The sequence below is a fragment of the Pelmatolapia mariae genome, linkage group LG18 (assembly GCF_036321145.2).
Source record: "Pelmatolapia mariae isolate MD_Pm_ZW linkage group LG18, Pm_UMD_F_2, whole genome shotgun sequence".
Taxonomy (NCBI): domain Eukaryota; kingdom Metazoa; phylum Chordata; class Actinopteri; order Cichliformes; family Cichlidae; genus Pelmatolapia; species Pelmatolapia mariae.
The window spans coordinates 20,074,145-20,339,781 of record NC_086243.1 but is presented as its reverse complement, the minus strand read 5'-3'; the positions used below and the strand labels follow the sequence as shown (position 1 = coordinate 20,339,781).

General features: G+C 40.8%; 10 protein-coding genes across 19 annotated transcripts; 3 read left to right on the top strand and 7 right to left on the bottom strand.

The window, feature by feature from the left end:
• Positions 1–37,770: 37,770 nt before the first annotated feature.
• On the bottom strand, positions 37,771–42,568 carry gata6 (GATA binding protein 6). Its single transcript, XM_063462306.1, has 7 exons — positions 42,513–42,568; positions 40,992–41,888; positions 40,209–40,381; positions 39,325–39,450; positions 39,119–39,206; positions 38,920–39,017; positions 37,771–38,442 (listed from the first exon to the last, which is right to left on the bottom strand). Exons 2-7 carry the CDS (start codon positions 41,827–41,829, stop codon positions 38,281–38,283), a joined length of 1,485 nt encoding a protein of 494 aa, XP_063318376.1. The 5' UTR covers positions 41,830–41,888; positions 42,513–42,568; the 3' UTR covers positions 37,771–38,280.
• Positions 42,569–65,633: 23,065 nt separating this feature from the next.
• On the bottom strand, positions 65,634–126,983 carry mib1 (MIB E3 ubiquitin protein ligase 1). Of its 5 annotated transcripts, XM_063461379.1 has the most exons (23): positions 126,703–126,983; positions 126,093–126,307; positions 125,095–125,266; positions 117,985–118,114; positions 113,682–113,786; positions 112,573–112,639; positions 112,051–112,255; positions 110,604–110,787; positions 109,426–109,570; positions 109,160–109,293; positions 108,232–108,339; positions 107,892–108,089; positions 107,108–107,259; positions 78,162–78,294; positions 76,770–76,856; positions 76,136–76,294; positions 72,511–72,692; positions 71,302–71,491; positions 71,133–71,211; positions 70,874–71,017; positions 68,757–68,828; positions 67,945–68,045; positions 65,634–67,734 (listed from the first exon to the last, which is right to left on the bottom strand). In XM_063461379.1, exons 2-23 carry the CDS (start codon positions 126,292–126,294, stop codon positions 67,594–67,596), a joined length of 3,090 nt encoding a protein of 1,029 aa, XP_063317449.1. In that variant the 5' UTR covers positions 126,295–126,307; positions 126,703–126,983; the 3' UTR covers positions 65,634–67,593. The 5 variants fall into 5 exon arrangements, with proteins under 5 accessions (XP_063317449.1, XP_063317447.1, XP_063317448.1 ...); XM_063461377.1 differs by having other exon boundaries at positions 126,093–126,983; XM_063461378.1 differs by having other exon boundaries at positions 68,757–68,825; positions 126,093–126,983.
• Positions 126,984–129,970: 2,987 nt separating this feature from the next.
• abhd3 (abhydrolase domain containing 3, phospholipase) lies at positions 129,971–145,255 on the top strand. The gene is made up of 9 exons (XM_063462337.1): positions 129,971–130,232; positions 132,730–132,893; positions 134,558–134,740; positions 136,045–136,090; positions 138,687–138,799; positions 139,082–139,255; positions 141,115–141,163; positions 141,251–141,416; positions 141,569–145,255. The coding sequence occupies exons 1-9, from the start codon at positions 130,071–130,073 to the stop codon at positions 141,748–141,750; spliced, it is 1,239 nt and encodes a 412-aa protein (XP_063318407.1). The 5' UTR covers positions 129,971–130,070; the 3' UTR covers positions 141,751–145,255.
• A 3,950-nt stretch (positions 145,256–149,205) lies between these two features.
• greb1l (GREB1 like retinoic acid receptor coactivator) lies at positions 149,206–192,768 on the bottom strand. Of its 5 annotated transcripts, none has more exons than XM_063461575.1 (34): positions 192,651–192,768; positions 173,269–173,375; positions 170,718–170,877; positions 170,334–170,516; positions 169,742–169,918; positions 169,397–169,573; positions 169,144–169,266; positions 166,966–167,076; positions 165,633–165,770; positions 165,417–165,542; positions 163,734–163,871; positions 162,974–163,159; positions 162,579–162,878; positions 162,367–162,495; positions 161,882–162,016; positions 161,075–161,272; positions 160,817–160,997; positions 159,829–160,018; positions 159,029–159,165; positions 158,563–158,905; positions 158,153–158,268; positions 157,783–158,015; positions 156,956–157,515; positions 156,661–156,763; positions 156,397–156,543; positions 156,151–156,290; positions 155,889–156,050; positions 155,581–155,785; positions 154,156–154,318; positions 153,806–154,033; positions 153,580–153,724; positions 153,283–153,483; positions 152,527–152,665; positions 149,206–151,876 (listed from the first exon to the last, which is right to left on the bottom strand). In XM_063461575.1, the coding sequence occupies exons 3-34, from the start codon at positions 170,872–170,874 to the stop codon at positions 151,713–151,715; spliced, it is 5,835 nt and encodes a 1,944-aa protein (XP_063317645.1). In that variant the 5' UTR covers positions 170,875–170,877; positions 173,269–173,375; positions 192,651–192,768; the 3' UTR covers positions 149,206–151,712. The 5 variants fall into 5 exon arrangements, with proteins under 5 accessions (XP_063317645.1, XP_063317648.1, XP_063317649.1 ...); XM_063461578.1 differs by having other exon boundaries at positions 159,029–159,162; XM_063461579.1 differs by having other exon boundaries at positions 165,672–165,770.
• A 4,084-nt stretch (positions 192,769–196,852) lies between these two features.
• rock1 (Rho-associated, coiled-coil containing protein kinase 1) lies at positions 196,853–226,598 on the top strand. Of its 2 annotated transcripts, none has more exons than XM_063462976.1 (33): positions 196,853–197,695; positions 207,292–207,373; positions 208,885–208,985; positions 209,095–209,232; positions 209,384–209,559; positions 210,700–210,784; positions 212,133–212,277; positions 212,367–212,505; positions 212,723–212,814; positions 214,180–214,339; positions 214,573–214,645; positions 214,734–214,822; positions 215,274–215,322; positions 215,524–215,659; positions 216,794–216,885; positions 217,000–217,246; positions 217,480–217,586; positions 217,697–217,847; positions 218,359–218,519; positions 218,619–218,803; positions 219,415–219,484; positions 219,563–219,666; positions 219,841–220,006; positions 220,125–220,218; positions 220,300–220,388; positions 220,496–220,687; positions 220,775–220,940; positions 222,598–222,668; positions 222,763–222,851; positions 222,975–223,053; positions 223,190–223,451; positions 223,977–224,184; positions 224,960–226,598. In XM_063462976.1, the coding sequence occupies exons 1-33, from the start codon at positions 197,585–197,587 to the stop codon at positions 224,961–224,963; spliced, it is 4,113 nt and encodes a 1,370-aa protein (XP_063319046.1). In that variant the 5' UTR covers positions 196,853–197,584; the 3' UTR covers positions 224,964–226,598. The 2 variants fall into 2 exon arrangements, with proteins under 2 accessions (XP_063319046.1, XP_063319045.1); XM_063462975.1 differs by lacking the exon at positions 224,960–226,598 and adding an exon at positions 224,465–224,953.
• A 590-nt stretch (positions 226,599–227,188) lies between these two features.
• On the top strand, positions 227,189–236,486 carry usp14 (ubiquitin specific peptidase 14 (tRNA-guanine transglycosylase)). The gene is made up of 16 exons (XM_063462977.1): positions 227,189–227,332; positions 228,194–228,339; positions 228,610–228,642; positions 228,738–228,842; positions 229,973–230,076; positions 230,188–230,246; positions 230,326–230,456; positions 230,579–230,659; positions 230,756–230,838; positions 231,004–231,118; positions 232,701–232,766; positions 232,873–232,965; positions 233,050–233,178; positions 233,273–233,333; positions 235,438–235,545; positions 235,644–236,486. The coding sequence occupies exons 1-16, from the start codon at positions 227,317–227,319 to the stop codon at positions 235,787–235,789; spliced, it is 1,476 nt and encodes a 491-aa protein (XP_063319047.1). The 5' UTR covers positions 227,189–227,316; the 3' UTR covers positions 235,790–236,486.
• A 268-nt stretch (positions 236,487–236,754) lies between these two features.
• On the bottom strand, positions 236,755–247,071 carry thoc1 (THO complex 1). Its single transcript, XM_063462721.1, has 21 exons — positions 246,979–247,071; positions 246,683–246,756; positions 246,475–246,535; positions 246,299–246,368; positions 245,586–245,704; positions 245,444–245,492; positions 245,264–245,359; positions 245,031–245,113; positions 244,878–244,951; positions 244,661–244,769; positions 244,425–244,559; positions 243,407–243,507; positions 243,238–243,304; positions 241,169–241,219; positions 240,975–241,045; positions 240,736–240,831; positions 240,500–240,565; positions 240,328–240,411; positions 240,018–240,165; positions 239,834–239,918; positions 236,755–237,158 (listed from the first exon to the last, which is right to left on the bottom strand). Exons 1-21 carry the CDS (start codon positions 247,024–247,026, stop codon positions 236,881–236,883), a joined length of 1,965 nt encoding a protein of 654 aa, XP_063318791.1. The 5' UTR covers positions 247,027–247,071; the 3' UTR covers positions 236,755–236,880.
• A 5,473-nt stretch (positions 247,072–252,544) lies between these two features.
• On the bottom strand, positions 252,545–254,505 carry LOC134616286 (aquaporin-1-like). The gene is made up of 4 exons (XM_063461025.1): positions 254,137–254,505; positions 253,866–254,024; positions 252,909–252,989; positions 252,545–252,793 (listed from the first exon to the last, which is right to left on the bottom strand). The coding sequence occupies exons 1-4, from the start codon at positions 254,503–254,505 to the stop codon at positions 252,605–252,607; spliced, it is 798 nt and encodes a 265-aa protein (XP_063317095.1). The 3' UTR covers positions 252,545–252,604.
• Positions 254,506–254,697: 192 nt separating this feature from the next.
• Positions 254,698–256,079, bottom strand: LOC134616945 (aquaporin-1-like). The gene is made up of 4 exons (XM_063462061.1): positions 255,717–256,079; positions 255,236–255,394; positions 254,975–255,055; positions 254,698–254,871 (listed from the first exon to the last, which is right to left on the bottom strand). The coding sequence occupies exons 1-4, from the start codon at positions 256,077–256,079 to the stop codon at positions 254,698–254,700; spliced, it is 777 nt and encodes a 258-aa protein (XP_063318131.1).
• A 6,732-nt stretch (positions 256,080–262,811) lies between these two features.
• Positions 262,812–265,148, bottom strand: LOC134616854 (aquaporin FA-CHIP-like). Its single transcript, XM_063461897.1, has 4 exons — positions 264,728–265,148; positions 263,885–264,046; positions 263,669–263,749; positions 262,812–263,397 (listed from the first exon to the last, which is right to left on the bottom strand). The coding sequence occupies exons 1-4, from the start codon at positions 265,088–265,090 to the stop codon at positions 263,218–263,220; spliced, it is 786 nt and encodes a 261-aa protein (XP_063317967.1). The 5' UTR covers positions 265,091–265,148; the 3' UTR covers positions 262,812–263,217.
• Positions 265,149–265,637: the final 489 nt, after the last annotated feature.

Sequence of the window (265,637 nt, the reverse complement as noted above, 5' to 3'; positions counted from 1 at the left end):
TCATTCAAACACACTCATTCAAACACACACACACACACACACACACACACACACACACACACACACACACACACACACACACACACACACACACACATGTGTGTGTATTTATATCCTTGTGGGGACATTTCATTGACACAATGCTTTCCCTAGCCCCTTACCCTAACCCTAACCATCAAAAATGAATGCCTAACCCTGACCCTTACCCTAAACCTAACCATAACCTAATTGTAACCCTGACACTAAAACCACATTTTGAGGCTCAAAAATGCCTTCAAACTCGTGGGGACCGGGATTTTGGTCCCCACAAGGGCTGTTTGTCCCCACAAGTATAGTAAACTACCAATTTTTGGTCCCCATGAAGATGTTAATACCCGTCCACACACACACACACACACACACACACACACACACAGAGGAATGCATGACAGAAAGAAGAAAAAAAAAAGCAGAGCATTAAATCTTTATTCAGGGATTTGAAAAAAAAAAGGTTTTGATTTTTTTGACACTGAGTTATTCCCGAGAGAGAAATCTATCAACATTAACAACTGTGATCAGATTAGGTGTGTGCTGATGAAGGATTTAGATAACAGCAAGTGTGTGAGGCCAGCACAGAGCTCTCAAACGGGGATGGCTGGTCTTAATGGGCTGGGGTCTTATCAGAGGAATCTAAAGAGCTCCCTGAAGTTCACCTCTGTTTAACCACGTGCTTTTGAATGACACTTATACGGCTCAGTGATGTGCTCTGGCACGAGGACCATTCACTTTCACCAGAGTGAGCATCATGGGAAATAAGTTTGTGACACAGAGAAGGGGGGGAAATTAGATTAATATTCATTAAATCCCTGAGGATTCAGTGACTAGAAACTGAAGATTATAAGAAAATAAATATTAGGAATATTGGACTTTTGGGGACTTTTTGCCAACACTTAGAACAGATACAACACCTCATATAGAAAATATGAAACCAGCTGTCAGCTTATAAAACAAGAGTAAACCGCTAGCGTGCCTCTCTCTTACCAGCACACCTAACTCTCAGAAACTTGTGTTTCAACAGGAGGGTTGTGTGCCACACTATTTCTTGCAAATTCCAGCGACAGTGACTTCCTGAAATCTTGTTGCCACTGTGCGTTTTGATTTAGGAATGTGTGTCTGTGTGTCAAAAGCTTACAGCCTCCCAGCCTGCACAGCTGTGCCTGACACAGGCAGATATGCTTATCCTGGTTGAGTGTTAATGCTCTGTGGTCAAGAGGGCAGGGCCGGTTGTGGTTGGATACACCAAATGAGGAGAAGGTGGGTTTAGGGAGGGGGGTGGTGGATATATTTGGCAGAAGGTGTGACGAGGTAGTTGGATGTGCAGTGGTGTCCCAGGATTGATGTCTCTGTCATAGAAGGCCCACCCATGTGACACAACCCCCACCCCCAACATCAAACGTGCCGTATTACGTTGATCTATGGAGATGGCTGGGCAGCACTTTCAACCGAGTCAGGCCAGGTCCATCAAAGGATTTATCTCTTCACAAGATTAAAGGAGGCCAAGGCGTCTGCCAAACAAAGACTAACTCTGAGGGTCAGCCTGGGTCCTGAACCGAGAGATTTAAACTGATACAAGCTTCATGTCGTACTAAGAACCAGGAGAACGCTTAAAATCAGTTAGACGTATCCTAGCTTATACTCATGATTGTCAGCGATGATTGATACATTAGTAGTTTCTGCATGTACAGCAACACTGTAAACACATTAGCGCATACTTTCTGCCAGACCTTAAGTCAGGCAGGGTTATTCAAAACCTCCTTTATATTTCTGACATGTTCCTGGCATCTTTCAGGATTCCTCAGTAATGAGGAAATCACTTTTTGGGAACATTAAGGTCAATTATTTTTTCCTGTTTCCCTTTTAAATGGTACGCTGGACTCTATGTACGTGAAAATCTGAACCGCCTTTATACAAATTCATGTCACATCCAGTGACTTGTTCCTGTTGCTTTGACCTTTGCACTCCTTCCTATTAGTCACTTTGTAGTGTTTTTGGGTCTAGGAATGCAGCCTGGTTTCACTGTTTCACTGTTTGGCTGAGACAGTTTGGCTAATCTAACAGATTAAATGACAAAAATAAACCTGCATATGTAGAAAGTGGTTTCCAGCATGAACATAATTACTGGATTTGTGCCTTGTTCTCATGTTAACGGTCTTCCTCACCTTACTCTTGTGCCCCAGCTGTTCTGCAGTTTGTACTGAATGCAGACATGAAAAAAACTATTTAGCTACTTCTCTCTTTTTTTTGGCAAGAATTTCCTTCTTTTGTTTTTCTTTTACACGAGCTTGCTCCTTTTAAGAGTATTAGTGTTTTTGGTCACATAGTTTGCTGTTTTTGGTCTGTCCCACAGTGAAAACACTCATTTATATTCATTTGGAATTCAAGTGGGTGAGAGACAAAGTGGACTGGTAGCGAGATACAATCAGGTACTGGATGACGTGGCTCCTTTCATATTAACGTGTAGGTTTTCAAACGAGCTGAGAGCCCGAACGTGAACGAGACGGCCTTAAATCAGGATAAAACATCCTCAGGAATGTAGCTTTGCATACCTTGCAGTTGCTTTCACGTGGGAATATTTGTCTCACTTATAAAATCAGTGGCTGAGAGTGTCTGGTGATGTTAATGGAAGAGCGAGATGAAGGAGAAAGACGACTTTTATTTGAGTTCTTTTGTTCTTGTGGAGCAGCCAATCCATAATAATTATACAGTAGAGGAGAAATGTGACCCGTGCTGACTTCTTTTATGCACTATCATCATTCAGCTGTTTCGACTGGCGGCTTGCAAGGCGATGTCTGGTTCACAGCTAACAGTGCTGCTATGTGCTGCGCCGCCAAGCCTCGCCCATAGTAGGAGGAGAGTGCAGGGCAGGGTGAGCACTGTGGAGGAGACTCTGTGCCTGGCACGGAGACACACACACACAAACACATGCACAAACACATGCACACACTAGATAGGCAACCTTGGGAATCACAGCCAAAGCAGAACAGAATGTACATTAAGGAGGTAATTTCTCCTCCCCTTTTCTTCTTATTTCTCTTCCTGCAAAACTCTCTCTTAACTTCACGGTGAGGCCGAAAAGTTCCCCAAATTCTCTTCCTCATTTAGGCAACTTTGTTCCCTCTTGCTTTTTCAGTGGCGCAACCTGCATCGCCTCCATTTTACTGCAGCAATGTTTGCTTCTCAACATCAGGCGCGTTTAAAGGTTGAAGAGCACTACATAATCAAGCCCTCGCCCTGCTGCTCCCTTCCTCCTTCACTCACTGTCAAACAGTTCAAGCGCAGGAGGTCACATGGGTAAACTTTGCCTTGTAAACACCCATCAGAGGGTTTTACCTTTGTGTTAAAGGTCCTGCTTTAACAGTTCACCCAATGAGGAGCAGATGACGGCAGTTGTGCGAGTAAGGGTTTTAGGTGTCTGTGTGTCAGCGTCAGGTGTGCTGTCATGCTGGACGTGGAGGATCTATTGCAGGTCTTTGGTACTGTAGGATTAGTATGAGGAATACAATGCTCTGTTCTGCAGTCAAAATGTCAAACTTTATCCTTAAAGGTAACTGACCCACCGAACACAGAGAATTTAAAGCCAAGAAAGCATAAAAAAGCTGCGCCTATAAAAGGATAATTCTCTTTTATTAGAGGTTTGGAGGTCTTGGCTTTACAGCTTAAAGATGACATGAGAATTTCAACGTGTTATTGTTTTTGAGCATAACTACATACCCCCAGTGTTTCTTATGAATATGATGCTTTGATTTGGACCCTGCTGTGGTGTCAAAACAGGCGAGGCTCCTCCCCAGCTGGAACAGACCCAGTTGTGCACTGTCAAAGGGTTAGATAGCCAAATGGTGACGTTGTTTCCACATGCAGTAACGGTCCAGTTAGACTCTTTCTTTTTTTAACATATTTTTGAGGCTTTTTAGCCTTTATTGCATTAGGACAGGAAAACTAGGTGAAATCCCAAGGGATTGACATCTTAGAGCAGATTCAAACTTGGGCCTCTGCACAAGCCTTCCAACATTCACCCAGTGAGCTAAACCGGCATACAGTTAGGCCATTTCTTAAAAATCAGGAAATACTAATGATATTGTAACAATTTATGCACATACTGGTATCTGTTTGATTGAAAGCAGTTTTTAAAGATGAAAAAACACATTTATGTATATACAGTATACACGTAAATTATATTCTTTCCTCATTGTCTGCTATATGGACTTTGTTAGGTACACCTGTTTAACTGCTCATCATCACAAATATCTAATCAGCCAATCACCTTAAAGCAGATGGCTGATTACATCACACCAGGTGTACCTACCAGACTCCTGTCTGGTAGGTACAGGAAACTGAGGTTCATCAAAATTGGGAAAACATTGCCTGGTGGTTTAATGTGTGTGGGTCCCCTTAATACCAGCTGAGCAACATTTAAACACCACAGCCTGCCTGAGTGATGCTGATGACCATGTCCATCCCTTTCTGATCACAGTGTACCCATCTTTTAATGCCTGCTTCCATCACATAACACACCATGGCGCAAAGCTCAATTCATTTCGAACTGATTTCTTGAACATGACAATGAGTTGTCTGTACTCAAATGGCCTCCACAGTCACCAGATCTCAATCAAACAGAGAATCTTTAGGATGTGGTGGAATAGGAGATTCCAATCATGGATACACAGCCAACAAATCTGCAGCAACTGTGTCATGATGTCATGTTAAGATTGAGACATTTTTCCAGCACCTCGATGAATCTGTGCCACAAAGAATTAAGGCAGTTCCGAAGGACAACCTTGTACAAGTAAGGTGTACCTAATATAGTGTCCACTGAGCCCATGTGTACTGTTACATCTCATAACATCCGCCCTTTTTCAGTTCCCATGTCAGCCATATAAGCCTGTGATTTCAGTGTGTTGAGTGTTTAGCTCTATAGACGTGTTTAATTCTGAATTTCTTTGTCTTCCAATGATGTAGACTTTTTATTTTGTTTTCTTTCGTTTTAAATGGATAATATACAAAATTTATTTGCACAAACTTCCCCTTGCTAAAAGGTCCAGGATGGATGTCCAGCCAACAATAAAGAAGGACATTGAACAGACGGTGAGGTAATGTCGGCGACATCCACACAACTTTAAGTTTGAAACTATTTTTCAACCAGGACTAGATGTCTGAAATGGACGGTCAGCCAACGGTTATTCAGCACTGAAATGTTTTCCGGGAAACTGTGCCCTTAAATTCCAACCTAGCAGTTGCTTTGCTGTCTGTCATTTAATTCATTTTTAATCGCGCTCCAAAGCTGCTTCTGCTAACTCTCACTCTAAAGTATCTCAGTTAAATTTGGGTGAAAGATGTACAGCGTTCATTGGAGTTCAACCGTATATGTTCCAGCAGAAAGGGTGCCGGCATTATGGCCATTATGGGCCAGGATACCATGGGTATTGTATGGTATTTGAGCTGGAACTTGAAAAACACAATCCGGCGACATGTCAAAGTTAAAGTAGCTTTTTAAAATCATGTAGGACCTTTAAGTTGTGATTCTGAATGATAACAACAACACTCTGAACCTTTTAACTTTCTTTATATTGGTCTGGTGATGTTGCAGAATTGTCCAACTAGTATAGAAAACAGTGTTTGAACCAAAGAGTCGAGAGTAATCAAGCTTACTTCAAAGATAAATCACAGGTGAATGACCTGTAGTACAGTTTTCCTGTACGTACCTACAGGTACTGCTGTTTTCACTTTCAGTTTTGCCTCCAGTAAATACGTTTTGATAATCTGTTCTCCTAAAAGTGTTGTTAAAAACATGTGAGTGTGTGACTGTGATTGTTTTAATTCTCAGCTCCATTGCACCGTTGTTGCCAAGCACAATATTATCATACCCAAACGAAACGAAGGCTAAAATTACAAAAATAAGTCTCAGGACAAAATAAAAGATGTAAACGATTGGGGGGTTTTGTTGGTGGCTAAGTGGTATTTTGTATAATTTACATGCAGCGTCTGCAGGTCAGTTTTGTTTGGGGATGTTAATTGCGTGTCACTTTGTCCCAGTAAATCAGAACTGCCGACTTCTTTGTCCTGCTATCCCTTTTTCTGTTGATGAGAAAGGGTTGAGGGAGAGAAGAGAAAACACAAGCAGCAGATTTCAGGCATTCTACAATGCATTAGGTCATGAGAATTGGAACTCGTGCTGTTTAAATGATGAAATGGCTCACCAAAGGGACCTCAATTGAGGTCTACACGATTTGGTCACCAAGAGGTCATTTCCATTCGAGAGAAGAGAAGGAATGATAAATACGCTTGGCTCCACACAATTATTAAATTTCTGTGTTTTTCCCCCCTCTCTCTCATCAACAGTAAATGAAGTTGTTCTCGAGGGCTGTTTAGATTCGAACATGAGCTTGGTCTTCGTGTGGGAATTCAAAAGTGACAGACGCACAGAGAGCGACGAGGGCCAGAAAACAGAGAGGTCGTAGCCAGACATCAGAGCTATTTTTGTTTGTAGAAATTCAGAAGTGGTCCTGTTACCCTGGAGGCGGCTCGTGTTTTCCATATAGCTCAGCGACTTGGCAGGCCTCTGGAAGGGGCAGTTTCACATTGAGCCCCCCTCTCCTTCCCTGCTTTATCCTTCCCTCCTCCTACCCATCACCCCCACCCCCTCCCACCCCTCTTCTTTCCTTCTTCTATCCTCCAACCATGCTGCTCTCACCCCCTAGCAGGAAAACGCTCGTGGCCCGCAATGGAGACAGCCTGACTGCGCAGGCGGCCCGGCAGATGCACTGGAGATAAGTTTGTGTGCGTAAGCTAGGCCGCGACCCTCGGCGGCAGGACATTGACCAGATCCTGTCAGTGAGAGGGCAAGAGCCGGCCCAGCACCTCCTCTGTTCATATGTTTCCATGCTGCCCCCCACCCCTCCACCCCTATCCTACTGTCTCCACGCCTGATTTCCCCAGGCAGCCCAGGATGGGGCAGAGGGAAGGACAGGCCCCCCTGGAGCCACAACTTTCCCCTGGGATCCAAGGCTGCAGCCTTGGTCTCCCCAACACCCATACCCAAGCACAGTACAAGTGTCACCAACTCAATTAAACACAGTCAAAACTCCACCAGACACACAATAGGTCCCCAAGACAACTTCCCCTGTCCCAGAGAAAGATAATGGATGGTGTTGTGTGGCAGGCTTTGTGACAGAGACGTCAAACCACTTATGAAAACACCATCCTTCATGCTACATCAGCACTTTTTGGTTTCTTTTGTCCCTGGAATGGTTTTGGAGGAAGCACCTAGGCTGGCTGGAAATGTGAATGATTTGTCATGTGAAAGCATAGCTGGTGGCACCAAGTGGTGACTGTGAGAGAAAGTTGCTTACGTTTTTGTATAGTCAGGGTTTTTTCTCCCCCCAACAGTTCTAATGTAGTCTATAACAGGATTTCTTCCTGTCTGCAGACACTGACTCAGGGAGTCAGTGATAACTGAAAGTAAAGTTAGGACAAACTGCACCATTAGATCACAGGTTACAGAAAGAAAGTTTGGCCATATAAGTGTTCCTACAAGGATGGTTGTTTCTATGTCGTATACAGTGTTCTGTCTGTTTTTCCACATCCCAGAATGCCAACTAGTACCAATGACTTCCTGGCTCCATCTAAGTGCCTGCTTCTCAAGGACCATGTGTGAGATGAAAGAACTGGCACAACTTGAAATGCTATGCGGAAGTATTGACAATTTGGCTGCTTTGAAGTACAGATAATTGAGCTTTCACTAGTTTTTATCTCCTCCTGCTGTGACTATATTTAAACCAGTGTGCGCTGGCCAATGTCATTTAGATCTTGCCAGCAAATGAGTGTCCAGATCTCTCTAAACAGAAATCATGCATACTGCACTATTACAGCAATTTGCATGTTAAGGGAAGTTCAAACAGTAGTTGACAGTCATACCTCAGCATTTCACAAACAGGGACGACAATTTTAATCTACACTTAGCGCCCACTTCATTAGGTATACCTGTTCAATTGATCCTTATTGCAAATATCTAATGAGCCTTTCACACGGCATCAATGCATTTAGGTATTTGTCAAGATGATCTGCTGAAGTTCAAACTGAGCATCAGAATGGGGAAGAAAGATGATTTAAGTGACTTTGATTGTTGAATAGTTGTTAGTGCCAGACGGGTGTATCACTCTCAACCATGTGTTGTTTCTGTTTTCCCAGTAAATGTAGACATCGAACTTTTTCTCTTTCCATTATTGGCATTAGTATAAAGGAAGGTTTTACCATGCAGACCTCAGTTACAGCAACTGTAATCAAAGATTTGCTAAACTAATACTAATGCAAAACATTGCAATCAAAAATAGTCCTGGTAAAATTAACAATAAAGCCCATAAACATAATATAATGGAAAACAATCTAAAGAGACAATAAATTGTGTAACTCCCCCCCCCAACCCATCATGACACAATATATAATAGTTTAGCCAGTCTAGGCTTGTAAAGTAAAATAACCAAATTTACCACCTGAAAGTCAGGGACACAAAAGAGGAAGAATGCATTCGTCCCATGGCCATCTTCTCCTCCTGATTCCCCAAGTGGAACACTAACAACTAAATGCGCAAATGATATTTAAATAAGGAAAATGAACTCACATAAAAATGGCAGTAGAGATCTCTAACCTTATTACTCTGCAATGCAGACTGGTCTGAGTATTTCATAAATGGCAATAGGAAAAAGGATTTTCCTATTCATTTATCTCTAGGGTTTACAGAGAATGGGCTGAAAAAGAGAAAATATCAGCGAGCTGTAGTTCTCTGAATCCCTTATTGATGTCAAAGGGCTGAGGAGAATGTGCAGACTGACAGGAAGGCAACCAAGGTATGTAGACGAACATCTCTCAACACACAACACGTTGAACCTTGAAGAGGATGGGCTACAGCAGCAGAAGACCACACTGGGTGCAACTCCCGTTAGCTAACAACAGGAAACAGTGAGTTTACTGTATTCAAATGGCTACCATATTCATGCAAATGCGCTTCTGGAAGAATGGTCAAAAATTCCCATAAACACACTCGTAAACCTCGTAGAAAACCTTGCCAAAAGAGTTGAAGCTATTATAGCTGCAAAGAATGGACTGACAGCACGTTCTCTATTGCAGTTCAACTAAGGATTGTCATGCGTCAAATCACAGTATGCTGAAAGGAAAATACTTCTACACTTCCTTCTTCTCTGAATCATAAACCACCACTAGAATTCATCTCTTCACTAGACAAGCAACTCCTCCACACAAAGCAATATGAAGCTAAACCCAGCGCCTCATAGCTGGGAGGTTAAACCTAGTTTGTCATCAGATTCCACTCTGAGGGAGGGATGAAGACATTGTGCAAAGAGCAACCAGGTCTGTTAACAGGCAGAGTCAGACTCCTACTGACACCTTTTCTTGGAAATCTCATCAGCAAATTTCCTTTAAAACCAGATGCTTCATAACTTTTAATATGAGTCCTCTTCTTGCTCCGTAGTTTTTCTGGGAAAATTATTGAATAACAATTCACTGGTCTCTACCTAACACCTGCAAATGCAAAACAAAATTACATAAGTTTGTGACTGAATAAATGTATTTTAAGGGAAAGCTTGACATATTTCGTTCTAAGTGTTGACTGTTACTTGTATGTATTAATATGTCTAATATAAATCTGGAGTCAAGAAAATGTGAAAAAAGAAGCGTTATATGGCTTTTCCAACAGGTGCACATCAGTAGGACAGAAAGACTCTTCTGAGTAAATCTGGAGTCATTAAAAAGATATGTTAGCTTAGTATAAAATGCATGTAAGCTAAAACAAACTGTTACTCCCCAAAGTTAACAACATCTATGTACAGCACCTCAAAGTTTTCCAGTTAATATTTACAGTATTGTTACATCTTTGCTAACAACAGATTATATGCTAGCTATACGCTAGTCCAACGATAGCTTAGCCTTAGTTACGCTTCAATAGACTTATAGGCCTGTGTAACCGGGTCCTTATTCACCTGACCCTACATTGCCACATGTCCAAAACACAGTAATATCAGATAGTTACACGTGGTGACTGTAAAACCTTAATACATATGTAAGAAAATTAGGCAGCACCCTCTGAGGCTGAAAATTGCAACCAACATGGGGGCTCTGAAAATAGTTCTCTTGGTCACTTGAGGCCAGTTCCACAATTATCTCAATCCCCATCTGGTCGCATGTTAAAATACCCAGTCTAAACCACGAAAATAACATTTCTATAGTTTTGGTTTTTATAGCCATAATTTTCCTATTCATCCAAACATATGGGTGTTATTATGTTTTCTTTAGAAAACCTTACCTTTTTCGGTTTTGTTAAAGCTTAACATTGGGTGTGTACCCCTGCCTAATGAAGAGTCATGTCCACACAGGCTGCTGTAGGTGATGGTTGTCTCTGCTAGGTGTTACCTTTGCTAATTCCACTTTCTGAACTGGACGTTTGACTATGTTTTGGAGTATTTTGATGAAATTATCTGGCAAATAGTACATGCTATCGAAGAACTTGGTGATTCAGTTTTGGTGAGTGGAATTTAAATATTTGTATGTTACTTGCCAAAAATTAGCAGCTTTTTGCTTCTATGGATGCAACCAGGCTTGCTAGTGTTAGCTGATAACTTAGCACTAACCCTCTCATTTAAATATATAAATGTGAACATCTGGCTTTTAAAAAGTCATGGCTAATACTCTAGTTTTAAGTATTTCAAATGTGGAAATAAATGGCGTGAGCATTGTTAAACCTATGGTAAAATGAACTCTTGGCACTGGCAGGTGGAGCACTGAAATTAGTTCATCTCTTTCTCAATCACCTCACTGTGTGTGAGTCACACAAGCTGTAAAAGGCAGCAAGCTAGGATTGGTCCCAGTTTAAAATGTAGTCACTCACATATGACCCTATTGTAATCTGTCACTATGACTGTGTCAAGTAAAATAAAATGGTCTGCTCCCAGAATACTTAAAACATCCAAGGTCAACAAAGGTGAGTCACTAACTCTTGTGTGGGAGAGAAAATTACACTTAAAAAGTCTGCAGCCAGCAGATGTGTTCTGATTATGTTTTGAATGGTCGCTCTGTGGATCTAAAACTCTTATATTTACAGCAACATTTAACCTGATTGTGTAAAAAGATAATTTTAAAGTACATCAGTGTGATTAAAAGCTACTTTTGCCAGCGTCAAAACAAATGCCAGCATCATACTCACTTTCTCATGTATTCATGCAGGCAGATGAGGCAGATTTAGATATTGACAGCAACATGTGGAGGTAACAGAGTCAGTGTTGTTGTTGTGGCTGAAAATAATAACTTTACAACAGAAGTAATGCAAGCAGTCACACTCCCTTCTATCTTCCCATGAATTTCCTGTTTCATTGCTCATTATTTGAGAGGCTGTGATCCAGAGTAAATATTGCCCTAACATGATTCACTCTCCAACGCTTAGATGGCGATTTTCTTAGTCATCAGTATGCTTCTGTCCCTGGACGCAGTAGCGTGGTGTGTTTTTATGTCATAGTGGGAGCGTATTAAATGTATTATCTCATGTCAGGGTCAAAACTAAACTGTATTATATTTTATATCAGCGCTGGTTGCGTGGCCATTAGATTCAGTCTATAGGTGCAGAGAGTCCTGCTGGAGCTCAGTCGTGGAAAGTAACTAAGTACTGAAGTACTTCGCACCCTTAACTGTATATTAAAGAAATACATAAATTTGGCTGATGTCAGTGTGGAAGTCTTTTACACATCTGTTATTGTATGTAATGGCCAGCAGGGGGCGATTCCTCTGTTTGCGAAAAGAAAGCCAATTTTTAATATCCATGAAAAAGTTAAACTATTCATCCATTTCCTTAAGTGCTCATCCAGTTAGGGGCAGGGGGGCGGAGCCCAGCTGCACAGGTCATCAGTCTACCACAGGGCTAACACGGGGGTATAGACAGCGACAACCATTCATAATCACATTCACAACTACAGCTTTAAAATCACTGATTAACCAAACATACGTGTGTTTGGACTGTGGACAGTAGTGCTGGGCGATATGGAAAAAATATTTATCACGATATGAATTCTTTTATATCACGATAACGATATATATCGTCATATCGCCCAGCACTAGTGGACAGTCAGGGTAAAACAAGCACAGGGAAAACATGCAAACTCCATACACCAAGCTTGCCAGCTTTCTCATCAACAACCACTGACCCAGCAGTTTGTTTATTATTAATATTATTTACTGATCATATACAATATTAACATAAATGTTGCTATTTGTTACTAGTTTGCATCAGCAGTGCCTTTGCAGCTTACATGTTTAGTTGTTTTGTTTTGTTTTTTTCTAAGACTAAAGCTACACTAATTGTGGCAGGTAGAGCTAACAAAGAAAAGATTCCTGTGTCCTGCATGCCAAAGGTTGTAAATGTGTGTGAATGTTTGATTAGGCACAGAGGAAACGTGCTTTTATGAATGCCTGTGTGAACGAGGCTTTGAGTGAAAAGGTTATATAAAAGTACCAGCCTATTTTCCAAAATGGGAAATAAGTGCACTAATCTATTAAAAAATGTGCAAACAGAAATAGAAATACAGTAACTTACGGAGTTAGTACCATTCTTACAAGCTTGAAAGTCAATGTTTGGTATGACCACCTTTATTCTTCAACACAGCCTGAACTCCCAGGCAAATATTTCGGTAATTTCTCTGAGTAGTCTTCAGGAGTAGTTTTCCAGGCTGCTTGCAGGACATTCAAAGCTCCTTTTGGATGTTGACTGCCTTTTGTTTTGTTCTCTATCAAGATGATACCACACTGCTTTAGTAATGTTCCGGTCCTGGCACTGGGGAGGCCAATCCACGACTGATGGTGCTCCATTGTGTGTTTTTCTATCTAGGTATGCTTTTACTGTATTGGCGATGAGTTTGAGGACATTGGCATGCTGAAAAACAGCACTGTTGTCAATTATATGCTTTCCACGTGGCATTGCATGGTGGATCAAAATCTGTCTGTTCTTATCTGCATTCATAATTCCATCAATTTTCCAACACCACTGGCTGGAATGCAGCCCCAAACCATGACAGAGTCTCCACTGTTGCAACTCTCTCCTGAGTTTCTTACATACTGACAATGATTTCAACCAGAAATTTCAAAACTCTCTTAGGCAGCTTTCTTGTAATTTCTTTTAGTGGTCTTCAGGAATAGTTCTCCAGACTTCTTGAAGAACATTAAAAGATCTTCTTTGGATGTTGACTGCCTTTTGTTCTGTTCTCTATCAAGATGATCCCACACTGCTTCAAGAAACAGGTTGCCAATCACAGGGCTGCCACAGAGAGACACCTACGTCCCATTTAGAATGACCAGTTAACCTAACCCCACTAACTGCATGCCTTAGTACTGTTGGAAGACAGCAGAGTACCCAGAGAAACCCCACACAGACATGGTGAGAAAATGCAGACACAGAAAACACTCATCAAGACTGTAATACTGAGAAAACCCAACAATCAACCCCTCTCTGCACAACCAATTGGTGACAGTGGGAAGGAAAAACTTCCTTTTAACAGGAAGAAACCTCTGGGAGGGGCAGCCATCTACCGCAGCCAGTTGCGGGTGATGGCGGTTATTTTTCTTCTTCACCATTCAGTCTTGTTTACATAAGAACTGTAGTTAAGTAAAAATAAAGATTTAGTTGAAACTAGCTCATCCTCAGCCGGCATCAGCATTTCAGTTCTGCTTGCATGTTGCTGCCTTAGTGAGATTAATATCACTGAAGTTACAAATTGAGAAAAGCTCTGATTAACTGTGTTTGTTCAGTGTTAGGTAATACACTCTCACAGTCTACTAAGAGTGTGTCGCAGATAACTTCTTCCTGTTTGTTTTCTGTGCCACGAAAATTAATACAAAATGCTTTTTATGAGAATTGGTTACGCCATAAGTCATGCACATCAGCTTTAATTAGTATGTGTATTACCATGGTCCTCAGGGAGGCTCTTGTTGCAGTTAACATGTCATTTCTTTGTACTGTGCTCGGCAATCACGGGAATATGTTTTTTGGTCTTAAGACTTTGTCTTTCAGCACAGGCAAGGTTTTCCAAGCTAAAAGATTTAATGAATATTACAAAAACGTTGGGTTACTTCCCAGATTAGAAGATCAATGATGTTCAAATTGTTTTTTCCCTTGGCTCTTCTGAGAATGACAGAAACATTAGCATGACAGATGTGGCATATTTGCTGCAGTTATGGATGAACTTTGTTCAGTTTCTACTGAAAAACATCTTTATTTAATTTCAGGCTACCAAACATGTTTGGTAATGGTAAAGCATATGCTTTGAAATACATTTGTTGTTAATAATTAGGAGAATGTCAAGTGATTAGGCCAAGGTTATTCCTTATTTAAATATTTTACTGAGTTTTCTTTCTTAATTTAAGCCTAATTCAACACATCAGAGGCAAACATCAGTCAATTAGTACACCAATAATCTGCACATGTTCATATGTCATAATAACAAGCATAAAGAAAGTAGGAACGCTCTATTTTGCCACTATTCTACACCCAGCTTCACAAATTACAGCTTAAAAGTAAAAACATGGTGAGAACAAACTGCATGCTCACAGTTCTCGAAACCTTTTACTCAAAACTAAATAGTAGAAAGAAAACTGACTGACACCAACATCCGCTGACTAAACCTGAAGTGGGTAAAATATTGTTCTCTGCTGTTTACCTCAAACAGTGACTGCCTTTTAATCTCTAATCCTACTCTGAGCCATAAAACAACACGAGCCAGAGGATCCATTGTATGGAATTCCACGTTGCTCTCTCAAGGTGTGTGATTAACCCCTACTGTACATAAGAGTAAATACACCATCAAAGGCCAGCCACAGAGGGTGACGGGTCAGCCAGAGGTGAAGGGTCAGTTGCAGGTTGACAGAACAGCCTAAGATTTTACTATTGAACCTTCACTCTTGCTCCTCCACTGAAATGAAACTGCTGCCTTTAAAACCAAATCGTCCCAATGTGCCTGATGAAAAACGAGCCAACAAACACTGCCGCTGGTCATTATGTGATAAAGCGGACAAGACACATTCATCAAAGAACTGGCTGAGTAAGCTGTGTGTCTGGGGTAGGCACAGATTTTAAGACGCTGTTCTTGTAATTGGCTAATTTGCAATAGCTGTCTTCTCCACAGTTTAATATACACACATAAAGTCTGTAAAACATATCCAATACTAATATAAATTGCCTGTGAAGGTGAAAATACAAAACAGACCCATGTTTAATGACATGAAACATGTTTTTGTTAACATTATTTTCCTGCATGGTTCACACAGCTTAATAAATGATTTGTTTTCTTAGTCTTTGGTCTGTTGTAATGTGTTGTCGGTCTGTCTGTTGTTACATTAGCTTTCAATTTTGTTCCTTATGCATACCGTATACAGTCTGTCAGATCAAGTTCTGAAAGTCCAGTTTGCAAGACCTAGATTATAAAGGATCATTCTAGTTGAGTGCACTTTGGGTCTTTGAATGTTTATTGCTCTGCAACTGAACTGAAGAAGCTTCTCGGATGAGAGGTGAAATGTCTTCAAGCAACTTAAAGAAGTCCAGATGCTTTTCTTTCCAAGCTCCTTAGACTACGATGACCTGGATAGCTGAGAACCTTTACAGACATATTGCTCTGCAACCTCATGCAGCTGTGCAAAAAAGGCAGAAATGCAGAAAAAAAGGAGACACTTGAAGTTGTTCATAGTTCAAGGACTACACTTTCATCCGCAGTCACACAGGACCACAGGAGCTTGCTAGCAGTTGAAATTGGTTTCAAAGAAAACCGTCATGTGATTGTTTTGGTTGCTAGCAGATTGCTGCAGTCTGCTGTGTCTGTAAACACTCGTCAAGTGGTGGTGAATCTGTAACAATTGCAATGAAAAATAATTGACACAGTTCCTCATCAAAGTAAAAGTAGCATGTCTTGGTTGTGTTACTTTTGTTTGTATCTTGCATTACACTTTTTAAAATTTCACTACTTCTCAGTTTCAGAGTGTTTGCAGGTAATGCAGCATCTCCGATGCAAACTACAGGCAACTGCAGCAATGTTCTAGGAACCACAGCAACAACAACAGACAACAATCTCAAGCAATCAGTCAGCAAGTGTAGCAACTCTTAATTGAACGGTTTAGCCAATCTCCTCTTCAACATCAGCTTGTGGGGCACCTCAGGCTTCTATTTTTATATCACTATGTGAAAGACCTTTCAGCTCCTCACTTCAAACTTGGGCACACAGGAGAAAAAAAATCATCCAACAGCAGTCCTGAATCAAGAACTCCAAAGTATTCACAAGTGGGGGGGTTCCCATCAGGTCAGGAGAGTGAGGATGCTGGAGAACATTCAGCACAAATGACCTTCACTGAGGTGCATACCATCACAGACACACTGAAAATCCCCTCCAACACAGTGATCTTATTATCACCTCTACACATCCAGTTTAGCTCACTTTAACTTTATCCAATCCCTTACAATGAAACTGAAGTTCAAGTTGAAGTGTTGGAGAGCTGCTCAAAGCTGAACAACCAAAATGTTTCCTTTTTTTAAATCAGTGGAGTAATTCAGGTTTTAATGTTGATAACGTTTAGTTGAACTAGCATACTGAATATCATGTCATACCATAATGTAATTTAAAACTAGTACTTTTAAGCATCACAACTACAGATCAAAACTCCTGGTCCAAATTTGAGCCACCATTGTGTGTACAGATCTCATGTAATATCTCAATTTGAGATATTATTTCCACTGTGTTTGTTCTTTATGCTTTATAAAAATGTATTCCTGTCCTGCAGATACAGGTGCAAGCCCTTTTAGATACTGAGGTGATAGCTGTACTTGGCAGGTGGCTGAAACCGAGTGGGGTCCCGATGCTGTTGCTCTCCATAAACAACAAGAGAGTGAGCACAAAGACACGCAAACAGTCTCACACCTCTTCCCACCAACAGAGAGGTTGCCACAGGACCACACAAACTGTATTTACACCTTGCAGTTCTCTGCATAAACACTGCTGCTATTAATTAAGTGCCCGCTGTTTGTATATTGCTATGTGTTGCTCTTGTTGGCCTTGGAGAACAAAGACCTTTCAGAGCCCTCCTCCTCTCCTCGATGCACTAATTGAGTGATTCATAACAGGGCTCAGACACGACGCCCCTGCGACTCTGACTGGGATATTATCGGAGTGGCTGTCAGACAAGGGTCCAGAGAAGCTTGAGAGGAATGCAGTCTACAATAGTGGGCCAGCAACAGCCTCTCCTCTGCTTCTGCGGACCCTCAGTTCTCCCTCCTTATTCCCCCAAACCACCTCAGGCCAATCAGTCAACAGGACCCCAGGGGCCATTTTCAAAAACAATCACTCTCTCTAAGTAGTCAAGAGGTGCCAGGGCTAATTATAAACAAACTATTGATGTTCTAGCTAAGGATTGTGCTGCACCGTGCCAGCGCGGTAAATGTTTGTGTGTGTGTGTGTGTGTGTGTGTGTGTGTGTGTGTGTGTGTGTGTGTGTGTGTGTGTGTGTGTGTGTGTGTGTGTGTGTGTGTGTGTGCGTGTGTGCGTGTGTGTGCGTGTGTGCGTGTGTTTAAGGGTCACTGGAAGGTTCTGCTTGACAGAGCATTCAATTGGCCATTTAACAGACCTCACCCGAAGAGAAAACTCAGTGAACATCTACAGACTCCTAATGACAAGTGCTTGGATTTCCCTGGAATAAATAGAAAGCAACTGTAAATAGGAGGAAAAAGTCCCATTATTAATTATTTTTGTTAGTGTTCCATAATTTTAAAACAGAAATTTAGCATTTAAATAATAATTAGTGACCAGTACCATGGACCTTTTTATTGTTCAAGTGCAGTTCCTAGAAATCTCAGTATTCTAAGTATTAACACATTAACACTAAAATTATGAAAGTTAAAAAATGTAACTAACTTTAAAAAGCAAATAAGGAAATAATGCAATGTATCAACATTTAAATCAAGTTTAAGAGTTTTTAGGTAGCTAACACTGCAATACTAAATTGAAGGATTGTAACATGTTAACTTCATATTTAATAAAGCCATGCAAAAGTCTGAAGCCACCCTAATTTCTTTATATCTTGCCTCCAAGTAGGCACTATTTTTTTAAGTGTTCTTGAGCAATAGTTCTCCAGACTTTTTGAAAGTCTTTTAAAGGTTTTCTTTGGGCATCATCTGCTTTTTCACGCATTTTCAGTCCAGCCGTTAAACCTGACCCTTTTCAGAGGAATGTTTTTAATTTGTTTGTTAAACCACTTAACACTGACCTGATGAATTGTGTGTAAACATAACAGACAACTTGGCAAGGAACTTGTTTTAAATTCTATCTTTAGGCACATTTTTACTACCAACCACTCACAAAAACATAACTTGTTTTAATTTCTTCAGCTGAATATATGAAAAATGCCAAACGTGACACAGACGGACATAAAATAGTATTTTTGTGCCAAAGACCTATTAGCAGATAACATGGCATATCTTCGGCGTGTTCTAAAAATTTTTAGGAAAGTGTATAAATATAAATAAAACTGAATTGGGTTGAATTCATGTTTGCAGGTTTCAGTAAATCGATGTACCTACTTCCTACTTCATAGGAAGTAGGTACCAACTTGCCAAGTATTGGACATTTGAAGTGCACAGGGTTGAGACAAAATTCTGTATTTTTTAATTTGTATAATTTTTCCACCCTCATTAGTTCTTAAGCATAGGAGTAAGACTCGTAACATTTTCATGGCTGTTTAAAAACAGTTTCAGCCACTTAAAGTGTCCCAATCTAAGCTGTTTTTTTCATTCATCATAATTTTTTTCTATAACCAACATTTAACATCAGTATGATGGGATAGCTATAGCAAACCTGTACAATTATATTTGACTGTGACTATGAATAACAGAAACAAGCTTTTGTCTATTTCTGATAATTCACCAGAGAAAACTTTAAAAACTTCTACTGTAAACACTGTAAACCCTCAAGAGTCGTATCACCATGTGGGATAAGTGGCAGGTCAGAATAAGTTATAGCAACTACAGGTCTTGTGTTTACCTTTATTTTATTCTCGTCTTCTTGGCGTGATACCTGTGGATATAACCAACATAACCAATCTCAGAAATGTAGAGCCAACATGACTTAAAGGTTTTATAGAAGATACAAAAATGGCCCGTAAAACCCAAGGAATCGAGCTCTTGTTCAACCAAAACAACTCCCAATCTGCAGCCAGGGAATCTGATTGTTGTGGATGTAGGCAATCCACTTTAAATTAATGTATTTAGGTCTAAATCATGTGATAAGAGTGTGAGCTGCTGGTCTGCGCTGTGTGATAGAGACAGAGAGCAGAGTGACAGACACTCTGCAGAGCCAAAGAGTTCCATCCTCCTCCGGTTAAAACAACAGCCTCTTTTGAGGAGCTATCGCTATGACACATAGTCTGATCCAAAAGGGCTATATTTATTTTGGTATGGGCTACATTTCTTTCCTTTAAGTAATGAATTAAGAAAACACAGGACCTGGCGCTGGGATGTCGAGATGTGTGGGAGAGAACTGCTAGCGCTGTCTCGCTACAAATGGGTAAAGAATGGAGCTGGGGAGTGTTGGGGTTGTGAGGTATCCAAGGATAGAAGCATTCCCCTCATCCTTTCATCCTCTCATCCTTTCATTTCTTGACCTTACAGCCTTTCTTTCTGTTGAAGTCATGTTTTCAGTCATGTGTCCCAGAGAGAAAGCCAAACTTGGGAGAACTCGATGATGTGGGAGCTCGAGACTAGAGGAGTTCCAAGGGAGTCGGGGGCGGCGGCATCTTAAGAACAGTCTAAAAACACTTAATGTTTGAGAGAAGACAGCAACTATGTGTTTCTACATTATACCAATATATGCATCTCCATCAGCTTTCCTGTGTGTACTTCTGAGGTTTTAGGTTGTTGGTTAATGTTGGCAACAGGTCAGCCGAAGAGATTCGGGAACAGCTCCTTTTCCCTGCACTCCCTCTAAGAGAACACCTTCTGCAGAGAGGTTAAATAAATGTTAGTGGTGTGATAACCACCCTGTTTACTGAGGGGCCTCTAGCAGGACGGCCAGTAGGCCTGCTTGGGTTTCCTCTCTGATGATGTCATACCACCAGCTCACTGATTTAGCCAAAGCGTTTGTCTCATCTGCTCTTATACATTTTCACAGGACTCTATGCAGTCTTGTCAAAAACTAAGTACAGCCTTACTGCTTCCATATGAATTAAGAGTTTAAGTAGCAGCCAGAGACTGCTAATCAAATGATTAATTGATCATCACACTATAAGTGTGAGCAGCTCTATAAAAGTATAAGCTTTGCAAAATGCGCAGGTCTGGAACATTCAGGTATGTGTTAACACAATGCTTCATTCTTCCCAGGAATGGATTTCACAGCAAATTCATCCCAAGGTCAGACAAACAACCCAAGAGCTGCAACTCAGGTTCTGCAGGCCCCAGTTAGAAGGTTGAATGTTAAGCCAAACCAGCTTATAAAGTTATTTAAAACAGCAAGTGATGTGATTAAAATTAAGAACTGAATAAAAGTACAAAAAGAAAAATAATAATAATGTATGAGACTGATGACATCATATAGAAAACAATACTAAGTTATTGAAACATGGGGTGTATTTAGGTTTTCACAACTTTCTGTTCCACATGACTATGAATGTAAATACATGCAAACTAATAACAATGAAATTTAAAATTATCCACTTGTGTTTTTACTTGAATAGTATGGCATCAGCTTTAATGCAAGCATGTCCGTGCAACCAAATATTAGTCACGGAATCACATGTAAAGGAATCATGGCAGAAATGAAGCTCACAAAAGTTCAGATTTTTCTGGTTTTTAGAATTTTCTGGAAAACTAAAAACTACAAAATAATTTTGTTCTTTCATCCACCACATTTAATCCATTGACAACTGTTGTCACAGTGTTCTGCTGGGCGACACGCATCACCCGGCAGGATTTATCACACACAAATTGCACACCACCAAGGGATTAACATAAGACCTACAAAAGACCTACAACCGAATAAGATGGCCTGTAGATGTAATAAAAACATAGTTAAGTTAGAAAAAATATATTTTTGTATAAAGAGTGGCAGGATGGTATGAATCACAGGCCTTTTTTTCCATCCTAGCTGTTAATTGAGATAATGTGAAGAACTTTCTCCAGAAATGTTTGTTGGACTCTTCCTACTTGCCCCCCACTCACACTGTTCTCACAACAGCTCATTAGCGGATATCCAGCGAGTATGCTGGCCACTTTGTTATACAGAATATCCTGTGACTGCTTCTTTTTGAAATAGTTCTTGTGTAGTTTGGAGCTGTGCTTTGTGTCATTGCCCTGCTGTAGGAGGAAATCAGCTTCAGTTAAACATACATATGGAGTATGGCATAGTGTTGCCAAATAGAGCAATAGCCTCCTTTTATCAAGTTCCCTTTAATTTTGTACAAAATTCCCAATTCATCACTTCCAAAGCACAGCACAGCATCAACTGTCCTCCTCCAAAACACTTGACAGATGAAAGACTTTAGTGTATTGTTATTTGTTCTACATCTCACATTTTCTTTATTACCAGAACAACTAAAATTTTGAACTAAGCATACAGGAGCAACCTTCAGAGAATACACTCAGACTAGTGTTTTGGAGATACCAAACTATTACCAGTTGACAGCTTGTAATGCATCTCAAGCTAGAGACTCTAATGTTCTTGAACTGGTATCCAGTGGTGCACCCTGGCCTCCCATTTCTCTCTCTACTCTGGTTAAAGCCTGGTTGTATTTTCTGTTGAGGGAGTAGTATATACCAGTGTCTTTTTATTAGCAGTGTCTTGCATAGAACAGCCTTAATTACTTAATTTTTTCATGTATCACTTCTTTAATCATTGCAACAGTATGTAACTATGGTGACATGATTGTATCTTTTTCTCTTTTAATATGATGCATTTACGTTAACCTTCTGAGGTCTAAATTCTCACTGGTGACAGCTCTAATCCTAGCTCCAAACCCTAACTTGATGTTTTTGAGACAAGTGAAAAATTTTTTTATTGGAATTAAAATAATAATAATTTTGATGTGTATCAGTTATTGTGGCAGATTATTTTTTGTCCTTTAACTGCCAATACTTGGGACAGCAAATTTAACGAGTTTAAGATTAGGGTCATCGCTGATCATGACTTAGACCTCAGAGGGTTAAGAACACAATGAACCACTGAAAGACAGGAAGGACTGTGTATGTACAGTACTGTGCGAAAGTCTTGAGCCACCCCTCATGCTTTATGTTTTGATGGGAAATCGGTGCAGCGATTTATTGAAACATGCAAACACAGGTGGAAATACAGTATTTAAGGCAAAAAAAGAGTTTGTACAAGTCTGACGAGCTTAAAAGTCAACATCAATATTGTCAATAAAAGTCAAAAGTCAATATTTGGTATGACCACCTCTAGTGTTCAACACAGCCTGCAAGCCCTCTTGTGATTTCTTTAAGTAGTCTTCAGGAGTTCTCCAGGTTTCTTGAAGGACATTCAAAGCTCTGCCTTTTGTTCTTTTCTCACACTGCTTGTATGTTTAGGTCCAGGCTGGTGAACCACTGTGTGCCTTTCTGTGCAGGTATGCTTTTACTGCATTATCAGTGTGTTTGGGATCATTCTCGTGGTAAAAAAAAAATGAAGCCATTGCCAAACAGAAACTTTCCAGATGGTATTGCAAGGTGAATCAAAATGTGATGGTACTTTTCTGGATTCATAATGATTAGAACCAGAAATTTTAAATTTGCATTGATGTTTCATAAAACCTGTTCTGACTGATTTGCTGTCCAGTACTTGTGTAATTTAGGAAACTCAGTCTCTGTTCCTGTTTCCTTTGATTAATGAAATAGCTTCTTGACAGCCACTGTGACCATTTCTGATGAGGCTTCAGTGAACAATAGATGAATCAGCTGAAGGGCCTGATGCATCTCTCAGGCCTTGCGTCAGCTTGTTGTGGAGTGTTTTTCTATTTCTTAAGGAAATGACTTTCAGATACTGTTCATTTGCTGTTGGTAGTTGTTTAGGCCTGCCACTTTGTCTTTTTGTTCTCCACTTGTCTAGTTTCCTCTGAATTTTTTGCCACTGAAATCTCTTTGCTGGTGCATAAATACTATTTGATGCCTGTCAGACTTTGTTATCTTTGGTATTTTTCTTTTACTACAGAATGTGTAACAGGCCATTTGTAACAAAGTGACTAAAGATACAGTTTAAAATTGGTTCTTTGTTGTCTGTGACGTGTAACAGTGGTTCATCCCTTAAGTTAGATGAGGTTTTATGCTTCAATGGTTCACAGATCAGTGTTCAGTGACTTAGTAAACAAAAGAAAACTTCCTATGAAAAGGGTCAGGTTTAACGACTAGACTGGAAATGAGTGAAAAAGCAGCCAGTGTCCAAAGATCCAAAGACCTTCAGAAGGCCTGGAGAACTATTGCTCAAGACCACTTAAAAATTTACAAGAAAGTCTGGCTCCTTGAAAACAGCAAAATATTTAAAAAATGGGGGGTGACTGTTTTTTGCACAGTATTGTTTTTAAGTTAAACCAATATGCTTGACTTAAAAACAATAATTTCTTACTGACCTCGGTGCCTGTGACCATTCTAATACTGACTACTATTAACTTTTTGACTCACAGCAGTTTTAAAGTAATAAAGTTATAAATCATCAGGCCTTGGAAATGGTGTGAAGATAACACCTTTTGTCTGTGTCACATTGCATAGTACTCGTCACCTCAGCACCCAAACAATAAGGTTCAAGGTTTGTTGAACCTTCTAACCGTTTTGCTCTGGCAACCAAAGTTTAATGGTTTCTTCACTGTCATTGTGTGGAACTGAAAGCAGTCGTGTTTTTTTATTTTTCTCCTGTAACGTCACTGATGTGGCACAACAGAAAGTTTTCACCTGCTGTGGCTTATCAAAGAATGAGTCACACTGGAATGAAAGCCAAGACAGGGCTGTTTCTGATGAAGTACTTCATGTATATTCCCCCATTAGAAATGTTCCGGCCCTGCATTTGCGTCCACGTACGTCTTCACTTTCCCCACCTTTTTCCTGTTTCCTCGTGAACACAGAGGGTGAGGCCTGGAGCTTCAGGTTCAAAGTTGAAACGAGCACAACGCTGAAAAACACCGGCAGGCTTTCTGCTCTAAAACACTCGCTGGAGATTTAGTGTAAATGAAAAAAAAGGGGGCAGACAGAGAGTGAAGGAGAGAGAGATTTGAAGTGAGTGCTGCTGCTGCAGACTCTTCTGGCAGTAGTAAAGTTGTACAGGGGAGCACAGTATGTATATCTGTGCATGGATCGAGGCCAGCCAGTTGAATTGTGCAGTGTAAGTGAAAACTTGACCTCATAACTGCTTAGTTTTAAATACTGCAGGAATTCATTTTCAGGAATTTTGTTTTCATAAATGAGGACAGGAAAGGGTAACAGTGGAAGCATAAATCAGGGATTTTTTTCTCTTCCCTCAGAATAAGGGACTTACATGAGTGTAATAATAAACATCTCTGTCAGAGATTGATGTTGGATGGGTCTGACTGAAGGCACGTAGTAGCTAAATTGTGCTTTAGCTGTGCCCAGCCCGGGCACCAGCTCTCCCCACAATTCCCACATTACGTGGAGGTAAAGCAGGAAGAAATGACAGACATAATTTCCCTCTGATCAAACACTGTTGATCCGTACATTAACACGACAGATGCAATCTGTACTGGGCGCAAAATAATTGAATGTGCTGAAATTAGGAACTATTTTGAGGCATTTCCTCTCTTTAGAGCAGCAGGGCAGATTGGCTTAATTAAAGAGGGAAAAACAGGAAGTTTTAAAGTCACGTCTATAATTAATTGGTTGCCTCAGCCAAAGGGTCTGCCTGGTCAGGGGCGCACAAGGAAGCAGCTCTGTTGTTGAACTGAGCCACTGGGTTCATACTACAGTCAAACTGTTGGCATACTTTAAAAAGAAACCACAGTTTGAGGTTAATTTTTGTATCATTGTGTATCAGTTGTGATGACTTTGTGCACACCAAAATAAGCAACAAATAGGATCTGTTGGGGAGTTGAACACCAACTGAGAGTTGTTATTCTTTATTTTGGGGTAAATCTGTTTAAAAAAATGACTGAAACACAAAAAAGCGAAGACTGAGCTGAGCAATAACGCTGGGCAGTGGATGTATTTATAACCTATAGCGCTTTAACACAAAGAAGTCTGTTTCATTCAGGGTTTCGCACACCCACCCCCCCACACACATACACTGACAGCAGCAAACTACCATGCAAGGAAAGATTTTTAGAAAGGAATGTATGTTTTTTGTTTAAAGAAAATAACAACTGGGGTTTTGCCCAGTTTAAGAGCAGAGCACAGTGGGAAGCAGGGTGGGGTTCAGTGTAATATAGCTTTTTTGTAATTCAGTAATCACATTACAGTTACTAAATAATGATGTCGTTACTCGACTTGTTCAATTATGTGCACAATGGACGGATAGAAAAAAAATCATCAAAAGTGACCTTTTCCTGCACTTCTCTTGCAATCAGCTGACTTCAGTTCCTGTTGCGAGATGAGAAAAATAATAAAGCCGTCTGCAGCTTTTCAGGAGTGGAGATGTGGACAGTACTTTTATTTTATTTTTTTAATTTAATGGAAGAAAAATGCCAGTTGTGCCCGTGACATAAACTCTGTGCTAACACAGAGCATGCATGTGACCCACAGTCATGTATGCTGACTCCAAGCTTGATCTTCAGCAGGCAATAAAAACAGTGATGAGCAGTCAGACTTGTAGCGCTGAAGTCTCTGTTTAAACCTCTTTCTATCGTCACTGTGGCCACAGCATCTTCTGTGTGAGGTCTTTGGGTTTGTTTTCAACTTTCTGTCAGCACTGAAATGCTAAAAATAAGATTCTATGTGTGTGTTCTCAATAGGACAAGGACTTGTGCTTGTGTTTGGAACTGTAGCTTAGGGTTTGTATTATTATTACAATAAAAATAGGACAAATATAATAAATCTACAGCTTCTTACAAAAGCTCCATACATTTGTGCACATACATCACTTTTAGTTTATTGCATATGGCTTGTATTTCTACCAGGTGATCCATCCATTCTGTTAACCACTTACCCAGTTCAGGGAGGCTGGGTACATCCTGGACACATTGCCAGTCTATAACAGGATTTTTATGCGATTGAAGTAGAAAGAAAAATTGTTTATTTCAAGCAGAGTTACAAAATATGCTAAACATATCTCCTGTAACACATAAAAACCCATAAAAACCACTATCAGACTCACTTCCAGTCTAAGATAACAAGCAGTCATTACACTAGTAGATATGCTCCACAGATTGTATACAAAAGGCAGCTCTAACCACTGTGCCATCACCTATTGTTTTGTGAACTGGCTGTTTTGAAGCCTGCTGAGATTTATCCTGTTAGATTTTTGGAGTCAGAAGGTCAGCTGGCAACATGCATCTACAGACTCTACAAGTGAATCACAGACTTCTCAGATGGTCTTTTAGTTATTAATTACACTTGTATCCCATAAAAATGCTCTAAAAAGCACCAACATCACAATGCTGGCTGAAAAGTCCAGTTCAGTATATTGAATTTTTGTCTAATTTTCAGTATTTAAAATGAGAGTTTATACAGGTTGATACATTTCTCAAGCCAGCCTCAAGTGGCAGCTCGAGGTACTGCAAGTTTTGGTATCTCCACCTCTGGAGTTTGCTACTTTAGCTTTGTGCTAGCTCTGCTAACCCTATCAGCCATATTGTACTTGCTGTGTAAACTGAATCAAGTGTCTTTGGAGAGTCTCCCATGGACTGCAATGGGGATTAGTGGTGATATTTTATGGAAGAGTTCACATTTGCACTCATATTTCCCCATAAATGTTAGCTTAGAGCGGGTTAGGGTTAGCGGTATTGAGATGTCTCAAGCGACATCACGCACACACTTAACTTCACATGTTTAGTGGTATGTCCCTCAATAACTGATGACTTAAAATACTAAAGTGATAATTAACTGGAATTCTTAAAGTTCTGAAATAGCTACCATTGATGTTTGAATGAAGCTAGTCAAACATGGACATTTTAACGAATCAAAGAGTGTGCTTCCAAGCTAGCAAGTAAATTAATTTTTTACATTCTATTAATATTATTTTGCACATACTTGGGTGTTTTATTTTTTATTAATCTCAACAGAGCATGAGATTTTAATGAGCTTGTGTATTTTCTGTTTGGGAGCCTGCCATGTGTCAGCTAGTTATTCACTTTAAATGCTCATTTGGTTATCAGGAGCGTTCACAAGAGTTCTCAGCGGATAAACGGCCAATCAGCAGACATGAGAGGAAACCTCACTGGTCTCCTCTGTCAGGATGCAGCATCCTGTCGTTTCCTCATGATGTGGCTCTGATATCCTGAGCTGCAGATGACAATTTATAACATTTCCAGACTCCTGTGAGCCGAGCTGTGTTTACACAAGCATAGCTCATTCTGAGAGAGTGTGGGTGCTAAACTATGAGACTCTGCTTTGAATTCTTGAGAATCAGTTGGTAAAATCCCATCGAAAAATTCATAGCCTTACAGTGACCCGGTGACTAAAGCTGTGACTCTCTGGAAGGCTGGAGACGTTAAGCTAAACAACTGCTACCAGCCAGGAAGGCTTGATTTCCCCCTGTTGTATATCCAAGCCAAACAGAGGCACACAGACACACGTATAACAAATATAAAATTGTGAGTATGGAGCATGGAAATCACCATGTCTGACTCATTATAGCTTTTCTGGTGAAAATAAAGAGCAAACAATGGCAAAGTCACAAAAAACAAACAAAAACAAAAGAAAAAGAAAAATCCCATTATTTTTCACAATAGTCAGTCATTTAAAAAAAAAACCCCGTTGGTCCAAGTGTCCCATGAAAATCCCAACTGTGACTTCTGATCATACTTCAGCAGGAGAGAATTTGGTCTCCCTGTGGAGTCAATGATTAGCATATTGCTTGTTGACATATGTTTAATTGATTAAAACAGGCCTGCTGTGATTTCACTGTGTTTTGTTTTTAAAGGCCGGGGTTCTGACAGAAATACTCGGGGAAGTATTGCATTTGGCGGCGAGCTCGAGTTCCCATACACAAGAGCACTGAACTTAATTCAAAGCGCCTTGGACACAAGGCTGACTGTTGGGCTAGTAAGAGGGAGAGAGATAGCTGTAACCTTGCACTGAACTCCCAAGAATCTCAGTGTACTCCTTTGGATCACAGCAGCAGAAAATACTTACACAAGTTACATGATTTAGTGGAAGCGTTTCAAAGCCCGGACCCCTTTAGGCAGAGGGCTTGCTAGTGAAATAACTTTTCCATGAGACACTAAGAGAGCTCTACCCCAACAAAACTGCCCTTGCATTGTTTCAAAAGAGGAACTGATTTGATATGCAAAGTTTGCCACGCTTGTCACAGGCATCACATACTTTGCTTTGTCCCTGCAAATATACACAAAAAGTAAAAAGCAACAAGGCAAGAGGAGGACCAGGAACATGGCTCCACAGAGTCCTGAAAAGTCCCTTTCTGCTACTCTTTTCAGGTAACACTTTTTAATGACATCACCAGCTGATAAACACTGGAAATTAATCACAAACCCAGACAGGCAAAATAATAAACTAAGAAAATGTCTTCGTTCATGTGGCTGTTACTTTTATATACAGTCTTTGACCTTAAATAAGCAGGGTTAGATGTAATCACACCCAATTTCACTATATTTTTCCGTAATGCAGTAATATAAGTTTTATTGTTAGGTGCGTTTCAAATGTTCTCATTTGTGGGCTTTTTTTTTCTTCCTCAACACTTGCCCTGCAATCAGCTGATTTCAGTTTGTGTGTATGGAGGAGGAGACTGGTTGAAACGTCTATAACTTTTGAGGAGTGGCGATATGGGAAAAAAAAAAAAATTCTTGCACAAAAGGTGCAAGTTACCCAGGCCACAAAAATTCCAATGGTGATACAGAAAGCCAACAGCCAATAACCCAAAGAGATGTTAATAGGGGTGCCATTGGGGAGGGGGGTGGGTCATGACTGACAGGAGCCCTAGAAAAGAGTAGAGCTGTCAACTGGTCTTTTTTCCAAAAAAAAAATATTAACCTGTCAGCACTGAATAATTTTTCTTCACAAGGTACTTATAAATCTTTCTGTTTTCTATCATTAGTTTTGGTTGTTTTTTTGAAACAAAGAACAAAATCCAGTCCACCCCCCACCCCACCCTGCTTATTTCATGATTTGGTTTGGTCCGGGTGCACGCGCTTCTAGCTCATGCTGAGCGCGAGAGCGGTTAGCCTGTGGGATGGCTCCATGAAAAAAGAAGTTTGGGTTTCAAAAAAGAAAAGAGAGACAGGTGAAACTTGAACTCATAGTGAAGTTCCTAGTATTATAAGCTATTATATAGCTTACTTCATTTCTAACAGAAAATAATGTGTTTGTGTTACTTTAGCTAACGTGATTGGTGCAGGCAGACCCTCGTATATCAGCATACAAAGTCACTTATCTGACAGTACTTAAACAGTGACACTGATATCTGAAGGAGCTAAGTTCTTTGTCTCAAAAAATGTAATCGCAGGAGACCCCCTGTGAAATGTTTCTTTTTCTACGCACTATAATAATAATACATTATTATTATAACCCACATCAACAGAGCATTTTTGAAGAAGTGTGTATTGCTCTGGATATATTTAGCACACTGCCACTAGCATGACTTTAGATGGTCTTTACTAAAAAATAATAATAATTAAACTGGTTGGCAGCCAGTAGATGAGCCCACAAAGAAAACAACACCAAAAATATCAGCCTTTTTTGTACTCAAAAGCTTTTGAACATAAATCTTAAGATGAATATGATGTGATTTGTCACAATAATAGTAATTTGAGTGGGAGTGAAAGATAAAAACTTGATTCTTTTGCTGTTAGTCACCATTTGTGCATAATGTCATACCACAGGACTGTGGAAAATTATATACACCCTTAATGCTCCCACAGGAGTTAAGAGGGTAACCAGTAGCCAGGTGCTCCTAATAAAATGCACTTGAGTAATTGATCATCCAAAAGTGTGAGCACCTCTATAAAAACAGAAGTTTTGTCGGTTTGCTGGTCTGGAGCAAACTGCTAAAACTACATGTTAACACAGTACACAGTGTTTCCCCGGGAGTGGATGAGCAAGCAAATTTACCCCAAGATCAGACTGTGCAACGCTCCGAGAATCTGAATTTTTTTTTTTAAAAAAAGGAGCTACATCTCAGACTCTACAGGCCTCACATAGCATGTGAAATGTTAAAGTTCCTGACAGTACAGTTATGAAAACACTGAACAGGTGTCTTTGTTTGGATGGTCTGCTGGGAGAAAGTCTGTCTCTCTGAAAAAAAAAACAAAAAAAACAAAAACATTAAAGAACAGCTTAAATTTGTTAATTTGCATCTGACCAAACCACAAGAGTTCTCCAGTGATGTAATTTGGACAGATGACACCACAGTCACATGTCGTATCACTACAAACACCTCATACCAACTATTAGACATGGTGGTGGAGGGATGGGTGATGATTCGGGCTTGTTTTGCAGCCACAGCATCTGGGCACCTTGCAGCCACTGAGTTGATCGTGAACTGCTCTGTATACCAACAACATGAAGCCACCTGTCTGACAGCTAATTCTTGGCCCAAATTAGTAGATGCAATGATTAGGACAATGATCACATGCACAGGAGCAAATCTACAACATGATGTCTAAAAGAGGAAGGAATCAAGGTGTTGCAATGGCCCAGTCAGATCCAAGGTCAGGCCTCAAACCGATTGAAATGTTGTGGCGGCCTTAAGAGAGCTGTGCATAAACAAATGCTCGCAAACTTAAATGAACTGAAGCAACATTGTGAAGACGAGGGGGCCAAAATTCCTCCACTATAATATAAAATACTAATAAAGCTGTAGATAAAGTCTTTTCCCTTTATTGTATATAGTTTATAATATTAGAGCATATTTTATCATTTACAATGAAATTCACTTTGTATATATAGTCCCTGGTTCTGTGGGAGGTCTTTTACTGTTAAAAAGGGAGTTTTTCCTCTCCACTGTTTCCAAGTGCTTGTTCATAAAGGACTGTCTGATCAATGGAGGTCTAAAAACAGGGTTTTTACCAAGTAATTTAAAAGCTCCATCTCAATTTTGTCATACCTTACAATGCAACACAAATAACAAATCTAATAATAATACTAACAAAGCTTTGTCTGACTAAAAGTCAGATGGGTTCGAATAGAATTTATCAACCTTGCAATGACCTCATGTTTGTGTGTGAATAAGTGGTGAAGTATTCATAACAGAAACTTCCCAGCAGCCTTCACCTTTAGGAGGAACAACAGACTGAACAAACACAAAATGTGAGCAGCTTTCTCGCTGGCAGCCAGGGTATTAATCCCAGCATCGTTTTATTTGTCTGAAATGTTTGCATATCAGAGTGGAGCTTTATTTACTGTTCCAACAGTACCAGACATGTTGAAGTAGAAAAATATTTCCCCACTCTGTAAAATTGCTCGTATCATTACTTAGTCACTCAAAAACTGGTGTCATGAAGGGGAAGCCAGTCAAAATGTACTCCCCAGTTCGAGAGCTCGACTTTGGAGATGATCTGAGGTTGACACTTTTGATTTGTAGTGAACAACTGGACTGTCATTTCACATTTGACAGGACATTCCTGCCTCCCGAGGATAAATCCCTCCTGCCTGGGTGGTACCTGTTTATCAAATTCAGCTTCAAAATTATCATTTACTTGATGTTTAATTATATGACCAAGTCCCAGGAAAAAAAATTAGTTAGCATACAGTGACACCTGCTTCCCCTGCAATTTTTCCTAATGTTTTGTTGGGGTGTTTATGATAAACAGTGTGCTGTCTGTCTGCAGTGAAAATCACTGCAACAAAGTGCGTGTGAATGGGGGAATGTGGCGTGTGTGGTACAGAGCGCTCCGAGTGGTTCCTAAAGCTAGAAAATCACTTGACAGAGTTGGTGTGTTTATATTTTACTGTTGCCCTCTGTCTGCAAATGTCAGTGAGCATGCCAGCGCTAAACAAGGTTAACACAGAGGTTAACTACAATGAGCTCCCTCATTTCTAATTTATCCCATTGTCCACTGTGGAATTCACCCGGAGCAGGAGTCTTGAACCTGCAGCCACATGTGGCTCATTTTCCCCATCGCCACTGATTCCCTGTGGCTTTGACATAAAACTGGATTTGACCATAGAAATTAACGATGTTTTGTTCTTTTTGTAATTTTGATTTATATTTCACATTTCTGTGTGTGATTATTACACATTTCTATATATTTTCACATTTTGTGTGTAGCTGAATCTTGTTTTAATATGCACGTTATATCCTGCATCACCTTAGCCTCTTGGGTGGACGGAGGTTTACACATGACAGTTTGGTGTCGAGTCTCTCAAATCCAAAAAATAAATAAATAAATAAATAAAAGCTGTGGAGAAAAATAGAGCATCAATAATTTAACAGTTTGTGGACAGATTTGTGCTGCTGGCTTACCTGTAGGCTTGAAATCGTCTTGACTTAAATCAAAATTATATAAAAAATTGTTTTTCTTTATTTATTTTTTATTTAATTATTATTTAAAATGCAAATTCTTACACATATTAGTAATGTTGATAGGCTATTTTATACTTAATAGTCTATCACCTCACAATAAAACCAACAGTTACTAAAGGTTACTGACCTCTTTCTGACCTACAAGGTGGCAACAAACTTACCATGACGAATGGAGAGAAAGAGCTTGTGTTTATTATATCTGGTTGTAAAGGGGAAAAAATGATATGTATATATATATATATATAATGATATGTATATATATATATATATATATACATATCATTATGTATATATATATATATATGTATATATATATATATATATATATATATATATATATATATATATATATATATATATATATATATATATATATATGTGTGTGTGTATATTATGTCTGAAATAAAGTGAAACAAGTCTTTTAATTGTTCTTACAGAGAAACTGATTTAGTCCATAAAACGCTCTGCCAACACATGGGCCATTAAGAATTTACAAGGTGACATTCTTTATCTGGCATCCTTGAGGTTTTTAAATAGTAAGCTACAGCAGAAGTTAGGAACTTGGCTTTATCAAACCAGAAACTTACACGAGTCCATAAGAAGTGGCGACTGAGGACTGCTGTCAGGTGGCTGCTGCTGCGTCGTGCCTGAAATCAAAACTGCCATGAAGTGGCCACCAGTGTTTTGACTTTACTAACGCTTATAGAGAGGTATTTTAATGCAACCCATATCCACAAATAAATAAATAATAAAAATAGCTACTGTCTCTATCACATCTGTCAGCAAACGATCAAAAGTGGCCGGGATGGAAAGGAAAGGAATGTTCTGGTTTTTTTGTCCCCAGCACCCCCCTTTGAGACCGGGTGCTTGCTAATCTTAGCATTTAGCTCAAAGAGAGGTATAAACACAGAGATCATGTGCATGCTCGTAGCAAGGGTTATCTAAATGGCTGTCATAATATTTTCGCTACTTTCAGGAATATAGTATGAAGATAAACATTCTGGGCAACACGTTCACACTATCACCTCACAGCAAGAAAGGTTCGGCTGGGTCCTCTCTGAGTGGAATTTTCATGTTCTCCACGTGTCCTTTCGGGTCCTCCAGCTTCCTCTCCAACACCAAAGACGTGTGTTAGGTTACTTGGCAAATGTGAATATGACTGTAAATGGTTGTCTGTCTCTCACTGATATAATAGAATGGCAACCTGTCCAGGATGTAACCCACCTTCTTTATTTATTTAACTCCAACTCACAGCTGCTTCAGGGCAGTAAAGCCCCTATGATAGAGGAAAAAATCCCAATAATCAAATGACCTCCTGTGAGCAAAAACTTGGCAACTGTGGGAAGAAGGAACTCCCCTTTAACAGGAAATAACCTCTGGCAGAACCATGCTCAGGAAGGGGCATCCATCTGCCACAAACATTCGGTTGTGAGAGCGAAAGACAAAAAAGAAAGGTGAGTACAGGCTCTAGAAAATGGATGGATGGATGGATAAACACTGTAAATGTCAGATTACAAATCTCATAAGATCACAGTTTGTTATAAAGGCACATGTTGGATTTTATGTTGATGTTTTTCACATAAAATAATGAAACAGCTGTATTTCTTCATTGGCTAACGGTTTATCTTTACTGCTCTGTGTCGTGTAACTTGGAGTAAAGAGAGAAATCATAACAAATTTGATCAAATTATCCAATAAAACTGTTCTTCCCGCTGATTTGTGGCATCTCCCATAAAGATATTCCTTGTAAATAGCAGTTAGAACAGCCATTTCAACATAAACGTGTTATCTGAAGTAATTTCTTTAATTTTGAAAGGTAAATAAGGGATTAAAAACAACATCTGAGCTCATTCCCGGGTGACACGTGTAGCACCTGACTCACTTTAGGGTCAAAGGCTTTCAGGTTATTGATGAATTATCGGACCAATGTTCATTTCATGTTCAGCTCTCTATCACATCTCCTCCCATTAAGTCCAATTCCTGACAGCTTCCTTGCATTCCTTACAGTACACACACGAACTCACAATCATACACAGTCAGAGTCAGGCCAAGGACATGTGCTTAGCCCTCTGATTTTCACTCTTCTCCGCCACAAATGTCATTCACTTCTCAACGCCCTGCCTTCCCTGAACACACGCCCAGCCTTTCTGTAATAAATAACACTGACTATACATAGCTATATGATGTAATCACTACACTGCAGATTTATTTTTATAGATACTGTTTATCATTGTTTCCTATTATTTTGCACTGAGCCTTCCCCCTCGTGTGTAACAAACTTCCTGTGAATATGACTCGAAGAGCTTACGACAGGGCAGGAGGCGGTACCTTTATGATTGGTTGCGTTTGCCAACCTAGAAGGCCGTGTGTACACGGTTTTGAAAGCACAGTTTGGCTTTCTCTGAACCCTTTTAAATCACATTATAACAATAACAACACAAAACAATAAAAGGGTGATGGACACAAACGCTCCTTCCATTTGAGAGACTTTTTGATGCAAGTCCAAATCTAAAAGACTCCGCAACCAGCACAGCTTTAATGTTTTTAAGTGTTTACTCTACCAGAGTATTCCACAGTGTCTGTCGAGGAAACCCAAAAGGGCTGAGTCAGAGATCCCATCTCTTCCGGAGGCAGGGTTGAGCGGTGCTCTCCTTTGAAAGGCAGCATGGAAAGATCAACGGGTATCTCCTGAGGGAGCCACTGCTCCATACTGTGCTGCTGTCCCATGGCCAAACAGCCCGGGGCCCTGCAGTCTGCTGCTGTTAGCCTGTCTTGTTTACTTAGGGAGGACTTTCAACCCTGGACAGCCATCATGACCTGTATTCTGTCTTTTCTGTTTGTCTGTCTCACCCTTCCTTGCAGCGTGTGATCACTTATTTGCAACAAATTCAAACTCTTATTTCAAACCTGTAACTGTGTGACAAGCATCGCAGGTTTCCAGCCCTCTCAGGTGGCAACTCTAGCATGAAAGTGACCCTCGGCTGTGCGGATAGCAATCCAGATGAGAGCGCAGGGAGGATTTCTGCGCTGCCGTGTTTATATTTCCTCCCTCGTAGCACCATGGATACAGTGCCAAGCTAGGACCTCCTCATAAATTCAGATACCCATAAATATTTGCCTGTGTTTTGAGCTCAACAGTAGTTTGCATTTACATATCTAAAGGTGCTTTTGTAATTTATCTCGTTGGAAGCTCAAGGACTTAATGCCCGGTGGTCCCGGTGGACAAATTGGGTTTTATATAATACTCAGCAGCAAATCATCACAAGCCTTTTCCATTCAGTTTGAACACACAAGTAAAATTTAAAGAAAAAAAGGAAAAGCAAATATTGTGATGGATATGAAGGAAATAGTGAAAAATAGTGTCATTCCGATCTGATGTCAAAAGTCAAATAAGAAAAATAGGTGCAATAACCGTTCACCTGAAAACTGTGGATTTGTCTGTTACGCAGTGCCGCGCATTCCTCCACACTCAATAAACTTAGCTGAATCAATATGTCAAAGAGCAGACAGATAACGCTAAGCTCAGGCATAAATCCTAACCATCTCTAAAATCTTTTCATGTGGAATTACTCACAGGCCATATTCTCTTAAGTACAGTAAACATTGTGACAGGTACTTTGAGCTGCTGGTTCAAGAGGACACAGGAAAGTGGATTGTTCTTTAAGCCCACAGGGGCCCGAAGAAAAGGAAAAGTCTCGAGTGAAAACGTTACCAGAAAGGATAAAGGTGTGGTTTGGTGAAATCACCCAGAAAAAAAAGCTGGGTAAGTCTTGCTGTGCAACTTTTAGGCGAAATTCTTGTCTTGCATTAGCTGGCCGTGATGTCTTCTTCTTTCCTCCCAGTTGTGAAAACATCTGAGAAAATAAAGCCCTCTGGTATCTGTTCAGCCAAGGAGAAACAGGGAGTTAAAGTATAGATGGGAATGACTCACACAAAAATATGCAGAAGGTGGTTCTTTCCGTAATTTCAAAACACTGACGCGTTTTGCTCTTCTTTTAAAAACAAACTGCAGATTTATTTGCATCACCAGAACAATTTATTGGGCTGAATTTAAATAATTTCTCATAATGTTCAAGAAAAAAATAGTAAAACAACAAGAAAACATGTTATTTCAGAAAAATAAATAAGTCCGGTTGCGTGAATGACATGCTCTTTTTTAGGATGAAGCAAGTTGTGAACAAAAGCAAAGAAAAAAATAACTCTTTGTGCTAACATTTACATGTAACTTATCAGCTTTCAGGTTTCAGTCTCTTCGGGTGGGGGGAGGTTTCTTTTTTTTTTTTTAAAGCCTGAAATAGCTCTTGAAGCTCCCACACCACTTGCTTAGGTCATGCAACAAAATGAAAAATCAAAAAGGCTTCTCAAATTCATGATTTGGCATGACCTGTGAGCTTCATAAGAACATGTTACATTAACAATTCTCCTTTTAATCATTACAGCGATTCATCACAGTCATCACAGTGAGCATGGATTTGTTCAGAGGTGACCTCACTCTACACTTTGGTCTAATTTTGGCTGAAATATGATGCAACAGCACATGTTATTATTATGAAGGGTATACAGTTTATAGTGAGTCAGGTAGCACGGCCAGCAGCCTTCGTTTGCAGTTTATGTGTAAGAACATAAAGGTCAGAGGGTCCTACAGCTATTCTGGGCGTTCTTTGTTCAAACAAGCCATCCAACTGCTTTACATGTGCGAGATTTTGTAGAAGTAGTACCGTAATGCTGCCCGTCGGCCGACAGTGTTCTCATGTCAAAAATTAAGTCTCAAGAACTTGATTGTTTTTGCATCTTTTTCTCTCTTTTTTTTAAACGATTAAACACAACACGATGTGATATAGTCATTTATACCCTGTTTAAACCAAACTAGTTTCAGTCAAATACAGTAAGTAAGAGCTTTCAGTGGAAAACGTGAACATTCAACACTACTGTACTACCGCTTATCGAGAGACAAAGAATAGAAAAGAAGACATCAGAATGGTTTAACTTCTACTCTATATTGATATCTTTATTAACAATCATAGACATGTTTTTCAACTATGGAAGATTTATAAATATTTTTCTTTCTTTTGATTCATGTAAGTTGTCTCGGCACTTATGGCATGATTCCAGTTTTGGAAAAAACAAAAAATCAAAAAAAGTCCACAAAGAGTTCAGCGCTTGTGTGAAGCACTGATATCCAATCAACATCTTCAAAGAGAAATCCATTATGTACAAGATGGCTTTCTTTAAGGAACCCAGATTTGGTTCTGTGTGCCACGGATGGGAGAGATACCGAGTGCAGGTCCAGCAACCATCCATAGCAGGCCACCTAATTGATCATTTGGCCTGGCGTTTCCCTTTTGTTGTTGATGTTGTTGTAAGGCAAAAAATAAAAAAAAGACCCTGACATCAATCTGGAACCCAATCGCAGATACTCCATGCTTGATTCAAGCTTCTAGTCTGACTTAAGGTCATCTCAAACTTCTTTCCCCCTCTCGTCCAACTCTTCTTGCATCAGCTGAGAGGGAAGGAAACCAACACTGCACCCAAATACTTCCACTATACACAGCATCCAGACACGAGGGGCCGGGGATCTCTGTCCGCCCAGAAGGTTAAAATGTTCAGGCTAAGGCCATGGGGCACCAGGGTTCGCCTCTCACTGAAGCCACGTCCGATGACTGGGTCAAGCTCACGCTGCCGTACAGGCCGTCCTGTCCCGAGTACTTGACGGCCGAGCCCGAGCCTGCTCCCTCCCCGGAGCTGGACAGCACAGATGAACTGATCTGCAACCAGAAAACTCTCTGTTAGCAAAAATTTTGAGTCTATTGAATAAAATGTCAGTAAAACTTTTAGATTGTGTAAAACCTTTATTATTATTATTATTATTATTATTATTATTATTATTATTATTATTGAGGACTGAAATGACATTTGCATTGCAATGTTGGGGAAAAAAGGAGCATGATCAATGTGACACTCATATTAGTGAAATATCACAGTGACATATTAGTTAGCAGAAGTCGTAACCACAGAGCATCAGTCAGCCTGCATGTCATCTCTTTATCACAGTTTGTATTTTACAAAATATTCACTCATGAAAATGGGTGAAAAATCTGGCTTTTTATAGTAATTTCAAGTGTAGAAATTCCTATTTAACACACACACAAATTGATATAGATATTTCATTGTTTTATAATTATTATTTTTTATTTTAAACTATTATTTGAAAAAATTTAAAAGCAATTAAAAATCAGTTTTACCCCTGACACTTGTCCAGAGGGAGAGCTGGTTTTCGAGCAGTCTTCGGAATTGGATGAAGAGGTGGATGTAGGAGTCATGGAGACAGAGTTGCTACTTCCTGGAAACATAAAAAAAAATGTTGTCGTTACATTATTTTAAAAGAGATAAATATGACATACATATTCCTTCGTGCAGCAGAAATATTGTTCAGCTACTCACCAGAGGATCCCTTTGCTTTATTCAAAGTTTTCGGTTTTCTTTTTCTCGTCTGGATTCCCTCTTTCTTCATGGCGAGCGGCCGAGGTACCTGTAAGATGTGATTTTTTTTAATGAAAATAAGAAATTATTTTTTTATCAATAATGCGTCGATTTTTAAAAATTAAAATTTAATTAGAGGGGGAAAATTAAAATCGCAGTGAACTTACTCCGTGTAATTTTGTGTAGAGGCCGCACGCGTTACACACCGGCTCTCCCTCCGCGTTTCTGCGCCACAGAGTGGTGGTACTGGTTTGACAGTTGGCGCAGGAAAGGCCGATTCTTCTGGACGTTGACTGTTGAGGCAAGCAAAACATAACATCAGTCACATAATTAAACGTGGGTATCCAGGAAAATAAAGCACCACACACTCAACTAATTTATTCATACCTGACTTTCCAGCAATAATCCACACCCTGTTAGAATCCCAATTTAACTGGCATTTACGCACGGACTTTTATAAATTCATTTATTTATTACAGGTTGTTAATTCGCAGAGAGTTCCTACGTGCCATTTCACTTCCTTGTAAAAACTGTGCGTAATGGCACCATGGAAAATCTGGACCCACTGACGCCTTTTTAGATTAGCTTACCCGACAGTAGCTGGGAGTGGAGCTTGAGATAAAGTGTCTCCTTACATTAACGCTTTCCACGTGTGGATTGATTTAATGTGAATTTAGTGAATAACATTTTTTTGTTATGAAACAACTAAATGATTGTGCTTGACTGATGAATTTAAAACACTGGCTAAGCTAAAACTATCATTTTCCTTCGCAAAGCACAAGTCCTTGATTCAAATGTGAAATGCATGCTTTATTTATTTATTTATTTATTTATTTATTTATTTTCCCCATTTTATAGAAATCACGTGATCTTGCGTAAATAAATTTTCCTTGATTACAATCAGGTTTGAACTGGGGGCTGTATCATTGAAACCTTCATCCAGAGGCCGAATCGTGACAACGACAGTGACCTCCAGCAATTGTTTGAAACAATTAGGCAGGAAATTGGTTGATTTAAGTGGCCCCCGCCCCCCATCCTCCTGTCTCCTTACCGTCCGTTTCGGTGGTTTAATTAATGGCCGGCTCAGACCATTCATTTTGCTATAGAGGCCGCAGGCGTTGCAGAGAAAGTGGCCCGTGCCATCGCGCCTCCACAGCGGCGTGGAGATGGAGCCGCAGTTCACGCACTCTCTGCTCTCCCCCATGTCGTCCAGAATATCTGAAACTGAAGAGAAATGCTGGAATCAGAACAGGGAGCTGGTTTGTGAGGATTACACATTGTTGCTGGTCATTATTTCATAAGCGATTCTGCTTCTGGGACTTCATGTCAAAGAAAGCAAGCGGATAGATACGGCGGGCAAAATGATCTGTTCATGGATTATAAATTGATTACAGCGAAAGAGTTTAACAAAATTCACATTTTTAATAAATTTGTACTGTTGTGGCAATATTGTTTTAAAAGCCACGGTGGATTTTACTTCATGTAAATGATTTATTTTATATATTTCTGGGCAGTCATTTGTTTCTTGCACGCACACACACACGCACGCACACACACACACACACACACACACACACACACACTATCATAAATTCATTTTTGGCAGTGTATGAAACATATTCTTATTCAACATTTTGAGGTCAGGACTCGATGAGGGGAACAGGTTTCTGTTACAAAGAGGCGCAGGCGCTTGGTGCCTTCACTCCAGACACTTCAAGGTTGCGCGCGTGATTAAAATACCTTTTTTTTCTTTCCGTCCCACACAGTGAGAAGGAAAACTATTCCATCTTTGTGCCTCCCTCTACTTTGTTTTCGTTTGATTTTTTTTTCTTACCTCCATTTGGTCCTCGAATCAAGGGCGCACTCCTGCTTTGCAAGGTGTGGAGCATCGTGTTATCAAAAGGTGCCCCGGGCCAGGGCGAGGGTAGCTGGGGTGCAACGTACGGGGAGTATGGGCTCGGGTAGGTCCCGCTGAGGGGACGAGAAAGGCTGTACTGGTCTCTGCTGCTCATATTCAGTGTGTTACTGTAGCCCGTGTCCCTGGGGGTCCCGTTATTGATGGGCGGGCTTGGAGGGTAGTGGAAACGACTGGAGGCGTGCGGGCTCCCCGTGCTGTACGAAGGGCTCTCCGGGGTGGACTGTGACCACACCGAGTGACTGGAGACGGCGTGGCCGGGCTGAGCAGACACGTTGGCTGGCAGATAAGACAGGCTGGGGATCATGGTGCCCACCCGTGAGCTAGGGACATACACTGGGGAGTTAGGGTTGGAGTGCATATAACCACCAGAACTCGAATCATATCCAGTCTGGCTCTGGGCCGCAATGGCCAGTGTTTGGTACATGTCGGCCGGGTCCACCAGCAAGCTTGTCTTGTGTGCTCCGGTGGAGAGGACGAGTTTGCTCCCCTGGTCTAAATCCGTAAACAGCGGGATATCCTCGGTAGTGGTCAGGGTGTTGTTATGGTGTCCGAAGTGAAGGTAGGAGTGCAGGGATCTGCTGTCGGAGCGACGGTGCCCTAGCGCGTCAAGCTCGTTCGGAGGTGTCCTCAGCTCATCCGAGGTGGTGCCGTCCCTCCTGCTGTCACCGGGCAGGTAGTTCTGCTCAGCCGGTGACCCTGGGCTGCTGGACACTTCTCGCTTGACCATGGACCAGCTGTTTTCGCCCAGTTCCATCCAGGAGCACTTTCCATACACCGTAGGGGTAAATAAAAATGGCCAGGGAGTGGTCTACCCTGTAACAAAAAGAGTCGGAACCGTTAGGAAACCAGAAGAAATGACCCTTTTTGCGATGTTAAGGATAAGTGAATTGAAAATATATCCACAAAACATCCTGACAGAAAGTCGGCAGGTTTCTGAAAAAGGGGGAAAATGTAAACGGACACCTGGTGTACAGACCAGCGTTCATCTTTGGATGAACTACATTTTTCACAATAGAGAATAGGGTAATAAACTACGAAAGCTCCGGTTAATTATTACTGAGTCAGTATCATCTCGAACTCCAATAAAAACCCAGTCCACAGTGACTGCCATGCTCTCATGAAGCGCTCTTAAGAGGCACTGGATCCATCCGTGTCAAATCCCTGTCCTCCCCTCCACACGCACACACGCAAGTAGACGCACACATAAAGAGATAGGAAACAAAAACGCAATATGTCTTCACAGCAAAAGAGATAACCGTTTGATAAGAGTCAAAACAGATAAGGACCGAAAGGCTGACTGGAGCGATAAAACAATACCCCGAAATTATGAGTTAGGTCTCGCTGCGCTCGCCACGACACCGCCAGATGTTTAAAGCAGCTGTGCGCGCCGCAAAAGTGGGAGAAGAAAAGTTTAAAAAGACGAAGAAGAAGACTTACCTGCTACAAGTGTGCCATATAAGTCGTAAGCAAACTTCCTAACAGTGAGCCTCTGCTTCTCTTGGAAGTAATGGGAAAGTTTACCGCAGTTAGAGGAGGTTTATGAGAGGAGGCGCCTCTGGTGGCTGCGGCCGCAGGAGGCGGACCAATCATGTGGAGCGTGAGCGGCTGGAGACGCGATGGGGGTGCCAGCCTATGAACTCCTCCAATCAATCACGCTGAAAAACAGAGAGAGAGGGAGAGCGAGGGGGGAGACACTTCACTTGATCAGGTCTGAAAGTTGGATTAATGCGTTGATACGATCAGGTTTCATTATTCGAAAGTTATGCTTTCGGTTACAAATGAATACGCACCCCCCCCCCCCCTCCCAGCTGTTTCTTTTTGATAACAGCCCCCATGAGTCCTCAGGAATAATCAATAGAAATGTAAACGATGCCTTTTCCCCCAATATCAACTCTGTTTTTTAAAAAATTAAATTGTTGTTTGTCTATCTTGATCTATTTACAGTTGATCCACAAATCTGGTGATGAGCCTACAGCAGCTGAAAAAAATAGAAACGAGTGTCTTTGAGATTTTAATTTCACTGGACTACTCTTTAATATCCAGCTCTTTCATAGGCTACTCCTGTTTTATGGGAAATTGTGACATTTATATGACAGCCAGCGGTTTAATTTAATAACTAGATCGTTATTAATTAAACTGCCAAGAAATGCAGTTAAAATTAACTTTCCCGTCACACTGAACAGGAAAGTGCAACTCCCATGTTTACGCACTGCAGTAATCACGTCTGCAAGGAGCACGCTTTTAACTTTCGATACTTTGGAGATTTTAAAATGATTATATTTATAATCGTTAATCCAGAGTTGGGACTTTCCACTGCAGTCTGTCCACGAGTTAAGGATCTGAATATTTTGTTTTTACTTGGAGTATTAGTGTAATAAAATGTTTCGTCTGGACAACTTTTTACTGATGAGAATCCTTAATAAAGACTCCTTTTATTAAAACAACAACCTATTAAATGATTGATGAAATATATATTCCGTGTGTGAAATATGTCTTAGGCCTACTTCTTTTTTCTGGTTTCATCTTAATTCAAAGTCCTATCCCCCCCCCGTTTGTTTATTCTCTGTCATCATTCCAATGATCAATAAATCCCCTCTTAATTAGTTTAAGTCAGACGGCTCTCATTGAGCGTTAAAGGTGTGTGTGTGTAGCTCCTCTTTGAAACGCGATGATTCGTTCAGCCCGAATATACATTGAGACGAGTGAAGTGATCAAAAGTGGGGAGGTGTCAATTGAATCATTAACGCATTTGCAGGTCACACTAGCAGTCATTCAGCGGGTATTGTTACGGGTTATTTTGTTTGTTTGTTTGATTTTTTTGTCTGGACAGTTGATCAGATTACCTCCAACAGCCCATTCATTATACTTCCAACTACCGCAGGGAAGTCCGAGAGTATACTCTGATACTTTTATAATATTCACCCTGCATCCATCACACTGATAACAGGCACCGAGCTGCATCCACGTTCATTGCTTCTGCAGCTGCACAGCAGACAAAACTGAGGGAAAAATCAACTCACCGCAATTCATGATTCATACTGTAACACCATCTGTATTGGTTACTCATGTGTCATAGCAGCGGAAGGCAGCTGCAGCTGCACTTTTTGATTTACTAATATCGTCCCAAAAATTGCTAATATGTTATTAATTATCCCTATCCCTGCCCATTAGACTACCACAGCACGGAGTTAACAGTTCACAGGGCCTAACAGTAACAGAGTCTTCGGCTGGACTTATGTTCAACGCGTGCCACTGCCAGGCCTCCCATTGTTCCTCCTCTGTCTACTTCTCGCACAAACACTATTATTGTCAGAGAGTCATGAATATTGTTACTGTAGAGTTATTTTCAATGCTAATTCAATACCCGTGGGCGCAATCGTGCAGCCGCCCTCCAGCAGGTGTTCCTGCCGCTCTTATTTTAATACTGGCGTGATGATTCCTGCTGCTGGATCCTTCTCCTCGCATAACTTCAGAGAGAAACAATGCAGTGGGGGGCCCACCTAGCCCGAGTTGCGTGGCAATCCGTGTCTATTTGTGTAGTGGTTATGCTAATCCATGTTGTCTATCTGATTTCCACAGAACTTTTGCTGATAGAAATTCACGCTTAAGGCGATATTGTGACTGTTAGGCGTCGAGTCTTCGCTCCCTCTCAGGTCCGAGAGGTGATTCTTATCAGAGGCAGTAACCGCACCAAAATGCGCTGCCGTCTCCCATCACCTCAGCCAGCAGTTGTCAGGAAGGTGAGAGAATACAAAATCCTGTTGTTGCTGTTTTTTTCTTTTTTTTTCTTTGTTGCCCCCCTATTCCACCATCACCATCACCCCACCCTCCACCCTCCCTCCCTCCTTTTTTTTTTTTTTTTTTTTTTGCGGCTTCTGGCTCACTGGCTGCGAAGCCTCCAGTTGATAAATGAGGTGTTTTCGCAGTAATGTCAGCGTGGGCTGCTCTGACACACGGAGCCTGTGAGAAGAAGTGGCAGGACGCCGCCCTGTCTCCGCGTTTATCCAGCACAGCCAAACACTGCAGGCCAGCCACTGACTGTCAGCTCCGGCCTGTGCGCTGACCATCTCCATCACACATAATTCAACCAGATAGCCTGCAACTGGTGGATAATAATAATAATAATAACAATAATAATAATAATATATGGAAACGATAAATAGTGAACGAAATATTTCATTTATGTATTGGAATAATATTGTCGAACTGTATTTAAAATATTTAATAAATACTATTTCGTTAGGAAGTAATTAAAAGACGCAATAATAATATTTATTATTACTACTACTATTATTATTATTATTATTATTAGCTCATCGCTGAGGCTTTAATGGTTGACCCTCTTCAGGTGTCTGAGCCTTATGTACCGACTTGATAATGATTATCTCCAGCCCTCGAGTGCTCGTTGCAGCTTTCTCCTGATTATGTGATGTTATGGAGATAACAAGGAGCAGGAGAACGAATTACGCACGAAAGGGACAGTTAGAGGCATCACACGGTGGCGTGGGCAACTTTGAGACTATTACTCACTTTTTTTTTTTAAATTTACTTCTTTAAAAATGCCCTGCTTGGTCGTTAGTTTGACTGTGACTGTGTAGAAAGGGCAGCTCTGATTTCTCTTACACGGCAGGGCAATAAAAGGCACTGTGGACACCAACACGCCCCACGTCCGAAAACACCTTTGATGTCTCGATTATGATTAATGAGAAGCGACTGCAGCTACATGTAAAACACGCAGGAAGGAGACGCAATTCATCATCTCAATCACCCCACGGTTGCTTTTTTTTCTCCTTTTTTCTTGCTATGTTTTTATCTTTGCATTTCACACACAGAGTCTGTTTTCAATCAAATCCTGTATAATTGGCTTTTAATAACGACGAAAGATTAATATCCAGTATTTAATCTGTTGGGTGTTGTTTGGATTAAATGTATTTTTATTTTGTCAACCTGTCAATAAAGCAGCTATCCTGCACATATTTGCACCACAGCTTTGGTGACAATCCTGCGTTACTGTATTTAAGTATCTGGGCTTTTAACGACTTAAATCGCTATAACGTTTATGCTACGTGTCCCCTTTACAACACAAAGATTTATCTTAGAAAGCGAAACATATGTAGAGCGAACTGGATCTGCACACAAGACGCCAAACATTTCCAATTTAAAAAAGAATACCTTAGAAATTAAAATAGAATGCATTAATTAAATAGACATGTTTCCTCGCATGGCTATATAAAAATACACTTTGGATTTTGTGGTTTAATGATTAATTGATTGATTTTATTTCATTCATACAAATCACACACACACATGTATACACTATGACCATGATTCTGTGTGTGCAATAAATACCAGAATAAGGTGCACTAAAAAAGTCATCATAAAGAGCAACTTATAAAAGTGATTTAACACTGACAGATATTCAAAGTTCAGCTTTAGGCACTGATTATTACCATTATTTTTACATTTTAAATGCATTGCAGCTGTCATTGTGAAACATAAAATATTAGCAGTAATTCTGTTTGCATAAAAATCAGATTGCAAGTCTGGTTTAATTAATTATTTGTGTGTGAAATCCAAAATGGGAAAATTGAATTGTTAACAATTATTCCAAAGAATCTTTTTTCATTATATTACATGAGAAAAATGTAATATATTATCCAGTATATCCAAAAGCAGTGCAGCATATGGAAAAACAACAAATATCCACCCTCCCCACAACAATAGCACAATAGCAATGAAATACATGAGAGGCGTTGTGAGTTCACGCTGTCTTAAGGTGTAGCTCCATCCTTAAATCTAGATCATTTTGTTCCAGATATACATGTATTCCCGCTCACACTCCGTGCTAAACCTGTTTTCTATATTTACCTCCAGTTCCCAACGCCTATAAACACTGACGTATTTGCTCTTATTTTATGGAAGACACAGTTAAGTTTTATACCTGCGCCGGTCTTTTTCTCCCTGTCCTCCACAGAATGGCAGCTTGTCCAGAGCCGCTGGAGCAAAGGCTGCTGGGAGGCCGTGAATGCCAGACTCTCCTGTTTGAAGTGGTAGATGATTAAACGGGTCATGACAGGTGTAAAAGCAACCTTTGTCATTTTGGACATGTACCGTCCTTGCTTCCTTGGCTCGCCCACAACGGAACGCCCTGCTCACCTGCCCGAGTGTGTGTGCACTAATGTGTGTGTGCATGCTTGGGTGTGTTTGTGTGGAGTGGATTTTCTGGAGGGGATTGATGGCTGTTAACAATCCTGCACCATCACGCTCCCTGCCTGTCATGTGATGAATGAGTGACGGATACACCCCTGATGGATGAGACGTGAGCCTGTTGTCTGCATATTTATGGTCTTGGCTCTGTGCCGTTCGGTGTTAAAAAAAGAAAAGAAAAACAAGCATAAAATTGCTCCAGTGGAAATGAGTGAATTGTCTGTGATTTGAGAACGACTGAGGTTATATTTATCTCTTATTATTTGCGTCTCCAAGAATTTCTATTTATCAAATCAGCGTGGTGATGTCATATCAGCCTGACATAAGTTTCAGGGTTCGTTTGACCTATTCTCCTAACTTTGGCTCCAATCGTGTATCGACTGTATCGTATTATTATATTACAAGCTGTTTTTTATCACTTGTACTTCTCTTATCTATTTTCCTCCCCGAGCCATCATGATGCATATACAGCAGTGAAATGAAGATAAAGGGTTTGCTCTGGTATCGTAATACCACAGCTGAAATTCAAATGGGGTTTTAACATATTAGGCGAAATCACTGTCATATGCAGGATTAAGTGGAAGAAAAATATCAGCATTTTGTTCTGTGTAATTAAAATATTAGCTTGCTCATTTTTGAGGCTGAATTTGGAAGCAGACCCACCCCAGGAAAAAGTGAATCCCTAATATAAGCAATAAGGCCGAAATGGAAAAAATCTTTACTCATTCTTTGTTGTTTTCATTTTTAATTCCCATGAAACCGTCATTCTGTCTCATAACTCTTCAACAATGAGTGTGACTCACAGCAGGACTCTTCTGTGGAAGCTCTGAGCGAAGCCGTGATCAATTTTGCGCTTACGTCAAAGGAAACGGGTAATCTGATAATCCTGGTTGCATATAAAGCCATAAGAGTTTAAACTTGCATTCAGACAAATAAGGCAAAGTTGGTCCAGTTGACACACAACACTCCTGGAAGCTACATTTAAATTCATATCCTGCTATGATTTTAGATTCAGTGCACATCAGGGCCAAATTTCATAAGGTTAGGTTATTTCAAAGTCCCAGTTTGGCAGCTGTGTTTCTCGCCAGTAGCCAGATGAGACAATATGGCCATCTAACACTAAATACAACCACTTTGACAACCTTGCTTGCGACTTTAGACCCTTTATTGAACTGAAAATAGCACAAAAACATTAAAATCTGGAAGTGAGAAACTGTTTTACTAAAAGAAAAAGAAAGTCATTATGAATTAGATGACATCAATATGTTTATTTTTTTTTAAAGGTGCGGCTAATGAAGTTTAGAAAGGTAAATATTTTTCCATTCCTGCTTCATAGAAGAGCTCAGCCACTCAAGAGTCTGAGGCCTGCTTTATCACAGATAATGTGCCAAATGTGGTTAACTGGGTTCATGCCTTCATTCGCTACTACACCCACATACCATTACACATTGGGCTCTGTGCTGATAACACACCTTATGGTCATGATTTAGCCCAGAGTATGTGGGCCTATCAACAAAAAAGAAAGAAAGAAAGAAAGAAAAATCCTCCCGTTTCGATTTGTCGAGTTGTCTACTTCTCCTCACTCGATCAAAAATTAGATTTATTTTTTGTGCTTTATTTGTATTCATGCAGTGATTTCCAGCACCCTCCATTCTCTTACAGAAAACATCGTTTTATATTAATCTTTTAAGGCTTTTATGATATTGTGTCCCATTTTCTTTGCAGTTTTATGGTAAATGTAATGTGACTGATCTGTTTTCAATAACCCAGACTGATTTATTCTTTTCAGTATAACTAATATCAGTAATATTATTATTAAAAATAATAACAGTACTACAAAAAACCTTCTTTTTAAAAAACATTTTAAATGTGATTTTTTTGTTTAGAATAATAATTATAATATAAAATCATTTTTTAAATTTTAATATAGGGTTTAAATCAAAATAAATCACTGAAGTCTGTTTAATTGTGTAACGTGTCCAGTACAAATATTCAGCTAGTTGCCAATTAGCTTAGGTAAGACAAGAGACTGGAGGGTTGGGATTATTAAGAAATTCTGGTTCTGTGCATATGTTAAACAAACGAGATGCAAAATGTCAGGTGTTGAGCATTAGCATTAGGTTTTGTTCACTTTGGGTCAGACAAGCTGGTTTTTTTGCGCTACGATGTTGTTAAGTGTTGATAAAATTAACAAATGTTCACTGATACTATTATTCAGCCTGACGAGTTTTCGGCTCATTTGCAAATGTTTGTAAAACTTGCAGTGAAAGAAGAACGAAAGAGGACGCAGCTTCGCTCACAGACGCCTCTGCACCTCTGTCTCTGGAAAACAGAGCCTCATCTCTTGCGTAGATTCTGAGGCCATGTTATTGTTTCCATGCTTGCGTCTCCATCCTGTGGAGCCAGTCCCCCTCTGTGTGTTTTGTCTCAGGAGAGAAGGTCAGGTCTCCAGTACATTTTCTTACTTTCCCTGAATCAGCTGTTTGGAGCCCCAGCCTGAGAGAAAACAGCCTTGGCCAAGGCAGCGTCGCTGATAGCAAAGCAGAGGCAGCCTGGAAGCAAGGAGGTGGAGGTGGCAGGATGGCTTGAGGGAGTTTGGAGGAATCGGATACTCGGGCATGGCGCTGCATTGTAGCAGCTGGGAGATCTTGCTATCCCACTCAGGCTTCAAGGTCTACGGAATCTCAGCTGCTTGTTAGAAAGATAGCAGAGGAGTGTGTGGTGGAAATAAAACAATCACCAATTGTTGAACTCACAAGTGGGAGACAGATGGGATATTGAAGGAAGGAGGGCACAGTCTTTTTCACAGGTTTTGTTAAGAATAATAACGGCTGAATTAGTTTATCTGTAAGTTTCTGGGTCTCGGTGTTGTGCATGTTGCTTCTCTCTGGCATGGCTTAGTGGGACCCTTGACTAGAACACATGCTATCTCTGCTTCACCCGTATCACACGTCAAACGACACAAATCACCCAGGGTGATTTCAGAGTTAATGAAAAGACATATTACCTCTTCCTTCTGATGGCGCCTTAGTTACAGATTCTTAAAATCAGTGAAAAACCTGCAGAATTTATGTCATATATATTTGTGTTAAAACTCAACAAAAACAACAAAATCTTTAAGTTTTTAAGAAGTTGACCAGGTGTTTGAGAGTGTTAGACTATAAGAAGGGACTCCAGTGCGTGAAAAAGCCATAAAAGAGTAATGACTCACCAGATTTTCTCAAGCCTTCCTTATTTATTTATTGCCATTTGCAAGAAACCCATATCTTACTTCAAGCACCGCAACTTACTCAAACTTGTGCAATCTATTTTTTAAGGCTTTGTCTTGGTCGCTTGTGCTTTAACCCTTTAACGCCAACTTTATCATATTTGATACGAGAGATTTTATGAGTTTATTAGACGTTCATATTGTGATCAATTTTTACTAAAAAAAAATGCAAAAATTGCTGGTGGCAGCAAATATGATGCAAATTTAAACTCATATAAGCAATTAACATATAATATCTGGGTTTTGTTTGGTTTTTTTTGAAGACTCCATTAAAAAAAAGAAGGTTTTTTTTGGTAATTATTTCCTTTTCCATTCTTTATAGGGTTAAACACATCATGACTGAGGTTTAAAATGAGACATGGCTTCAGAAAAAGTGCAAAAAGGAGCAACTGTGACACTATGGAGCCAAAGAAAGAAAACTGAGGTATTCTTCTTTACATCACAAATTCAGTGAATGAATGACTGTGTGTATAAAGTTTATACAGCCTGATTATGTACATCTATACAATTTAGACAGGTCAGGTCACAGAAAAGGTCACATTTAGTATCAGTTAAAGTCTATCCTGTAACTTTTTGAGGGTTCTCTCCTTCCATCCAGTACAGAAATCTGTCTTTTAATTTCACCAAATCCACTTCCTACAGTGGTCATTGGTTGAGAGAAAATTCTACAAAAAGCATCCACTCAAAAACCTGCAGATCTGGGAAGTGTAGATTTTGTCATTTGGGTAACCACGTGGATGTTGCAAAGAACTACCACCGATGTCTCATAGTAACCGTCCAGGTAGGAAGTGTCGAACATCGGCCCTGACCTTTTTGTAAATACACTCCTTTCCAGGAGAAAATGTGTCCAACAAATGTCTGCAGCTTTTCAGCAAGTAGAACAAATAAGCTCTTTTATGATCTGATAAGCTTCTCTCAAAAGGGTCTGGAGCTCCACCAGACATAGCTGACTTTGCACGGCGCTTGTCCTTCTGTGACCGTACGGCCTCACTTCGTCTCGGCCTCTCACACTTAAACACACATGCAGATAAACGCACGTACACGCCGCTCCCCTTCCGCACACATTAAACACACTCTCAGACTGACTTGAAGGTTTCTGTCGCCCTCTCCTTCACTTGAGTCAGTTGCCAGACAATGAAAACATTGAGAGGCAGTTTCTATGGCGTGACCGGGGCTTTTGTTTGACTGAAAAACATATGCATTCTACATGCTCCAATTATGGTTTTATCAGATCGCTGTCAAACACACCAATCATGCACCTTCCTTTGTGCCCTCTCTAACGGTGTGTACTGTACCACGCGGAGCAGTGGCTCGCTGTGTTTGCATGTTTGCCCATGGTGGGAGTATAATATCTCAGGCTGGTCTGCGTCCCCGTTGGCGGAAAAACTCGCAGCTTGGTCGAAAAGCAAAGGCGAGACCGTCCCTTTTACTTCGCAGCAACAGATTGGTTTTGAATGCACAAGTGAATTAGCACGGGGCCCTTCTGCTCTTTCTAACAAACACATTCAGCTTCAGCCCTGACCACCACTGGGTCGGCTGTTGGACACAAAAAGGGCCATATCAGGGCGATCTGCAGCACGTACAGTTAAGTCGCTTATTGTGACTTGAACTGTGAGCTCCAACAAAAGAAACTAAGAAAGACATGGCTGATCTGAATTACCATTGGCTCAGTTCTCGATTGGCCCGACTTCCCTTCAGTGTCAAAGTCACGTCCACATCGCTAGTTATTTCACAAGAATGTTATCAAAACTAAAGTTGTATAACCATAATATAAATATATGTATATATATTAAAAAAAAAACCAGAATGGCACACCTGTGGCTATTAAATCGTTGGCACATTACTTTGGGAGCATAGACGCTGCCTTAAAAAGAGAATTTGATTCTGTTTACAAACCAGATTCTGAACTTCAAAAGGAGCTGTCCTCCAGTTTGACCCCTGCCATTATTCTTACTGACATTAAGACGAACCCTGGCCAGTGTGTGTGCGCTTTGTTTTGATAGACGCCGGTCAGCAGCTTAGCCTCGTAGGCTCCACTAAGCCAAGTGTTTACAGATCTGCTAGAACGCAGCCTTGTAGATTCAAGATGCTGCATCCAGGCAGACGTCGCTCCAGCCCGAGGCCTGGACTGATATTATCCATGAAGCACGATTAACCCGACGTGATAACAGCGGCGAATCAAGGCGAGGATGGAGCTCTTGTCAGATATCAACGGTATCTTCAGTGTGACCACATGACGCAGTGTGAGAAAATGCGTGGAACAACGGCAAAGATGACCTGAACAAGATGCCCAGGCTTTGTCTTTTAGTTATTATCATCGGAGGTGGGAGGTAACGAAGCACAAATGCTTGATTCGTTAGGCAGAATATCAGGCATCTTTGATTTACTTGAGTACTTCTGACTGCTCTTGCATTTGAGGGAAGTTACATCACACATCAAACCCAACTGACCTTAATGGAGGAAACACATAGACAGTCCCATTAATGTATATGGTCTATGCATCACTCAGTCAGCAGGAAGTACAAAAGGCGTGTGTGTAAAAACAACAAAATCAAGTCTTTTATGTCAATTAAAATATTTTTATACAACAATTCTATCATATTATATTGATTTCTAATACATTTTTAATTTCAGCAAAACTTTTTACCTAAAATTTATTTTTTTAGGTAAAAAGTAAACGATGTAAAGAAATCACTTTGTCAAAAACTCATTGCAACTTCTACCTTGTATGAGAATTGTTCTGTTTCCAAATGACTTCATATCATTAATGACAGACACATTTATAACACTTTCATTTTTAGGTAGACAGTCAGTTTTTGGTATGTCAGCGGGACATCCAGATGTTTCAGCATCTGTTTAGCAACAGAAGAGGAGCGAGCATAAAGGGAGCAGTGTTTTTTCAACTAGTGAAAAGCTCAGCAAAAATCAGCAAATACGCAAACAGTTTGTGTGCAGTTGCCTGCTGCATACCTAAATGCGCAGCTACTTTAGTTCCCAGGGAGAGAAATTAATGTGACTCAACATCACATATCAGAGAAAGATGCAAGAAAGACGGAGGAGAGGAAGAAAATCATTTTAAAGGTAAGGATTGCTCATTTGATAAAGTGGAAAGTTAAAGCTTACATTTAATGTCTTCATTCTGAACAGTTCAATTTTTTTTGAACGGATACATGGTGTGAAGTTACAGGGTTTTTTTTTTTCATATTGTAAAATATTCTGCAAAACAAACTGAAGCATGCTAACTTTGTGTTATTCAAAGGTTGCATGAAAATACTATGGTGGACTGATGCGGAACAGAACAAAAGGCAGCCAAGATCCAAAGAAGAGCTCTGGATGTGCTTCAAGAAGCCTGGAGAAATATTCATGAAGACCACTTAAAGGCTTTGCTGAAGAATAAAGGTGGTCATATCAAATATTAACTTTAAACGTTGTATTTCCATGTATGTTTGTGCACGTTTCAATAAATCGCTGCACATATTCCTTATTTTCTTACCAAAGTGAGGGGTGACTCAAGACTTTTGCATAGTATTGTATGTATGATAGGTACTTACTCTAATAACGCATACATTCTGCTGGGGAGAGTTGTCCCTTGTTGGACATGACGCTTGTAGAATTGCCCTGATAAGGATTTCCACTTTGTCACACCGGCTAAAAGCTTAACACTTGGTTTATAAACAAAACCACAACACAAGCTAATGCGCGAAAAAACGTGTTTTTTAAACGCTGCCGTTAGCTGGTTAGCTATCCATGGGTTCCCTATATATGCTAACCTAGCATACAGCAGCTATAAAAAAGGCAATTTTGATTTATTATCAGTAGGAGGACTGAGACAACATAGCTCCAGTTTTGATTTTTGCAAGGTTTTGATTGTATTAAAATGCTTGTCTGTAAGTATTTGGGTCGTTACATCACCAAAAGATACTTTACAGCATTCATCATTTTATGCCAGCAGAAGCGGAGATTAGCCTCCTGGATGAAAGTTGCTTTCAGCCACCAGCTGCTTCTCAAACAGGCCGGTAAGATTCTGTTGTGATTTAATTGTGCTCTATTAAAGAGGTTTTCATTTGGAAACAGGGGCCATCAACTGGGTAATTATAAATGTTTAACTAACTACTAAGCATCAATTAGGAGAAAACAAAAAACATAGAAGAATTTGACTAGAAGAAGATGTAAATAATGTTTGTTTGTTTTTTTCAGCTGTTCAGACTATTTCGCTATAGCCATCTAAGTATTATGTATAATGGGATTCAAAGGAAGTAAGGAAGCTTTAGGTGTACTCTGGGGACCGTTATAGTTAGAAGTGTAAACCATTTAATATTCAACTTGTTATGTTTCTGCCTGAAAGATTGTTGGACTGAAAAGAGGTGAAGTTGGATAAATCTGCTATAAAAGTGTTAACTGTGTGTATATACACTTACTGGCTACTGCTCAATCTCACATAAATATCTAATCAGTCAATCACACGGCAAAACTCAAAGCATTTAGCCTTGCAGACATGGTCAAGACCACCCGATGAAGTTCAAACTGAGCATCAGAATAAAGAAAAAAATGATTTAAGTGACTTTGAACATTGAAACAGTGATTGTAGTTCAGAAACTGCTGATCTCCTGGGATTTTCCCACACAACCCTTTCTAGAGTTTACAGAGAATTGTTTACAAATGAGAAAATATCCAGTAAGCAGTAGTTGTCTGAGTGAAAATGCCTTGTTGATGCCAGAGATCAGAGAACGGTCAGACTGCTTCGAGGACGGCACCACTAGCTCAAATAATCACTCGTTACAACCTATGCAGAAGAGCATAACTGAAGACACAACATTTAGAAGCCTTAAAAATCAGATGGGTTACAACAGCAGAAGACCACACTGTTAAAGAGAATCACCAAAACCTTACAGCACAAGACTGGAAAAATGTTGCCAGGTCTGATGACTGGTATAATTTCTGCTGACACATTCACATAGTAGGGTTACAATTTGGTGTAAACAACCTGGAAGTATAGATAATTTTCTTCTTGTATCAAAGGTTCAGTGCAGACTGGTGGTGGTGTAATATTGTAGTGGATATTTACTTGGCACACTTTGGACCCCTTAGTAGCAAATAAGCATTGTTTACCATGTTCATCCCTTTATGATCCCAATCTTCTGATGGCTGCTTTCAGCAGGACAATGTGCAATGGTCACAGAGCTCAAATCAATGAGTTCACTCTACTCAACTGGCCTCCACAGTCACCAGCTCTCAGTGGATGTGCAGCTGACAAATCTGCTGCAGCATGTCAATATGGACCAAAATCACTGAGGAAAGTTTCCAGCACCTTGTTGACTCTATATTACAAAGAATTAAGGCAGCTCTGAAGGCAAAAGCAGGTCCAACCCAGTACTAGCAAAGTGTACCTAATAAAGTGGCCTGTAACTGTATGTATGCCAGCAGAAGAGAAATAATTGAACGCAATAAATGATTCAGCATATCTTGATTAGTGGACATAAATGGATAGATATCAGCTGAAAGATAGTCTAGTTTACTATTCTTTTTTTTATTATATTGTAAATCTTTATTGTTGTGTTTAGTTTTTAGAATTTTTCGTATGTAAAAATGTTTCCAGGAACACTAGGCTAATTAGATACATTTGTAGCTTTTGTCTAATAAATAAAATAATCACTGCTTAGGCCTGGTGGGGAGTGGGAGTATAGGAGGGGGTTCAACTTAGGTAAGGCATCAACTACTGAATAAGATATGATTAAGCTTTAAAAAATTACAAAGTAATGTAGCGTCTTTCAGTAGCGTGCCTTGCTGTACATATGCTGTGAGTCATTCATTGTGGTCCCCCACACCTTAGACTTTTGCCCCAGATTAAAGTACCTCCGGCACTACATGCCAAACATGGTTCCACTGTTTTTCTTATACCAGACATCTTCACGTCTCGGCGTTCTATGGCAGAGAGGATAAAGGTCACCATGAAGGTCACAGAAAAACATCCAGCGAGGGAGGTGACTCAGCTGCATGTCTGTGTGGGAGAGAAGGAAGCTAAGAAGGACTGTGAACAAGAAGAAGAAAACAGAATTATGAAAAGGAGGGAGGCCGCTTTCCAACACCACATGTGGTGGTTCCGGTAAGTGATCCACACCATGAGAGCAAATCCACACCTATGTGGGATTCCTACCTGTGACTCAGGTCAGTGGGAGTCTCAGGAGCGAGAGGTGGTAATCAGTAACAGTGTTATATGGCTGTGTTAATAGTTAACGTGGCCCCTAGACACCGTGCTCCAAGGCCCAAACACCTGCAGCCTATTTTACAGGCGTAATCCATGGAAAGAACAAATAGTGAGAATGCTTGTTGGGCACATGAGCTTTTCACGAACTGGCTCATCTAGCATGCCAACAGATGTTTGTCAAAAAAAAAAAAAAAAAAAAAGGTAGCAGATTCTTGGCTAATAATTGTAAATCAAACATTGTTATTAGCTTCATAAAAACAGGCGTGCTCTGTGGGACTTTATTGCCAAGTTTGTGTTTTTCTCTCTTCTCTCTCTTTTCTTGATATCCTTCCAGGGTCATAAGCACAGCAGTGTATGCTTTCTGCCTACTGACTCCCCCAGATGGCCTTCTGGCTTTACACACACACACACACACACACTCACACACACACACACACACACACACACACACACACACACACACACACACACACACACACACACACACACACACACACATCTTTGACAAATACCTTTGTCAAAATCTTGTAGCTGCTTCAAAAAGTAACTCCTGCCTTACAACGTCTCTCTTTCTCTCTGCGCAGAGGTGCAAGCATGCACTGGCAGGAACACAAGCACACAGAAACATGCCTCCCTGGGTTCTTGATAAATACACGGTTAAAATCAAGCCCAGATCAGGATAACCTCTTGGTGACCTCTCTCACCATCTACTAAAGCCGCCCGGTCAGTCAACACCGCTGCATGAAATTAAATGCAAACCAGTGCAACCAGTTCTCTTCCGTTATGATTGGAGGTTCCCCATCCAGGCAGAAGTAACCAAGACTCAAAGTCCAAGAGCTTGATGCAAACGTAATGGCAGTGACATCAAGAGAGCACTAAGGCAATGCTAATGCCTCTCTATCCGGGCAGATGGAGGTTTGTGTGCACAGTGCAAACAGACCCTTGTACCGAGGAGGCTAAGCTGGAGCACTCTGCAATGTAAAAAAATCTGAGCTAATGTCTGTTTCTCTCTCTAAATTGTTTTTTGATAAGGGAATATCTGGAGATAAGTGTTGTCACTATCCTATCTAAAAAACCGGAAGCCAGTTCGATAAATCTCCTCTGTAATCTAATGGGAGTCATGGGCAGTAGCTGCGATCAAGGGAAAACTCGCTCGCTTTCTCTCCTGAGTTGGCTGCTGAGGCGAACACTCTGATTATTAAAGAACATGGGAGAAGTTAGTCAACACTGCAAGCTTGTAAAAATTGATAACATCTTTACATTAAACAAATGACTATCGCTACTCATTCAGGATTACTTTGGATTTGTTGACATTGAAGTAATACTGATAGCCTTTGTCAGTTGCCCAGTGACAGTACATCTCTGTGAAAGTGCAAAATCCTTGTGGGAAAATGGGGCATATGCATTAACCTACCTTATGTGTACCTAAAGTGGGGCAAAGATGGTGACACTGATGGGAAACTGCAGTGTTACAATAAAATAACAATAGGGTTGTTTGTGTATTTTCCAAAGCACAGGAAACATCGCAGCCATCAGAGTTAGGATTTAGCCCACTGTAAGGTCTGTAACAGCTGAAATAAAAGCACTTCCTCATTAACGGGCTTTACTGTGGGAAACTCCGACGTCTGAATTCAAAAGTCGGCTGCAGAAACACATTGCAGTTATGTGGCGTGATGTCAGGAAATCCAATATTGATAACGAGCAGTGTGTTGGCTCAGACAAATACGAGCATTTTACTACAAGCTCGTAGTTACTGGCATCACGTGTTTGGCTGACAGATGTTACAGCTTCTTCGACTCGGATGAAACAGATGACGGTAAGAGTCGTTAAGCAAAACTTAAAGTGTCAACAAAGCCTCATTATTTCAGCAAAGCAATAAAACTGTGAAATGTAATCGTTATAGTAATAATAGTAAAAATGTGTGTTATACTTTTAACAATAGCAGGGTAGGTGATCATTTCAAAAGTAAGTCTGTTGGTCTCTTTAGGGATTTGATAACTACTTATAAACTATATCAGCAAACACAGAGGCCTTTCCACTGTCCTCCTTTTCCTGTGACAAAAATTTAACCCTTTGAGCTGGAGGCGAATGTGGTCCCCCCCCCTCTGTGACCCGTGCTCCCAGGGGTTGGTGTTAAGTAAACTTTGTCAGCCATGCAACGATCCCCAGCAAAGCGCTGTCTCCCTGCTCATCAGGAGACCTTCTCCCTGACCCCCACCGCTCCCTGCTTTCGGCATTCCTCCACCACACCACCTCTTTGACCCACCTTTTCCTCATGTGCCCCCCCCAATCAGACCCGCCATCCATCCGTCCGTCGTCTTGAGTCCTGCTCTCCGTCCCGTCGGCCAGCGCGGCCGGCTGGTGTCTCCTCCTTTGGAGACAGTCTATCAGGGGCCTCACGTCATCTGTCTCAAAGATTTGACTGACAAGTCAACCTCAGAGATTACGGCTACTATCAGAGGAGGAGGAGGGGGAGGACGGGGGTGGTTGTCTGCCCTCCCTAAGTGGATGCTCCTTTCCCTCACCATGACGCTGGTTGGGAACTGCATCCTGCTTTAGGCCTCTTAAACTCTGATGTGGCATTTTATCTGTCTGGGAGCCACTCTGTTGATTTACCACAAGGTCTGCAGGGACGAAGGACCAGACGGTGACAGATATCAACTATCTTGGCCAGCGTAGACTGAGAGAGGCGAGAAAATTTCAAGCTTGTTGGCCTTTGCTGTAAAAAAATTGCGTTAGTTCCAGCTGTCGGTACCAGCAGCACTACAAGAAAAGCAGGGGTCTGCTATCGAGGCCCATGTGTTGCATTCCCAGGCTGCACACCGACACAAATATTAACAGAAACTGGAGGCAGAGGGCCGTATTTACAACTCAACTCATCATATTTATTCCAGTGCAGCTTGAAATATCACGGAACAATGTTTATATCTGTGAAGTTCATGTTCTTAATGTGGCATTAACAATTGATCAAATCATAAAAAATAAATCAGTTTCAGACTAATAACTGATCATATGTTCTTGAAAGATTTTCCCGCAGTGGATTATGGGAGAAGACTGAGATGATTACCAGCACCTCTTAAGCCCATTAAGCGATACAGCTTTTTTTCCCCTTAATTTTTTCATCCAATCCAGTTTAACTAATGTGTAAAATCAACCGTCTGTTTCTTAACTGAGCTTTTTTTATCTGACTGTGATCAATCAGATCACAGTGACATTCAGTTTATATGCAGATATCTCCCTTTATTAAAAGACCAGTATTAACACCGATTTAAAAGCAGCAATGCATAGTTTGAATCTGACTAACACAGTCTGACCACATGCTTTTCACGCTGACTCTACCAGAAGCTTCTGGCCTTCCACATCAGATCATTCTCCTCTGGCAGGTGGTGTAAAGCTGGCTAACTCTCAGGCCCTCGTCATCGCTCCCCGTCCAGAACACGGAGCCCTGAGATATTTGTGTATCACGTATTGATTTGGAGGTACAACCCTTGGCTGTAAAACAAAGATAAAGAAGTTAGCCATTAACTATTTTTCCAGGGGTCACTCTGAGCTTGTTTCACATAGTTGGAACCCACCTGGAGAGAGAGAGAGAAAAAAAAGCACCAAATTGCCTGGCCATGTGATGGACTCTGGAATATTGATTTTTCTCTCAGAACAAAAAAAAAAAAAAAAAAAAAGGTCTTTGCAGTCAGCATTTCCCTCTGAGCTCAGATAGGGCTGCTACATTCCTGTCTACTCCCTCCAAGGTTACTGCCTGCTCGGCAGAAGCGAGCACCTGTCAGATGTACATTGTAGCATTTGCTGTCTCAATAGAAGCCCCTGTTTTCCAGTAATGAAAAGAGAACGTAAGAAAGAAAAAAAAAAGGCATCAGTTGGGGGAATTCAGTAAAGTCTGGCTTCTGGGGAGTTTCTTTGTTGTCTGTATCTGGTTTCACAATGATTAGAAACTGTGGCTTTGAATGCTGATCCCCCCCACCACCACCACCACCACCACCTCACCACCCCCTCACCACCCCCAAGCCTCACCTGGCAGCATGCGGGAGGACAGCGACACCAACGCCGCCTTGTTTGCTTAGCTGAGGGTTCACAGTGTGTTGAGATCTGCGCTTGTTGATGAAGTACGGCTACCCCATTGTTCAGCGCGCTTGTAATGCCGTGAAACTAATCACATCTAAAGACACCCACAGTGTTGGAGCTGGTTCTTTATTAGAGGAATTTACTAGCTGCCCTGATTTGATACTTGTAGTGTTTAATGATTAATTGAAGTAGCTTAAAATGTGAACATAATGCCTCTTTGAAAGGTTTAGCCGTGCGTGTGCCTTAGTTAATCAATGTAATCACAAATTCTGGATGTACTTTGACCCATTTTTACTTGATTTGAAATTCTAGGCCTGTTAATCTTTGCAGCTTTTCTAACCTCATCATGAATCTTTTCAATCTGAGCACTTGACAGTTTACTGCCCAGGCAAAGGTTGCAGCGCCACGGTTTTATAGAATTATTAAGTAAGCAATTATGATAACCCACTGTTTTAAAGATAATAGGCCGATAAGGTTCTGCCAAACTCACACCGTAGTTTGCCCTCACGCCGCTCTTCCTGAGGGGGGGGGGGGGAATCAATATCTTTTGCTCTCTAGACCCACCGAGTGTTTATCTTAAACTCTTGAGCATCAGCTCGTTCCAGATGTTCTGCAGAAAAAAATAATAATAATTGTAATCTGAAATGACACCTTGTAGCTACACAGCGTAATGACCCTGCTCGCTAGTGGCATTTTATCAAAGCTCATAAACCTTGAATGACTATATATTGATAAAGACTGTTTAAAGTGTCACTGGAACGATAACATTTGCACTGTAAATGTGGCTCGACGGCTCCAGTTTCCAATCGTGCTGCGATGATAAGGACGGCACAAGAGTGGGCTACGACCAATAGGTCAAAAGCCGCAGGATGTTTGCTCAATTTTTACAGAGTTTAAAGCCTCGCATTAATATTATTCAGGTAGCAAGGCATCAAATGTTACTGCGATGATATGCAACGCCTGGACAAAGCATTTGCAGCTGATGCAATGTCAACTGCCATTAATCAGTAGTTCTGAGTGCTCAGCTTGCAGCTGTGAATGTGCAGCACCTCCACGCCTAATAAACTGTAATTAATTCACATAAGGATGTGATATAGCAGCATACTTTTCCACGCTTGTGCTAGTATAGGCAAATTCTCTAATGTTACATCAAATTAAGATTAGGAATGGGCATGGATAATCCCTCGGCGGCAAACCATTTGAATACAGTTGCTCATGATTACTTACAGTTCAAGTTTAAGAAAGGAAAGGTGTGAAAGACAGAGGGAAGCAAATTGGAGAGCCCAATAACATTTAAATGAAAAGCTACTATTGACTTGTTCCCTGTAATCTACTGTTATCATTTACAGCGACTGCTATTACGGCTGTATGTCATTTCATTTTTAGTATACTGGATTATATTGAGCTCACTTGTATTGACTTGTGTTGCTTAAGAAATGAAGCTTTACGACCCTTTTAAGTGATTATGTCCTGACAGCAGTTGTTTTATGATGATATTTCTATAGATTGTTGCATTTTTTTTCACTACATTTACTATTTTCCATGTTCTGTCATAGAGATTTGACATTTTCAGTAAACTACATTTCTGTGCGGTCCACTGCATGAATTATCGATTGGTGTTTTAAACCTCGCCTGCTTATTTTTATGGATGTATTTGTGACGGCTCACTGTGGACACGTGTTTCAGTTATTCTGCGTTAATACAGAGTACCTGATAAACTGGCACTGAGCCTCCTGCTCCCTTATGCCCTTACACCTACAGGACTCGGTTTCATTCAGATGTTGTTTGTGTCGACCTCCCCCATCTCCTCCCATTGCATAAATACCGATTAACCGCTTCTGATGGAGATGAACAAGTGGTTCGACACTTTGCCCAGATCGATATCAATAAAGCAGTCAGCAAGTCGGGGGCCTATATGTTTTGAGGAAGGATCTGAGGTAGAGGATAACTGAGTTTATGGCTTTACTGTCTAAGGTGGAGCTTGCAGGTACACCCCCCCCCACCACCGCCACCATATAAACACATGAAAACACGTGAAGGATTGTATCATATATCGCGCCATTCGAATGACTTTAATTAATTTCTTTAACAACAGCTATAAACTGACAAACATGAAGACATTTTATCTTTATTGTGCCAGTGGTTAAAAATAAAACTGCTCATGTCTGTCAACAATTTACTGCGTTAAATTCCTTAAAAAAAAAAAAGTGATCCCAAAATGCAGCAATGTACAAATCCAGGCCCCCTTTGTCACGTCCCTCCCTTCTTCTCTGGTCCTCGAAGAGTTTGTCCAGACAACCAGATTGCACTTTGCTCAGCCCGACCATAAACTGAGACAATAAATTCAGCCAGACTTCTGAACTGCATGACATGAGAGAGAAAGAGAGAGAGAGGACCTTCAGACAGTCAGAGATCAATGCTTCCAACATGGCAGGAAAAGCCCAACCGGGCCACAGCAAGATGGATGAAAGCATTTTCACCGTCTTTCTGTGTGGCCCGACTGGAGTCATGGAGCAATTGATTTCTGAAGCTCAGAAAACGTTAAGCTTTTGAAGTCTGAAGTTCTCCAATGCTGTTTACACTAAGAAATGGCTCGAGGTCTAAACCCACACCAAGTTTACCTTCTTTTAAAAAAAACTCACCAGTCGATACAGATAACTCAGAAAAAATGCATTTCATGTGCAATAAGTAAACTTGTTTTCATTGCGTGTTACCTCTGGGTCCAGGGGTACGTTTTTGCTCAGTTAGCAGAGGACCTGTGGGATCACAGCTCGTCATGTTCTGCATGCAGTCGTAAATTTAAACTGGTGCGGTCGTTTTGGAGCTGCAGGATCAGGAAAAATGGTGTCTAAAACCAAAACAGACTGTGTTGCTGTCCACAAATACAAGGCCCTTCATGACAGCAGAGACAAGTAGTGTTTAGTCGCCGGGTGTACTGCCACCTTGTGATGTGCTCTGAGCTCTGCATGTGCAAGCCCTGTGAGGAACTTCACTCCACGTTAGATGTGTGTGGAGTGCATTTATTTCTGTCTGTCGGGTCATAACTTCAGAGCCAGTGCCAAGGGCGAAGCCTGAGGGGGTGGGGAGCCATACACCTTCCTCCCCCCTGCGGCACGCTCAGTCCTCCGACAGATGGATGTCACTGACCCTTCTCAGTGATCACAGCAGAGGCTCGAAGCGGGGTAGCAGTCATTTTCCTGATCGTGGTCGCCCCGCTCCGCTCTCCGGGGGTTTGTTTCATATCTATCTGCTGCTCACTCAAGCCTGCCCGTGCTGGGCCACCATCACTCACACTCCGCGGGGCAGCGAGTGGATTAGCTGACCCCCCGGTGTGGGAGTAACAGGCCCCCGCAGCCTCGTCAGCAAACACTGGAGTCTTCAAGCAGCTGAAACTGGTGGGTGAGGTGGTCAGGGATGCTCCCCAGGATCAGGCAGCGGCAAGGCGAGAGATAGCAGCGTCTCCGGCACCCCGACTGTCAGTCAGCATGGCAGCGGGGTCTGCAGTCAGTCAAGAGTGATGGACACAGAGTAGTCTGGCGCCACCAGCCAGTTTTGTAATGGTATTCAAATGGTTTATGGCTTTATGAGGCGAACATTACACTCACATGTCATGGTTGAATATCCCAAACCAAAGTCACTCTTGTGAAAGACATTTCCAGAGAAGCAATGACGTCTGCAACATCGTTGGGCAATAAGGTACGGCTTCACAGCTGACCCCAGATGAGGCTGAGATCAGTCAAACAGTTCAGTTTCTTACTAGTCTCAGAAAAATAAGTAACTTGTGGCCCTCTGTGTGTGTGTAAATGTGTACTGGTAGTCAAGCCTATGACCTGCTACTGCTAGGAAATTTCCAGTTTAAGCCTTTTTAACCAGAAACGACTTTATGGAAGCACATTCCCGCCACTGAAGTTATTTTATCAGAAGTTTGAGTTAGTAGGTAAAAATTTTGACTCGTAGATATCCACTCCCAGTGGTGGAAACAAGCCTCCACAGATTTGTGTCAACCACACCACTTTTATCCATCCATAAAAGAAAGTATGTCGCTTTTATCCCACTGACACATAGTTTAAATTAGATTTAGGCTAGCGACTCTGTATAACAATGTAGCTGGTAAACCATATGGTCTTCTACTGTTTTAAAGACTAGTACTTGCATATAAATAACCAAGCATCACAGATTTGCCAGGAGACTTTACAGCATCAGTAAGGGCCTCGTGCAAAAAGTCACAGAGATCCGAGATGGTATGAAAAAGTTGTCAGAGCCTCCTGTACAGTGTTCACTGAGTGAGAGGGTGACAGCATGATGGATGTCTCGCTCTGAGCAGCTGTATACTGCTGCTGCATGTGAGACAAGCTCAAAGACGTCCAGGTTATGAATGGACTAGTCAATGAGCTAGAACATAAATGGCCTTTGGTCATAATTTCTCACTGCTCGGGAGATGCCCTGCTGTCGCACTGCTCAGCGGAGAAGATGCATCACTCTAAACTCCCTAAACCCACCGCGCCACAACCCACTCTTGCTCTTTTCTGTCTCTTTCTGATTAGCATAGCTGACCTATCACACGCTGGTGCTGAGTCATTATGAGGTGTTAGCATTTTCAATTACCTCTCGCCTCCCTTCTGGGCCACCCGTCTCCTCTGCGAGGGCAGACACTGCACAGCAGGAGAAAAGCAACAGAATGCTAATTTTCTCGCCTATAAGACCCTAACATGTGAGCTCAACTTTAAAACAAAAACAAACATAAGAAAAGCTCATTAAAATTTCAGGAGAATCTAAAAACAAACAGAGACTTTAATGTCTCTTGGTTCACGGAGGCCTTTATTTCAGCTATACGGTTGTTTTTGTTGTTTTTTTTAAAAGCACTTATTAGCAATACAGACTGAACGTTTTCTTTTATTGACACAGGTCGTACTGCATATGTCAAACATTCATGCCAAAGAAAATACTACCGTCTACAGGTCTAACAAGGACAGTTACAGGTACTGAAAATAAAGAACAAATGGGCTTTTTGTTCAAACACAACCATAACAAAAAAATACTACCATAAAGCGTATTAGTGCTTCTAGCTTATAAAGTCGTGACCAGGAAAGAAACAAAACTGTACTAAAGTTGCTTAAAAGGCAAAAAAATTTAGCTTGCATGTGGTTGCAAATTCCCAAGCAGTTAGTCGCTTTGCCGAGTCGCCGCACGGGCAACTGCTTTTTAAAAGAGGTAAGGCAAGATTATCTTTCCTCTCAAATAACAACACAAAAAACAGACACTTTATGACAAAAAAGGTTTTCTTTTTTTTTTGTTTTGTTTTACAAACGAACAGGTTTGCCTTAAAACTGCCACAAAAAATAAAAAGCTTCTACTGATGATTTCTAGAAAGCTACTGTAAAAAAAATGGCGAAAAAACACAAAGATTGGAGCAGAATGTTTGAGAGACTTTGAGGCTACATCGTAGGAAGGCAGTGACACCTAAAGTCCTGTTGTTTGGGCAGCGATACAAAATAATTTACTCTATATTTTCATCTTAGTGTTGTAATAGATTGTACTAGGTAGACTTTGAGAAAAGGAAATACACTTAAATTAAAAAATAGTAACACAAAGAGCACCTTACCCCCCAACGTTCGTTCACAAGTTTTGTTTTTTGGAAGCAAATGGCATGATGTCATCACCGATAAATTAGCAATTCAGTGAACTGTGTATATTTATTTATTTTTTTGTTTGTTTGTTAGACAATACCAACAAGTCTCAAAACACTTTAACACTAACTTGCGACAAGATTCTCCTGTTACAGAAATGTTTGCCTCATGTGGGTTTGTGTGTGGAACAAACAATTATAAGAGGGGTGGGGGGGTGTCAGTGGACTGAAGTCGAAAGAGTTGGTGTGTTTGTCTTGAATCCCTACACGGCAGCTCTTAAATCTGCAGCCGATAGGGTGTCGCAACACTGCTGTCGTTACTCAGCTCAGTAAACAAAGTACGGGGTGTAGCACGCTACCTGGCAGTTACACTACTATATCTGCGTTTTGTCACTGAGCTCCAAGGGTTCCCCCTGGAGTCAGCGTTGGGGGGGGGGGGTATTTAAACCCTGCTTTCTAGTGCAAAAACTGCCAACATTTGGTTTTTAAGAGCAGGGACAGTCGGTGAGCAGAGCGTTGCAATAGCCAAAGCTGCAACCATACTGCCATACTGTCGTGATAAACGAAGGAGCTTCCAATACAAATACACTTGAATAAAGGTTTACAAATACAATAAAATCTGCCTGCAGCGGGCACTGGACTGCAAACAGATGAATGGGAACTTTACATCAAACGGTAACAGGCCGCCTTCGTCGCCTCGACGCTTCTCACTCAGCTGATACCCCCCAAAGTGATCACATCCAAAACTCTGTTTCTGAACTTCAGACTCGAGACGGGAAAACTGTTTGAAATGTTGAGAGAATAAATGGAAACAACACAAAAAAGGGAGATGGGGGGGTGGGAGGGAAAAGGATGAAGTCTCTGAAACAGGCGTCTTTCTTTCTGGCTGCACTGACGGCGACAGGACAGCACAATTAACTTCAGTCAATTCATCGATTTTCCTTGTTTTGTAACAGGAATTCCACCTGAACGCAATCGACCCACTGAGAAAGCGTTTGTGGGACAGAATAAGATGTGCCTGGCTGACGCGGGTGGCTGTGAGGATGGAGGCAGCAGCAGCAGCAGGTGTGGTTGCCGCGTGGCGAGCGTGTTCAGCGTAGGCTTTAAGAGAAGCAAAGAGAGTTCGTCGGCGGGTCTAGTAGAGGAGTATGCGGCGTTCGATGGCCTTGCGGCAGATGGGACACTCGCTCATTCGATCCCCGCACAGCTGGCAGGTTCCATGGCCGCACATGAAGATCATGTTCTTCAGCCGGTCCAGGCACACCGGACACATGGTCTGCACACAAGTAAACAACAGTCGTAGTAAAACCCTTTCGACATTAACATGTCAGTATTACTACCCGAGCCGAGCCCTGCACAATAACTTTATGGTGCCGGCGTGCATTTGATCCCAAAGAATTTTACAGCAATGGTTATTGTTTTGCAGTTCAACTGCATTTTATTCTTCCGCTTTAGTTCACGAGCCACACCTGGTTAGTGACCTTACCTGTTCCTTGATGTCTTGGAGCTGTTGTTGTAGCTTCTGCACGTCAGCGTTGACGTTGGTGTTCGCCTTGTCTCTCTGCAGGGCTGGGATGTTTCCGCTGGCTGTTTGGACATTAAAAAAAAAAAAAAAAATGACGCAAACAGATGGTGAGAATAAAACAAACTGCACTTATCAGCCAAAAGATTAGCACCAGTGGCAAAACCTCAGATTTGACCTCTTAAACTATAAACTATATTGCCAATAAAAGTGAGTGCAGCCACAACAACATTACCGCTCTGAAATGAGCCGGGTGCTCGAGTACGTTTTAAAACATGGGTTTTGGAAAATGGAGAAGGATCACAAACACATGCACGCTGAAGTTTACTGTTGGCAAACGAGCTCGGGCTCTGGCAGTCCGTGCAAACTTGCTTTTACATTTGATTTCTGAAAAGCACACTTTGCAATTATCTGGAATATAAACTGGCACGGGACAAATGATCATGCAGCGCTCGCTTGCTCGCTCGTGTATAATGAAACGTGTGTGAAACTTCCTGAACGGATTATTTAAGTGCTCGACACAAATTTTCTGGACTGATGCCCTCCTGAGACTTATTCTTGCTTTCCAAACATCTGCCAGAACACGGCGAGCACCAGTGTGACTCCTGGGATGTGCATTGTACGTATATATATCATCACACTGAAAGAGAAACGGAGGAAAGGGGGTTAAGGGGAGGGGGAGAGGGGCCAGGGCAGCACCGTGGGGTGGGGGGTTTGCAGGAGGTTCTCTATAAACAAGGCTCTCATAAGGGAGGGGATCATGGAGGTATACTTACACCAACTTAGTGCCAGATTGTTGGGCTGGAGAAGATCCTGGGATCCCCCTGCCATACTGTTAGAGCTCCCTGCTGGGAATAACCAGTCACATTGTTATAGCAGGAGCTGCCCTCACCAGCTCAGCGGCTGGCCTGATGACCAAGACTACTCACTATAGCCTCTATGAGAGGTTCAGAGAAAGAATCTGAGAAGCAAAACTAGCAAGTTGGAAACAGTGATCAGGGAAAGAAAGGGAAACAGAGTTTCTTCTACTGGTTGCTTAAAGTCGCATGTGTTTTTTCCCCTTTTTTATGCTTACAGGTGACTATTGCCTGGGTTAGAGGTACAACATGAAACCCATGCACCAAATTAAAGAAGAATGGCGTCAAAATGCTTAAAGTGCCAGGTATATTTTGCGCACTAGATTTGCTTTTAAAACAGGAAGCAACAAGCAGGGTTACTGGGGAAAGGGGGAAAATAAAAGCATTCAATGCTGCCCCTTGCATGAGTGTATGTGTCACTGCTTGGGTCTGCATTCACTTTTGTACGTCTGGTAAGTACGACTTGCTGACAAATGGAGAAATTAAAAAAAATTAAGATGTATGTGTGTAAACATGAAAGTTGCGTACTTGCTACAGTGCCACTGTTAAACTCAAATTAAAACAAAAACAGAAGAAATCACTAGTGATATGCACTGCTGTCAGAACAGAAAGATGAATCGTGAACGCAACCAAAAATAAAATAACTTATGCACTAAAGTGTGTCATGTTTCATGTGCACAAGGTTCATCACAATATTTTAGGTAAAATAAATCAAAACTGGCTCTTTTGCAGGTGGAAAAATGTTTTGGAAAACACCGCACAGTTTCATAACTGCTCCATATTTCTTTTCAGAAATGGGGGAGATCTTATAATGTGGATTCATGTGGGTATTATATACATGCATCATAGGAGGAGCTGCAGGTCATTTCTGCGATACGCTTACAAATGAGTTCATCCATTCTATGTGAATGTGATTAGTCAAACTTTTGGAGGCCACAGGAACATTAATAAGGTTATCTGTGTGCTCTGACATTATTACGTTATTCAGTAAAAGTCAATCTGGAGATGGCTTCTAGGGTTCTACATTAAAAGATTGGGATTTAAAACTAAATCTTCTCTACTCTGAAGATCTGTGTGCTGATTACAGACATGGCAGTGAGGCTGCCGTCCACTCGAGCTAAACTCTAAGTGGAGGCTACTACAAATGGTGTGAGCAAATGGTTCTAATGATTACATTATGACAGATTTAGATGTAGAATTCAGTTTGGAAAGCAAGCGTAACAATTTTATTTATTTATATATTTTTTTTTAAATGCGTCTCTATGGATGAAAAAATACAAAGAAAACATGACAGTGATGATCATTCCACCTCAAATCATAACATATTTCTAACTTTTTTCTGCTCAGCCACCTCTGATTTGCCTTAATGTGCCTTGATTGAACTCTGGATATATATGATGGTGATTTTGGATTTTTTGTTTGTTTGTTTGTTTGTTTTTGTGGTACAGTACATCATATTTGCTGACTCGTGCAAGAAAACTGAATGACAACAACACTTTTCTTAATTTTTTGCATGTGTGGTTTTGCATTAACACGACATGCAGGTACATTGTATTGTATTGTTTCTGCACTATCAATATTTTTGTGTGTGCACAAACATGGAAATTTGTAGGAGAGCTTTTATCTTTTTTTGCCATATTTTATGCTGAAAAATTCTGAACATTTCTTGATGCAAATTACACATTTTATTATATATATAATTTTTATGGTAAGAAATGGTGGTGAGATTTTCATTTGTAATATATCTTAAAACGTATTTGATATATGAAGCAAAAATTTCACAGCAATCATTATATATGTCCAGACTTTGGACCATAAAATTTTTAGGCGATTCAGGGATGCTCGAGCAGAACGGCCACGATGATTTGAGATAGAATGACGCAAACATAAACAAACTGCAAAAGCTAAGCAGCAACAAAGCAAAAGATAAAAGTAAAGCAGATTATTTGGAAAAAGTAAAGAAATGAGAAAAGAAAAAGAAAAATCTTTGAAGAAAGGGGGTGGATTAAAAGGAAACGTGTGGAAAATTCACTCACTAAGGTCATCATCATCATCATCATCATCATCATCATCAGCGGCATCATCCTCCATACCTTTCCCTCCACAGCAAAGTACGAAGGGGGTGCGGCGTTCCACCACAGCCCGGCACTGTACGCACTTCTTCATGAGGCTGGCACAGTCTGGAGGAAAGATGAAGAAGATCATCAGTGCAAGAAAAAAAAATCTATATTCGCTTTAATACTCACACAGAAACCAAAAGAGGCAAAATGATGCTGAAAGGTGAAGTTAACTTACTCTCACAAGCGCACATGTGACCACAGGGCTGGAATAACACCGCTGCCTTTTTGTCGGAGCACACTACACACTCCTCGATCTGTGGATGGACAAATTAAACACAAGAATTAAAAAAATAAAATAATCCTCACTCCTGTCTGTGTCAAGTAGCGGCTGTGCTTCTTGATACCTTAGTTCTCGACTGCACTTGTTCTTTGCAGATGAGACACTTCTTGACACGAGGCGAGCAGAGGGAGCAGGTGGCGATGTGTCCGCAGGGCCCAAAAAGAGTGTCTCTCTTCATGTCCGAACACACCATACACTCCTCCAGTGACTCGATGTTGCTGTTCAGAGACGGGCTACGGGTGCCCACCTGGCCGCTGGAACAGAAGACAGAGTGTGTGAGCGAGAGAGAGCAATGATTACAAGCGAGAGGCCGGAGAAAACGAAAGATGAGGAAATGAAATAAAAAGAACAAAATAGAACATGACTGTACCAAAATGTTATCTCTTCCTTTATCTCTTTAACCCTTTAGTGCATACCTATAATTAATGCCATTCAATGTGTCCCAGACCGCTGCTTCCTTTCACTAATGGGTTTACAGATATCATGTAAAAAGCGCATACAACAACAAAAACATTATAGCCCAGACACAGACGCGCTACAGATCTGATCAGCTGTTCACAGCATTTCCTACGTTGGAATATACGTCATCACGTTGTCAGCATGTATTTTGACACGTTTTCATGTTCAGCAACTGATGTCATCTTCCCGGGAATTGTAGTGTTTTTCCCTCCTCCAAGGCCTATCACAGCTCCTCGGGTGTTATTGAAAAGAGATGTCTGACTCTGTGCCTCTCTAATTACAAGTTTCTGGGATACTTAGAACTCTGATTGTGCTATTGGAAATAGTTTATTCATAGTTTATTCTTTTTGCTAAATATGCCTTTTATTTTTTTTCCCTCTCTCCACAGTTTATAAAAAATGATTGCATCTGACGTTTTAAAAAAACTCAATGAAAGCACCAGAATTTCAAGTTTTTTTTTCCTGTCCCCTATGCTCCACACGTCTGCTCAGTCTCATGATATTCAGTTTGGTAATTTTTGTGTAATCTTGTTGATGGACGAAAAGGCATCATAAGCATGCTAACTTTCCAGCTTTAAGGTTGGTTGTGTGTTGAATTCCTGAGACTCCATGAAGCAGCTAGCCAAGGAACAGCCTGGCACATAATGTTCTGTGAAACCGTTTCACCTATGCTTTTATACAGATTGTCCACGCTTGTTTTTTTATGCTGAGCTCAGCCCACCACCTCCTGGCTCCAGCTTCATATTCACTGTTTAGTCATGAGTGGCATCGATCCTCACATCCAATTCGGCAAAATGTCAGATGAGAATGTTTACCTGCTCTTTTCTTTGTGGCATTTGGCCAAAGCCTTGCAGAGGCTGGGGTCAGGACACAGGTCTAGAGGGGACTGGCCCTTTTTGTTACGAATGGTCAAGTCTGCTCCATTAGCTGCCAGGAAGCAGGCGATGGATGCTGCGCTCTTCTTCTCTGCCCCCTGGGTGCCCAAGCCCATGATTAACTGCAGAGAACAAGCAAGAAGCAGGAAAACACATAAAGTTAGAGATGCACCAGGTTTTTTTTTGACATGACAGATTATTTTAAAGTTGAACCTGGGGAGAGGGGAGGTCTGTGATGTGCCTCTACCTCACACACAGTGGAACTTGAACCAGTAATGCAGTTAGGAGTGCAGTTTTTTATTTTATCAATGTCTTCAGATTTAAACTCATGTTAAAATACATACGGGGTCACTTTGAATAACACGATCAGAAAGACATCTTAAGATGACTGTCAGAAAATATATTCTTCTAACCCCGAACCCAAAATCCCATTAACTGTAACATCTGTCTCCCTCCCATAGCTCATCGCCACACTCAGTCTACCCCAATTCAAAGTCTCTCCTGCAATTTAGACCTTCCATGTCTGATTGTCTCCAACCAGTAGCTTTTACATCTCATGCTGATGGAGCCATCGGGCCGGCTAATTCAATTCTCGTTTTGATGGGAGGGGAGAGCCATGGGAGAGTGACCCAACTGCACACATCTCAATTAGGCCTGCTGTCTGTCGGTTCCGCTCCTCCGCGGGGGGAACCAGAGAGGGCAGGAAGCGGGACAGAAGAGAGGAGGTGGAGAAAGAGAAGAAAATGGAGTGGAAGGGAGACAGAAGGTGACAGGTACGGAAAATCTGTCACAGAAGCCATGCATTAAACTTCTCCCCATAGGGCTTAGTGATGTGGTGTTAACACAGAGACAGTTGAGGCCTGACATGGCCCTTTTGGCCTCTACAGAGGGACAGACTCGTTCAGGATGGGTAAAAGGGAGCAGCAAGCCAGCTGACTGTTGGCTGCTGAGCGGATGATGGGCTGGTGCAGTTATCCAGTGATGCTGGTGATGGAGACTGTGGAGCGCTTTCATTTTTCACATATTGGATAGTGGCCCACGTGCTGATGTTATTAAAGGTGTGTATACAGGTCCTGAAGAGCACTGGGACAACTTCCAACAGTTTTCCAAGAATGCAAATGCTAAAAGCTATAACAAGAATCTACACTCAGTCACCTGAGAGGAAAGAGGAAAATATGGAGAACTACACTATAATGCCAGACGTATTCACTCGTCCATCCAATTCATTGAATTCAGGTGTTCCAATCACTTCTGTAGTCACAGGTATTGCGGGGCGATATGGAAAAAATATTTATCACGATATGAATTATTTTATATCACGATAACGATATATATCACGATATACCACCTGACCTGTGGTCATCTGGAAAGTACGCAGTCTGTAAACAGCGAGCACAGAGGGTGTAGTCGTTGTTAATGAAATGGATGGTTGCGCTCATGTAGGGCTGCGTATCTCTGCTCGTCCGTAGGTCAGTCGTCAAGGCATAATGCACGACACTGCAAACATCCTTCTCTACTTTGGCCCGGCATGCGTCATATAAGCCAGGCAATTCGACTTTACTGAAGTGCTTACGTACCTTGGATCAAGGACTTTGACGAGGTCACGAAAGCTGTCCTTCTCAACTACATAAACAGGGGCCATGCCTTTACAAATGTAACGCGAGATGGCTCCTGTGATTTGTTTACGGCGCTGGGAAGTTTTCTCATAAGGGCCTTGTGTGAAAGACTGCTGTATCTTCGGCTGGCTATAGTTTTTCTTTTCCCAACTTGCTGCAAAGAAACAGCATGTGCATCAAAATAAACTATTTCCAACAGTGTAATTTGAGTTCTAAGCATCCCAGAAACGATACAGAAAAGCATAAAGTCAAACATAACTTTTAAAAACACCAGCATAGGCTTATAAGGCCCTGAAGGTAAAAAATTACATTTTCCACGAAAATGATGTCACTTCCGGTTTCAGGCAGGTAATGGCGGAAATGCGATAGTTCGCGCTGACCTATATTCCAATGTAGGAAGTGTTATGAACAGCTGATCGGATCAGCAAAGCTCGTTTCTGGAATATTCTGTTTTTGTTGCTGCAAGTGCTTTTTATGCAGTTTTTGCAAAGCTATATGTGGAAGGAAACCGTGACCTAGGACAAGCTGATTGCATAAGATGTAAGTACAATTCCTCCGGTTTCATATGCAAAAAAAATTATTGCACTAGCTTACGTGGTTCCAGTTCCACAGGGATTTAAAAATAGTTAGGCAAAACGGAGTGTGCCTGCTCTGACCGGTTTTAAAGGGTTAATGATATATTTTAAGTAATAATTTATAAAATTAGGTTAGAAACGATAGAAGACAAATGGCACGATAGACACTTTTCTATCGTCCACAGGATATATATCGTCATATCGCCCAGCACTAGTCACGGATGTATAAAATCAAGCACCTAGGCATGCAGACTGCTTCAACAAACATTTGTGACAGAATGGGTCACTCTCAACAGCTCAGTAAATCCCACCATGGGACCGTGATAGCATGCCACCTGTGCAACAAATCTACTTGTAAAATGTCCTCACTGCTAAATATTCCAGTCAGTGGTGGTGGATCTATAACAAAGTAAAAGTGACTGGGAATGACAGAAACTCAGCCATGAAGTGGTAGGTCGTGAATTTCTGGAGGATTATTGTGTGGAGCTGTTTTTTAGGAGTTGGGCTTGGCGCCTTAGTTCCAGGGAAAGGAAGTCTTAATGCTTGAGCATACCAAGATATTTTGGACAATTATATGTTCCCAACTTTGTGGGAACAGTTTAGGGATGCCCCGTTCTGTTCCAACATGACCACATCCGATACACAAAACAAGGTCCATAAAGATATGGATCAACGAGTTTGGTGTGGACGCACTTGACTAGCCTGCACAGAGTCCTGACCACAAGCTGATAGAATACCTTTGGGGTGAATTAGAGCGGAGACTGTGAGTCAGGCCTTCCCATCCAACATCACTGTCTGACCTTACAAATGTGCTTCTGGAATAATGGTCAAAAATTCCCATAAACACAATCCTAAACTCCTAAACTGTTACAGCTGCAAAGGGTGGGCGGACATCATATCAAACCCTGTGGATTAAGAATGGGATGTCACTTAAGTTCATATGCGTGTGAAGCCAGACGAGCGAATACTTTTGGCAGCATAGTGTAAACTCCATATGTTACAGAGTCACTAGTAGCAGAAAAACAGTGGCTGGTGACCAAACTTGTTAACGAGCCATATTACTGTGCACTGCCTTCCTGGCTTAATATATTTGGGAATGTCTAAATGAATCAGAACATCAGAACAGAATCATATAATAAGATGGCATTCCTAAAATGACTAAGTCAGCCTTTACTGCAGTATACCAGCATTGTTCATTATTACTGAGCTACAGTAAAAAATTCTAAAAACCTAAAGTTGTATATCAGTAAACACAGATACACAGAAACAAACATTTGTTTTATTTTTATGTATGGCCACCTCCTTAAGAATCCCTGACACACGTAAAATGTAATATAGGATGAACAGCGAGGTTAATAATAGATGCACATGTACCGTGTTCTTGGAAGGTTCCCAGGGCTCCACTTTGCTGACATCTTGCATATCTTGGAGCTGCCGCAATTGGGACAGCGTGTGGTGACGCAGTGCCTCATGAAGCGGCGTGTCCCCATCCTTGTCCTGCACGTCGAGCTTGGCCTCTGCCCGCACCAGCAACTGTTAAAGAGAAACACATAAACAAAGAGTTGCACAAGCCGACAGCGGAGGGAAACTCGCAGCCGCCGTGAAACAACTTTAATTTAATGCTACAATGCAAATGCCACATCCTGATTTATAAGGTTGCCGGCTGCTCACAATGAACTGCTTCAGCATTGTGCTACCCAATTATAGAGTGCATTTTTTTGTGAGTCCACAAGGTGGCAACGTGGCAATCTCAATCCAATGCTACGCTAACACACTCTAACCAAGACACTGCCTTAGAGAGCCTTTTTCCCTCCCCTCTGAAGCAGGACTTTGTTCAACTGCAGGACATCCAACCGTATAAATTAAATGTGGAGCTGCACCAATGTTTTTCTACTCCCCTTTGTGCACAGTGTAAAAAGACAGACTGAGAGATGACTAAAGACACGATGCTCACTAAGTAAGGCAAGAAAGAGAGGGAGAACAAATGAGAAAAAGAGAAACCACTAACCCGAACTATCTGGGTGTGCTGGCGCTCCACTGCCAAGTGTAATGCAGTCTGCTGGTTGACATTCTGAATGTCTAAGCTGGCGTTGCCCTGGGTGGTGGGAACAACAGGGAAGCAAAAAAGCTTAATATACACAAGGGCAACAAACATGTTGTGCACACAGAGATGATAGACAAGTAATGAAATAAGAGAAATAAAAACAGGAAAAAAGAAAATATTTTATATTTAATTCCTTTGCACTTGAAAGACTGCAACAACATTTTTATTTGCCGTGACAGAACGTTGTTTCCTTTAGCCCTGCCGACCAACAAAGTATCACCCGGGAGGCTGGTGGGGGGGAGAAAAAAAAAAAAAAAAAAAAAAAAGGCATCCTACAATAACGCTGCATGTGATTGTCATTTCCAATTGCAAACACCTCAGCTGAGGAGATGTGGAGGGAAGATAAGTATTGTGATCAGGCAGCGTGTGAAATCCCAAAGTAATAAGACTGGCTGACTGGCTGGCTTGCTGGCTGGGAAACTGCAGTGCACCTCGTACTGTGGTGCAGTTTTTGAATAGAAAGCTGAGCCATCACTGCGAACAAGCCCAATGCAGGAACTTGGGGAGGAAAAAGCTGTCCCTGCTGAAAGGTAGCTTGCACTGCGAACACTCATGCACTGGAATGTTGCAGCAACGTTACTGCCTTGCACCATATCCTCATTAACCCAGTTCCTGCTTGATCAGGTGACTTTTGCTGTAAACCTGTGTGCGAGTTAGTCTTCAGGGAGCTAAACCTGCAATCTCAGTGAGGAAAAGAGAAAAAAAAAAGAGCATGAACTTATGATTGCAGGAGGAGGATATGATGGCCCAGCAGCACTAAAGAATACTCCTGGAGGACCAGTGAAGTGTATGGATTCAATAAAAAAAGAAAAAAAGAGGCATGTATAGGAGCTTCAACTGGTCTACAGCTTGCAGGCTGCAGGGGAGTGCAGTGAAAGCTGCTTTAATGGTCTGTAGGCAGGTAAAGCTAAGAGTGCAGGTTGCTTCAGTGCTTTGGGATAATTGTGAAATGTAAATTTTTTGTATTATGCTTTACACAGATGACTGTTTAAATGCGTTTTTCATTCACACGTCTCACAAGGGTCTGACAAAACAGAAATCCCCATGCTTAATCATTTCAGCGGTCTACGGAGGCAGGATAGATTCAAGATTCAAATCTACTTTCTGAAATTTTCATGGAACTACAGCATTTGCGTCAAACACTCCCCAACATCTGCTAGGTAGATACACAGGGAGCATGCTTCTGCTGCTCTTTTAAAGTGATAATGGTGCCTCTGTAGACATGCTGTTATAAAGTATGTATTACAGAAATAGCTGCCAGGTTAAGTGATTAAGCATGCTTTCAAATGTTGCTACCTGGTGCACCAAAAGCTCAGCCACCTCCACGTGGTTGTTGAGGGCGGCCAGGTGCAGTGCAGTATAACCGTCATCCTTCTTCTCGTCTACGATCCAAGGCCTCGGCAGTTTGGATAACAGCACACGCATGGCACTGCACAGAGGAGGAGGAGGAGGAAGACAAGGGAGGGAGAGAAGTCAGTGCTTTGCTAGATTCTGGGCTTTGGTGCATGAGAAGACAAAAAATCCTTCAAAAAGTCAGGACAATCAAGTTATTTTGGTATAAATTTTCTGATGTAATCAAAAACCTATCTATGACTCTCAGTCACTGTGCCGTACACGTCACAGCGACTGTGCCGCTTATACACAGCACACTCCAATACACAGCTTTTCTTTTTGCAGCAGGGCATATCCCATTTTCACACATGGCGACAAGAATACTAAATCAACTTAGGGAGGAGTTGCTTTACCAAGCACAGTGTTATTTACATCAAGCTTTGAGCAGTGCAAGTGCTGCGTCTTATCTGAGAGTGTCCGTCCCCCCTACAGACTCTTGATTTAAAAAGGGCGGTCACTTTTCCCTTGATGATGCGCAAAAGCGCATATCATTGGAAGGCAACTTGGTAATCAAGATTTAGCTGCATTCACTCAGGTCTCCTCCTGGGGAAGAAACCGACGAGGTGGGAAGGGAGAAACATCTATTGTTTAAACAGAGCTGTTAAACAGAAGTGGTCCCGTGTGTCGACAAGAACCGGTTCAGTGTCACTGAAGGTCATTTAGAGGATGTGTGCCACATAGACATGTGGCTGCAAAGGCAAATGTATGAGAGGAGTCACAGTGTCAGAGTTGGGATGAAAAAAAAGAAAAGAAAGGCCGACTCACTCCCCACAGTGTCATTAAAGAAAGACAGAACGGCACATACATATTTCCATTGTTTATTAACTACAAAGGCAGGAGAACATGAAAGTCAGAGAATGGAAATCTACGCTGAAGTCAAAATATGTAGATTTTACTTAAAAAGTTGTAATTAACAGTGTCGTAATTAAATGTCTTAGTGGCCTTCTTCCAATTAAACAAAGCAGGTTTCACAGTATGGCAGTTTTACTTAAATATGTATTTCACCTCATTCATTATCTCTCTGTTCTTGACCCTAACTTCGTTCCTGCTCTAGCCCATGGGCATACAGAAGAGAGAAATACTAAACGCTCAAATGAGACACATTCCCGCTTTTAATGTGCAAACAGTGCATCAACTCACTTTGTTCACATACAAAGAAATATAAAACAACATTTAGAAAAGCACATCCCTGAACTCTTCTTGTATCTTGTCTGTAGATAGGTACACAGTGTACCTTCAGTCACCATTAAGGCAGCAGCAGCAGTGCTGGGGGGAACACTTCTGACCTTGTTTAACCCTGAATACGCATGCAGGGCATATCTTTAAAATGCGACAAAAAAGAAACGGCCAGTTTGGCTCTGGCTCTTTGATACAACTGACCAGCGTGCACTGGGGTGCTTAAGATAAACAGGATCTCAAACAGTAAAATGAGGCAGTGGGTTTGGGCACAGGGCAGGAAAGGCCACGGTCGACAATGGTCAGTGAAAATGCTCAACTGTTAGAAATAAAACGATAATCTAGCAAGCTTTTGGTCTAAATGGGAACAGGATGGCTGGCTCTCTGCGGGGTTTTTTTTTTTGCTAAACCTATAGCTCGCCTCCCTCCCACTGGAATAATGAAAGAGAGCATCATCAGCACACCCTCTTGAGGAAAGCAGAGAGGCACGGGGCAGGCAGTCAGCACCTCTGTACGGACAGAGATTCAGGGCTGGCGTACTGCTGCAGTGATGAACAGCGCAGCACACTGATCCCAGTCTCCCTTGCTCTTTCTCTCACTCACTCTCTCTCCCTCTCATTGCACAGACCCACACACACACACACACACACACACACCTGCATTGCTTGCAGCCATCTTCAACCACTTAATGCAGAGGAGCACTGCTTAAATGTGATAGCAACCGCACCCATTCTGCCTAATCTCACATTCATAACGTGTCCCCTTTGTTACAAAGACGTATTTGCTTACATACTGTAGATTTTACATCTCATAGGGGACTTCTGAGGAATTTCATCCGTGGCCCACCCGCTGGGTAGGAGTTGAGGCTTAAACAAGCAAATCATTCAAGAAAAGATTTTGCCACATAAGATTATCGCCTGAAGCTGCAACGCAAAACTTGTTCCCAGTGGTTCAAAACAACACTCGTTTAGCCTTGGTGAAGAATCGGCTACATAGGGACATATTGCATTATTTTAAACCACAAGTTCCCACCAGAATCAAGGGCAAAACTGTCCCACATGAAGCCCCCGTTCTTACCAATTTTCTCACTCCTACTGGCAGAACATTCGCACATCTGGATTGGCTGGAAATATCCACCATCTATGGAAAAACCGGCCAATGAACGCACACCGGCTTTAATACAAGGGCACAGTGGCGCCTTCTAGCGTTCGAATCAGGCGCTTGAGCGCTGGGGCAGGTGTTCGCTGGCGTAAGGAGCCCCTCCAATATAAGTCTAGATTGACAGGCTCCCCTGCCACGCTGGGTGAAATGGGCAGACATTAATATTAATGCCCCATACTGGCACTGCTGCAATGCAGTTAAGCTATTTGCTGTAAAAGCAGAAAAAAAGACTGAATTAAGAACTGAGAAATAAATTTAAGTTGTGTTTTTATCTCTGGGGTGAGTGGTGTTAGCTGCGACTGAGGGGAGTATAGGAGAAACTGCGTGTTAGCTGATGAGGTCGGACGTTGAGAGGAGGAAAAGAGGAGAAAAGAGCGATTCTGACCAGCCCAGGCTGCAGAGGTTTTACTGAGCAGAAGAATGACTTGACCTGGGAGTTAACATTCACATAATTGAGATAACTGATGACTGAACCTTATAAAATAATGCTAGGGTGAATAGGGGAAAGGGTATGCTAGCATATAGGGGATAAGGGTACATCATGAAACTGGGTCACCCTGTGAGGGATCTCAAAGAGCCCCTCAGGAACGCCACACTGGGTCTTGTTGTCTTTGGCTGCTATTTGTCATTGACTGGGACACTCTCTGATGCCCTCAGCTTTGTGTGTGTTGGCATTTGTCATTGCATGTAAGACAGTGGAAGTGTGTGTGCACACAATTGCTGTGTGAGTGTGAGGGTCGACAGGGCCCTTCTGCTGCCCTCGCCTGGCTGACAGCCATCTGTGTGGTGGTCAGTAGCCGTTATTACAACAGGAAGTGAGAGTCAGGGGACAATAACGTGGGTAGGACAGGGCAGAACAGGAACAGTCAACATCCAGTCTGAGATTAATGGCTGCGCACAAACATATGGTTACTCTGATGTGGGAGACGTGTTTGGCATACCGTCACCCGTTAAATAAGGCTTCAAGCCCAAGAAAAAGATCCCAATTCTGCATCGGAAATGAGTCACCAAAAGGTGCCACCTGCTTCAAGAAAATAAAATTGCTTTATGCAGCTATTAATGAAAATGATCAGTCTCGCAAATCTTACAGTGTTTATATGGTTGAAACGTACAGATCCAAAGAATATGGCTGCAAAAACTCTGTCCCAGGACCTTCACCAAAGCTTCTGTATCCAAGGTAATTCTTGGCCTTGAAATAAAATCCCAGCAAAAAGTCTTCTTCTGCAAAGCTTCCAACAGTTTCAGGGACACAAATAGATCTGTTTTTATCCATATCAGGTAAAGGAAATTTAATGGATTGTATGACAACGGAGCAAACTGCACCTGCCAATCAAGACCATGTAATACAGCTGTAAAGCGTTTGGAAAAAGCTGATAAGCAAACCTTTGGCTCAATGTATTTTGTCAAAAAAAAAAAAGTTATTTGCCCAGCCTTTTTTAAACCGCCTCAACAGAGCTGAACTGGTAGCATTCCTTTCTACCTTACAGTAGGATTCTTTCCCCCTCCCAAGTCCTTCTTGGAATAGCCTTTCCAGAAGAGGCAAGTTCAGACGATACATGAGGTGTCAGCTCATTGAGGACTGGATCAATATATTCAGGTCCTTTGAAATAGTGGACCCACTACCTGACAAATCATTCACAGCTGCAGCACACGACCGCTGAAATGGAAAACCCACTTCTCCCCTTCCCACTCTGAGCAGGGAGGTGCTCTTCATCATGCGTGAGGCTCGATCCCCCAACTCAGCAGCAGCTGGTAGGGGGAAGAGTCATAAAACCGCTTCAGTGATGTTAAAACATGCTTACTGAAGGAGACTGCTTGACTGGTATGCTGCATGCTTCTAATGCCTTGTGTGTGTGCACATATGTGCGCAACTTCAATTACAGTAATTCAAGTAGCTGATATTCTTAATGCAAATATAACCCTCAGAGTTCATCGCGGCCATCGTCACACCCCTAGATGCAATTAGTTACAAGTTCACTTTGTCATGACCATCCCACAGGTATGTGCCATCCTGCTGTGGACAGAGTAAATAAACACAAGTAGCGTCCAGACCAGCAGTGCAGCAGAGAGCTGGGGACAAGAACCTAACTGGCTCCGCTCGATAAAAAAAGCTTTCATTACCATGCCGTGAAGAGAATAATTTTCCCCACAATGTGACCTTCCCCTGCCTGCCTCTACCTGAGGCCCCTGAGTGAGCATGCTTTTATTACGGACTATTTGCATAAACCAGGAAGGAAAGGGGTGCATTTCTCTGATGTTTTAGTTATCGCTATAGTATTGCCGCTGCCTTGAAGGTTGTCCAGGAGACAAGAGATGCATTTTGAAACATCTCCAATTCAGTTTTCTGTCCATTTGGGCAGTAGGTGTGGTCTATAAAGGCTTAGCTTTAATTAGCCGTAAATCACCTGGTGATACGGAGTGCCCTGATTCATGGCAAGTCATGAAAAAGGAAAAAAAAAAAAAAAGGGACAGCAAGACAGTCAGAGAAGCCCAATGGCGCGTTAATATCCCATTGGTTCGAGATGACCCAATTATTTTCCCATGCTCCTCTTCCTTTGCACTTCATTCTCCTCAGCACCTTGAAAAAGCCTCATTTTCATTGCTGCACAAGCCATAATAGTCATAATACACATCCTTTTACTTAACAAGGGAAGAATGACATAAAAGAAGGAGCAAGGACATGCAGATTATATTAGACTAAAGAGACATCTAAATCATACTTACACTTACCAGAGAATGGCTCAATAACATCATTACTTATAAAACATCTATATAATTATTGAACACCACTTTTCCCCCTTATAGGCTTGGATAGACCGGGACTAGTGCAAGTATTTTGACAGCAGGGAGAAAAAAAATGTATATTAACCCACTGATTAAAGACTTATTAAAATAGTTGACTGACAAATGCAATGAAAAAAAGGTTTAAGAAAGGTTAATTAATTCCACTTAATGTGAAACAAATGACACAAATGTAAATGTTACTAAAACCACACGTTAGTAAAACAAAGAAATAAATTGGAATATTCTGGAAAACAACTTGGAGCCTAATAATTTGTCCAAAATCCATCCATCCATCCATCTTCTTTCGCTTTATCCGGGGCCGGGTCGCGGGGGCAGCAGCCTAAGCAGAGAAGCCCAGACCTCCCTCTCCCCAGCCACCTCCTCTAGCTTATCCGGGGGAACACCAAGGCGTTCCAGGCCAGCCGAGAGATATAATCTCTCCAGCGTGTCCTGGGTCTGCCCCGGGGCCTCCTCCCGGTGGGACATGCCCGGAAAACCTCACCCAGGAGGCGCCCAGGAGGCATCCTTGTCAGATGCCCGAACCACCTCAGCTGGCTCCTTTCGATGTGGAGGAGCAGCGGCTCTACTCTGAGCCCCTCCCGGATGGCTGAACTTCTCACCTTATCTCTAAGGGAGAGGCCAGCCACCCTTCGGAGGAAGCTCATTTATCCGCGATCTCGTTCTTTCGGTCACTACCCACAGCCATAGATGAGGGTAGGGACGTAGATCGACCGGTAAATTGAGAGCTTCGCTTTTATGCTCAGCTCTCTCTTTACCACAACAGACCGGTACAGCACCAATCCGTCTGTCGATCTCCGGCTCCCTTCTCCCATCACTTGCGAACAAGACCCCGAGATACTTGAACTCAGGAATTCATCCCCGACCCGGAGTGGGCACTCCACCCTTTGCCGGCATTTGTCCAAAATATGAAGGAAAAATGTGATCTTGGTAGGCATGACTTCCTGTGATAGTCCTCGATGGAAGCAAATTATATCATTTAAAAGAATAAAGCATATAAGGGAAGTGCAATGAGAATTAGACCATCATTTTATTATGGATTGTTAATGAATACTAAAAATTCAACCGCATCTATAAAGGGAAGCTGGGAAAAAGAACTCAATATTGAAATATAAAAGAGTGACTGGCAAATCATATGGAAGAACCCCCAACCCACTAATTTTTAGACGTGGAGGGAATTTTGCTGAAATAATGTAATTATATGTTTACTTTAATCCTGCCTGTGATAAAGCAAAAACCCTCAAGTAGAAAGTGTGCTGGAGAGAGAATGCATCCATAAATGTTAGCACTTGGAGAAACATCAGAATAGCTAAAACAAATCGCACAGTATGCATGATGGTAAAAAAAAAAGAAAAAAAAAAGAATTAAATATGTTTCTCTAACTTTTCTGTGCCTTATGTAATTTTACAAATAGCCCAATTCCGCAAAGGGATAAATGACTGGTGAAAATATTAGAAGTGGCTTGTTAAAAGTCTATAAAATGGAAATGATGTCAGCCTGACCCCTCAAACCTGGGTCTGTAGAAAAAGTCACAAGTAGGGTGCAATATGGTGAAGAAAGGACTCGACGATGAGGATTCAATAACCAAACCCTTTGACATGTCATTGGATCTATAATTCTGTTTAAAACAGAAGCTACTTTCAGCTGCTCCCTTATTCACAAGGGGTCGCCACACCAGGAAGCACCACATGTTTAATTTGGCAGAATTTTGCCCTTCTTTGAGCAACCCCAGAGGGATTTGTGTCTCCTCCTGAGATCGAACAAGGGATCTTTCAATTTTTAAGCGAATGTATAAACCATTACATTTTGAATCCTAAAACAGATTTGGGAATGATAATACCATTGCATTGCACCAGAAGAATCTTATACCATCTATGAAAAGCATGTTGTTAGTATCATGGTTTTGGGCCTGTTTTACTACATGTAGGATAGGATGGTGCGTCATCCTCAATATTTTCCACAGTAAATAGTCTAATATACTCTAATATTTTTATTTCATTTGGTTTACTGGCTTCTCTACTTTTAGTAAAGTGATTGTATTCTTTTTAAAGGATTTAGTGAATATGAAAATCCAGGATGGTACATATATTTTAAACAAGTATAACAGTCAATGCTGATATTTGGACAATATATTGGTGCATTGCTAACATAGTTGGTTATATTCACATAGAAGTATAATAAACCTTGAAAGCAACAACTCTCTCTTGCTTGTGTTAGGCCTCAATCACGCAGGCTTGCAGATTAATTGGAGCCCCATCTGGGATCTGGTTGTTGCTAGCAAATAAAGCAAATTCCCTAACTGGCTGGCAAGTGGTTGCTGGCTGTCGCTAGGTGAAATTGGCCGAAAAAGAGGGTGCAGCATCATAACCCTCCTTGTGATTGCTTTTGTCACTAGCAAGTGTGACGTTGAAAGTGAACAGTCTCCGTTTATGGTTTGTGCTAAACTTCTCACAGTTTCACTAATGCTCAGCGACTAACTTCAGATTGTTTTGCAGACAAGTGGATGTTTTCAATGAAGTCTACAAGAAACTACAGCAATCTGCTAACGACTAAAGTGATTGTAGGAAGTTTTTGAATGCTTCTCAAATGTTTAGGCTAAAGCTCTTTCACTCAGCAACATCTACACTGCACAATCTGTGAGGCCAGTGTTTCATTCCTGATTAACAATTATTTTGCTGTGACTGAGATACTGGTCATGCTTTAATCATAAAGCTTATTTCACACTTATTTTGAACCGAAACTAGATATACTCCTGCTTGGTATAATTAACTACAAGCCTTTCCAGATACACGCTCAAAGCAGTAAATAGAAACGAGTGACTGGCTACGAGTTCTGCAGAGCGGTGGAGAATTCGGCCACTCTGCAAGTCCTTCGATCGACAGCCACTCATCAGCCGGCCACTGTCACTGTATGGGAGGACAGTCTGAGAGGCCCCTATGATCTACAGGCTCAGGGAAAATCTACACCTTAAATCACTCCTGACTCCCGACCCCACCTCCCACCTTTTTATGCCTACAACCATGTCACAAATACATAAGCCCCACATTTCCCCTGAAACACTCATTTCTCTATGGTTTAAGCTGTATTAGTGGAAACCTGACAGCATCCCCCCTCAAGCATGATGGCAAAATGATGACAACGCGCCATCAATTTTTCTACCACAGTAATTGGCAGAGCAGATCCAAAGTGACACAAACAAACTGCAGTGCTGCAGCAGATGAGTCTGACTTCTTCGGCATTTTTACTTATAGGCACATAAGCAGAAGACGACGCTGTGGCTGAAGGAGGAGTTTGGTAATTACAATCTATTGTTTGCAGTGGAAAATAATGGGGATCAAAGGACATTGTATCAGCTACTGCCTTCCCTAAGCACTGAGACAACAGGCCATATGTTCCACAGCAGCACAGAAAATGTCTAACAGCCAACTTGTTAATGGAGGGGAAATAGAGCTTATATGAATGTACTGTACATTACACACATACAGCACGGAAACGTCAACAGATTCCCCATAGATCCAGACTCATGATTCATTGCACAGATACTGCAATGAAGGTTTTCCACAGCAATTTTCCACATAGGCTACTCTGCCTAATCCCAATAATGTTTTTTTTTCCCTCCACAAAATGAAAGCCAATTTTCTTGAGCATGCAAGCATCACGCGAGTATCCACACAGCCACATGCACAAACACACCAGGAGACATAAACTAACAGAACTTCTTATCCCGTCTGACCTGTCGTGCTGCATTTACATGGAGCCATTGACTTCAGTGTCCATACGGGTTACCAAGGTAACATGGCCTGCATTATTCAACAGCTAAGCTTCGTTTTGATCTGAACACTGACCTGAATGTGTCCCTCAGAGTACATTAAGATTACGAATACCCACAAAAAGAAAAAAAGAAAAAAAATTAAATCGTATACCTTAACTGGACATGGAAAGCTAAGCAAAGACAAAGCACATTTAACCACACATAATAATTACATCTCTCTCAGAGTGATACTCAGTACTGTCTCAGAGATATGAATTTGAATCCTAAAAAATACTTATTGTGACATTCCCAACCACAATCTAGGATGATGATAATGATATTCACTGTATGATACTAGTAGAATTTTGATAAATGACAAAATGTAAGAAATTCAAAATGTTTGGTTATCTGTATAACTCTGGCTCTCTGAAAACCTCACTCAGTTATCTGAGGGCAGGAAGATATTAACATAAATTAACCCAATGCCCTATTAAACAGTAAAAAAGGGCAATTAGGAGCTGCATCAAAAATGTTATATCAGTTTACTTTGCTGATGCGTCACCTCTCTACCAAGTTTTATGAAATTTGACTTAAAAGTTTATGTGTAAAAAAAAATTTTAAAAAAAATGCAGCGATATATATGTATAAAGTAGAACTGAAGAAATACCTGACAGCAAGTAACCAGCTGGATAAAATGTTACATACCAGCAAGTTTTCTTCAGTTTTGTGTGGCATGAAACTGTATTTAGCAATATTGAACTGTTACAGTAATTTTTTACATGTGTTCACTAAACTACGAAACAAGCAGCAAAGCTCAATGTTTCCTAAAAACACAAACCAATGTGAAATCACTGGTGTTAAAGTGTCACCTAATGCACAAATAAATTCTATTACTTATTCCAATACATCAAATAAATAGATAAACTACACTAGTTTTTTAAGTGGTGGAGACAATATTAAAGATGTCTGACAGCTGCGCTGTGAAAGTATATCACCTTGCTCTGTCATATTTATTACCTGCATTGCTGAGGCACTTAAAGTGCCACAAATAAATCCTGCTCTTTCTAGGTTTGGCAAGTGGGCAAAAAGGGAAAAAAAATGCCATCAGTTAGTACAATGGCTTCACAATGCAAGCATTTCTCTTTGCATGCTATAGTCACTTTCCCAAAAGCTCTTTATGTCCTTGAGTCCCTTCCGTATGGGCTGTACCTCTCCCTCCCTCCTTCCCTCCCTCCATCCCCCATTTCTTCTCTTCCCCCTCTATCCATCCATCCATGCCTCCCCTCCCTCCGCTACCCCCAACCCTCCCTCTCCCTGCATGTGCTATAGCAACATAGCAGCCAGGACTCAATGTTTCAGCATGCCACAGGACAGACAGAGCATTACAGCATGGCTGAGCTTATCTATTGGCTCAGAGCCACTGTTGGCCCAACCCTAGGAGGAAGTGTGGGCGTTCTGATTGGTCATAGGGGGATTGGGGCTTGTATCAGCGTGTCCTCTGGCTGATCTGTTGGAGTGGTCCCAGCTCATAGAGAGGTGGACAATTGGGGGACTTTTCAAGTAACTCACAGTGCATGCTGCAGCAAAGTGGTACCCAGGCTCGCTGCACGAACCAGTCACTGCACTACATCTTTGATGGTTTCTCACTTCAGTGACTTAACTATTGAATAGGATACAGCGACACAATGCAGAGCCTAAATGAACAACCAGGGGAATAAAATAAAACAAAGGCCTAAATAATTACAAAATACAGGAGCAGCATCTTAAATCAAGGTGCACAGTGTGCATGGTGTGGATTTCTAGGTTTATGTTGAAATATCGCAGTGTTGATTTATCTTTTAATGAACTGTAGCTGCCCACCTGTAAATAGGTTCATTTCCCCCAACATCCCACAAGCAGGAATGATCTAATATTACTGTGTACATTGGATTGAACATGGCAAATGGCAGATAAAACTGAAAAGACTAACAGATGCGTCACTGTGTCTGAGGAAGATCACTAATTTTGACCAAATTATATGACGTTCATGACAGTCATCATTACGTAATAAGTCTGCAAAGTTTGTGACAAAGTTTTCACACTGTTCTCAAACGCTAAATCATCTTTGTGTCTATACAAGCTCTCTTGAGTCAGGATAAAAACAATCTTTAAAATCAGAAAGTCAAATTGTTGTTAGGTTAGGCCAAGCACAACAATAAAACCTATGCAGAGTGCATGGGTTGTTTGCATCCTTCCTTCTAGAAAAAAAAAAAGATCATAAGCTATAAATTGAGGATGAGAAAATGGCCGTGGATCACAGGCATTTGTGCGAAGGTATCTGTGGAGTTTGTGAGTCACTTATTGGTAAAAAAAAAAAAAAGTGGCACCAGTAAGCCACGGTAAAAGATCAGAGAGGCAGAGGAACCTCCCCTGCAGTGAGGCTGAAGGGAACAATGGGCTACTGGATCAGAGAAGCTGACTGCCACTGGCTTCCCCCTCCAGCACCCAGGTAGGTTGGCCCTATTCATAAATCACTTTTATTCCTCCAAGCGCTCAACAGCCTCACCTCTTCAAATGATGCACTGTGTAAAGGGAAAAGGAGGCAGGCGGGTGTGGGGGGACAGGACACAAAAGCAGGGAGCTGTGGGAGGAGGGAGAAGAGAGGTGCTGATGGTGAAGTACGTCGAAATTAAGATGGTTAAAATCGTAAACATCTTTACTCTGTTTAACCGCTTTCTCTAAACTAAATCAGTATTTTTATCCACCTGAAAACTGAGCTTTCACAAAGACATCCCCAGAGGGTGTAAATCTGAAAAGGGCCAGTGCAGTGTAACAGTGTGGATACGCTAAACAGAACTTTCACATAGTAATGACTTAAAATAAGCCCAGTAACGATCAGGGGATGAGTGCCAGAGTGGACTGATGAAGAAAGTCTTGAATCTCCTCCAAAATGTTCTCTCAGGTTATTTCCCAGCCAAATTTTTCCAAATTTCAAAAGATACCGTCAATGTTTTCTGTTATGATGCCGCTGTGTGTCCTATGGTCGTTGTAGCGTGACCTTTTTTGGGGGGCAATAGTACCAACTGAGAACAATAAACACAGGACAATTAGGGAATTAGGGTAGAGGTGAGGGAGAGGGAGGATTTACAGTACAAGTGAAGCCAAAGCCAACATTTGTATAAAATTGGCAAAAATCTTTTGCATACCTGAGAAAGAGACGAATGGACAACCCAAAAACGTAATTCCTCTGGACACGGCTGTCGCTGTCACTTTCACGGAGGCATAAATCTCCGTGAAAACACTAATGTGGATGCAAATCATCCTGTATTTGGACAGCTTAATATAGACATAACCACAGGGAAGGCCCAGGCTCATGGAAAATGAGCATGAAGATGTACTTAAAAAGCACAAACTGAACTTATTAAAAGCACCTTTAATCCCTATATGATGTTCTCTGGTGGGAAGGTACACAGAAAGGTGAAATTAAGATATACTCAAAGACTGAACAAAAACTTCCAGGCCAGCTTGAAGCTCAGCGAAAAAGCAGATGTTACACCATCAAAACAAACCAGAATTCCCAGTGCAAAACTTCCCAATCCAAGAGGAAACCTGCCTCTCACTTAGGTAAACTGATAAATGAGCTCTCGTAGGGATTGACGATCATAAGAACAAACCTAAAATACATAACGCTTATTAAGAGACATTTATTCCACAACCATGTGAAAAAGACTCGTCCTACTGCAAAAGGCTATTTTTCTTTTAAGTAATGGTCACAGATGCTTGCAGTAAATTTTGGAATACATTGCTGAATATAAAGTTTTACATACAAAACCTACAATTGTACGCACAGCAGTTTTGCAAGCATGTCTGGAGTCAGTGAAATCAATGCTGTTGCTATGTGAGGGGGGGGGGACTTTTACAAACCCCCTCATTGTAAAGGAATGCTAAACAACCAGCAACCATGCGAAACTTGCGAATCCCCTCTTCCTAACAGTACATTACAAACGCTTTGTGATATACCCTGTGAAGCTGGAATCCCACTAGGTGCAAAAGCTCTTCCTAACGCCAACTGGAAAGAAGCATCCATCCATCCATCCACAATTTTCTTCTGCTTATCCAATTCAGGGTCATGAAGTACTGGTGCCTATCCCAGCTGTCATGGGGCAAAAGGCAGGATATACCCTGGACAGGTTGCCAGTACGTTACAGGGCTGAGAAATAAATACACAAATTCAAAATGACAACAGGTCACTGCAACTTTCTCTTCAGGAAAATAACTGATTCCCTCTAGTGACACTAATATTGAATTTAAAAGAAAAATGTTTGCCTGACAGTCGTCAAAAACAATTAAAAGAATGGGACATTGATTATTTTGTTTTTGCATTGCATCTCACCTAACAAGCAAGAATGTAGAATAATTTCAACATAAAAGTCCAGTCAAAAATTCTCAACCCTTTGAAATCTGAACTATAATAAAATTGCCAAAAAATTGAAAATGGAGTGTTTATTGAACTGATAATTTAAAAAAAATTAAATAAGAATTTGCATATATGAGTTTTAATTTGTATCATATTTGCTACATGCAGACTTTTTTTGTTTTTGCAATTTATTGCTTGAAAATATATTTTACAATTTATTTAGAGTTTTCTTTTGGGAGGGTAGGGCATATCACACTGATGATGCAGAAGTCTCAAAAACTGACAAATACTCATGTATTAAATGTGACAGACTAGGAATTAACGAGTTAACTGCAGGTCTTACTTTGCCAGTTGTGCTAAATCATCATCCCACCATGGCCCTCAACTATCCCTTAGTTATGCTGCTACAGGCTCAGGCAGCTGGGGGCCTTTTCATACTTTTCCATGCTCGCCTATTTTCTCTTCTCTTTCTCTTCACCCTCAAGCGGTCTCTGCAGACGGCTTAGCCCGGTTCTGTCAAATATCTCTTCCTATTAAAAGTGAGTTCTTCGTTCCCACAAACGCCAATTACTTGCTCATAGACGACCAATTGATTACTGAGGTTCTCTCTAATATTTTAGGTTCTTTACTTCATAGTTTAAAGGATTTTCCGATGACTGCTGTAGTGAACTGAAGTGAACTGAGGCTTTCATGAGGCCTTGTGTTTTTACCAGTACTGTGCTATAACGATATATTTGACCTAACATCATTGTTGTACTTTAATATCACAATTTTTTTTTTAAAGGAAGAAAAAAAATTTAAACTATAAAAAATATAAAGTTTACACCTTTATTTTTGTTCTATTTAAAAAGGTTAATTTATAGAGGAAATACAGAAAAACATTAAAATATTTTACTTATTCTTTGTGCAAATGTCTTATCAGATGTAATCAAATGTTGCATTTGTTTAACACATGTGCTGAATATTTTTTGTAGTATTTTACAAGTTTTGTTTTTTTTTTTGAGTGGAGATATGTCCTAACCGGTAATCATGAAGAGGACAAGCGCACCCACCCCTTCATCCAGTGAAACAAAGCACATCCATTAGTAGACCCTTTTCTTATTGATCGATTAACTGCTCAGCTAAACATTCAGCCCTGTGCTATTCATCATGGAGGGAAGATATAAGCCATGCCGCAGAGTTTCGGGGCAGGAGGGATGTCGGGATGTAATTGAGATTAAACTGGTGGGTTGGGTAGCTGGAACAGGCAGAGAGGAGACCCAAAGGAGGGGGATACACATAACACACAAGGGCATCCTCGGCGGAGTTTGTTAGAAGCCACAAAAACCTTAACCAACTTAGGGGAGAGAATAAAAACACACGCCCAGACGTGCATGAACAGTAAGTGCATTAACTGTGTGTAAATTTAAACAGAGTACATAAAAAGGCTGAAATTACCATTTATTCAATTTGAAGTGGTTTGCAAACAGAGAGACTGTGGGACAGTCATTTATCTAGCTGCAATTCCCAGCCTTGATTGGCCGTGGTCAAGTTCTGAGCTTGAAATCCATTTTAGCCAGCAAAATGGTCATTTCTTTTAATTGAAAAGCTATCATTTGCAGTGCCAATACATTACTTACACTACACACTTAAATCTATGCAGAATTATCTCCACAATGAAAAGGGTCTGAGATGTAACTAAGTGACTGAGCTTCTTAAAAAGCTTATCAAATAAAGGACTAGCAAACTGCGTGAAATTTTTCCGCCTCATGAGAAGACAATGAAATGCAAAAACATTAGCTTTCTTAACATTCGGCTTTTTGCTGTTAAAATGCAGGTGGGGAGAGTAATAGGACTCGTGGAGGTACCAGTGGGAGGCTAGAATCTGGAAGTTTAAAACAGAGAAGAACAGAGAGTAAAAAGAGGGAGGGCACTGAGGACGGTGCTTTCGTACAGTATAGATGTGCACCATGATGAGACCAACTAATTAAATAGATTCTTCTGTGGTCGCGCCTCGGGAAAGCTTGAAAAAGACACTTGAAAATTAATGAGAGCTCAAAAAAAAGAAAAAAAAAAAAGAAAGCAGCACAAACTTTTCGGAGCCTCAGAGGTAAGGGTTCCACTTGTCTTCCTGCACTGCCAGGAATGTTACATATAAATATATAAATAGATAAACAACGATATTTCCTGTAGTCTAATCTCTGCGCTACACAGTCAGCCTTACTCCTCCGAATTTTGCAGTTATTCTAAGTATAGTGGTGAGAAGACAGAAGCTCAACCATAGTCAGCTTGCTCTACATCTATTTAAAAAAAGAAAAAAGAAAGAAAAAAAAATGATAAAGAGTGTGGGTGGGTCAAAAGGACACAGGGAAGTGAGGGGGTGGTATCAGAGGAGGCGGTGGTGGTAAGGATGTAAAGCAGGGGAAGGGGAAGGTTTCAAGAATACAAAAGTGGAAGCACGGGAGACCACTTTATTTGGAGCTACTAAAAATAGCGCAGCAAATGGTAGCAGGGGCTAGCTGGACTAACGCGCCTCTCTCTCCCTTCAGGCCCGTGGAATCGATAGGCTGGGAGCTGGAGGGGAGGCTTCCCGGAGCCTGCAGCCAACAGTTGCTGAGGGGGGGATATGGAGAGAGTGGAGAGGAGAGGAGAGTGGAGTGGAGCGGGAACTATTTTTTGCACTGCTTGACTAAATATGGTCAGGGAGGTGGTGAGACAAGACACAGGAGCAGCCCGGCAAAACGGGGCCAAGACATGTTTCGAATGCTTCTCTTCCCACCAAGTGCTAACCGTTTAGCGTAGCCCTCCACGACGTGGAGCCACTGGTCAGTTGGCCCCTTGCCCCCAACTTGCTGCCAGTGTGTTCTTCCTCCTAACTGCAGCAGCATCTCAATTTGATCCACTCGCCACACAAAGGTGACCCTTGCAATGCACTGGAATGTATACGCTGTGATATTGCAACATCCTCCACCTCTCGTCTCCGACAATGCTAATCAAACTTGCATGGATCACAAGCAACTATTAAAAGTACAGCTGTCTTCTACCGCAGAGGCACAGCCTGCTGCTCTTCTTCTTCTTTCAGTTTTTTATTTATTTTTGTAAATACCTCCATCCCATTTCCGCTTTCAAACATTCAGTAAACTCCCCTCATCTAACCTGCTGTGTGTAAAGTTCCACTGAATAATAAAAGCGCATTTTAGGAGCAGAATAAAGCTCTGGGGCTGCGCTTGTGTCGATGGAATAAGAAAAAGGCAGGGTGGGAGTACGGTTGGTACACTTTCTGCCTCATCCACCGATCAGGGCATCCTCCCAGCTCTTCCCCCTCAGAATGCACATGATGGAGAGAAGAGTGCTGCAGTTTTTTTTTTTTCACTCCACCCCTCCTTTTCTCCCTCTTCTCCCCTTTTTTTTCTTCCTCTCAAATAGCATCTCTTCATGTCAGCTCTACGTCTTCCTCCTCTAAAGGTATGACTTGTGTTTGTGTGGGAATGTGCGTGCATGTGTGTATGCCCGCTGCTCCCCCCTCCCTGACTCTGGCACTCAACCCGCCCCGCCAACACCCCTCCTCCTCCCCCCAATCATAGAAGCTGATTCAGCGAGTCAGGCGTGCACCCGGCACACACGATGGCTGCAGCAGCTGGAGCGCTCTCTAGGTCATTATGGCTCTCTTCACTACGGGAAGAAGGAAGAGAGGAAAGGGGAAGAGAGGAGGAGCGGCTCAGATAAGAAACTGATCTGACAGGTAATATATGCTCTTCCATCGCTTTTGGACGGAGTTTACCCCTGACGGGCCTTGATGTCTCCCCCCGTCCTGTCTCTCTTTGCGCTCTCTTCTTCGGATGCAATCAGTTATTAACCGCATGGTTTGCCTGTGAGACGCGTAGTCGAAAGGGGGAGAGGACTGTGCTGTTCTGCAGCAGCAGCAGCACTGGGACAGAACTTAACCAGAGAACACCTTTGGGCTTTTTTCCCTCCCCTTCTCCTTCTCTTGTTCTTCTTGTCATTAGAAAAAGGGAGGAAAAAAATCAAGGCTTTGTAAAAAGAAAAAGTACGGAGAGGAAGAGGATGCAGGAAGAGGTGAAACAGGGCTGGGGAGTTGCTGTGGTCCACATGGATTTTAGCCCTTTTTTTCCCTCCCCCCCCCCACACTCTCCACTCTATCTCTCTCATCTTTTTCTTTCTCTCTCCCTCCCTCCCTTCCTTGTCTTGCTCTCTCTCCCTCTCTTGTGTTCCTGGCACTGGCCGGACATGCTGCAGCAGCACAGCTCTTTGGCTCATTAGGCTTCATGGTTGCAGCCCTGCCGCTACCTAATGACGGACTCGTTAACTCAGACCTGCATTGGTGTGGAGACGTTTCCTTATCCACAGTTCGCCCTCTGCATCCGACACCTTCCAAGATCCTTTTTTTTGTCTTCATGACTAAAGGATACTAAATTGCTGGGACTTTTGAAGTGTCTTTTGTTGTCTTTTTGGTTCCTGTTTTTGTTTTTTGATGTTTTTTCTTTTTTAATACCAATTGTTAACTAAACAGAGGGCGGGGGTGATCACTGCCTTTCTTAATTGATAGGAGGTAAGTTTGAGGATGCGTCGCACTCTTTGAGACCAAGGTTGACTGGCTGTGGCGGAAGAGTGGAATTGTGACCAGAGGAATGACGAAGCATCAGAATAATGAACAGCGGGCAGGTCATGAGTTCTGAACAGGAGGAAAAGCGGATTGACAGCACACAGCTGTGAGAAGTGTATTAACACAGATGTGGGAGGAAGGAGGGGGAATGGTGGGAGGGGATATTGGGCAGCAATGGCTGGCTGAGTAGATGTGTGTCACTGGCTGAACCCAGAGCACTTAGGGTAGTAACCCAGTTTCTTCTCTCTCCCCCTCTCTCTCTCTTTTTGAAGCAGATTGGTGTAGGTTAGGCAGGGCATGCAGGGCACACAATACTGCAGTGCTATCGCCAAAACCAGAACAGACACAACAACCACTGGGCTAATTTGCTGGTTCACGTCTCCCCAACCTCCATCGTGCCCTGTGTAGGAAGGAATTTCACTCCCTCTCACTCTCTCTCGGGCAGCTGTGACATTTCCTAAGCAGGACGTCACACCTTTAGGACCAGGCTCATCCACCTGCCCAACCCCATCTTCGTGCTGAGAACAACAGTCACCTCCACTTACACCTACCCTCATTACTATTCTAAACGCTTCAACTGCAAAAACATTGCACCACTTTTCCCATTTATTCAGTCCTCCTTGGCCACCTTAGTCTCCAAATTCACACCTAAGCTGGTCTCCCCTAATCCATTTTTTGTTGCATCCACTGCCTCAGCATTCAGCCTGCCGGCTAGCTTAGTGTGGTTGGAGGCAGTGTCGACTTGTGGAATGTGCTGGTCCGGGGCAAAGATTCATTAGAGACTTGCTGTACAATTCTCACCATCATGCAAATGGTTATTGATCTGGTCCACCCGGCAATAAAACAGCTGGTTCCACTGTAAACACAGACAAGTGAGGTTTGATCAGAGGGAAAGGGGGACGCAAGAACAGTCTATGTGTGGTAAAGGGAATGATTAACAGAGAGAGAGAGAGAGGGAGAGAGAGAGAGAGAGGGAGGGAGAAAGAGAGGTGGCGATGACGGTGTGTGTGTGTGTGTGTGTGTGTGTGTGTGCTGGGGGGGACCAGGACCAATCCACAAGTGCTGAGTGGGCATTAGCGCCTTCATGTGACCTATGGCCTGCCTCTGTGCCTAAAGCCCAAATCCTGCTCACAATAGCTTCCTGTTCAACTTGGATCACCCTCATTTTCAAACATCAGCAAGCGCTCCAGTTAGCCACTGGGGACGTTGCTGACACCAGAGAGACAAGGGACAGGAGAGAGAGGGGGGACGGTACATATCGGTCCGTGAGAGGTGGTTAAAGGGGGAAAGGACACCAAAAGCGGGGCGGGAGGTGTAATAAGAGAACGAAATGATGGTGTGGAGAAGAGGAAGCGAGGGTCTAGTGGGTGGAGAGAAGCGATATGTTTAGTATGTCAGCGGGACCGCTCAGCTTATAGGTGCACCCCTGCTCCCAGGACACAGCAAATGATCGTCATACGAGAGCGAGCGCACCTTACAACACATTTTTTTTTCCTTTTCCCCCCCAAGGAGAAAACTCTTATCTACTCTGCTGCTGCTGCCTTTTTTTTTTTTTTAAACCTCCAACCACTTAAAATCTACCTCCTCAACATTTTTCCTGGACAGAGAAAAAGGCCACCTTTTGACTGCCTTAAAAAAAAGAAAGGAAAAAAAAGCTGTATTCCTCCCTCTGAGCCTCCTGGTTTCTCCCAGTTGCCTGGAGGACAGCAGGGGTCACTGGGACAGTCGACTATGGTATGGACTCTAAAACTTCTGTTATGTTCAGGGGCGGGGGGACTGGCTGTTCAGCCTTACATGGCAACCAAAAGGAAAGCCTTGAGTGTTGAACTGAATTTACACTCAAAGTCACCTTACAGTGCAGACTACCATACTTGGGAGAGAGAGAACGGTGAGGAAAAATGTTCTGCTCCTAACTTCCTGACCTTGGAAAGAGGTGAGAAAATTTCATATCTAAGATTACCTCCTTGGTGCACATACTTCTTTATGTACCCATATGAACATATGATAGCTATGGAATGTAAAGAAGTATGTATTCTTGGTGAGGTTCGAGCCCTCGTTCTGGAAAACTGATGTGCAGCACTGTCACAGGATACGTTTATGCTTTGTGTCAGATGGTGAAAAGAAAAACAGCAAACAAAGGTAAAAGTGAGGCAGGAAAAGAGTGAATTAATCTAAGTGGTGAGGCTTATACATTAGCTATACTGTCTCTGGGCAGTCTCACTGCAGCAATACTCGCTGTAGGGAAGTTTCTGCTTTCTCAAACTGGCTGACTTGGCCAATAAAAATCTCTCATCCAAGATACGTTAACAATTCATTTGACAATTACTTGGCATAAAATGATTGCAACCATGTTTTAGGCTCTGACAGCAGCCTACACCAGCTATGAGCAGCTGCCTTGTGAGAGTGTCATATGAACAGAGCTTCCTTTCATTATTGAGTGATTTTGCTGCATTACAGCCCTTGAAATTCAGCCAGCTGCAACTTAGCACCAACTTCAGCGAGCAGCGAGTGGTATGCTAGAGCTGTTGGACCATTAATACCATAATCTTTTCCAGTGCTGCAGCACAGTTCAAGTGGGGAAAGAAAGCAAGGTGAATTGAACCAGCAGCCTGCCACGGTTGCTGGCTCTTTAAAAATAAATAATAATAATTAAAAAACAACCAAACGAAAAAAAAAATTGAAGAGCGGTAAATTGTTGCTGAGAAGGCAGAATGAACTGTGGCCGCTATTGCTGCTGTCACAACCCGGCTCTAACCTATTGCTGTATCATATAGCTTCCGAGTTGACAACCTTGTGTGTTTAACTATGGCCACCCTTCCTTTATGCTAGTGCCCTTATCGACATCCCCACCCCACATCAACCCCGCTGCCCCATTCTCCCCTCCCTTTCTCTGATTTCTGTGCTCTTTGTTCACGTTTGCTATGCTTGCCAAATGCTTTGCTGGGCTGTATGGCAGCCAGATTAGACCATCAAAAAGTGACAATGCAGGATCAGGGTCAACTCTGGCCTGTCAGCTGATTCCAATTGTCAACTGTTTCAAACAAATAAAGGCAACAGAACATAGGCAGAAGCGCAGTGAGAGAAATGAAGCGAGGAGGGGAAAGAGGGAGGCGGGGAGTCGTTTGCATGGAGAGCTATTCATATCTAACACTCTCACCTATTCTGACCCCCCCTGCAGCCCGTGTCTGGATCATATATAAGGCTTGTACCAATTTTAGCACAGATTTACCACCCTTTAACCCACTTTAATATACACAATTCTCCCAAATTTGGCTCCAGATTAAAAAAAGGGAGCACATGAAAGATATATTAATTATAAAAAGAAGTGTGTTAAAGGAAGTGAATAACTATCAAACCAAGTTCAGTGGCTTAACTTTAAAGAACATAAATTCATACTAGCGATTTCTCTTTTCTGCAGTAAATGTGGATGAAGCCAACCTTTGAAAAGACAGGATAAACGCCTTTAAAATCCCTCTATAAAAACTCCTGCAGTGGAGTATGTACGCAACCATAGTATATAGGCTGTTGTCACATGAACTCATTAATATGCTAAGTGAAGGCCTGACTTACTCTCTTTCTTTTGAATAAAAGTAAAATCAAAGCAGAGAAGATAGGAGTGCAATAAACACATTATCTACTGTTATACGCATTTAAGCCATACAGCTGTTTGTATTCTATAAATTCGTTCCTTATTTGGGTTTTGCTCGGATTAATTTTTGTCTCTCCGAGTATGAGGAATACTGCAACGTTTTAAATACATGAGAATTTGAACAATGTTTAATTGTCGATTGCAGTTTTTACTATCTGCTAAATGGAATCAAATTAGCTTATAAGAAGTCCTTGAGGAACAGAGAAACTAGCAAACAGAAAAGGTCATTTCAATCCCAATCGAAAATAAAATACAAACCAACTTCTTTATTAATTTGAGAAAAACAGAGTGAAGCAGGCTTTTAAGCCTTTTCCCCTGCATTTATACCCATGTGGATCATAGTCTCTCTGTCTTTTCTGTCAAAACATCAAAGGCAGGTGGGGTTGTGTGGCTCACGCCTGCATGTTTCACCCAGGCCTTCAATAGCAATGACCTGCTGTCTGAGTGACAAACACAGCAGATGCTGACATTATCAAATGCTAAGTGCCTGTCGTCCCCCCCGTGCTTTTGCCCTGTTATGGCCCTTAGACGAGGTGAGCGGCCCGGCCACCTGACTCTGAGGGACAGTGTGTGTCTACGTGTGTGTATGTGAGCAAGCGTGAACGTGCATGTGTATGTTACAAATAGACCTGCCTCTGGTGTGCCATATCAAGCTGGCCCTATGTTGACCTCCATCCTGTCTACAAGCAGTCCTGTATATCCCTCAGCTGTCGCCAGCCACTCTGAGAACCTAATTTGTGCCACGGCAGGAAAAGTCAATAATTATAACAGCTGTTTCGACATTTGTTAGCACTGTGAAGGAATGAAATATAAAAAAAAGTGCCAAACAAATGTCACTTGACTGCATTTTAATGCAGCACGGGTGCTCGAGTCAAGTGTTTTGCAGCACAAATAAGAAAAAACACTGCAGCTATTAAGATTTTAAAGAAAACCCTATAACACCCCTATGCATGGCTAAAATATGGAGATTGTTTTATGTCTCTACGATAGCAGAAATTTCTTAATGATTTCATAATTAGCAACAACTACAATAAGTTTAGAAACATACTTCTCCACGTGGGTGCTCTTGATCATTTTTATATGAACACTGTAATGACTTTAGGTACAAAACTGTACAATACTGTACTACCACGGAGCCCCGAAAGAGACATAAAATAATCTGCCCTCAGTCACTGTTCAATGTTCACAGTACTCTTTATACTGCAAATCAGTCCCCGTGACTTAAATGACTGGTTTAAATGAATGTTGTGACTTGACACCCCTCAGTGCTGCTGCAGGAGTATGAGTGAGAGAGTGTGTACGTAGTTATGCCTCTGCATTTGTCTGTTGGGCGTCTCGGTGACCGAAGCAGAAGCGTGCTTGCAGCAGGGCCCATCTGTCAGAGCCTGTAATTGCTTCATGACTCCAGGACATTTGACTCAAGTGCAGTGCCACAGATTATTATTATCCTTTTCTCAGGGAACAATTTTTCTCACTCTCTGAGAGGGGGGCAAACATAAAACTTAAAAAGATAGTGAGGAGGATAAATAGACTGCCTGGGAGGCAGCAAAGGAGAAAGTTGGGTAAGCTTAATCAACTGTACCTGTGTGTTATTGGTGTGCTGGTAAATGGGGTGGAGGGTGCTAAATGTACCTGTGTGTCACACAGGAGTGGATGAATGTGAAGAGGCAAAGGAAAAAAAACAGGAAAAAGAAACCCGGCGAGTAGGTTTGCATGCCGTGATGAGCCACATGTCAATTTTTTTTTTTTTTTAAATGTCTTCATGTGTTTCCTTCCTTCCTTTTTTGGATAAAAAATGATTGCTGTATTTTCAACAGTTCAAGTGTTTTGTCTCTGACACAGTGACTCCACAATGCTTTGCTAAAGCTGGTAAAATGGAACCAAATCACCTCTTGAATGGATTTGGTCCCCTTCAACCAGCTGTAGCTATGCTTTGATGACTACCGGAGCTCCTTTTGCTGTGACGCATTCAAAACAATCACTGGAATAACAGCAGGCTACTTTTTGATGATGATGGCTTATGGCTTTCTCTCCACCAGCAACATCTGGAGTGTTCAGTGACTGTACTAAACTTGTCTCATTTGACTAATAAAGAATCCAATCGCAGCTTCAAAACTCTTGTATGGTCCCCTTTCCTGAATCTGTGTTTCCCCTCTCTCTGCCTCTACAGGGATTTATAATCTCACCAGACTATCAACGGCTGTTTCAAAAATAGCAGGGGGACAGAAGTGCGGTGTGCAGTATTTCAGAAATACACCACTCACATGTCTGTGTGAGAATGTACGGTTGTCTTGCTAAGACACTTTCTAAACTCACTGTCACTAGATGCTAACAGTCAATTACACTGTGGGTGGGAGTAGGCAAAAAGGAAGGTAGGGGGAAAAAAAAGCCGCTCCGCAGAGGTACAATGGCACTGCAAAAGAGATTGTGAATAAGAAATACAACAGCAAGACTGCAAGAAACCCAAGAAGGAGCAAAATATAGCCGTTTAGACAATGTACATTACACACAAGCACACTCAGACTCTTTGGCCTCCTTTTCATTAAGCCTCCTGCAGTGATGTTAGACTAGCTGGGGTAGATGAGAGCCAGATGCTTCGGAGGACAGAAGCTTCACGCACAAATCACAGGAGCAGGCACTTACAAACAGCTACAGGCTCCCACATTCACTCGCTGTGGGTGCAGAACAAGCAGGCCGCACAAACCTAACTCCCTGTCACAGGACGTCTCCTGCCCGCACACATGAACTCCAGAAAATGTCAAGGGCATCTGGTCAGGACATTGTCAGAAGTTATCGTTTTTCACATGTACCACACAGCAAGAGATCGTTCCAGTGAGCATTCGTTCTTTCTTCTGGAAATTTAGTGTGTTTTGTTTAGGTGAGGATGGTGCCTCACGTTGAGCTTGAGGACACGGGACAACCCTTCGCTAGCTGTGAATTCACCTGAGTGAATAGGTATCTGCGCTATTCTCTGGACCTAGCGCGTTAATGGACCTAACTGATTAATCCCCTTGTGCCTCGGATCTTTGCATTCAAACACACGTCTCTATCGGCAGGAAAGTCCTGGAAAAGCCCAGGACTGCAGTGCATGTAAGAAATGCCTCAGATGCCCCTTTTTTTTAAAAAAAAAAAAAGAGAGAGAAAATATAAAACATAAATATAAAAATCAGTGCTAAATCATTTGTTCCACAACTGATCTAAAAGATGTAATTTGTCTAATTATTTAAAGCAATTAAGACGAAGTGGGTATAGCATACAGACATTGATTAAATCTCAATTTGATTTAACAAACTTGGTTATAAATTGTTTTTCATTGGACTAATGACCATGAAATGCATTTGTGCACCATAACAAGCACTAGTTTTCTCAATCAAAGCGGTCCAACTCGATTAGGCTGAAAGAAGCAAGAGTGAACAAACCTCCTGTTTCATGGATGTCAGCGATAAAGAAAATCTGAACATGCAAACGTTTTAATGCAAACATTTGACCCATGTCTCCACTCCTTTCTAAGTGGGATCCCTATTACAATACTACCATTATGGTGGTGCCTATTAGTGCCGACATTACAAAGGGAATAAATGTCTGCATTTCAGAGCACAGTGTGATCTCCTGCACAACCCTCCATCTCCTCAGGTGAGGCAATTACCATATGGGGTTTTGCCTGTATGTTGCTGTATTAAAAGAAAGCTGAGAACTATAAGGGGAGAGGGAGGAGGGCAAATATTACAAGGAGGTGACACGTAAAAGGGTACGGACGGCCGCTGCAGGGCTTGTTTAGAGCCCGTTTATGAGTCATGGGCTATTAATCGTATTGTTTACAGTATTGTAGCAGCTACTGGCTTCGAGCAGCCCGGGGGAAAGACACAGAGATGAGCCAGGCTCCCCTTGCAGGCTAGAGCTGTGGTAAACACACAGGGAGAACACACAAGAAAATCCTTCTTCCCGGACATGTTACTGCTGGTTATACCAGCACTTTCAATTTACTAGCAATTGTAAAACTTAACAACTAGCTTTAATTTATGAGGAAATGCCTTAACATGCTGCAGCCGTGTCTGTGTGTGAGTAATGAACAAGGTAAAATATAGTACAACTCCCCAGTTCCTGCTGCTCGCCTGTTGGTGGAGTTGATTTGTCTCAGTGTTTGGGACTCCAAGTTGAAAGATTCATCTGTCACCCACAGGGTTCTTCCTATGTGTCTTCCTCAATCTTGTTTCCACTGCTGGAAGACCCACCCACGCACATAACACATTACACACACACCAGGGACTCTGACGCAGTCTCTACTTGAACCCAAAAGCCAGCATTTGATGTTTAGAACTTACATCACTTAGCGTAACAGAAGAGAGGAAGCTCATTTTTAAATTGTTTTTCGCATTGTCGCGGAATTACACGGCAACAAGAAAATTATATTTTACACTTGTTTGAGCCACGAATGCCAAAAGAGTCTGTGCTCAAACACAAGCAGGTCATCGGACTTATTAACCTGACGGGCTTTGTTTGATATCCTCCATCTCAATGCTCTCTGATTGGCTTCCAGTTTCAAGCAACTCTCATCTACGCCATGAAGGCTTTTATATTTTTTTCCCCTTTTACAGAAGTATGTCAGGAATTTCTTTAAGCACTCAGTCAAAACAACTGCCTCTCCACTAAAAACACGCCAGACAAGGTGCTCCCACTTCAGCCTAGGGAGACATTTCCGAGGGCTTTAGGACTTGTAGACCGTCTCCACGATATTGCAGGAGCCCGAGTGTGAAATAAAAGTAAATGGGCAGACTGCAGAAGGTGACATATATCTTTGTCTTTCTGACGGCATGGGGACAGAGCGTGGACTGAGACAAGCAAAGCAAGCACAACAGGGCCTTTGATATAGAAACCACCGTACTCAAATGAATCTTTCAGCAGGTCAGCTCTCTAACATATACTCTCAAACCTGACACAGACTATTGTATTTAAATATTTAAAATGCAAATATCTTTTTTTTTAACGGTGCCATTTATTCCTTGAGCATGTTTACTGTTGTTCATTAAAGTTTAAAGGTTGTGCAATAAAAGATAATGGTGGCCTTGCAATATTTTTTCCGCCCTCACCCTCTCGGATAACACAGACAGACTTGGACTGCAAACATATGGCCAATTTTTCAGTTTCCTGTCTGTCATTTTCACTTCTTTCTGCAATTTATTCAATCAATTCTGAAATAGATTCAACAAAGACAGCCCTGAATCTATGTAATCATGTTTAATTACAGAATTTCAGGGATCATCAACTCTGGAATTACCTGCTGAAGAGGAGCAGGCAGGCTAGTTATGTATCATTTCAATAACAGAAAATAAATGAAACACTGCAGACTTCATTTAACATATTTCTGCACCTGTTTTTGTTTTTCCAGAGCATGCCGTGTATCAACACTGGTTTCATATTTCATTTAAGTTATAATTTATATAATATTAATATAATATATTTTATAAAACTGGATCTGCAATTTGCTTTTGAAATATATATATAACTGCTGTTATAGCTGATATTATTCTGAGTATTTGCTGGCTTGAAAAAAAATAAAACATAGCCCCACAAACTGTAAGATCCTTATAATATTTAAAATTTGCCAATACATTTGAACAAGGACAGATTTTAGCCTTGATAAATGCAGTTTTCTGTATTAATAAAGTGATTTTTAGGAGGTTTTTTCAATCTGAAATTAATCAATGTTGGAAACAGGAAACAGGCACTGGCTTTAGATAATCTGACCTACAGGGTACCAGATGTGGAGGGGCTGGACCAGGCCTGTGACCTTTGACAGGTGTTCCACAGCCCTGTGACCTTAATTCCATTTGTCCTAGTGCCAAAGGAATAAATGCCAACGAAGGGGAATGACATTTAGCCTGGGATAACCACGCTCATGCGGAAACACACACCTGAAGCACTCACAGCGGAAAGCAGATGTTAACTTTTCTAGAAACTGCTCCGCTCCCTTTACCGTGGTGATGAAACATCAATTTCCATCACCTTAAGAGGTGGATGATAAACCTGATACAGACAGTCATTGCTCAGAGCCATCTTTAATATGCTCATGGCTTAGAGAGCAGAATAAAACAGATAAAGACTGGAAAAGCAACCTGCTGGCCAGGAACAGCACCGACAAGGACAAGACGAAGTGCTGCCGCTGCACTGCGCAGCCACTCCACACACGGCACACACAATCGTGGAATGGCAAAACAGTGTGCAAACAAACACAAACGCTCCAGGTTTTTAGCTGTACCAATATAACAGTCAACACAGGAGACCACAGCATCCTTTTGAAAGATAGATACGCCTACAGTTCTTTAAATTAAATAGTCAATATAACTGAGATACCAAAGTAGAGCTTACAGGAAGATAACTTTTCTTTTAATTTCTTTTAAAGTGTTTTCAACTCAAACAAAAAAAAAAGCAGCGGATTCAGTGGAAGCAAATTTTAGCATGAAATTGGTAATTCCCTTTGAGATACTGTAGTACCACATAAAATTAACCCATGACTGTCCTCATCTAGACAACAGAAGGACTCAGTTAAAGAAGTGTAACAGTTATTGGACCTATACTAAGTACAACTGTATTCCTGTAGGGTGGTGAGCCCAAATCCTTCATTAAGAGGAGGATAATGAATGATTCTGCCCGGCTCTCTGTCTTCTAGCTGCTAACAAGCAAAATATAAACCCTACTTGTTGTAGTTTTAAATAATTCTGTGCATTGTGTGGGTTTATTAGATTGAAATTAATCCTCTCTTCCTGTTTGATGACACATCAAATTTAATCTCATGCAGGAAAGTGTGAATAATATATCCAGGGTTTTTCCTACATATAACAAATTCACAGACATTTTTGTTTATTAAATGGCCAGGCCAGAAACAAGCCGGTTAAATCACCAGGATAAATAAATAAAAAACCAACCCATATACTGAGACCATCTCATCACTATTTCTGGGGCAGGGAGACCAACTAAAATGTGATTTGTCCACCACACAGACACTTCAAGATATTTGGTGTATCGCACAGTGTGGGTTCAATACGGCGTTTAATCACTGGATCTATTCATATTCATAAAGTTCTCACTGAGGCAATCCTCTGTGGGACTTTCCTGTTAATCTCTGGAATTTGAGAATCAACAAATGAATCAATCAAATGTGGTTAATTTAGTGTGTGGATATAAGCAATGCACATGTCTCTAATTTTGGTTCCACTGAGCATATGAAACCGTTATTAACTGAGATCTGCATCGGCAGATTCCACTGAAACAAGCCTTCATTCGTCACAGTCGCCAAACTGAACATGTCACACACCTGGGGTTTCCTCTCAGAGCGGCGTGATGCAAAGCATTGAACCCGTTGTTGTTGGTGATGGTGACGTCAGCACCGGCCTCCAGCAGCACTGACAGCATATCATCTCTCTTCTTACTAATGGCATCGTGAAGAGGTGTGTCACCCTCTGAATCCTGAAGGGGAAACCTTATGTTAAGGACTGCTGTTTAAATAACGTAATTACAAGTCAGGTCTACAATGACCCCTCAAGTGTTACAATGTACTTCAAAAGCAGCTTATTCTATTCAAATTTATTTATATAGCACCACATCACAACAATAGTCGCCTCAAGGCACTTTTTATGGTAAGTAAATACCCTAAAATAATACAGAAAAAACACCAACAATCAGACAACTCCTATCAAGCACTTGGCAACAGTGGGAAGGAAAAACTCCCTTTTTAACAGATAGAAAGCCCTGCGTACCATCTGTGAACGCCACACTGTTGCTGTTTTGTTGTATACAATGTGGAAATTTCTGTAGGACGTCCTGCGCCTTTATTGAAGTCTTTCGCACAACACTCAAGCCACTTTGTAACTTAATATTTATACCTTTGCTCCCTTATTGTGTGTTTTTTTATTGCATGCTTTGACACAGTGTTTGCTTTTTATCCTCTTGTTTTGTCATTTATATATCTTTTTATATATCTTTCACAGCAGCACCCACAGTTTAGTTGTACATGTACAATGACAAAATCGGGGTAAGTAAGCAACTAAGCTATGCCATGAAGTATTTTCTTAAAGGTAAATAAGTCAAGCGATACATACCTGAAGGCTAGGGTGGCAGCCGAAGTCCAAAAGGGTTTTAACCACCTGTAGATGGCCCTTGTTGACAGCTATGTGTAATGGAGTCTGCCTTCGCTTGTTCCTGGCATTCAGGTCTGCACCGCCCCTGTGCAGCACTTCAATGACAGAGCCTTCATCACCAAAAGCTGCGTGGTGCACTGCTCGGTCTCCATCTTTATCCTGGGAACAGTGACACATCCAAATAATGACTCAGTGTTGTGTGAAATCTGGTGCGAAATGCAATATAAAAGAAAGCTGAGATGCGTTTGCGATAAGAAGAAACACACATCAGAGACAGGTTATTTTTTCTAATTAGACAAACCTCAGCCTCCAGGTCCACATTGTGTTTAAGAAGCAGCTTTAGGACATCCACGTGACCGTTCTGACTGGCTGCCTGCATAGCAGTGTGTCCAGCACACTGCCCGTTCACCTGGAAAAACACATCAAGAGTCACTCAGAATACGGCCGCATGTCAGCATGCTGTTTAACGTTTAGATCTGCCAAACACATGGTGATGAGACTGGTGAGGGTGTGTTTTAAATATTTGGATGTTGTACATGTGCATCCACAGTTGTGTGAGCAAGTTTCATCACCAACTGCAGCACTGCAAAAACTCAGAGCATAAATATTAATGTGAACTCCTTTGGGAGTCTCGAGACGTCTCTTGTCCTGGCAGCCAAATCACTTGGCCAGCCTCAGTGTGCTCAGCTTTAAGCAAATAATTCCACTGAAAGGCAACGGGGCATCTGGCCAGCACTCACCAATGACACACACACACACTCATTCAGTCTCCCTTTCTCTAAAGTGAAGACGGCATGGCAGACTGACGTAATCTTTTTTCTAGACCTATAGAAGGCACAGATTTCTGTCCTGCTGCCTGAGTCAGAACAAAATCTACAACCGTGTGGGGTTTGTAGATCTCCACTTGATTCTGAGAGTGAATCAGGCTCTGTGCTGCAGTGCACACCAGTGCTCATTGGTGCCTCCTTTGGGCCCAGCCTTAATGCCTTTCAGATTGAGAGAGGTGCAGGGGTGGGAGGATCTTTGAGAGGTTTCCTGGGAGACTCTCCTCAATATAGCCTCCTCAATATACTGAGAGAAGAGCAGAGCACAGCCAGGGGTATTCCAGCTCCAATTATAAATGTACCTATATCTTCTGCATAGGTTTAATGGTAGAATCATTCATCAAAAAGTCATCTAGAACTTCAACAGTTCCTTATATCAAAACATCAAAATGCTGGAGCACTCACATCCACATCGGGTCTCTTAAGAATGTCCTCCACTTTGGCCAAGTCTCCATTGGCTGCTGCCTTGACCAGCTCCTCATTGATGTCCCCAGACTCTTGTGTCTCAAATAGTTTCTTCAATAACTGAGACAGGCGTTCTGGACAAACGAGCGGAAAACATCAGAGATTGATCGCATGTAGGTGCCAGATAACAGAGAGCAATGAAGCAACGAGGACAAAAAACTAAAAATGATGCTCTCTCTGAGTTAGCAGTGCATGTTCGCACATACCTCCAGAGGCGTTGCTGACAGCGGAGCCGGAAGGGGCGATCTTGGTGACGGCAGCAGGGTTGTACGTCCAAGATGTCCCACAAACCTCGACCTTAAGGTCACTGTCAGAGTAGATCTGCTGCACACGGCCTACCTTGCCCAGGGTCTGTTTAGAAATGTTGTGACAAACTCATTAGTATACGAAGGCTTATTGTCTTTGGGCTACGTCCTGTATAACACAGTCTGTAAGCGGCAGAGGAGAGATGAAGAGGGACTGCAGTGAGGAAAGTAGAGCTGCGAGGGAAAGGATAATGTGGAAAGTACAGCAGCTCAAAAAGCCAGCATCCTACACAGAGCAGCTTATTATAAAATAAAACACTGACAGAAAAAAAAAACAAGGTATGAGAGATGTTTGAGCAATGTTCTTATTATTCCGAGTGTACTCACTTGCACAAGAAAGAAGATGGATATAAAAGAAAGACCCTTCTACTTGCTAGACCATTTTTCATCTATACAGGCAATTTGGAGAGGACAGAGTATAACGCATTCCAATTTTGAATTATATCATCTCGATCCCGGCTATAAGGGAAAGAGGCACTTTGAGTGTGTTGAGCCGGGTCTGGGGCTGTCCTGGAGGATGTCATCAATAACGGGGACTGCTGCAGCAGAAGCGGCAGCAGGCGGCAAACAGCCATGGTTAGTGATCAAAGCTACAACCCATCTCAGAGTTTTAAGGCTCATTAGCTGCTGAGGGGGGCCAGTTTGGCAGGGACAAGTGGCATATTGGAGTAGACTGGCGTTACATAACCCACGGCATGCTGGGCAGCGATGAATAAACTTCATAATACGGGAAGAATAAAGTCATGTTAAGACTGAGAGAAGATTTTTTAAAAGAACTGGCAGCAAAGCATCCATAGATTTTACACAATGCTGCGTGTAAAGTCTTGTAGTAACTAAGACAAATGTAGCTACAATGAATAATTTCATTACATGTCCCTCTTTGTAGAAAAATTTTATTTATCTATACACATTTATTAAACAAATTTAATTTTTTTTCCCCCAGCAAATCCTTAACCATAAATAATTTATTTAAACATGTCCACATTTATTTCCTGTTTCTATTAATGTAACAGCCTCAACGTGACTGTGAGTGCGGTCAACTCTGCACAAATCAGTGTGAAAATCTATTAAAGTCTTACAGGCAGCATCGCCTCAGCCCATTCTCCATGGCCTCTTTGTAGCAACTTGATGCGGTCAATGTCGTAGCAGATCTGGACCAGGTCTCCCACATGGAACTGGGAAGTGCCTCCCTCTGCACCGGCTGCGACTTCGCCACTGCGCACTACGTTAGCCTTTGTCAGCACTGCTGGGTTGAACGTCCATCTGAGGACAGAGAGAGCGATGCATTCAAGCAACACCGACTAGCTCCCCTAAACTGTGATAGCTGATGTAAGGTATAGAATTTGAGCAAGCTACGCTGGAGCAATAAATAATAAGGCACCAATAACTGGGCAAAATGGGGCATTTCTTCTGAATTAATGCAAGCATTTCTCCCCAGACGTGAATGTAAGAGCATAAAGTGTTCAGGCTTCACTGATGTTTGATTTTTGACATAAAGCTTGGCAAAAAAAAAAAAAAAAAAAAAAAGGGCAAACTTTTTTTCTTTTCTTTTTTTGCTTTGGTGAAACAAAAATGGTGCATGAATTGTCTAGCTAGGAACTTTTCATTTTAAACATTACAACATTATTTAATTTGGATTTATTTCAACAACATAATTCTAGGCAATATTAATGAATGCAAAAAAAACCTAAAGTAAAAAAAAAATTGCTGTTATTGACTTTGCTTTTTTAAAATCAGTCAGGACTCATTCAAAGATGGTATGTGAAGCAAGGAAGTATCACTCTGTAACAAGCTTCTTTCAGCTACTCCCTTACCCACAAGAGATAGCCACAGTGGATGGATCTGCATATTGAATTTAGCCCACATTTACACCAGATGCCCTTCCTGATGCAACCCCTCTGAGGGTCTGTTCCTCTTGTTCGTGTGTTAGGCAAACGTGTTAACCACCACACTACAGAGTGATATAAGCCTCACTGTGTAATTAAACTGCAAAAAAAAAAAAAAAAAAGCAGAGAAAGCGCATCTATACCTCCAACAGAGCAGAAGTCTGAAAGGTCTTCTCCCCAGTAATTATCTTCACAGCATTTGAATAATTTAAGCTCATCAACGTAATAAAAATAAAGTGGGCTAAATTTAGACCGCTTTTACATTACTGGTCCACATGCCCAATATTAAACGACTCCCAAAAGAACTTGATCGAGGTATATCTATGATCACTATCAAAGAGCATGTTGAGAACATTTAATAAACACTAGAAGCGACAAAGTGCTTTTACATTCACAGAAAATCCACTTTAATTATGCATTTCACTAGAAATTGACTGCTAATTTATTGAGAGTCTCTTCTCTCGAGTGTTAAAAAGCATAATTACATCCTACGGTGAAGATGTGCTGAGAAGTGTTTTGCTGCTTCTGAATGACCTTAAGTGGAAGGGGTTATCTAAAACTAAGAAATATGTTTTTTAGTAGACAAATACTAAAAAATAAGTAAATCAATTATTCCGAGCCTCCATGTCAAGCGCTGCACCTGTTCCCACTGGGGTACTGAACCACAATGTCGTGATCCTCATCGATGCCACACACTGTGCCGGTGGTGGTGAGCGTCTCAAACATGCCGTCAGTCCACCCTCCGTGTCCATGCTGGAGGGACTGTACAATCTCGAGATCCAGATCAATGTTTACCAGGTCCCCAATCTGAAGGCCACCAGGATTTCTGTTGCCATTCTGTTCACCTGAGACGATTAAGGTAACATTAGATTTATTTAAAATGTGATTTGCACGAGTTGCCCTGAAGAGAGGCAGCACTGCAGAGTGATTGTATATACTACACATCAAAATTTGCTGCAGTTTTAAACCCAGAAAGACAAGTATAGACCTGAGTCTATACCTGGTTTTGGAGCCATGTGACTATGTAGTGCTGACATCTAGTGGCCACACAGACTTCACTACAAGAAAAACTCCTCGAATGTCCTTGAATTCACTGCACCAGCACGCTAGGTGAACAAATTGGTGCAATAACGACGCAGACACATATCACCGGCTTGCTTACCTAAAACCGGACAGTGGTCTCTATAAAATGTCCCTCCTTTGGCATCCTGGACACATTTGAGGTCCGACTAAAAGGGGAAAAAAAGATGGAACGGGTTAGATAATTAACCAAGGTAATTCCATTAGAGGGGAATAGTGATGGATAATGACACTGAGAATTTATGCACTTTAGCTGCAGAGGCACATCAGTTGCCTACAATACCCACAATATCAGTGCCCTAAGCAACTTGGTATATGGCAGGAAATTGAAACACTATACTGCTACACGGAGAAAGCATCATATCATTTGTGATGACTCAGATGTGCAGCCACTGTAGCAGAGTTAGAGGGCAGAGATCATCATAAGACAGTGCAAACGCTCCTCTGAACTGATGGATCGCCAAAGTCATGACTGCAACACGTCTCAGTAAATTAATAACTGTCTCTTGGACTGCATGCAGCCAGCGGGATGTGTTTGATCTTATAGTACTGTGCACATGAAGCAGGCATGGCAACAGAGGAAACGCTTTGGCTTCTCACGCTGCGTTTGGAAAATACAGTAAGCTGCAATTCTTTTTTATTCCTTTGCAGGATTTATCCGATCTTCATAAAATAAAGCCGAAATAAAACCGTCAATACAGGGGGTCTAATCCATGATTTACTTAATCCAAAGGCAGATGCCACCTACCTTCCTTTCAATCTATTAGAATAACAAAGGACAAATCTGTTATGCAACTGAGAAACCCGATTGGCCGCTTTCATAAAAAGGAAGAGGCAGTCTGCACCAATGAAGGACACGCTTTTCATCTGGAACGCGTGTGTAGCTGAGCCCATGACATCCCCAGGAGAATGTCCCCCCTTTCTAAAGTTGACCGCCATGTTCACCGTGTCCCCTTATAAAGCAGAAGGAACAGATTGCCTTTATCATGCAGATACCTCCCCCTTCCAGCTGCCTGGACAATAGTGCCGTACTCACGCTGGCTGCGTGGCTCTCACAAAGGCCTGGCAGTAAAAGAAAGAGCCCCAGCTCCACGGTTAGATACAAAAGCCAACTGACAGCTGATCTTTTGTGTGAATCCGTCTGTGTGAATGAGTTAGTGAGCATGAGGTTCATACTAGAAGTTTGCTCACCATTCCCTCAAAGCCAACTCTGTACAGGTTCTTGGCCCCGTTGTCCCACAGTACGTAGGCAGCGCTGTGAGGGCTGGCCGCACTCCAGTCCTGGATCTCTGTTACCTGTAGAGAGAGGAGGGAGGAGATGAGAAACAGCAGAGGACACATTAAAAGCAGGGTGTTTTAATCTGAATTACATGAAAATAAAACAGCAAACATACAAGGAATATACGGCAAAGGTTTGTAAAACACCAAAGCTCATCTCTGGGTGTTTGCTCCCTTTTGCTCAGTTCTCTGTCAAGATGAGGCCACACTGCTTTAATAATATGGAGGTCCAGGCTCTGAGGAGGCCCATCCATGACTGAAAGTGTTCCTCTGAGTGTTTTTCTAAGCAAGTATGTTTTTGCTGCTGAAAAATTAAGCCATTGCCAATATGTTGCTTTGCAGATGGTAGTGCACAGTGGGTTGAAAGAGAGTCCCAAACCTTGACATAGCCTCCACCATGTTTTACAGACGGCTGTTGACGACTTGAACCAAAGACTTAAAATTTGGATTCATAACTCCATGAGATCTGTTCCCTCTGATTTGCAATCTAGTTCTTGTTTAATTTGGCATACCTCAGCCTTTTCTTCCTGTTTCCCTTACTTAAGAATGGTTTCTTGACAGCCACCCTTCCAATGAGAGCATTTCACATGAGGCTTCAGTAAAGTGTATCAACTGAAGGGTAATGTGAATCTCCCCAAGACTTTTGCACAGTACTACGTTGTTTCACATTCTCTGCAAGTTGTCCAGTTACTGAGTTTTTAAAGGAAAGTTTATTCCCTAAACACTAAGAAATATTAGGGGTGGGACTAATCAAGCACAAACCAAATTAGGCGTTGATGTATGGGGTCACAATTAGATTATGTTTTAGTTCTCCCTGAATTTGCATTTTCACAGTCAATGCTAAACCTTTTATTGTTTCCACAGTTATTTATACCTGTGCAACCTCCAAGGATATTTTAATGAAAACAAATAAACAAATAGTGTTTATTTAAAAAAGAAAGAAAAAATAGGCGTCGTTTAGCAAAAGTGCAGACAAAGCATGTTTATAAAAAACATGAGTGAGGTTTTAACTAAAAAAAAAAAAAATCAAGTATCATGTTTTGTTGCTTTTCTTATTGGAGTTATTTATTTTTAAATCTCTATAAATCCCTGAGCATCAGTACACTGATATTAAAGCACCATTACACAGTTGTAACAAAGTGTCATCTGACACCATGTCCCAAGTTCCCACTTGCTTGTTTTTACACACTTTGGAAACATACAAGAAACTGCCTTACAAAGACACTCCCACCACTATCAGACCTTCGTTTATACAGAGATATAAAAAACCAAAACATTTATTTGTACATGATAAATATAATAACGCCAAGTGCTATTCGTTCCCAGAGAGAAGGCTGTTCTTGTTCTTGTGGTGATGCACAAGAACAGATTAAAATATTAATAAACTCCTAGTAGCTGGCTGCGCTAAACTTCTCAGTGTGTGCATCCAAGTTTTATAATTAAAAGGGAGTGAGTGGAAATCAGTCAGGCTATTCTTGACTAGCTTGTAGGTCCAGTGTAATGATAAAACTATCACTAAAGACCCCGACAGCGTCTTTAGAGATCCTTTTTTTGATTTAGCATTCACTGGATTAAACCATCAATAATGCTATACATATACATTTGTTATGAGAACATGACTTTTAGCTGTAAGCTAACTAAAATGATGCGTTACAGGCATTAAAAAAAAGCAATAAGCTATGAATATTGGACTTCAAAATCCGTTCTGCTTTGAAAGAAATAAGGATTTTTACAAGACAATTCTCTCCTCATCAGAAGCAGCTCAGAGCTTTCATATCGCCGAGGAGATGCTGTGGAGGAATAAATTATTTCTTTAATTAAAGGCTGTGCCTTAAGTAAATACAGAAAACAAACTATTAAATTATGTTCAGCCCCCTTCCAGTGTTAATTGATTAATGGGCCTTAGGAGGTAATATTCATGCTAACCTAACAGAATATCTAAGCTGGAGGACATGTAATAGTGGTTTTCTGGAGAGCATACTGCTTACAGCATCATAAAACTGTAATGAGATATGCCATTAAATAACACAGCAAAATGAAGTCTTAAATTGCCTAGAGGGACTCTTAAATTGAATACTCTGGGGACTGGACCAGAGTCAAAATACACGCACTTTACAGCACAGCAAGAGCATAAATCTAAATAGACTGGGCTAAACAAATTCAACCTCATCAGACATCGCATTACTTTCTAATGACATATTTAAGGCTAGAATAACCTGCAGCAAAGAAAAAGTGTTTATAATCACAGAAAAGATGAACAGGAATCAGCAGCGTGAACCTAAGGGGAGGAAAACAGGCGTTTCAGTGACGCACACAAGGCTATTACCAGTCCTGTGTGGAGGACCTGACAACTAAATTGAAGGGTAAAGTTGGATTTTTGTATAGAAACAAATCCTGTTTCTCATTTTCTACTTGTGAAGACAACTGTACAATTATGTCTGCTCTTGATTATGGCCGTATTGTGCATATCCACGCCTCTTCCTCCCCCTGTGGTTACCACAACAGGCCCGCACAACATGCAGAAAACCTGCGATGTGAGATAACACCAACATGACTTCTGATAAAAAAAACATTTGGAAAAATGCTGAAGCAATACATGTAGATGTGCACTGCTCAAAAAAACATTAAGGGAACACCCAGTCATCACATTGTAGAGAATGGAGTTTTAAACATGGTAGACATATAATACTCTTTCCTTAACCCTGCTCACTTATTTTTCTTTAGTTTTGCTTTTTGTTTCCTTGCAACATCAGGTAGGATCAGAGAACACCTGCAGCACAGGTAGTCCAGCTCTTTCAGGATAGCTCATCCAAAAGTGCTGTAACAATACCCCCATTACATGGGGGCAACTGGACCGGGCTCTAGAAGGGCATGAACCCAGCAACAGAACCTGTATTGGCTTGGTTGTGTGAGGAGGAACAGAAGAAGCACTGCCAGAGTGCTACAAAATGATCTCCAGCAGGTTATTCACGTGCATGTTTCTGACCAAGTGACGCAAACACATAACGTCGGGACATATGAAGGTGTCCCAACGTTCTTGGGACACCTTAGTGCTCACAGGCCCACACTGTGCAACTCAAGTGCCATTCACCAGAGAACATCAGAACTGACAGGTCCACCACAGGCACCCAGTTCTCCCTACAGATGAGATCAGGTTTACACCGAGCACATGTGACCAGCATTAAAGAGTCTGGAGACACCCAGGCAAACGTTACACTGGCCTGCAACATCATCCAGTATGACCGGTTTGGCAGTGGGTCAGTGACAGGCAGGTTCCACAGATCTCCATATGTAAGCTAACGGTACCCTGACTGCTGTTACACACCAGGATAAAATCCTCAGACCTGCTGTCACACCTTATGCTGGTGCAGTGAGCCTTGGTTTCATCTTGGTTCAAGTCAGTTCTTATGGAAAATGCAGCTAAATCTTTACAATCAATTGTCACCTTGTTTTCTAATTTTGCTTTTTGAATTTCCTTTTGCTGTTCACAGAAACTTAAAAGTATAGAAGGAGCAATAATGGACTGATCTCTTTGTGTTACGCTCCTAACATGTTGAGTCAAGCAGTGAACTTCCTGTTTTGTTTCAGGCTACTGTGCTTCTTTTTTTTAACCAAACCATATCCTGGGATGTAAGATTGTTTTTTCCTGCCTAGGATTTTTTGTGAAAAAGATCTTTGAGATTTCTCTGGCAGGTTTGCTAGGCCTGTATTACCTCCAAGGATTTATAATCCTTTTATGTTGTACAGCTTTAAAATAAGGCAGAGACAGTTTTGCCTGTATTTCTCAACGCTATCCATTAGTAATCTCGTATATTTATCTGAACAAACAAAGCTCACTTGTGAAACAGGATTTAGTGGAGACAAATTTCCTGTCTTTTTATTACCATTGATGTTTGAGTTGAGCACTGTTTACCTTTATTGAATGTCTCAATACTATGGTTGTTAAAGATGATTCTAAGTGACTGGGACCCAGATGAGCTCTCAGATGAGCAATTTCATTTATAAATTTTTTAAATTAATTTTATTTATAAAATTGCTCATCTGTGCTTCTCCGTAAAGCTAGAAATAGTAAACCCAGAAACACTTTTGTAGGCACTGAAAGCACATCGCTTTGCCATTCTAGAAAATTGGTACATTGCTTGCTTTTGGCTTGGGCAGGGAAGGGGAAAAAAAAGGCACAGTTAGAGACTCCAACTTTTCTGGCAGCTTCCCTTACCTTTCCTCTCCTCCCATTCCCTCCATCCTGGTCTTCCCATTGCCAGTCAACTCCTCTCACAACCCGACCACCAGCAAAGATTCCTCTGGCTGTGATTTTCTTTGACTTGCGACGTGACTCCAAAAGTACTCTGTCAAGACAAAATACGTTTTATAAATGTAGGCCATTATTGTTTATTTGGACAAGCATTAATCACATGCGCTATACTCATCCATAAATCCGTAAGGGTTTCTGTCAACTGTGTTTAGGTGGATCAACTCACATGCATTTTAATTATGTGTAAATACTGCAGAGGAGTGCCTGTTGCACAATAATTACTAAATTATATGCCACTATTCCTCCAGCCACAGCTCGTCCTTAACTGTGTGCCTTCTGTCCAACTTCACTTTCAGTACATGGGACGCTGTTACCATCCTCTTTTGTCACTCAGCACCTCGTGTTTGATTGGAGTAAAAGATCACTAACAAAAGACTTCTGTCACAGTTAGGCTGGATTTAGACTTTTGCTGGCAATTTTGTAGAGCCTGTAATGTAACCTACGGAAGTGTTTGACGTTGTCGCCAGTATTTACCATGTGATCATGTCCTGGTGTTTTACACGCAGTGCCAGCGATCCAATAGAAATAAATAAAATGCTGGGACTTTTTTCCCTTCTGGGTCCCAGCTCTTATTTCCCCACTTCTTTGTAAATTCCTTCACATTCATTCTGATAGTTTTGGCAATCTCCCTCCAGGAATCTGCTGACGTTTATGAGTCCTTATATTGATGCTATGATTATTATTTTTTATTTTGAGACAATAATTGTTATTCTCTCACTGATAAATTTTAAAACTTTGGCGAAAAAGTAGCTGGAAATGTAGAGGACGAATCGATAGAATCAATAGCTGTAGGCCACATCGACCTGATGTGTAGTTAACTTCTAGGGAGGTATATAGGGTATGCCGTAGGGTACACCATATGTTACATCGCAAATTCCCAGCTGAAGCAGTTAGAAAGGGACTGGAATTGATTTTATTTTCTAGTCTTACTGACCACTCAAGGAACTTTACACTACAGCCAAAAACACAAATGCATTCATACAGAGCTTTACTGAACTTCACGTATTTAACGCAATTTAGAATTACCAGCCAAACTAACATGCATGTTTTTTGCAGTGTGGGAGGAAGCTGTAGTCCCCAGAGGAAACCCGCGCAGGCACAGGGAGAGCATACAACCTCCACACAGTGATGCGCCAAACAACCCAGAACCTTTTAGCTGTGAGGCAGCAGGGCTAACCACAGCATCACTGTGACAGCTGCCCTTCCTACCACAATCTTCTCAGGTATTTTTTAAAATCACAAACACACAATGTCACAGTGAATAGCGATTAGCTCTCTAGAAGACAAAAAGTTTTTATGCACTCAAAATCAGACACACTAAATTTTTTGGCACAGCAAATGAAAAGTAAGAAGTTAAGTACTCAAACACACCATTACAATGCTCTGAGGCATGCTCAAAACACCAGCATAGCTATAAGGAAAACAAATTAATAGATATTGGCAAATAAAACCTCAGACAGCGCTCTAACAATCAAAGACAATATGAGTCTTGGTAGACACAGCAGCTGGACAGTGTAGGTCTAACCAATGCAAACAGCTTGTGGCCTCTAACCACTCCCTCCTCAGCAGTTACTGAAAGAATCTAATGTGGTGTAACAAAACACTCCTCCATGCAGTAGGAGCAGTGTGAGTCAGGGAGTCCTCGAGCACCCATTGTACATTATGCAATGTCTGTCTCGGGGGAAATGCAGTTGAAAAGTCTGCCAGCTGTTGGACCATGTGTTCATTTACTAAACTATGGTGTTTAGCTAATATAGGCCTGAAATGGATGCATCAGAGTACTGACGGTATAAGTGGAATCACAGTCAAGCGCTGGTTGTGCAATTTAGGAAGTAAATACTCTTCCAACAAAATAAGCGTCCTTACTCTTCATCTACAGCACAGAGAGGAGCCCCCTGGTAACTTTAAGCTCAGCCCATGAGCAACTGTAATCCGGCAGCTCGGGGTGAGACCAAAGGAGAATTTCTCTTCCATTTCAACTCTTCTGTTCTTGTTATCATAGCAGAGAAAACCTCACTAACACTAAAAAAATACAAAACTATAAATCAATGGAAAATCCTGCAGGATATTACTCAGACTGTTCAGGTACAACAGTCTGAAACATATGTTTTTTTGCTCTCAAACATATGTTGGCACTTAGTCTATAAAACTTAAAGATCCTCTGATAGAGGGCAAGGCAGAGTAAAATTCTCTTCTTCAATCTGACCTGATCTTACCTGTGTGTGAATTATTTAGTAACAAAGTTTCTACTTTCAACTTCTGAAAAATTTATCAAAGCAGGAATTCAGATGAAGGATATAAAAACAAAATTAGTTTTCCCACATAAACCATGTCACCTGTAAACAGGCGCTTTGGCACATTAATTTGATTTTGGTGAATAATACAGAAAAGACTGATCGCATCAGATGTCATATGCTCCTGCTGTCATCTGTTTAATGCACGCAGTTCCTTGTGAAGGATTCATGACAAATAAAAGATGTTTTTGTAACATTAGCTAAGGTTGCTGAGTGTCAGTACTTCTTGAAGAGTCTTTACTGTAATCCTACCACTTCCTTTACAGTAAAACCAAAATTGTGAGTTACATGATCTTACCCATCTCTCTTTAGAATTTTTTAAAAGGTATTTTCAGACATTAAAATTAGCTTTCAACAGACAATAAAGCCCAAAAACGAAAACAATGGGGCACACAGTGACACAATTTAATCTGACTGTCAACATCAACTTCAGGTAAATACTGATAACAATATAAAGTAGGGCTGTGCGATATGACCAAAATCTCATATCCTGATATAAGACATCTATCATCCGATAACCATATAAATCACAAAAATGTAACATTTTCTGTAAATTCTGTGAATCTCAGGCAGCTCGACTTGCGTGAATTGTTTCCAGCTGGGCGTCGTGTACCTGGAGTCGAGTGTTTTAACCGATGCATGAAACGATACATTTTTAGACATAAGTTGTAACGGCCGCCGTTTTCTTTGTGAGTATTTATTACACAGCGTGCTGCGGGGAAAAGCCTGTTCTAACGTTTGAGTCTAAGGTAGGACTGGGCGATATATCGAGTTATAAGATGTGACAATATCGTTTATATCGATATAGTATATGTTACGTTATAATTATACTTGTGGAGCCGCAAGTTTGCCTCTCTTTCGTCCACTTTTGTCTCTATGCAACATTACTGGGCCTCGCCTCTCCTTCACTGAACACAGGTCCCCCTCCACCATAGATTCACCTGCAGGCAACGACAAGATGGACACGGCAAATCTCCGTTAACGAGTTACCGCGGATCGCCCCGTGCGTGGGGCTGGGCGGCGTCAACGTGTTAGCGCGCTAACGAGCTAACCTTGCTAACGACATGTAGCCCCTAAATCCTTTCATTTTCTCAAAAATCGACAGTGCGCCTTATATATGAATTCTGATTGTGCTTACTGACCGCGAACCGATTTTATATGGTACACGGCGCTCAGCAATCTGTCAAAAAATGTTTTAGTACGACTTTGGTAATCTACGGAGCTGCACCGCTTGATGGATTGTCGAAGCATGACGGCTACCGTAGTCTGGACTGGAGTAGTGATGTGTCGGTCGCGAACGAAACGGCTCTTAGAGCCGAATCTTTGACGTGAACGACGCGAGCCATGGGTTGTTGTTTTTTTTTTCCTTTCTCTCACCCTCTCTCTCGCACTTTTTTTCCGCTTCACTTCGCATACCAGACTTGTGCTTTGCGCTGGGAAGAGGGGGGAGGGCCGGTAGTTACACTCGCAGTAGCACAGGAACAGAGCGGGAGGGAGGGAGAGAGAGAGAGAGAGAGCCAGCGACAACGTCACATTAGAAAGGTATAGTAATCATCCACAACTGAAAATAGTTGTAAAGGATTCAGAAAGTTTATTCATGCATGCCCATATGACAGAGAATATGCATGTTGTTTTTGTTTTCATATTTTAATTTATATTTAATTGTGTTGTGGTTTGCAGTGTTTTGTGTTGTTTCACTTTAAATTTGTTTAAAAGGAAAAAGCTGAAAATTTAAATAGTTAAAAGTTGAAATGTAAATAGTTGGTTTTTGTATTATATGATTTATTTATTACATTTTATGTGGAGTGAATAAATAAAAGTATATTTACGGTGGCCCCTAGAGACAAAGCATGTACAAACTCCAAAACACGTACAAACTCTGAAGCACGTACAAACTCCAAAACACGTAAAAACTCCAAAACACGTAAAAACTCCAAAACACGTACAAGCTCCAAAACACGTACAAGCTCCAAAACACGTAAAAACTCAGAAGCACGTAAAAACTCCAAAACACGTACCAAAGACAACAGAAGTGTTCCAGAATGCTAGGCGCAGTGTTGAGCTTTTGTTACCTAGTGGCTACACAAGCCAGGAAGTACCAACGATCGGATTTGGTGTGTGGTAGTAACAGGTAAATGAACTTTTTTTTTTTTAATTATTTGAATATATATGAGTGCTTGTGTATAAATACACAAACCATACACATATGCTTTCAATTGTGTAATTTAAGTGATCTAGGTAGCTCTGTTTTGGAAGTTCAGTTAACGCTAGAAATGTGTTTTAGAGTTTGCACATGCTTTGGAGTTTGTACGTGCTTTGGAATTTGTATATAAACATATATTTATATATAAACATATATAAATAAAGCCACTTTTTTTTTTACTATAGTAATTCCTTTTGTGCATAATTTTATATTATTGTTAATAATAAATTAATTAAAGCAACAAAACAACCTGAAGAGCCGGTTCGAAGCCGAAAGAGCCGGCTCTTTTTAGTGAGCCGAGCCGAAAGAGCCGGTTCTCTAAAAAGAGCCGGAAATCCCATCACTAGTCTGGAGCCTCGCGGAGTAATACGTACTGTGCTTCAACGTAATATTACCGTATTGTGTGTGTATAAGGACCACAAATGGCACCTGTTAAGAGACATGGTTACGAAGCGGATTTCAAACTCAAGGCTGTCAGTCGAACTTGGGAACAGAGCAGCTGAGAAATCTGTCTGTCTTTGTTATTATGCTCAGCGTCTTTTAGTTTACATTTTGACTGCACAATTGTGAGCTTTTTGTTATGCACAAAAACAACATTGTTTTCTTTTATTTATGGAGCATTATTTTTTAATAAATGCTGATAATTTATTTTTGAGTAATTTCTTCATGTACATCTACGCTGTATGTTAATAAAAGTGCCTGTGTGACATCTGGGACACACCTTTGACTAAGAACTCTCTTTTTGTTCTTACCTTACGGCTTTAAAAAAAAAATATCAAGATATATATCGTATATCGCCATCTAGCTAAAAAATATCGAGATATGAATTTTGGGTCATATCGCCCAGTCCTAGTCTAAGGTTTGTTTTTTAGCAACTGACGGCTCTTTTTTGCTTTTCATCCGTAAATACTCTGCATACTCTTTCACGTGATTCAGTTTATTTTGAAAAGTCTCAACAGGATCTTGAGCTTTATTGTGAAAGGTTTATATGGAAAATAAACAAGCGGACACGCGATGGTTTTACCGTCGTTGTTGCTAACGACAACGCATAAAAACAGGCGCTTGTCCGTCTGTAGTGTGGTTATATTAAATATAAGAGAAAGAGAGAACTTTAAGAAATTAATATAGCCACTACAGTGACCATCAAAATGATGAAAAAATATTGCCGTAAACAGTTTATTTTGCGACACCACAATACAAACGATAGCATAAAAAAAAAACGATAGACGTTTTTATATCGTCATCCGATATATATCGTTATATCGAACAGCCCTAATATAAAGTGTGGTAGAGTCACTCTCTGAAAACTAAATAATGTGAAAACACTGGATTTCACATGCCTAGTGTTATTTTTTTCACATCCTGAAGCAGTTATAATAAGTGTATATTTCTATTTTATTAATTTAATGTAAGGTGTCAAATACCTAACAAACTGCTATTCCTCATGTGCACAATGTGTCTATAAAAATCAATCTGAAAAAGTTCTGAAATCTCAATTCAAAACATACTTTATAATAATTCAGTACTATCACATTTCAATGGAATAAAGGTGATATAATGTAATGGCTGCCCCCTAATAGTCAACCGAGATTCTTTTCAAACGGGAAAAAGGGTTACTCCAAGACATCACAAGACAAACTGCAGCAATACTTTGTCTAAACTTCAAAAAAGTAAAACGCCTAACATTTCCCACTTAACACCATCACAAACTGTTGTTGGCAGGTGTGTTGTTTTGCCAACTTATAAAATATTTTTCATTACTCTATAATGCGCTGACACCATCTCAAGCAGTTTTTTTTCATAGCCACCCAAGGGGATCTGACCTTGCACTTAAGGGAAATCACTTGATTCTAACTGGTGCTTAATTAAACTTTAAATACATTTTGAAATCAAATGGACAAAAACTTTAAGTAGCGTACACTTTATGGTTTTGCCTAAAAGTATATTTTAAATCGTGAAAACAATACCATAGATGTGTAATAACTAGTCGACTAATCACTTGAACTGACAACTACTAGTACACAAGAAAAAGAAGCTGCATGCATCCTCCAGGAGACAAAAAAAAGATTATATGTTCTCTAAATGGGAAACACTGCACTAATATGATTTTTGAAAAGGTCTGACTGATCTTAAAGTGAGGCTGAGTTGTTGCCAGGCAACTGAGGGCTGGGAGCATAGAGATAGACACAGTCTGCCTAAAAGGCAGGGTGCACAAAAGACCCGCAAATGTCATACACACACGGCTACACAAAGTGTGTAAAGGGGGAGACCAACCAATCACAATGAAATACAGGGATTACCTGGCTACTCTATGTCTACTTTATAATTGTTGGTTCTACGATGAGGAACAATAAGAGCAAATATTGTTAGGTTACACTAGAAAACGGCTGTAGTAAAGTGCCGATCGCTGCATACAGATGAGAGAGCAGGGAATGAAATGTGACACACTTTTGCCTCATGTGATTTTTCGCCTCTGTTCACATGGCAATCTAGAATTTTATATAAATATTAACTAACCTCTCGCTGCCTGGGGTGGTGATCCTGTAGAACCGGTGTCTCAGGTGATGCTTGTCTCCATGGTAACAGGTTGTGCAGAGGTCGTAATTGGTACACTCTGCACATTTCCAGCGAATACCAATGATGGGCTGTTGACGGCAGGTGTCACACATGGTTCCATCATGCTTGATGCCTGAGGGAGCAGGATTAGTCGAAATTTAAACATAATAATGTGCACAGTACACATCGGTAATATTACTGCAACAACTTAGCAGCACTTTGCTACCAACAATGTGCATGCTATCAGTTCAAAAAGAGACATATTCTTCATACTATTAAAAGAGCAAGATAACGGATTTATTAATATACTGGCAGTTGGATTTGTTTTTCCTTTACAGCTCCTTAAAATCTTTTCCCCTTCAGCATGTCCTTACAGGTTGATCAACAGTGTAAATTACTGCAGGAAACTGCTCCTTATCCAGTGACTAACCAGGGGGCGGATATGGGATGTCTGTCAATGGGACGTGTACTGAACGAAGTAATTGGATTGACATGTATTGCTATTGGTCCTTAAAACCACATCATGCTTCTAATCATTTACATAATTAGTACAAAAGTTTATCCAAGCAGTGTGAAGTTCAGAGTCATGAGATGTGCTGACATGTTTACGACAGTGACTCATTTTCATACCTTCTATACAAAGCTTTCACTGCCTGTGTACAGACAGGATATAAATATAAATGGGGTAGTTCGTCTCAAATGGTGATCTTATTATATATTCTTAAAATATTTGTAAGTAAGTTGCTTCTGAGAAACTTGCAATAACTGTTGTAGCACCAACTCTCTGTTATTCTTACACACTGTAAAAGCTCCGAAGTTAAGCCAAAAAAATGAATACATTTAAAAAAGTCCCGTAGCTTGCAAACGGAGCACCCCTCTGTTACACTGGAAGCCACTTCCATGAGACTAAAACTCAGCCTGAAAATGCGAGCAGAAGCAGGCAGCTGATGCGAAGTTACCTGTTGGAGCACTGTCTAATATCCTCACGTCATAAGCTCCAGAACAACGGTAGTTGGCAGCCGTCCCGTTATCCCAGACAACCACCACCTCCTCTGGACTTTCAAAACTCCTAACGGTGCCGACATGTCCCTCTCCTCCATCCTGCTTCCCCCACTTCCAGTCAGGTCCGCGAACCACTCTCGCTCCAACTCCTTCCATCATGGCTCGGTTATTCCTGCCGGTGGTCATTTAAGAAAAGATGTCGCAAAGGTACAACAATCCTTAAAAGTTACCGAGCTAGCACTCTTTGCTAGCCAACTATGTGTGCACTGGTAGAGAGTTTCCAAACGCAAGCGAGAGCAAGTCCTAACAGGAAGGAGACTGGAACAATCCACAAAGCTAGCCCGTTAGCTGTCTGTAGCTGTAGTTAGCTACCCAAGAAGGATTCTGGATCCTCTCCCAAAAACTATTACAACAAGCTAGCATCAACCTCGAGCCAGTGGCGTCCAAGTGTTGCCTCTGGCAGTGAGAAAGTTAATACCCCAAAGTAGTAAACAGCTAGCGCAGATAGATCTCAGTACTCAGCAAACTGCCAGTCCCTCTCCTCCAGTCCACACACTTGAATCCCACCTCTTCAACTTAGCAGGCTAGTGAGCGGAGTTGCTAGCTATCGCAGCTAGCAGGATAAAGCTCTCCTGGCTCCCTGTGGCCGGGGTGAATGTGCTCCTTTTCGATGTTGCTTGTCCTTATTATTATAGTGTGCGATGCAGAAAAAACCCTCCGACATGTATCCTTTATCAGCCAGAGACGGTGCCATAGACTACTCTCAGAATAATCGCGTCGCCATTATAGTCAATCACCGCTCAGACAAGCAACAACTAGCTCCGGAGCTGGACGATAAAGCACGAAGACGCGAGGCTTGGAAAACAAGCGAGTCCAGCCATTGCGCATGCGCACCTGTAATACGCTCGGGCATATGGACCATCGCCAACTCATAATACATGTATTACCGATTATTACACGTTTTTTGTTTTTTATGTTCTTAACGTGTTTTTCTTTAACTATTATTTTTTTCTTAATTTTCTATTTTATTTTTATTGTGATTATTCTTCGTTTTTATTTATTTTGTTTGTGTGTTGGTTTCATTTTGTACATTATTATTTTTACTGAAATAATTTTAATACATGGCAATCATTTTGATACATATTATAATATCAGGGTTTTAAATCTTTTGGTGATGAACATTTATACACAAACTCTCTGGATGTCCTCCTTCACTGTTTCTCCTCTGCACATGTCCACACTATCTCAGCCTCTTTGTTTCTCTAACTTTGTCTCCACATTGTTCATCCTGAGATGTCCCTCTGAAGTACTCAAATTACCAATCCTGTCCATCCATCCATTAACATCTTTAACGCTCTAACCTCCAGCTCTGCCTCCTGCCTTTTTGTTAGCCTCCCAGTCACCAAACCAAACATCATAGGTCTCACTACCATATTGTAAAACTTCGTTCACTCTTGCTACTACCCTTCTGTCACAAATCACCCCTGACACTCATCTCCACCCACTCCACCCCGTCTGCACTCTCTTCTTCGACTCTCTTGTGCTGTCTATTGTTTTGGATGGTTGTCATTTACCTTCATGCACGTTCAGATTTCCACCTGTCTCCCTCCTGTTCACACACATGTATTCAGTCTTGCTTCTACTGACTTTCAGTCATCTTCTCTCCAGTACCTCTACCTCTCCCGGTTCTCTTCCACCTGCTCCCTACTCTCACTACAGATCACAGTGTCATTTGCAAACATAATGTACTGAGACTCCTACTTGACCACATCTGTTATTACTACTGCACAGGTCACCACTATCTCACTGTCTCCATACATGTCCTGCACCACCCTCACATACTTTAGTGCCTCTCCTGACTTCCACATACAATACCACAGTTCCTCTCTTTGTACTATGCTTTGTCTAAATCCACAAAGACAAACGGAACCTCCTTCTGAGCTTTTCCAATTATTATTACTATTATTATTATTGTTGTTGTTGTTGCTGTATTATTTATATAGCACCTTAAGAAACAGAGTTTAAAGCAGAATACTAAATTAAACATTAAGTGTACATTTTCATAGACATGTAGTCACAAATGACTGAAGGAAATAAAAACAAGGGGTAATCACAATCTAATCTAATCTAATAACAAACAGAAATAGACTAAAAAGGCTCAGAAATGCAAAATTTTTGTGTTCATAATTTCAAGAGCCCCAACACCACTGGCTGAAATGCACTCCCAAACCATGACATTACCTCCACCGTTTTTACATATGGCTCTGCTGACCTCGTCTGTACATATTGAGGAGGATTTGAACCAAAAACTTGGATTTATTTAATTTGGATTTATTGCTTTATTAAGTCCATTACTATTGATTTTTAGTCCAGTTTTTTTTATTTTCTCTTGGATTTTTTGATTTTTGGTGGGCTTTTTGCAGCCATATGAATTGACACGAATTTAGAACAAAATGGGATCCAACACAGAGAAAATGCATAAGTCATGAATGGGTAAGTCAGAGGGCACCTTTTTTAATTGTTTCAACTGAGTAAAAATGTATACTGTAGTTATCAAGACAAATATTGATTGTCCATTTATTTATTATGATTTTTAGAGTTTTTCTTTCTGTACAGTCAAATACCAAATATATTGATAGGATAGGGAAGAATTACTGAATGAAAACTAAGCTCACAAATAAAAAATGATGAACTACATATACCTACACTAGAACATATTTAAGGTAACTTCCATATTCAGTGTAAGCAGTTTCAGCCTTACAGGTGAAACGGTACTCAGCATCTTATGTTTTCCTTGAATACAAAATTATGTACCAGATTGTAAATCGTACGGGAGATTTTGTTCCTTTTTATTTACACTCCAAATGAAAGAAACATTCTTTAAATGATCGCTCTCTTGGGTCCCGAGAGCAAAGCCTTCCATAGGGTACTGCAAGTAAAAAGTACTGCAATAATGAACATAAACATGCACAGAAAACACCAAAACAGCATCTCACACAATATACCAGTACTTTGTGTAAGCACTGTTTTTGAAAGGCTGTTTGATCAGGCCAGTTGTACAAGCTGAATGTACAAAATGCATTTATTCACAGTAAAAACATCTTTCTAAAAAATTTACAGCATTTCGTTTTTTATTTAAAGGTAATCCAAAAACAATCAGATTAGATTACACCGATTTCCAATCCAGCTGAATATACTACATATTCAATATACTGAATGATTTTAACCCTTTGTATGGCCCTTGGATCAAAAATGCTCTTTAAGCCCAGTGATTCCCTGTTTTTGGACTTGTGAAAAACTGAAAATAATAATAATAATAATAATAATAATAATAATAATAATAATAATAATGATGATGATGATGATGTATTGAAGGTTTTTTTTTAGCCCAGGTTGCCTGTCTGTGGGAATAGATTGGAAAACAGTTGCCATAAGGCCCCTCCAATTAAATTAAACTATACAAATTTCCACAAGGTAAACACCTCCACTGGTCCCCATGGAGGTGTGTACCCGCTGGGGCATTTGCCTGTTTTGCTTGGTAAGTAAATTAATTTCACCCCGTACTTCCACTGCAGTAAGTGTATTTTCTGGAGGTCAATGTGCACAGTAATGTTGCTGCTGTTTTTCCAAACACCTTTTTATTGATTGAAGTCGCCAGCTTTAGTTTCACTTTAGTTTTTGGCTGAACCGTCAGCTTTCCAATCCCTGTGCTGAACTGCGGGTCTGTGGACTGCAGGGGGCGCAGGGATGATTCTGAGTTCCCTGTTCTGCATAGCCGGTCAAAGAGCGCCACCTGTCGCTGATACCTATATATCTCTGCCCTCATCGGGTCCCCTTGACTGTCTCCTTCACTGTGGGCTCGCAGGCACACACAGCCGCGTATCACCAGAGCTGGCCGCTGTCCTCGCAGTACCTGAAACACCAGGGACCTTGCAATGATCTCGCTGGACTTAAATTTCAACATTTTGACTCGGGACCTGTCGCATTACCTGGAGAACCAAGTGAAAGTTGGGCTGTTCGGTTCGGGAGTGGGTCTGTCTCTAGTGCTGGGCTTCAGCGCGGCGTACACCTGCTACTATTTGATCTCAGTAGCGAAGGTAATTGACATTAACTTAAGGGTCTGTGCCTTTTGAGGGGAGTCTTCACGGTATACGGCTTGTATATGTCACATAAATCCCCGTGTGCGGTGTGTGCTCTTTCGCGGAGAAGCATCTTAACTGCCAGGGGCTGGTGATGGTACACGGCGTAGGTGCTGATGGAGGTGCCTGTTAGCTGGCATCAGTTTAACTGGAGGGATAACGTCGCAAAGCAGCACGTGTACGTCGGATGTCAGGCGATGGAGCAAACACTAATCCGTATATAGACTCAAAATGGGTGTTATCCATATCAAAGTTTAGCTCGTATGTAACGAGAAAAGGACTGCTGTTAGACGTCGGCATTAGGGAAGCTAGGCTAGCTTTTACTGTAAGCTAGAAATGCCGGTAGAAGGTGTTATGTAACGCCCGCTGAGCTGCCGCCGTTCATTTGTAAAGGATGGAGACGAACAGCGTTCACTAAATGAATAAAAAGAAGCTTTTCGTCTGTGACTTTGGGGTTTGAATGTATCAGTGTGGTTAAAATAAACGTGGATCTGTGAAATTGCCAGTCAATCTCTTAAAGCGGTGGTTTCAAACATGAGGCACGGGGCCCAGAACCGGCCCGCCAAAGGTTCCAGTCCGGTCGACTGGAAGGGTGGAAGTTTTTCTTTTTGTTTTTTCACTTTCTTCTTCACTGTACTACACAGGAATGAAAAACGTATGGCTGTTTAAGTGTTGGTAGAGCTAAAGTTGTTTAGTATAAATAAAGATTAAAATACTGTAGTTTTTTTTCTTTTTCCAAAAATCATATTTTTTTATTGTTTATTTTATTTTTAATTTGCATTTATTTATTTCTGCTTGTAGCAGAAGTCACTTGACCTTTGAATACACCAGAAATATTGTAGTTCTGTAACTTTTAATAAGTTTTTGTGACTCACAGTCTTGTGAGTGGCAAAGTCTCAATAAAGTTTCAGATTTGATTTTTTTTCTTTTTTTTGCCAAACTAACAAACACTAAAACTAAAGTTATTGCCTTTATAATTTTATTTTATTTTAGTCAGTTTATTTCACATCTAATTTTAGTGTTTTTTGTTTAGATTTAATTACCTAGATTAACCTTTGTAAACAACACATAAAAACCAATCACATCAACATAAAGCAAACAATATACACACACTTTCACTCTACTTTCAGAGGTTTGGTGGCTTGAGACATAAAAGATAGTTTAGACCTATTTTTTGTGAAGGGCGGGGGGGGGGGGGGGGGTAATAGTGCTGTGGAGATGTTAGTAGTTTAAAGGAAGAGGTCTCATCACTCACAATGTTATTTGCTTTTCTCCACACACAGTCCCTATAAATGCTTTCTAAACTTGGTAATGCAATTTCCAACAACATGTAATGGAAATGTAATAAAGCCTGTTGCTTAAATTGCTTTAAACTGACTTCCCCACCATAAGTGATGTGATACAACCACCAGGTACTATTTGTCATTGGATCCCGGAGGTTGCTGGCTCTCAGTAGGCGAAAACCTTTAGCAGATTGAAATGGTTTGCCTAACCATAACAATATTCATAACCTTAACCATAACCGTATCCCTACGCCTAAACCTAACCATAACCTTATTCCTAAGCCTAACCATAACCTTATCCCTAAACCTAACCATAACCTTATCCCTAAACCTAACCATAACCGTATCCCTAAGCCTAAACCTAACCATAACCTTATTCCTAACCTTAACCAGCACTTTAATGACGTGAAATAGTGTTTTCCCAAGCGATTTTAACGGAAAAAGCGAATATGTGTAGATTGAGTCCAAACGGTTCTCATGTGTCCGCAGTTTTCCGATGTCGTCATGTAGGAACGCGTTGGGTGCCCGAAAACGTAATATGTTGACGATTTGTCACCTAGCGTAAAATGTTACGCTTTGGGAGTGAGAACGTATTGGAAATACCTATAGCCATTTTTCCTAGTGACAGGTGGTTGCCAGGGGGTCAGTGACTGGTCTCTAGGCCTGCGTTGCCATGGAGAGTACCTGTGACCTCCAGCAACCACTTGCATACCCTCAGTCAGGGAATGCAAATTTTTGTGTGTGTGTGTGCGCATTTATTTCTTTACATTAAAAGGTTGGTTATTATGCAGTTGTTTAACTAGGCCAGCTCACTTGAGATTATATTGGGCCATGTGTGGCCGATGAATTTGACACCCGTGACTTAATGCAAAGTAAGCAGCTTGCTATGCTTGAACATGGTTGTGCACATTAATCATGCATAACTGTAGGTTTATGCACTCATAAAGCAAACTCTGTCACAGTTAGATCTGTATTGGTCTGTATTAGATGTGATTTGATGATAATGAATATATTTAGATTTAGCTTTACCACATGTGACAGTAAATTTATCATTACAGTAATGGATCTATTGTTAAGACTAAATAACAGCACTTTAAATGAGTCCTGTAGGGAGACGAAGTCTCTTATATGATTTTAACCTGTGCCATCCTACATTCACGTCTGTTTTGCAGAAGCCACAGCTGATCTCTGGAGGTAAGAAGTTCTACCATTTTCTGAGGGAGCAATGTCCAGTAGTGTCAGAGACCTACTACCCCACCTTTTGGTGTTGGGAGAGCCGCATCCAGACTCTGCTGAGACCTTTCGTCACAGCCAAACCGGGGGTCATCTACAGAAAGTAAGTCCCCGCTGTGACTGATGTGCCAATTGTCACTTTCATCCTCTAAGCTTATATTTTATTTCTCCTTTGAATCAATTTTGTTCCACAAGAGATTTCAGCATTACTAAATGTCAGGGAAAACATTTTGAGTATTTTGCTGCTGACTGTGCTTGGCTTTATCAAACTTGCTCACTGAGAAATTGCTGTTGGTCGTTCTTTCCAGTGCCACAACTGGAAACAAATCCCGCTCTTGTTCTTTGCCAATCTCCAAAGCCCAGAGGAGAAAGAGATCCTTTGTGTCACCGTGCTGGCTTGGTCCGCCAGGCCTGCTCCTTGAAAATGTTCATTCTGTTGAAGATTAATTGGCACTGCATTCCCTACCCCCCACATATCTCAAGATAAGAGATTAGAATGAGTGAAGACAGATTTGGTTTTAATTATAACACATGTATGACTTATTTATTTGTTTTCACCTGGGGAAAAAAGACCCTTATTTTTCACAACTGATCTGATGTCCTTATATTTAGGTGTCTGTACTAGTATGTACTAGACATTAGAGTAAAAGATAAAAATACAATCTTTATTATTCTTTTTCCTTGTTTTCTTAATTCCTTACATAAAACCACAGCTTATTTTGTTTAAATATGACTTTTAATTCAAGGGAAACAGTAAAGAATTAAGAACTGTACACCATTAATCTGCCACAAGGACTTTGACACTGCCTTTGCTTTTCACAGTGATCTTTGTCAAGGAGAAAAATGCTCCCATAATGCCCCTGGGTGTATAGATGCTAGTGGAGGTCTGTGCTACCGCATCAAACCTAGAAAGACTGATGGTTGCATTCACTCAAGTTATTATCACATGGCCTCTGTGGACAGCAGGACACTCCTCCTATAATGAAGTTATACAAGGTTGACCCAAGGACGGACAGCGTGAAAGATGTCCCATGTATCGTAGGCTGTCTGGGTGAAATTCCACTCAGCTTGTTGTCATAGCTGGGGATTAGCACCACGGACTCTGCTGGTTTCTCCGAATTGGCCTTTCTTGACTTTAAAGTCTCGCCTCAGGTGCATATTTCATGGCCGTTCTGTAATTTCACGCTGTCTCTCTTAACCGCCGGACGGCCAAGTTGGGCTCAGCGGCTGCCGTGTGTGTGCGTTTGTGTGTGCGGAGCAGGTTTAAAAATGCACCGAGACTGAATTACATCATCTGCCACGCACGGGTTGTGCATCCACGAAATTGATTAGCTATAAGAACCCACTGGTGCAATGCCCTCCTCTTTATTTGAATTTGCTGTGTGTTGCAGAGTCCGCTGACAAGGTGCTCGCAAGGGAAATGAGGCAGCTGTCAGTGAGTGTTGTGCTCACATATCCAATCCCCACTTTAGCAGCGTGTGTAACGGATGCAATGAAGTAATCACGTTACTTAAAAGTATTAATTGTGATGAGAAAATAAGTGGACTATTTTCACTTTTTTATGGCTATTTCATTTGCAGATATGCTTTTTAATTCAAATTTCACACCATTTTCTGCCAGTGTTGTCCCATGTTTGTGTCTGACTGTATATATACTGTGTATATATACAATGGATGAAACGAAGAAGATGATATATACAGGCGCACAGAGTGATCATTGTCGGGAAGACCCGTGTAGCTGACTTGCGTGTCCTTCTTGTCTCTGCAGTGAGCTCATTAAAGCAGCAGATGGAGGACAGATCTCTTTGGATTGGTTCGACAACGATGACAGCCTTTCTCATCCCGACCCTGCCACCAGGCCCACAGTCCTCCTCCTCCCCGGTCTGACCGGCACCAGCCGAGAGTCCTACATCTTACACATGGTCCAACAGAGCCGGGATCTGGGCTATAGGTGGGTGGTCTTGGCTGAATAGCCTGGCTGACTCAAAGAACTGACAATTTCTCTGCTTTATGTTCTAATTTGCTATCCACTCAGACTGCAGATTTCTTGTCCAAATAAAGTGAAAGAACTTTCACAGGCTTTCATGATTGCAAAGTAAAATCTGCAACCAGTTCTGTAGTGCTTTTGCAAGATTTTTTATACCTTTATATAATGGGTCCATGAGTGACAGGGGCTCGGGGTTATTTGAGGTGAAATCACAAATAAAGTGGGCAGTTAAGCTCCGTGTCGAGAGCTGCTTTTGTAAATAGCCAAATGTAGCCTGAGCTTGAAGAGTTGCAGAGGGAGGCACTTTTTTTTCCCCCTCCACTTTCCTTCATCTCCAATAGGCCCTTTCTATGTTCTCTCTGCACTCATTCTTTCACACAGATTTGGAAAGGCATGGGAAGAGAGCCGGCAAACTCAGCATCTTCCACCCCTCTCCCCTGTCTGTGTAGCTTAATTAATTACAGTTTATCCGGGTACAAGCTTTGCAGCTTAGCCCGGACCAGCCTCCGAGTGTATGCTGCAGCGTGTGTTTAAGCACTCCACCACCACCACCACCTCCTTCTCCCCCCTCCTCTCGCCCAGCACCCAGTACAGCTCTGCCCTGCTGCTGCTGCTGCTGAGTTATGCCGATTATAAAAACAGCAGGTCTGACTCCAGCAGATAATAGATGACTGGCGAGATGCTGATGCCTTTGCTTTGCAGTACAAACACAGTTCCTTCACACAGCTGTGCCTCCCTGCGCACTTCATCGTATACACAGTTCATTTCTTTTGTGTAAGAAATGTTTGTTTAAAGAAATCTGGGCTGTTGCTTTCATTTGGACGTGAGCTTTTATAGGCTTTTGATTAACTGTAAAACCCTAAAATTGGCAGGAAATGTAAAAAATAAGCCATTTACTAGCGATTTAGCCAGTTCGAAATCTGAAGTTGGTTAGTTTACACCAATCGAAGGCACATTTGAGGATGTTTTATCGGCAAACTTTGGATTTTCTTCTGGAAAGCTGAGTAAAAGAGCTAGTCAGTGGTTGTTTAATGCACTAATCAGTTCAGATCTCCTTATATTACATACACATGTACAACATATACAATTACTTTGCAGCATGCAGTTAGTTTTTATAGTAATAAATCCAAATATTATGTATAAAATGTCAAGAAACAGCACTACATTCTCGACAAACTCAATCTAATATATTCAAAATGTAACATTTACCTGCTGCCCATTAAATTTGACAGTGATTATTAAAATGGTATATGTTTTGTGGATTTCAGATGCGTGGTTTTCAACAACAGAGGAGTTTCTGGTGAAACATTACTGGTAAGATCTGTTCCAACACGTGTCAAAGATTTCATTCTTCTTTTTTTTTTCTTCTGTTTTTGTCCGTGAGCCCTGTCCATGTTCACAGCGTCAGACACGACTGTTTAGGACAGCTGGCCTCCCTGTAGAGTTGCTCTTTTTCTTCTGTTGCACACGTGTTGCAGAGCCCACAGGGAGCCCGAGTGGACGCCGAACAGACAATGTTGCTGCACAGCAGGGATTAAGTTACAGACAGATACTGTACTTTAATGCCGAGCCACAGAAATATGAGCTCGCCAAACACGTGCTGTCCCGACACCTGGCTTAATCTCTCCTCTTGCACTCGGGTATATTGAGCTAATACAAATTAGCTCAAACTTGGATATTGTATTCCATGCACATTGCATTTAATGGCTCCACTCTCTGCACTCTCTGCATGTCTTAGTCAAAGTGGTGTTTTATCACCTGGAGAGAGTGCACAAAATCAAACCTTCAGATTTGAAACAAGAGCAAAGGATCCAGTGTCACTGTGTTTGATTGGGGTTTACATCCAGAACTCAGTTGGTTCAGCTGTTATTACATTTGAGCTGGACCCTGTAATCCTGGCACCGTACCAGGTCGTTGGGGCAGTTTTCTCCCTCTTTCAGTGGAGAAAATGGTGCTATATTCAGTGCAAATGCTTTAGCACTTGTATGCTTCTCTGAGCATTTTCTCTGTGTCCAGTAAGTGTGAATATCCTCCATTGTTCAACCAGGCCAGTTTTTCCAAATGGCCCACTGTGTGAAAGATGCACACTGATACAAAGATTATCCCTAAGTGCTATAGCCCTATTTCCAGACCTTGGGAAAAAGCCTATTACATTACACTCTCCTGTGGAGTTGCTTTGCAGTGAATATGTTCACTCTGCTAAGTCTGTTCCCCTGAGACATTATTAATTTGTTGTTTTGTTATATATTCAATTAAAAAATAAGCATAGTAAGATCTGGTGGCCTATTAAAGTTCTGCTCTTGTCCAGAACTATTAAAGGAAGCATAAGAGAACAGAAAAGCAGGAATGTAGTTTGCCTGAGCTTCTTCTTGAATCCTAATGAGCAGCCTTGGAGAGCTGAGAAACTGGACTTGTTAAATAGGCTCCTTCAAGTTAGAGCAGGCTTGTTTTAAATGTTAAGTAGCCTGCTCTGAGTGATAACACTGTTTCAAGTCGAATAAAATGTCACCCCCACATACACAGAACAGCATTCTTATCATACTCAGAAATTGCCAAATAAACAATAATAATGAGTGTCAGAAAAATGGGTTATCCTGTGCTGGCCTGCTAAAACATTTTTTATGTAGATACACAGCGTGAACAGGTAAATGTGAATCCACTTTTCATGACTTTATAGAGAGGAGATTCTCGTGGTCTACTGAGCAAATGACTTTGAAGGTTTCAGTAGAGTTCACTCACTGGATACTTCATTATGTACACCATGCTATTACTGAATTGGAATACCCTTTGTCTTCAGAGCTACCTTAATTCTGCATGGCATAGATTCAATAAGGTGCTGAAAATATTCCTCAGAGATTTTGGTCCATATTGTCATAGTAGCATCACCCAGTTGCTGCAGATTTATTTACTGCACATCTTTGGTTCCATCACAGGTGCTTTATTGGATTGATACTGACTGTTAAGGGCATTTGAATACGGAGAACTCTGTGACATTTTTAAAAAGAAACAGTTTGAGATGATTTAAGCCTTAGTGACATGGTGCGTTATCCTGCTGGAACCAGCCATCAGAAGAATGGTACACTGTGGTCATAATGGGATGTACATGGTCAGCAACAATACTCTGGTAGATTGACATTTAAACAACACTCAGTTATTACTAAGGGGCCCAAAGTGTGCCAAGAAAATATCCGTATTATCATGAGATCACTGGCAAAAGCTTGAATGATCGATACAAGGCAGGATGTATCCATTGCTTTCACTCATCAGACCAGGCAACACTTTTCCAATCTTCTGTTGCCCAATTTTGGTGGTCCCAATGGGAGCCTCTCCTTCTAGTTCTTATCTGAGAGGAGTGATACTCGGTGTGGTCTTCTGTTGCTGCTGTAGCCCATCTGCTTTAAGGTTTAACATGTGTGTTTAGAGATGCTGTTCTGCATGCCTTGTTATTTGAGTTGCTGTTGCCTAAATGTCAGTTCAAAGCAGTCTGGCCTCTGGACAAACATTTTCACCCAGAGAATTGCAGCTCATTGGATATTTTCTCTTTTGATGGCCATTCTTTGTAAGCCCTGGAGATGGCAGTGTGGAAAAATCCCAGCAGATCAGAAATTTTTGAAATACTCAAACCAGCCTTTCTGGCACCAACAACCACGTCACATTCATTTAAATCACCTTTCTCCTCCATTCTGATGCACAGTTTGAATTTCAGTATGTCTGTGGACTGTCAGCCTGCCTCCATAAAATCCTTTAGAAGAAACAGCTGCTCTAACAAACTAACAAACTGTAATGTCATCTAAGTTTTTACTATACTAAGTTTCCAGTTTTCACTTTTGTTGGGTCTTCATCGTGGTTTTGACAGAGACAAAGAATCAGAAAGGCAGGAGTGACTGTGTTATGTTGCTGTCATACCCAGACCCCAAGGACCTACTGTGCAGCCAACACAGAGGATCTGGAGACTGTTATTGAACACATCCAGAGGGCCTATGAAGCTGCTCCACTCATGGCTGCAGGAGTGTCCATGGGCGGGTAATGGAGCCACTCTTTACAAGCTAGCTTGCACATACTGCTAATAAAAGTCAGAATGAACATTAAAGCTACTTTTCACGATGCAGCTTTAGTAAACTGTGAGATATTGAACATTTACTGTGTGTTGGGGACATGTCAGTGCTTTGTTTTATTATTTTCCAGTTGTTCAGCGCACTCTGCCAAATAATGTGTTTTTTATTGCACAACGGTAATCCTCTGAATTGGGGGATTGGTCATTCAGTTTCCCTCTGTCCCTTCATCTCTCCCTCTCTCCATATTCAGGATGATGCTGGCAAACTACTTGGGGCGCAAGGGCCGGGAAACCTGTCTGAAAGGGGTCGTGGTCTTCTCAGCGGGCTGGGATGTATTTGAGTGCACTGCTTCACTGGAAAAACCCCTGGACCGTTTCCTCTTCAACTCCTACCTCACCAGCTGCCTACAAGCCTCTGTGCACAGGTCAGCCAGGGCCAGAGCAGGGATTAACATAGCCACTAAGTCACTGCCAGTGCTAGATTCTAAACAGAGGCTTGAACAACTGGGTTTCAAATATTTATGTTTAGTTTGCTCATTTAAAAGTTGTGGGTTTTTTTCTTATGCTTTATTATTTGTTAGGTGATGAACAAAACATTTAAACAAAGCCTGACTACATAGCCGCAATATATTCCTACTTGTGTGTTAACATGAGCAATGACATATGCATGATAGTGCTTTACCTAGTGCTGCCTCATCATTTTTCTTATTGGAGATCACTGAGTTTTTCCTAAGTTATTGTGTTAGAAGAAGAAGTAAAAGAAGATATTTTTTATTTATCTGGTTAGAAAATTAAATTAAAACTAAATAGCTCAAATACATAGACTAGTGACAGCTCGATAAATTACAATATGACAAAACAAATATTTTAATAAGGTATAAGCCTATTCGGAAACCTAATCGGAAATCAATAAATGCTTAATCATAATTAAGTAAATAATAATTATGATGATGTAGTGGTTTGCACTGTTGTTTTCCAGCAACAGGGTCAAAGGTAAAGGTCAAGGCTGAACCACCTTTACATGGTGTCACTCTGGGTACTCGAGACTTCCCCTCACTGTCTCACTGTCATTTGCTGTGTAACCATATGTCAAATGCAGGATGGATAAATAGCCGAGTGTAATCCTAAAGAGCACCTTTATTGCATTGATGATGATGATAATAAATCCAGACTAATAACGGACTAATAACGGACTAAAGGACTAATAACTGATTTAATAGCCAGGGACAACACAAGGGTGGATTGATAAACACTGAGGAGAAGACAGTGCTATTTCTACACATGAGGGTAATTAGTAGATGTGGACACAGCAGGGTCATGAGGCATATGTGATTATAATGAAAGACAATGAGGCATGAAGTGAAGTAAAACTAAACACAAAACACAAGTGAGAAATGACGTCCAAGATAAGACAGGAAGTGAGAAACAATAAACAGGGAAACGCAGACACGGGATTGAACTAAACGAAGAAGAATTGACACAAGAGGAGAAGACGGGAAACACTGAGGAAACAAATGAAACTGTAAAAATAAATTATAACAAGAACTAAAGGCTCCAAAAATGCTAGAGAATAAATTAGGATCAGTAGTCAACATTATGAACAGCTAATGAATTCAATGCCAAAAGTTCAAAAAGCCGCAGTCCAGAATTAATAGATGGATAAAAATATTCTTATATAATACACAAATGACATCCACAAATGGAATCTTCATGTTGCCTAGCAACCGCAATTTTTTATAGCATTTATGCAATTAACATTTAACAAAAGCATCAACTCATTTAGATCCACAAAAGTTGAATTGAAGCTGCCTAGCAACAGGCTAAAACGGTCCATTTTTCGCAGCCTCTACGACCACCACGTTTTTTACTTCTGTTGATGCGAATGAGAATATCAGTTCATGCTAATTTTAAATAAATATAACTGATATTAGCTTATCATCAAGCCAGTTGTGTTCTTTAGAATATTGCTATTTGAGACAAATAGTGATGACAACGTTTCCACATCTGAAACTGGGATCACGCTGAGAGGAAATGAAGGCTATGTATGAGGAGCTGAATTTCATTAGCAGGAGGAATGTTCTCATATTGATGTTGATGTTTTATTGAAAAAAGCTGGATGAAGAACAGATCTTCTTTTGAATTTATCTTTTCTTTTCCGGGGTAGTCTATTATGTTGTTACAACCTTGTGAGCATTTCTGGGGAATATTTTCAAATGCAAGTCATGTAACCTAACAGCAGTTAGTGACCCGTTTTTTGTTTGTTTTTTTTAAATCTGCCCCGCAGGCACAGACCAGTGCTCGAAAAATGTTACGACATTGATCATGTCATGAAGGTAGGGGATTATTTTCAGTGGCGTTAAGCCATGCCAATTTCATTAAATAAAGTAGACCAAATAAATCGTTTTACCGCATTCCCACAGGCAAGGACCATCCGAGAGTTTGACGAAAGGTTCACCTCCATAATGTTTGGTTATCCTACCAATGACGACTACTACCGCGATGCCAGTCCTGTGCACAGGCTCAAATCTGTGCAGGTGCCAATGCTATGTCTCAACGCTGCTGACGATGTCTTTTCTCCATCTCACGGTGAGTCTCCAGTCCAAAGTCCAGTTCATGGGTGAAAATACTTCAACTACGTGAACTAATGATAACATTCTGGCATGTCATGTAAAGACATTGCACAGAGATTAAACCCAAAAAAAACAAAACAAAAAGTGAATTCTGTGTTTTGTTTGCAGCCATTCCAGTGGAGGCAGTAAAACAGAACCCTAACCTGGCCATGCTCATTACCCATCACGGCGGCCATATTGGTTTCCTGGAGGGCCTGTGGCCACGTCAGAGCACTTATATGGACCGAGTCTTCAAGCAGTTTGCAAAGGCGGTCATTGAGCAAAGCAACCAACTCAAAGACCTCTCCTGATAAGAAAATGTAACTGATGTTCTGGTTTTACATTTTTATTATGTCTTCTTGATACATTCTGTCCTTTATTTCTTCCATTTTAAATCCCATTCTTGTTTTTTATACCTTATTCAGCCCTTTCTGCATTACATCCACCTTTTCCTCTCTACCAGACCAGTTCTGCAGTTTTTCTTTCTTCCGATGACTTCTTCTATCCTTGCCCTCCATAGGTCCGTTCTATTTTTGCTGCCACAAGCAAAAAAAAAAAAAATCCTCATTCTTTCTAATTTTAAAGGGCACATTTTATTGAATGCAGCATTTGTGTTGCACTCAGCATTAATTTATTTATTCCATACAGTTAAAAGTCTGTAGTCCTGCAAGCAAAGCTGTTCATGTCACAGCTGAAATACTGAATCTGTGCCCATTTGTGCATTAGCTAGCTAAAGAATTATGTGATTACCGTGTGCAATCATCAGTACTGTACATGAGATTCCAATCATTTTTGTTTATGAAGCATCCTCTATTGCTTTTATCATTAAGACATCTGTAGGATTTTAGCCCTCAGGGATTTTTTTTATTTCCTTAACTTAATTTTCCTTAACTTCTTTCCCTCCTTTGTACTTTCTCAGTTATTCTCCTCGAGTTTGAGTTTTCCTAAGTTTACGTCCACACAAAGTCATTTATTTTCTTCTAAAGTAATAGTTTCATATTTTTGTCTTTTGAGTTGTGAAGCTTGAATTCACTTTCTTTTAAATATGATGCTAATATCATGAAATGAATAGCTTAAAGATTGGAAGCATAAAGATTGGAAGCAGAGGAAAGCAGCGCCTCTGAAGCTCTAAATAAAATGCAGTGCCGTGAAAAAGTATTTTCCCTCTTCCTGAGTTCTTAGGGGTTTTTTCATATTTTTCATACTTCAAATCACCAAACTAAATTTTAATATTTGACGAAGATAACCAGAGTAAATACATAAAAATCTGTGTGATGATCTGAATCATGTAAGTAATGTAATTTAACAAATGTGCAAAAAAAATGAACAAATCAGGAAGAGGGAAATAGCTTTTTCTCTGCATTGTAGTGTAATGTGACTAAGGGATACTTCCCTCCCTTTGCCAGGAGAAGAATTGTCATGGGAGAGGAGTACCCATAAATTAAACATGAAATTGCAAAGCTCTTATATTTTGGCATAATTTTTGTCGCTGATAATAAATAATCAGAAAGCAGTCATAAAGAAACTTAAGTCCTCAAATGCAGGAGTAGTTTGAGCGCGCTGCATAGTAATTACACATTTTAAAGCAAAAAAGTGCAAATTTAATTGGTTTTTATCTTATTTATTTATTTATTTTTTGTTGCATAGTTGACATTTTGCTACATCAGATTGTCACAAATAACTGTTAAAATATAGGTTTGCCTAAAATCTGTCCAATAATAACAAGTACTTACCTTTACCACACACAGACAGATAATGTAGTGCCTGGACTAAAGCTTTGTTTCTTTTACCTCTGAAGTTGTCAGAGGTAGGAGTGACGTCACTCTCGAGTTGACCGTTCCAGCAGTAGTAGTATATGGAAAATATCATATTTTGGGTTATTTCCACATTTTAGGCTATGCAGTTTATAATTTTGACTTCTCAGAAATTCTTAATTGCGATATACATAACTTATCATTTTTGAATTATTAAGTAATTTAGCTACCCCCCCCCCCCCCCCCCCCCCACCCCCTTAAAAAAAAATTTCAGCTTGTATAGAGTTCAAATTGGAAAGTCCTACATCAAAGTTGGGATTTCCAACTCTTCAGTTGGAACACAGTGTATTTCCTAGTCTCATGAGTGACTTTAATGTGTTTGGTTACCTGTGTAACCCTGGTTCTCTGAGGTCATGATAGGATATGCCCTCTGATGTAACGAAAAGCTCCACTAGCACAAAGTCCTTCTACGGTCTTAATTGCTGATCTATTTGGTTCAAGTCCACTGGATGTCTTTGTCATCAGTGAGTGCGAACATCTGTGTGGGCATCTACGTACCTGCCTGTTTTTTGTGACTGCACGGAGTCGTCTGTGAAGAATTTAAATAACAGTGGACCAGCTACCCATCTATCCCAGGCAGTGGGCATAAAACAGACTTCAGAGAAGTATAACAGAAAAAAACTACGCAGCTATTGGGTCTCGAACTGTAAATCAATGTCCATCTCTGCAACAGAGTATAATCAATGCTTAAAGCCTAGGTTAAGCTCTGTTAGTTCATTATCATGTAAACTGAATAAAAAAGAATAGGCAGACACACGGACATCCACAGAAACCCGCTAACCATCTGATGACGAAGTTTAGGTCACTGGGACCTGAGCGGACTTGCAGATGTAAAAAGTATAATCCCTGCTTGAGACAGACCAGTCACTTTAAAGACACATGGTCCCCAATGCTAATTTATAATAGCCCTTGGCCTCAGTGTATAAAAGCAATGTATATTTGTCAGTCCGCTAGTTGAGGCTGCCATTTTAATTAAAAAAAAAAAAAAAAAAGGAAAAATCTACCTAAATCAACCTGTTTTAGAGCTTTACAGGGATAACCAAGCTGAGCTAGTTTCCCCCTTCTTTCATTCTTTATGCTAATCAAGTAACCGGCCTCTGGCTGCAGCTTCATATGTAGCAGACCGAGAGTGGTGTCAACCTCCTTATCTATCCCACACTGCGAAATCGAACAAGCATATTTTGAATTGTTCCTGTCTGTATGTCTCCTGCATGCACTTTTATTTTGACTCATTCTTCCATTCATGCACCAAATAGTTTTACAACATGGAGACAAATTCATCAATGACGAGGAATGTAAAATTGCACTATGTAAGTTGAAAAATTCCTTAATGCAAAGCACTTCATTTCATGAGAAAAATGAAAGTGCATCCCAAAGGTTGAACAGAGCAAATGAGAGTCTGGAAATTTCACAAGGTTTTCTTTCTTCAAATGTTGACAACGAGTCCTTAACGTAGGTCTGAGGGTGCTAGACTCAGTGGATGTGAATGAAATAATGCACACGGTGACTGTCTGAAAGTGTTAGGTGTTGCTTTACTAAATGCAAAGCCTGGTTTTCAGTCATTTTTTGTTTTCTTTTGCCAACAATGATCAAGGGGCTGGCTACCATGTATGAGTTAGCATCAGTGAAACAATCAGATCTGACTGGAAGCCAGACTTTCAGTAATGCTCTGCGTGAAGGATTTTTCCTGTTCCTGTGGAATTATTATTTTTTTGTGTTTGTTTGTCCTGCCAAGTGTCCATTGTGCAGCATGTGTCTTATCAGTGTCATCATGTCCTGAACGTTAACACCACTTTGTAATATGTAGCACAAAGGACATGTTTGTCTGTTCATAGGATTCATTTCATTTTTTTACACTGTATAAAAAAGAAGAAAATTAAACATTCGGTTTAACATGTGCGGCAATAAAGAGTTTAACTTTAAAACAATGTCTCTATATAAGTACTAGTATATACGGATTATCAACATGAGTGTAATATGCTGTATTTAATAAATAAATAAACAAATTCTAAGTCATTTTGGCCCCTGTCTCCAGATTTGTTTCTTTTTTCTTTCTATTTTTTTAAACTTGTTTTTTTTTTAATAATTACATTTAGAACACAAAGTTGGATAGCCTTCCCAAGAGTCGCGTGAGACTGCCTTCATCATCATCCTCTGATGCCAGGACATTTGACAGTCCACCATTTGAGCTGGCTTACTGCGTGACCGCTGTGTCACCAAAGGGTCACACTGTCTCTCCTCTCACACCATCGGATTGGGATTTGAGCCTTAGAATTGACTCGCTCCACACTCATGAGCTTAGCCGTTGATAGGATATGCATGACTGCAGTAGTGGATGTGATCCACCAAAAGCCAACTGTAATCCGCCAGCACTCCACTTCCCCACAGACCAAGCCCTCAATAAGCCCACAGACAGATGAGCTTCAGTTTTAGCTCAATGGTTTATAAAAACCTGTGATTAATTAGAGTAGACTGCCAAGAAGTAAGAAGTAATTTTGTCTATCTATCTAATATAAATGTCCCACTTTGGACTTTACCCTCTGTATCTGATCCAATTGTTGCTTTTTCTTGACATATCTACTGGGATTGCCACCAAAAAAATTTAAAAAAAAAGTGGCAAATTTCATATACATACATATCTCTGAAGCATAAGCAATAAGCAACACAATAAGCATGTTTGTATGTGCTTGTTTCTTCTTCTACACAGTCATGAGTTGAGCCCCAAACTTGGCACACAGGTGCATAATAGTCCCCTGATGGTTCTTATCTACAGTAGATATTATGGCATCATCAAGTTGCCTGGCAACCACATAGCAATGGGCTAAAATGACATGGTTTTAGCATTTGTGCACCTGTAACGCCTTATAATAGCATCATATCGTTTTTATTCTGTGACAATAACTTCTCATTTATATCCACAAAAGCCATCTTGTTGCCTGGCAACCACCTAGCGATACTCTACTTGTTTTTTGGTCTTTATTCACCTGCAACTCCTTGCAAAAGCAGCTCATTTCAATTTCACCAAAAACATCTCATTTGTATCTTTTTGTTTTACTTTTCTTCAGTTTAACCATTACACATTCTTCGTAGGTCATGATTTAACAAAGTATTGTAATTATCTGACATTATTAACTGGATGACTAATCCTTAATAATATTTCAAAGAGCAGGAAGAGTATATTTTTTAGGTTTTATGATACTGTTTTGGAAAAACAGCATCTATCCCCCAACAGCATGTCCTTTTTTACCTAAGACATGAAAACACAACAGTAATGATGGCTTTAATATATTTTATTGAAAATGAAACTCGGAAGAACAGTTAGGATTTATTATATAACCATGTATAACCATTACAACCATTAAACTCTGTCCTCAGGGCTATATCATAAAAAATATTCATACCTATCATTAACCATTCCATTATTTATATTAATTAAACCCAGAATAAATGCTTTCTAATTTGGGTATTGGTTATTATCTATTGATTGGTATCCATGGGTGTGGCCAGGAGCAGCAAATTTGCATTTAAAGCTACATGCATCTGTGAGCGATCGGTGAGGTATTGCTGAGCTGAAACTTTGAAGATACATTCTGGGAATATGTGAAACTTAATTTAAGCTTATAAAATGGGCTACAGTAGGAGAGAGAAATAATTTAAATGCATTTAATCTTCTGACCTTGCAGAATTTGGAAAAATATCACCTCAAAGCCCAAATTAAACAATGAAACCAAACAAGAAAACTGTGTACCACAGGAAGCTAATAGTACTGTAAATTAATAGCCTTAAAATAGTGAGTTACCCCTCTGACATCTTTGCAAGCATCAGATTTCAAACGCATAAAAATAATTTAAAATCACGTGGGCTTTCTGCACAATGCCTACTTTTCCATAAAGAACAATCATGAGGTGCCAGAATCAGCATCCCAGGCGCCCTTTCATGCCTTTACTTTCTTATCCAGTCCTGACAGCCGCTGGCTGAAAATAGCCTTGTGTTATATCACACAGAGGTTGTAGGTTGATGGAAAGCCTGCTCTAATATTACCTCACAGGAGCTGAAATAGTAATGTCCCTGGACCAACAATGCCCCTGTGCCCTGACAGTGATGATGCCAGAAAGAGCCCAGCATTCATTATGAAGTTATTTCTCTTCTTGATAGTGAGAAAGGTCATTGTACATTATTCACAACAAAGATACAGAGGTGCTGAGATGGAAAAAAACACATCAGGAGAGATGTTGCTTCGGAAATAAACAAGACCTCGGGGTTTACTCTGGCAGAATAAAAAGATCTGGCATTGTGTGGATGAGAGTGAGGATACTGTTAATTATAGGCTAAAGACAGGGAGCCACATGCTTGAAGAACCCTACTTAAACTTTGTATCAGTGCACTTGTCTTCAAAATACAACATTAAAGCATCAAAACCAATGGAAATCAGAGCTTATAGAATTCAAACATGCAGCCCAAATGATAAGAAGTAATAAAGGAGTTATACAGTGATCAGAAGTTTCCATACACTCATCATGGGTATTTCTTTGAACTGTTCTTTTTCCAGTATGTATACATACATATAGGATCAAAAGTATACATACACTCCCAGCAATATATTTGATTAAATGTCACTTAATCAAATGTTCTTGCTGGATAGCTGACGACTCTTCTTGGCAGAATTGGTAGAGTTCATTTAAACTGGTTGGTTTCATTGCACAGACCCAGCTTTTAAGCATAGTCCACAAATTTTCAACGGGGCTGAGGTCGAAATATTCCAAAAGCTTAATGTTATCCTGCATTATCCATTCCAAAATCAGTTTTGATGTATTTGGGATCATTGTTCTGTTGGAACATCTGATTGTGTCCAAGTTTCAACCATCAAGCTGTTGATTTGAGGTAAAGTTGAAAAATCTTTCCATCCACTTTCTGCAATGCACCAGTACAAGTGTCAAAAAAATAGTCCCAGACCATGATGCTGCCACCACCATGTTCCACAACTGGAACGCTTTGTTTTGTCTGAGCATAAAACTTTTTGGCAGAAGGCATTTGGCTTGTCCACATGAGCAGTGGCAAATTTCAGTTGAGCTTGAAGGTGTTGATTTGGAAGTACGAACTTCTTTCTTAGTCGGCACCCTCTCAGTCCATGCCAATGTAAATCTCACTTCATTGTGGACTGTGATGCTGGTGTTTCAGCAATTTCCAGTTCATGGCTGGCTTGAGGCTTAGTGGTTCTTTGGTTGTTCCTAAACATCTTAACCAATTTCCTACAAAGGGTGACAGCTTGGCTCTTTGTCCAGACGTTGGCAAGGCAATTACACATCCAAATAACTTTACGTACAATTATTTGAAATTGTCTGACTGTTTGAACTGATGATCTGGGAAACTGCACTTGTTCATAAATGGCTCCAGGTGACCTCCCCAACTTGAGCAAACTAGAAGTCTCCCTAATCAATCTTCACTGAGTTCCTTGGACTTTTCAATTGTTCTGACTATTGGTCAATCCAGTAAGTGATGTCAAACAAATCCTTTTTATGCTGGCAAAGATAAAGTTGTAGTTAATCATGATCTGATCTGATGTTGAGTTAAAAGACACAGTAGAACTTTCAGGACCACTTTTTAAAAGACTGAAGTGAGTGTATGTACAATTTGGACCCTGCAGGGATTAGAGAAAACCCAAAATAACATCAAATTATGCAACTAATTCTTGTTTTTTTTTTTAAAGTAATTAAAGATATATGCTCCACAATCCCTGGAAAGAGAACGAAAATGATCAAAAGCCCCAAATTTCCACGACATTCCTGCCCATGATGAGTATGTAAACATCTGACAACAGCTGTATAATGTCTTGCAACTTTGCTGGAGCTCGCCAATTTTTGGTATGCAACTCACTCTACTGTCTTTGTGTCTGTTAACAGATTAAATCACAGAGTCGGGCACTGAAAACAAAGAGGAAAAATAACAACAGGATATGTTTAGATGCCATTTTATTACATTCAGACATTTTAAACAACAACAGCATGGCTCTAACATTAAGATATTCACAGCCTGCAACCACAATGGTAAACATGAGGTAGATCAACCAGGCACCAAGGCTACCACTGTGCTGCACATGGTAATCAAACACATTTCAGTTAAGATTGTGGGAGCAAGTTGCATATTAAGTATTAAAATCAAAGAGGAAAAACACTTTCTACGGACCAATGTTTTGATCATCACTATTATATTAAATCTAGGGGTTAGAGAACATAACTGTTTTCTTAGCATGGAAATAATTCTTTAAGCTGGCAACTTGTATAGTGCAAGTCCAACATTTGCAAAACCCCCAATGACATTCAGTAGATCCAAGAATCATTCGTTTGTGTCTTGTGCAAAGCCTTCGCGACCGGTTTTGAAGAGGGGACGCTCCCTTGGCCCAAGTGAACTTAGGCCTCAATCAAATTATACACTCCAATATGATTATCAGTCCCAAATGCTTTTCAAATAAATAAAAAAAAATCCTCATGGACCTGATTCTCATTTTCAAAAAAAGAAAAAAAAAGAAAGAAAAAACCCCAAAAGGAATAAAGACATCATAAAAGACAAATCTAGGTAGATTCTTCTTGCCTTTGCAACATAAAAATGCAGAAAGACATCACCAAAATACACTGGCAAACATTACACAACATTAAACACATCAGTAACCCTCAGTGGGTAAGGGGATGATCGAATATATTAATAATGTAAACAAAGCTTTAAACAGTACAGTAGTCCAAAACCCAATTATTTGATCTCTCTACACACAGAGACAAACAACATTCTTTCGCCTCACAGTCAAAAGGTTTCTTCATTCTCATTGGTCCAAAAACAAAACAAAACCTAAGCAGACACTGTGTGAAACATCGCTTAAGGCATATTCTTTGGACAACCACGTGCAGAAACTTATAAAAACATTCATCTTTCAAGTATATGCGTAAACCTAATTTTCACCCTTTAGTGGATGGTAGCAAACATCTTCAATAAACAATCAGGACACCATAACAGGAGGTGACATCTCAGGCACGGGCAGTAGCAGGACAGCTGGCAGTGAGGGAGCTTGCCTGTGGTACACTTTGCGCGACTATGTGAAAAATTACTGTCATAACATACGACTATATCAACTGCTCAGTGTCCACGTTAACAGAAAGCATGTAAAAATAAAAACATTGTGGCAGATCATCTAAAGCTGTGTCCACGCTGGAAACTATTCTCTCATCGAGCATCGCTTGCAGATATTTTGAGCTCTGGTTTCCTAGGTAACCCTCTAAAGTATTTACAACCCAGTAATATGTCAATCAGCAGTATCATGCGCTTTCAAAGTCTCTAAATTTCCTGTCACTGTAGGTTATTTTGGCTACAGTTGCAGAACGTCACTGACTTCTTCTATGGTTTCTGGTTGACACGTCGCTTCCTGCGTGGATGTTGATTCACAGCGGCGTAGCGACCACAAACCGTCGAAGAAAGTGAGTGAAATGTGTCATGTGACTACATGTCACGTTTCACCTGCTGACAATGCTAACTGGATGAATCCCAAGATAAACTGTTCTCAACTTTGAGGCAAGGAATTGAAGTAACTACCAATGAGAACGCAGGATTCCATTCATTAGTGGGTTACCTAGGTAACAAATCAAGCAAACTGCTTCCTGTGTGGATGCAGTTTAATAGTGCTTAATTATTGTTTGATTCTCACAGCTTCCAGTACAGATACTCCTGATGACTTGAAATCCAATAATGACCAAACTCTTGGGTGTATCTTTGTAACGTTATGAGGAAACATAAATGGGCTTTGTGGATTATGAGAGGCAAAGCAGGTGAGAAAGGTCAAAGAAAGCAAAGGAAAAAGGAAAAGTGCAGCTAAAGGCGTCTTTGGTGCTTAGAAAAATTAATGGCAAACTTAAACTGTTTTCATGCAGATGCACACACATTAACAAACACAGATGTTACCATGGTCTCAAACCTGCCATGTCCCTGTTAAAATATATTCCATTGTACCCATGTGAGAATGGTGAAGGTAACTCAACTCCTTAAAGCCACCTCCCTCTGACCCCCTGAGATAAACACGAACATCCAGGACTGGACAAAGTGGGTTCAAAATACATTCTTCAAATAGTCACATTATCCATCGTGAGTCCAAAAAAAACAACACCAAAACAAAATAAGTTCAGTTTCAGCTGTGCTTTTTTTCCCCTCACAGCAAAGTCTTTTTCACTACGACACAAGCTTAACTGAAGACAAGCCGACAAGCGAGCGAAAGTCAGAAACATTCACTGACCCTCTTTAGAGTCGGGCACAGTGCACACTGGCAGTACAGAAAGCTGCGTCAGGTAGTCCTCACACCTCGTGCTCCAGCATTTCCCTGCTGACCTGTCATCTGCCTGATCAAAATTTTGATTGCAGGTCTGGAACTAAATCTCAGTTCTGATTGGGTCTCTTCAGCAGCGGCATAGAGTTGAGCAGGTTTAAACGTGGCGGCCGGTCAGAAAGTAGAGGGACCGATCCTCGCTGCAGTTGGCCGTCTGAAACTCGTCCCGCAGGCGGAACTGCCATTCGTCCTCCAGCTCCAGTCGGGCAATGGTCTGACGCAGGGAACTGCGGTCCTGACAGATGACACAGAGGGTGGCACCTGTGGACAAATTCAGGATCAAAAGTTAGATAGTAGGACACGCAGTGCCACTTTAATTATCAAGTTTAGCTGTTTAGTTCTCTATTGTGAGACAGATTGCATAATTCTATCATATTAGATTTAACAGGGCTAGAAATACATCCACATGTGGCAGAGACACCAACTCATACGCAAGAACTGTCTCTGCCTTCCAAACAAACTACAGGTGACCATGGCAACCTATTAGCAACCAAACCAACTGCAAGGATGTTTTCGGTGCAGCACTTTTTATATCTTTGTAACAAATTTCACCTAGCAACAGCACACAACTTCCAGTAACCACTTACCAATTGGTTCGGGGATACAGATTTTCCCTTAGCAACCACTGGTTGCCAGGCAATCACCAGCTGCTCTCTATGCTTGTATGACTGGGATGTAAGCTACTGTAGTCAGGAACTTATTTTGATTCTTATTTTGTAGAGAGACCCAAACCTTGCCAATGTCCTTTTAACATCTGGAAGCTTTTATTTTGACAGTCTAGAACAGAGGAAGGTGAAAATCTAAGAAAACAACCAGGTCATTTCCTATAACTATGTGTGGGGTCTTACTGGGAAAATCTGAGCAACAAAGCATCCCGATCCCTTCCTTTAATCGTGACACTGATTTTATACCTTTGAGGAAGTCGAATTTCTTCAGGAGTCCAGAAACAACGAAGGAGTCACAGAGGTAAAGCAGCAGGCCACTGAACACCAGCCCCTGATGGTTCAGGTTGGTGGAGTGTGGACGAGAGTTGATGTAGCACACAGAGATCTGCAACAACAACAAAAAAAAAAGGGACAAACTTCATTAATCACAGTCGGGAAAAGTGAAACTAACATCACGAGCTTGCCTTTTAGATTCGAAGTAACTGAAAGAAAACATTACGACTCCCTGACAGTTCCTGCTGGGAGCTCCCGAAGGTGTCTGCTCAAGCAAATTTAAAGTTGCCTTGTGGGTAAAAGTTTAAAACAAAAGATGTGCCTAGGTGTGCAAAAACTTGAGAAGACTGTGTGTACAGATAGACGGTCATTGCCTCCTATGCACAAATGTGCAGTAAATGCATTGTTAGCATTCACTGTGTGCACATGTGCGTGTATGCAGGTCAGAATGTTCTAAGAAAAACAGATGGGAAAGTCATGCAACATGCTCTGTGGGTTAAAAAATAATCTACATTAAAGTCGGGGAGCAGGTCTGTCTCATTTCTCTATACTTTACAGATTAGAGCACGTTATAAAGTATATAACTCTGCATATCAGACAGAGAAGCACTCGATTTCTATCCAAAATGTGTCTATCACAGTAGTCTGGTATTTAAGCCTTGCCCTAAGTTTGAAATAGAGATTATTCTACTGTTCCTGCTTTCAACTGCAACCTCCGGGGAGCTCTCACCTCCGGGCTGAGGTTGAGGTAGCTGTCAATGGACAGAACTGGGTTGTCTCTGTTCCTAACAGCTTTCGGAAATAGTCTGTGACTGCAGCTCTGGAGGAACCTTTCCAGTAGGAACTGGGCCGGGGCGTCGAGGAGGGTCTGTTCGCTGTCTGGTGCACAAACATACTGCAACGGGCTGATTAGAGCGGGGTTTTCTATTTCCTTTGGAGAGAAGAAAGAAGTTTCATGTGAGCTGATGTTACGCACAGAAAGACAACGACATAACAAAGCGAATAATTTTATCACCTGAACACCCACCATGAGTTTAGGTTTGACCAGGAATTCTTTGTTTCTTCCCCCAACTGGAATGTGCTTCTTCATCAGGAAGAAGTTGTTGAAGCGGCACAGCAACAAGCCACTGCTATTAACCCTTAGATTAAAGTCCACTTCCTCGCAGCCATACCTGCACGGGACAGCAACGTCAGGTAACGATGACAATGAACACCTCAGACCAACTGACTCACAGGGCCTTCTCTGAGCTTACCGATTCAGGTCGTACTGGACGTTCTGCGTCAGGTCCACATTCAGCATGACAAAATCATGGAGGTGACACCGACTGAAGGGATTGCTGGGAGACCTGCGAGCCAGGCTGCTGCTCCACTTGCGTGTGCCGCACACCGCGTACTGGGAGATCTTGGGCGTGTTCTCCATGTGCTGCAGCACCGTTTTTAGAGACACGTTGCTGAGACATGAGCCTCCATCTGATGTCTCACTAAGAAACCAAGAGGGGAGGGCAATTTTACATATTTTGAACATATGTAAAATTGATTTTGAACAGGGCTTGGTTAAACGTAGCAACCAACTCCACTCTTACACTTGGGAAGCGCTTATTACCTTCCTTCTGCTGATTGGTGGGCGTTCCACAGCACACAGGAGTCGTCCATCATGACAATGAAAGGCCATATGTCTTGTCTCTTGACACCTTGCTCCTCCAGTCGGTTCCTCTCCAGCTCGAGGTTATGGTATGACAGCTCTTTGATCAAGAAGCGAGCTGCACCTTAAAGCAGACAGGATTGTTTTTGTTAGGTTTTCATTTAAGATTTGATTAAAACTGATGCACTTTTAATTAACTTTGATAAAAGAAGTAATCTTTTCAAATCCCATGTAAAGGATGTAAATTTGCAAATGTATACAAGCTCTATGCAAATATATGCAAATTTACAAGTCTGATAGTTTAGAAAGACAATGAGGTACACTCTGTTGGGCTTTTTGTTCTTCTCTGTCACACGAACCCTCTGCATGTCCTCCTACACTACATTCATGAACCTCTTCTGAGGTCTTCCTCTTTTCCTCCTGCCTGGCAGCTCCATATATCCACTATCCGTCCTCTGCACATGTCCAAACCATCTCAACCATTTTTCTCTAACGTTTTTCCTCCAAATCGCTCAACCTGAGCTGTCCCTCTGATCTGTCCGTTCTGATAACCGAGTAAAAATCTTAACATCTTCAACTCTACCATCCGTCTATTTATTTTTCCAGTGCCCCGCTCTCCAAATCCTACATCATCTCAGGCTTCACTACCGTCTAGTAAACCTTCCCTTTCACTCTCCTCATCTCTACCCACTCCAGCCTGCCTGCAGTCTCTACACTCTGTCGGCCACTGCAGATAAAAATATGTTTAGGTATTCAGCAGAGAAGTACTATCCTGATTAGAAAGCAGTCACACTGACATAAAGGGTCATCTTTAGCCCAATGCCATCTGCTTATCTGAGAGAAATGTTGTTTAGTTACACCCACTTCAGAAAGGCCTTGCACCTAATTGGCTGCACTACAAATCAGACTGATACAATAGATGGCTGACCTTCTCGCATTGGGTAAGGCAACAGGTAACCTTTCGCCTATTTTAAACACAGCACTAAAAACAAGTTGAAAACACGACCATGGTACATAACACACTGCAACGAATTACTCATTATCAACAGAGTGATAAGCTGTAATGTGGGGAAGGCTGAACGCCACTGTGTGGACTTTCAACCACTAGTAGTGCTGTGGAGAAATGCTTTCATAAGAGGGTCTCCATTTAGTTATTTTTGCTCATACAAGAGCGAGTGAGCAATGTAACACAAGTTCCTGCTATTCTTTTTAGCATCTGCTGCCATGCAAATCACGACAACAAACACTAGCAAGGGTAAGAAAAAAAAGATGATATGGGAAAAAAAATTTATATCGACTGCAAGTAGAATGAAATATTTTAAATATATTTTAGTTAGGATCAAAAAACTGTCAGGTTTAACAACAGAGATCAGCTCAGCTGCTCACCAACTCCAGCGTTGTTGAACATGGCGGGCAGGACGAGCAAGATGTGGTTGGGCCAGTACTTCCTATAGTGAGGCATCTCAAACTGTTTGACCACGAGGATGTGCAGATGAGCTGCGCCCTCCGTGGCATGGAAAATGTTGAGCAGGCCGTGTTCTTGGCGTCCTGTGGTCGGGGTGAAGATTGGACTCTTGAGAAGGTCGGGGTCCTGCAGACAGATAAACACGGTTGAAGCAAAAGTAAACATGTGACCCAAACGGCGATTAGAAGGATTAAGGCCCGACAGATACTGCTGTCTTGAGCAAACTAACCTTGGTGGAGACCAGAGGCAGACGCATGCTCTCCAGGTGGCTGCCCTGATGACTGAAAACAAAGTGCTCCTCCTTAGATTTGGGAATCACAAACTGGAGCTGGACCTCCTCTCCCAGCATGGACGAGCAGAAGGTGAAAGCATGAAAGGTGCACTCCGACAGCTACAACACAACCACACACACGTACAATATTAACACAAGGATGGGATATGTGCATCTGTAAGTCTGCAGTAAAGCAGAAGGTGTTGGTCGTGCATCTCACCTGTGTGGCTACGCCTGCTTCACAGTAGTGATGGCACTGGTCACAGTGATGAAAGGCATTGTGGGCAGCAAACCTACTCTGACGTATCGACTTGGTCACTCGTGTGGCTGGAGTTTGGCTCTCTTCGTCTTGCTTACAACCTACATAAACATAAAAAACTTAAGTTCATTTTTTAATAACACCCGATTAAAAAGCTGAACTCAGAGGGGGCAAGTTTGATGGGTTTTTTTCCATGTTTTTGCTGACCTTTGAAAGACTTTAGCATCTTGTCAGAGTAAACAGGGCTGGCTTTCCTGAATTTAGGATCTCGGAGGTTGGGGTCAAAGGGCAGCTTTCGGACTTCCTCGATGTCCGGCCACTGGGTACTTACTAGAGTTGTGACCTCTGAATTTTCTGTGGAGGGTGATTTGATACATTTGTCACCATCAAATTAACTGCTTCATAATAAATCTGATGTATTTCACAAAATGTGAAGGCCATTAAAAATAAACAAATCCCTATGAGTCTCACCTTCCTCCTCTTCATCCTCATCATACACGTCGACCTCGAGCAGCCTGATGAGCATCCGAAACAGGATACGCAGAAACTGCAGGTAGGCGCCAGTTTTTCCCACCTAGCGAAGGAAAGGAAAGAATACCAGTAGAACTACAGTGACACTTAAATCCAGATGAGTAATTAACTGCATAAATTTATATGGATGCCAATAAATTTAAAGAAAATTTTTAAAAAGAATTCTCTGTATTCTATTTTTAAATCAAGTTACTCCTTTTCTTATTTGTGACTATTTTCACACGAGATTTGTTACCTGTGGGGGTCCACTGAGCAGCAAGCGTCGTGGATGCGGCACAGATGGCGCTTCATAATCAGCATGATGCTGCCGCGCGATGGTCCACTGGCGGTAGTACATGCTCTGCTCCGTCCCCTGCAGGGTGTGAGTGATAATGGGCCTCAGCGGACTGCTCCAGGCCACGTCTGCGTGAGGGAGCAGCGAGGAGGAGCTCAGCTGACTCCCAGACTCCCCCGACAACAGATTGTAAGCCGCTCGCGACAAGATGACTGTGCGCGGTGATGCCCTCGTGGGCTCGCGATCGCACTGCGTGGACTGGCTGGGCCTCTGGGTGGAGGAGGAAGATGGTGAGGGGGAAGAAGATGAGGAACTGGAGTAGAGGGATGGAGGAGCCTTGGAGGCTTTCGAAGGGTCGGAAGAGAGCGGGGTTCCCAGTGAGTCGCACTCCTCCTTAATTCCGAGTGTTGATGTACCCATGTCTATGGTGACCATGCCTTCAGGCTGCGAGGTGGAAGTGGAGGGTTTCTGGAAAGAGTCTGCAACATCAGATGAGCTGACACCATTCTCCGCCAAAGAGCCTGAGGAAAATATGAAAGACACACCCGCACATGTATGTAACTAACAAGTGCTCACATGTTTGGAGGGGTTTTTTTTTTCTCTCTTTAGATTAAAACCAAATTTTCTACAAACCAAACTCATTCCAAAGCTATGACCCACGTTCATTTACAGTACCCATGTATTATGGTCGACTTGCTTTACTGTAATCAGAAATCAATTAGAGTTAAGCTCATGTCAGTTACGTTCTGTGTTTCCTTTAATCCAACATCACAGTAATTCACACTAACCAGAGGTTCTGGTTGCAGCGCTGCCGTTGCTCTGAGGTCTTTCCAGCTCATCTCCATCATTCAAGCTGGTGGCGACCTTCTCCACATCCGATTCCCGAGGGGCCATAGCCTTCTTTGGTTTAGGGACAACAACCCTGGATACGTAGGTGCATGCCAGACCCACCTCCTGTTCCAGGGCTGTACGAGTCAGGTAGCTGGAGTCTATCAGTCGCAGGTCGCAGTATTTCAGAGACCTAGAAGTGCACAAGGGAGTTGATGGGAGACAAGAGTTTTAGAGAAGAGCTAAAAGGATCTTTGCTACATTTTACGTTAAAGAAACAGACACACTGAGCCATGTTATAAGCTAGGGTAGTATTAAGTATGATATTACTTGGGGAAAGTCTCTCCAAGAGGGTCTTTGCCCGTGAGGATGACGATGCAGGGCAGCCCTTCCAGATCCTCATAGGTGTGTGGCACCCAGTCTTCATTCTCACAGCCTTGCCAAGCCTGACAAAAAGAGGTGAAAATCAAAGTGTGCCCTCTTCAGTTACAGGTTATTTATAGAAACTAAAAACAAAACAAAAAATGCATGAGACTTTAATCATGCAGACAAATTATGAGGCAAAACTATTTTTTCATTGTACAAAAGTGCACAACAGATTCCCAAAATAATGTAAACTCCCTGATAATGACTGATCTGCAAAAACGCAGATGGATCCCAACACTGTATAAATATAAAACATTCAGCAGAACACACTTCACACAAAGAAATCAGTCGTGTGACTCTGGTTTTTTCCTCACCCTGAGGCGACTGGTAAAATTTCTGTGCAGGTTGAGCTCAGACGCAGGACTTCCCAGCAGCACTGCAAAGCACAGCTGGAGTCCCAGCTTGTCCCTCACGTCCTCCAGTCTTTCTCGGGCCAACATTGCCAGCTGCAGCGAGGGGATACGGACCAGCAGCATGTGGCCATGGCCCTGGGAGCCCTCTCTGCTTGGAGCGTTTATCAAGTCCTCCACCATGGCCAGGGTCTCTGGAGTTATGTGGTCCCTCAGGGACGGGGAAGAGGTGAGAGCCATCATGGCCTCAGTGTACTGCTGAATCAGCAGGTAGCTGCGGATCACCATGCTGTGTAGGTGGGGATGTCTGGAGGTACAATCAGAGCTTTTTAACTGATTATAATGTCTACAGTTATTATGCGTTACCCACTCAGTGGAAGTAAATACAAAACTCTTCATGTTTGATTCATCAGTTTCACCCCACTCTTACCTTTCCAACAGAGTGTGAACCATTTTCTCAAACGCATCATCATAGCGCAGGATGGGACTGGCCATGCCCCACTGCAGGGATCTGCTGTAGTCCCTCAGGCCAAAGTAGACCAGCTCGTCAGGAAACTGCTCCCTCTGCTGGATGACAATGATACCGACATCAGTTTAGACAATGTGTCCTGACTGTTCTTAATGATACACAATGATGGAGTAAGTGTCCTCATATATAATACTGGATATGAAAGTGAGCCTAATGTGTTCTATAATATATTGGTTCCCTTTCTCTCTGACTTGTAACTCCTTAACACGAGGCTCGAGTTACTTTAAACCCTTTTTAAAAAAAGGTCTAAAACTGTAACTGCAGTTTTACCACAGCAGGGGGAGTAGCTAAACCACAGCACAGGAAATATGCCAGTGTGCTGCAGTAAAGTCATTTATGATAAATAATTTACATAAGAAATTAGTATTTGCCATTCCAGTGACTGCCTATCGTGGTGTTTTGTAGACCATTCTGCGTAACTCATAACTAAAGAAACGTTTTAGTGTTAAAAAAAAAAAAGTGGGGATAGTGGGGATAGGTTAATTGATTAATCTAAATTGCCCATAGGTGTGAATGTGAGTGCGAATGGTTGTCTGTCTCTGTGTGCTAGCCCTGCGACAGACTGGCGACCTGTCCAGGGTGTACCCTGCGTCTCGCCCTATGACAGCTGGGATAGGCTCCAGCGCCCCTCGCAACCCTGAAAAGGGTAAGCGGAAGCGAATGGATGGATGGATGTAAAAAAAACAAACAAACATTCTCACCAGATTGTCGGTGGACGGCCAGTGAACTTCATTGTGGATGCTGATTCGAGACTGGCGGGTCTGCAAAGTGTAAGGGAAACAGCTGACCTGCAGGACCAAGAGGTTCATGGCATCTAAGACTTCTTGACAGTTCACCACCCGGTCAGCCAAACCCTGCAGCTCCCCGTGGCACACAGAGCCTGACAGGGCACTGAAAATAGATCAGGGTGGGGAAAGTGTTTGAATGAATTCATGGATATGTTTTTACTTACTATGATTATCCTAGCACAGCACTTAATAAAACTCAATATGGTTTTGAAATAACAACTTTGTGCAAAAAGCTTTGTATGCTGCTCTAACTGGCTGATGTGTGGGAGGTCGGTCCAAAGATAATCCCCTCTGGGAAAAAGGAAGTGATCTGTTTTAGTATTCTGGCAATAACAGAAAAAATTCTTGGGAGGAAAAAAAAAAACCCCAAAACAAAACAAAGAAAGACAAGTTATAATAGTTAACTAAAATTAAAGACTGAAACTTACATGTAGCATAAAGCAAAAGACTAAAATATACTACAGCTTTGCATGTTTCTAATCTTTGCAAAGGGGATCTCACTGGGTGACGACCAGCAAGACTAAAACATTGAGCATTTCCCCATCATGATAATAAAGGGAATTAAAAAGAACTTTAACAATAAATGGTGTTTTGTTGTAAAATTAAATGCCACAATGAGAAAAGACAGCACCTACTGGCCGTCGACAGTCTTCACATGACTGAACTTTAGTATTTGCACGAGCAAAGAAAAATTCTTACAATAACTTTGAGAATGTTTGACAACAACTTTAGTAAAACTCTCATGCTTTCATTGCAACATCAACATTTCTCTTCAATGGTGAAAAAGCTTGAAAAGTCAGTTCTTCTTTCTTAAAGGCCGCTTTAAATTATCAGCAGAGTAAAACAAAGTGAGCCATAATCGTTTTAACGGGAGAATCTGTGCTGTCGGAGACGCCTTTACCTTGTGAGGTCGACGTGCGAGTTGTCGTGAATGAGGACAAACAGAGTGTAGGGGTTCTGTTTGACTTTCTTCATGAAGGCCTCCATCCTGGCGTGAACATCACCGTCAAGACGCACCACATATTTGTCTGACTTCAGGTGGGCCGTGGAGGGGTCTTCATTTCCCAGGTCCACAAGTACACCTAAGGCAAAAACGTGAGGATTTCATACAGCACTGCAACAAAGCAACAACAGTTCTTCCTTTGGGTTTTGTACACACCTGATTGTCGGATGCGTTGTGCCGTCTGGTGGACCAGAACGTGAGACGGTGGGACCAAAACCAGAAAGTCCACCTTGCAAAAACGCCCTAAATCGAGGTTCTGTGTCCCTGAATCCGCGATGGAGCACACTTGAGAAAGAAGGCTACGAGCCACATTAAGCTGGGCCGGATAGATCTGGAACCCCTTTGTAAAAAGATCTGCAAGAAGAAACACAAAAGTTAGCACCAGGATGATTTACAGATATGTGAAAAGCAGATCCTAACCACAGCAAAGTATCACTGCTTGCCTAAACAAACCTCCCCAAAACAAACTATGATGAAATTTAATTTCGATCTTGTTTAAATGGTGCCAAATCACAACAGCAGTCACCTCAACCTGCACATGTACTGTAGCCACCCTTTTGTCAACAAATTACAACGAGATGAAAATAATCTGGAGAGACGAGATCCAGTCAGAACGATTAAACTGTGCAGTAAGATTAGTCACACACACGGTAACGAAAAGGAAAATAAGTGTAGATCTACATGGTTGATTTTATACACCTGTGATAATGGGACTTAAAAAAGAAAAAAGACTGAATTCAAAGTTTAAGAGGTGTGGCTCGCTGTGGGATGAGGTACAGCACCAAAAAACACTCCGTAGCTCAAACTAACCTTAACTGATTTTGTTCTGGACACTGGCCTGACTTAACATTGACAGTGAATGAAGATCCACATGCTGATTTAGAGAGATGTTGCTGCCTCGTCTTCGATTTGCCTGCTAAAAACTGAAAAAGACTTTGACAGCGAGCATGAGAGCGGTCTAACCTGAGTCTGATGGTGGTGACATGCTGGCAGCTTCCTGGGAGTGGATGTTGTCAGTGACATCGCCCTGAAAGGGCTGGATGACCTGTCCTTTCCGCCTACGCTGGTATCGCACCAGCTGTTTGTCGAGGTTGTCCCCTGGAAACAAGCAGTCACCACAGTCACACAAAGCGAGGGACGGGAGCAGGCTGAGCACTCAGTATCAAACATATCAGAGTGAATGTGTCACCACCACCACCGTCGTGCTTTTTATTATTAGCAGTGAAGGTTTTAGTTGATGTTTATCTCAATTCTAAACAACATTAATTCAAATACAGGCCTTCCTTTATTTATTTTACACCGTTGCATTTGCTGATCATGCTCACTTTTAATGTGGCTCAGTAACTGTTGTTTTGCTGCCAGTAAAGACAAAAATGATTAGTAAAAGACAAATTAGTATTTTTCTCAAGATTATTTTAATGAACACAACTTATGGATACTCATCTTACCCAGAGAGGTGGTTCTGAAATGAGATGTCAAGATGCTGACTTTCCCCGTGATGAGCTCGTAGCTGATTTCCTTCAGAAATTCATTGGTTGTGAGCATCCCTTCTGCTAAGGCCCGCGCTTGATACTTTCCTGAATCCAACAGGTAAATTTACATTAGAGTTCAGTCTAGATACTGCATCCCACACAAGTTTTGCCACAAAGATGACACTCACCCAACACAATCACACAGAACTCGCTGCCACTCATCTTAGAGGCGCATATAATGACCACATAGGTTGGCAGGCACTGCTGTTGATGAGGACCCTCAGCCAGAGAGCGCAGCGACTCAGAGATGCCTTCGCCCAAAGAGTTGTTTGAGACCACCACTTGGACGCTGCCGCCAGAGACGCTCGCTTCCAGCCGAGCCAGCCAGGGTAGTTGGAGGGGGGAGATGGCAGGTCCCCCGGGACAGCACAGCATGGCCTTCAAGACTATCTGCTCCAGCTCCTCCCTCAGAGGAATCTGCTCTGAACCTCCAGAGGAAAATTTAAATATGAAAACCTAAAAACACTGGCATGAATCATTTCAGCAACACACACATCTAGCAGTGATTGTGTAGGCTGCTTACCTAAACGTGCAAAATACTGTAAAGTGAGCAGAATCATCGTCTCCACGCTGAGTAACCGGCTGCTGTTGAGGCCCAGAGCCTCCAGGGTTTTATCTGACAGTTGGCTGCTCTTATAGCAGCTGACCAGCAGGGGGCTCACCACTATGTCCCCAACATTTCCATAGAAGTAAGGTAAAGTGCCATGGCCTAAAAACAAAAACTTGGCATTAGATGAACCAGAAAAAAGACCCCTATCAAACAAACAAAAAAAGCCCACTTGAAATGGGTAAAACATTTAACATTTGAACTATAAAACTTTGTAAGAAGCGAATTATTATTTTGACTGAGTCGTTTTTTTGATGTAACATTGCCGTCTTGGTCAGGTCTCCCTTGAAAAATTGTTGTTAATCTTAAGGGGAATTTGTCATTAAATAAAAATTCAATAAATACATAAATAAAACTAAGCAGACCTTATTCCCACTAGCCACTTTATTAGGTACACGTGTTCCACTGTTTAAGGCAAAAAAAAAAGAAAAGAAAAAAAAAATTCTAACAGGCCATCACATGGCACCCGCTTAAGTTCAGACTGATCCGAATGGGGAAGAAAAGGGATTTAAGTGACTTTGAATCTGGCATGGGTTTTTGGTGCTGGGCGTGCTGGTCTGAGCATTTCAGAAACCTAAATACAGAAAATACAATAATTTGCATTAAAATGGGTTTTATATGTGCTGAAAGGTGATGTTTAATATGAAGAAACATATCAGTGAATTAAAACTGGTACCAATGAGGATGACAGGTCGGACTCCTGCAGAGTTGAGGAGGTTGTCGGGCACGATGACCGTCTCTCCAATGGTGACAGGCTGGGGCTGAATGACGCCTATTACAGGTGGTTGAGGAGAGGCTACTCCTAATACCGGCCCTTAAGGATGATAAAGCAATTACGTGTCAGTACAAACTTTAGCCATAGTTACAGTTTAGGAGATGTTTCAACATGTTTGACAGACAATGCTTCTGAGATACCAATAACAACAAGGGTGCAGAAACACGCTGATTGGCTGTGAGTCAAGAAAACATTTTTTAAAAAGTCACAGTTCCTGTTAACAAAGTCAGAAGGTAAGAAAAACATATTTTTGCTCAGTGTATTTTTCAGTGTTGTTGTATACTTTAACACTTCAGAGTATGTGTCTCCAGTGCATCTAATGTCAGAACTATTAAGTCCCCTCAGCTCCTCAGGAGTTGTTCCATAGTGCAGGACAAAAACCTCTGGGGAGGCAGCTTTTAGCTTTCATGGCCTGAACCGCCGGAACAGTCTGGTGACATACCTGAAAGCAGCAAGATGTACTGAAATCTTTAAATATAAACCTAAAGCCTAACTTTTTGACTGCCGATGCTCTATAGAGATTCATTTTATTTACTTAATTGTATCTATAACCACAGACTTTTACTCACAGATTAGTAAGTCAATAGTAAGGATTGCGTGATTATAAACAGTTACTTTATCGAATATTTATTTATCACTTGTTTTACTGACTTCTTGTCAGCATTTTTTTTCTAATTTATTAGTACTAGTTTATGATGCTTTGCAATTACTCATCTTTCTAACTGCTTTTATTTCACTTATGTACACTTAGGGGATACTTTTTAAACTTTGTCTTAAATTGGTTGCTGTCTTATTATCTGCCTGCTAATTATCTGTAACTAACCTGTATACAAATAAGACTGATTGTTTTAAAGGGAAAACTTCGAATTAATTGACTAATATTAGTAAAATAAGCTCATTGTGCGATGTATACTTTCTTTAAAGAGATGTTTATATTTACATGTAAACTGGATGGATGTGAGACATTTAGTGAAGACATAACATTATGTTCATATTTACAGACACATACAGCTGGATAGCTTTATCCTGGTGATCTCACCAGAACACAACACTGATTTAATAATGCTCCTCTTATGGAGAAAAAATGTGCACATCCTAATTCCTGCAGTGGCTGATTTAGTGGAACAAAAGAACAATTTTTGTTGGTTATTTTATTAGCAACCATGTACACCCTGTTCATTCTGGCCCTTCTGCCCAGATTGCCTTTTTATTATTTCTGTCAGCTCGCCTAAATACACGATGTGGCAGAAATCTATAATCGTGCAATTCTTTTTAATTCACTTGCCCTACAAACTGTCCAGCTCTATCACCATGGCAATGCTGGGTGAATCATCCTTAACAACCAGAGAGCGTCAGGGACATTAGTGCATACTCATCCTCAAACAGAGGCATGGGGAATTGGGGGGGGGGGGGGCAGACACTTCTCTGCACACACTCCTTTGCACACACATGCTCACCAATCCAGCGTTAATGGATAAAAAAAGGAACACACGGCATAACAGGATAAATTTAAAACCCAGAAGAAAACAAACTGCTCAGCCTCCCCGTCCCCCCACCCCCCTGAAGGTGGCTTAACAAACAAACCTGGAGAACAAACTATTGGCCGAATTGCTGGCACGGGGACAGCTGTTGGCGGGACTGGCACCAACGAGCTGGGGTGCCAGCTCCGGTGGCGCTTCTTTGGAGGGCCAGAGTTCATAGCAGACGATACTAAACATTAAAGACAGACAAGTAAGAAAAAATGTCAATACAGAAAATAATTAAAAATAACACACAGTACGTATTCAGAAAGGATCCTACCAGGACTATCTCCTAAATCAGCAGTGCGATACCCCTGACCTTGAGGCCCTAAGGACACCTGGGAGGGGCTGAGTAATGGAGGGCGCCCATCAACAGCCAGGCTATTTGTTGGCACATTCACCCGAAGAGCTGTGGGTACTGAAACATAGACACGCATTAATACAGTTTGTGAAACTGCAACATTACCAAGTTAATGAGCTCACAATAACAACGCTGACACGTGGTTTCTTTTTGGTGTAATGTTTAAACTCAAAGCACTGATTGACTCATTCTAGCCATCTAGTTATAAACTAAAGCCTCGTCTGTGAATGAATCACTACTGAGATTTCTTCACTCTTTAAGTCGTCTGCATGCAGTCACACACCAAATCTATCTTACATGCTTGCAAATCTCACCTGCTCACCTCTATCCATGCTTTTAACTCCTGCAGCATTTACGCTACAATCTCTAGATTATCTTTGTGTGTTTTGAAATCATCCCCAACCTGTTTTGACCTGCTTGGACCTGTACCTGACCACTTGCATGCTTTGTGGACTCTAATCTCTGCTCTCCCGTCTTGTTTTGTCTAACTGCCAACCTGCCTGCAAACTTCAGCTTTGTGCTTTCATCAATAATCTGCCTTAAAACTGCTCCTGCCTTTCCAGTTTCTGTCACTATGCTGGTCTGCCTCCCTGCTCTCCTTACACAATTGTGCCATGTTGCGATATTCCAGCCTGCAGCACAGTGGCTAACTGCCAGCATGCTACAAAAAGTTGAATGGATAACGAAAAAGTGAACAAGTGATATGCAAATATAAAAATATTTCCCCCAACTATAACTGTCTGCAGAGTAACCAATAAATAAAAATGAGTCAGTACTAACGGCAGGCTATTGATTTCCTATACGTGCACTCTTGTAGCAATCGGCCATGTTCCCATCTCATATTCACAGTGTATGCAACGCACAAAAACATCAATTGCTATGCGTACCCCTAGCTTGTCAATATAGCAACCTTGTAAAGGAGCTAATAGATAGCAAGGCCTTAAAAAGTCATTATAGCATTTCTTCCTCCAGCATTGACGGGTAAGTAAGCACATGCATGTATCTGTGTGTTTCTAAGCACTCTGTAGCATGAATCAATCTTATATTCATGAAGTTTTTTTTTTTGTTTTTTTTACACAAAGCTTGAGGTAAAGTTTTGCCAGGAGCTAAATTTTATATTCCAGCACTGAAGCATGGATACATCAGGTATGTGGAACTACAGTTTTTATGTTATAATGTTTATTTCCTACCACATACAGAACAAACATGACATCACATGCACAGCTATAAATGTACCAATCAAACTCTTCACCTATTGGTAGAGTCTTGTTTCCAGGTGTGGAGGCCAGTGGTTTGAGGAAACTACATTCCTGGTTCCCAAAAAAGACAGCGGATGCTTGCGTTGTTCTGGTAGGTGGAGAATCTGTAGATAAAAACAAAAGCATTACAATATCAAAACACAGCTACTATGCACCCAATGATGCATGGTTCCCTTGTCCACCGACTTCATATGAATGTTTCTGATAACTCTGAATTGTGGCTTTAACACACACCGTTCCTGTGATTGGTCATTTTGTTGACTTTGGCCTTCAAACAAATGTCAAACTATCAGATCTGTGTCAGTATGAACTGTCAATTGTACAATTATTAACAGACCATAACTGTCCTTCTCATCAATCGCTCTAGAATACACAGTCACCTGAGTTGGAGACAGTGAAGTGAATTATTATGAATTCTACCCTCTGGGCTTTCAAAGCACGAGTGTCAAAAACCTCTTAAGGAGAAGGATGTACCTGAAGGTCGCAGTCACGAGACATCAGGCGAGAGTAATGCCGATACATAGCCCTGCAGCACAGCTGTCTATATTAACGTGCAAGAGCTATGCTTACAAGCAGCATCCAGGTTAAGAACAAATCAATACTATAAGCCCAGGAGGTTTTCCAATCATAGAAGGAACAAGCGCTCTCGCTGTGAAAGGTCAAAGAAGAACAACATCTCCTTGAAGAGTCAACATGGTCTTTCTATAAATAACCAGAGCTTTATTTAATTGTGTTGCTTTTAAATTCCTGCATTTATTTTCACCTGCATTACCAAAAAAGTAGCCAAGTTGATAAGAGGATGCTTTTCAAAAGCATAAAATAAACCAAGCCTTCTCCTTGACTGTCTCCGATTTGAATACTATTTTTAGGGTAGAAAATTCAAACATTTCCAAAGATTTCAGTGAAATTTTAGCTTCAGATATTAAAAATATTATGATTATGAAAAATAATCCGAATCAAACAAAATTTATCAGAATCTGTAGACTGGAACAGATACACTAACAAAAGTAAGCATTGGCTAGTTAGCCATTGTGGAAAACTCTGAAAAATCTGCTTAAAACGTACTAAAAACTAACAAACTTACTATTTCTAATTTACTTCTAATAAAATGTCACTATGCAGCCAGAATACACATCAAAGCACTGCCGCAACCAAATGCAGTGGCACACGACCAACAAAGCCTCATAAATAGCTTAATGCAGCGTGATGGTGTTTCAAGCTCAACTCTTAAATTTCAGAGCTTAGCAACCAAAACCTATAGCAACAGCACAAGCTGTCAGCATATAATCAACTGAAACAATATCACTTTGGTGGAATAGATAAATATATACTGTCATTATTACGCTACACTTGATGACTTGAAGTCCAGACTTATTTACACAGTTTATAAACTTCCCTGAAAGTGTGACAGATTATCTTACTGTGAATTAACATTTATCCATCCATTGAATTTGAACCTCTGATCAATCTGCTTGAGTGTAAGTTTGACAGGACCAAAAAAAACACGACAAACCATGCCCAGCTATGGGAGATGAAACTCTCTGGGTGGCCTTAGCATCCTGCTGTGCTAATTAATCTTTCAGTTTAGCCACATCGTTCAAGTTTCTCTCAGTTTCTGTCACTTTTGCTGTCTTTGTGCCAAAATAATGATTATACATAAATAAGCAAAACAATAATAATTGAGTAAGAAGCAAGGCTTGCTGACTTGGAGTTTGGGGTGAGATTTAAGCTGCTAAATGAGAAACATCATGAAACATCTTTGTATTGTATTTTTTTGTAAAAGGGGGTAATAAAACAACTTCCTGTAGTTTTTTTTTTTTTTAAACATACATAAAATCTACAAGAGTTCCTGGCTTTAATTTTACAGCCATTTTTACATGTTATACGATCATAGTGTAGTGCTTTAAACATTTGCCTAAGATGCCTGGCTCATTCCCAGGAGGAGACAAAAGGGGGATGAGTCAGGATGGGTATCCGGTGAAGAAGAAGAAAAAAAAGGAAAAACAACCTTATTATAAAGGAGTAGGTGAAATTTGTTAATTTCTTTTTTAAACTTTACACACTCACAATTAATGCAACTTACTTGAGTTATTGTTAAATTTCAGCTGCTGATTTGCAGGTTTAACTCTGCTGTGTAAAAACGTAGGCAACACTGCAGAGTATAATCTCACCTGAAAGGGAAAAAGGAGAGGAGCTGTGTCCGCTGGCACCTCCATTTTCTTTACTGCTAAGAGAAGACGACGAGCCGGGTTTGGAGGTTGATGCGCTGCTGAGAAACTGACGAGTTTTACCGTCTAAGAAACAGAGGAAGGAAAAACAAACAAATAAAACTCATCAAATCCGCACAAAATGCAGTGTAAGATAAAAGTCTGATACACTTTACATGCATCTTTATAAAGTCTGGAGTCTGTAGTGTATATTTACCTTTCCAGCAGATGAGGGGTCCTTTGCACAGAGCACCCTGAGAATTCTTCACCAGGTAGTATTTTAAGTGCTTCTGCTTTTTTGGCTGTGTGGAAAGTTTCAGGTTGATGTGATTGGAAAACTCGGTGAAGTATCTGAATCCCTTTTCACCACAGCCCACGCAGTTTCCTGAAAAACCTGCAAGCGACATAAAAATGCAACAATTACATTTCTTTCCAAACATTTGCAGGCTAATGCATGACCTGTGCCAGCTAACAACAGAGCGTGCTCAGTTCAGCAGGAACTTGGCTCATTACGTCAATTCTGCCTTGTTTACTTGATCCGGATGCTCGGGAACACACTGACCTAAAAGCGCATTTTTCCCATTCTCGTCAGGCAAAAAACGCCGGTCCACAGCGCACACCAAGATGTGCTCGGGAACAGTGGGGGACTTGGCACCGACCAGCTCGAAGCCTGCTGGGACTTCGATGGGCTCTGTTGCTATGGAGACTAGGCGGAGGTCTTTCCCGGCCTGACAGAAGCCTGAGAGATGAGGAGGAGGAACATTTTTTTTTAAAGTAAACAGAAGAATAAGAGATGATATCTGTAATAATAAACAAAAAAAGTTTCTACAAAAATGTAATACTTCTGACATGCTTGTTAAAAATTCTGGAACAGCAACACAACACAACACTGCTGAGATCATACTAATGAATTCACAATGCTTGCATTCACATGCCAGATTAACACCTATGAGTAATTTAGAATCACCAATAAACCTAACCTCACTAACTGTGTGTCTTTGGATTGTGGGACTAAGCCAGAGTACCTGGACAGAACCCACACAGACACGAGGAGAACATGCAAACTCCACACAGAAATGCCCCAGGGGGGTGGGATTTGATAAGCAAAAGAGAATGAATGGAAGGATGGATGGATGGATGCATGGAGGTCATACCATCCAGGGTGCAGCAGCCATCCGGCGCAGGAGCTTGCAGGTAGGGAAGTGGAGGGCTGCTGGTGTCCGAGTCGTCTTCATCTTCCAGCTCCTCCAGATCGTTGGAAGAGTTGCCATTCACAAGCTCGTGCCCTAGGTGCTCCCTGCCATGGAGTGCTACGCCAGCTTTCGACTTCATATCAACTACAAAAATGTAAGATTATTTTTACTAAAAATTTAACTACATTTTAAGAAATACTTCAACAGAAAAGTGGAATGTTTAGTGAACCCTCTGACAAAATTTAAATATATGCTACATAAGGCTAAGTCTCTAAAGCACTAGCTGTCCAATGATCTCAATATAGTTTAAACTGATTTTTTTCCAGCTTCCTGTGAGCTTCTTACCTTCCATGTTACCAGGATATGGCTCAGGCTCTAAGTACAGCTGTGTGAAGATGGGCTGTGGATCCCCGCTGCTCGAGCGCAGGGACGCCTCAATCGAGTTGTGGAGAGCCTCCTCAAATCGGGCAGACTTCAACTGCCCTGCGTATGAATTCCCCATTATCTGTGGGAGCAGAGAGAGGGGGAGAGAAAAGAGCAGCATGAGGAAATGAACACAGTCATGGTTTTTCTCATCTCAAGTTATTGATTATTTCCTGTGTGCTAATAGCAAGCTCAACAGAGAGCCAAAATATAAAAAGCAACAGATCCCTGTAGAAAATGCATTCATGTTTCAAATAAATACTACTGTGCTCTGATGGTGTGAGTCAAAATTTGTTTTTATTGAAAACTGCTAATCAACTACCACCCTGCGCAACTAGCTTAAATATTTCAGAACCAATATGGGTTTATGCATAAAGCTGCACAAGCCTAAAATGCAGGATGAATCTCCTAGCTCAGTTCTCATTACAGACATGAAGCATGAGCCACGTTTTATATTTTAGAACTTTATAACAGTTAAATCCAACAGATCCAGGCTCCATCCAACCACAACCCCGAACTGGATGCTAAAATCTACATGATCTCATGTGAACAACGTTCATTTTTCTACAACAATGTGCAAACTTTGCTCAGTTTGGCTTCTCAGATGTGAAGATGTGTTTCTGACTCTCTTTGCTTCACGTGGGCAAACTGATTATCTGGAGAATTTGAACTGTTGGTCAGAAAAAAACCTACACTTGAAGTCAATCATTAAAAAAAACCTGACACATATATCAAATGTTAAAATAATCTTTAGTTGCAGTGATCTGTCCAGTTAATGATAAAAATGTTTAGTCTACTAGACAGTGTCAGTAGTAGCACAAACCACACACACACGCACGCACGCACGCACGCACTTTACTTTGTCGATGTCAGTCAAAACATAATGGCCAAGGCCAATCCTTTTTTCCTATCCCTTTTTGGCCTCGCTCTTTTGCTCTTTGCCGTTGCTCTGCCTGCACTCCCACCCACCCCCTTCCTAGTGTCCACTCAGTGACATCTGCCGAGGTCGGCCGCGTGGGCCCGTGGTTGGCCGACTCTTTGCTAGCAGGTGGCAGCTGGACAGAGGGCTGAGCATGTGGTCTCAGAGAAGCCAGCAAGAGAAGAAAACAGAGGGCAGGAGAAACAGAAAGCACTCCAAGTGTGGAAAAAAGAAAGCTTCACTTACTGAGCAGCACTTCAGTGTCCATTTATTAAAGACGCCTAATCAAACTCAAAGCTTTCAGCTTGTCAAAACATCTCAGCAGAGCCAAATTTTTAATCACTGCATTCTTGAAACACGGGTTTGGCCTGAAATGCCTCATGTTTGTCCTTGGACTACATTTGACCAGTTTAGCCTTCAGCTGTTTGGAGGAAAAACTCCTCATTAAGGTCTGAGATCCCACACAGCTGTGACATGACAACAGTATGTGCTTTAGATGTGCGTGCGTGTACGTAACAAAATAAACAAAAAGTACTAATTATGACTGACTGAATATATCAGTCAGTGAATAAATATCTACAGTTTTCACACAAAACAAAGAAACTCCTAACATTGTTTATAATATTGTAAATAAGAGGTAAGGTGGAAATAAGAGGTAAGGTGGAAATTAAGCTGAAGTCGCAGTTTGCCTTGAAGGTGCAATTTTGCCCGTGCCTGGACAGGTTTCAGACTCAGTGTTTACTTAACAACCTTCCTGGGGAGGAATCTGACCAACCCAGACAAAAGACAAGATTAACAGTGCCTGACTGTGCTGTGGAAGAGATAAGCAGCTTAAGAGAACGAAGCTACAGTACTTCTTGCTTAACTGATGGAGGAAGGTGGCTGCACAGAGAAACAATGACTAATGGCTAAAAGAAAAAAAAAAGAAAGAAAGAAAGAAAGAAGCTGGGTGCCTGAGGACATTTGTAGCCATTGCCGGTTCATTCTGAATGTCAAAACAGGCTCCGGAGACTTCTTTGCTTGGCTGAGTGTGAAGCCCCACTGGACAGATTTGTCATTAACCCAGCCTGGGCGAGGTGAATGCCAAAAATGACCTTTTATCACCTGTGCAACTTAAAACAAAGCGTGACTGTGGTAGGGGTCACTTAACGGATGTTGTGACTCAGGTGGTTGCTAAGGTCAGCTGCAGTGGTGGAGGGTATTTCAGGTCAGTCAGCAGCTGAAGTGTGCCTGATGGATGGTTAAACATAATGAGCAGAAGAAGCAGTTTTAATGTTCAAAGACTAATGGCCAACGTTGGGAAGTCACGTCAATGAATGAAACTGCCTTTCAGGCTGTCAGATGGTCAGTCAAGGCCATTCCACAGCTCCTGGGTGGCATCAACAGATTGCATGAATGTGACCCCGGGTCAGAAAAAGCTAATCTAATCCTCACTCAGAGGGTTGGAGAAGACCACTACAGACAAAATGAGCTGCAAAGAGTGAAATCTGAAATTCTCAGAGAGGAAACATTGGCAGCACATAAAAAAAAAACAAAAAAAACAGGCTGACTTACGCAGTCAGACTGTTCCCAGGTGTGACAGGACTCTGCTACATGCTGGATCGCTATCACTCAGCAGAAATTTCCATCAAAGGCATGTCACTCCCTCGTTGCTTGAAGACCTGAGGGAAAGTAGCAGGAAGATTGAAGATTAGCTCAGAGTGTTTAACTATGCTAAGGGTTTCTCCAGATAGTCGAAATTATACTTTCTGTGCTTGAATGTTAAATCTGGATGTTCATAAAAAGAACATCCTAGTTACAGACAAAACCCCCCACAAAACATCTATAATGTTTAAACAAACAAACTAAAAATAAACAATTAGATCCAGTGTATTTACTTTATACTAAATAATTCATAAAACATGACTGATGAGTCTACTTTTTGGCAATTTGAGGGGAAAAAAACTACAGCTGTTTGGAAAGCCCCCCAAAATGATTTAAGCTGCAACTAATACCCACAGTCCAAAGGGCATGCTCATTCACAAAATGAATGAGGGCACTTTTAGCCACTCAGACATTACATGCAGCTCAGCCTGTGGCATATGTACATGTATAGCTGTGTAGAAAGCCCACTATTACGTTTCCCCGGCCCCGAGGCCATTTTCATAAAGTACAACTGGGTGTTGCTGCAGCACTCAACACACAGTCAATACCCTGTGAATGGCTTTAAGTTACTTTGACCCTTTGACAAAGTATTGTTTAGCTAATCAAGCTTTGATATAACAGAAGCAAAGTTCCTTTCAAAACATTGACAGCCAAAATCTACCCAGTCATCACCTCTGACTGTACAGATATTCTGTTCAAAAAAAAAAAAAAAAAAAAAAGTAGTAGCTTGTCTGGGGTCCAAGTCCTTCAAATAGAAAGTGCACACAAGCGGGTTCAACTTGTATTTACCCATTTTGTGAATGATTAGCCAGCGTGACACAGTGCATCAGAGACTTAAAAACATCAGCGTGTCACAAAGCAGAAGCGTATCTGCCTTTAACACCAATGCAACAGAACTGCCTACCAAAAAACATTCAAGGCGGAAAGAAAATTGAAATACAACTCTGGTTTATGTTTTGTCCTCCCACAAGTGTTCCCGCAGCTGTTGATGTAAAACTCAAACCTAAGCTCTTGCAATCGGCTAATTACCCAGGGAGCAGAGTCTTTAAATATTTTGATGCTTATCTGGTTGTGACGGGTAGACATCACAACAGGAGGCAGAGATGACTCTGGAGATGAAGCTGAAGAAGCCATAAATTTAGACACAAAAACAAGACAAGCCCGAGGTGCTACATAATAAAGTCCTGTTTTTCCAGTGATGTAACGTGAGAAAATATTCAGACTTAAGTGCTGTTTTAGTTTCTTTCTTAAGCAAATTTCTTGAAAGTGGGACAGGATTAAGCTAATGGTTAAAGACAATGCTTACTTAAATGCATGCAAGCACAGCCCAACTATAAAATATACATCCATTATTAATATAATGGCAGTATGTTCTGTTTAGATAGGTTGATACAAAAATGCATATATATAAAAAATAATAATTTAGGTTAAAAAAAATGCATAATTGTTTAAGAAATTTTACTTTGATCTGTCAACTTCATGTGCAGTCTTGAAAAAATGTTGAGAAAAAAAAAAAAACTGCAGCCAAAACTTTTTTTAATCTTGAAAATGAAATCTTGTTTACTACATTCAGTTTAAAAGAAGGGAAATTCAACATTAACTAAGAGGTGTGAATTTTCTTCAATTGGTAAGTACACTACAAAGGTAAATTGAGATTCTCCTCTTGACAACTTCACACAAAAATAAGTAAAGCTTGCTTAGAATTAATGTTCACATCTCATGTTTTGTTGTAGCTGATGCGCTATTGGTGAAATCTCTTCTTAAACAATATGTGATCCGTTAAAGATCAAAACCATATCAGAGCTTTACCCTGAAAAGAAGTCAGATCAAAAGTTCATCAAACTGAACCAATCTTACTTTTGACCCGGCATTTTCTTTCTCTGCAGGCTCCTTTTGTTTCTTGCTCAGCTGCATAATTACATTACAATGTTTAAACAGAGGGAAAGAGGCAGGATTAAACTTGCTTACCCTCCACCCATTTTAATAACATTGTGATTTAGCATATGTTTTGCAGCAAAGTCAAACAAATGCAAGGTAATGTGTTTTATCTAACATTACATTTATAAAAAGGAAAAGATGTTGACATCAAGCAATTAAACTTGACACTTGGCCTTTATTTGATGTTTGCTAATCAAACAAACGCAGCTGGCTGAAAATGAGTTAATTCAGGGTTTGAATGAAATTAGCCAGTTTTAAGGGGAATTTCATAAATATTTATTTACACCTCACTGTTGCACAATTTGAGGAAAAATTTCAACACACACTTAACATTAAAAAGAACACCGTCTATGACATGAGATAAACGGTGATGGGGGCTGGAGAGGGGGGCGGTGAGAATAAAACAAACTGAACGAGGTGCTAAAAAAACCTGTACCAATAATGCTGAATCAGGGCCACATGTGACACACAGCACATAGTTTTAAGAAGCTTCTGCTGTACCTTCCATGACTCCTCGAGCAGCTTAAAATTCCAATCAAATGTAGTAAATCCCAAACGTGAAGCCACCTGTTCAAATATCATCCATGTTAAATAGTAAATCCTTTTATTTTTTGATATCCAGGCAGCATATGGAGTTTCAGTCCTTTCTGGTAGCCACCTTTGTCATTATCCTCTACAGAGAACTGGAAATCCCACTCTTTCCCTTGTTGCAGCAGAAACCCTCCCTCCTCTCTCTCTCTCCCATGCAAACAAACACACACACACACAGAGACCTCCCCCTAGGCCTTCCTCCGTCCCACGCCATTTGCCAAAGAGGGAGGGTATCCATTGGGGGCTCATTCATTACAGCCCTGCTGACCCCCCGTGGTGACAGATGCTCTTGGAGGCCTGCAGAGCTCTCTCTGTGTGTGTGTGTGTGTGTGTGTGTGTTGGGGGGAGACGACAAAGGAGAGGGCCTACATTTCCCCGCTGCCACACAGCCGCAGCGCCCTGCCACGTGTGACCCCCAGCACGTTAAGACATCCTGCATGGGCACTGTGTCATGTGGAAGTTTTCATTTTCAAAAAGAATGAAGCAAAGAGAGGGGAGGGGGGCACAAGTCTTTAAATCAAACTTTCTATCCTATGCTCAACTCAATCTCTCACAGCCACACCCAGCTTTATATTGTTTGTGTGTGTGGGGGGGGGTGGGGTGTCATTTCAGAAGATGGGAGAGACTCCAGAACCAGAAAGGATCTGTCCCCAGCAAAGTGGAGACAAGAATGTCAGGTCAGCTTTGGCATTTTGTCTCCATAGCCCTTACCCAGGATTGACCCCACATTAGGCTTTTACTCCTGCTATAAATACCAGGAGGCTCATCTGGTCAAAATAAATAAACAGAAATGCACCACAAATCAACAGGCGCTGGCAGATGTTGGGGAACTGTATGTCATTACAGCCCAGTGATCACAGTTGGCACTTTATCATGACATTGTCAAGAGAGGAAGGACTTAAGGCCAACATGACCTCAGTCTACACCGTATTTCCTTGAGTCGAGTTGAAAACACTCCTCAAACTTTCTCTTTCTGGGGTAGCGGAAATTCTGCAACACCTTTAATTACCTGACTTTTAATGGGAAAGACAATTGGCTATCTGTCTATCTGTAGTAGCAGGAAACTGTTCACTGTTTCTAATGAGTGGAAAATGCGAGAATATTTTGATCTGGCCTTCAACATGTAGAGTCAGTATGATTTGTGCAGCATCCAAAGGCTTCTGTGTTTGTTTTCTTGCTGAAATGTTTGCAAGAATTTGTCAGGTAAACAGCAAGTGAACTCACATGTACTTGCCAACAGGGAAGAAACAGTCAACAGTGACCCTAGGATTCTAGGTCTCTTGCTTTCATACAGACATTTGATCATTTTGGCTTAAAAATGCTATTTTTAAGACAAGACGACTTCCAAAAACTCATAAAATACTAACATGGTTTTATCATAAATTACTCCATTATCTGATATCTTCCTTTACTGGCCCGGGTTTCTGCTTCACTGAGTCATGTGACTGACGTTCCAGTTCATTACCACAGACACGGTCAACAGTTGTTTTAATCAAGTTGTGTGGAGCTCTTCTCACCTCCTCTCCAATGGGTATATTGCAGCGCATTCAGTGTGACGGCTGCTGTAAACCACCACACGAACCAATCAGGGCATTCATTAGTGCTTCATGCAGTCATTTCACTCAGTCAGACATTTGTCTAAATGCTGGGTTTGAGTTTGACTGTGAAATTTTCCAAGCAACTGCTGATTTAGACCAGACTTAGTAAATCAGACTGACTCACAGGCGCTTTATTAAATTATAATTGGCATTTTTGGGTGGTAAACACAGACTACCTGCAGTAGTCCATCCATTGCAATGAAAGTGAAATTTTGACAAAGATCCAACTGACACCAGCACAACCGCAAGTTCAACTGGGGGAAAAGAGCTGTCAGCGTGATTTATCTCTAAGCCCCTGACTTTGACACGGCCTGTCCTAAATAGCCCATTTAAAATGGAGATAATGAGTAAACCCCGCATTTTCTTTGGCCTCAAAAGACACTGTGCAACAAAACAAAAGAGTGTGGATTGAATGCTTGCCCGCCCCTGAGCCCATCCTTCACCACTGTATTGAGCTCTAAGGGGACAAAGGGGAAGTATCCCTGCCACTGCCACCTGAGGAAAGACAAGTCACATGACCAGCATTAATGGGAGATCTTGGGCTTTCTGGGCTCTTAAATTTGGAAGGGGGTAGGGAAGTGGAGCTCTTCCTCTCTTGGATTCCCAGAGGAGTGCCGGAGCTTTGACTTAGCTGAGTCAGCAGTTGCCGAACCCTGGACTGAGCTACAAGAGAATTATTTGCCTAAACTTGTATCTGCTCCATTATATAATCTAATCAACTTGTCTAACCCAGCGCATGCATGACTGATGGAAGCACACAGGATGCCTGTCGTTACACAGCAGCTCGAGGCTTCAACTTTAAGAATGAATCCAGATCCATCAGATGTATGAGCGGACACGGTGCTAATAACCCTGTTATGGTAACAAAAGAGTCCTATACTGTCAAAAAAAACAAACAAAAAAAACCCAAGTAAGAAAACGACAAAACCACCACATGGAAATTCCCGTAACAGAATACCCATTTCTACTAGCGACAAGTGGGCTACCTGTCAAAGGTGTTACAAGTTGCACTTTTATTTGCTATGCAGGTGACAGTCTGCCGGTCTCATTTCCTTATTAAAACCCCCAAACCTTCTTCGAAACCTCCCCCTCTTCCTCCAAATACTACTCCTACTCCCCAGGGCTACCTGCTGAGCCCTGAAGTGCAAATCAGTGCTAGTGAGGATAGCAGATGAGCTAAGGTCATTCATGGCTTTCCAGTGAGTCAAACAAACAAAGGCAAACATTCCAGCTGAATGCCATTGCTGAAGTCAGCAGCAACAGAAAGAAAGACGTTGAGAAAGAGACAGAGCAGGGCTCAGTGCAGAGAATAGCCCCAGGGTCCGTTTGTATGTGTGTGCGTGCGCGCGCGTGTGCACATGCACATTTGTGCGTCGTAGGAGATTATCTGCGCAACTATAAAGTGGGGTGAACCAAGGTTTAAAGCCTGGTGTGACCAGAGGGAACGGGGGCAGGGTCTTGGGCAGGAGGAGGGGTGGACAAAAGGAGCATTTGGGCAGATGAAGAAGTCATCATCATTAAGCCACTGGAGGTTTACTGTCCAGTTATAAAACTCATTTAAAAATTAGGGGCTAGGGGGTGCGTGTGAAAGGCCAGCAGGGCTGGAAAGGCCTGCGAGGGTCTGGAGAGAGGTGTATTAACTCGCTGAGGAACTGTAGAGCTAATTCATTAGGGGACAAGCGGTCTTTGTGTTAACACTAGCTTGATTGGAGTGGTGACCTTGCCACACACTGTGGCCCAGAGGAAGAGTTTAAGGGCAAGGTATTTAACCTTAAACTAAATCTCAGCCATGGACAAAGGGCCAGCATCATTTCGTGCCGAAGGTCTGCCAAACTGATAACTAATGTAACGCAAGTGGAAAACAAACTCAAAAAGTGGAAAACACTGTAGACTACAGCTGTTTGTTTATAGAAATAACTAATATTTTAGCATGCTCTTTATAGGATATAACTGAATATGCATCTGAAACTGTTGACTGATTGGCTAAAATTGATTATTCACTCAAATCTAAATTAATCTGCAACTACATTGATAATTGATAAAACTGCTTCTTAGTGGATGATAAACTAAATCTTTATGGACTTTTCTCTGTTTGCCTGATAAAAAAAACAAATTTTGTGTGACTAATAATCACCACCTTTACTGACTGTTTATTGCCGCTCAACAGGAAGCAATATGCCAAATGTAGCATATTAATGTGGATTAATATTTTTTCCAATTGATTCGGGAAGTTTAGTATCACCTGTCCTCCCAGTTTTGATATCAATTCCAGTAAAAATCCAAGTGAGATGCATAAAACTACACTTTTTTTGTCATTAAGGAACTGTAAATGAAGGACACACTTATGAGAATGTTCTACAGCCTTTATCAAGCAACAAGTCCAGGCACTTTGATTCTGTGAGAGACTCTGCACATATTTAATTTTCTATCATTTACTAAGTTACATGTCAAATTTAAGTTGATGGGCATCTTTTTCATGAGCCCACATAAAAACAAATAGTAGCAACAAACTTTTAGACTTTCAGAAAGCATGATCACTTGCAAAAAATATCTGCCACCCTCTAGATTATGTGGCAGAATATTTTCCCAGCTAGCATAATCGAATGAAAGTGAAGGACAAGCAATAATTTACAATGCCGTCCATGACTGTGTAATAAAACAGGAGGCCTGCTAGTGAACCCAATCTGCATTTTACAACACTGCTGGGTTGAACGCCAGTTCACCTAAGCTGAAACAACAGGGAGAGAGACACAGGACCCTAATACATTTATAGACTTATTCAGGGAAGCCATATTGAATAAGGCAACAATAAGTTCTATTGCATACTGTAAAGCTGTCACTGGCAGCAGTCAAACACCGGTCAATGCTAAAGGGCAAGAGGACAAAGGAGACAAAGATTTGTTGCTTTGAATTTAAAGTGGTTAAAATACATTCTCTAAAACATCATCTTTTTACTCCAGGACTAGAAACAAGTCAATCATTCCTGACCTTGCATAAAAGAGAGAAAATAAAAGCTTTTTAGAGCCAAATTCATGTAAATATCCATATTTCATGACTGCTTTTATTTCATCCAATTGAGCCTCTACCATTTTCACAGCTACTTCTAACATCTGGTCTGAACCCAATGGCTCATTCCAGATTAGATCTTTGATAATGGTTGACCAGGCCTTGTCCTGGCCATAAAGTGCTGTTTAGACAGCCCTGTTTGTTATGGGGTGTAAAGGGAGATCCATGGATCATGGTGAAAGGGCCAACGCTATCAAAACATTTACGCTTATCAGATGACAAACCAGCAAAGGGGTCATGTTCCAGTTCCAGGAGCTGGCCTGGGCTGCCCTCCATCCTCCACGCAGACCAAACATCAGTCAAATGGAGGTGCTGAAGATGTGAGAGACTTCAGAGGTGATCACTGGAAAGGGCCGAGTATAGTTTTAAAACAAATTAATTCCCACAACTTGAAACTACATCCTACATCATTCTACAACATATGCATGTACCTGTAGACTATACTTTGAAAAATTAAACTAAAAAACTACTGAAACTGAAATGTACAGAATAGAATAAGAGCCACTGAAAAAAAAAAAAATTGGGGGGGGTCATGACCCCTTTGGGATTCTAAGACAAAAAACAAACCAAAAAAAGTCAGCATTAACTGATACAAAGTTCTAACTTTAACCCAGGAATTCAGACTTTTTCAGTTAACTTTATCCTCATAATTTGTACTTTATTCTCAATTCTAACTTTTTACAATTCTAAAAGTGATATTTATGAGAAAAAAGTCACAATCCTGCCTACTGTTCTTTGAATTCTCAAAAACTATTTTTTTTTATTTAATTCATTAATTATTATTATTATTATTTTAAACAGAGGTCTTCATCTTTTTTCCAAATACATTGCCGAAAAATTTGTACTAGGTATAAATCTACCCAAATTCATCTTGACGATTGATAAAGTAAATAATGAAAAGAAATCAATTGTCAACATTTCTGATAATTAATCAACTAAGTAATTTTACAAGACTCAAAGTTCTAGTTAGAGTTTTTCAGCTGTGATGCTTCACTTCCTTGACTATTTAAATATTTTAAACTGTTAAATTCAAAATAAGACGGCTGTTTGAGGTTTAAAAGACCGAATCCATGTTCTTGTATTGACAGATAATGATAATAATGAAGACAACTGGCAGGTTAAATAATAATGAAAATAATCATTAGCTCTCCACTAAATCTATCTTTAAACCTTTTCCCCCCTTTAAGGACAACTCATTCTCTCAAAGGTTCACACATCCAACACACTAACTTAATTTCAGCACACACTCATGGAGAGCACATAAGAAAGAGGTCTGTTGTGTTTATCAGGCATCCAAAGAGATCCACTTTTCACAATGGGACCTCTCCTTTCTTTTCCTTCCTGAAAAAGATCTCGGCCACCTTGAATCTATTTGACTGACAGCGTGACAAAGAGGCTTCTTAATGTCCTGGAGAAGGAGCCTCCTCCTCTTTCCCTCTAAACTTCCTTACAGGGCGATCAGCTGTATCCATCATACCCCTCTTCCTGACCCCAGGCGGCACTGCTGCATCGGCAGGACCCCACCCCCGTTACCCCCTCACTCTCTCGTCACATCTCCTCCATTCTCCACCACCCTCCCGATTAATAGGCACCAGGTTGCCCTCGGTGACGGGACACACACTTAAATCCCATCAGTCGTCCTTACAGCAGCAAGAGCCACAGCATCAGCAGGACTCTTTTTGTCTTAATCGGACAATGGAAGCAGAGCCAGCCTTTGTTTGGGGCTTGACCCTGCACACAAACTGTGCCGATTTGAAAAAGTGACAGTAAACCTATTCAGAGCTGTTATCACTTCATCCTGCCCAGGGTCCCTCCACCAGAGGAGAAATTTTACCAGCCAAGAGCCTCTTAGAAATTTTGGTATGTGAGGTTTTTTTTGTAAATTTGGTTGTACAATCATTCATGAAATCAACCTTGTCAGTAAAAGAACTACATAAGGACAATCTGAATGAATTTTAAAACTTTCTACTGTAGGCAATACACGCCTCAATTGCACTACAAGCACAGCTAAATGTAGTTTTAGAATTCCCCATTGCTTTGATATAGTCATTATAGGTAAACATATAGTATTATTGTAGGGTTTATATTACAATATAAGGCATCTTGAGGCGACTATTGTTCTGATTTGACGCTGTATAAATAAAACTGAATTTAATAGTCAGGTATTTTGTACTTTTCTAAATCAAAGCCTGATATGCTGCAAGTTTTTTGTAAAAAAAATTCTGACATGACAAATTAAAGGAAAAACCCCCCCAAAACATTTCTTTAAATCCCTTCAAATTATTATTATGATCAGCATGCTTTGGGAAAAGTTTTTCTTTGAATAGGGGTGAAAATTTAATAAAAAGTCTCTAAAACATGTTTTTATGTTAAAGCGAATGCACAGATCTACTTATAAAATAGTCTGTTGAATGTCTGCATGTTTTATTTCTGGCTGCACTCGAGCTGAAATTGTGCCTCGCACAGATAATGGAGAAGAGAGAGCGAGGGTGCTACAGAGAGTGAGAGCGAGACAGAATGACCTCCACCGCCACAGAGGAACGCTGAGTCCTCGCAGCACATGGCTGGGTCTTGGTCACCTTAGCCTTGGACGGGCTGCAACAGCCAATGGTATAGCCTTCTGCTACAGTCAGCCCTCTCCCCCACAATCCTGGCAGCAGGAACGCTCACTGACCTTGTGTTTCAATATGAAAAGGGAGAGAGAATGAGTGAGTAATGTCCTGTTTGGGATCGTGTTTGTGTAATTAAGGTTATGTGTGCGTGGGCAGCAGCATTTTTTGGAAAATCATCTATGGGCAAAGGCAAAGATGCTGCCAAGGTGACGCGGGAAATCTGGCTGAAAGCTTGAGTGTTTCCAGCTGCTGTTAGCATACATCAAGTTCTCTCACATTAACAATTACACACAAATTATACACATACAAAAAAAAAGAGAAAGAAATGTGCATCAGTGTTGCAACTCCAACATCTAAGAGAGATTACACCAAATGGGTTGTTAAAATGATTTTCAGATGTCAATTGGAGCAAAAATAATGTCATGATTGATCAGCCCAAACCCATAAGCAAAGATTATTCACACAGCTACAATTTTCACAGCTGGATTATTAAAATTAAATGCTACTTTTAGCTGTTCCCTTATTCACAAGAGGTCTGATTGGTGTTTGATTTGGTGCTCGTTATGACCCAACCCTAAAAGGAACTGTGCCACCTCGCAGAAAAGACGAGGTGAATGTGTACATCACTGCAGTGTGGGGCCAGCAAATTGGTGATGGTCAATTAGTTTTCTATTCCACAATCAGTCTTAACAATCACAAGAAAGACCTTACACAAAACCTCCAAACCCACACAGACTTACATTAAAAAATATGTATAAAGTTCAGCAAGGCTAAGAAAATCCACTTTATGTGTATGTGTTTGTGTAAAACATGTTTTGGTGTTAAAGTGAATGCACAGATCTACTTATAAAATAGTCTGGTGAATGTCTGCATGTTTTATTTCTGGCTACACTCGAGCTGAAAATGTGCTCGAGTGCTGAACAGCGCGCTGGTATATGCTTTAGTTCTGCAGTGCACCTAAGACACACACGCATGCACATAGTTGGATGGCCAGGCTAGAAACATTAACCAACTATAAATGACAAATTATTTATTAGACTATGTTAATGGACAGTTCACAAAGTCCTCAGTCTCTGTGGCCTCAGCATAAACATATAGAAGTTTTTAACATCATTTAACTGAATCTGTGGTTTATTTTAAAGGACTGGAAACTGATTACCCTAGCACTTCCTTAACCTTTCGCCCATTATTTTTGGCTCTTGTTCCGCTAATGTGTGCATACAGAAATATAGAAAAAACACTTTGTGATTGTGCACCACTGCCCTCCCAGAAAGTGTCCTCTTCTCTCTGCTAATATCCCTGTGGGATGGATAATCACTCTCTCCCTCTCTGAAGCCCTCTCACCCCCCTCATTAATTTTACAAGGTGACAGAATAACACGTGAATTAGTAATCAGTCATCAAAGGTTGGTTGGTTAAACCCATAAATAATTCCATACACCCCATTTTCTCATATTAAAACTGGGTTGAATTTTTGACACAGGGTTCCTGCAATTGTTTCACAAGAAAAGCCTTGCTGGGACAGAAATGACTTCTGTCTTACAAAGCTTTTAAATTGAAAGAGGACACGGGAAATTCACAATGCAACAACAAACAACACAGTGGCTCAAAAGTACTACAATATGAACAACTTATTCGATAAAATAAGTCCTCGGAGAAGCCCTCTAATCTAAATAAAAAACAAGAACCAGTTACAACTGAGTTAAAACAGTCTTTTTTGATACTCTTTACTGTTACTGTACCAACAATAACAGTAAAGAGTGATGCTAGTTTCAGCTAGCATTAGAGGAAGCTAGCTCATTAGCTACCTGACCCAATCACATTTTTAGCATTTCAGTACACTACGCCATGGTATACTTTTACCTTTGTTGTTGATCCAGAAAGTAATCGTCGCCAACTCCGTCCTCTCGTTATAAATTGAAAATAAACCAAATGGCTGAAAGTTGCAGAGCAGTTGAGTACAACCTGGGTAAATAACTAAAAAACTTTTAGCATGCTAAACTGAAAAATTGAGACTTCAAGAGGAAAACTTTATACCAACCTAACCCACTGCCTGTGTGTGTGTGTGTGTGTGTGTGAAGTAAGCTGGATTTTTTTCTTGGTCATAAATATTAACAGGTCAGTTTTAGCCTACTGAACGTCTGTCAATCGAGTTAAAGCATTTAAAACAACATTAGCCGTATAACAGTGCCTGCTAACATAGCAAAAGCTCACATTTTTGAGCCAGCTAATATTAAGCGATCTTATTTGCTTTTTGGGCCTCGGTTGCAGTGGGCGTGGCTTTCAGAGTACCACCCGACCCCTGGCCTTTGTCTCTAACGGCTCTCTCCTGATACATGCGTTAGGGGTGATTGCATTTTATAGACTAACTCTGATTGTTTTATTTCCTCATCTGGAAGGGAAAAAAACAGCACTACACCTAAACCCATTAACACTGCAGTTAAGAGACACACTAATGATCATATGCAATGCTGTATGCCATTATAGCTGTCATGTCACATGAAGTGTGACATGCAGTCAAAAACAGAGCACTTCTGTAAGTGTTAAATGGGCTTGGTGGAGCTGAGGGAGTAATAAGAAGAAAAATTTAAAACTAAACTGCAATGCCAATCAAAATTTAAAGCAGTAAATGCTAAAAATAAATAAATCTTTTGCTTGCTTGTGTGAACAGAACATTCAGACAGATGAAGTGAAATTGCTTTAGTTATGACATAATATAGTGTTTTAGACATTCACTTAAAGCCGGTTCGATCCCAGGTGAAGATACAAATCCTTTTGGGGTTGTGTCAGGAAGAACATTCGACAAAAAAAAAAAAATCTGCCAAATCAAACATGCAGAGCTACCCGCTGTTATTTTATCTCATTGCAATGGTTCAGGCTCAGGTTACTTTATTTGTACCCATAGGTAGATTTACTTTGCAGCAGTGAGTCATCCATACTCACATTTTCTGCAGAGACACAGACACATGTAGCAAAGCTATGATATGTTTATCTGACTAATGGCTGCTGGAAAAAAGCAGTTTTTAAAAAGTGTTGTTCTGTACTTTAAGACCACAAAATAAAAAGTTGTTCAGAAGGAAGAAACTGAAGCTCCTTATGCATTGTCAAGTAAAATTGAAAGTGTTGCACAAGGATGCTGGGCTCAGCTGTGGCTCACCAATCAGCGTCTTAAACGCAGACCACAATCTACCGAGTGGATTTCTGCCAAAGTCCCTTGCCAGACACCAAAAGCACCTCCAGAGATCATGTTTCCATGCTATTTTAGCAGGACGCAGTTGGGCCAACATACTATTAGACAGGAAATTTTAATATGTGGCCAATTGGAAGAATAGTGTCATAACTCAGGCAACCTAGGGAACAGGCATGTGCTTACGTCATTACCTTTAGATGAGATGGAGCCTTCAAACGTGTTGATGTTGTGAAAATGTCTAATCTTTTACTAATCCTGCCCAAGTAAAACTGGTCTGTAAAGATGCAGTAAATAAAAAAGAAAAAAAAAGATTTAAAACAAGTGACATCAACAACTAAACCTTTCTCCCTTTTTTAAAGTCACATGCTTGTGCCACCACCACTTACTTTATTGCCCCTTTAAACTAGAAACACTCCAGTATATTGTTTCAAGACTGCTTAAATGGCTTACTTCAAGATGGTATGAACAAAAACACAATAAGACCATTTAATCTGGAGGATTCGGAAAGCAAAACCGTAAATTTTCCTTCACAGTATTATGCTGTGATCCAGACTGTCGCACAGCACATGCTGTGTTCTTTAAAACGAACATGAAGCTGCAGGCTGAAATTTCTGTCTGCAGGTACTGTACCACTGGAGCTGGCATCTGTGCATGGGCAGGGAATACAGCAGTACACCCTGTGAGAACACACTGTTCCATAACACTGCTGTGCAAGAAGGGATTCTCAGCTGAATGCTTTCGAGGTTTCAGTGGCAAGAATAAGGATATATTATGACTGAGTGCTCTCAGTGGAGACACACGCACAATTTGCGCTTCGTGAGTTCATATTGCTGTAATGGAGTCCACAAAAATCTGAGAGATTGATCTTAAAAAAAAAAAAAAAAAGGAGGAACAGTGTAGACTTGAGTCTGTACTTCGTGCCACAATCCTACTGTGATGTGATTTGCAAGATGCAACCTAATTTCTTTTTCCAAGAGTTCAGCGAGAGTCCCTCCTTCACCTTGACATGCCATCACTCCCCCACAAACACGTGCATGAACTCCCGCCTTCATGGTGAACCTTTGACACACTTCCTGGCGATTGACTCGAGGGCACAACCAGCTCGTTTTCATTCATTTCTGGGGGTGCATGTGCAGATGAAAAGAGCGCAAAAGTCTGGATGATAATATTCTGTAACTGCACCACAAAAAGGAGTGTATGAATAGAGGATGAGCATGGTAACAGGAGGCTTAAATCAACTAAGGATTAGGTTCACTAAATCATTTGGTTAGTCAAGCAAAAATCCAGCAGTGACAGATAAGAGCCTGCCCTGCATGTCAGAATCATAGATAACAGGACAACAGGAAGTGGTGTCTACTGTGGTTGCGTAGCACTCATGCATAAATGTACACACACACAGACACACCACCAAGATTAGCATCATAGATCTCCTTTTGCAACAAACAGCAGGATGTTCAGCCCATCGTTTTTGGCTGCACCTCTACATTTACATGTCCTACATTCCTGACTATAAGTTCCTTTCATCCATCACAAAAAGCCAGATCACTCTAGGACTGAGAGAGAAAAAAAAGGGGGCATTCTTTCAGCTCAGAGGAATTTCATCCTTACAGCGTTTCCGTTTCCCCTTTGCTCCTGAGCAGGCCGTAAACACTGAGGTGTGAAGCAGACTCTCACCCAGAAGCACAAATTCACGGTCGGCTGAGGGGATAACGTTAAACAGTTAATTATCTGCATTTTATTTAAGGGGTGCGTTAAATTAAGTTCAGCCTAAGGCTACGTCCACACTAGCGTTTTCAGTCGTTTTCACAGAGTTGTGCGTCCACATTGAAACGGCCGAAAACGCTTACGTTCCAGTCCTGCGCATGCGCAAAAGCAAGTGAGAATTAAAGAATTTGAAGAAAAGCTATCTGGAGCATGTACAAACTGATATTAATCTTTTTTAGGGGTGTCAAAATTGAGAGCAATCAAAACAACTGCTGTATAATGCACTCCGCTATCTTTGTTTAATTGGTCACATGACTGCATCACATGACTAAAATGCATCATCGTTTTAGAAAGTCTGCATTTTCGAGTGTCCGCACTGCGACGGGACAGCTCCGTTTTGAAATGTATACGTTTTCGAGAGCGTTTTCAAAACGCTGCGTTTTTCCTTGGGGAAAACGCCGTCTCACTGTGGACGGGAGGCCAAAACGGAGAGAAAACGATGCGTTTTCAAACGAAAACGCATTAGTGTGGACGTAGCCTAAGTTTTAAATGAAATTGCTCTGGATTTTGATGCCCACTTAATTTTTTGTTCATCAAACCTTATAGTCTGGAACTGAATACGTACAACCCTCCTTTGCCATAAAATCCCAAGTTTGGCTCTAAATAAGTACTATGTACTAATTTCTGTTTACGTGTATGTACTGTAGTGAGAATGGTTGGTAAAGAGAGAAGAAATGTGTACTGAAGTAAATAAAAAAAACAGATATAATTGCTCAGTTTCCTGCAGGTGAAACTAAGACATAACAGCTGATGGTGGAAGGCTTAGAGAAGGAAGCCCTCCCCCGGTAGCGGGATCAATGCACATAAATGGAAGAGGTCACAGACCTTTGACATCTCCTTTCAGCCGGGGGAGGGGCACAGGCCTTTGTGAGATTGGCTTTAATGATCCAGTTGTCAGGCGTGTCATACACTAGCATACAGTACATACAGTCTGAGTCACATTTTTGGTCTTTCCTCTTCACACTAAGGTTTTACACATTTAACTAATCCAACAGCAACAAGTGTCAGGTTTGGATAAAGAAAAGTAATATCCTGTCTGCATCCAGCTGCCTTGTTTCTAGCTTCATCACTCCCACTTCTTTTTTCACCCTTTTCTCTCATCTCTTCCCCTCTGGAGGCTCCCCAGCTCTTCTCAAACCTTATTTGTGCTTCTCCTCTTCTTCTTCTTCTTCCTTTCATGATGCATTTTTCAAGAGACATTTAATCATTAAAAAGGAAACATGGAGGACCACTTTCTACAGTGTTTGCTGTTTCCATGGTTCCGCAGAGATGATATTGAAAAATTAAAATTAGCAAGATGCCAAATATTAAATATTCACTCGGATGAATGAGAGCTTCAAAACACACGGTGAACTGTTCTTTCTGCTGCTTTTTAAGTGAATAGAATGGGAGACAGACGTGATTCTCTGCAGAAGAAAGAAAAACATACAGCCCTTACGTGGCCCCTGTAGTCTGAATATTTGCTTTCATTTATTTAGACTCACAACATTACAAGTGAACACAGTGTTCCTGGCATTCTTGGCCCTCAATAAAAATAAAGAAAAAAAAAGGTTAAAAGTTTACGAGCATCCATGTGGAACACGTTTGGCTTCGCACATCATGGCTGAGATGCTCTTTAAATTTTCATGTTTCGCTGAAAAGGGCCAGTTAATCTTTGATATACAGTGACACGGTAAGGTTAATTAGCTAACTCTATCCATCTGAGTCACATTAGACACAGTTACCGCTAAAAAGCACTAAAGAAATCTCATTAGGAATCAGAAAACATCTTCTTCTCCTGAAAGTGAACCTCGATTTCTCTGTAATTTATTTGCATTTACCAACAAGCATTTTTTTTGTAGGAGACCTGACCTCTGTTTGCAAGAAGTGGAACGTAATGTTTCTTTATAGGGAGGGAGGGATGGAAATTTACTGCATTTCCAGCTTGTAGTCGCACTACAGAACAACATATGTGAGACAAATGCATTAAATTGAATTTTTCTTTAATTAAAAAAGCTACAAAATACATATAAAACAATATCAATTAGCTTGAACCTCAAACAACTGCAACAGTAAAGCTGCCGAGATATTAATGCACATGCAGTAATAATTTAAATAATACAAATAAATGTAAAAACACACATTTTATATACTGAATATTTTAACTTTTTATATTTTTAGGATATTCTGCTGACAAAATTTACACACTTTTGTTTAAGTAAGCAAGTCAAATTTTAGTGCTTACTTTTTCTTGCTGTGGCACTGATGGAAACACTGATATTTTAATGAACTACGTTTTCGATGACAGAACAAGTTTTGGTGACACAATCGTATTGACAACACGGGATATGAGGATAAAACCTGAATAGAGGGTCATGACTCCTGCCTCAGCAATTTGATGAATGGCGCCTACATTGAGGACCACCTGTTTTCTGGGGCTTGTCACACTGCAGCCGAAGAAGTGTGAAAACAATAGCGCTGATCTCTCTAGTTTGGATTTTGTCCCTCGTGCCATCTGCACTCGTGATCAGAAAAGGGCACATTCACTGAGAAGTACTTCAGAAAGGATCAACAGAAGCATCTGCTGGTTACCCCCGGAGGTGTTTTTGTGATCTCAAAACTGGTATCGTGGATGATCTGATTTAGTTTCATTGATCGGTATATAAAATTTGCTTGAAGCCACCATGGAACCTGAATCCACTGTGTTACTGATTAAATGGATAGTCAGTCGGTTTGAATCCCTTTTTGTTATGACAGTGAATACAACCCTCAGTGATCTGACAGAGCCCAGTTTGTCATAACAGCAAATGAACACGAATCTTCTTTGTGAAGGAAAAAAAGAGAAAGGCACAAGGCCAACTGAGTAAACAACACGACATGAACACCAAAAGCAGAGCCCCAAAAATTACAGTGAGAGAATAATGACAGGAAAATAAATCAATCTGTTACCCTGGTGACAATTGCCTGAGCACGAATGGATGTGAAATAGTCATTTATCCACAACCTGGTTACATTTTTTTTTTTCACAAGCAAAATGTCATGCTGCATTTTTGGAAAACCTCTTTGCCTCATAACTGGTTTCCAACACAATAAAACAATGGATGAGAAGATGGGGAATAAAAGGAAGGTAGACCAGCATCGTAAGGAAATAAAAGGTCGGATAATACTCCGCCCAAATAAGATCTGTTATTATTTTAAATAGGTCATCGTTTGAAGGCGAACAGAAATTAGGTGCATCTTACTTAATTTGTAGTTTTGAACGATCCAATGTGCATGTTTTTATGAAAAAGGGAGGGACCTTCAGGTGTTTAATGAAACAACAGCTTAGAAATTTTTAAAGCTTTACTTGAGACTGCAGATTAAAAAGTTAAGATGCAACAGTCACTGAAAGCAAGCCAGTCAGAGCCTTCACAAAGCAACATGAGAAAGAGACATCTCCTTCAAGGCTAAAGAGAGAGACCTGTCCGAGTGCACGAATGCTGTCATGGGGCCTTAGTTATCTCCACCAAGATTAAGTCCCAATTGTTCACCAGGAACAAAGGCAGCCAGTGAGGAAACCAGCCCCCCAAGGGCCAGATGGTCAGCGCTCAGAGCCCCCCTGACCCCTCCATTCCTTGTCCTCTTTGACAGGGCTGCGCGTGCTCCACGCAAGACAGGCCACCCAACTAATCGACAAATGAATGATTACTCATGTGATACTGTACTCATGTAACGTTCCTGCTGTGAAGCAGTAAAAAAATAAGCAGAACGTCTACTGTAAGCACCCCCGTGCATCTGGTACAGTGCCAAATGTGCTGTGGATGGAAGGATGTTGTAATATGCACAGGCTCCACATAAACCTCCTGCTCACTCTTATCTGATATGACTTTATCTAAGCTGCTGAAGCTTGTTTCAACACCAAGCCTTAGGCAACTGTAACAGTATTCAGCAGACACACGCACAAGTATTAGTGACCTGGCTCCAGGCACAGTCGGCACGACTTTCCTAACAATGAATAATTACCAACAAGTACTGAAGCAATCACAGTGGATAAATGGACTGATTGCTAAAATGATCATGTTAAAGCTCGGCTGCACTCTCTCTCACACATCTTGTGGGGACATCTAATTGACATAATGCTTACCCTAGCCCCTTACCCTAATCCTAACCATGAAAAATGAATGCCTAACCATATCCCTTACCCTAAACCTAACCATAACCCAATTGTAACCCTGTCACTAAAACCTCTCAAAAAAATACTTTCCAACTTGTAAGGACCAGGATTTTGGTCCAAGGGCTGTTGTTCCCCACAAGTACAGCAAACTTCCAATTTTTGGTCCCCACAAAGATATAAACACACACACACACACACACACACACACACACACACACACACACACACACACACACACACACACACACACACACATAGAGCCAGCGTTTACAGCTGAGCATCAATGACATCCCGATTTAGAAGGCTTGCTGGTTTGTGCCAATTATACTGCACCAAAACAAATTAAGGTCGCGAGGAAAATAAGAAATAAAAATAAAAAACGCAGTTCAAACGCAAGCCTACCTTATATGTAACGCAGAAAGTCAGATTTCCACGGGGATTGGGGTCCGTGTGTAAACTTGCGCTCTCCGGTTCCGACGCCAGTACCAACGTTGCTGCTGCTTTGGGCGCTCGGCTGCTCCGCCACAGCTGATCACAGCCGACGAAGCAACAACGTGACGTCAGGAAGCTACAGTACGTACCGTTTGGTTCAAATCAGCGGAAGTTCGGCTAAGGTTTTTCTTTGTGATCGCGTGTTTATCAAATGGGAGGAAAAAGGCAAAAGAGCTCGTCCAAAGCTAGTAAATGAATAATAACCATCGACGACATGTATAAGTAGTTTTTTATTTTTATTTTTTAATTGTAGTTTAAACGTGCAGTAAGAACTATATTAGGTACTACTAACTTTACGTTACAATATAACGTCGACAGCATGATATTTGCTCAGTTGATTCGCAGATATAAGAAAAATAAACAGTTTGCACAAAAGACTAATCAATAAACATGCCAAGAAAGTGAAAAGAACGAGTCAATAATCTCACCGAAACACGAACATACATCTACACACACCTGAAAGTGAAGGTTATGTTTAAGTTGCATTTTTTTTTAAACATGCGTACTTACACCTTTAGGTGATTGTGATGGCGCAAACTGCTCAAAACCTGCTTTTGGTTTTCAGATCAAAATGCTGTCAGGTCCCTCTGTAGGTACAAATCATAAATACACTGGGGGCACATGAAAGCATGGTCTTTAATGCTGCATAGCTTTGATAGATACTTCTGGTCATATAAAGGAATATGAATACGAAACATGCCTGCAAGGAGCAAACGCGACATGTTGAGTTTGCACCCCTTGTCATAAAGTCAAGCTCAATGGGCTTATTCAAGTTCTTGAAAACGAGTGAGCTCTCTCGATAAATTGTAAAACATCGCCCCCTGTCGTATGACATCAGGAAAAAAAATGACATTGAAGGTAATTGCACTCAAGTTATTACGCAGCACAGCAAACAATTCTTGTGCAATAGATGCGCTTTTAAAAATGTGCAGCATTTACAGGAAACAAATGAACAGACAGTAAATCAGAGAGAGAAGTGCATGTGTGCACGATCCATAGGCGTTAATCACTGGAGGACAGGCTAGATACAAAATGCACCTCTTCCTAGACCAGGGGCGTTTATAGCCCACTTTTGGGCATGATTCAAAGCACCCCCAAAGATTTCTTACTTTTTCTTGACAATATTTGCTGTTTGTGTGAAACACTACTAAAAATATATAAACCATACAGTACTTGGTTGAGACGTAATGGTTTAACAACAAAAGTATAAATACCCCCCTCCCAAAATGGTTTGTTCCAGCTCGCTTCTCCCCTACTCTGGCTCTAGCGCCCTTTCTGCCAGAGCGATGGTGGCTCAGGTGTGAGTGCCTGGGTTAAAACAGGACATGTTAGCTGCCTTAACCTTCAGTTACTCTTTATATAGTTAGGTAGGAGTCAGACCATGTTTCGTTTTAGCTGAAAAACATTAGACCCAGGTAACCTGCAGTGTTGAAAACGTGTTTTCCGACGATGTTTGCTACCCTACAATCCGTCCTACTCTGTAGTAAAATCAGCGACATTTGACTGTCCTGTTGCTCTCATTGAAATTTATATAGCCTATCTAATCTAAAACTTAAAATTATCCGTTGCCTACTGTTGTTACCACTGTCCTCTTTGAAATGGAATAGGTCAAAGCAGACTCCAGCACCTGGCTGTGATGTCAGTTGAGAGAGTTGACCACCAAAAGTGACTGACAGATTTGCCAACCTCAAGATGAGGCGACATAGGTTAAAATAAAAGAAAAAATCTGCAGAGCCATAGTAGTATCTGCAGTAAAGATCTTTTCATACATTGTATATATTGTACCATAAGCACAGTTGCCTCCATTTTTATAATTTTTTTAAAATTAATATTTTGTACATTTGTACATTTCAAGGACTCTTCTATTTTTGGAGTGTATTTTTTATGTGTCTGTATTATATTATACGTACACATTAAAAGTGAATCTCTGTCCAAAAAATGCACTCACTTTACTTTTTACTCACTATGAGAATCATTCATTATTCTCCCGCAGTAATTAAGGTTAGGATATGTATTTTTTTTTATTCCAATCCATTCTTCTTTTGCAGCATTTAAATAACCTTTATCAGATTTGATGGTTTTGTTACAGACTTTTCAAAAAAGTGTTTTGCTTTCCTTTCACAAATGTGAGGATTAAATTGTGTTAAAATGTACAAAACAGTGATGTCATGTTTTGTGACGAGGACCCAGGCACAGAGAGACTTAATGAATTTAAGAATCTTATGATTTAATAAAGAAATTTGCAGACTTGCACAGAGATGGTAAAACTATGATGACTGATAACAGAGATGAAGACAACAGACGACAAGGACAGGGAGGAACAGGGGTTTAAATGCACCAAGGAGACAGTCAGAGAGAACTCGGGACAACTGGAGACATTTAGGAATGCAGGGACTGACAGAGACAGGGAAGAAGTCTCATCGTGATGAGTAAAGTTTATCTTGCCTGGCTGGGCAGCTCTCTGGGTGCTCAGCACCCCCAAAGGTCTGATCCTAGAATCGCCCCTGTCCTAGACCCTGTACTGACATATAGGGGCTTCCGTGAATTATGACGACCTTGCAGGAACATGTATTCTTATACCTATACTATACATTTTCCAAGGTAGAATGGTTGTGCAACAAACATATTTAATTACTTAGAAATATTAAGAAAGAAAGAATTTTTTAATCTATTTAGAATTTTCTATTCTATTGGTATAATTCTGTCTACGCCATCTACTTTGTGTAATGTGCCAGTATGTGCCTGTAGTATTGATATTTTAACCTTTGCTGCCACTGGCAGCAAAACAGCCACAAAGCATGATGCTACTACCACCATGTTTGACAGCTGGTATAGGTTTCTTAGGTTTTAAAACCCCACCTTTACTCTTCCAAAAATCCCTGTCTTTGTTTTGTGTGAGCATAAAACTTTTTGCCAGAAAGCATTTGGCTTGCCCATGTGGGCAGCTGCAAATTTCAGTCAAGCTTGAAGGTGTTGAAGGTCTTTCTTGGTCAGCATCCTCTCAGTCCATGCCAATGTAACACTTCTAAAGCTTCACTGTTGGCATTCCAAAACTTTCCAGGCTGTAGCCTTGGTGGTTCTTGTTTGGCTCTTTTGGTTGTTCCTGGACATCCTCACCAATTTCCTCTCATCTGAGGGTGAAAGCCAAAGTCTGGAAGACGAGCGAAAGTGATGATACATCAGAATAACTTGCACTTAAGTATATTGGTTTGAACTGCAGATCTTTGAGTTTGCAGTTGTTTAGAAATAGCTTCAAGAGACCTTCCCAGATTATGTCTTTTAACACACTGTTGAACCTCAGCACCACTTATTAAAATATTTAACCAAGTGTAAGTATATATTTGAGCCTGTATATGTACTTTTGACACTGTGTGGAGTAGAGAAAATCTAAAATAAATTGAAATTTGCGCACCCAAGTGTTTCTTTAGATGTATGCTGCTCAACCATTGCACCCTGGAAAAAGAACCATCCAAAGAAATAAGTAAAAGTTCCAAATTGCCATGACAGTTATGGGCAAGATGAGTCTATGTAAACTTTCATAACTGACTGTACATGTTAGTTATGAAAGAATAATTTTGAGAGTGTGTGGTTTTGTTGCACATAATGTAAGCCAGTGGAGAATAGATTAAGCTAGTTAAAGCTCAGCTTTAACTTAAAAATAACATCAGGAATTTAAAAAAAAAACAAATAATATAGATTAGTAATAATATAATCATCACAATTAATAAAAGTATTCTAATATATGCTATTATTATTATTATATAATTGTCATAACATTTAGATACAGTGTTTATAGTACTTCCTATGGATGAATGGTTTTGCTGTTTGTGTCGTGACCATTATTTTTTATTAACAGTCTAACCAACAGTATTTCTAAAATAGTCTTTTTAAAAAAATAAAAAAGAACCAAATAGAATCTATATATATCAACATTAAAGATAAATATTTTTTAAACTTAATTTAAGTTTATTCTTCCTCAGATGGTAGATTTTCAGTGAGATCTTAACGTTTAGGCAACTTTTTAACGTTTGGGAGCAGCAACGTGTTGCCTTCCAGTTTGTGATGTAGACTTGCGCATGCCCAGTACCTGACATTTGAAGTATCTTCTCAGGGGTGTTTGAACAGGAAGGCGGACATATTGGCGAGACTGTTGGAGAAAATCGGGCATCGTCTGCGATTGTTTTCTGAAAAGTAACACACATCAAACCCGATCTGTCTGTATTCCATCTGAGGGATAAAGCAGTTCGGACGGGGAGGCAATCGAGGCTCAGTGACAGCGCACGCAACGCAGCGGATGGACTGCCTTTGAACGTTGTAACGACTCCGTCTTTACACTCATCGAAATTTGGAAGAAGCAGAAGTTTTTTTTCCCACCACTTCTACTTTTGAGCTGTCAGATTGGTTTGTCATTTTCTGCAGGGGCCTGGCATAGATATGGGAACGGCACAGAACTAGCTTTCCAACAAATTGTGCTTTTTTCAGAGAGACGGTGCATTCACGTTTTAACTGCCTTTTGTTTGGATGCACCAACATTTTAAGCCCTTATCCTCAGCGGCATCCCACGGAGGCTGACTAATCTGTCGCCGCATTTATCTTTGCCACTAAAGTTGTTTGCCACTCGTACCGGGGACACATACTTCAAATCCGAAAATGTGGCTTTTGCATGTTCAGTGCAACCTTAAAGCGTGTGGAAGCTCCAGGAGAACGATGTGTTTTCTTTGAAGTGCGGCGGAAAGTTCAGAAGAAGAAAGGGACATTTGGCTAGCTAGCTAGCTATCGCTAGCTGCTAAAGCTAGCTAGCCACTCGCCATTGGGCTGTTTTTGTTCATAACTCAACGTCGGGAATGAGTTTTGCAGCAAAAATGTCTGCTGGGGATACCATGGAGGCTCGATTTGAAAAGATCGATGCCATGTTGAAAGACCCAAAGTCAGAAATAAACACGGATTGTCTGTTGGTAAGTTTGTAGCATAGTAGCGGGCTAAAGTGGCTAACGTAGCGATTCAGCCAATTTCGGGGTCAGTGTAGTCCTTGGAGCAGAAATTCTTTCCGAGACCAGCACACTTCATCTTGTCACTGAAGAATTGCTGACACAGAATAGACGGACATTTAGTTAGCTTGAACACCTGTGCACTGGCATGTAAAAACTAGGGGTTTTCGGAAAGGAAATTAATTTTAACACCTCCAGATACTTTACAAAATCGAAGGCAAAAAAGCACACTATAATAGGGTGGAAATAACAATCTTTAACTGCGGTATTCTGCTAGTTTAAAATAAAAATAAAGAATAATTGTAACGTAATGACTAAGAAGTTGGACAGATGGCACAGAGACACACACACACACTTCGTTACAATATTTTTGTTTTAGGCAAGTTAAAACCGATCAACTGGTGATTTTCCTGCCTTGCACTGCAAACCGATTGTGATATATATATATATTTTTTTTTCTTTTGGTCACCAGTGTGCAGCTTAGAGCATTTAAAAGGTGACCAGTTAGATGTGTTGTTTGTTTCAGCTTCATATAAAGTGATAGGCCCTCTTCAAGCCTGTTCTAACCTGCAGAGCTTCAGCTGCATCAGTACACCTGTTGGCTAGAGTTTTTCCTGGCTGCTTCCTGCCTGTGGTTGACAACTCACGAAATGACTCCTATCTTAAAGGAAAGGCGGCTGTTGCCACGTGCTTCAGCCTGGAGCAACACCTTTATTGGTTTTTATTACGTGCAGCAGTCCCAGAAACTGACTCATCGTGGAGGGGATGTTGTTACGTCGAGGGTGTGTTGATATGAGGAGCGTTTCAGGTTCAGTGACAGCCGTGCTGCGTGTTTTCGCACGGATTTGCGTCTTGGTGACTAAAGGGAGCGGTTGTGCTCAGATGTTTGTTGTGGTAGAATCAAAATGAGTGTAGGTAATCGGCTGGGGGGACGGACGGACTTGCCCTGAATTTCCAGTTACTGACTTAAAACCTATGTTTTGGGTTTTCGTGTCTGACCTACTTTTTCGCCTTGGGCATACCACTGAAGTGGCAAGAAATAAACAGTTCCCATATTATTATGTATATCCTAATAGTTCTTGTGGCCACGTGGCTCTTTGATTGATTCCTCTTGACTTTATGATATAGGAGTGGACTAATGTCCTAAACAAATGAAGTAAGGAAAGCCCTATAGGAAAAGGGGCTTGTCCCAAAACCCCACCCACACATCCGAGAGTGTTTGTGTTCAGGGTGCTACAGATAGCGGTCTTTAGTAAAGAAAAATTGCTTAGCACTGACCTCCCATCGTGTTGCAGAAAAGGGGCTCTTAAACTCACCTAGAGGTGCACATGCTCTGCATTTCTAATAGCAAAAAGCTGTGGGGACTGTTCCCACTGGCAGCCTCACACACAAGGGTGTTGTTCGTTTTTTTTTTTTTCTTTTTCTTCCCCTCTCTGCAATCGCCCCTGATCAATGAATGGAGGCCTTTTGCTGAGGCGCTCTCTGCCACCATGCAACTCCACCCACAGCTTAATAAAATTCCATGCTAATCAAATAACCTCTTGTCTTTGACTGGCCTGGAGTTCCCTGTGTGTCCCAGAGCCATTCTGCATGTCTGGAGAGTTGAGCCCAAGCAGGCAGCTCTGAGGTAGCTGGGTGTGGGCTCTGCTCTCTACCCATAAACCAAAATTATGTGGACTGAAGACTCATGTTTCTGAGGGCTGTGAATCAGGACATTTAACGCATGAAGCAGCCAACATGCTTGGCTATGAGTAATAGGCTCCATCAGAATGCACAATGCAAGCCTTTTACTGGCTGTGTTTCTGTACCTGGCATAGCACTCTGAAGTATAGGACCGTTGGGACTACACTTTTCCCTTATAGGAGCTTGGCCTGTGATATGTGTGATGGTGACATTTGGCCTGTACCTTAGTGCTCAGCTCTGGGCTTGCATAACCATTCACTGTTCTGCAGTCCTGCTGCCCTTATCTTCACCCGCTAAATAAATCCTGCTCAGAGTGAAGAGAGCCTTATCTAGATGGGCAGCCCCCTCCCCAATCATTGTGCTCTACATTGGCTTCTACAGAGCCAATCTGAACAGACAGAATTCCTGACATTGTGATGTGAAAGCTCAGTTGCCATTAAAGGTCTGAGCATTGTTAATATATTTTATTCTTCTGTCAACCAGCAATTACTGGTTTGTATCGAAGTCTTTAGAAAAATGAAAATTGGTTGTGTATTTGTCAAAGTACTGAAAAATGTCCCAGGCACCCTCGGACTTGGCGCTAGAGTATTAAAGTGGAGTCTGTTTATCATCTAGTGCATTATAATAAATGAATCGATGTGTTAGGACTCGCTGTGAGCGATAATTGAGGTGCACTACATAAAGGCTTCCTGCCATCGTCTTTGTTCTACCTTTGACACTTGGACTACGTCAGCGCCTTTGAGTTTGATCCCTCTTTCATCTGTTATTTGGGCTTTAAATCTGTAATAAGAGTAATTACAGGAAACGGCAAGGCCAATAAACCAGATTCATACGATGGCGACTGTGCGAGTACTGCACGTCAGGGTGGATGCTCTGACTTTGAAGTGATTTAGAGTGTGAGCTAAAATCAGAAATGCTGCATATATTTCAGTTTGTGTAGGAGATAGCAATAGATAAATTAGCTTTGTGGTGAGATTCCTATACATTTAAATTTTACATCAGTGAAGTTCTGATATAAACTGGTGTATGAGACACAGAGATTTATTTTGTTGAAATCACATTTGGAGGTCAACATCAGCCAGTTTTTTCTACTTAGTTTAGATTTAGTCTTAAAACATCAGAACTGAGTGAGTGATTCTTATGCCTTATAATGAAATGATAAAGAAACTTTGGTATAAAAACAGCTGGTGTGAAAACTTGTATTTATTGTTTAAGTCCAATTCGGACTAAGGTCTAATGCTGGATATAGCCCAATTAAGTGAAACTATCATACAATAAAATGAGGCCTTATAGAAGCTTACCTTGAAAAACAGTTGTTCTGAGTGTCTAGCATAAACATGTTTGTGGCCTGCGTTCTGATTTCCTTGCATGGTTGATTTGCCAAGGCCCAACTTTTGAAAAACAGCCAGTGAATCCTTGTCCTGCCTTCACGACCTTTGCCTTTAATGGACCTGCCCTGCCTCTTAAGGTGTTGTCTTGCACTGATAATGCAGCAAAATTCAGTGTCGTTCTAGATTTACTGGAGATTTTTTGACAGGAGGACATAATACTCACCCTTTTGTTGTGTTCTCAGTTAGCATATAGGCCTGTGTAAGGGGTGTATGACAAGGCAAGATTTTCCAGGCCATTGTTATCAGGATATACCAGTCCTCTAAGCTACTTCTGTTTTGTGTTAGTCAACCAAAACAGACTGTGCTGCGTAATGACCTTTCATTCTAAACCACAGCATCACATGTGCCATTTATCTGTTGAACATTTGTTAATTGTGACAAATATATACTATCAACAAAATCAGTCTTTTCACTATGAGGGCGACACTGGTGAATGCAGGAACCTTGAACGCACCACCGGTTGTTTTTGCATCTGCTCTTTCTCACAGCTGCATCCCCTGCAGGGCTAATGTAACTCTGACAAAAAGTACTGCAGTGGCCATATTTTCATGGGGGCAATCACCTATAGCATTCATTTAAGTTTGATTTGTCCATTGCTCCCCGGAAGTAACAAAAGTATTTAAGTAAGGTATGTAATACTTTGGAAGATGCGCACGAAATGTGTGGGCTCTTTTGATTTGTTTTGAATTTAAAACAAAGCAACACCCGTCTGGAGCTTTTTTGATAATGAACTGCATCGTCTTGATTTGGAAAACATATTTGTGGTGAAGGTTACGGTCAGCATTTCATCTACCCCTATTGTCAGAAGGTTCAGGGCTGTCAGTTGTAAACTGCTCTCCTCAGCTATTCAGTTATGGGAACAACAATTGACTGAGCTATTTGTAGCAGTGCTTTCCCTCAACTGACTGATTATGTGCAGGAATGCATACTAAAATGATCCAATCTTTTAAAAATGGAACTCCTCTTCCTTTTTTGTTTTTTTGAAATTAGCCCATTCAGAATCTGTCTTGTTTACTAAGGGCTAAAATGCCCGTTGGGCGCTCCTGCGTACATAGTGGTCTATATTCCCTCCTTTAATGAACTGGTCATTTGCTGGCGTGTGCTGTGCAGGCAGAGGAGCACAGTTTTGCTTGAGAATCCACTGCTCAGTCATTGGAAACCAGTGAGCGATGGCCACTGTTGGAATTACTCCATTGTACTTTCACATGAAAGCTTTTGTGACAGTAATTCTTGCTCACTGGGACCTCATAAGAAACTCAAATACCCCTGTTTTGCCACTCCTGGGCTTACTGTCACAGCCATTTATCCAGCAGAGTTGTTAGATATGCAGTCTTTCAAGGTACATGGGATTTCCTGTCAGTAGATATTATCTGCAGCCAGAGTGTGTAAGAAGTAGTCCAGACAAAGTGCTTGGTTAGAAAAACTCCAGCTAAAGTCTCAGTGGTGGTTTCTAAGTGTACTAGAGGGATCAGCGTTAACTCTCTTGGAATGTCTTTACCTGAGAGGAAGTGATGTGTTATTTCATGCTTTGAATGGCTTCACTGGTTTGTATGATCACATTCACGTTTACACGGGCACACCCCGCTGTGGAACAGGCTGTCTGCTCAGCTGCTCACATGTGGAAAGCATATTGTCTTGAAGAGGTGGCAGAAAAGGACGTGAGAAGAAGGGCTCAACTTGGGCCAGTCCACATGCCTTGTGCTGGCATGCTGAGAGGGGATGATGTGGCCGAGTCTCTCATGGAAATTTTAACTCAGACTTTAATGTCTGGAAAAGAGCTTGTGCTTGTGTGTGTGTGTATTTTTATCCTTTAAGGATTAAGATATAAAGGAAATAATTATCATATGTAATGTCAGCCAATGCGTTGGTGTGTTCCGTATAACCATACATTTTTTAAAAATTATTTATTTTAAACATAACTATCGCATTTCATGAATAGGGCGATGAGACGGTTTTTCATATGATTAGTTAGTAATCCCAGGGATGTGTCACCCACTGGCTGAAGCAGCATCAGCAGAAACTTCAAGCTCTGGTTTGTTTTCCTTGCAATTTTTCCCAAGACTGCCACATAATAAAACATCCTGTGCACGGCTACTGCCCAGCCCCTTTCGAGCTGAGTTAATCGTATTTGTGATTTTCCTTATAACATAGATTGCAGGCACATCTTGTTAAGTTTATAGCAGCATATAATCTCAGTAATTGTATAATTTTAATTAATAGTGTCACATTTTTGGCTGAAGGCTATGATAACAACTTGGATCCTTGGTGTTAATTTATAGTGTGTGTGCACCTTTTTTCATTCAGTTTGCCTGGAAAGTGCTCATTACTGCAAAGTATTCTAAATTACTCATGATGAAAAAGTATTTCAAGTATTCCTGTACTAACAGCCTCATATTTGGTACTGTAGCCTGGAGCAGAGTTTGCAATGAAAACTGTATTGCAAATAGGAATTTAATATGCAGACACCAAACAGGCAATATGAGCTGGTTGAAATCCACTAGGTGGTCTTTGTGTGTCTATTGTTTGAGTTGATGATTTTCATCTGAAAGAAAACAGACTCGCATAAATGGGTTGATCCATGATGTGCTGACAAGTTCAAGGGATATCTTCCAGCGGTATTTTCCAAACTCTCCATTCACGCCAGGCGTTGCAGTCATCTTGCAGTGTTTTTTTTTTCTCTCCTCGGCAGCACAGCTGTGTAGGTGGAACGGTGATAATACTTTGGAAGCATTACAATCCTCATTAGTTCAGAGAGCTGGCAACAAGCCCAGATAATGTAAAGCACTTCTCAGATTCTGACAGTTTTCTTTGAAATTGCCTATCATGACATGCACTGTTAAGCTACACAAGTCTTGATGCCTCTCCAATGTGCAGGAAGCTGCAACTGGCTATTGGTATTGGCTGAATATAAAAATCACTGGTGGTCCTCTTGATGCATGTTATTAAAGGTTGTGACAAAATCGTGACAAAAATGACTCCTGCTTGGCCGTCTTACATCTGTGTGCAGGTGATCTGGATGCTCTGCTCTGCTGTAGTCGGCACAGTCTAACCCCTCTACGCTGCTTCCCACCCAATGCTGAATTATGCGGTGATAATCAGTGTTTCCCACAGATTTATTTGCTATCTGTGGTATAAATGGTTATGTTAACGTGTGTGTTTGTGTGGTGTTGCTGAAAAGCTGAATAAGTAAATAAAAAAAAAAATCTGTTTAAGTTTCTTTTCTGCTAATATTTATATTTCCCCAAGTTCTTCTGTCAGCAAGTTGCGTATTCCATTTCAACCCTGCCATATTGGATTAAACCTGGTGGTAGTGTGGTTGTGTATGAAGTTAAGGTAGCCCTCTAGCTTATAGTGGATCTTCAGAGCAAAACAAGTGCCACTGTCCACACCACTATCAGAATAAGACTGAAGCAAATGGCTCTTAACAACTTTGCTCCTATTAAAAGACAGCTCTCAACTTCTCCACTTTGACAGCTGGCCAAGAAGGCTTTTAGCTCAGCAAACAGACTAGGGCTGCAACGATTCATCGAATAAATTGATTTATAACAAAAAATTCCTCAGTGTAAATGTTTTTGCTTCGATGCGCAGTTTAACTTTGTAGCCCTCAGCTGTCACCATGTAAGTAGTTAAACATGTAGCGGAATTTTGTCTACATACACAAAGCGCGTAGCCGCTACTGAGACGGTAAACTCGAATGGAGTGAAACAAAAGTGTCTAAAACTGCAGCAATTGCCATAATAACCTTTAAGGGGAAAAAGTTGGCAGGAGTCACGTGGCGAGAATCGAACCACCTCTTCAGCAAGCTCTAATGTGAAGAAAAGTGAATTTTGTAGCAAACCCCCATTTCCACCACATTTGTTTTACACAGTAAAATATCTGCAGTAAAGCTGTAGAAGTTAAAATTAAAGTGTATGTATGCAGATGAAATTTGAACTTAGTCTAATATGATGTTTAAATTGCTGAGGATAGCTGTAGCCCTGAAACTGCCGTTTGTTGTTGATAGGTTGTTAAAGTAGTTCCATTTTTTCCCTTCATGGTACGTGCAAAATCATGCATACAGGAAATCACTCGTACACTGTTGTGTTGCTTTACAATTTTATTTTGACTACACTTACCTGGTTGGTCATCCTACTTCCTCTATCGCTCATGAGTGGAAGGCCATTAATTCTAGGTACTGTTGTATATCAATGCATAAACATCCATTAGGGGTATTTAATGTTGCTAAACTACCTTATTTATTAATAGTTTGCCAGTTGATTAAAACGCCATCTATATTGTTCCTCCTGGTATGTCTATATCAGCTTGCCCTCAGTTTCTCTCTCTATGAGGATAGGTGACACCACAGCAAACATGCAAATGCCGAAATTCAACCACTGATGCTCACAGCCAGTGCTGGTCACTTAGACTTTATCAAACTGACATCATTATTTTGTTTGTTAATCAGTTAGCTTTCACATTCTTGTTTCATGATTTTATCCTATATTGTATTTGTATTTGCCCTACCTGGCTCTGTTATTGCTCTGGTGTTTCCTTAGGATGGCTGGCTTTTCTTTGTTGCTTCCTTTATTTGTTCTCCTATTGGGCTAGCTAGCACAACATGCACCAGCTCTCTCCACTCCCTCTGCCTTTCCGTCATAGTGTTTTACAGTTGTGCTGATGATTGAAAATGAGGCTCTCTATGTGACTCTGCACTTGGGATAGATTATTATTATTTTTTCTCTTTCCTCTCCTTCACTTTTTTGTTGAGAACTTGCTTGGCCACATAACTAAAATAGCTCTCTGACGTGTACAGTCCTGTTGAGGAATGTTACTGTGGCTGTCCAGAGTTTTCTGCGGCAGGAAGTTATGCAAACGTGCATTGCTGAGCGCAAAGCCTTGTGATTAAGGTCCTGAAGGACTCAGTTCTTCAGCATTTTTTTTCCCAGTGTAAGCTGGCTGGATACTATATGGCTCAAAGGGCGTCTTTCTTTTCCCCCTCCCAGCCTCTTCTGTAAATACTCTCTCCTGAATGTTGACTTCTGAAGGTTTCTAAACTGAGCAGAAGAGCTTCCAACTTATTAGTTTTCCAATGTTCTGTCCTGGTAAATTTTGAAGTTGTTTTTCTTCTTCCTAACAACCATTCTACACCTTTTACTTTTTCCTTTTCCCCTCCCACCTGCATTTTCCTTGTACCGCCCATCCTGCAGGGCACTTGCTTGTTTTATGTATGTGTCCTCCACTGTTGAGCAGAAACAGCAGAGTGACTTAAGAGGATTCCCAAGCTGCTGATTCACCGTGTGTCATCATTGCTTTGCTCAGAGAAACACAAAGACACTGCTGGAATGACAAGATTTCATGCTATGATGGAAAGTTCAGAGATGATTTGGCCAATAAATACATTTTATTGCATATTTTAATTGTAGCTCTTACCAGCTTTATAGTGCAACATGTACCTCTGACCTTTTTAAAGGAAAGCATATGTAGGTTAGCTCACCCCTTGAAAACATCTGGCTCACACCTGCGCGAGGAACTGCATAACAGTTGACGTACATTCGAGGGTTTGTGTGCCCGTCTTTTTTCAGCCATTCTGGATTATGGAAGATTAGATTAAACCCTGCCAGTGGCACTTGTGCTGTAGCCTAGCCGAAGGCAAGACTGTTTCTCTGCATGTTTATAGTTCTTGAAATCACAAAATTTTACTGTAAACAAAATGGCAACGAATACTTTGTCTGTTTATTTTATTTGCTTTCAATCATTGATCCAAGTCGTACCCTAACAGAGATGATGGTAATCAAGTTATGACTCCATGGAGGGCCAGGAACACCGCTGTAATGCCTATGAGAGGGAATGAAGTGTCCAGTCGTCATTACTTACCATATATTTCTTAGGTTCTTTTGACATTTAGCTTTTTTGCATCAGTGATGCTGCAACTGCTTATACAAACTTGTGATGTCAGTTTGGAATAATATACTTTTTGCTTAAAAAGACAAAAGCTAAAAAAAGTCATTGCATTCATTTATAGATGGCAAAAATTGTATTGACCAAAGATAATGTTTTTGAATTCACTATGTTGGTGCTAAACATTATGGATGCACGGATTGCAAAATTCTCGTCTGATTCCAATTCTGATGTTTAAAGTTGCAATTTGGTAGAGAGCTCCCTGTGTCTTCACATTTGAAGCTGGAACAGAAAAGCTCTCGGCCATTGGTTGATGTCATAACATGTGCAGTTGCTGGCCGATAACTTGGTGCATCCCCGTCATAAGTGTCATGCAATATGCAAGCCATGCTTTTTAAAACTTTGTTTTGTTTTTCAACAAAATGCTGAAGTGCTCCCCAGCAGTAACATGATCCAGACTGGAAGCCAACTGCCAGTGTTATGCAGACATTTCTGCACAGAGCGGTTCCACAGTTCGCTTTTCTCATGCCGTGTGAGATGACGGATCTGTGACGTTGTAGCAGCCTTTTAATTTTGCTTTCATGCATGGTCACCCTTCTGCTTTTCTTCCAGGATGGCTTGGATGCACTGGTATATGACCTTGACTTCCCCGCCCTGAGGAAAAACAAGAGCATTGACAACTTTTTGAATAGATGTAAGTACACTGCATCAAGCTTTCCCCCTTATGAGAGCTCCCTGTGTCTTTCTCATTAACTATTTGTGTTCACAGTTATGTATGGGTATAAGCCTAGACTCAGGGAGGGGGGAGGAGCAGTTTTTTGGGTCACGGCGTGTATGTGGGCTTGGACACAATAGGTGTCTGCTGCTTAGTGTCCCCAACAAAGGGGCTTTCATAAATGGTTGGTGACCTGCCTGATGTCTGTCAAGGCTGGCTTCTCTTTTTCACTGTGTCCCCAGAATGGGGAAGCTGCTATAAATATGATGAAAAAAACCCTATAAATCAAAGGTTTCTCTCTTTTCTTAATGTATCTGGTCAAACTGCTCAATTTTCAACACTTAATATATGGGACAATGGTGAGTTATAGCGTGTACCCCAGAATTTGCACTCAAATCTGTACTCATACTGTATTGATCATGTGGTGGTTTTTATGGGATCTCAAGTGTCCATCTTAATGCATCAGAAATGCATGAGATACTGCTAAGATTGTACAGGATATTAATGTCGTAACTTTTTGTGCATTCTTAACAGGTTTTTTTTTTAAGTTTTGAGGACAACTAGAATATAACGTGTCATATTTGAATATCAAGTGACCTACTGTAAACCCCTAGGCAAAAACTGCCATTAGGCATCTTCTCAATTACTCTTGGTTCCGTACTTTTGTGAAAGGCATTGATGGATATGGAATAATGGCGCTATCTACCAAGACAGTGATCTTCAGTAGCATGACTTGCCTGAAGCACTTCTAGCTCTGAATCCCCAGCCATGCATTGTGGTTTGCACCACAATCAAATCAGCTGTTTGCTCTACTGTATGTATGCCAAGACCTACTGACATTAATCCATCTCCCGGCCTCGTGAGCAAATATACTCACACGGTATATTATCTATAACAGTAACTGGAGTTCCTATTTGTTGCATTTCTAAACATGTTTTTTTTATGTCTTCAGGGTTGCCTGGGATTTTTCAAGTAGGGATCATGATCCCAGGAACTCATGCGTGGTGGAAATGACTCACAAATGTTCTTATTCTAATAGCTTAGTACTTTCTTTTTATTTTTAGATCACTTGAACTTGGATGCCCCCCCGCACCCCGCTTTTCCATGCATTCCCGTGCTAGTTGTGAGTCATGTGAATTGAAAATTATCCCACTAGTACTGCTTTGACCAAATTTGGCTGAACAGTGGATACTGACTCCCCAAGGGGAGCTAGAATTATTACATCAGGGAGAGGCCAACTCTCAGTAAGCAACAAACTTTCCCTAAACGGCGTCACTCAGCTGTGCAGTTGCAGTACGCTGTCAACTTGTTCTGCTTTGCTTGCCAACAATGTGGATGTCCTATGAAAGTAACCCCCGAGATTGCATAAACAGGGAGGCTGTGAACCCTCAGTGATGGAGATACACCTTCTCTCAAAAGTCAACACCATAACAAGAGCTTTGTGCATTTCTCCTGGTAACTTTGCATGTTTTTTTTTTCTTCCCCCCCAGACAAAGAGACGATAAGTAAAATTCGTGATCTGCGAATGAAAGCGGTGGACTATGAGGTGGTTAAAGTTATTGGGAGGGGTGCATTTGGAGAGGTGCAGTTGGTAAGAATGCCATTCTGTCTTTTTATTTCTTTGAATAGCACAGTAGCTATAAATGTAGCACATTGATGAATAAGTCTGACTTGATTGCTGCCTCATTATCTTTTTTCAGGTAAGACATAAAGCGACAAGCAAAGTATATGCCATGAAGCTGCTGAGTAAGTTTGAGATGATCAAGAGGTCAGACTCTGCTTTCTTCTGGGAGGAGAGGGACATCATGGCCTTTGCCAATAGTTCATGGGTCGTTCAGGTATGATGGGACAGAGGAGTGTCTAAACATGCAGTTATTAGTCAGACATGGTTCAGACCACATAAATCCAGCCTCATTCATGTGTCTGACATAAATTGTTGGGATACTTTTGAATCCTTTTCCTAATTGTTTGAATTCTGTCCTTCTACAGCTCTTTTTTGCATTCCAAGATGACCGCTACCTCTACATGGTGATGGAGTACATGCCTGGTGGTGATTTGGTAAACTTGATGAGCAACTATGACGTCCCAGAGAAGTGGGCTCGCTTTTACACAGCCGAGGTAGTCCTGGCCCTGGATGGAATCCACTCTATGGGCTTCATTCACAGGTGACAGTACAACATTTGTATTTTTCTCTGTTTGTGGTGGTCATATATGTTGAAAAAGAAGCTATTTTCGTTATTTAAAAAGACTTATTAACGTTACATCGTCATTTCTAGTTCTGCTTTTTTTCCCACAAGGCATTTTTTCCCGTTGTAAATTGTGTGAGATTTGTAGCGGGATCAAAGAGGTCTGGTGGCAACCTGTGATCTAAGGAAGCATTGTAATAAGCAGGAAGTAACGTTGCTAGGTGCTATCGGTTTTAAGAGACTTCACAACTGCTTCTCAGAACTTTGGAAAAAAACAAAAACAAAACATTTTTCCACACTGTCAGCTTCATTTTGCTTTCTAATATGTTAAAGATTGCTAAAGATAAATTGGGTAGACATGCACTGTTTTGTTTTTTGCTTGTTTTTTTTTCTCATGGCATTTGGAGCAGGCAGCCAGTGCAACAAACATGTTTGCCAATGTGTGAAATGGCGTGGGCCAGAGCGAGCTTTATATAGTCAATAGCAGAGCAACAAGTATGGCATGCATCTGAACATCAAATTGTTTCTCCACACAACAGCCCTGAAGCACTTTGAGTTCATAACATTACTGGGTACAGTGGTGGTATTTTTTTCCATCAGTTTTCTTCTAATTAGAGTAAAAAATGTTTTTAGATGGATAATATCCTTTATTATTCCTTTTGCAGGAAATCACATTTCCACGGCAGCTTTAACCCAGACATTACACAACACATCCCAAACAGCAAAACAATGTTAATTTCTAATAAAGTTAACGTTATTGTGCATTAAATGGTCTTATAACAGCTTGTATAAAGGATTTCCTGATGTGCTCAGATTTTCACGATGTGCAGAGAAACATGAACACTATTCTCATTAACAGCTGCCCACATACCTCATGCCATCTGATCTGTCGCTGCTACAGCGTTCAGACAGATCTGACTGTGTTGTTTTTTGTTTTGTTTCTCTAACCTTAACACTAATGCCCATGCATTGGCTCAGCATGAGAACGCTGCTGAAGCCTTTGAATGTTTTGGATGAGTTTAGTTTATCAGGTTTCCTTGTGATGCGTGTGTTTGATTTGGATGTTTTTATTGGCGTCGTGCTTGAACTGATGTCTAACGATGTTTTTTGTTTCCTCAGAGATGTCAAGCCTGATAACATGTTGCTTGACAAAGCAGGCCACTTAAAGCTCGCAGACTTTGGGACCTGCATGAAAATGAACAAGGTATCAGATTCACTTTCTTTCAACACAGACATGTTGTCAGATCGTGTTGATAAGATTATTTTAAAAATTTCCGTGTCTCAAGTTAATGCTGCTCAATTATAGTGAGAATCCCAGTCATTATTATTTAGTCTATATTTTAATCTTGATTACTGAGCAATATTAGACATTATCTTAACAATGAGTATGGAGTTACTGAACATTAAGAATGTGTCCTTGTATAAGGAAAAATGAGGTGGAGGTGTCGAGGTGTTTTTTGGGGACCAGTTATGAATTTATTGTCAGATCTTTAGCTCAGCACCTGTTGATTAATTGTTTACCTAGAGATACCACAGTGATAAGAAGCAGCCAAGAAATTTTTAAATGACTTAGTTTGCATGTATTATTTAAAAAAAATAAACATTTTAGTTTTTAAGCTTTTGCACTTAAAAAATATATCAGAAATATGGTTTTCAGTCTTATTAATACTGAAATATCATGATTCCTAACAGTTAAAACAGTAAATTAATGAAAGGTCTTTAAATTCTGCTCATAGTGTTAACATTGACTTGATCAGTTGTACAGGATAAGTCTTTGTGAACAATATGTGTTTCTAATCTGAGTGAGGGGAAAATTCTAACTTGGAAAGCTGGGAGGCGGTTTTGTTGCCAGAAAGATGTGAAGAATTATTTGCAGCTCATACTCGACACCTCAACATTTACAAAAATCTCATAAATCTACTTTAAGAGTTTTATTTCAAGATAGATCTCGAGGAGTTAAAGATTAATAGCTGAGTTTAAGTGTCTGGACATAGCTGGCATATAAATAACACTGCAAAAAGAGTATTTGTATTATTATCAAAATTTTGTTTTGATCTAATTGTTGAAAGCCAAAATTGTATTTTAGGTTAAAAGCTGATAAATCACTTAGTCGTTGTTCTCATCCACTTTTATAGAATTAAATAAACAACAACATTAATAATAGTAATTACTGGGATGGCAGGTCTGCAGTGGCTGTAGCTCAGTAGAGCTGCTCATTTATTGACTGGAAGGTTGGTGGTTTGATCCCTGGCTCTCCAGGGCCCAAATATCTTTGGGCAAGATGCTAACCCCAAATTGCTCTCTGACGCATCCATCGGAGTATGAATGTGTGTGAATATTAGCTAGAAACCACTTAAGCATAGAAAAAAGTGCTTAAGTGCTTATATGAATGGGTGAATGAGGCATCTTGTGTAAAGTGCTTTGAGTGCTCTGGCAAAGTGAAAAAGTGCTATATAAGAATGAGTCTGTTTACCATTTCCCTGTAATAATGATAATTTTTTTTGAAGTAAAGTGTTGGAGTTGTTAATGTTGATGATGTTCGTGCCCTTCAGGACGGTATGGTACGATGTGACACAGCAGTGGGAACTCCAGACTACATTTCACCTGAGGTACTGAAATCCCAAGGAGGAGATGGCTATTATGGCAGAGAGTGCGACTGGTGGTCAGTGGGAGTGTTTCTGTACGAAATGTTAGTTGGTGAGTATTTGCATTGAAAGATGACTTATTTTACATATTTAGAGCCAGACATATTACTTACCTGTTGCTCTCGTTTGTCCCGTGCATAGGCGACACTCCTTTCTATGCAGACTCACTAGTGGGGACCTATAGCAAAATTATGAACCACAAGAATGCGCTGACCTTCCCTGATGACAGCGACATATCCAATGACGCCAAGAATCTGATCTGTGCTTTCCTGACCGACAGGTTAGATGGCCACAGACCGAGCAGCGAATCACGAAGCTTTTTGTCTGAAATCCTTTTCTTTGCATGAATTGTTTTCAGATGTCGAGAACCCTCTGTGAAAAAACATCTTAATAGCAGAGATAATGGCTCTCTTTGCATTCAGATACTTGCTGTCTTCTGCTGACATTACCATACAGAATTGCTGAAATGACTAAATCTCTGCTCCTGACCCCCACAGGGAAGTTCGACTTGGCCGTAATGGTGTAGATGAAATCAAGAGGCATCCCTTCTTCAAGAATGACCAGTGGACGTGGGAGAACATCAGAGAGAGTACGAATGTTTTCACTCTTAATGTTAAGGATTATTTTCACAACTCCCTTTTTAATTTGGCTGCAGCTCACTGTTATTGCAATCATGGATCCTGTGATCATGTTTTCCATTTGACCTACTGCAGACAGTTGCAGGAAATTCTTGTAGACGAGCCATTCATTCAGTATCCTTTCTAAGACTAAACGTGATTCCTGCTCAGAGTAATAACTTGCAGTGCAGCATTTTTGAGGCCAACAATGGGGAAAGCAGTTTAAAGCAAATGTTAATGCGCTGGGATTGACACTGGAGCAAAGAGAGATTAGAAATGTAGTGCTAAATCCACTAGCTATAGTCGGTTCTTTACTGGCTTTATATTTAATACTTTACTAGGCTGAAGTCAGCACTTTGTTGCCACCGCCACCCCCACCCCGTTCGTGTATCAGAGGCTGACCAGCTCTACTAGCTGGCTGCTTTCCCTTGTTTTTAAGAGGGTTTCCAAAGAAAGAAAAAAGTCAGTCTGGAGGGGGAAAAAAGATAATTATATCATAATTACAGCAGATTTAAATATTTATAATATACCACAGTGATAAGAAGAAGCCAAGAAATTTGTTTTGGTTTGGGGTAACTGACTATATAAATGACTTAGTTTGCATGTATTATTTAAAAAAATGAACATTTTAGTTTTTAAGCTTTTGCACTTAACACATATGCTTACTTTGCTTCAGTATGTAATAGCCATAGGATATCAGAAATATGGTTGTCAGTAGAAATTAATACTGAAATATCATGATTCCTAACAGTTAAAACATTAAATGAAAGGTCTTTAAATACTGCTCATAGTGTTATAACATTGACTTAATCAGCTTTTTTAATCAGTTGTACAGGATAAGTCTTTGTGAACATTATGTGTTTCTAGCCTGAAACTATCATTTCAGGTTATAAATGTTTTGGCTTATACATTTAATAACATAGCTTAAATTCAATGTGTAGTTCATCTGTTATGATGACCTTCATCATTTCCTCCATATAAAATTTCCCACAAGTCACACCACACCTGTTGCTGCATTTGCAAACTATTTTATGTTATTACTAAGTAATCACAGTGTTGGCTTTGACTTGTTCTGAAATATCAGTTTTCATGACATCCCTGGTGTTTATTAATTAATATTAAACAAAACTTGAATGGTATCAGGACATTGACTGACTTTATGGATTGTGTTATGTTATTCCCTGTAGTGAAAGACCTGCCAACACTTTTAGGAGTGTTTTCTAAAACATGTGCTCTGAATTTTTGTTGTTATGCTCTCTAACACATGGAGGCTTTTATGTATAATAAAATTTAGTGGCATTTTTTTTTCCCTTTGTTGTCTCCTTTGCTGTGTGCAGCGGCTGCCCCTGTAGTCCCCGAACTTAGCAGTGACACCGACACCAGTAACTTTGATGACATCGAGGAGGATCGGGGAGAGGAGGAGACCTTTCCCATACCAAAGGCCTTTGTGGGCAACCAGCTCCCGTTTGTAGGCTTCACCTATTACAGTAATCAACAGTAAGTCTGCCAGACTTGTTCTTTGTACCACTAAATTATGTGTGTGTTCTGCTTCTTTCCCTTCATTTTTCTTGAATTTTTATATTTATACCTGTATATATTATGTCAATACAAGTTTTTAATTGTGCATCAAGGATGCTTTAGCCATGGAGCCAAACAAACAACAACAAATTTCAGAGTAAATGTCACAGACTTATGAACAGTTCATTGTCTGTTAACGTTTTTTTTTCCAGCCTTTTGCGAAGGTCTGCTGACACGAAGAGCAGTGACAAGCGTAGCAGTTCCACAAAAGAAGATAAGAGTCATGTGAGTACAAGTCTTCAAGACAAGGTCTTTGACACGTTGGATGTCTGCGACCTTATCTGATCAGTTGAAATGGAATGTTTCTGTTCAGTTGGAGAACCTGCAAAAACGAATCTACCAGCTAGAGGAGCAGCTGCACAGTGAAATGCAGTTGAAAGATGAGTTGGAGCAGAAATGCAGGTATGGAATAAACCTTTGTCTTACGTTCATAGCCACTTTCCAAAATACAGATTAAGACAAAGCCTTGGCTTGAAGGAAAAGAATGAAGATCTAAATTTCTTAATCCATGATGGGAAAATGAGTCTGCCTGTTAGTCTGACTAAAGACATGTTGCAAAAACGTTGAGCCTGATGAGAACAGAATAGATGAGTTGCAAACTCTAAAAAAAGTTTTGTTTCGTGGGAGGATTCATGATATGTATAAGCAGGAAAAGCTTGAATGACACTTAATAACGACATGGTCCCAAAGTGTCTTCTGTCCCTTGGTGCCTCTGTGATTTTATGAGGAAACTGGAGTTTTCCATGAAACTATTTTCACAAGATTTTACAAACTTCAGCTTCACTGTTTCATCCCTGTGAGAGACATTCAGAGTGTTTATTTATTTATTTATTTTTTCTCTTGTTGCCCCTAGGACATCAAACAACAAGATTGAAAAGATTATGAAAGAGCTGGATGAAGAGGTAAATGCCTTTTTGAAATATTTCTTCCTCGCATTATAAATTCCTGTTATCAGCTTTGCAGTACACTCCTTTGATTTTGTTAATATAGTGTGGTGTTGCTAGCAAGCTATGAAGTTAAATATATTACTGTTTCAGATCAGTGGCTAGATTAGGGCTTGTTCCCCCTCCACATCAAAGCTGCTCTTTTGTTCCTCGCTTTAGGCAAACCTGAGGAAGAGCGCCGAAGCCAGCTTGTCTCTGCTGGAGAAGGACAAGCTTATGCAGCAGCACAGATTCACAGAGTACCAAAGAAAAGCCGACCAGGAGTCAGAGAAGAGACGGAATTTGGAAAACGAAGGTGAACTTCATGAAATGCTGCTGAGGTTATGAGTTAGACTTCTTGCAAAATACACGCACTGGTCACTTTATTAGGTACACCTGTAAAGTGACCACGCACTGGTCACTTTATTAGGTACACATGTTCAACTGCTTGTTAATGCAAATATCGAATCAATCACATGGCAGGAAGTTGGTGCACGAAGGCAGGTAGACATGGTTAAGATGACCTGCTAAAGTTCAAACTGGGCATCAGAATGGGAAACAGAGGGGATATAAGTGACTTTGAAGATAGCTTGGTTGTTGGTGCCAGATGAGCTGGGATGTTTCAGAGAATGGTCCACAAAAGAATGGCAGGAAGTTCACTGTACTCCAATGGCCTCCACAGTCAGTAGGACTCAATCCAATAAATGCAACTTTGGAATCTGATGAATGAGGGATTCTTATTTTGGATGTCCAGGCGACAAATTTGCAGAAACTGTGTGATGCTTTCGTATCAATATGGAGCAAAACTTCACAGGAATGTTTCTAGCACCATGAAGAATGAAAGAAGTTCTAAAGGCAAAGTGGTGTTCAACCCAGTACTAGCAAAGTTGGGGAGAATTTTAATCGTTGAGTAAGATGAAGTATGTACATTTTTATCAGATGAAACCTAATGTGCTGACTGGATTACCTGATAACCTTTTTTTTTTTTTTTACATTTATTTTAATTTATTTTTGAAGAAAAACAAAAAGAAAAGTCATGAAAGTACTTTGTGCTAATACTTTCAGTCTTTTAGCAGTAATTATGAAGAAAGACAAGCCTCCCCCGCCATATCCTCAGACACTCCTAGTCTGATCACTCTGGAAAAAAAAAGAATTACTGAATAATGAATTACTAAAAGGCACCTCAGCCATGTCACAATACATTTATAAACACACCCATAGCTAAACAAGCAGCTGCTATTATGTAGTGGTAAAATCTAATGTTCATATAATAAAGTTAATGATGTGTGTTGGCTCTAGGCTGCTGACATAAAATAATTTATACTGGGGAAACTAAAGATGAACTTTGAGCTAAGCAGCTGAAGGTGTAATCTGCTGTAATTGGAAAGAGGAGCTTAAATGAGGTTGATTGTGTTTTTTTCTTATTCTTTATTTCCTTTTTTCCCCTTAGTGTCAAATTTGAAGGAGCAGTTGGAAGATATGAAGAAAATCAGTCAGAACTCGCAAGCCTCAAATGACAAGATTGCCCAGCTTCAGAATCAGGTATACAGCAGACACATGCGTGCACACTCTGGAAACAGAAGGACAAAACATTAAATGTTTTTTCCCTCCCTTTGTGTTGGATTTTTTTCTTTAATTTTTATTTTGGATTGACAGCTGGAAGAGGCCAACGACTTGCTGCGTGCAGAGTCAGACACGGCGGGGAGGCTAAGGAAGAGCCACACAGAGATGACCAAGTCAATGGCACATTTGGAGAATTTGAACCGTGAGCTGCAGGAGAGGAGCCGGGCAGTAGAAGGAGAGAAGGCGCAGCTGGAGAAGGAGCTCCTGCTTCTACAGAGCACCCTGGACTCTGAACGGAGGAACTACAGTCAGGACTCAGAGGAGATCAGGGAGCTGCAAGGTGACACTGATATATCACTTCAAAAACAAGTGAAATCTGCGATAGCTCAACCAGATTACAGTTTCAATTATTGATAACTGAAAAAGCAAGTGTTACCATACAGTTAAAATACATATTTAAAAGTCCAAAGTAGAATTGAATTGGTGTGAAATAATTACTTTAAAAGGCTTTAAAAAAAGAGGAAAAAACCCAGCTTCACGTCTTAACTGTCTGCCTTTATCTTTCACTCTTAGCGAGATTGTCGGGGTTGCAAGAGGATAACAAAAACTTGAAGCTTAGTCTGTCCAAGATGGAGGCGGAACGCAAACAGGCCCAGGAAAGAAGCAATAATTTGGAGAAGGTATGCATGTCACACTGAGTGGTATTTGTGCATCCAATTTGTAGATGTGTGCAAGTTGTTTGATTTTTTTTTTTGTCGTTGTGTTCTTTTGTTGTTTTTCCTCGCCACAGGAAAAGAACAATTTGGAGATAGACCTGAATTACAAACTGAAGACCTTGCAGCAGCGTCTGGAGCAAGAACAGACGGAGCACAGGGTGACGCGGGCACAGCTCACTGACAAATACGAGTCTATCGAAGAAGCCAAATCAGCTGCCATGTCTGGTATGTCAGTCCTACGTGCGATCATGCCCTGCTTCACTTCTTCTGTTTTTTCCCCCCTCTAATTAAAATGATTAAGATTCTTTTTTTGCTTTGACTGTTCTATTTGTCTCAAATATTATTACCTTTTCTCTCTGCGTCATGGTTATTTTCTACTATCTGATAAGAAGTCACCTCCAGGTTCTGTTTTCGGTGAGAGGAATTCATGGTGCAAAGCAGTGAGCGTGTTAGGACATTGCCTTGTTGCATATTCAGGTTTTTTTTGCAATAGAATGATACAGCAAAAGATTCAAAAAAGAAAAAAGAAAAAAATTAAAATGAGCTTTTCTGTATCAAATGTCTCTATGCAATCTTCGAGCTTTGAACAGACGCCAGTTGAAACATGTTGCTGTCTTTCTGTTCCCTCATTCCTGCATATATTATCTGAAGTGAACTTGAAAAGTTGTTAAATGGTAGTTATCCCCGAAAACCAAACAGCCATTACACTAACTGCTTTTTCAAATATGTTCTCCAGCTGTTCAGCAGAAGATGTCAGAGGAGACGGGAGCAAGGATGAGGGCAGAGAGCCGGGTGGTGGAGGTTGAGAAGCAGTGCTCAATGTTGGAGTTTGACCTTAAGCAGTCTGTGCAGAAAATGGAGCAGCTGATGAAGCAAAAGGAACGGCTGGAGGATGAGGTATCTGAGCGGTCATCACAATGGAGTTTTGTGTGTCGTTTTATTTCTTTCAGCGCCGTGATTCCTAAAATTCTTTCCCGCCCTCTCGTTCTTCTCCAGGTGAAGAATCTGCAGATTCAGGTAGAGCAGGAGTCAAGCAAACGCATCCAGATTCAGAACGACCTGAAGACCCGCATGCAGGAGATGGACCGTCTTAGGTGTTCAGAGAAACAGCTCAAACAAGAGATCAACACATCACTGGAAAGTAAACGCTCACTGGAGTTTCAGCTGGCACAGCTGTCCAAGTAAGTTTCACCTTTTAGTTAGAAAACTCAGTGTTTGTTTTTCTCTTAAAATGTTATCCATGTTGTCTGCTCACTAGTTATAGAGCCTTAAACATTATCAAATATGATGGAGATAAAATTGATAATTGTTGCTATGATGATTAATAGTTTTATATACATGTTTGGAAGTGGGGCATTTGCACCATTGTGTCAGTTAATTTAACCTGGAAACAAACTGGCAGTAGCTGTAGCCAGGAGGGCTTATTTTCTCTTACTGCTGCACTGGCCAGTAATGCTCCTTGGAAGTCAGGGTGTAAATTGCCCTACAATTGCCTCCTATTTTCATAAAAGTGCTGTTATTCCAGCTTAGAGCGTGACTCTCAAAGCTGTTCTGCTACAGTGTTTACACCACAGGATTAGCGTTTACTCTCAGTCCAGCTCCATCTACTTGATTGCTAATCCTCTGGCTAGTTTGCTCTACTGCGTCGGCTGACTAGGCTGAATTAAGATGTCAGGTCTCTTTTTTTTTTCCTAGCTGAAGTGTGTTGGTTGCTGTGTAAAATATTATACATGTTGGATTTACTAAAGAAAAAAATCAAACACCTAACATATTTGTTTTGACGTGCTAACAGACAGTACAGAGGCAACGAGGGACAGATGAGGGAACTTCAGGACCAGCTTGAGGCTGAACAGTATTTTTCTGTAAGTATATGTCACAGTTTCTCTGTCGTGCTCATTTAATGTGAAAAGCTCCAGCTAATCTCGTTTTTTCTCCCTCAGACGCTTTACAAAACTCAGGTCAAAGAACTAAAAGAGGAGATTGAGGAAAGGAACCGGCAGATACAGGAGGCTAATAAGAAGGTGCAGGATTTGTGCAACGAAAGGTAAGAGGCTCGGTTCTCCTCATGCATACTGCAGCCTTCTTATATATCTAAATAACCTTTAACCTTTTGTAAGTATTCCTCATTTCTTTCAGCTTTTGCTGTTTGATGGGGGGAAAATTCAAGTGATGAGGTTTTTTCTTTTTTAAAATCAAACTTCCTTTATCCTGCACACAGGGATTCCTTGTCTGCACAGCTGGATCTGACAGTGACCAAAGCCGAGTCAGAACAGCTTGCTCGGGCGCTTCAGGAGGAGCAGTATTTCGAGCTCAGCCAAGAGAACAAGAAAGCAGTGACGAGGCATAAGCAGGAGATTGGTGAGAAAGAGGCTACTATTGCACGGGTGAGCCTTCAAACACACACTGACAGCATTTTCTTTATCCCCACACTCATATTCATTACTCAGTTTCTAATTCTGTTAACTTAAAGTAGAGAAAATAAACATTCATATTTTTGCACAGCTTGAGGAATCCTATAAAACTCTGACCAAAGATGTGGAGAACCTCAGCAGAGAGAAGACGGAGTTAAGTGAGAAGCTTCGTATTCAGGATGAAGGTACTGTGCTTTTCATGATGCGCACATCTCCGCGTTGTAATTAATGTCGATGTACAAGCTTATTCCCCTTGTCTCTCTCAGAATATGTAGCTCAGAAGGAAGAAATTGAAAAATCAATCAAGGCCAACTACGAGAAGATCCTCTACACAGAGCGCACACTGAAGACTCAGGTAAAAAGAGCCTCTTCCTTTTCGAGAAGTTACTCCATACTGTTCCTGTAAACAAGTGGAGAGATGCGGCCGATGTGTTCAACTGTTCGGTCTTTTCCATCCGTCAGGCGGTGAACAAACTGGCAGAGATCATGAATCGTAAAGACATGAAGCTGGACCAGAAGAAGAAGGGTAGCACAGCTGACCTGCGGAAAAAGGAGAAGGAAAACCGCAAGCTTCAGCTGGAGCTTAATCAGGAGAAGGAAAAGTTTAACCACATGGCCATCAAATACCAGAAGGAGCTGAGCGAGATGCAGGCGGTACGTGAACGTCAAGTTGCGCTGCGGCCCAGTATGATGATCTGTGGACTATTATTTGGTTTTAACCTTTGACCTTCCTACCACCAGCAATTGGCAGAGGAAAGCACGTATCGCAACGAGTTGCAGATGCAGCTGGACAGCAAGGAGAGCGACATCGAGCAGCTTCGGGAGAAACTGAACGACCTGCAGCAGCGCATGGATAGCTCCAGCGTCACCAGCCTGCAGACAGACGAGACGGACAGTAATATCGCAGGTATGTTCCCAGCCCGTCACAGCTGCTGTTGCCTTTATCGATCACAGTGACAGTTAAAAATAAAATAAACCTACACTCGTTAACTTTGATCTGGTGACGAAGTTATGCAGTGTGGGATTTTACTTGGTTGAAAACTTGATTTACTTTGTTTGTGTCAGTTAGCGTAGGTACCACGAGGACTCGATTCCTGAAGTATAACCTTCTGAATATGATTTTTGTTTTGGTTTATTTGACACATTTGACTTTTGACTCTTCTAAAATAAGTCTCCCTTTCAGGTTTTATTCTTTTAAATGTGTTGTTTTTAATTCATGAGCCAAAAGATCTGAATCTGTATTTAGAGCATCATGTGAATGATTTTTTTTCCAAACAGTTTAAGTTTGGTACAGTAAGGTGTTAGAAGGCAGGGAAGCAGCTGTACTGACTCACTTAATTCTCGTTTTAATGCATCATCTTCTTAAATGAGATCTAACATGTGTATGAATATATGTTGTGCTGGCTGTTTTCATGTTTTTTGGTAGCTGTGGTTAAATCAATCTCTTCTTTATTTCCCTCATGCCCAGTTGGTTCTCCTTGCTCTTCTTATCTTTGTAACTTCCATTCCTTTTCCTCTGTGAGTAACTCGGTGAATCAGCCCCTTTTTGCCCGGCCTGCGTTGCAGCTGTTGTATGTGTGTGTACTGTAGTTTTGTTTTGTTTTTTTCCCCTCCACCCAATTTCTCAAGTATTCTTTTGCCAGAGGTGTGACAGCCATATCTGCTGAGAGAATTCATCAGCACTTTTGAAAGAAGCCTGACAGAGTGTGGGGAGTGAATGAGCTCTAGAGGAGAAAAAAAAATGTAATGACTAACAGTGACGGGATATTAAGAGAGAGCGCTGGCAGTGAATTTGCTTAATGTCACGAGGCCGGCCTGAGCAGTGAAGCAACCAAATTAGAACAAAGTTTACTGACACAACACCCGGTGTGAGGTCTGCCGCGTCACTCTCAGCACCTTTTAAATGTCTTCAAACACTGGAACAAACGTGTTCTTCAAACACGCAACACCCTTGTGTCTGTGTCGGCATGCTCACCACAAATCGCTGCTCGTTTGGACACGAAGACCTCCCTCACGACCTCACATGTAGTAGACAAATCCCACTTTTTTGTGTTTTTTTTTTTTTTTTTTTTTCCCCCACTGAACCCGTTTAGATTGTGTTGTTTCAGCTGCATGCACTTGCATTTATGATTTAATTTTTGAATAAAGATAACACACATTTGTTTCTGTGAAAGGAGCGAGTGATCAAGCTAATTGAATTCCAGCTGCACAAATACTACATCAGGATTTTTAACATACTTTTGCAGTCTTACATGCTCTCTTAGCATGCTATAAGAAGGACTTACTCACTAATATTCTCTTCTTGCATGGGTGTGTGAAGTTGCAGCCTGGGATAGCTACAGTCTTCTCTTGTCACCTACTCTAGTGCACTTAACCTTAACGCTGGCAAACTCCCGAGGAGTTCACCAGCGTTTTATTTATTTATTCATTTATTTATTGACTTGTTCTTTATTTTTCTCCCCAGTTGAGTTTGGACCTGATTTGCTGCATGACCTTCATCTAGTGTCTCTAAATACTTGCGCAGAATTTTTCTTTTCATGTTTTTCTTCTTTGCTGCTTTTCAGAGTCCAGATTGGAGGGTTGGCTGTCTATTCCTAATCGTGCTAACATCAAAAGATACGGATGGAAGAAGCAGGTGTGTGTTGCACGGTTCCTTTGCTCGCTCACATTTTTCGTTATGCAGAAAGAGGTTTCACCAACCCTCTCATTTGTCTCTGCAACATTTGCAGTATGTGGTGGTGAGTAGTAAGAAGATTCTGTTCTACAATGACGAGCAGGATAAGGAGCAGTCCAACCCCTCGATGGTACTGGATATCGAGTAAGTGTTTTTCTTTGTGGCATCTTCTCCTTGCTAGCTCGGTCTTCTTGAAAAATGTAGAGAAGAAAACAAAAAAGTAACAAAGGTTGATGGATTTCTCCTCTTTTTTACCTTCTTGTGTAGCAAACTGTTTCATGTGAGGCCAGTCACGCAAGGAGATGTGTACCGAGCTGAGACTGAGGAGATTCCAAGGATTTTCCAGGTAGGCTTTTTTGTTGTTGTTGTTGTTGTTTTTTAATGTGCAGTTTTATTTTTATGTTCACATTTCCATGCAGTCATGAATAGAGTTTGCTCAGCCACAGAAATCAGGCCCTGTCTATCTCTCTCTAACTATTCAGATTTTGTATGCTAATGAGGGAGAGTGCAGGAAGGAGGCGGATCTAGAGACAGTCCCTCAGGGCGACAAGACCAACTGTCTCCCACACAAAGGCCACGAGTTCATCCCCACGTTATATCACTTCCCTTCAAACTGCGAGGCCTGTGCCAAGCCTCTGTGGCACGTCTTCAAGCCGCCTCCGGCCCTGGAGTGTCGCCGCTGCCACGTGAAGTGCCACAAGGACCACCTCGACAAAAAGGAGGATGTTATTGCTCCTTGCAAAGGTAAAACACAAATTCTTATCTCTGCAGGCTAAGCTGGTATCACGAGCATTTTAAGACAATAAACAGTCCGTATCTATAAATCCTTGAAGGTGTTTTCTAGTTTATGTACAGGCTCTAAGTTGGAATTCACTGACGAAGCATTTTGGGATACTCAAAGTAAACAGGACAAATTGGTTATTGTTGCAGCTAAACTCAGAGGTTTCCAAGGGAGTTCTTGTTTAAAAGAAATAAAGTTGTTTAATTTCAGTATCAGTCATATAAACATTGTTTATATCCTTGAGGCCTTTTTGGTGAAAGAAAGTATTTTAAATCCTGCGTTGTTTACATCCTTGTTTCGTCCTCCCTTGGCAAATTTCAGCTTACGTTGGCACATCACTGCCACTTGTTCATCAGTGAAATAGTGTGAAACCACTGGCACGATCAGATTTTGTACCACACATCTGCTAATGTGTAAACAAAGTCATTTGGAGGACTTGGATCGTTCAAGGTCATGTTTTTAAGGCTTGATTGTGTCATCCCGTTCAGTAAACTACGACGTGACCTCTGCCCGGGACATGCTGCTGCTGGCTCTGACCCAAGACGAGCAGAAGAAATGGATCGGCCACCTCGGAAAGAAGATTCCCAAGACCCCGCCGTCGACATTCACAAGAGCCTCGCCGCGGTCCATGTCCACTCGCTCTGGACCCAACCAATCCTTCCGCAAGAACCCTAAAAGCAATACGGGAAAGCTGAGGTAACTTGATAACTTTGAAATAAAACCCATCTCGTCAGACCTTATTTGTATTTATTTATTAACTCAGATTGCGTTTACATATTTTCACTAATGGTGAAATAACTTTAGATAACTACGATAAAACGTGAGTATTTTTTCTCTTCAGGCAGTCAGTCAGTCAGGGTGTGCTGCAATCAGTTGCCTTTTTTTTTTCTCTCTCTCTCTCTCCTCAAACCCATCTTGTGGGCTGAGATGTGGTCAAGTCAGTCATGTGACCTGCTGTTTGTCTCCTGTGTTGTAGCAGAGCGCAGTCCACCCTCCAAGCAGCAGACACAACATCGAGCACTTGTTGACAGGAACTTCTTCATAAAGTTTTTTTTTTTGTGTGTGTGTGTGTGTGTGTGTGTGCGTTTTTAAAAAACATACTTTTTTCTATGACTTTAAACTTGTCTATTTATTAATTGTGTTATTGGGTGTTTCAAACTCAAGAGACACTTCCTGGTTGCTTGGTTGACTCTTGGGCTCTGTGCAGTTGACACTTGGGATTTTCTAATTGGCACTAATGTGTTGTTGGGGTCAGTTACTAACTTCATATTCTTACATGGCAACTCTCATTAGACTGGTCAATATTCAGGATTTTTACATTACTGATCAAACATGATGAAAAGGTGTTATAGTGTCTGTAAGCCAGCTTTTCTGTTTCTGTTGTTAGACTGGGTTACTAACCAAGGTTTTTTTTATTTTATTTTGAAAAGGCCTTTCTTTTACTGGACACCTGTCTCTGTTCTTCTTTCAGCTAACCATCTGAACCGTTGGGATTTTTCTCTGGACTCTAAACTTTCCCTTCCTTCCTCATCCTCAAAAATGGAAAGAAACTGTATTGCATAGATAATTCATTAAAAAACAAAAAAACAAAACTAAAAAAAATATGTATATTGACAAATAACCAACGCTGGAGAAATTGCAACACACTTCAGACACAAGGCATCGTGGACATTAAAAAAGCCTGATACAAGGGGAGGGAGTCACTTGACCAACTCAGCAAACTTGCAGCTCTACGTTTTCACCAGAAGATGGCGCACACGTCTTGATCTAAAGATGGACAACAGAGGGAGAGAGGGACTCCTGTTATGTAGACATCCTGTGCTTCATATCATGTGAGAGTTGGAAAGGAAACTGGAAGGTAAAAGGGGGTTTTGCTGGGACTGCTGCATGTATGTGTTCAGTTTAAGGTACTGTCATACAGGGATTGCAGATCTGCGGCGAAAGGTTGTGTCTCAGGGGCGGAAAATTGATATCTATTTAGTAATTTCTTTCCCCCACCTGTCGGATAACGTGGGCTTTAATGCAAGTATGCTTTTGTTTTGTTTTGGTTTTGTTGTTGTTGTTGTTTTTTTTAAATGACTGATGCCTTCATCTAACGTCTCTGGCCTTTTTGCCTTTATTCTTATCACTCTGCAAGTCAGTTATATCAGGTTTGGGACAACGTATTGGGACATGAGTATTAGATGTTTTGAGTATTGAGTGAGGAGCATGCAAGATCATCATTTAAATCTATGCATTGTTTTTATTATAATTATTTTTATTGCTCCAAGCCATAAGGAAAATTCCATTGTAATGGCATATAGGAGTCCTAAAACCTTTTTTGTTTATTTGGTACATTGTCTGTAATATTTTCTTTGTGTATTCCGTGTATTTTTTCTTTGTAATGTATTGCCTTACATTGATTCATAGATAAGTGGTTCAAAAGGAAAACATTAAGTTAACAAATGTAAAACTGCACTGTTTGACTTGACTGTAAATTATTTGTAGAAGACTAAACAGGTGTAGCATTTGGCCCACCTAGTGCCTTACCGGTTGGATATTGATTTTACTGCCATATGTTTTTCTTTGCTTTTTTTTTTTGCTTTTTTTTTTTGTTGAAACAAGACAAATCTGAATTCTTCCATCATTTATTTTTTAAGAATTTGCCACACATGTGGTTTTATCAGAACTTGCTTTGTCTGGTTTGAATATATATAAAAAAAATTATATATATATATATATATATATATAAATATATTAGATTACCTCTTTATGAACACATAGCAATAGAGTTTGTGTAAAAACAAAGTCCCCGTTCTTGGTTCATATCATAAATTTGAGGAGGATGTATCTAAAAACAAGCCCGTGTCAATGATTGTCCTCGATTGCAAGTCATTTTCTCTAACATGGTAATGTCCCGCTAATGCAAACACCCCCGCAGTGTATAATATGAGAGAGACATAAGGATTATGGAATACCTCCACAGTCTTTTTATGTGTAACGTTTTGTTCAGTTAAAAAAAAAAAAAGCACTGGAACTATGATCTACTCGTGTCTTGGATAATTTGCATGGTTAAATTGCATTGGAATCCGCACTGATGGATATGTGAATAAACATATCTCTGTCATTCATTGTATGGTAGTTTTCACTTTAGATGTCATTTATGTTTTTGTATCAGGCCAGCTGGGACAGATTCTAGGACCCCCAAGCACATCTTTAAATGCTAATTTAACTCTGCTAATCTTGACACCTTTATTCTCACCAGGTTTATTTTTGGGCATTTTTCACTTTTATTTTGAACACGACATCAGAGCACACATGCAGGAAATGTCCTAGTGTGGAGTCAAACCCAGACCTTTGCACAAGGGTTCACCATATTGGTCTTCTGCTTAATCACTAAACTATATCGGCACAATTAATTGTAGTTTTGTGCTTTTATATTCTAAAAAAAATACTTCGTGTTTTTTAATCAAATGGAGTGGAAGGAACAAAGGGGCTCCATCCCCAAAGTTGGTCTATTTATGGTGTCACAGTGAGAGCAGTGCACTCTTTGCTGTGAGATAACTATCATTCACTCACACTTGGAAATCCGTGTAGTTACAGCCCTGACTTATAAGTACTGTAATTAATGAAGTCTGAATGATCTGGGTGTGTGTGTATCTCGGATGTTGCTGCAGGCCAGCAGGACGACTAGCAGATGTCAGAGCGCATCGATAAGTTCCCAGCGTGTTGTTGCAGCGTCATTCTGTTTGAATGAAGTTCAGTCCGAGAACTAGCAACTCTTCATACGCGCCCCAGTGGACCGAAACAGGAAAAATAGCGAGTTGAGGATATTAAAGGTTTCTAAATATGCCGGTGTTTACAGGTAAAGTACTTTTAATACAGCATGATCATCACCAAAAAGAAAATACTTTAAAAACGGGAACCCTTACACGTGTTTTTAGTGCGGCAACATAAATTACATTAGCATGTTAGCTTAGCTGTGTGTAGCATGATTTGCATTTAGCCTACAACCGTTAGCATGCTATCTTGACAGCATCTAATTGTTAGACTAGTGGTAGAGTTATTTCAGAAGACACTTCTTTGAAACAGGGAAGCGCACAGAATTGTTACACCACTGTATCCGGCTTGCTGTTTGTTAACGTTATTTACTGAGTACGTGAAAAAGCTGTCCAAGCTAACTGAGCTACTGCTGCTGTCAGCTAGCTTAGTTACCCAGTTAGCAGGTAATAAGTAAGGTGAGTTAACTAATTATGTAAAGCTACTGATTTTCACCGCAATGTCACCACTTTAATTGTGGTTTTACTCGCTGAAGACATTTCCCTATAAATTTTTTTTTAGCAGAATTGGGAGCACTTGTGCCTTTTACTATAAAGGATAGCATTGCTAACAAAGCTAGCTAAATCATAGTGTACAGTTATACGTCTTTACTCCAACTGCGTCTTGTTGAAGACATGCGATCACTCAGTTTGTTTTCTTTGTCAGTGATCTTATACTGATTTCTATAATCGCTAATGAGCGCCTTTATTACGGTTCATAGACATTCAGACTGCTGCATATTTGTTGGCTCCCACTTTGTGTTTATTCACCGACAGTCAGCTTGACTGCCCGGGTGCCTTATTCCTTGGAGCACTACCCTGATGCTAAGGAGGTGCTGTGTCATGTCACGGTTTCCCAAACCAGGAAAGGCTAATATGTTGACGCTGAGTGCTTCTGTTTCTTTCAGTAAATGTGAAATGGGGCAAAGAGAAGTTTGATGCAGTAGAGCTCAACACTGAGGAACCACCCATGGTGTTCAAGGCGCAGCTCTTTGCCCTGACAGGAGTTCAGCCAGACAGACAGAAGGTCATGGTGAAGGGAGGCACTCTCAAGGTACTAATATAAACATCCAAAATCTAGAACAGGAGATCCTCAGAGAACCACATCAGCGCACATAGTTCCTTTAATTTAAACATGCTTAGTTTCGGTTCAGTTTCAAGGTTGTGCTATGGCTCTTACAAAAATGAAAGGGACTTTTTGATTAATTATAGGATTGGTTTTGTCTTTTCATTTGTTTTGAAACAAATAAGGTAAAGTTAAAGGTAAGATGAGTAAACCTTATCCATTTTAAGGTTGCTAATCAATGTTTTATCTGAATTCTAGGATGACGAGTGGGGAAATATTAAGCTGAAAAATGTGAGTACCGCATATACCAAGTGGTTCTTTACGGGAGCTTCACCACAAAATTGTCACATAAATTACTGAAATGAATATTTCTCTGCTTTTTGAAGGGAATGACCCTGCTGATGATGGGCTCAGCAGATGCCCTACCCGAGGAGCCTGCAGTCCGACCCATGTTTGTAGAGGACATGACTGAGGAGCAGCTGGCCTCAGCGGTGAGTAATCCTGAAAATTACCACTGTGGGGTGAACAAATATAACAATTACAGCTTTTAGTGTGGATGTGATTGATTGAATTGGGCTTTCATGTACTGAGTATAAAGTATAAAATGGTAAACTAAATGTGCAGAATCATTTAGTTGCTAAAAACTTTTTTTGTGTGTGGCTCAGCGAGACATTTGCAAGCTAGGTGTTTTGGTGTAGTAATGAATTTATAATTTATTTACTGAAGAGAAAATATGCAGCAGACTCAAAATACAGTATGAATTACAAACTTCCACATGATAAATACTGGATAAATGTCTTTAAAATGGAAATGGGCAAACAAAAGACCCGCTTTCTCATTATCAGTTTGTTCATCTGTGGATCCTCTCCTGAGGACACGGTCCCTCTCGTCAGGGATGTGAGCAGAATTGGGGAGGAAGAGACATGAGGAGAGAGAAGTTGGTGGAAGAAACAGCCATTTAAAAAAAAAAAGAGAGAGAGAGATGCATCCTCTGGAGCCCCATTTTTTTTAAGGAGATTTTATTCAAATCTCATGTTTGGCATAACTGCATCATAATTTTTTTTTCTCATAGCCCGAGTGCAACTGTATTTTACACTTTCAGATGTAGCAGTGTTCTTTAATATTTGTTTATGTTTAGGGCTGCTTTGAATTATATTTACTTATTTATTTAGTACTTCCAAAAAAGGATACACTTGTGCGTCTTTTATTAAAGCTCCTCCAGCAACATGAAGTACTGAGATTGATGTCTGGGTCACAGGCAGGAGGGAAGAACAAATTAAAGAAATGAGCAAAGCCTCTTTAGTGGTTCATAGAGTTTGTGGGGTTTGACGTGTGAACTCATTACCGTTTCTGAAATTGGACGCGCCAAAAGAATTGTAAGGACAGAGTTCGACAAACTTGAGCTTTTAAAAAAAAGACAGTTTATGTATCTAGAACAGATCAGATGACCATACTTGATAAAGAATGGTCATCTGAGGACTCAATGTGATGTGTTGATTCTGTATTGTCCCTTCTGCACAGTCCCAGATCTACGATGAAACTAAATTTATGTATCCCTTACCTACACGTAGTGTTATACCTTGAGATGAACCTATGCCACTGTGAATGTTGTCATTGTCAGATGGAACTGCCTTGTGGACTGACGAACTTGGGCAACACCTGCTACATGAACGCCACAGTGCAGTGTCTTCGCTCTGTGCCAGAGCTCAAAACTGCACTCAGGAGGTCATTTTTACTGCTATTACTGTTTGTCGGTGACGTGTTCAGACGATTACGAATAATTTCACCACCACTGGTTTTTATTGCCGTTCACATCACATCACTCTCCCTCTACAGGTATTCAGGTGCTCTGCGATCTTCAGGGGCAAATGCACCGTCTCAGTACATCACAGCAGGTGTGAAGCATGCCAAAAAATAGACATATTAATGTCGTGAATTTACTGATACAAATAAAATGGTTTCTTTGTTTTTTAGCCCTTCGTGATTTATATGAGACTATGGATAAAACCTCGTCCAGCCTCCCTCCCATTATTTTGCTGCAGTTCCTCCATATGGCCTTTCCACAGTTTGCTGAGAAGGGGGATCAGGGGCAGTACCTCCAGCAGGTGAAAAACTCTTAATTACAGTTCTGCGTCGTTAAATTTGATTAGCCATGCTACGTGTCTTTAACTCAGTCTCATAATGGCAGCAAATTCATGACATTTATTGTGCTTTGTTGTTTATTCAGGATGCCAATGAATGTTGGCTGCAGATGATGAGAGTGCTTCAGCAAAAGCTGGAGCCACTAGAACCAGAGACTACCATGGAGGTAATGCTTAAAAAACCCACCAAATCTGTTATTTTGTAATCTAATTATGGCTGTCTCATAAATTCATGAGAAAATTTTGTTATTTTTAATCTTCAGACTGAATCTGAGGGTGGAGCTGCCTCTGCCTCTGCAAAGAAGAACTTCATCGACCAGTATTTTGGTGTAGAATTTGAAACGAGGTATCCTTCTGATGTCTTTGTCAATCAAATCTTTGTGCACTTTAATACTTGATATATAGTTTCACTTTAAAAGACTGCACTGTTCTTTCATAGTTGTTGGTAATGAGATAAAATCCAGAGGTGAAACATTCATGAGCCAGGCTTCTTCTTAACTCTACTATTCAGCATGAAATGCACAGAGTCTGAGGAAGAGGAACCAATCAAGGGCAAGGAAAGCCAGCTCCAGCTCAGTTGCTTCATCAACCAAGAAGTGAAATACCTGGCAACAGGACTAAGGCTGGTATGTATCATGAAAAGTCTGAGGTCTGTGTGCAAAGCATAGATGGTATGAAAGATGCATATAGCCACCGTGAGATCACACAGTGGTTTTGGACTGGACATTTTTAACCTTTAACATTTGTGTTTTGACTATTATGGTTACAGTTAGGAGCTAACGCTAAGCTTGATTCATTCACAAACTGTATGAGTGCAATACACAGGCACATATCAGCTAATTGGGCCTACATAACAAGCCAATAAGACAGATTGAACCCGCAAAGGAAATTACTGTGTTACAACAGCGTGAAAACAATAAACACAATACGATAAAAGCAATGTTGTAAAAGTATTAAAAAGTAGTACCACAAGCTGACAGTGAAGGGCTTATAATGTGAGGTAGTGCAAAATATTTATATACAAAATTGATTTAACAAAACAAAAACATGAAGTTAAAGAAAAATAAGACCAACTGCAGATGTCATTAATAAATATGTAAACATAAGAAACTGCAGCAGGAAACTATAGTATAGAAATCTGAGTTGAAAAATGTGATTTCTTGCATGCTGACATGTGTGTTTACCTGCCCAGAACAGGAATTGTTATACAGTCTTATAGAGAATAGTAGGAATGATTTCCTGAAGTGGTCTTTATGGTAGCGGGGTTGAATCAGTCCAAATGAGAATGAGCTCTGCTGCCTCTGTAGTGGGGAGCTGGTATGGCGGGTTGTCCATGGTGGACAGCAGTTTGTCATTGACCTCCCGTCCCTCACTGACTCAGACACCTGCACATTCTGACCAGCAATGGTTCGAGCCTTGTGAATTAGTTGTTGATCACGGGGGCATCTCTGGCACTGATGCTGTCCCCCAGCAAAGTACACAACAGCAAAGTAAATGACACTCACTACCACAGGATGGTAGATCTCCAGCATTTTGCTACACATATTAAAGAACCTGAGTTTCCTCAGAAAGTAGCGTCTGCTCACCCCCTTTCGCACAGCATCACTTTTGGTCCTTAAGTCTAGTCTGCCATTCAAGTGAACACCCTAGTGCCTGTAGTGGTCCACTGTTTCAGCCCCCTCACACATGCTGGTAATGGGCTTAGTCACAGTTCTTTTTTTCACATTGGAAATCAATTTTTGTCTTGCTGATGTCCACAAAGAGGTGATATCTACCAAACCACTCCATAAAACTCCTCAACAGCTCCCTTTACTCCCACTCCTGGCCACCCTTAATACACCCAACCCCTGCAGTGTCATTAGAGGACGTCTGCAGGGGGCATGACTCACAGTTATGCTTCTAGCAGATGCTGATCCACTCCAGCTGTTTGGGCCAGGACACCTGTCAATCAGCATGGGTTACAACATGGATGAGTTGGTCCAATTGTACTTCATCAGAAGGAAAAACCGCACAAACTTGGAAGATTTGGCAGGATTTGTGCAAAATGAAATGGCTTGCAGTGGACAGGTGCAAGGATACTGGTGGTTACACGCTCGTGTAGTAAAGAGGATATATGTTCTATCACAAGACATGATAAGACAGCTGATCAAGTTGGTTATTTTTTTTGTTTTGTTTTTTTAAATTCTAATAATTTTTCTGCCCCAACAGAGACTGCAAGAAGAAATCACAAAAATGTCTCCGACCCTGAACAGAAATGCGCTGTATATAAAATCCGTAAGTCCTCTTTTCGCTGTTATATTCCTTTTTGTCATTTGAAACTGCCAGCTGTATGTACGAACTCGAGTATGACATTTATTTCGGTTTTCTTTCCTCCTGTTAGTCAAAACTTAGCCGCCTGCCTGCTTACTTGACTGTTCAGATGGTCAGGTTTTTCTACAAAGAGAAGGAGTCTGTCAATGCAAAAGTTCTAAAGGTTTGTCTTCAGCTGCAGTTCTTTCTAACAGTGCTCACAGTAGCTGAGGATCTAAAGTCTTAAAATTTGTGTATATTTTTTTAGGATGTCAAGTTCCCGCTCATGTTGGATGTTTATGAGCTGTGCACTGCGGAGCTGCAGGAAAAGATGTTACCAATCAGGTCAAAGTTTAAGGAGGTCGAGGACAAGAAGCTAGAGAAACAGCAGCAAAAGGTAAAGCAGATCAGCTCGCCATGACATTAACACATATTTAGGAGTAGATGAACTCCTATTTAAAGCATAAACTCTATTTGATTTTCTTTTCTAGTTGATGAAGAAGGCAGAAGCAGCAAAAGAAGTGAAATATGAGCCTTTCTCATTCCCAGAGGGTATGTACCTATGACAGTATTGCAGGAAACGTTGTTACATGAGTAGAAAAAAATACATTTACAATATAAGTTAAAGAAATCAGGTGTTTGAAGTAGATGAAAAAAATGTAAATGCGTTACAAATTCACCTGCCTTACCAGACAAAGTCTCGAGTCATCACCCGTTTCCAAGGAGCCAGGCCGAGCATTAGTTCTCCAGGCTTTCTGAAGGTCTTTTATCTTGGGACATTGGCTGCTTTTTCACTCAATTTACACATGGAAAGAAGGACATTCAGTACAGGACTTTTACTTTTATTTATTTTACTTTTTTTGTAAGACTGACTTATGAATCATTTGAGCATAAAAAAGGTGCCTAACTCATGTGATGAACTACTATTGTCTACACATAACAGACAACTAAGCAAAGTTCAATTGAATCTACAAAAAATGCCAAAGATAGATTTTGACAGGTATAAAATAGTATTTTTGCACCAACAGGTTGTCCTTTAAAAAAAATAAAAAATTAGGAAACTGGACAAATGGATGACAAACATGGCAAGCTTCAAAACACGATCTATCGTCTGGAAAGGGTCTGTTAGCTTTTTCACTATGGCGGTGAAAAATACAGTGCAACACTATCAGTAGGGCTGGGTATCGTCACTGATTCCTATAACTGACTCGATCTGATTCACAGGGCCCCAACTGGATTTGATCTCCTCTTCGATTCGATTCAATTTTGACTCAGACAGAAATATTATAATAATGATCATTAATCAGTACATATCTATATTTTTATATCTCTATAGGCTATAAATAGAAAGCTGACACTTCTGAGACTTCATCAGAGATGTGAGAATCAGGCAGATGCCTTTGTGTCAAAGTAACTGAGGATAAAACGCAAAAAAAACATGAAGAAAATTTTCCTGGCCTGGCTTTTATAGCAGATAACCTTAAAATATTCTGCAGTAGATCAAAAACCGAAGAAAACCATGAATCAACACAGGAACATTACCTGATGCTGCTGAAGTGAAGCAGAGCAAAGTTACAGAGGTTTTATTAGAGACACTGCTAAGCATTTTGCAATTTGGCAAAATTTGTAAAAGTTTACAAGTCATGTATTGAACAGCAGAAATTAGGCTCTCTTGTCAGAGGTCCTTTTTTTTTTCTTTTTTTTCTAAAGGCAAAAAACAGCAGGCGAAAATACTGTACACAATGGTGAACTGGTATATAATAAGCAAGCAAATAATGCAGAAAACGGATTGTTTTTATGGTAAACTGGTCTTGAAGTACACTGAGAGAAAGAACTGTACAGGAAGTGTGGCTTTTTTTTTTTTTTTTAATTTATTTTTATTGTGGTGGAAGCAAAACAGCAAAAGTAAGAGGGAATTCATGACGGTGTTTTCTAAACGTGAAGTGTAGTTTTGATCTTCTTTTGCTGCTGGTTCAGTGAATTTTGGTCTGAGAGCGACGAAACCTGCAGCTTCAGAATCTGTGAGACATCGGCTTTCAACACCCGGGATGTCGGCATACGTGCCATCGGGGTGGATCTGTGCTCTGTGTTTACATCTTTTTGCGGAAACCCTTTACCTGCTCTATAATCGTTGGCTGTTTTAGCTGTTTGGTGGTTGTTGAAATGGTTTCGTGAGCTTTAACCTGAGATTCTGGCTTTTCTGGCAAAATACATTTATTTTTAAAAATGGATTTCATGAATCGATATTTCATTATTCAAACTAAAATCAATTTGAATCAGGGAAATCAATTAGTTTTAAACCCAGACGTGTAAATGTCCTTCAAGAAACCTGGAAAACTATCCCTAAAGACTCTTTAAAGAAATTACAATAGAGTTCCCAAAGACAGTTCAGGCTGTCCAAGAATAAAGGTGGTCATACCAAATATTTCAAGCTTGTTTGAATGGTACAAACTCTGTTTTTCCACGTTTAAATAAATTGCTGGACCTGTCTTTCATTTTCCTGTCAAAACAAACGAGGTTATGTTTTTTTGTCATGAAATATTTGGAGTGAAATTTGAGTATGCTTTTTTTTTTTTTTTCTCTTTTCTCTCTATGTGGATATTTTTCTTTCGATCACGAGTCAGAATTAAAGGTACGGCATGTTTTCTTCTTGTAGACCTTGGTTCCAACAACAGTGGCTACTACGACCTGCAGGCTGTGCTGACGCACCAAGGCCGCTCAAGCTCCTCAGGCCACTATGTGGGATGGGTCAAAAGGAAAGAAGGTAATCGCATTTGTGTGACAGTAATCGGCACGCACCTGACATCGATCAGTCCCAATTTATACTGTGCAAGCGCTTCATGTGTCGTGTCGTTCTGACAGATGAGTGGGTCAAGTTTGACGATGACAAGGTGAGTGTGGTGTCTCCAGAGGATATCCTGCGACTGTCAGGTGGTGGAGACTGGCATATAGCGTATGTTCTACTGTACGGCCCCCGGCGGCTGGACATACTTGAAGAGGAACAATAGCTGTGGCAGACTTCTCAGAAGACAAAGACAACATCCAATATACACACAAATTGCCATTTCAAAGCACTGTCTGCATAGATGTGCAATAAAACTGGTGTCTTTAAAGATTTGAATACCTTAATTTTTTTGTTTTCTTTTGTAACCAACACAGATGCTTGTAAACAAATTCTGTCAAATGGTGTTAAATATTCAACCACAGTGGGCTTTGAAAATGGAGAGATGATGAGAGGCAATCTCTGGACTGGATCCTCAAGAGGTTTTTGAGTCTAGCGCTGCAGTTTCATTAAATGTTTTATACACATTGTATATTTTTTAAAGCCTTTGATAAGGTGCTCATATCATTAAAGCAAAATGTTTCTCTCTAGTCATTTAATCTTGTACAGAAATGCCTAGCCAAGCTGTTGTCGTCGACATTCTGGCTTGTATCGTCTCTGACGTATTACAAAACACTGTAAAGACTTGCCCTTGTTCACCTGTTGGCCCCCTCGGGGTAATTTGGGTTCAATCTCAGGTCTTTTAAGTGCTTGGCTCACATCATCTCCTGTAATTGTTCTGAAATGTATTGACAGATGAGGTTCTTTCTGCCAAATCTTCACTAATGCTCTTTTCAGGGAAGTGTGTGGGGAAACGGTTCAGAACATGTTGCCCTTGTGGTGAACTGTGTGCGGTTTAATAAAGGCTTGAGATTCAACCGTGATGGTTTGCTCAATAAGCTTTTGAACATTGTTCTTGCTGATGCGGATCTCAGACTTTAATCTATACCTTTACAAAAAGAAGAAAAAAAATGCTGTGCTTCACCTTGTTTCTCCGTGCAGCTTTCCCGATCGCCCTGCCACAGTCTGTAAGGCCTGAACATCAACTCTCTGTAATAACTTAATTGACTGAACTCGTTTCATAGGTGGTGAAAATAAAGTGTTACACCAAAATGAGATTGTTGTGTATCAAAACAAACATGCTACCAAACTTTTTACAAGGTGAAAACATTTATTGAATTCTCTACAGTGGGGAAAAACACAATATCTGACATATAAAAACTAGTTTCCAACGTTTTTGTATGAAAAAAGTAGAACAATGTTACGGAAATACAGATTTTAAGCCTCACTGAGGCAGTCTGCAATCTGGGAGAAACCTGCAGCGTTCAGAGCTGCGACCAGGTTCTCCACAGTAGCTTGTGTTCCCTCTCTGTCCTGCCAGGCCACCAGCAGCAGTTTGGCCTGCATGTCGACGTCTTCGCTGTCCGTTTCGATTTCTCGCAACTCTGCCGCCTTCATCTCAAAATGAGAAGCGAGGTTCTTCCACTGAGCGCCCAGTTTGGCTGCTACGTCATCCATCTGCTGGTTTGTCACAGGTTTGCTCTGAATGCTCGGACCTTGAAGAAAATGGAATAGGAAGGATATAAATAGCTCTCTGCTCCAGGATTGGAACTGCGCTAACACAATAAACTCAATTCATTGTGGGAAGTGGGAGCTTGTAAAATACAGAGGTCAAGTTGGGAAGACATTAAGATGGAAATATGTGTGAAGTTGGAACTGAGGGTCATGCTTTCATCATCTTAAATTAAGCGTATGAAAGAGGGAAAGCAAACATACTGATAGTTAAATTGAATATGCAATGTTATTAAGGGGAAAGGTACAGAAGCAAATTCTGTTTCACAGTCCAGTATTTTGCATTTTAGTAGGGGTGGGCGATATAAACGATATACGATAGAAACGATATAGATTTGGCCAATGATAGATTTTGACTATATCGCTCTATCGCGATAGCGCATGTTGATGATGTCATCAAGCTGCGCCTGTTTTGGTAGAAAGTATCACAGCGGCTACAACCATTATCATCAGTAAATTATGTTCTCCTGACTGAAGTTTGGCCCGTGTATAGCATCCTGCTATGCGATTGCATTTGTCCCTAACCACCAGAATCCCTCACGTTAACTTTTATCGAGTGGAAAAAAAGTTGCCGTTCATCCTCCAGCTTCACTGTGCTAATGTTATGCTAACATAGCTGTGTCGCTAGCAATCACGTAGCACAACATTATATACCAGGTAGTCCAACTTCGGTAACCCTGCAAACGCCACTGCTGTTTAGTTTTCTGTCTTCATTTATGTTGGAAGTGGTAGCAGAGCTGTACGTTTTAATTAGTTTCAAAAATCTCTCAGTCAGAACATGGTATGAAATGTTTAGGTATAAACTAGCGAGCTAACTTCCTGTTAACTTCTAACTCCGTTAAATTTAATAAATTCTGTTTTCATGTTTGCATGGATGTTAAATTTAATTGTTACACCCGATAAAGCAGCAACGCTGATGATTTAATTAAAGATGAAAGAATTTAGACTGTTTTTAACTCTCAGTGTTCGTTTGACTTTGGGACCTGAAGGGGACGGAGTTTTGGACCCAGATTACTCCTCACTACGGCAGCCGTAATGCTCTGACAATCCATCAAGCAGTCCATCAGCAGGCTTACCAAAGTTGTACTAAAACATTTTTTAACAGATTTCTACACGCCAAAATCGGTTCAAGGTCAGTGAGCACAACCAGAATTCATACATAAGGCACACTCTCGATTTTTGAGAAAATTAAAGGATTTTAAGTGTGCCTTATAGTGTGGAAATACGTTATACAGAAGAAAAGAATATATATCGTGATATATATCGTTATCGCACATGCTTCAAATTATATCGCGATATGAATTTGAGGCCATATCGCCCAGCCCTACATTTTAGCTCATTGATATCACTTTCATATACAGTAGTACAAGTTAAATCAGTAACACCTGCTCTTTCTGGTACAGTCATGTCCATAGATACTTGGACAATGACAATTTTTGTAATTTCATTCTCTAAACAAACCACAGTGGGTTTAAAGTCAATCAAAATCAGCTAAAATTCAAGAGGTTTAACAGCTATTTTTATGAATGATCCCCCATTTGCTCTTTCCCTTTCTCCAAGGCTCAATATTAAATCAGACAAACTAACAATGTTAAATTTACTGTTTTTAATACCTGGATCTCAAACAGACATCACTAATTGCTACAATTTATTTTGCCTCTTCATCCTAATGATGGCTTCTTTCACTTGCATTGAAAAATCTTTGGCTCTTACATTAAGGCTTTCAGTGATCAGCTTCCAGGGAACGGGCTGCTCCGGTTACATCTGAGCCTCTATTCCATTAACTACATATTTTTGTCTTCTACTTCAATCACATCTTGATTGTTTGATTTAGAACACTGACCTCACTGAAATCCAACAATCGACCACAGGTTAGCGTAACATATGAAGTATGTAGTTGCTCGAGAATGAGGAATAATGAGAATTAAAATCTAATGAGAAGTCAAACAGTCACATCTGGGACAAATTCTCCACCAGGTGAAATTGTCAGAAGATTTATGACAACACGGTCAATAAATAATTGAAATGCAATAAAAAGCATGAAATCATGTGATAGCATTGGCCATGTCACTGATATTGGGATAATAGTGACAGGAAGTCCCCGACCAATAGGACTATTTCCTCCATGATCATGATCACTAAGATCCTGATCATCACCTCCTAACATCACACTACTGGTTTGCAACACGTGTGCCAAAGTGATTCTTTCTTGTTCATTTTGTGCATGCAAAATTTACCAACATCGAGAAACCTCATGCTGGGTGATATCATTCTTCATGGGAACCCAATGTAACTTAAAACTTTATTAACCCAATGGCAGAATTTGTGTCTAAATACACACAAACACTCAATTTATAATCATGACAATTAAGGTGTAGCGATTCCTGCACCTGTGTAACAACAAAGGTGACCTTGACCTTAAGCACAGCTGAAGACACATTAGTTGATCTTTAACTGTAAGTCTGATTAAATTCTAAATAATACTGTAGGAGGAGTAGTGATTCTTGTGAACCTCACCATGACATAAGCTCACTGGTCCTTCGTTTGGATGATCTAATAATAATAATAATAATAGTTTCCTTGTCTAAGTGCTGACACACACAAACATATGTGAAGTCAGAAACATCTAGAGTGAAATACAGAACATGTGACGACTTACTGTCATTGCTGTCTTTGAGCAGATTGTCTCCATTATCATCGTCATCCTCTTCTCCTGTCTTTATTTCTTCAGATGGGATGTCCTTCTTCATGAACGGAGAAAAAAAAAGAAAAAAGGATGGTTTCATGGACTTATGGAAACTCCCAGTTTGTTTTTGCTTTTTTTAATAAAATAAAATCCTTACTGGTAGCTCTTTGGCCAGCTTGCTGACCATGCTGTCGAGGTAGTCTGCCAGGCTCTTAAACTTCTGGTTTGTTGGCTGAAAGAAGTGTGGACTTCTCCTGGACAGCAGTCTCAAAGCCCGCCAGCCATAGTTTGCATTTCGCACAACCCTACAAGGAGTTACAGGATTAGACATAAAAGACATCAGGAAAATAGTAAATATATGTAAAGTAAATAAAAGAAATACAATTAAAAATAAGTTTCAGGTAGGAGATCGAATAGTGGATTTTCCCCCTCCATGGTTAAGAAAGGTTTTGTAAAAGCCATCTTACTTGTACTCCTCCTCGACCATGTTGGCCGGGTCGGCCTGTTCAATAGCTTCTGCGAAGAATTCATCCAATGACGGCATGAACTCTCTGAAAGAAAGGCCGCAGTTGTAAAATGACAAATGTAGGGTGTATATACAAAAAGCCGAACGTGAACTCATTTCAGGACTTTTCTAACCTGCTGTCTGACTTGCAGGCCTCCATGTTGTCATGATTGAGGTTCCACAGCCGAGTCAACTCATCACTAGCAAACAAGAGAAGAGCTTGAATGACCAAAATTTACAGTTTCACTAAATTTCCAATAATACTTCAGCAGGATGGACACCGATACAGATGGAAAATCTGAGACCAACAAAAAAACCAAACCACACTTCACACCACTCCACCAGCCCATCCCCAGATTCAAGCACATACTTTCCCATAAAAATCTTCCGGTCTGGCCCTTTTCCAAGGAAGTCTTCTGGAGCTTGTCTTTTCCTTGTGGGTCTTTTGGGCTTGTCATCTACTGTTCTGTTAAAGAGGCAAACAAGTGGGACCACCTGTTATTTTGGCATGCTATCAAGCATTCTATGCTGCTGTAAAAACTGACTAAACCCTAAATCAAATAAAATGATTATCTGGAACGGCTACTTCAAAACATTACACTGCTGTACCTCTCTTTCACAAAGCTCGGACATCCTTCGTTTTTCCAGGTATTCCAGTTCTCCTCTGTGTTGAGGATGTGCTGTCAGAGATAATGAACATTTATAGTGGGACCAGTGTATAGAGAACAAAAGACTTGACAAGCTGTGAGCGCATAAACAAAAGCTTCATTTAATCATACTGGTATTCCCAAAGCATGGCTTACCTCAACCATGGCAGCAAACTTGTCACCATCAGGAGGAATCTCCCTCAGCAGCTGCAAGAGCAGAGCACAGATTAAAGGGGATTTATAACAGAAAGTCATGATTCACCATGGGTTTTTTTTTTTTTTTTTTACATAGTAGGTGAGCACAAAATATGAGAAAGGACCATTTCTGTTTTTTTTCCTTCACAGAACAGAAAATTAGGATTTACAGCTTGTTGTGACATCCACTTAGACTGAGCCTATTAGGGTTTCCCCCTAGTGTTTTCATATACATTCATATATTGTAACAGTGGTGCATGCATGTTAAACGTGGCCAAAGTTTAAATATTAACTTCACACCAGTAATTCTTGCGAGCAAAAAGCTCAGGCTTCACTGGGGCCAAATGACAACAGTTGCCTCAAGGTGCTTTATATTGTAAGGCACTGAGCCGACAATAACACAGAAAACCCCAACAATCACACAACCGTATGAGCAAGTACTTGGCAACAGTGGGAAGGAAAAACTCCTTTTTAACAGGAAGAAACCTCCAGCAGAACCAGGCTGCCACTCTTTAGGGGTGGGGGAACGAAGACAGGAAAAAACACACTGTGGAAATGCAGAGTAGTGTATAAACACAGAGGTGCTTATATAGCACAAGGTAAGTGAAAAAGAAAGTGCATCATGGGAAGCCTAGGCCTATTTCCGCAAAACTAAAAGAGGATTCAGGGTCACCTGATCCAGCCCCCAACTACAAACTTTATCAAAAAGGAAAATTAAGTCTAATCAAGGCAGAGAGGGATAAAAACAAGAAAACTGGCTTAAAAAGAGGCCAGCCTACAGGAAACTGAAATGGTTTGTTGCAGACAGCAGACCAAATAGTAGAAAAAAAATGCATTTGGGAATGAACACAGGAGCACCACTTTAAATTCCAAATGAACAGCTGCAGTTTCCCAGAGTCATTTCCTCTCAAGAATGAAAACAAGTCAGATATGAGGAAATCATGCCAAATGTTCTGCTGCTGGCTGCAAGAGCAAACTGAAGACCCAGTGTGTTGGTTTCATTTCTGAATGACAATGCCCCCAAAACAATGTGGCTAATGTTTACAATATCTGGGATCACATGATTGCAGGCAAAACTGGGTGGACTCGGCTGTCACCTTTCATGCTTGAGTGCAAACTCCCTTTGTTTTTGTTCTACCCGCTGTGATAAAACAAAACAAAACGTCAGTTGTGAAATCAACGTGCTGTGCCTCTTTTGCCTGTCCCACACAGGGATTTTAGCTCACAAACTGAGCTAAAATCCCAAGAATATATAAAACAATCTGGGAGGTATTCAAATTAAAAACCACACACACACACACACACACACACACACACACACACACACACACACACACACACACACACACACACACACACACACACACACACACACACACACACACTTAAATGTGCTATCCACCTCTGATTCATGAAGTTCCACACATATTAGTACCAGTGTCAGACACATAAACACAACTGCACATACAGACAAGCCCACACATGAACATAGACACACACAGGGTTATTTGTTTGTTTGATTAAATACTTATCTGAAAATGAACTTGATATTTGTTAAAATAAAAATGAAAAATGGGAATAATTTGCTTGTTTTCTCCTAAACTTACTACATGAATAATTTCATTCAGTTTAATTCAATTTTATTTCAATAGCACCAAATCACAACAACAATCACCTGAAGGTGCTTTACTTTGTAAGGTAAAGACCCTACAATAATTCAGAGAAAACTCCGAACAATCAGACGAGCCGATATAAGCGAGTGCTTGGTGACAGCGGGAAGGAAAAACTCCCTTTTAACAGGAAGAAACCTCCAGGAGAACCAGGCTCAATGAGGAGCAGCCACCTGTTGCAACCAGTTAATACTGTGACATTTTGGTACCTATATAGCAAACTGTTGCACAAACCTCAGTGTGGTTTGTTGGGTGACATTTTTTTTCTCCACTAAAATTAAAATTCATTCTATAGAGAGTTTGGCTATTTTATTTCTTATAGATTTACATTTGAGCGTGTCAGCATAACTTAGGACTCACCTGATAGACCAGTTTAGTTGTCTCTTCAATCCATGCAGCCTGGTCATCGTTCAGAACACAGCTGGAACTGCAGGAGGAGAAAAATATTAAAAACAATACAAATAAGAATTCAGAATAACCAATATCAGACAAAGTTTATTTACGAGGTCAGCACTGAGACACTGCTCACCTTTTGAACTTGACCTGACCCTTCAGGTACTGGAAGAGGATGAGGTACTGCAGCAGTATGTGCCGCCTGAAGTTGCTGTCGCTGAGCTGCAAGTCCATCAGCTGGAGACAAAGACGAAAGAAACAAAGTGAGGTAATGTGCAACTCCAATCTTTACAAATATTTAATGGCGATCAGTGACATGTAGATAAATACAACAAACTCAGTAATATAAAGCAAATGACACAGCATGAGCAAAACAAGCAGTAAATGCAATGGATATGGAGCTTGCAGTGCAGCAGTGAGGGAACAAACGTTGTCAGAGCGCCACACATTGTTAGCCATTTCAACATTTGTTTGTGTGTCTATGTTTTATCCTACATGTGTTTGACAAGTGAAGATATGACTAATGTTACTCAAACTTACAATAACTCACTGTAGTACTCCAAAGGCAACAAAAGCTTATCAACAAGTGTTAATATTTGATGATAGTTTTGTTTAGAGGCAAACAGCTGGCAGCCATTACCGTTTTCCTCCTCCTACCCAGTGCTCTGTTTTAGTCCAGAACTTTGAGGTTTACAAACTAAGTCCCTGTTCTCCTTAACAACACACAACTTTGGCAGTGTGGACTAGCACATTATGTTGCAAGAGGACTTGTGAGTGAGGCAGACTTCCAAATATAGGAGAGTGAGTGTGAGCTGAGTGGAGAGCTGAGTGGAGAGCTGAGTGGGGGCCGATACAGATGCTCAGACACACATAAAACACTTGAGGCAAAGACAAAGAGCAAACACTAGTTTGCAGATGTGTGTAGTCTGTAGATGTGTTAAATCTCTTAACCCTCTAACATCAAGTATATCGCATTTGATTAATACCTTGATGAATAATGTACCTTGTTTTTGATTTTTTTAAGATTAACAAACAAATGTATTGAATAAAAATTGTTTTAAAAAAAATTTGACTTTTCTGGGAATTATTTTGTGGTTCAGGCTTTAATGGGTTAAATTAGTGTAGCATGGAAATTTAAAATGAAGTCTTCTCACCTTCTCACTTGTGAGGAACTTGGCAAAGTAAACATGTTCTCCACTTGATGCTCTCAGCTCCTCCAGCTTCCTCTTAGAGGCCTGCATGTCATCCAGCTTATAGCTTTTGAATACTGCTAGAGTCTCATCTGAGTACTGCGTAGGACAAAAAAGTGATTGTTGACTTTTAATCATCTACTTGGATACTTGCCATCTTAAAAATGAGCAGGAAAGGCATCTGCAGTAAGGTGCATTACCTTAAGGAATGTCATCCATGAGAATTTATCGTAACACTGCACTGGATTTCTGAAGTAGTCCTGCAGTGTCCAGAACTTTCTGTACAGGTTGTAGTCGATTGGAATGGAGCTGCAATAACAATTAAACCAGATAAAGGGCCAATCAAAATGTTTACTTCAACAAATAAACAAAAGAAACAAACCTTGTGATTTATTCTTGAGAAAGCCTTTAACTTACCTCGGTGCAGGGCCATCATCCTCCCCCATTTCTCCTTCCTCCACTTCCATACCATCCTCCTTTTCTTCTGTGTGCTATAAACACAGTGACACATTTAACATTCACAGTTTTTGATTACTTCTAAAGTGCTCAGATTCAGAATCAGATCTTTACCTTCTGGCCGAGAGTGCTTTCTTGTTCATTTTTGTTGAACACTGTTATATTGTCTAGATTAAACTGGCTCTGGAGATTTAGGCCTGGAAAGCAAACAAAATAAAAAGAACAATCACTTGATCAGAGAAGCTGTGAATGCGGTTGACAGAGTGCCATGAATGATTGCAAACCTCATCTTCAAAAGGCTTATGTGGGTTTATTTATTTATAATGATAAAATACTGCTGTTCTTACCTGATTTTTCAGACAGAGGGAAGAGACGTGCCAGAAAGAGCTGGATTCGCCCGCAGAAAACTGTGTTCTGAGATTTGGACAGCCTCCTTAAGAGATCTACACAGACAGGAAAATACACTGCTCTGCATTTTAAAGATAAAAAGCTTCATATGTCACAAAATGATGAGATAAGCTCTTTACCATTGCACATCCTCAATAAATAATTCTTCCCTGCAGTGTAAAAGGAGTTCTGTGAGAAAAATAAAGCACAGCTTTGGTAAACATGTGATCAACACAGGGCAAATTTGTGGGGGGCTTTACTCAACAGCTGGAATTTATTTACCGATTTCCACGTGGAGACGTTCTCTTCGACAAAAGAGAAGATTTTGTCACACAGGTCCAAAGGAAGACAGTCCAGCACGTCTCCCAGCAGGACGAAAGGGGTCGTAGCAGAACAGATACCTGCAGTGGAACACAAGTCTTTTAAGTTTCTTCATACATGACACATTGTCTCTAAGACTTATAGAAGATTACCCGAGCAGTCTGCTTGCAAAATGCATGCTTTTCATAAATAAAAAGGGGCAAGTGGATCAGAAGCATATCTGTAAACATCCCCCCCCCCCACAGCATAACAGACCTGCCAAATCGTCTCAGTAGATGTGCAATAGGGATTTCTCACACATATATGTCCAAAAAAGGATTTTCTTTGGCTATAAAAGTATGGTATCAATTGGGACGCACACATATATCAGCCACATGCTACTATGTGCTCAGTTTGAGTGATGTATGCTATGAGACTAATGGGAAATAACTTGGCTTTCACAAGGCAGTGGCTGATGTTTATATGCTGTGTCACAGATTTTTGCACTGGCTGAATGTTCAAAGATAGAGAACTAAAGAGCTAAAAGACTAATCCAAAAGTGTTTTTGTTTTTATTTATGGTACAGGTTTTGTTCCCTGGCACAAAAGGAATAAACTATTCTTTTTTTTTTTTAAATCCTAAAAATCAGTGTATCACCTGGATCTACTTATGAGACCCCTAGTTGAGTAACATACCTTCTGTAACGCCATCAATGCTCAGGTAAATGAGAGCTAGGTAGTCATCACACCTCGCCTTCTGCTCAACCTGGAAACATTTGAAGATATCGTCTGAGGATTTTGAGGGTAATTTCATTTTTTTAAAAAGCGAACAAACGCGTACTAGAAACAAACAAACAAAAAGCATTTCTTACAATCAGATCACCAAGAACTCCCCTCAGAGCCTGATCGAGGGTTGTCTTCTTTTCCGCCTCACTGCAACGTGAGAAAAACAAGCGATCAGTAACGTTGCATTCCTTCCTTCATTATTATAGGTTATAATAGCCAACAGAAATGATTACAATACAATAAGTAATTACATTACATTACAATAAGTTAGCAAGAACTAACAACTTCACTTACTTGCCGGGGATCTGGTTAAAAATACTGATCAAAGGTTTGATGCTTTTTCCAGTCAAAGCCTGGACGGCAGACGCCTGAAATTGTGTGAAGAAGAAGAAGAAGACGAAGAAGAAAACATTTATGAAACAAACGGCATCGTTGGTTAGCATCTGCGTTAGCTTAGCTTCATCTGTTACCTGCTATAGTAACAACATGCGACATGCTACACTAACAAACCCAGGCTAGGATTTCAACTGTGATCTAAAATATATGACTGCACATATATTTATAAGTTGCTGAGGTTCTGTGTTTCTTACCGTAAATTTGTCTTTAGCGTCGACAAAATTAAATGAAGACGGCGACATCGTCTCTTTTTGGCAACCGGAAGTGCCGATAAAGTTGTTCCGGTTTCTTTGAGTGTGGGGAAAAGGTCGAGAGCGGTGCAGGATTTAAAATTAATTACAGTCAAGGTGCCATGTGAAAATTTATGTCTCCAGCGCACTTTCCACCATTAAAAACAATTGCAGTCGTATCGTGCAAATTATTATGGTAATGGTGTAATTTTAAAATATTTTCCTCACAGTACATCATATTTGCCTAGTTGGTAAATGTGCATGAGAGTCATAATAACAAAGACTTAAGAAATAATGGAGGTCCAGGAGCCTTTGGAGAACATAACCAGATGAAGATAACATAGGCTGTTCACATGAATCTCATGCATACACTGAGTATGTAAAAAGTTCTCCTTTGGCCTTTCCCTTTTCTCCTTTCAAACTTTCATTTATTTGTCTCCTCCGATTTGATCTTTTTTTCTACATTTTCGATTAATTTTTTTCACATTTATATGAACTTTTCTTTCTCTTTCAAGGAAAATGTGCTATGAAGAAAACTGAAAACATACAAGGTGGTTTACCCTCTACATCCTTGAAAGCAAAGGGTAGCAATATGTGTCAGTACTGGCCACTACAAAAAGGCCTAGTAACCATGAAAGACTAGCTATTGAATTTCATGCACATATGCTAAAGTGGGCATGAAGATGTGATGGGAGATATGTGACTTTCTTAAATGTCATATCAAAACCAAAATGTATGAAAGAAATAATTTAATATCTCTTGCTGAATGCAAGATTCCAGATGAAATAGAAAATTTACCTTGTAATATACACTTTATCTGTTTCTTCATGAATGTAGTCTGAGCAAAAGGACGAAAAGGTATATTCCTACTAAAAGTGGCACAATGCAGAAACATCTCTGGGTGCATGTCCTTCTGTGTTGGTATTAGGCAGCTGGTGGATTGTTGGGAGATCTGGGCACCCCTTTTGCTTTAAGAAACTATGAAAAAAGCTGTTGCACTGATGAAAATGTGTCATCTTTTTGGCTCGAACTGAAGGGTTTTGCAAATCCACTGAAAACCCTAATGAACACATGAGCTTTGCTGTAGCATCGTTGGGTGCAAGTATGGTACAAACAAAACCTCTGACCGTACCCACTGTGATTGAGCAACGTTCAGTTATTCTCTCCACTTTCAAACTGTGTATGCAGAGATTAAAAATAATAGCTTAGATTTATACACTGCCTTTCAAGAAACCCAAAGCCACTTTACAAAAGAGTCTAAATAAGTCTACATTAGTATTAGTTTAGGAAAAAAGCGGGATGGTGAGTTCCACTTTTCCAATGCACAACATTATTTGAAAACTATATCTGAAGAGTATGGAGATTAGTGGAAACCACTTTTGTGATTCCTCAGAATCTGGAATAGAAAGACATTTTTTGGTGTATGTGTTTAATCTTTGTAACCTGTGACTCCTGGGAGTCACAGCTCCAGATTCTCTGTGAAGTTAAAAACTGAGACAGGCGATCCTCACAGACGAAAGCTTGGATTCAAAAAGTGTAACAATGGCCACAGAATTTCCTTAAGTCTCTAAAACTGCAGCAATGCCTCATTTCTGTCAGCAAGACATTGTCTAGCTGGTAGTATTAATGGTTTTCTTACAAAAACAGCACAAATCTGAGAAAAAAAAAACCTCTTGTGAGCTTCAATTTAAGTTTTAATTTAGTCCCGAATCTTACTTTAACAAATCAGTTTATATCACTGTGGACTAGGCTAAGTCTAGGACTTTCTCATACCAGTAATGAGAAAGCTAATTTATGTTAATCTTGTTTAAAATAATGTTTTATTCTGGTATTTAGCTTAATTCGTGTCTGGGAAACCACACCTTATTGATTAAACAGCATGATTGCCCTCATTGTAGCCATGTGGGTTAACCCAAGTTAGTCCAGAAGGCGGCAGTGTTTCATACCATTTAGTCCCACGTTGCAGTTAAAAGCAGGGGGTGTCAAACTCTGTTTAGTTAATGGACCACATATAAGGCAATTTGATCTCAAATGGGCCAGAGCAGTAAAACAATTGCATAACAACGCACCTTTAATTCAAGTAAGCAAAAGTTCCGATTTAATAGACCATCTATTTAGAAAACATGTTGAAGCGGTTGGATAACAATAAAATAAGTTCAGATTCAACAGTATGTCTTATTGCATGTGCATTACAGATCACAGTGGGTCTAGAAATGCATAAAACCATCAGATGAAGAGATTTGAGGTCTAAAGTACAATATTATTTTTCTCTGTATGACTCAAATAAATTTGTCAAGAACAACAAACATGCTTTATACTTTAGACTTTATGCTTTTATATGTGCATGAAAATAATAAAATAATAAAATAATAAAATAATAAAAACTTCAATGAAGTTTTTAAACTTTGTAAATCCATTTAAATTTCTAAATTGGACCCTTTAAAAGCTCAGTTTCCATTTGCATACACAGACCATAAGGTGCATGTGTATATGTGTGTGCTCTTAGCCTATATGTTTGACATTCACTCTCTCCTGGTCAAAGTCCCTTTAGTGTTTTTTTCCCCTAATTTCTATACCTGAAGTATAGAGGTGGTACTGAAATTAAAATTCTATTGTAGACGTCCTGCGTAGTTAGAGTTCAGGTCAGGGACAGGCCAGTGTGTTCAGGTTTGGCATTCAGTGTTAATGAGTACCTAACGGAGGTCACTGCAGTCATGCTGATGTGTTTTGTGCATGTGTGTCTTTGTGAAGGAACATTTCCGTGTGTTGTGGCCATACAATTGACATTGCAACTACTGGGCTGCGGGGCTTGAATGCGTTGATATGATCTACTGTTCAAAAGGTCACACAGAACAGTGAGCTGTTATGTTATGTCAATCATTAATGATCCAGTCTGTCATCGTTTTATTCATAGATTGAAGTTGCTTTAAGTATTACTTTGTGGCGTAAAATACAAGACAGATTTTATTCTGTATTTACATATATCATAAAGAAAAATAAGCATCCGGTTAATGCATGTGTATCTAATGTAATGTGTTTGTGCATTAAAAGATGATATAATAGAGCAGGGGTGGGCAATATTAATAGCCCCCGTTTTAGAGTTATAGCAAGCCCCTTCACCTTTGGCATTCAGCGAGCGTTTGGTGCATTTCTTCTGCCTTCATTTCTTTCATTTCAAGTTGCATGAACACTGTGTCCTGTGTTGATCTCTCGTCTTACATGCCTATTTACATGCCAAAGACTCTAAACTTGTGGAGTTCTGTAGATGCGGGACCAGCCACTCCCTTCGACAAAACCCTGTTGTTATGATGTCCGTTAACTGGTTCTACGATTGTTGTGCTGATGTTTGGAAAAAAACACTCAAAAGCTGTGAAAATGTAGGCCAGCAGTGTCATGTAGAAAGAGCTGAGGGATCATTTTAATCACTGCGTGGTCGTACTGGTCATGAAAAGGGGAAGTGAGAAGTGTGCTGCTCTGCAGTTTTCATTGGCACCTTGTTTCTCACACAGGCTTCTGTGCACAGTTCCCCAGATATCTAACTGCAACCCCTTTCCACTCCCTCTCACAGCAACACCCACTTTCTGACACAGCATTTTTTTAAATGTTTGCCAAAAAAGCAGAAAGCACTGGTATGAAATTCTTTGCTTGAAGATTAGATTCCGGCAACCTAATCTACAAGCTTTACAAACTGACCAGCACTTAGTTAGTTAGTGACAATAAGAAAGCTTGTGAACACTTGAATTTGTAGGATTTTGCACTGACTGGTTTCTAAATGTTGCCTGATCTTTGTGAAAGTTACTTTAAAAGACACACTCAGACTAAACTAATAACCTATAAACACTTTTACATTTATTGGTAATAGTAATGGACCAGTTCTTATATAGTGTTTTTCTACTCTACTTGAGCACTCAAAGTGCTTATTTCATGTCCGTATTGCAAGTGAAGGGCATCACATTGAAATTGTTAGAAGGAATTTTATAAAATGATGGTTTTCTCTGGGTGCTTTTGGGCTGAATATTCATTTTGCACACTGAAATCAATTTAAACCAGGTCAGACATTCTGTCTCTGTTGTTTATTTTGTCTAGATAAATATAATTAGAGGTCTGCTGAATGCTCGCCAATGCCAAGTTATGGAATAATCGGGGCAACATGGGAGCCAAATAATTTGCAGAACACTTTCAGTCAGAAATGCCTGAGGGGCAACAAAAAGAGCTTTGTCTGTGTTGTTGGGGACAAACTTCAAAACAAGAGGCTAAACACAATGCTCTGACCCCCGAGGTTAAGCACACAAAGGAATGAGATTTTTGACTAGCTGTGGTCATGTGACTAGCCTCTGCGATTTTACCATAAAAAAGAAAAATGTGAAGAAGTGCCATCATGTCATACAAAGGAGACAAACCCATCAAGGCAGTTTTCCACTGATGCACGATACAAGCTTCACGAAAATGAACGTGGTTGCTCTCGTATACATTATGTAGAAGAATAGTATTAACTCTTTATAGTGAGGAGGGCCATCGACCACATACTGAATACAGATAAATATTTTTATCTGATTGTTCTGCTATTTGCATTTAAATCTAATGAAATACAATTACTTTTGCAGGCTCTGCAGCTTGTGTAGCTATTTCCCCTTCGCTTGTGACGCCAGCATTTGAGTTTATTGAAATCATGCGTTATGCTGCATTAAGCATGTTGTCTTGTAATCATCATGGTAGTGATTTTCCATCATGGCTTTCACCTGCCAAGTGCTTTACCGCTTTGCATGGCATTGTAAAATTATTTGGGACAGGGACATTTTGTTAATGATCATCCAACACGGAGCGAGAAACGAGGGGATGCGCATCCAAACGCAGCAGTCATCCAGACTGGTGTTTAAGCTTACAATAATTCACGCATATATTTATACAACCTTGGCTGACTGCCCTGCCCCCACATTACGGGGTTCCTGTTGGGAAACATTCACCTGTGGGGTTTAAAGTCATATGATGGTTATTCAATGATTAGCCCGGGGTGTGGGGACCATCAAATATCTACGAGCCATAAAAAATGGGAGGTGAGAGGGGCGCGGGCACAGATGGAGAAAGGACATTCTTATGACACAGGCAAAACAGGAAATCTCCATTATGGCCACATGTTATCTAATCACGTTGCGAGGAATTTTAACGTGCTTGTATGCGCAATTAACTGATCCACATCCTTGTGTTGTTTCACTGGTGCAACGAGATGATTTTGGGATTGTTGCCAAAAACCTAAATAATGTATACAGATTGGAATGCATTGTAAAGGAAGCACTGACGAGGCCAGCGGGATGTAAACATACACTGCATTATTCTGGTGAATAAATATAACAAATGAGGATGCACTGACCTCAGTTTGAACTTTGTCCAGTAGCAAACTGTATGAATATGAAAACAGAGAAACTTGACTAAAAAGCATCTTTATTAAAGGAGTCATTGTTCAAACAACACATAGAACACAAAGGCAATTGTGGAGACACACACTGCAAAATAAGAATGAAATTGATGGCCATTTTAAAGTATAGTAAAAAAAAAAATGCTGACAGATAGAAAAGCTAAAATTTCGCATTGTTCACTGTTTTGGCCAGTGACTTGGCCCCGGACTATTGTTTTCCTCTCCATTTATCTCCACATATTCTTCTTGTGGACCGTGAACCAGGATGCCAATGCGACTACTAAAGTTGCGTGTTTGTGGATACAGAAGGAAATCATAGATAAGAGATGCCGCTATGCCACCACACATCGGTGCCAGCCAGTACACCTGGAACGAAAGCAGAAATTAGTTTTATCTTTGACAAAATGAAATGGATAAGGTGAACTGCTTTTTTTTTTTTTTTTTTTTTTTTTGAAAAAAAGGCGTTTTGATAAACGGCTACCCAGTGGTTTTTCATTTTGCCTAGTATCAAAGCCGGCCCAAAGGAACGAGCAGGGTTGATGCCACATCCAGTGAAACTTATCTGTAAATGTAAAAACAAAGCATATCATTTATAAGTAAATACATTCATGTGATGGAATAATTTTTGTTATAATTTAGAATGGGAATATCTTATCCATACACAAAGACGATGGTAGGGGCTAATCTTGCATATATCTTTTTATAAAATGCATAAGAAATGCAGTAGCTCTACAGAAAATGAGTTTTAGATGTGTCGGATTTACCGCAATAAACTTTTTTTTTTAAACAGTGTATTAAATCACAAAGATATTGAAAGCTGTTAACAGCCCAAGAGGCTTCACTGAATTACTTTTTGCACCAGCAACCAAGGCGCTGACTTGTTTATCTGCATCTGTTATGTTTCCAGGCAAACACTATTTAAAACGGTTATTGCCAGACTTTTATTAAAGTTGACATATGTTGCTGACTTGTGTTCGACTCAATGTGACACTTGTGTAGCCGCCTTTGAAACTGTGATTTGCTGAACCCCTGCCACACCACCCTGACGCACATAGAAATACTCTGGAGAATTGTGTAACATAGTGTAGGGAAAATCTTGAATCGTAAATTGAGAGAAACTGTAGACACCCACCAACGCTAACTGTACAGGATATTTGATTTACAGCAACACAGCTGCTTTAAAAATGATCAAGATGCTTAAATAGTGCAAAAAGGTTCAGGCATGCTTTAACAAACAGTTGCTATTTAGTGATTTATTCACCCTCAACTTAATATTAAATAATACCCTTTAATGCTCTGCTCTGAGCAGAGTTTTATATAAAATGAATGCACGTGTGCCTGATCCTTCTAAGATGACAGATTTCAGGAGGATGGATTGCAATCAGCTGACTGCTGCTCATGTAAAAATTCATACAGATTTTGATTGCGATTCACTTACAGCTGTTAAATGCCCAAGTCCCACCGACAGCCCAATAGCCAGGGGTGCAGAGCCTGTAACATCAGTCCTTCGCTTGTCAGTCACTGCTATGATACACAGAACCAGCTGAAGGGTGGCAAAGAATTCGATGGCAAAACCTGCTCCTACACTGACATTTAGCTGCAAAAGACAACAAATCTTACTGCCCATTAGTCCAACTGGAGTTGGGCTTGATTAGACTGAATGTGCTGGTTTATGTTGTGTGAAAACCAAAACAAGTGCAACCTCTTACCGCATTAACACCAAGAGATTCTCCAGGCTTATATCCATTCACAACAGCGCTGGCTGCAACTGCCCCAAGCATTTGAGCGAGGATGTAGAACACACATCTGAGTGCACTGATCTGGCAGTTGACCAGGAGGCCCAGAGTGACCGCAGGGTTCAAGTGTGCTCCACTGATGTGCCCCAAACTCTGAGCCAGTGTGGCAATGGCTAGTGCAAAGGCCAACGAGACCTTTATTTCCTGAGCAATCATCTGATTTTTATCATTGCCCAGACCTATTCCAACAATAGAGGATAGGCCAATAAGTATGAACAGTAACATTCCAACAAACTCTGCAGCTACAGCCCTCCAAAATGCCCAACTCTTTACTTCTGTCATCTTTACCCCTTAAGAATCTGTTAAAACATGTATATGCATCACTATTTATAGTTTGTGGAGAGGGGAGGGGGAAAATAACAAAACAGGAAGATGTTGTGCTGTGCAAGATTTCATGTAACACCAGAAAGACAAGTGTAGCTTTTCTCTTTTTATTTGATATAGCAGAATTTGTTTTCAGACTGGCTCCTTTGATTATTCTACATCTCCAACATCCTCCAGCAGGGGCTCCGTTTCACATTCCTGTTCCGGGGCCCGGCAGAGCAAGATTTTAGTTTTTTCTTTGAAGCTCTCGTCACTGGGTGCCAGCACATAATTATACAGAAGCGCTGCCACCACTCCAGCACTCATCGGTCCAGCCCAGTACACCTGAAAAACCAAAGAAACCACATCGGTTACAATCTGAATGACTTGTAAGCCCAGTGACTTAGAAAAAGGTCGCATTTTCAGCTCGTGCATCACCAATACATACCCAGTGATCATTGAAAGCCTTCTGTATAACTGCAGGTCCAAAGGATCGAGCTGGATTGATCCCACATCCCGTGTAGGAGATCTGCAACCCATAGAGGAAAACACCACTTGCTTGCCTGGCTGTACATCAGCTGATTACATGGAAGGCTGATGTACAGCCAATTCACTCTGAGCCAATCTATTGTGTTGGCTTCTGCAAGATGGAGAAACCATCTGCCAAATTAATGACATGGGAAATAAATGAATGTTTTCATGTACTCACCCCAGCAAGATGTCCAAGCGTTACAGAGAAGCCATATGCCAGAGGTGTAAATCCGCCAATTTCACGTCTTTTGTCATGGAGTGCCACCAAGCACAGAACCAGCTGCAGAGTGAGCATGAACTCTATGCCAAAACCTTGAGCTGGGCTGATATCGTTTAGCTAGAAATGATAATACCAATGGGATTAGGGGATTTTTATACCCTACAGTGCTCCCATTATTTTAAGCATGATGCTCAGGTATACAGCGCTCATCTGTTGTCTGATGGCAGAGCTCATCATTTCACATGACTGCTACAAACAGTTAAAATGTGACATTAAGACTACAAACAGTCAGCCACTGCTGAAGACCCAAAGAGTTAAAATTGTCACTCGAGCAAGGCTGAAGGCAATTCTTTGAATGCCACTCAGTCCAAGTAGCAAATGTCATTTATTAAGGCTAATATTATTTAGGAAAATTGGAAACTCATGGACTCCACCTTACCTCATTAACACCAAGTGAATCATTATGTTCTGCCCTGATACCATACACAATGGCACTGCCAACCACTGCCCCCAACATCTGAGCCAACATGTAGAAGAGGGCTCTGAGAATACTTATACGACAGCTGGTCACCAGGCCCAAGGTGATGGCAGGATTCAGGTGTGCACCGCTAATGTGACCTATGCACTCGGCTAGCGTGGCGATGGCCAGGCCGAAGGCAAACGCCACTTTGATCTCACGGTCAGGGTTCAAATCATTTGGATCTCCTACTGCAGCAGAGAGGCCGATGAAAATAAGGATGATCATTCCCAAGCACTCCGCCAGAACTGCCCTCCAAAACGACCACGATTTAATCTCTGACATGGCTACTCAGATAACGTCCAGTGATAACAGACAGCTTTCAAGGAGCATCTGCGTGCTACAGAATCTGGCAACTCAAATTTTGCTCCACCAGTGAGCCACCTGAAATTGTGAGTGACATTCACAGGCATTTATCAAGTGTGTGCCTTTAACAAATCAGGCCTAATTAGAAGCAGCTGAGAGATGTGGGCTTCACTCAGTGAGCGTGACCTCCAGGTCTCCTGCTCTGCTCATTGCTTTTCTAGTGTTACTGAAGGAGATGCTACGTTTCTCATTTAAGACGGCAAACCACAACAGCAGCTCAAAAGATAGGACTTTGAATGGAATTGAATGGATCTGATGGAAATGCAAAGAAAGTGTTTAAATAAGCAAAATGTATCAATTAGTACAAAAATATCACGTGCAGCAAGGAGCAGCTTGGAGATTATAATTTTATCCAAGTTTGAGTCATTTTAAAATTTTCATTTAAATACATTACTGCATTAATACAGTAATATAATTAAAAATTCAAAACAAACTCTTTCAAATGTCTAGTGACTGATAATTTTAAAAGAAATACAAGAAAAGATGATGGAGCACTAAGGAGAGAATAAATAGGCTGGAGGTGCTACTGCCATGCTAAATGGTTTCCCCATCTTTCAGTCTACTTGTTTTATTCTGAGCAGGGGCACGGTGCTTTGAAGTTAACATCTGTCATTTGCCACTGTGAAGGAAATAGGAGCTTTTGAATTCATGACAAGGAAACCAGCCCCTTGTTCAGCTTTTATGTGTGAAAGAGCTGGCAGGTTAAAGGGTCACACTGCTTCTTGTCTTCATCTTTGAAAGAAGGATGAGAAGCCCTCCATAGAATCACATTTTACTTGGGCAGCATTTTTCTTCATCAAACAAATGTTTTTTTTTTACTTGCACATCACTCTGATTGATTCTTCTGTTTTTAATGTTGACTTCATTATAAATCAAGTTGTTTTCTTTTTTCTTTTCTTTAAAAAAATCTGCCTGAGATAGCATTAACTTGTGTTCTGACTATAAAGAATGTTCACCCAGGAAAGATGCTAGCATGACTGGGATGACATGGCATTTACTACAGAAGAGAATAACACGTGATAGCATTTTAAGATGTAATGAACTGAAGTAAATGGAAATGTTGGTACAGGAGGTTATCATTTCTTGTCCTTTAAGCTCTGTGCTTGCAGACCATATTTTATTTCTTTAAAGATCAGGTCTTTATCTTTTGGCACACGCGTATCTTTAAAGGTACTCCTTGATTCTGTAGTGTGCTGTAAGCCCAACATCCTCCACAGGCAGTGGAGGTTTCCTTTTGGGGAGTGACGACTAACAAGATCAGAGCCTAAAAATGTTTCTCTGTGCACTTTCTGCATACACATAATAATTTTTCTTGTGAAAGTTGCAAGTTTAAATCATGCAACAATAGTTGTAAATTAACTGACAGTGCTTACAGCCAAATGGCATGAAATGTTTCTGAAACAGCTGTAGCACTGGACACTCTTTTAGGTACAAATTGCTAGTACTGGGTCGGGCCCCCTTTTGTCTTCAGACCTACATTATTCATCGTGGCATAGATTCAAAAAAGTGCTGGAAACATTCCTGGTCCATGTTGACATGCTAGCATCAAGTAGTTGCTGCAGATTTGTCAGTTGAAAATCCATTAATTGGATTGAGATCTGGTGACTGTGGAGGCCATATGTGTACAGTGAACTCTCTGTCATGTTCAGGAAACCAGTTTGAGATGATTTGAGCTTTGTGGCATGACACAATATCTTGCTGGGAGGAGCCATTAGAAGATGTGTACGCTGTGATCATCCATCTTGGATGGATATGGTCTGCAGCAATACTCAGGTAGGCTGTGGTGTGGTCCAAAATGAATTTCCCTCACACCATTACACCCACAAAAGCCCGAACCATCAATACAAAGCAGGATGGATCCATGCTTCCATTTTGTTTACAACAAATTTTGTACCTACCGGCCAAATATCACAGCAGAAATCAAGAATTATCAGTCCAGGAAACGTTTTTCTAACGTTTTGCTGTCTAATTTTGGTGGGTCCATGCAAATAGTAGCCTCAGTTTCCTGCTCTTAGCTGACAGAAGTGGTAGTGTGGTCTTCTGGTGCTGTAGCCCATCTGATTCAAGGTTTAGAATTAGAATAGAATAGAATAGAATAGAATAGAATTCAACTTTATTGTCATTGCACATGTCACAAGTACAAGGCAACGAAATGCAGTTTGCATCTATCCAGAAGTGCTTTAGCCATGATATAGATATATTACAAAATATATATTAGCAATAATATAGATATATTACAGAAATGGGTCTGTTATAGGTATGAGGGTACAAAATATGGGTCTATGTTACAATGTACACGATATGAAGGTATGGTATGAATATGCTATAACTGTAAGTATGTACAGGCTATGAACAGGATATAAATATGAAAACTATACAGAAATATGAAATAAAAAGCTATACAGAAATGAAATATGAATTATACAGAAATATGAACTATGCAAGTTATAAACAGTTGTAAACAGTTGTAGAATTATAATTATCGTATTGTACAGAATGATTGTCTATACAGCATTTACAGTAGTGCAGTTAAGTGAAATATGTGGATAATTTCTACAGAGGCTATATAAAGTGCTAGTGGTTGAGAGTGGTGGTTCAGTCCATGTTATTATTGTGTGTATGAGGGTACAGTTGTCCATTTGTTTGTTTTTGTCCATTGTGTGTGTGTAGGTGGTTGTGGGTGTGGGTATGTTCAGTCCATGAGTTTAATGTGGGTCAGATGTGAGGAGGCAGAGTTCAGGAGTCTGAGAGCTGTGGGGAAGAAGCTGTTTCGGTACCTGGTGGTCTTAGTCCGGAGGCTCCTGTAGCGCCTCCCAGAGGGCAGGAGGGTGAAGAGTCCATGTGATGGGTGACTGGGGTCTTTGATGATTTTCCCAGGCCTTTTCAGACACCGCTTCCTGTAGATGTCATTTATTGCAGGAAGTGGTGCTCCGGCGATGCGCTGGGCAGTTTTCACGACCCTCTGCAACGCCTTCCGGTCCGAGGCAGAGGAGTTCCCATATTAGACTGTTATACGGTTGGTCAGGATGCTCTCGATGGTGCAGCGATAGAAGTTCACCAGAATGTCTGAGGACAGGTGGTTCTTCCTCAGAGTCCTCAGGAAGAACAGGCGCTGGTGAGCCTTCTTGACCAGCTTGGAGCAGTTGGTTGTCCAGATGAGATCCTCGGAGATGTGGACACCCAGGAACTTGAAGCTGCTCACACGCTCCACAGCCGTCCCTTTAATGTACATGGATGGATGTGGGTCAGCATTCCTCCTGACATGTTGTGCATTTGGAAATGCTCTGGCTATTAGCTTCTGACTTCTGACGTCAACAAGACATTTCCTTGCAGTGAACTGCCTATTGTCTCTTTTTGGGGACATCCTCTGTAAATCCTCGTTTACAACAGTTTGTGAAATACTGAGACCGGTCCACCTGGCACAAACAACTACACCCTGTTTAAAGTCACATAAATCACCTTTCTTCCCCACACCTAACTGCAGTGAGGTGCTGCCTTGTGATTTTTTGGCTAAACATTTGCATTAACAGGTAGTTGAACAGGTTTATCCAACAAAGTGAATATAATTTGTTTTAGGCCAGTAGACTGGTCAGAGAGAAATCTGCCTTTGAGATGACCGGTGTTGTTTCTGGCTATGGAGAGCCCACCAAAGCCAATCATGTGAGCATCCTCCCCTCACTCCCCCTGGCACTCAGATGTAAATAAGACACAAGCATTTCTTCCACAAATGTTGTCTTCCATATACCATATACCATATACATGAACACATATGAAGATGTGGCCGCTCTAATGAACCTCAGAGAGGATTTATTATGGTGCTTGTAATGAGAGGGAGGCCTCAGCCTGCTAACCGAGAGATTATAGGATGGACAGAGATGATTTAATCAAGCAGAAATGGAAGCAAGTCAAGTATATAATCAATATGTATGCTGGTCTGTTAGGCAGAGTAAAACAGCACTGACAACTTCAAAGGGTTTTCCTCGCAGCTACTTTAAACGGGTGAAAGAACAAAATAAAAGTAAGGTGAATAGAGAAGAAGTGCAACTACATCAAACAGTAAGTTAAAAAAAAGATTAAATTGTCATTATATATGTTTCTGTTTTTCGATTAATTCATCTGCAGGTCCAGACGATGAGATTGAAGCGTCTGTGCATAAAAGACTCTCGCTGAGCCTGAGTGGTTTTCTCTAAATAAGGATCCTAATCGCAAATAGTCTTATCTACATATGACATACTTTCCATCACCACCCTCACCAGCCACAATGATGTTATCTGTTATTATAGGAGACAGCAGCGAAGCACAGAACAAAGAAAGATTAATCAATAGTACAACTCCAAACCCTTTTATCTGGCTATCAAATATAGATCTGATTCATGCTGGTTATACATTTTAAATTCCTTGTACGTCGATATATCCGACTGAAGTAAGACACACATAGACTTTATGCACAAAGCAGTTGGATGAAGAGGTTTTGCTTTAGTTTCTGGGTTGTTTTTAAAATTGTATTTTCAGGAATGGACTTTAAGAGATTGATTTTCTCTTGTCTAGTGAGTGGTTCAGAAGTCTTACCCTCTTAGCAGTGACCTGTATACGAATCTCTACATATTATATAGCATGTCATGCAATGAATGAGTTACTATAGATCCACTGGTCAACAAAACAACCACCATCATTTCGGTTGATGAAGGGCAGGGCAATCAATACATACATCTTCACCGTACTGAATGTTTTTTCTTTTGTTTTTTTTCAAAGTCAGTGATTGTCCCATATTGCAGGTTTAGGTTGAGAAAAGCTCAGGGGCAAAATGCACTTTGATAAGTTAAACCCTGTGCAGCAACTCCCAAATTTGTACCGCAGAGACCACTTTGTCGCTTTGTGGAGAACACAGCAGAAGCTGAATCCCAGCCTCCTGTGCTAAAGTTCAACAATATGCTGCAGCCAGTAAAAAGGAGCCTTGATTGCTGGATCAAAACTGTCACATGCAATAGCAACCTGCCAGTGCTTCACCTGCTGAAAGCACAACCCCTCCATCTGTAATCAGCAACAGCTGAAAACAGGGGTGTCCGTTTTACTCAGTGTCACAATTTTGGGTGATTTTCCATACTGGACTCATTTTGGTCAAATGTTTGAAAGTGTTTCCCTTCACAATTTTATCTAAATGTTAAGTGAAAGTGTAAGTTGAACAAGGAAAATCTGTATTCGTACGTCACTGTCTGCATGCTTGGGTGTTTGGGCTGCTAGTCTATTCTTTACATCACTTTTGTTTCTCACCAAATCTGTTTTGTAGTCATCACTGTGGCCCAATCCTTTTCTTGCCCACCTTCTGCGAGCTAATTGGCCTCTTTCCTTTCTGCTTTGCAGACCCACATTTTGTGCAACCCACTTCCTCCTCGTCTCTTCCTCAACTGTCCAACTCCTTCATCTCTGCCACCTCCAGCATCTGCACTCACTTCCTGCTTCCTACCATTGTTGGACTTTGCCCTGCTACATAGCTTCATCAGAGTCTAACTTTCAAATACTTAATAACACAAACTCTGTATTTCACTAAATCACATTCAGTTCTTTCACATGACTTTCATTAAAACGCAGGGATATCAAACTCATTTCATGGCCACATGCAGCCCGCTTTGATCTTAAAGAAAAAGATGTGCAATTTCCACTTTACATCTCAGTTTTTCTAAACGTTAAAGAAATATTGCTGTAGTAAATGAAAGAAATCTGTTAGCATGAATAGATAAACGTGTAAAATTACAGGAAAAGAAAGTGTCCTATTCTATCTTTCTTTCTTTCTTGATTCCAAGCTGGGACCTGGAACAAGACTTCCTGTGCACCTAGCTCACAAATCAGCCACTTTAGCCAAAGTCCACATCGGAAGGAAGACCTGTGGTCTCAGTTAGTTTGCAGCACCAGGCATCCATCCAGGAGAGAGGAATTCAGAGGCTGTGCCTAACTTTAAGTCATTATATAATTTTTTAGCAGTCCACCTTGTGCTTAACTTTTGGGAGGGGGTTGCAAAAGAGATGAAACACAGGAGGTCAATTTTCTCTCTCTCTCTCTTTTTTGTTTGGCCTTTTTCAGATTTCTGGAAACTGTAGCTTTAATTAAAATTTTATACCATCAGATGAGATTAAAGCTTTGAGGTATGATGTGAGGTTCTCACTCGGATGTTTTTTTCCCCTCTTTTTGTTTATGTTGTTTGGCCTTTTTATTCACATTTCACGTTTTACCATTCATGATGTGTGAATTGCAGACAACTTTACTCTTATTTGTTTTTAAATAAAGTCAGGATGCTAAACTAAACCTTTCTTTGCCACAAGGTTAGTCAGATTGCTTAAAAATTTGTGAAGAAATTTACACAACTAAATAATAATATCAGCTAATGCATCATTCTGAGAAATCTGGTTTTAAGAACACAATTATTTTAGTTCAAGTGTTGCTTACATATTCCATTTTCAAAAATGAACTTATTTGTAATGAAATCACATGGTGTGCCTGGCAAAGAGCTTTTGGATTCCACGGTGTCTGCAGGAGGATTGCAGAGTAATAGGACATCATCTTTTTTCATATGGGGTCCTGTATGCATGATAGATTTGTGGTCATCGGACTCCATAAGAAAAATCAAATTCATACACTAGAATAAAGAACACAGTCTTTTTTTAATATCCAGTGTTTTATTTTACTTAAAAAAGTGAGAGGTGTTTCAAAAGTGCACACACAATACATTATCCATCAGAAATAAAACGTGATAAAGATTCATAGAAATATGTATACAAAAATGGCTCAACCTTGAATACTGATATTGAAAAAACAAACATTAATGCTCGACTCTGTTGGGAATTTTAGAGTTAACTTGTCTGAGCTGCACTTTGGATAAAAAACTGGTACTTGGCCAAAAACATGAGCAAAATAGGAAGGAAGCACTAACTGACCCGTTGACCACAATCCTCATTGGTTACCTTAAAACAGGAGAAAAAAAACACTAACATACTAAACTAAATTCTAATGCTTTTGTACAGGAGTATAGATATTTACAATAGCATTTCATGTTTGCGTAGCACTACTTTGAGGTCATCTCCACAGTTGTTGCATCGTTGCCTCCGTTGACGTCATAGTCACCCACTGGCCCGCTGACCAGCACCTTCATGCGGTCGGGGAAGTCATCGAATTTGGGAGAAAGCAAGAAATCGTACAAAAGAGCTGCTGCCACTCCGCCACACATTGGACCCACCCAGTACACCTACAAAGGGAGAGCTTCGATCAATGTCTGGCATCATTACAAGACAAAGAGAAACGCAGATTCCGGTCATGGTCAGAGGGCTTACTTTAGTCAAGCTCTCTAAATGCAAAACAATAGGAAAGTTGTAACTGATTAAGACATGCAGGAAGATTCACAACTAATTGAGGCATCTGTCTGCTGATGAATTATTGAATTATTTAAGCTTGACATATAATATCCATGCAGAAAAAATGTGAGGTATGCGTAAAGTGATTCCCCCCCTCTGACTTACCCAGTGGTCTGTAAAATTGTTCATGATCAAAGCTGGGCCGAAGGAGCGAGCAGGGTTGATGCCACAGCCTGTGTAGCTGATCTGCAGTCAATCAACAACAACAAATAGGCAACGTGAGAGAATATCATCAGCAGGAGCAGAATCCTGCCATATCTGCTCCTGGTTCCCTTTTTACAAGTTATATATGACTGACGATGGCGTTAAAGTGCAACTTACAGCTGCCAAGTGTCCCAGGCAGACTGAGAGGCCAATGGCCAAGGGTGCAGAGCCGGTGACATCACGCCGTCTTTTATCAGTGACCGCAATGACACACAGCACCAGCTGGAAGGTCGCCAAAAGCTCTATGCCTACGCCTTGGCTGGGTGTGACACCGTTGAGCTGTGAAAGTTAAGGGAGGAATCCAAAACAACACTTTGTCAGACTTTGTCAGATAGATAGATTGTTTCCTAGCACAACCACTTCCTATTTAGTAGCTGCTGGCATTGCCCAGGAAGCCTGACAGCAATCTGGCAGTGCTGCAAAGTGCCACATTGCTTGTTCATATTTCTTTCGTGGAAAACGTGGTTATTGTTGTTCACATTAAGTGGAGCTGTGCGGCTTCTCGAGGTGGGGGGGTGGGGCCGGGTGATATCAGGTCCTACCAGTGTTGTTTTTCACTAAGGAGAGAGCTGTGGGTGCTAATTACAGATTGGTGTAGCATTAAGTAATAACTGCTCATTAATTTAAGTGAAGAATTCTGGTATTCAAAACCTCAATTTCCAAAAACAGATTGCCAAAGTACAAGTGGGTGGACACTATATATATTTCCTATTTCTTTTAGCTGTTGCAGCATGGCATACTTTAATAATAATGTGTCATCACTATTCATTAATAAGTATTGACAGAATGTCCCAAGAACCGCATAATCAGTGCCAATTCAGCACTTACATCCTCTCAAAAGTTTCAGTTTTCACTGTGAAGGTACTTTAAATACACACTGTTGCATCATCGCATCGCCTTGCTTTTATTTTTGCTATTAATGCAGAAATGTTTGAAACTCAAGATAAAGTTTATACTTACAGCGTTGATCCCCAGTACAGTAGTGTTTTCAGGCCGTGTTCCATACACAATGCCACTGGCTAGGGCTGAGCCCAGCATCTGGGCAATAATGTACATGATAGCCTTGAACACACTGATCTGGCAGCTGGCAAGCATCCCGAGGGTGACTGCAGGATTCAGGTGGGCTCCACTGATGTGGCCTAAACTTTGGGCCAGGGTGGCAATGGCAAGTCCAAAGGCGAGTGACACCTTCACCTCTTGGTCTGGATTAGAGCTTTTTGTGTTCCCAATAGCTGTGGCGATGCTGAGAAAAATAAAAAGGGTCATCCCAACCAGTTCGGCCAGAACTGCCCTCCAGAAAGCCTTGCTCTTGAACTCTCTCATTTTGGCAGCTGTGGGTTTGAGCTGGTCCTCTGTAAGATGTACTCACAAACAACAGCAACAGGCTGCATATATAAGGCCTGGGCTGATAATGGTTAGTGGGCGGGCTTTAAAAAACTGAAAGAGAGGGCCACACTGAATTAATGAGAAATCCAAAAGACTGGGCTCTCATCCCTCCCTCTGCTCCCTCGCCCTCCCTCCCTCCTCTCCCTGTCCTCTGGCCCCTCTCCCACTACCTCCCTGTGCAGTACTTTCTGGTCTTTGGACTTTCGTGAGTAATAGAACAGGGTCTTTAAATAGCTACATCCAAAGGTACATTTTCCATTCATGCAAACATTTACAGTTTTGTGGCAAAGCCTTTTATTGTGAGGTTTTTAGAGACAAAACACGAGTTTGCTTTAAATACAGGTCCAAGGAAGAAATACAGGTTCACAGAAGGAGAATTTTACACATTTAAAGTCATCTTTTTCCTATTTATATTCATTTTAAAGTTGGAAAATTCTGACTTTGAGTAATTTCTGTTTTCTGTGCACTCACACCTTGGACAGCA

Coding starts and splice junctions, on each gene's coding strand:
- gata6 (XM_063462306.1), bottom strand. CDS start 41,829: ATGGAACTGGGCGAAAACAGCTGGTCCATGGTCAAGCGAGAAGTGTCC. Junction 39,207..39,324: donor TCTACACAAAATTACACGGA/GTAAGTTCACTG, acceptor CACATCTTACAG/GTACCTCGGCCGCTCGCCAT. Junction 39,018..39,118: donor TAAAGCAAAGGGATCCTCTG/GTGAGTAGCTGA, acceptor TTATGTTTCCAG/GAAGTAGCAACTCTGTCTCC.
- mib1 (XM_063461377.1), bottom strand. CDS start 126,321: ATGACCACCGGCAGGAATAACCGAGCCATGATGGAAGGAGTTGGAGCG. Junction 112,640..113,681: donor GAGTTGGCTTTGAGGGAATG/GTGAGCAAACTT, acceptor TTCCCCTTTTAG/TCGGACCTCAAATGTGTCCA. Junction 76,295..76,769: donor AGCACACCCAGATAGTTCGG/GTTAGTGGTTTC, acceptor TCTCTTTAACAG/TTGCTGGTGCGGGCAGAGGC.
- abhd3 (XM_063462337.1), top strand. CDS start 130,071: ATGATCTCGCTGGACTTAAATTTCAACATTTTGACTCGGGACCTGTCG. Junction 130,233..132,729: donor ATTTGATCTCAGTAGCGAAG/GTAATTGACATT, acceptor TCTGTTTTGCAG/AAGCCACAGCTGATCTCTGG. Junction 141,164..141,250: donor ACATTGATCATGTCATGAAG/GTAGGGGATTAT, acceptor GCATTCCCACAG/GCAAGGACCATCCGAGAGTT.
- greb1l (XM_063461575.1), bottom strand. CDS start 170,874: ATGGGGAATTCATACGCAGGGCAGTTGAAGTCTGCCCGATTTGAGGAG. Junction 154,319..155,580: donor GTTCAACAACGCTGGAGTTG/GTGAGCAGCTGA, acceptor GTCTGCTTTAAG/GTGCAGCTCGCTTCTTGATC. Junction 154,034..154,155: donor CACCAATCAGCAGAAGGAAG/GTAATAAGCGCT, acceptor TTGGTTTCTTAG/TGAGACATCAGATGGAGGCT.
- rock1 (XM_063462975.1), top strand. CDS start 197,585: ATGAGTTTTGCAGCAAAAATGTCTGCTGGGGATACCATGGAGGCTCGA. Junction 207,374..208,884: donor TGACAACTTTTTGAATAGAT/GTAAGTACACTG, acceptor CTTCCCCCCCAG/ACAAAGAGACGATAAGTAAA. Junction 220,219..220,299: donor GCTTCGTATTCAGGATGAAG/GTACTGTGCTTT, acceptor TGTCTCTCTCAG/AATATGTAGCTCAGAAGGAA.
- usp14 (XM_063462977.1), top strand. Junction 228,643..228,737: donor GAAATATTAAGCTGAAAAAT/GTGAGTACCGCA, acceptor TGCTTTTTGAAG/GGAATGACCCTGCTGATGAT. Junction 230,077..230,187: donor CTCAAAACTGCACTCAGGAG/GTCATTTTTACT, acceptor CTCCCTCTACAG/GTATTCAGGTGCTCTGCGAT.
- thoc1 (XM_063462721.1), bottom strand. CDS start 247,026: ATGTCGCCGTCTTCATTTAATTTTGTCGACGCTAAAGACAAATTTACG. Junction 240,832..240,974: donor CCGAGCTTTGTGAAAGAGAG/GTACAGCAGTGT, acceptor CCTCTTTAACAG/AACAGTAGATGACAAGCCCA. Junction 239,919..240,017: donor AGCTGGCCAAAGAGCTACCA/GTAAGGATTTTA, acceptor CCGTTCATGAAG/AAGGACATCCCATCTGAAGA.
- LOC134616286 (XM_063461025.1), bottom strand. CDS start 254,505: ATGACAGAAGTAAAGAGTTGGGCATTTTGGAGGGCTGTAGCTGCAGAG. Junction 254,025..254,136: donor AATCTCTTGGTGTTAATGCG/GTAAGAGGTTGC, acceptor TGTCTTTTGCAG/CTAAATGTCAGTGTAGGAGC. Junction 252,794..252,908: donor GCAAAATGAAAAACCACTGG/GTAGCCGTTTAT, acceptor CTTTCGTTCCAG/GTGTACTGGCTGGCACCGAT.
- LOC134616945 (XM_063462061.1), bottom strand. CDS start 256,079: ATGTCAGAGATTAAATCGTGGTCGTTTTGGAGGGCAGTTCTGGCGGAG. Junction 255,056..255,235: donor CGCTTGGACATCTTGCTGGG/GTGAGTACATGA, acceptor TATGGGTTGCAG/ATCTCCTACACGGGATGTGG. Junction 254,872..254,974: donor AGGCTTTCAATGATCACTGG/GTATGTATTGGT, acceptor TTGGTTTTTCAG/GTGTACTGGGCTGGACCGAT.
- LOC134616854 (XM_063461897.1), bottom strand. CDS start 265,090: ATGAGAGAGTTCAAGAGCAAGGCTTTCTGGAGGGCAGTTCTGGCCGAA. Junction 264,047..264,727: donor CTGTACTGGGGATCAACGCT/GTAAGTATAAAC, acceptor TAACTTTCACAG/CTCAACGGTGTCACACCCAG. Junction 263,398..263,668: donor ACAATTTTACAGACCACTGG/GTAAGTCAGAGG, acceptor CTCCCTTTGTAG/GTGTACTGGGTGGGTCCAAT.